Below are 288,358 nucleotides of genomic sequence, written 5' to 3'. Positions count from 1 at the left end.
ATGGAGAACTGTTCAGCTGCTTCTTGTCATAGTAAACACACATCTACCCTATGACTTAGCAGGTCTATTCTAATGGAATGAAAACAAATGTCTACACAGACCATTACATGGATATATCGCACAGTGATGGAGTTTGGGCATTTAGTGTACTCATCACCTGCACATTGTAATGACATTATACCTAGAGTGGGTGCATTTTAACCCCCAAAGGGTTGACCTCACAAGAGTCGAACACTGGAAACAACCCAAACGCTCATCAGCAGAGCAGAGAAACAAAATGCAGTCAGTCCATTCAATGGACTATAATGCAGACGTGCAAAGAACCACCTACCATTATCCCCACAACATGGTTGAATCTCAAAAAACCATTGTGCTGAGTGGAAGAAGCCAGACTCAAAACAGTATATACTGTATTATTCTATTTATATGAATTTCCAGAACAATCAAAATTGATCTATGCTGATTCAAGTCAAAAGGTAGTCAAGGGGCATGAGGGAACCTTCCAGGGTGATGGATGTGTTCTCTGTCTTGGTTGTGGTGGTTGTTACATAAGCATGTACAATTGTCAAACCTCTTCAAACTGAATACTGAAGAGCTGTGCATTTTATTGTATTTAAAACAATACTAAAAGCACCCTCTTCCCAGAGTTTTGGTTCACGTTCTCACAGCAGGTGAGGCTGGCAGAGTTTACACACAAGCCCCAGAAGGGTCTGCATCTGTAGGGATGCACCCTGCCTTTGTCCCTTGATCTGTTCCAAGCGTGTACACACTCTCTTATACACACCCCACACACTGGGGGAATGTGACCCCCACACACTCCTCCATCCCCAGAGGCGACCCCCTCCCCGTGTGCCCCTCTCACGTGGATCCTGCAGGGACACCCCACCCTCCTGCTCTGTCCCTCCACCCGCCCTGTCCACACCCTCATCCTCCCCACCCCCGTGATCTCTAACTGCACTAGAGTCATCTCCGGTTCTAAACCTCAGCACACTCTAAATCATAGTTTGTGTATGGTTTTTTTCCAGCGAAATACGGATGCTTTTGAAACCACTTTCCCCTCTAAAGGTCTCCTCCTTCCTCGTTAACTCCAGGCTCAGCCATTTCATAAATAATGCAGCTCCCTCCTCTCTCATCTCAATTACAAATGTGGACTCTCTGTTCGAAGGATCAGACCAGCCTCTTCTGAGTTGCTTCCTTGTTTCTCAAGTCTGGCCAGCAGCCACCCCTGGGACTAAGGGGTCGTCCTGACCCTCTCAGAGGCTGCTGTGTCTTGGGGCTCAGTCACTTTGTTAAAAGTGTGTTCATTCCCCTCCCCTTGCTTTTGCCGAAAGCAGCTCTCCCTCTCCCTCCAGCCTGTGGGCTGAGTGGGAGGTCACTTTGTGTACATGGTTCCCAGAGGAGCAGCCCTGTCCTTGGGATTTATGTGCACACAATGTCACCAGCCCCAAGGGACATGCATCTACCATCAGTATCCAATTCTCCATGGTCCTCAGCCCCTGCCTACCTTACTACAGGAATTCTGCGGCTCACACTCTCCAAATATTTACCAACCTAACACCAGCCAGCCAGGCTGGAGGGCTGCTCCCTAGCTGGCAAAGCTGCAAGTCCGTAAGCCAGGCCCTGCCCCCACTCTCTAGTGTCTGTCCCCAGCTCCCAGCTGGTGGCCTCAGTGAGGTCGGGCAGGTCCCACCCTTCCTGTGGATGCTCCTCTGGGCCTTGCTTGGGAGGCAAATTTCATCCTTGGTCCATCTACTGAGCACCGTTCCCAGATTCTCCCCTGCTCGTGGAGGGGGCCGTTCTGGAGTCCAGCCCACGTCTTTGGAATTCCTAAACCCGTGTCGTTTACCCCAAGGTTCCTGGGTCCTCAGTGAAGGGAAGAAGCTGGCCAGAGGGAGGCTGGTAGGTGAAGCCCCCTGCACGAGGTCACATGCAGGCTGCTGCCCTGTGGACGGGCTTGCGAGAAACGAGCCCTGGGAGGGGAGGCCCTTTCAGAGCCCAGTTCACAGTGCTCCTGGCACAGGGGACAGCAGTCATGAGGCCACAGGGCCGGGGCTGTGAAAGAGTGAGGCCAATGGGAGCTGTGAGGAACCAGTGTGGCAGCTTCTCTGTGGAAGACAGTGCCTCTGGGGAGGGGGTGGGGGCGCCTTCCCACTGGAGGTTGTGGGCCGCCTGTGGAGCCGGGCACATTGAGCTGGCCGTGCCATCTCCCCAGGTCCAGCCGTGAGCCCAGATAACTGCGATTGCCCAGGGAAAACTAATAATCTGACGTAGTAAATGTGTCATTAAAATCTGCCCTGGTTTCTGATGCTTTCCATTGTTGAGTTTAAAAAAAAAAAAGAATATATTTCCCTGTTGTTCCCTTGCACCGAAGGTGCAGGCTGGGGGACGGTGGGTCTGCCTTGTGCTCCCCGAGATGTGGAGCGCAGCTTCAGCCACAGTCCCCCCGGGGGGCACATGACAAGTGCTGCGGTGATGGCAGGTGCCAGCAGGCCTCGGAGGATGAGTGGCCCACTGAGCATGGCCACACAGGCAGAATGAAGGCACGGTGACTTCAGGGGCATGGAGGCCCATGGTGGTCACAGCCATGGTCCAGCACAGGGTGGTCAGCTGCGCCTGGAAGGGATGCTGAGGCCGGGACATTCCTGGGCTGATGGCCTCCCAGCCCAACCCGCCCGCCTTTTCTGTTCTGTTGCCCACACCCCCTAACTATGTTTCTGGGCTCAAAGCTTCTAAATATCACTTGGAATATGGCCTGGCCTGGCCTCAGGACTACCCCCTCAGGTTCCCCTGGCAGGCCTGACCTTCCCAGCCCGCCTTGGCCTGCCCTCCTTCCCCGCCCTGGAGGATCAGGTGTGGGAGGAGAGTCCTGCAGTGAAGCAAAAGGTAGGAGGGGACAAGGCGGAGTGATGAGAGGTGATTGGGGAAGCAGGTGGGATTACAGAGAGGGGCCCAAGGTTGTTAACTGGGGACTGGGTTGGATCTGAGTTTTCAAAAGCTCTCCTGAGGCCATGGCCATGGGGCATCAGGACTGAAAACTCAGGACCTATTTCCCAGCACCAGGCTGCCTCCCAGCTCCGCTCCTGCGCCAGCTGAAGGCTGATAGTCACTGCATCTCCCTGCTGAACCCTGAGGGCTCCTCCAGGCTCCATCTTCTCTTTCCCTTCCAGGTTGCTTGTCCTCTTCTGCCATCCTCCACATCTGTCCTGCTGCACACCTCACTCCTGCATCATCTCTCTCCAAAATCCCCCAGATTCACCACAGTGGGACCATCCTCCTGGCTTTACAGTTCCTGCCTCTCCCTCCTTTTGCTTGCCCCCTTCTGGGGACTCTCTCTGTCTCTTGTCCCCCGGGATCTCTTTTGTTTGTTTGTTGTTAGTTTTTTGAGACAAGAGTCTCACTCTGTTGCCCAGGCTAGAGTGCCATGATGTCAACCTAGCTCACAGTAACCTCAAACTCCTGGGCTCAAGTGATCCTCCTGCCTCAGCCTCCAGAGTAGTTAGGACTGCAGGTGCACACCACCATGCCCAGCTAATTTTTTCTATTTTTAGTAGAGACGGATCTTGCTCCTGCTCAGGCTGATCTTAAACTCCTGAGCTCAAGCGACCCTCTCACCTCAGCCTCCCAGAGTGCTAGGATTACAGGAGTGAGCCACCATGCCCAGCACCCTGGGATCTCTTTTGATTGGCTAGTTGGGAAGTGTAAACTGGATACACACAACTCAACCCCTTTCTTGCCTCTCTGGGGGAGGCTGCCTGTGGAAAGCATGTTGTCTTGATTTCCCCACCATCACCCCATGGGCTGCCTTTGTCAGAGGGGCCCAGCCCATATCCTAAGCTTGCCAATCTTGGCGTTGAGTTTAGCACCAGTTTAAAATTCAGCGCTAGTATTATGAAGGCCATTGCCCATAGATAAATGCCTTGTCTTCCAACCTAGCCTTGTGTTAGGGACTGAATGTTTGTGTCTCCCCAAAATCCATATGCTGAAATCCTAACCCCCAATGTGATGGTATTAGGAGGTGGGGACTTTGGGAAGCCATTAGGTCATGAGGGTGGGCTCTCATGAATGGGATTAGTGCTCTTATAAAAGGAACCCAAGAGACCGCTCTTGCCCTCTTTCTGGCACATGAGGACATCAAGAAAAGATGGCGGTCCACAATGTGGAAGAGAGCCCTCACCAGAACCCCGCCATGCTGGTGCCTTGATCCTAGGTTTCCAGCCTCCAACACCATGAGAAATACAATTCTGTGGTTTGTAAGATACCCAGTCTGTGGTACTTTGTTATAGCAGCCCAAAGACATCTTGTCTGTAATACAGGGTGATATTTGGGGTTCTACCTCTTACTTCTTAGTTCTCACTTGCTTCAGAATTTGGGTGCTATTTGTTGAACCCATCTCTGAAAGATGCCAAAATAGAGGGTTTCTACTTCTCTGGAGAGATCACCACCATTTCCTCACTTACTTGGTAGTCTCCTTTGTTACCTTGCTGTGCTGTAGGTGTTTGCACCTGTTGTTTTGAAATGACGAAAGAAGGACTTTCCCTTCCAAGAAGGAGCGGAAGACAGCATCATGCAATGCTGCTGCCAAAAGAAGAGAAAAAAATTACATTAGGAAAATAGTAGTTATGATGACCTTAGAGAGCTATGGATGCAATGAAGACTAAACAAACTAAAATACAAAAGACGGAAGATCCCTTCCCAGGGCTGAGTGGAGAGAGACCTGCTAGGCTTTCACTAAAACATCTGGGAGAACTCACCTGAGGAACAGGAAAAAAAAACCAGGAATGAGTCTAACTAACTAACTATCTAAACCTGCAGCCCAGCCCCCAGCCCAGCTCTTCCCTCTCCCACCAACTAGGCAGAGGACAGGGTGAAGCTTCCTTTATATCCTTCAGAATTCTTTAATACACATTGTCCAGCCTACGTCAAAAATTTTAGAGACACATGAAGAGGCAGAAAAATGTGACCAAAAATTAAAAAACAAAACAAAACAACAACTGCAGAAGTGGTCAAGGACTTTTGAGTTAGTAGTTAAGAACTTTAAAATAACTATGAAAAATATGTTAAATAAAATAGAGAAAAAGACCAAAATGGATAAAGAGAGAATTTAACAGAAAATTGGAATCTATAGAAAATTAAATGGACATTCTAGAATTGAAAAATACGGTATCTGAAATCAAGAATTCTCAGATGGATTTAACAGCAGCTGAACATAGCAAAAGGATGAGTGATGCAAACGCCAATGGGAAATTTTCAAAGTGAAATAAAGAGAAAAGAGAATGGAAAGAACAAAACAGTATGAAAGACACATGGGGAGCTGTCAGATGTCTCACATAATTGGGGGCCCAGAGGAGAGCAGAGAGAATGGGGAAGAAGCAATATTTGAGGATACAGTGGCTGAGAATTTTTCAAAACCAATAAAAAAAACATCAATCCACTCATTTAAAAAACTCAGCAAACCCCAAGCAGGATAAATACAAAGAAAACCACGCTTAGACACATCATAGCCAAACTGCTGAAAACCCAAAACAAAGCTAAAGTCTTAAAACCATGTATTAGATAAAGGCACATTCTCTGTAAAAGAGCAACCATAAGTGTAGGACTGACTTTTCAATAGAAACTGCATGTTGTGGGCAGAATAATGGTGCTCAAAGGTGTCCAGGCCCTAATCCCTGGAACCAGTGAGTATATTACCCTACATGCCAAAAGAGACATTGCACATACAATGACGGATCTTTAGATAGGAAGGGTACCCTGGGCTATCCAGGTGGGCTCACTGTGATCACAAGGGGCCTTACAAGAGGGGGCAGGAGAGGCAGAGGCAGAAAGGAGATGTGAGGGTGGAGGCAGGTTGGAGGGAGGTGGTGGCTAGGGAGGGGCTGTGCGCCAGAGAAGGAGAACAGCCTCTAGAAGCTGGAAAGGCAGGAAAACAGATTCTTCCTAGAACCCCCAGAAGGAACACAACCCTGCTAACACCTTGATTCTAGTCTCAGGAAAGATAATAAGTTTGTGTTAAGTCACTGAGTTTATCGTCATTTGTTACCACAGCAGAAGGAAGCTGATACCCTACAGAAGTCAGCACACTATGGAATGACATCTGTCCAAGGTGCTATCAATACATAAATGAATAGATTAGCTGTCACTTTGGTCACCAGACCCCTTACCTCTCTCTGCATTCTTAAAGTTCAGGGACCCCATCAGCCAATCACGGTGAGACCCTTGGATGCAAACTTTGATACCTCAACCATCCTTAGAGACAGATGAAACTCAAATCTCTTGACAAACCCTAGCACTTCTAATGCATGGCTATTTAAAATAGGAGGATAATCATAACTCAACTCTAATAAATAAACTATTGTTATAATATAACTATAAATTATAACTAAATTAATTTAAAACTAATTAATGAGTTTTTCTTTTTTCACACTTCGTTATGAATGACCTCCTCCTGGTTTAGCTAGGAGAGGATTAAGATTATTATAGCTGGATTAAAAAGAGAAAGCAATACTTACCTTGCAGGGGAGATACCAGGACCACAAAGGTGCTACAGTTTTCCCAGGGCCAGCTCACCCATCGCACTCTGGATGTGTTTCCCCCCTGTGATTTCCCCAAATGTGGGAAACTCCACTCTATAATTGGGGGTAGAGGGGTGTGTTGGTGCTTTCCCCTGATAAAAATAAATAAAAAAAAAAAATTTAAAAAGAGAAAGCAGCAATGCTCATTTCCTGACATCCAGGATAAGCTCCTAAAACCCGTTTCAGAAATAAGACTCTTTCAATTGTAAGAGTCGCATTCCAAAAGCATTCCTTTACATATCAGGAAGCAAAGCCAGAAAGACAGAACATGGAGTTCTGTTTTGTTTTATTATGATAAAATACACGTAACATAAAATTTACCATTTTAGCTATTTTTAAGTGCACAGTTCAGTGGTATTAAGTCCATTCACGTGGTTGTGCAACCATCACCACCGTCCACCTCCAGAACTTTTTCATCTTCCCCAAACTGAAACGCTGTGCCCATTAAACACTGATGCCCATTCACCTCCCCCAGCCGCTGGCACCCACCATTCCACTTTCTGTCCCTGTGACTTGGGCTACTCCAGGCTCCTCAAGAGCAGAGTTTTGCTACTCAGCTGTAGAATGGGAAGGGAACCGGCTGTAACGTGGGCTATTTCCTGCCACACAGGAATACCCATTTTCTCAGGCTGGAGAAAAGTGTGAAGAGAGAGAGTAAAAGAATTGAGGCTTGAGTGTGTGGCCTCTGTTCCCATGTCACTGGAGGTAGGAAGGAAAAGGAGGGACCCCAGCAAGTTAGGGCACCCGGAACGGAGAGGGCTTGCCTCGCATCCCGCCAGCCAGGGGGCCCGGCCCCTCACCGAGACTGTACGAGGACGGCCCCATACTCCCCAGTGTCACCTGGAAAGACCCAGCATTTATCCAGACAGAGTTCACCCGGAATGGAGCAAACTGTAAACTGAGTGTGACTACGTTCTCCGGGATGGGTGAGGTTAATCTCTTTCCACTACTGAGTAGAAATGGGACTCTTTGACAAATTGAGTTCAGTTGTAGAAAACAAGGAAAGTTAAATTTCCTAGCATCTGTGTCTTAACTGTAAATTTTATACCCGCTACAAATACCCTGGCCCAAGAGATTCCTTCCTGTCCCCTGTGGGGTTCAAGGCCAGCGTCCCTTGGCTTTCCCAGCTGTTTGGCTCTGAGCTGGGTGGGGCCCACACGCAGGAGCGGCAGCTCTGTGTTGAAAGCTGTTTCGGATTTCTCCCCTGGGCAGGGTGCCACACGCACATGTTGCAGTCCCTGCCGGCAGCCATGCCCAGCGCCCTGGCAAGCCACCCGCCTCCAGACTGCTCAGGCCACTTGCAAACGCCCGCTCCCTCTCTCACCCTCTCCCTTTTCCTCCTACCTCCCCACCTCTCTCTCCTGATCCAGAAAAAATATTTGGACATTGCACGTCCGTCCTGTCACGAAACACACACAGAGGACGGAGGACGAAGGCGGGTCTATAGGAGCCCAGGCGACCTCAGAGCAGTTCATTTGCACAGCCAGCCTTGGGGACGTGAGCTGCGTGTCTGCTGCCAGGCTGGGGAAACTGACCCACGGAGGGCAGCCCAAGGGGCTGGCTGGGTGGTGCCAGGGATTTGCGGGGTTGGAGAATCTGTAGCCTTCGCATCTGTGTCTCCAACATTTCCCTCACCTCTATCAGACGTGAGCTCCTTGAAGGCAGGGCCGGGCCTGGTTATTTTTAGTTCCTCCATATCATCTGTCCTTGCCGGACAACCCATTCCTCGTCTCCCTCCCCTCCCCTCCATCCCTCAGTAGCCCCGTGGAAGTCGTAGGCTCTGTGGTTCCAGCTGGAACAGTGCAGACAGCAAAGCAGCACAATTCAACAGTCAGAAATCGTCAGAAATGAATTCCACTCTTCACTCACATTTCCCCCAAAGATCTTAGACGTGGCATCCCTCAGGGTCTCTGGGACACTTCTCTTCACCCCTCCCTCCCATCCCTCCCGCCTTGAAATATGGAGGGCAAAATGGTGCCTCTCCTTCTCCCAGTCCTTCCTTCAGAGAGTCCTGTCTTCTCCCTCCACCTCCTCCACCCCCTCCGCCCCCTCTGCTCCTCTCTCCACCTTCTTCTTCTTTTTTTTTTTTTTTTTTTTTTAGAGCCAGGGTCTCGTACTATCACCCAGGCTAGCGTACAGTGGTGTCATCATAGATAGCTCACTGCAGCCTTGAAATCCTGGCCTCAAGGGATCCTCCTGCCTTGGCTTCCCAGAGTGCTGGGATACAGGCGTGAGCCACCGCACCCAGCCTCTCTCCACCTTTCATCTTGTGTGTTGACTTTACTGCTTCCTCTTACCTCTTGAGTCCCAGCCTTCCCCATCCATTTTGCTCAGAAGTGGCAACGGAGCTACAGAACATGCTCCGAGGTCCTTGGGGCACTGGTGTATCTAAATCCACACCTTCTCACCCTGGCAAAACTTGCAAAGTAGAGGCTGGCAGAGCTGGAGGGATGAGAGGCTGAACAGGCATCCAGAGAACCCAGTTAGCTGAATTTTGACAACTGGTGACCTTTTTTGTATAAAGGAGAGAGGAGATAATGTAGCCAGTTCAAATGCAGACTGGGCTCAGTCTCCCTGGGGTGGGGAGATTCGCTCCTTTCCCCAAAACACCCCTTTCTTTCCATGACCCTTAGGTGTATTCGGGTTGCCTGTTCAACACATCACCGCACTGCCCAGGCCCCCACCACTGCCCAGGCCCCCAGCCCAGTAATGCCTGTCCCCACCAACAACCTCAGCTGTGGCCTGAGGAGCAACTCTGATGCGCTGGGTCCCCAGGAATGCTCTTCCTGGGGAGCTGCAGCAGCACCTAGAGGCAGCGGGTGTTCCCAGGATGAGGGGTGGTCAGATGGAGGGGTCTTTCGGTGAAGATCAGAAGCCTCATCAGCCTTGCTGGCTCAGAAGGTGAGAAGCTGCCAAGCGAGCTGAGGAGGGAGAAGATGTGGATGACATTTGCCTCCCAGGCTTCCCCGAGAGAAGTCCCCATACCAACCACTAAGCGGAAATGGAGCTCCCAGTGCACCATGGCTCTGTAAAGCCACTCAGGCTCAACCCTTGAGTCATCTCAAATGTGTGCCCCAGATGTGTGACACTTAGGACATTTATGACAGATTATGATCTGTGGGCGGCCTTACCAACAGATTGATTTTTTGTCTTCATTGCATCCATATTTGCTTAGAGTTACTTTTGCCTGGTTTAGCGCTTAATCTGCTCTTTTATTTTTCTTCTTTGTGAAATCAGCTTTGGCGGCCAAATGGTGAGGCACCTGCGAGCACATCCTATTCCTCTGATTGCGTTCGCTCATTTGACTAATATCACTTGGGCACTGGCTGTGGGCCAGACACTGTTCTAGAACCCAGGTGTACAGCACTGAGCAGAATGGAGTTTCTACTTTCTTGGAGCTCACCTTTCTCTCTTTTGGAATTATAATATATAGCAGTGGACGCCCATAAACATTCTGGTCTTGGGGATTCTTAAAGTTTCTTGGGGCACAGTCACACACTTGGAGCGTGCCCCAGCTTGCACTGGCTCCCTGCACTTGGCTTTGGTTTCTCCTTGTGGAGGCTTCTTTCTCTAGCTGTGTTGACACATGTCCTGGAAAAAGACCACCCTCCCCAGGCTTAGGCATGGACATTTGATCCTGGGAAAGGCACTTGAACTTCCTAAGCCCCTTCCCCACCCTGTAAAAGACAGGTGATTTCCACGTGACAGGGCTGCTGTGAGCTGTAAGTGGGGAAAGCACATGGCACGATGCAAATGTCCCTTGTGATTGCAGCACAATCATATTCAGAGATAAATATTCAGGATCCTCTTTCCACCACTCCCATCATGTTCTTATTACCCTGATTCTTCCAGAGGTCTCCTTTCCCTGGGAAAGAGAAGACGCAGCAGAATACAAACACCAAGGAATCCAACCAACTCTCGACTTTGGAGTTTCAAAATTGACTTTTAAAATGTATAGAAGAAAAAATAATCATGTGAATCAAGACTTTTTGCTATACAAGAGGGAAGCTTTTCCGAAGAGAAATGGTCTACTGAGTTTCAAAGAGAAACTAAAAAACTCCAAAGAAATTGGAATACTAAGTTTATTTCCAAACAGGAGAGGGGGACAGGAGAAGAGGCCAAATGAGCCACCTGCCGTGAAGACCAGATCCAGGTTGCCAAGACTGAGGGAGAAGGGGCAAGAAGGGAGGGGAAGATAAAGAAAGCCCTAGATGGGTTTGGGGAAATCTAAGGGTAGGGAAACCTTGCAGCAGCCTCCTGATAAGAGAGTAGTTGAGAAGAGACAGGTGTGGGGGCAGCAGAGTGACAGCCTGGGTTGTGTCTCCTGGAGTCTTGCCGGGACTGGGAGAGCAGACCTCTTATGCTCCTGAGATGGACATGGTGGCAAGTGGAGAATGGGAGCTGGTGGTCCAAGAGGGTGGTTCATTCTCACGTGACAAGAAGACACAGTCATCTATGGCAGAGTGGGCTGGGCAAGCTAGGGGCCAGATGGGGCTCAGTTCAGTCATTGACACGAGGAAGTGCTGGTTGTGTCAACAGATACCAGTGGAACTCAATGTTAATGATCGATATTGAACGTTGTGCATCTCGGTACGGGCCAGCACAGGTTGACTCTCGTTACAGTCAGGGTAGGACAGGCTCTGCTGTAGTAACAAACATACTCTAAAACTTAGTAGCTTGATGCATGGAAACGTGTTTCTTTTTCACTGTGGTCTAATCCATTGCATGTCTGGAGGGTCCCTTCTAAGCAATGACTCAGGGGTCCAGTTTGCTACATTTTAGTTTTGACTTCTAGGGTGGCCTGAGCAGAAAAAGAGAGGTCTGGAAGGTTACACAGAGGGCTTCCCACTGCCTCAGCAAGAAAATGATATACATTATTTCTCCCCACAGTCCCTGGGCCGGCACTAATCACATGACCCCAACCTAACTGCAAAAGAGGCTGGGAAATGCAGTCTTCCTTGTGCCCAAGAGGAGGGAAATGGAACGGGACTTGGGAAAACCTAGTATTGTCTCTCTACCACCATCGTGTACCAGGTGTGTCGTGAACACAATGATCTGTAAATCCCCCATGGAACTGAGATGTCATCTCAGGGAGAAAACCCTGCATTTCAACAAGCTTTAACCTAAATTGAGAAATCATTGCATTCAACTGGTTTTTCATGACAATGACTAGGTAACATTCTTTTTGTGATCAGAGAGAAATGAGGACTAAAGAGAGGAAATAGTTTCAGATAGAAAAGCACATAAAGTTGAATCTTTGCACAGGTGAGAACATGAGCTATGACATTTATGTCTGCTACATTGTTACAGTTTATATATCGTTACAGCTGGAAAAAAATCTTACAGGTTGGTGGGATAGCATAGAGGTTCAGTGCATTGGCTCGTGGGTTCAAAGATGAGTTCTGCCAGCCCTTGTTAGCTGGTGTGCAGGCTTAATGGGCTCAAATGTGGAAATGCTCACCTCTGTCTGGGTCGCATCATGCATCCGCAGTAAACATCGGCAGTTGTAGACATCCACAGCTCAAATTAAGACCCATGTGGTGCTTTTACTTTATCCTAGCCCCCAGAGGCTCTTGTTATGATGTTTCCACTGCTAGGATTAATGATAACAATGATAACAAGAAGAGGAAGAACATGAAGAAGGAGGAGAGACACTATCATTAACCAAGCTCCTGCAATGCACCAGGCACTGAATATCACTTACCTCATTCAACACTTAAAACAGCCCTGTGAATTTGGTATCATTGTCACCATTTCATACATGAGGCAATCAAGGCCTACAGAGGTCAAGTAACTTGCACAAGGTCATTGGGGAAGTTTGAAAACATAGTCACATTGAGATCCAGCACTGGCCCTGCCATCCACTCACTGTCAGACCCTGGGCAAGTTACCTGATCACTATAAGATTGTTTTCTCTGCCTGTAAGAGGGGAATAAAAATTAGTCCCCATCAAAAATAAATAAATAAATAAAAAACCAAAACTACAAATTCTTTAACCTTCCTCCAACCAAGAAGTGGGATCTCTGCCCCTTTTCTTTGACCTTAGTGATTGGCTTGTAACCAAATAGAATGAAGTTTAACTTTAAGGCTACTCAGAAAAGGCCATGTGGTTTCTGCCTGGTTCTCTTGGGACACTTGCCTTTGGAGCCCTGAGTGACAGATATGAGTTGAATTGTGCCAAGACCCCACATTTATTTGTTGAAGTGCTTACCCTCAGTATCTCAGAATGTAATAGTTGGACATAGGGTCTTTGCAGAGGTAATGAAGTTAAAAGGAAGTCATTAGAGTGGGCCCTAATCCAATATGACCGGTGTCCTTATTAAAAGGGGAAGTTTTGACATGGAGAGACACAGAGAGAGAACACAATGTGAGACACAGGGAGGAGACAGCCATCTACAAGCCAAGAATAGAGGCCTGGAAGGCATCCTTCTCTCATCCCTCAGGAGGAAGCAACCCTGCAGACACCTTGATCTTGGCTCTCTGGCCTCCAGAGCTATGAGAAAATAAATTTCTGTTGTTCCAAGCCACCCATTTTGCAGTGCTTTGTTACTGCAGCCCTAGCAAATGAATACAATTGTTATGTAAGAACTGACTACCCTGAGGCCGCCATGCTGTGAGGAAGCCCAGGCCACATGGGGAGGCCATGGTATGTGTTCTGGTGACAGCTCCAGCTGAGGTCCCAGCTGACAGTCAGCATCAACCACCAGACACTTGAGCAAAGTCGTCTCCAGATGGTTTCAGCCCCCAGCTGTCGAGTCACACTCCCCACTCTCATCTTCGGTGTTCCCAGATGAGGCCCCAGACCCCATGAAGCAAGTAGACTCTGCTGTGTGTACCTCGTCTGAATTCCTGACCAATGGAACCTGTGAGCATAATAAATATTGTCTTACGCCACCACGTTCTGGGACTTCATGCAGCAACGGTAACAGAAGCAGCCTCACAGCTAGTGAGGGCCAGAGCCAGGTTCTCAGCCAAGGCTCTGAGACTCAAATCCCTCCTGCAAGCTCAGCACCCTGGTTGCCCCAGAGGGTGCCGGGGAGGAAGGTCTTTGCTGAGTCTTGTCTCCAAGGAAGCAGGGCTGGCCCACGTGGGCTAGGCTCTGTCTAACCTGTGAGGACTGCCTGGTGTCCGAGGAAGTCTGCTCCCAGCAGCCTTCCCTAAGCTTGGAGAGCCAGCCAGGCTCTCGCAGGCAGCCATCAAGTCTGAGCACTTGTTGAGGGCCAGGAACTGCAGGTATTGCTTGAGCCTGTTCCCATGCTCATTTTGCTAATGGGTCCGTGTAACATTAGAACTGCCGAAAGGCAGAATATAAGCTGGCTGTCTGACCGCCTGGTTTAAATTCGGGCCATGCAGCTCTCCAGCTGTGCGGCTCTGGGAAGTTATATAACCTCCCTGAGACTGTTTCTTTGTCTGCAAAATGGGAAAATAATAGCACCTGCCTTGTAGGGGGTCTAGCTGGGGCGTGGTCAGGGCAGGTCCATGTGAAGTGTGGAGGAGGGCCCCCCCTAGCACACAGCCAGTCTACAGCACATGTCAGCTCCTGTCTCGAGTCGTCACCATCAACCACTTACTGGTAGGGATTTGTTTGTCTCTCCGCTGCAGACTATTTTAGTGCCTGGAAGCTTCCCTGCAAAGGGGAGAAGCAGCTTAAAATAAACCCAAATGTTGAGCTCTTTCAGAAGTTAATTTAAAGAAAAATAAAGATGCTAGACAAATCTAAGGTAGCATTGTTATTACTGGTTTTATTGTTCCAAACAGCCTTGAAAAACTCCCAGCTCCGAAACTCCAAAAGGTAGTAATTAGGCCTCTGGTGAAAGTCTTCGAAGAGTAAAGCCTTGCCAAGGGACTCAGGGCTTCACTTCCTTTCCCATTTTGTGGTCACCGTGTCTGCCTCTGTCCCCCACCAGGGCCCAGACAGGAGTGGGGGAGGGCTGTGCAGTCTCCTGGCTGCTGCAGGAAATGCTGCCTGCTGTCCTGATGACTCCCAGAAAGAGAAAGCGGCGGGTGACTCAGAGTGAACCGTCTCCTCCCCCCACCCATGCTCTTACCCTGCACGCTGCACCCTGACAAGTCCCCTCTTCTGAGCGCAAGACTAAATCAGGGCTCAGGGCCCTGGGATGCTCACGGGCCCCCTTTCCAGGCGTGGCCACAAGGTCTGACTGCAAGGTGCCTTTATAGATCCGAGCTAATTCCCTCCTAAGCAGCAGCCTGCCCCGTGGCAGCACTTTGTCAGAAATGATCTCTGGGCTTGCTGCTGGCAGGCTGTGTTGCTGGCTTCTAAGTCTCCATCCTGCTCCACGCGGGGCAAGGCTTGTCCAAATATTTGGCTTGATCCTGCTTTCTGATTCATCATGTGCAAGAACCTCTGTAATTTCATCTGCTGCGTGACTCAGACAAGAGCTAAGCACAAGTGCCGTGCACCGGAGGCCCGGAGCCTGCACTGAGGCCAGGCCTGCAGCCAGTGCCCGCTGGTCCCGGGGCCTGTCTCCTGTGCTTGGGGGGAGACGCGGGCACTCTGCAGACTGGCTAGCCTGAGATTAAATCTCTTTTGTCTGAGATGATTAATGGAGCCCCAAACACGCCTCGGCACAGGGTGTGAGGTACACTTTGTACCTTTTCCAAGTTTTTTTTTTTTTAAATGCTAAATCCATTTGCATCTCATAAATTATATTGGCTCCAAAATGAAGTGTTCCTGACAGCAGCAGGCAGGGTGTGGGTTCCATTAAAGCATTTCTGCCTGTCATCCCCTTTTGCTCTGAGACCCTAGGAGATACCCTGCTGATCTTCTAAAGGAGGAGGGGAGGCAGTGAGTGACCTAGATTTCAAATCAGAAAGACAGGTAGAGCTGGCTCGCCTGTCTTCAAAAGGCTGCCCATGCACAGGGTTCTAGAGTGTCAGAAGGAGCTAGCAGGAGGATGTCCCTTGTGCTTCTGCCCAGATGCTCCTGCTTATGGGTGACATGGTCATTTTCACCTTTGGCAGGTTTATCTGCTTAGGAAAAGCTGCAAGTTAGGCTGGTGGGGGCCCAGAGCTCCCCTGGTTCCCCCAGGTGATACTGTCTAGGGGTGGGGGGAGGGGAGTAGAAGGTGATTGACAGCACAGGTGAGGCATCCCTTGTGGAGGTGTGTGGGGTGAGGGACGGGGACCTCTGAACAGAGGGTGGAGAGTGGAAATGGCAGTTCAGATACCAGGGTCCCCAGGAGTCAGAGGCAATGGGTCTGAACCTTCCTTCCACCACTTTCCAGCTCTGTGGCTTTGGACAAGTTTCTTGCCTTCCCTGAGCCTCTATTGCTTCATCCATTCATTTGTTCAATGCCCGTTTCTGGAGCACTCCCTCTGAATCAGGGTTAGACCTCCCCCTACGGATCTCAATAAACACACAATAAACACAACCTGGTGCATCTGTAGCATGTCAGGTGATGGAAAATGCTTGCAGAAGACAGAGTGTGGTGCAGGCCAGAGACCCAAGGGCCACCAGAGAGGCAGGCCAGGGCCGGGCAGATCAGGGGTGCAGCCGGTGACACTGAACTGGTGCAGCCAGAGAGGCAGGAGGGACTGGAGAACGTGACAATGAAAGGGTAGAATGCACTGGTGCAAACGCAGCACACAGTGGGAGATCAGGAAATGTCACTGCTGCTGTTACTATCTGACGGGGATATGGCAATATGCTTGGGGGAGGATGCCGAAGAGAAGGACAAAGACAAGCTGGAGGAAGACGGCTTAAAAGCCAGGGTAAACGACACAGCCTCACGGGTGCTGTCATTTCCCGCCGCCACTCCAGGCACCCTTGGTTTCTGGCCTCCAAGGCACAGGCAGGCTTCACTTCCCACCAAGCCCAAAAGGTCAGTGGCTGGGGTTTCACAGTGGCATTCCAGGCCTGGGCCCCTCACACTCTGCCTGCGGTCAGGCCTCCAAGTTCCTGTCCAGGAGCAGCTGCTGGGGCTCTGGCCTGTCCCAGGGGGACCCGGCTGCTGCCAGGCTGGGGTGTGTCGGGCGGGGAGGAGGCAGAGGGGCCCCACCAAGAGCAGCTGTCCTTGCCCTAAGGACCTGAGCCATGCTTGGGCCAGGGAGCCACGGTCAGGGGCACTCCAGGCTGTTCAGGGGGATCCTGCAGAGGTACGATGTGTATAGACATATATTAACATACACGTAAATGTATGTGTATGCATCTTCTGCACATATATGTGATTTCTTTTCTTGATATATTTTAAATTTTATTTTATTTAATTTCTGGATCCTAGGCAGGGGCTATTGTTTATCCCCATTTTATAAGTGAGGAAAAACAAGACTCAGATAGGTCCCAAGAAACCAAGCCAAGAAGCAGACGGCAGAATGAAAGTTCAAACTGCGTGTTCTGCACCTTCAGGCACCGGCCATGGAGCAAGGGGACGCAGCCACGGGACTGTTCGAGCCCCTCTTCTCACCGCAGATGTCAGTATGCTCCATGAGTCAAAACAAAAGGAAGCTTTTGTGTCTCCTATTTTTAAGGTTGAAAGAGAGTCACTAGAAGGGGATGGAGCTTAAACAAGGACCCCTCTGGCCTTTCTCCCGCATGGGCAATGCCAGCATGGTGGGTGGCCCCGTCTACTGTCTGCCCCACCATCTACCGGTTGGCCCTGGGCTCCCTGAGAACCACACTCAGCGCTTTTCACCCCCTTCCCTTCCCCTTTCACTTCCAGACACTATTTGGGGCTGTGTCCACCTCCTTCTGGGGCACAGTGTGCCTTGCTTCTCTGGTGCCCGGCACAGTGGCCTGTGACAGGGGCTCACTGTGCTTTTTCACCTTTGTATCCACAGGGACATGAGAACGCTCCACAAGCTTGGGCCAGGACACAGCTTGGACAATCTGTCACTAGTGTGCAGACTCAGCTCGGAAATACAATCCAACCCAGGCTCTCTGCGGCTACGGCTGAGAGGGTAGAGGCAGCCGTGCAGAAGGCTGTCAAGTGACAGGGCAAAAAAATCACGTCTCAGCCTCAGCGGCTGTGGCAGTCCAGCCTGCAACAGAATGATTCCTCTTACTGGAAACAGGCCCTCCGAGAGTGGTCACAAAGCAGGGGCTGCCTCTCGGATGGGGCTGGAGGAGCTTTGCAGAAATAAAGGAAAGTCACCCTTACATCTTTGGGAAGTTTAAAGACACTCAGAGAATGAAATCTTGGATTTTACCTTCCTGCAAGGCTGAGGCTGGGCAGAATTCTCTGCCTTTGTTCCCCTCATTGTCTTGGTTAAATGTTCCTGGCCATACTGTCCCTGCAGTTTTATTGTCATCCTTTTTGGAAATGGGCAGGGTATAAATCAGTCAGTGAAATTTAAAAATGTAGCTTTTTGGTCGAGCATCTAAGTAGACAAAGAAGAAACAGGCACTTAATAAGTGCCTCTGGAGGCTTGTGATTTGCATGGGGCTTCCAGTGAAAGGCAAAGTCTTTGCTTTGAGGTCACACACACTGAACCCAAGGTGGCCCTCGGGCCTCCGGTCACAGCATGCACAATGCTGGTGCCTTGATCTGCAACCCTGGTGCACATAGCTGCTGGGGACCATCCGCCCCAGGGCCACCTCTGGGACTTCCCAGAAAGGGGGAAGAGCCCAGCTCCCTGCTCCTTGCTGCAGCCAGCAATGGACATACCCCTTTGATCACGCCTCTAGAAAAAGGGGGTGTGTGACTCTGAACATCCTCCCCCATGCTTCTTGCTACTGTTGGCTTCCCCAGATCGTCCCTCAGTGCTGGGGGGCAGGGGTCTGACAACACGGGGAAGTAAGGGCCTTTGGGAGGGTCCCCCTGTGAAGCCACGTGAAGGCTGGTTTGGGTGACCACATGCTGGGCACAGGGCACTAGAAGTGGTTGGGCCTTGGGGCTTGGGAGTGACTACAGAGTGGTGAGATGTGTTGCTGCCACAGTGCAGGGCTTGCGAGAGCCAGCGCCAGAGTCAGTGGGTTCCCTGACTTATAGAAAAAAATCCAAGGAAGGATTGTAAAATACTGGCCAAAGGTACACAGAAGCTTTAAATAACGAGTCAGGTTGTGGAGGAAAATAGGTGTTATGACAAACCACCCACCTGCAATCCCTGCCCTTTATTTGGGAGGGTAGCCATGATGAAAACCTTGAAGGGAAGTCAAGGTCAACATGCCATCCCGAGTAATTAGCCATACATAGATTAGTAGGATAATATAGAACAGTCTCGACAGATGAATTACACCCAGAAGCCGTGTATGAGTCCTTGGTGTTGACATTGAAAGTTTCAGTTATCGTAAAGAGAGTGAAGCCTGCTTAATTTTGATAGGGCTTAATTATTATGATAAATGTACTTGGAGTTTAACTGTTTAACCTAGTGTTATGGATTGCATGTCTGTGTCTCTCTAAAATGCATAGCTTGAAACCTTAACTCCCAATGGGATGGTATCAGGAGGTGGGGCCTTTGGGTGGTGAGTAGGTTTAGGTGAGGTCATGAGGGTGGAGCCCCCACGATGAATTAGAAGAGAGACTAGAAGAAAGTCTCTCTTTACCACCTGAGGATACAATGAGAATGGCTGTCTGTACACCAGGAAGCTCGTCATCGTCAGATACTGGATCTGCTAGTGCCTTGATCTTGGACTTCTGAGCCTGAAGAACTGTGAGAAATAAATGTTTGTTTTTTAAGCCACCCAGTCTGCAGCATCTTGTTACAGCATCTCTAACTGACTGCGATACTGTATTAGGATTCTCCAGAGAAACAGAACCAACAGGATATGCATATATATATAAAAGGAGATTCATTATGGGAATTGGCTCACATGATTATGGAGGCCAAAAAGTTCCACAATCTGCCATCTGCAAGCTGGAGATGCCCAAAAGCTGGTGGTGGAATCCAGTCTAAGTCCAAAGGCCTGAGAACCAGGGGAGCCAATGGTGTTAGTCCCACTTTGAGGCCAAAGGCCTGAGAACCTGGGGTCGGGGTGGGGCGCTGCTGTCCAGCCTTAATCCAGTCATCTGGACAGGGTTGTGTCATATAGATACAGCTGCCAGGAGCCCTCCTCTGTAGGTAGGGTGTGGAGGGCTCAACACTCAGAGAATAGAGTCATTGTGAGCAGAGAAAATACTCCAAAAGAAGATGTGTCCTGCTCCTGAGTCCAAAATGGTACACAGCAAAGGAAACAATCAACACAGGGAGAGATAACTTACAAAATGGGAGAAAATATTTCCAAACCATACTTCTGATAAGGGGTTAATATCCAAAATATATGAATAACCAAAACAACTTATGTCAAGAAAATACATAACCTGATTAAAAAACGGGCAAAGGACCTGAGCAGACATTTCTTTCAACAGATCTACGAAAAGGTGCTCAACATAAGTAATCATCAGGAAAGTGCAAATCAAAACCACAACGAGATGTCACCTCACGGCTGTTAGTATGGCCATTATCAAAAAGATGAAAGATACGTGTTGACTAGGATGTGGAGAAAGGGGAACCCTTGCATGCCGTTGGTAGGAATGTAAATTAGTAAGCCATTATGGAAAACATTATGGAAGTTTCTCATAAAATTAAAAATAGAACTACCATATGATCCAGCAATTCCACTACTGGGTATATATCCAAAGGAAATGATATCAGTATATCTAAGAGATATCTGCCCTTCCATGTTCATTGTAGACTATTCACAATAGTCAAGATATGGAAGCAACCTACGTGTCCCTCAGCAGATGAGTGGATAAAGAAAATATGGCGCATACACACAGTGGAATACTACTCAGCCTTTGATAAAAGGGAAATTCTGCCATTCGTGACAACATGAATGAACCTGGAGGACATTATATTAAGTGAAATAAACCAGGCCCAGGAAGACAAATACCACATGATCTCACTTATATGTGGAATCTAAAAAAGTCAAACTCATGGAAGCAAAGAGTAGGATGGCAGTTACCAGGGACAGGGGGCAGGGGGATTAGGAAGACGTTGGTCAAAGGGCACAAAATCTTAGATAGGAGGAATAAGTTCAAGAGACCTATTGTCCATTGTGGTGAGTACAGTTAACAACAGCACATTGTATACTTGAAAATTGCTAAAAGAGTAGATTTTAAGTGTTGTTACCACAAAAAAGCGCTAAGTTTGTGAGGTAAAGCATATGTTAATTAGCTTGATTTGTTCATTCCACAATGCATACATTTATCAAAACATCATGCAGTACACCATAAATACATACAACTTTTATTTGTCAATTGAAAAAAAAGAATAAAAAAAAATGATGCTCCTAGAGTTTCCTGATGCCAAGACAACTTGCTGGAATCCTGGGAGTGCAGAAGCCCGCCTCGCCCACCCAGCCTCCCAGGCGCTCTCCCTTTCTCTTCGTTGTTAATACAACCTGCCTTAGTGAAGGACCTCGCTTCAGCCCTACCACTGATCGTACAGGGCAAAGCTTGGTTCTCCCAGACGTGCTTTCAACATCCGGGGGTCTGGGCCGGGCAGCAGGATTTGGGATGTTGAGGTCACCTTCTCTCTTGAACCCTCCCTCCAGTGGGGGTCGCTGTGGTGTGGTGGAAAGTGCATAATTCGATATCAGACACACCTAGGTTTTTACCCACATTCTACCACTTATTAACTTCTGACCTTTCTAAATCTTGGTTTTCTTTGTCTGTAAAATGGAGCTAGTAAGTCACACGTGTCCCTCAGTGTTGCTGTGAGAACGCAGGATCCTTACTTCAGAGCTTGGCCCATGGAAGACGCTCAACATACCTCAGTACCCTTAGACTTCCTCCCCACCGCACGAAGTCCTCCGAGGGCAACAGCGTTGATCTTCCTACCCCTTCCCTGCCAGGGCAACTTTTAGCCGAAGTCCTAATGGCAATCAGTGCAATCCACAAACAGACTTAGGCATCACCACTCAGGGGTGCTCAGGCACTTAGAAGAACTAGGTATCATAAACATTTAAACAGGCCCATGCATTTATAGTCAAGCAGGACATCTTGACCCAGTGCCTCGGAGACACATTTCCTTGAAACCATCAGAGACAGATTCTGGGAGGGTGGGCCATGGAAACTCTTTAATTTTTGAGTTATGTTCCTTGAATGAGTGAGCCAGCATTAACAGATGATTCAAACTTTGCACAAATCAGACCATGTAGAGAGAGTGAAGCGAGAAACCCACAAGGCCTGGGAGAACTTCTAAAGCATCTTCTCAGCGTGGTTGGGACAGAGAAGCACAGGGAGTCCTGCCTGTCTGCAACCGTCACAGCCCACCTGGCGCCAAGGCCCTGTGGCTATGAGCTTCAGGCAAGGGCTGCAAAGGAAGGGAAGGTCCTAAGCTGGAAAGGACATCTGGAGAGGCAGACTCAGGGCTCGGCAGCAGCGGGGGGATTCCAGCAGCTCTATTCGCGTGTGTCTCCTCTGCTCAAGAGTCACCGTCTCAGGGCAGAAGGTAAAGATGGTGGAGCCTGGGTTGTGGGCAGGGCTTCTTAGCTGAGAGCCCCTCCAAGATGTCACCAAAGGACATCAAGGCCCTGTGGCCAGGGAGGGGGACATGGTTGCTGGGTAACCAAAAATCAGGAAAGGTGTCCCATACCCTGTCCTGTTCACTCTGCTTACAAAATATTTCTTAGATACATTTCAAATACATTTCTCAAAATATTTCTCTAATCCAGCCCAGAGTGGCGATTCCCAGGCCTCTGCCTTATCTCTGGACCCTTGGCTCTGGCCACAGTGGCTCTCCCGTTTTTCTCCGCCTTTTGCCATTCCCCTTTCCTTTGTGTGGCTGCCAGAACTCCCTTCTAGACTGGCCAGGCACGCTGGCTTCAGCCCCGGGTGACCCTCTGCCCCCAAGCTTTTGCCCACCCTGATCCTTTCTCTTAGAAACCACCTCTTCCCAAGCTACCGAGCACACTCTTATTCATCTTTTTTCAGGGCCCAAGTCAAACGTGGCTTCTTCTCAGGCCTCCAGCCAAGTCAGGGCCCCCTGAACTGTGATGCTAGGATCACATTGCACTCTGGTGACTTGACTGCACCGCGGTGGCCGCCTGCCTGGATGGTGAGCCCCAGGACAACAGGGACAGTGGCTGCCCAGTACCCCGTGCACAGCCTGTTGCTATAGCTGGGCGTCTCCCGAAATCCAGACCCCCTGGCCCTGCCTGCCCCTCTGCTCTGCAGGCAGGGAAAACCCCAGCCCGCGCCATTTCCCGTTCTCCACGTCCGCTCAGCTCTTCTTTGTCCGAGGCTCTTCCTCTCTGGAGAGCTTCTTATCTGCAGCGCTCCAAGTACACAGCAGCGGCAGGCCCGGAGGACGCCCGGCCAGCTGGTTTCCTGCCTCGGCCTCTCGAAGCTGAGTCAGAAGGTCTGGGTTTGAAGCCAAGCTCTGAACCTCTTCCCAGCTCAGTGACCTTGGCTATTGTTTTCATCGCTGCTAAGCCTCAGTTTCTTAATCTGTAAAATGAAATGGGTTTTGATGTGGCATGTTTGTTTAGCACAACTTGTTGCTAAAAGTGAAAGTATGCCTCCCAACGAATCCCTTCCCCCACCCCCAGACATCAACGTTAACTCTTTACAATGCACCTGCCCAGATCTCTTTATCAATGCATTTATAAACATTCTTAACACTGAATTTGTTTTATAGAAAAAGAATGACATATACATGCTCTTCTGCATCTTGCTATTTTAACCAACTCTGCCTCCATGCCCTCCCATAGACCTCTCTTATCCTTTGTAACCGTTGCTGTCTTACAGAGTATGGATGACCATAGTTTATTTAGCTGGTCTCCTAACAATAGACATTTAGACTATTTTTCTTAAAAACATTTTTTATTTAATTCAAGTTCTCCTTTTGTGATAATTGTAGATTGACATGAAGTTGTAAGAAATAATGCAGCAAAATACCACTTATCCTTTACCCAGTTCAAAACTGTAGTACAGTGTCACACCCAGGATGCTGTCACTGATATGATGTGGTCAAGACACAGAACATTTCCACCCGCACAAAGATCCTTCCTGTTGCCCTTTCTTTGCCACCCCCACTTCCCTCCCATCACTACCCCCGACTCCCTGCACCCCATTCTTCACCCCTGGCACCCACCGATCTTTCTTCTATAATTTCATCATTTCATGTCATCCTTGGGGACTGGCTTTATCACTGAGCATAATTCCCTGCAGATTCATCCAGGTCGTTGCACGTAGCAGTAGTTCCTTTCTGTTATTACTGCGTGGTATTCCACGGCTTGGATGCACCCCAGTTTATTTATTCGCCTTTGAAGAACATCCGGGTTGTTCACAGTTTGGGGATACTACTGGTAAAGCTGCAATAAACATTAGTGCATGTGTTTTTGTGGCAACATCAATTCATTTCTCTGGGATAAATGCCCAGAGGAGCCAACGTTGGGTCATATGGCAGTTGCATGTTTAGTTTTATAAGAAACTGCCGAACTGCTTTCCAGACTGGCTGGGCCATGTTATGTTCCCACCAGCAACGTATGAGTGATTGAGTTTCTCCACTAACGTGTAGTGTTGTCCCTATTTTTTATTTCAGCCATTCTGACAGACATGTATTGATATCTCATTGTGGTTTTAATTTGCATTTCCCTAATGCCTCACGATGCCAAACATCTTTGGTGAATTGTCTCTTCGTGCCATTTTCTAATTGGCTTCTTTGTGTTTTGTTTTGTTTTGTTTTTTACTGTTACGTTTTGAGAGTTCTTTATATACTTTAGAAATCAGTCCTTTGTTGGGTATGTGGTTTGCAAATATTTTCTCCCAGTCCATAGCTTGTCTTTTTATCCCCTTAACAGGGTCTTTTACAGAACAAACCTTTAAATTTTGGTGAAGCCCCATTTATCAGTTTTCTCATGTATGGATTGTGCCATGGATGTCAAGTCCAGGAACTCTTAGCTTAACCATGAAGCCCAAAGATTTCTTCCAATTTTTTTCTAAAAGTTTTATAGTTTTACATTTAAGTTCACAATCCATTTTGAATTAGGTGTGAAATTTAGGTTGGAGTTCACTTTTTGCCTATAGATGTCCACTTGTGACAGAACCGTTTGTTGCAAAGGCCAGCCTTCCTCCGTTGAATTGCTTTTGCACCTTTGTCAGAAATCAGTTGGGTATTTTTGTGTGGGTTTATTTTTGGGTTCTCTGTTCTTTCTATTGAGCTATGTGTCTATCCTTCTGCCAGTCCTGCGCAGTCTTGATTACTATAGCTAGTCTTGAAATTGGGTAGACTAATTTCACTTAACTCTTCTTTTTCAAAAAAATTTTTTAGCTATTCTAGCTCATTTACTTTTCCATATAAATTTTAGAATAAGTCTGTCAATATCGTCAAAAAATCTTGGTGGAGTTTTGATAAAAATTGTGTTTAAATTTTTATATCAAATTGGGGAGAATTGACAGCTTTACTCTGTTGAATCTTCCAATCCACGATCACGATCCATATCCTCATTTCTTAGATCTTTGATTTCTTTCATCAGGGTTTTGCAATTTTGAGCACATAGTCCTTTCATGTCTTATTAAATTTGCATGTATTTCTCTTTTTTCTTTTTTTTTATAGTTCTCTGAGTTGCTGTTTTATCTCTTTTTAAAAAACAATTGTAAATTGTATTCTATTTTTAATTGCTAGTGATTGTTGTTAGTATACAGAAATACAATTAATTTTTGTATGGCTATCTTGCATTCTGCAACCTTGTTGAACTCACTTATTAGTTCTAGGAGTTTTGTTTTGTAGATTTCTTGGCATTTTCTACATAGAAAGTTGTCATTTGCAAAAAGAGACATCTTTATTTTTTCCTTTCCAAACTGTTTCCTTTTCTTGCTTTATTGCAGTGTTTAGAACTTCCAGTACTATGCTGAATAAGACTGATGACAGTGGACATTACTTTTGCAAGTAAGTATATGTTAGCTGTAGGTTTTCTGTAGATGCTTTTTACCAAGCTGTGGAAGTTTCCCTCCATTCCTAATTTGCTGAGAGTTTTATCAGAAATCAGTGTTATATTTTGTCAAATGCTTTTTCTGAGTCCACTGATGTGATCATATGACTATTCTTCTTTAGCCTGATAATATCATGGATTATATTGATTGATATTTAAATTTCAAACCAACATTGCATATCTGGAATAAATCCCATTTGGTTATGGTGTATAATTCTTTTTTCCTATATTGCTGAATTCTATACACTCATATTTTGTTAAGGATTTTTGCATCTATATTCATAAATGCTATTGGTCTGTAGTTGTACTTTTTATACTGTCTTTGTCTGGTTTCAGTATTAAAGTAAGACTAGCTTTATAAAATGAATTGGGATGTGTTCCCTTCTCTTCTATTTTCTGGAAGAGATTGTGTAGAGTTAGTGTTAATTTGTTTTTTAAATTTAGTAGAATTCAGTGGTGAACCCATCTGGGCCTGGGGATTAATTTTTTGAAAATTTTAAAATGATGAATTTATTTTTCTTAATAATTACAAGACTATTCAAATTATCTATTTCTTGTTGAATGAGTTGTGGTAATTTGTGTTTTGCAAGAAATTGGTCCATTTCATCTCTAAGTTGTCAAATTTACGTCTGCAGAATTCTTTGTAGTATTCCTTTATTACTCTTTTGATGTCTGCAGGGTCTGTAGTGATATTCCCTGTTTTGTTCTTGACAGTGTTAATTTGTGTCTTCTCTCTTTTTTTCTTTGTTAGTATTGCTAGAAATCTGTCAATCTTGTTGATCTTTTTGTTTCATTAAATTTTCACTTTTGTTTTTCTGATTTTAATGCCATTGATTTATGCTCTTACCTTATTTCCTGTCTTCCACTTGCTTTGGGTTTAACTTTATATTCTTGAGTTAGGAATCTAGATTATTGATTTGAAACTTTCCCTTTGATCTAATGCAAACATTTAATGCTACAAATTTCCCTCTCAGACAGCCCTAGCTGTATCCCACAAATTTTAATATATTGCATTTTCATTTTCATTTAGTTCAATACATATTTTTTATTTTCCTTGAGACTTCTTCTTTGACCCATGGATTATTTAGAGGTGTTTGTATTTGATTGTCAAATGTTTGGAGATGTTCCTGTTATCTTTCTCTTATTAATTACTAGTTTGATTCCACTGTGGTCAGAGTACACACTCTGTATGAGTTCAATTCCTTTAACTTTGTTAAGATTTATTTTATGGCCCAGGATATAGTCTATGTTGGCATATGTTCCATAGGCATTTGCAAAGAATGTGTTTTCTGTTGCTCTGGGATCAAACACTTTGCAAATGTTAATGAGATTCTGTTGGTTGATGTTGTTGTCTTTCGTATCCTCGCTGAATTTTTGTCTAGTTGTTCTATCATTTGCTGAAAGAGAAGTATTAAACTTTCAAACTATGATTATGGATTTGTCTACTTCTCTATTCAGTTCTATCAGTTCTTGCTTCACATTTTTTGTAGCCCTGCTATTTGGTACATACACATTTAGGGTTGTTACATTTTCTCGGTTGTTACATTTTCTCTTTTGTCATTACATAATGCTCCTCTCTGTCTCTGGTAATTTCCTTTGTTCTGAAGTGTATATTAATATTTCATCTGATATTAATAGAGCCACTCCTGCTTTCTTTTTCTTAAATAAATTTTTTATTTTAGGACAGACTTAGAGTTATGGAAGACTTGTGAAGAGAGTTTCCATGTATCTCATGCCCAGTTTCCCTTATTAATGTCTTATGTCAGTATGATACATTTGTCCCAAGTAATGCACCAACACTGATGCATTATTATTAACTAAAGTCTATGCTTTTTTAAGCTTTCCTTAGTTTTTACCTAGTGTCCTTTTTGTGTCAGGATTCTATTCTTGTTACAATATTACATTTAGTCATCATGTCGCCTTAGGATTTTCTTAGATGTGACAGTTTCTTAGACCTTCCTTGTTTTTGATGACCTTGACAGTTTTGAGGAGTACTGGCAAGAAGTTTTGTAGAATGTCCCTTAATTGGGATTTGTCTGATGTTTTCCTCATAGTTAGACCAGGGTTATGGGTTTTGGGGAGGAAGACCACAGAGGAAAACTGCCCTTCTTTTTTTTTTTTTTTTTTTTTTTTTTTTTTTGAGACAGAGTCTCACTCTGTTGCCCAGGCTAGAGTGAGTGCCGTGGCATCAGCCTAGCTCACAGCAACCTCAAAATCCTGGGCTCAGGCGATCCTCCTGCCTCAGCCTCCCGAGTAGCTGGGACTACAGGCATGCGCCACCATGCCCGGCTAATTTTTTCTATATGTATTTTTAGCTGTCCATATAATTTCTTTTCTATTTTTAGTAGAGATGGGGTCTCGCTCTTGCTCAGGCTGGTCTCGAACTCCTGAGCTCAAACGATCCGCCCACCTCGCCTCCCAGAGTGCTAGGATTACAGGCGTGAGCCACCGCGCCCGGCCTAAAACTGCCCTTCTTATCACATCATATTAACAATACATACTATCAACATGAGCTATCACTGCTGCTGTTAACCTTGATCACCTGGATGAAATAGTGTTTGCCAGGTTTCTCTACTATAAAGTTATTCTCCACCCCACCTCCACCCCCTGCTTTCTTACTATACTCCTTGGAAAGGAAGTCACTATGCACAGCCCACATGTAAGGAGTTGGGAGTTATGTTCCATTTCCTGGAGGATAGATATCTAAATTTGTTTGGTACTCTTTGGCATGTGAGATTTATCTATTTTCTCCATTTATTTATATAGTCAATCATTCATTTATGGCAGTGTGGACTCAAAGATATTTGTTTTATACTCTATGTTACAGTCTTCCACTACTTTATTTTGTTGCTCAAATTGTTCCAGCTTTAGTCCTGGAGAGCTCATTCTGTGGGCTCCTGTGTTCCTTTGACATACTCTTATCACCATGTTTTGCTTTGTTTTGGCTTGGTTTTGAGTACTTCCTTACTTGCTGCCATTAAAAGATGATCCAGGATCATCTAGTATATTCCCTGCCCCAGCTGTAGAATCAGCCATTTTCCCAGGGAAATCTGGTTTCTCTTGTTGAAGAGCAGTGTTAGAAATCGAGATCTGGGCACCAAGTGTGCTCCTGGGGTGACATGGCTTCTAGGCCCTCTCAGCTGAGACAGCAGGGAGATCTGGGAGTGCATACTAACCTATGTATACACACATATCTATAAATACTTCTATATGTACGCATCCGTATCTATATTAGGCTAAACATGAGTTTATACTGATATCTCCAACTCTAATCCATCACCCCATGGATCATTCTAGCCCTCTCCCCTTGCTTGTCTATAACTTCCTATTCCAACAGTGAGAAAGTTGGCTCCAAACTCCACCATTCATTTACTTACTTGCTCAATTCCAGCATACATGTATATTTGTTGCAGAATTCTTAACCCATACCCCTGTGAGAAACAGCTTTATCAACTAGAGTTTAGAGCCTGAGTACAGTTGTTTTTGCCTTTAGTCTTACAGTTTCCACTCATTTCCAAAGTTACTTAGGTCAGCATTTTCTTCCCCACCCCATTCAGTAAGGTTCTTTCCTCACAAATGTAGACATTTGTAATACAGTTAGATTATTTTGTCAGTCTGCATTCCATCCTGGGATGCCGTGACCTCCTAAATGATTTTTGTTAATTTGCATACGTTAAGGTTCACTGTGCTGTAAAGTTCAATGGATTTTGGCAAATGCATAGTGTCATAGATCCACCATTATAGTCTCCAACAGAATAGTTTCTTAGCCTTAAAATAATCTCCTGCGCTTCACCTCTTTAACCCTCCTCCAAGCCCCTGATAATCACTCATCTGTTTACTATTAATATATCTATAGTTTTGCCATTTCCATATATCATATAAATGGAATTACATACTTTTCACCCTCTTTAGACTGGCTTATTTAAATTAGCAATGTGCATTTAGGATTCATCCATGTTTTGAGTGATTTGATAACTAATTCCTTTTCATCACTAATAGTATTCCATTGTATGGATGTACCACAGTTTGTTTATCCATTCACCTGTTGAAGGACATCATGGTTGCTTCCAGTTTGGGGCAATTATAAATAAAACTGCAATAAACATTCACATATATGTTTTTGTGTGGATGTACACTTTCAGATCTGTAGGGTAAATATCTAGGAACATGATTGCTGGATTGTATGGCAAAACTATGTTTAGCTTTGTGAGAAACTGTATTTTCCAAACTGGCTGCACCATTTGGCATTCCTATGAGCAGAGAATGAGAGCTCCTCTTGCCTAGTATGCTTGCAGCAACTGGTATTATCGGTGTTTATTCCTACGTTTTGTTAATTAATGTTTGTGACATGTTTCTTTTTCTATCCTTTTACCTTCAACTTATTTATTATTATACTTGAAGTGTTTTTTGTAGACAGCATATAATTTGATCATGTTTTTAAATCTCCTCTGCCAATCTCTGTCTTTTAAATGGTGTATTTAGAACTTTTACATTTAATGTAATTATTGATATGTTAGGCTTTAAGTCTGCCATTTTATTTTTTATTTTCTCTTTGTTCTCTGTTTTTCATTTCTGTTTTCTTTTCCTGCCTTCCTTTGGGTACTTGGAAATTTTTTAGAATTCCATTTTTATTTATTTATAGTGTTTTTGAGTATATCTCTTTGTGTAGTATTTCAAGTGGTTGTCCTAGGTATTATATTATATCTTCATAACTTATCACAGTCTACTAGTGTTAACATTTTATCAGTTCAGGTGAAGTGTAGAAACCCTACTTCCTTTACATCCCTTTGCCCTTTCTTGTTTATAACATAATTGTCTTAAATATGTCATCTATATACATTTAGAACATTTAGAACCACATCAGACAGTGCTATAATTTTTGCTTTAGTCATCAAACATAATCTAGAAAGCTCAAGAGGAGAAGGAAAATGTATTTGCCTATATTTTTGTTCTTTTCATTGTTCTTTCTCTGTTCCTGATGCTCCAAGATGAAGGCATCTTTTGTCATTTCTTTTCTGTTTAGATAATTTCCATTCTTTTAGGTCTGTAGTGACAAATTCTCTTAGCTTCCCTTCATCTAAGAATGTCTTGATTTCTCTTTCATTCCCAAAAGATATTGTCACTGCATATAGAATTCTGTTGTGAGATTTCTTTTCTTTTAACACTTGGATATATAGTAACATTTCTTTATGGTTTCCTTGATTTTTAATGAGAAATCAACTGTCATTTGAATTATTTTTCCCCTATAGTAAGGTGTCATTTCTCTCTTGCTGATTTCAAGATTTTTTTCTTTGTCTTTAGTTCTCACTATGATGTGAAAGTTTCACATCCAGTTTTACTATGATGTGTCTTGGCATAGATCTCTTTGAGTTTATCTTGTTTGGGGTTTACTCAGTTTTTTGAGTCAGTAGATTTATGTCTTTTGGCAAATTTGGGAAGTTTTCAGCCATTATTTCATTGAGTACTTTTTTATCCCAGCACTCTTGAATGTTAGATTTTTTTGTTGTTGTTGTCCCACAGATCTTTAAGGCTGTCCTCCCTTCCTCCTCCTCTTCCTCTTCCTCTTCCTCTTCCTCCTCCTTCTGTGTTGTCTTTGTTGTTCAGACTGGGTAATTTCTGTTGTCCTATCTGTTGTTCTATCCTCATGTTTGCTGACTCTTTTCTCTGTCCATTCTATTGTTAAGCTGGTCATTAACTTTTTAATTTCCGTTATTGTATTTTTCAGTTTTAAATTTCCTATTTTGTTCTTCTTTATATCTTCTATTTCGTTGCTTTATATCTTGCTTTATATCTTCTATTTCCTTGCTTGTTTTCTATTCTTCTGTTGTTTCAAGTGTGTTTATAACTGTTCACCAAAGCACTTTTATGACGTTTGCTTTAAAATCTTTGTCAAATAAATCTAACATTTCTGTCATCTCAGTATTGGCACGTATTGATCATCTTTTTCATTCAAGTTGAGGTTTTCCTGTTTCTTGATATGATAAGTGATTTTTCAATTCAAACCTGGACATTTTGGATATCATGTTGTGAGAGTCTATATCCTCTTTAAACCTTCTGTTCTAGTCGGCTGCTTCTGAGATTGCTCCAGCAGCAAAAAGGGGGGGTGCTACGCTGCCTAGTTCCTGCCAGATGGAGGTAGAAGTTCAGGTTCTCCACTTGTCCTCTATTAACACCTGAAGCAGGGGAGGGGGGTGCTTCTTGTTACTGCTGGTCCAGAGTGGCAATTCCAGACCCCCACTAGGCCAATTCTACCCTGGTGGGCGAAGGGGAGGGATGCCACATTATTGCTGAGCCCCGTCTCTCCATATGTTCTCCATTGACAATGCAGGGGGCAGTAGCTAAATCGTTTCCCTCTCTAAAACTTGCTGTCATAAATGAAGACATGATGAACATTTGTGCCCAAGTGGGAGGATCTGGAGTCTTGGAGGGGGAACTGCAGGTAAGAGAGAACACTCATGACACTTTGAGAGCAAAGGTTTTCAAAATGGATATTCTATGGTGTGCCGAGACTTCACAAGGGAGCACGGAAAGCAGCATGGGGTGTCAGGCAAGCGGGGCTTTGGGTTCTCCACCTGGCTTCAACAGGGGATGTTGCCTCTCCCCTGTCTTATCACTCAGCTTCTGGGTAGGATTTTGTTTGAAGAGTTAATTCCACGGCTAATTTTCTCTCTCTAAAAAGAGAGAAAAAAAGCATTTGGAAACCACAGCGAAAATGTTTGAGTTTCCTTCCATTTGTGAATTTCTGTGATAGTGTGACTCACAAACTGTCCCCAGGCATGTTTTCAAGGCTGCTTGGGGAAGGAGCCATGAAGGGGAGTATAACTGGCCATGAGGGCCTTTGCAAATAAAGAATTTGCCATCAAATTATCTTAAAATGCACACTGTTTTGGTGCATTTAAAACAGCGTTTAATTTGTGACAAAGCTAATTAACACAATTTTCCAGACACACATCAATTATGTGAAGGAAGGTGCACCTGCACTGAAATTCCTGGGTTCATCAGTTCAGAGAACATCTGTTTGGATGGGCCCTTAGAGAGCAACAATGCATTTGAAAGGACGGACAGATCAGGAGGTGGCCAGGGGAGGAAAATGGTTGCAACAATGTTCTGAACTTTAAAAATAAAGAAGGTCTCTTGCTAACAGAAGTTTTTTCCAAAGTGTCTCTCCTGATCTCCATCCACCCCTTCCACCCTGCATGTGAATCTCACTTCCGGAGGCAGCTGCCTGGCGTTCAGCCTGTGACACTTTCAGAAGCGTTGCTAATAAATGCATATCGTAAAAGCATTCTGCCCATGGGGACCAATTTCTTTTTCCATCACCCATGGTTCCTCAACATGAAATTAAAGGCAGAAGAAGCAAGTAATTGCAGCTGGTGGCAGCTCCTGAGGTTCAAGTGCTGCTGAGGGACCTGGTCTGTGTGCCCTGTCTGCTCTGTCTCTCCCACGTCCCATCCAGGGACCAAGTGCGACGCAGGGCTTGGCCTGCGAGAAGGTGGTCCTCCCGGCCAGGGCACAGCTCCCTTGTGGTGATCCTCAGGAAACCTCTGGAGCCAGCCCAGCCGAGGGGTCTTCCCCAGGCCTTGCCCCAAGTGCAGGATGCGGGGAAGGATGCTGCCAGCCCTCTGTCCCAGCTCAGGACCATCAGAGCCCCCATGGGGACCTCCGCCCCGGTGGGAGAGGCTGGAGGACGATGCTGTCCTCCCAGGGGAGAAGCCTCTTGACCACAGGTTCATCTGTCTACCTCGGGGAGAAGGTAAATGAAAGGGAGGACTCCTCACAGTGCCCATCTGGGCCTGGCAGAGTCACCCACGACATTTCTCAGTCACCTGGTCAAACTCGGGTATGTCAAAAACAACAACAACAACAACAAAAGGCAAGTAGAGTGTGCTGAGGCTTTGGGTTTTGGATGTGAGCTGTGAGAGAAACACGGGAGTCAAGGATGTCGGCATGAGTTTCAGCCCGAGCTGAGAAAGGATGGAGCTGCTGGGACGTTGGGAGGAAAGGCTTTGGGGGTGGAAATCAGGAGTGCAGGTTCGGGGAGGGTTTCTGAGCGGGATTTCAGGGGAGAGGGCTGGTCTGGAGATACACACGTGGGAGGCAACAGCTGGTTTGGACATTCTTTCCCCAACAACTTCATACCTGGCAAAGGCCTGGCTGCCTCCCCGCGCCCCCACCGCGGGTTGGATGTCTCTGCCCAGGGGCTCTGCCCACCTGCCCCGTCCCTGCTGCGGGCAGCGCGGGGGCGCCTGGGCTGCCCAGCTCTCTCGGCGTCCAGGCCCACGCAGAGCACCCCCTGATAAGATTCCCCGGCCCACACCAGCCAAGTGTCACGGAAGGAATGCGGTGGCAGCTGGGCCTGAATCACAAGACAGAAACACCCGGGACACGACGTCAGGCCGGGAAGTGCCTCCCGAAAGGGAGAAGCCCGAACAGGTCACGGAGGGGCGGGGGCCCAGAGGAAACCGGCGCTGGTGACTCAGCCCCAGTTCTGTTGGACGGAGCGAGTGTTGCCAGAGAAAACAAATTCCTCCCGCAGGTTTATCTCCTTGTGGAGGAGGCACAGTCAGCAGCACGAAGTGGCAGAGGAGGGAGGCCATGTGCTCCTGGCCCCGCCGGGCGGCCCATGCCAGGATCAGCTGGGCACAGGCTCGTGCCTGGCGGGCCTGTGTAGGGGGAGGCCCCCGCTCCACGCAAACCAGGTCCGCCCCAGCCCTGGGGCCAGGGCCACAAGAGAGATGGGGCTCTTGCAGAAATGACGAGGGGCAGAGGGAAGAAAAGTTAAAACAAATGTAGGTGCAGAATTTCTGAGGCACCCTGTGAAAGCGTCTATGGCCACACTCTGGGCTTTCAGCCGGAAGCTTGTTAGGTTTGACAATACTGGGGACGGCGTGTACAGTTCACGACCATGTGGATGGCGGCTCCTGCCATCCCTGGGGAGGCAAGGGCCCAATTCTCATCTATATGGTGCAATTATGTTAGAAAAGACAGGTTCCCACCCCCAGCAGGTGCACCTGGGAGAATCCACCCCTGGGGAGCCATGTGTAACACTTACGAAAATAGGACAAGGGGGGCCCTACCCAACAGAGCAAGTCACACTGTAACAACGGCCACAGGGGACCACTCTTAGCTCTTCCTCTGCCCCTTCTTTCTTCTACTCCAGTGGTTCTCAAAGTGTGGTCCCCAGTCTGGCAGCATCAGTCAGCATCCTCTGGGCACTTGTTGGAAATGCCAATTTTGGGGTCCAAGACCTGCTGAATGGGTGACTCTGGGGTGGGGCCCAGTTTTCTGTATGTGACAGCCCTCTGGGGGATTCTGATGCCCACCAGTTTGATAACTGTTGTTCTCCTCTACACAGCATGGGCACAGGGGATTCCCAGCCTCACAATCACCTGGTGAACTTTGAAAGATGCTGATGCCTGGACCCCACCCCTACAGATTCGGATTTCTCGGGTCTGGGTTTCAGCCTGGGCCTCAGTATTTTCAGCTGCTTCCCAGAGTGCTTGGCTCAGGGTCACCATCTGGAACCCGGGGGTTGATCCACAAGGTGGAGGTGGCACCTGACACCTCACAGGTGTGACCCTCATACCTGGGGAGGCAGCTCAGCAGGGGAGGGGTTCTTGGTCTTTAGTGTGCACCAGAATTATGCCTGGGTGTGAGGGATGCAGATTCCTGGGCGCCTTCCCCAGAGACCCCAGTTCAGCAGGTCTGGAGCAGGACTGGGGAATGTGCATTGTGAGCAACATCCCAGGTGACTCCCATGTGGGGTAGGGAACTGCCCTTGAGAGCCACAGGGCAGGAACACCTGGTTCTAGTTCCATCTCCACCACCCACCAGCCACATGCCTTTAGCAAGTCACTTCATCAAATTTTGCTTCATACGAAACTTGGGAAGAACAGAAACTGCGCTGGTCACCTCAGAGCCATCCTGACACCACATAGCTGGCCAAGTCTGACCATTGCGGATGGTAGACAGACACAAGGAACTGCTGGGCTGTCCCCCTGGCCGCCTACAGCTGGGCCTGTGTGGAAATACTTACTAAAATAGGAGTGCCTGGCAGAGGTGGGGGCACTCGTGGCTGAAAGACCAGGCCCAGAGTGGGCAGGTGCCAATCACAGCTCCCAGAAGGTGCAGGGAAGGGGCTGCGGGTCACAGCCAGGCTTCGGGGTGTGTGGTGACAGAATGGGTGGGCCCCGAGGTCTGGGGGCCAGATCTGAAACCAAGAGGCCACAGGCAGCCAGAGACCTCCTGTTTTCTGATGTGCTCCATGACCTTTGAGACTTCAGATTCTGCTCAGCGGCTCCTGACCACAGCCGACCACAGCCACTTACCCTGATAGGAGTTTCGTTTTCTTACAGAACAAGGCCAGAAGCAGACAGGGCTGGTGGGGCCTTGTGAGGAAGCCCTGGGGACCCAGGCTCCTTTGAGCATCCGGCTGTGCCATCCTTAGCATCGACTCTGTCCTCAGAGTCACCAGATGGCCACCCCCGGCTGGGCTCCGCTTCTGCATTCAGGCAGGAAGCAGCGAGGAGACAGGGCGGTGACTATGTCTGGAACACCACACTTCCCCAGGCGTCCCGGCACCCTGCCACGTGCAACTCATTGGTCAGACTGGATCCCGGCCAGGTCCTAGCGTCGGGGGAAGCTGGGAAATGGGGCTGCCTGGAACAAAACCCAGGTGGCAAGGTGGGAGGTGGAGGTGGGAGGAGCAGAGCGGGCTCCTGGCTGGTCCAGGTGCCTCTGAGGTTGCCTCTCTGTGGGCACTCCGGCCCCACAAAGCCCCACAAAGCCCAGAACATGCCCCAACAGGCTGAGCCATCAGAGAAAAGCCCCTGACTGGGAAGAGCTCACTTAAGTCATCACAGCTGAGTGTGTGACCTGTGGCGTGTCCCTGTGCCTGAGAGCCTTGGTTTCCATGGCCGCCCCTGGCTACCCACGGTACTTACAAGAAGCAAATGAGGACACGATTGTGGGAACGACTGAAGGGTTAAAAGTCTGATAAAAGTACAAGGGAGAAAGCCCTGACTTGCTCGCTGCCCTCCTCCTGTTTTTCTCAGTCTCTCGGCTCAGACCTGCCTCAGGCAGGATCTGCATTCACACCCTCCTGGCTTCTGTCGCTTCCAGGGGGCCGGGTCCCCTTCCCCCTTCGCACCCCCAGGCTCCATGCTCAGGTGGCAGGGCCTGTGCAGTGCCCTGGGACGGTGAATGTCTGACCTTGGCGGTCTCATGGCCTTTCTCAATCAGCAATTCTTCACCTGGAAAGAGGAGATAAAAATGTTGCCTGGACTCAGGCAGAGGCCCAGAGAGAAGGCAAACAAAAGACCCAGCACTTGGCAAACCTAAACAGCCCTGGAAATGCTTCATAATCAAAATGTCTTTTCCCTCTTTTGAAGACAGAAATGGAGGGATCGTGTGAAGGGCTGCGAGTGGGGGGCAGGGTGACTGCTTCTGTGGGCAGGTGAAGGACAGAGGAGGAGGGGAAGGAGGGCGTTCACGGGAGGCACCTGGGAGGGGGCTGGGAGCAGCCCCTCTGGGAGGCTATGAAGTGCCCCCAGGGGACAGGGTGACCAGAGACCCTGTGGCTCCACTCAGCAGGGGCCCGTGGTCCCAGGAATTGTATTACTACCTGATTTGCAGGACACCAAAGGTGAGATGTCCCTGGGCTCTGCATGGTGGCCACCAGCTTCACAGGGGCACCAAGAGGGGACTGTGGGCAGGACCTGATTCTGCTTTTAGGCTTGAGGAGGGCAGAGAGTGTCCAGAACTTCTGAGCAGGGCAGTTGGGTCACCACAATGATCAGAGCTCCCGCTGCTGGGGCCTCCTCCTGGGATGACCTGGAGGTTGTCCCAGAAACCCTGACTCCAGCGTCACAGCCAAGAGGTTCCAATGGCATCCATGAGACAGAGCCAGCCACCTGAAGGAGCACCCCCTCTTCCTTACTGGCCCTACCCAGCGAGCGCTTCTCCTGCCAGCATGCAGGTGTGTTAGTTTATGACGGTGAGTCTCTAGGTGCACGGGCGCCCAGGAGTCAGGCTCTGAGTTTTCCAGCTTGTCACAGGGAAGCCATGACCTTTCCACAGAGACAGGTGTTGACAGCTCCTTTTGTGCCTGCTCTGACTTAGGGGGAGGGTGGGCAAGCTGAGCCTCTGATTTGTGATTACGCTGAAGGAGTTTGGAGCTTTGATCTCAGAGAGGAGAAGGCTGAAGGGGCGGGTGGGGCGGTTGGTCATTGTCTTCCTACGGGTGGGAGCTTCGTTCCCCATGTGGCTTGTCCTTCCTGTGAGTAGCTGACCTCATTGGGGAGAGGGGCTGGGCAGAACAAAGCCGGAGGGACTGGGCTCGGATGCAGGGAGTGGCTTCCCGACCAGCAAGGTGAACACCACGAGTCACTGGAAGGGGTTGCAGGGAAGAGGAGCAGGCCAGCCCTGGGCCTGGGCCAGGGATTATGTTTATAAGTTATCATTAAAAATTATAAAACCAATACCTGTGCATGGTGCCCAAATTCAAACACAACAGCAGTGCTTCTCAAGGTGGGGTCCCTGGACCAGCAGCAGCACCTGGGAACTTGCTAGAAATGCACATTCTGTCCCCATCCCCACCCCCTCAACCCCTCACAGCCCCCCACGCATCCCATCTAATCCGACACTCTGGGGGGCCAGCAATGTGTTTGAACAAGACAGCTCCAGGGGACCCCGATGCACCAGAATGTGAGAACCCTAGAACACAGAAGGAAGACCACAGAAGGTAAACTTCCCACTCTGAGCACTGCTCCCCCGAGGGAACCTTTTTTTAATTCATGTTCTCACGCAAATGGGATCACACCCTGCTACACACCCCTCAGCATTTCACTTTTTCGCCTAACAAATATATCCTAGATCCACCCCGCTCCTGCCCAGCGCCGGAACTTAGGAATCCACCTCATTCCATGTGACAGCTGGGTAGAATCCCCTCGCAGGGGCAGAGGGCGTCATTCATTCAGCCATTGCCCCAGCAGAGGCATCTGGGCTGTTTCTAGGTTTTTACTGTCTCAAAGGCTGGTGCGATGAGCATCCTCGTGACAAGCCGTTTGTGGGGCAGGTACCTGGTGGTGGACGCACTGCTGAGCGGAATGGAGTTTGTGATGCCAATTTTGTTTACATACTGCCAGATCCCAGAGAGCTCTGACAGGTTCCATAGATTTGCACTCCCTCCCAGAAGGCAGAAAAATTTCCCTTTCTCCATTCTCTCATCAGTACTAGAATTGTGAGTCTTTCCATTTTGCTACTCTGCAGGTGTAAATGGAGACTCAATGCATTGATTTGCATTTCTTTAACTGTGGGTACCCTTGGGTGACTTTTCACATGTTAGTAGCCACTTCTATTTCTTCTGTGAACTGTCTGTTCATAGCTTTTCTCCTCACCTGCACTCCATTTTTCTTTGGGTTGTTGAACTTTTTCTTATTGCTTTGGAAGAGCTCACTGTATATTAAAGAAAGTGGCAGTTGTCATATATTATAAGTGGTCTCCATGGCATTTCTTTTGTCTTTTGCCTGAATTAGGTGGTGGTCCTTGTTATTGTCATTCTTGGCCATGGAGGGGTTTCTCTGCATGACGTTAAATTTATCAGTCTTTTACTTTAATGCTTCTGGACTTATGTCATGCTTTAACAAGCTTTTCTCACCTTGATATTTTTAAAATTTCTTGTTTTCTTCAAGATCTTGGTTAAGAGCCTGAGCTCCAGGACTAGACAGCCTGCATTCAAATTTATTGGATGACCCTGCGCCTCACTCTTCTACTCTGTGAAGTGGGGATAAGGAAGCCTGCCTCATAAAATAAGGTCGGGTGTGTGCTGCTCTAGAGGATGCCTCCTCAAATTCTCAATTGGAAGACAGTTAAAAGCACCAGATTAATGTGGAAGATTAACTGGTGCCCCAGTGGAGCTGCAGCCTGGACCAGATGGCCTTTTACAGTGGTTTGCAGGGTCTCCCGACTCCAAGAGTGAGGGGCGTGAGCCTGGACACGTGCTTGTCCCCATCACCACTGATTGCCCAGCTAGAGGTGGGAACTTCCCAGGAGTGCAGGTTCTGCCCCTGAGCTTGGCAAGCCCCAGAGGAATTGTGGGGTCTTGTGGGGTCCCTGGGATGCTGTTTTGGGCTGAATTTTGTCCTCTCTCAAAATTTGTATGTCGAAGTTCTAACCCCCAGTACCTCAGAATGTAACCATATTTGGAGATGGAGTCTTTATAGAGGTAATTAAATTAAAATGAGGTCATCAGGGGGTCACTAATCCAATCTGACTGGTGTCCTTATAAGAAGAGGAAATCTGGACACACGAAGGGAAGGTGATGTGAAGACACAGGGAGCGGCAGCCATCTAACTGCGCAGAGAGAGGCCTCAGAAGGAACCAACCCTGCCAACTTCTTGAGCACAAAATTCCAGCTGCCAGAACCGTAAGAAAACAAACTTCTGTTGTTTAAGCTACCCAGTCTGTGGCGTGTTGCCACGGAGTAGACTAATAGGGACAGGACCTGCTCTGGGAAGTCCAGTTGAGGCCTCCCTGGCTCTGACTCTCTGGGCTCAAGCGAAGGTGGGGGTGTGAGGATTCTCTCCGTGTCTGAAGACCCCCACCCTGAAGTAAACTGTTCCCTAGGCTTTCTCTTTCTCCCTCACCCCAAGCCACCCCTTCGCCCCATTGAATAATTTGAAAGACAACATGTGAGCCTTGGGTTTGGACGAGGATCAAAGCCAAAGGACAGGTGCTCAGGCTGAGTGTGGGGCTCTCCACCGGGTGTGGACAGAGACATCCACGGGGACCTCCCGGAAGCCCTGCAGCCCCCAGAGCCTGCAGACAGCTGCGGCAAGAGCAGGTGCGGGGCCGCAGGAAGCTGGCAGCCTCCACAGGGCCCGCGCTGGGGTGGGCAGCACAGAGGGTGGATGGAGGGTGCCGCAGGGAAAGAGTGATGGGCAAAAGAGAGCCAGGTACCTGGTTCTGGGAGTCCCCCTCCTCTCTGGGGCCAGGCCGTGGTGGGCGGGGCCGTCCACGGGGTGGTGGGGGTGTGTCCAGGCACTGCAGCGGGGAGGTGGAGGGGGTGTTGGACCTTGGGCTGCACTTCCTCTGCCCCTGCGAGCTTGCCACCTTGACCCCAGGCTGGGAGGGAACCAAAACAAGGGGATGTACAGCAAGGGGCAGGAAAAGCTGAGGGAGACGGAGTGCAGTTTGGAGGCTTTTCCTGATCTTCAGGGATGGAGATTAGAGTACATGTGCTGGAGGAGCAACAGATCTGAGTGGAGGACAAACCTGCTGACCAAATTCAGGAGACAGCCTGCTGGGAGAGACTGTCGGTGTCTCCCTTCACTGTCCCGCGGGCCCTGAGGAAGGTTCTTCAGGCAGGGCAGGGCAGGGGCCTCAGGAGCCTTCCACAAATATGAGGGCCCTGCCCTCTAAGGCGCCTGGATCCCTGCATGGGTAGAAAGTCCCCATCCGACACTCCAGGGCAGGGCCAAGCTGCCTTGTGAGAGCCGCATGGTGGCCATGCACCACTCCTGCCATCAAGGCCTAGATGGGCCCAGGTGACATCCTCCACTTAGCTCTGCCTGCTGGGGACGCCATGTCTGCTAATGAGCCAGCTGCCAAGGAGTGGCTCCCAGCAGCTGCCCTGGGCCAGCCAGGTATGTGTGGCCCCAGATGGGCAAACAGCTGGGCAGGCCAAGGGCCACTTGCAAAGGGTAATAACATGGTGCCGCAGGCTAATCGCCCCTCCACGCAGGCAGACGTGATCTCATTAGGGACCATGCAGTAGGTCAGCAGAGGACTCCTGCTCCCCAGCGTGGGGGAGGCACTCAAGACAGAGAAGGTGGCCATCTGCTCCAGGTGCAAATGGGACCAAGCTCCAAGTTTCATGGGAATAATGGAGGACAAGAAGGAGAGACTGGGCATGCTCAACAAAGTAGGCAGAGACTCGCATCCACAGTGCTCCCTGGACGGCAGGCCCATGCCTGGCTCCTTCCCTGGCCATGTCAGCTCCCACCTTCTGCTCAGGCCAAGTCCCCACCCAGAGTATGCCCTTCCTTTGTGGACCAGAGCCCCTCTCCAGGCCATTGCTTCACCCTCTGGCTTCCCTCTGTGCTCCTGCACCACTGGGGTGGAAGGAGGGAACTGCCCACACCTCACTGCACCGAGGACCTCCCTAAACCTCGAGCTCTGTGATTTGTCCTGGGTTTTACCGTGGCCAGTGTGCGCTGATGTGCTGAATTCTGCTCCGCTAATCTCTTTCTTCTATCCCAGGGATATTAACTTTTTTTTTTTTTTTTTTTTTTTTTAGCATGGATACTTCCTGAGAACTTGGTGGAAGTTAGGAACCTCTTTCGAGAAAAATGTACATAAAAATAAAATGTGTGTGATATCTGGGAGTCCGTGGATTCTCTAACGTCCATCCACAGACCCCTCCAAGCTGGTGGTTTGCAAACTTCAGTGTGCATCAGAATCATCAGGGGCTTTTCAAAAATACGATGTTCAGGCCTTGCTAGCTGGTCTGGGGTGTGACAGGGGACCTGCATTTGGCCAGCATATCTGATCATTAGATGCGTGTTTTAGAGCCACACTTGAAGAAATGCTGCTCAAGGAGTCCATGGAGCCCAGGTGAGGACCCTGCTGCCAAATTATCTCCACATGTACAGGTCTTGTCCCAAAGGAAACTGCAAGCTCCCCAGCAGAAGGGACTACATCTTAAATCTCTGTAACCAGGCCCAGGCCCCCAAGACCTCATCCCCAGCACTCACTACTTGTCGGAACTCCTTAAGGTTCCCCAAGGAGGAGTCTTAGAAAATCTGCAATCCGATCAATGTGGGCAGACTGCTTCTTCTTCCACCCCCCTGGGGCTAAACAGTGTTGCCTTGTTAAGATGGGATGGGATTCCATCCCCCCTCCTGCATTCCTCCGCCACCAGGGGCACTTAGAAGGGTCTTTGCGAAGGTAGAAATAATTCCCAGTGTTTATGACTTTTCCTACCCGCCTCTACCGGCTGTAGGTGGGCTACCAGCCAGGCAGAGTGTGTGTGTTGGCATTACTATGCCTCTGTGTTAGCTAGTTTGAATTTGGAATTCTAATCTGATTGACTAAGTAACTTTTACTCTAATTAGAACAGTAGGGTTTGTTCTTAATCTGCAACCATTTAATCTTCTGTCTCATTAATTGTACAAAGGTCTTTATGAATATGTAGATTGGGAATGGAATAAAAGATGATTTGACCTTGAAGAAACACATAAAATAGGTGTACACTCTCAGCCTCCTGTTTCCTTTTATTATGCAGATGTGAAAATTGGGGCTCCAAATCAGGCTACTGCGGGTTATCGGCAACCTCGCGGCCAATTAGGAAGCGGCATTCTGATGAGCGACCCAAGTTTAATAATTAGTATAGTATTTACATGTGGGCTGCTTGCTGAGAATTTGCATGTAAATAAAAACGTGGCTATCAAAACCGGTCAGAAGCAGTCCACTGATGAAAAATGTCAAAGGATCCAAAATAGAAAAGGAAAATGCTTGCGCAGGAAGGGGTCAAATGTCTCTGGGCTCAAGTTGAGTCCTTTAGGAAGAACACTCATTTTAAGGGTAAATGGCCTTCTGGATATACCTCGTGGCTTCCCTTTTGGAGATATTGGTAATTTGTCCTGGGAAAGCTTGGATCACGAAGCCAGACAAGCTGGTTTAGCTGGTTGGAATTCTCACCCTCCCACCCAGCGGCTGGGACCCCTTGCAGTCTCAATTTCCTCATCCACGAAATGGGAAAAATCCTACCTTCCCTGCAGGGTTGTGAGGATTAAGTTAAATGGCGTTGAACACGGAGCTCCTTGTACACAAAGACTGCCCAGGAAATGTCCGTTTCTTTACATACTTATTTCCTTTCCTTGTCCAAGTATTCTGACGATATACTTGGAAGGCTGGAAAGAAAGCATTTTCTTAGCAGCTGAATTGACCCATGGGGAGAAACCTGTTTTTGTCTCCGAGGAGAATGTTTGGGGGAAATAAAGGCTCCCTATTTAGCAAACCACTGGCTTTTCTTGTGCAAGGGGTTTGTAAGTCAGAGCTGGGGAGACAGAAGTTTGCGGTTTGCCAGGGCTGGACCTGGTGTGATTGTTACTCGCTCCCTTTCACTTTCAGAGCACCCAGGGTGAAATGTGACCGATACAGTCACCTTTGTCAGAGCTGAGCTTCTCAGGACCGCCAGCAAGGTCTTGAGAGGCAGCGCGGGGGCAGAGGGCAGGGCGGGTGAGACAGCGGACGGGGCAGAGTGGCTCGGCTCCTGTGGCAGCGTTTTGCCCCAGTCTTCAGTACGTTCCCCTTCTTATTAACCCATCTCTGCAGGATAGAAGGATTACTGAGATGGCCTCAGGACAGGCATATGGAAAGAAGAGAGCCCCAAACTTATGTTCCCCCCCGGGGCTGGTGGTTAGCCAGTACTCTCAGTGCCAGCTGTACTGGTTATGGGAACCCTGCTGTCCTGCCAGACCGTGGTCTGGTAATCACTGCTGGTGCCCCCACTGTCAGCTAACCCAGCCCCTTTCCAGGGCCCCTGTGGGGACCCAGAATCTCAAGGACAGCCCGTGCCCTGTGAAGTGGGCTTCAGGACCCAGCACCCGCCTGTCCACTGCCATGTCTTCTGGTTGGGTGACTCCCCTCCTGCACCAGTGGCTACATGTTGTGTTATCACATCTCTGGTTACCGATGTCTGCACCAAGCTCAAAATTCACCTTTCGTGCAAAATTTCTAATGGCAATGCTGGCTTTAAGAAGACTCAGCCTTGTCATCCTCCAAGGAGAAACATGTACACTCTTTTCCAGTGTGGTCCAGAAGGTGTTTCAGTGAAAGTTGTGAAGGGGAGAGTTAGCCAAAGCATCCACTCTCTGCTCAGTGATGTTATACAGGGCGCCCGGGGTGGGGGGATGGCGGGAAGAAGGCATGGCTGGGGAGGGAGGGTTTTCCTGGCTAGTGTGGGGTGTGATTTTTGGCGCCTGGCCTTTGACATAGTTTACTAATCCTTTCCACTGCCAAGAGCCTGCAAGGAATGGCATGTGTGATGAAGACGGGGTGCGGGTGGGGTGCTCCTCCACTTGCTGTGTTCTGAAGAAAAGGAAGCAGGGTACGTGACTGTTATTGCTTTTAATCGTTACATGTAGAGCAAATGAGAGCTGAGACATTTTCATAGTTAATCAGCAGTTTTCAGATGACATAGTTCACATTCCTTTTTGTATTCAAACACCAGCGAGAGAACTCTGGCAAAAAGATCAACTCCATAGATGCTTGAGTGATGGAAAAAATAGTGACACAGTTTTTCCATTGCAAATCAAAAAGATATGATCTTCTGTTAGTGCAGGGAAGTGTTTATGAGCAGTGATATTAAAGGGGACAAAACAAAAGTCGGCATGTATACACTAATTAAAAGTGTATGCAAATAGCTCTAAGCACACCAACAAAGATCAGATGGAATCCAAAAGCTATGCCCCTGGTAAACCACTGGACACTCTTTTGAATGCAAAATTGAGTTTTAAAGTGTTCTTGTAAATATTAATCAGCGATCTGGACCAACAGTTCCAGAAGGGGGGGTGACATTCCCAGGGGCTATCCAAGTGTTCCTTGGACGACTGGTGCCAGGCCCTGTCCCTGAACCCCAGCACAGATGCCGAGGCCCCCTCCCCCACTGCCTGTGGGGACCCACCTAAAGTCGACTGCAGACAGGTCAGAGAGCGAGGCAAGGAAGCAGGACGCAGAACGGTGCAAACTGTGCAGCTACAGTCTGTGCACACGACACACCCACCAAGGGACAAGTACGCCCGAGGGTGCACGATCTGTGTCGTCCTCGAGTTGGCGTCTGGAGAGTAGAGAAAAGGCTTGGGAATGGGGAAGGAGTGAGGCTTCGCTCAATTCCATTTTGTACTGTTTGAGTAAAACACAAGCATTTCCTACAGCAAAAATGAGTTTACTAATTATTTTAAATATTTAAATGGGCCTCCTCAACACACACAGCTGGGCTCCAGACAAGATGCCCTCAGAACGGTTAGCCCTTGTCCACCCCCTCCACCCACCCCAGTGACAGCAGCGTCATGGATTCACTGCGCAGGGGGACGGTGTCTCTACAGATTCATCCCTGAACTTTTCCAAAATCCTCACACCCAACCTTTTCCCTGGTGGTCACTCAGAGGCGGCCACACCCACATTGCTTTCAGAAGAAAAAAAAGTTATAGTGGGAATGAAAAAATAAAAAAAACAAGAAACAAGTGATATGCTTTAAAAAAATCCAAGATGGCTTCTTGCAAATCAACAAGGAGGTGGAGATACGCATCGAGTTTGTATCTTAATGATAGTGTAGAGAAGACACAGAACATCCTCTTCCCCCAACTGACGAGGGGCATCTGGGCTGGGGTGGCAGCAAGGTGAGGAGACTCCAGGGAGGCTGGGAGGCCGGGGGAAGGGGACCAAAGCAGAGCACGGGGTCGGGGGTGGGGTTGCCGGATGAAATAGAGGATACCCAGGTGACCCTGAATTTCACATGGACAATGAATAATGTCTAAATGTGTCCCAAATATCGCATGGTGGTGCTGTAGAAGAGGAAGCCTCCATGTGGGGTTTGGGTGGGGCTGCACGGGGCTGAATCCACCTGCTACAGTGATATTCTAGACCCTCGTCCTCCAGGAGACGCTGTCGTCCCAGCTGGCCTTAAGCCAAGCATCCTTAGAAACATCATTCCAATGTTCTCATTTTACACGTGAAAACCCTGAGACCCAGAGGTCATAGGTGAATTGTCTAGTGTCTGTAGTTGTGCGCGCAGTAAGTGGGGGACTGGATTCTCACTGAGACCAGGGCCCTCGGCAGAGGGTGTGGTGGGCAGCAGGGTGGACGTGGAAGGCTGTGAGTCGCAGCCGCAGTTGCCCATGCCTGACGCAGGCTCAAGCTCAGACTGGTCACTGCTCAGATGAAGGGGTTCGGGCATCACTGGACATGCTCCTTGCCCTGCCTGGTGAGTCATAATGTCAGGTTCATTTTTACTCTTTCAGCTTTGGAAGTACCACCAGTAAAGACACTCGAACCCCTGCTGGAACTGAGATTGGTGTCAGTCCCCACAACATACCGATGTGACCACCACTACAAGCATCTAAATCACAAACCTGCTCAGGAGGCTGAAGCCCCAAGTTAAAATGCCACCTGGCTGGCACAGATGCCTTCCCGCCAGGCCGATTGTGGGCCTGCTTCCAAGCTGGATCCCAGAAGAGCAGAGACATGGGGGAGCCACCAGGTCTAGGAGTTGGCATTGCTCTGAGAGGAAAGGAGGAGCCGAGAGGCCACCTTGACTCAGGTGGCCCAGGTCTCCAGCAGAAGAGCCAGGAGTTGCACCCAGGGCGTGTGACTGCAGACCCTGGGTGCCGAATAACTCTCAGCTCTTCCATCTTTCCAGCTGATCCAAGGCCCCCATGGGACGTGGCTCTCCACGGCTGTCTGCCCTGTTACCCCTGCTGGAGGCTGTGGATGACGAGATCGTCCAGCAGCGGTTCTGGGGAGAAACCCTCCCTCACACCCTCTGCCCTGCCAAGTGGTGGCATTGAGGAGAAACCATGCTCCCTTCTACGTTCTCAGATCTGGAAGGAGCCTTTTGAACCAAGTAGACCCGACGGTGAGGCAGGAAAGACGGGGACGCTCAGAACGCGAGCAAGATACAAAGATGCGTCGATTAGACACCAGTAATCGACGGAGGAACCCAGTGCAAGTAGCTTAGGCAAAAAAGAAAAGAAAAAGAAAGTTTTTTCCCATAACACCTCTCTGTGAGATGGGGTCTATCTGAATCTCTATTTTATAGATGAGAAAAATCGAGGCGGAATGTGGTCAGAAAGCTTGCCCAAGCCAATGCAGCAGGTGGCAGAGCCGGCTGGAACCCAGACTGCCAGGTGCTCTGACCACGGGCCAGCAGCCTGGGAGCTGGGTAGGTGTGCAGGGCCTCAGCGCCCTCTACAATCCTGATCAGGTGCTCCTTCTCACCGGACCCAGGTGATTTGCCTGTCGGTTCCAGTTTGAGAAGTGCAGCTCTGGGGAACTGTCCTATGCACTTAGGTTCGTTGGACCACACAGCATGATGTCCAAGAATCTTTGCTTTGTTACTGCTGCATCTCGAGCCCCTAGAACAATGCCTGGCATATAATAGATGTGCAATAAATGTTTATTGACTGACAGAATGAATTGAATTGGGGCGTGGCTGGCTTTAGACTCTGAGCTCAGAACAACCTCGAAGACCTTTCCGTGGGGTTCCTGCCTGGGCTGGGCCCCTCATCCTCAGCCATCCCGATGGGAGGTGGGACGGGGGAAGGTGGCCAGGGATTGATTCGTTGTTGGGGATAATCTGCTCCCCTCGTTAGTGGAGACAATCAGCAATGGCAACTTTGGCCCCATGTTGGATCAAATCAGATAATCTGGAACATCCATGGAAGCAGTCTCCCTCCCACGACCCTCATTTCTTCCATTTGTTCATCAAACCTGCCCTACCTCGGGCACCAGGGCTGTTGTTCTGCAGCTCACATATCTCAGGCGCATTTCACATACCTGGGAGTTATTTCAGCAACATCTCTCCAAGGTCTGCGAAGGGTTTTATTTTTGTTCCGTGAAAAGCCTTCAAAGCCCTCTCTCTGAGCTTTGAGTTTGGTGTGGGCAGTTTGAAACATTTAATGGGAATTGTTATGTTTTTTTTTCAAGAAGGAATTATTCTCAGCAAAGTCTGGGACCTGCCGGAAGGAGACAGCCAGACATCTCCAGGTAGAGCGAGCTTCCTGCTGTTCTTGGGTAAATCAAAGAGAAACCAACAGCCCCCACCTCCCACCCCCATGCCGGGCCTGGCCCCAGCCTTTCATGTGCGGCAGCCACAGGGAGGAGAGAAAGTACAAAACCAGAACAAACCCCCCAAAGTAAAGGCTTAAAATGAAACCATTTCACGATGACAATACTCTGTTCTTCTTTAAACTCTACCCAAGAACAAATGGAAGTCTTTTCAGTGAGAAGACTGGATTCGGGCTTTCATCCTCAGAGGCCTTTATTTTGGGTACCTCCCCCTCTTACCTCCTTTCATTATTTCACACCTTCTTAGAGGCCAGGTGGGGGTGGGGAGGGGGAAACGGGAGTCTCCCGCCAGCCCCAGCTGGGGGACCCAGGCCTGGGCCCCGTGGGTGCCGCTCTGGCTTGGGGGATGATGAAGGGTCTGCTTTCATCCTGGCAGCCGGGATAAGGTAAGCCCAGGGACACAATGGTGCTGCCCTGCCCCCAGCCCCAGAGCGGGGAGCTGCCCTGCCATCTCCTTTCCAACCTGCATTAACGGAGAGGGTCACAGCACAGCTGGTGCAGCTGGGTGGGAATCTGGATCTTAAAATAAAATATTGTCATCCAGCCCACTTGGCCAGTGTGACTCTGGGTCCCTGCACAGTGTGCTGAGCAGGAGGGCGGCATGAAAGGCTGTGTTGGCCACGAGGCCCTGCCCCAGGGCCCAGGATGACTCAGGAGAAAGTCTCGGGGCTTCAGGGTTAGATGCTGCTAATCATCCCGCCGGGAGAAAGCATTCACACGTGGCAAGGGTGGCAGAGGTGAGAGGAAGCTGAGCCCCAGTTGCAAGCAAAAGGTTGCTCTTTCCCTAGGCAGGAGACTGCACAACCAAGGAAGGGCGAACAGGCCGGTTCAACCCAGTGCCGAGCCCCCTGCTGCTCCAGGCCTGGGGACCCTTCTGCACGGAAAGTCATCCCAGACGGAGGAGACAGGAAAGCCCAGCAGAGGTGCCCCATGGAGGGGGTGGGGGGCGGCGGAAACAGTGATCAGAGGGGGGTCCACAGGGGAGGGGTGCCCCGGGAAACATGCAGACAGCGCAGCCACTGCCTCCTCGAGTCACCAGTGGCTTTCAGTCAGGTCTCTCTGGCCCCAACACCCTCCTGCCTTGTGTTGTGGGGCTTTGTGCAGCGAGGACTTCCTCTCCCTCCCTATCCTGTGTCCCGGGAGGACAGGGACCCCAGCACCCGGGACCCTCATCCTCCCAGGCTGGAGCAGGGGGGCTCCCCAGGTAGGGATGGAGCTGAGAGGTGAGGTGGAACCCCTTCTGCACCGGAGAGCCCTCTCTCCCGTGGCGGGCAGTTCTCACCCACCTCACCCGCGCTGCCCGATGCCCAGGCCACACTCCAGACTGGCCTCTGGCCTGGGGCTGAGCACACAAGGTGGGCAACACGGGAAAAGCCAATGGCAACAGCTGCTACTCTCCCAGCCAGCAGTCAGGGGTCCAGGCAGAGGAGGGGGAGGGAGATCTGAGCGGGTGGGCAGCAAGGAGGGCAGGAGCGCCTCTGCCAAGAGCAAGTGCAGGCCACACGGGGCCCAGGGACTCACTGTCGTGCAGGGGCTGCACTCTGCCCCCACTGCCAGCACCACCCCTGCCTGCCTGGGGACTTTACTTTCCTGCCTGGGGGGGCAGGTGCCACTCCCCTTGACTTCCAGCACCTACCTCCTCAGTGCCCGGGTATAAAGTCCCAGGAAGGACTCCTGTTACGGGCCCATGATGCATGCGGGCAGGGATGCAGCTGGGCCCGGCAGACCCCAGAACCATGCAGGGGGGGAGAGGGCAGTCCCCAGAGGCAGGGGTGCTGGCACGGAAAGGTGGCGGGATGCTGAGCCGACCCCAGTGCCCGTGTCCCCAGACATGGCCCCCTCCCCACCCCCCAGCATGAAGTGCTGCCTTGTCCCCCTGTCCCTGAGAAATGCTGATGGGCCCCTGGAAGGTCACAGAGGTCAGGTGGGGGTCACTGAGAGACCTTCCAGTTCCATCTTACCGTTTTACACCCAAGGAAAGGGAGACCCAGAAGAGTTGTGTGTCTCCCTGAGGTCACACTCAAATGAGTCTCAGAGGCTGGTCCTACCGAGCCACACACCTCACAGCGGGGCTGTGGAGCCCCCCCCCCGTGGGCACTGGAGGCGGGTGTGGGGCAGAAGAGCCCCCCACAGGCAGCACTGGGTCCTCTGGTGGGAGGGGCACTGGTCCTGGGTGGGCTCAAAGAAGGCAGTGTCCCTATGGATGTCACCATGGCACACAAGGGTGGGTTGGACTTTATGGGCTTGAGACGGCCGAGGGGCCCCAGGTGAGGGGCAAACCAGGCGGGGGTCGGGCAGCTGAGCCACAGACGGTTCAAGCCCTTTCTGACCCCAGCTGGTTCTCCTTTCCTCTGAAGCACTGTCTTGGGGGAAATCAAATGCGCTTTTGTTCCCTTTTTGCTGGACTCTTAGCCCAGAGGGCGGCATCGGGGTTGCTCTGGGCTCTACCCCCAGCACCCAGCACCCAGCACCCAGCGCGACGCCTGCCCCCTGCAATGACCGGTTGGCAGTGGACGGAGTGTAGCTGAGGACAGAGTGAGAAGAGGCTGCCAGGGGGGTGGGGTGATGCCACATTGGGCTTCAAATGGCCCCCAGCACATCTGTGCCCGGTGCTCCCTGCAGACCTGGGTGCCTAGCCCAGCTGCCTCGCTAACCTCTGCGTGTGCTGGGGGCAGTTAAGCACCCTAACTGAATCTCAGCTGCCACATCGTTAAGGGCAATAAAGATGACCAGGCTCTGGGAATCGGCCCAAGTTGTTTTCTCCAAGGCCATGGAGTGGAAGAAGGAGGGTGGAACTCATCTCTTCTTACCTGCGTCACTTTGGCCACTCCACTCACCTTCTCGTCTGTAAAATGAGACGACGCACCCGATTAATAAAGTTCCCTTCGGCTCTCTCATTCCTGAAGTGAAACCTCATTCAGAATTTCAATATAAAACAGACAGAGGGGCTGCCTGTGTGAAGTCAGAGTGTGAGGGATGGGGGTTCACACTGGCCTCCTCTTTGCCCTGGTGGCTGCCATCACACCCCTCCATGGAGCCCCAGGGTGCCAGGGGACCACAGTTGGAAATTTACCCTGAAGGCCTAGAACTCTCTCTGGATCCAATTCAGATGCAGCAAACAGAGGGAAACAGCTTCCGTCCCCAGGAGGCCCCACCCTCCAGCCGCCAAGAAGCCTTGTGCAGGCCCCTGCAGACCCTGGACCCCAGGCAGCATCCTCGGGTGTCACCCACGGAGGCCGGGCCACCCTGTAGACTGGAGAGGGCTGGGGCCAGGCCGGAGGAGGCCCAGGCTGCGCGGCTCACACCTTTCTGGCATCCCTGTCACCTGGCTCCTCCCCTGACAGCCCCCACGGCCCCCACCCCCGACAGGCTTTACGCCCAGCATAGGAGGTTGCCGCCTTCAAGCCGCCTCCCCCTGCCGGGCTGTGGCTGGCACACCCTGCAATTACGGCTGCCTGTCCCCTGCCTTCCCACCACGCCTGCCTCGCCTCCCCACTCTCCCGTTAATTGCCGGTTTGCCCTTCACTGTTTCCGCGGTGATGCTAAGGCACATTCCCCTCAGCTGTGGCCTGACTGTTTCAGTAGCTACAAGGAAGAGAGTCAAGATGGCTTCTGCAAAGCGCTCCCGTCGCCTGGGGAAGGGAGCTCGGTGGGCAGCCAGCGCTTCTCAAACCAAAATGTGCACCTGTTTGACTCTGATATTTATTTACTGAAGGTGCAGACTCTGGTCCCTGTGCATCCAGGGAGTGGCTGGAGATTTTGCAGTCTCACTGGCTCCCAGGGGACGGTCAGCGGCCCTCAGTGTAAGGTGTGAGGGTGCGGGGGTGATTGCAGGTGAAGTCAGGGACCCGGGCGGTGGGGTGGCTTGCTCGGGACCAGCTGGGTAGCTTGGAGCAGGTCCTGCCACCCATCTGGGGGCCGTCCCGCGTTGCCATGAGGACCAGAAGGCAGGTGCACTCAATTCTAGCCCAGGGCAGATCCTGCCAGGAGGGCTCCTAGGAGCACGGGGACCCCGGGGTCCTTCCTTCCCACCCTGCTGAGAAAGTGTCACCCTCTTCTGAAGAGAGGATCCCTTTTATTCATTCCAGAGATATTTATTGAGTGCCTGTGGCATGCGAGGGACAGTTTAGGTTCTGAGGATATAAAATAAGCAAAACAGACACATCGCTCCCTCCTGGAGTTTCTGTCCTACTGGGAGTTGGGGTAGGAAGAGACGACAACAAGGTAAACAAGTCAAATACAGAGTGTGTGACTGGCAGTACGCACTAGGAGAAAAACAAAGCAAGAGAGGGAGAGGGAGACAGTGTGGATGGGGCGGGGGGTTGCTAATTTAAATAGGGTGGCCATAGGCTAGCCAGGCTATCCCAAGAGGACTTTTAGAAGCCCCAAAGGTATAGGCTCTCTTAAAAAACAGAAGAGATTTCTGAATGTGTGACAAGAACATGAATTCCTCCTCAACAGGCCTTGTTCTTCCCACGCTGGGCAGCTGGGGTCTGCATCGTGGCCACCAAGGGGTGCAGGCAGGGGTCAGGCCGTCCCAGGGCCGGCCGACTGTCCCTCTGGACGCTGGCAGTTGTGGGATGGGAGGCAAGCTCTGCTAGGTGCTTTGAATCTGTGGCATCATTAATTCTTCCCCACAGCACTCTGCCCCTTCGGCAGTGGGCTGCCTTCCTGGTCCTCGGCCTGCTCTAAGGAAGGAAGATGAGCCCACCCCCTGCCCCCAGCCAAGGGGAGCAGTCACACGTGGCCATCTGTCCCCACAGCCCCACGGTGTCCCTGCCATGGGAGAAGTTGCCAAGAAACCCCCAAAGTCATCGGGGAGCCAGGCTGGAGCCCCAGCAGGTTCTGCTAGGTGGAAAGAGGCAGATTGAGTCAGGGCAGCCGTGAATTTCTAAATTCCGCACTCTAACGGGAGTCCGAGGGGCTAAATCTGGCCATCCACACCTGTCCACAGGACCCTCCCCCCCGGCCCTGCAGGGCTCCCAGGGCCTCTGCTCCCTTCCTTTCAGGTCTAACCCGGAGAGAGGTGGGGGTGGAGGGAAAGGAACCAAGCCAGGAAGCTGCAGAAATAGCTTTCAGGGGGTGGAGGGCGTGGCGCTCGCTGAAGGCCACACCAGGCAGGGTGTTGTTTCTCTGCCCCCACTCCAAGGCCAAGGGGATTTCTCAGACACAGGCTGCTTTCCCAGGAGTTGGGCCTCCAGCCAGCCAGGTCCCTGCCCTTCGCAGCCTCTGTTTCCTCTTGCTGTTCTCCTCTTAGCAGCTGGGAGCACCAAGAGCTGGGCTCAGCTCGGAGGGGACAGCTACATCCTGCTGCCCTTGGCCCCTTGGCCGGGGGGACTGGCCAGAGTGTCCTGTGCCCACCGCATGTGGGCTCTGTCTGACCCCACCACGGGCACAAGCTGGCTCCAGGCATGAGTGTGGCTGAGATAGGATCTGTCTTCTGTGTCCTCTCCTCGTCTCGATGGTTTTTCCTGTCCCAGGTTCACCCACAGGGGGCCATTCCTGCCCCACACGGGACTCCTTGTGACTCGAGACTGCACAAGGTGCCAGGTGCCCATCCCTGGGCAGCTGGGTGCAGGAGGAGCACCCAGCAGATGGGCCCAGGACCCAGCAGCGGAAGCACCTGCCAGACGGGACAGCAGTCAGCTGGGGCTGGGGGTCCACAGACAGAGGGCTTGAGGGCCAGAGGGGTGGGGGGAACCGTGGGGAAAAGGGGCCCCAGGAACTGATGGGCCATGAGCCCTCCCTTCATAAGAGAACCTGCTGGAGCGAGGAACAGCTGTCCCAGCAGAAGCCACTGCTCACACAGAGGCCACACAGTCCTGGGCCTCTCCAGCCAGTGACCCGACACGACACAGCGCAGGCAGCAGAGCAGGACCTTCCTGCCCCACCGACTGCTCTATGTGCAGGCCTCGCTCTGGTGGAGGGCGCTTCCTCCCTTCCCTCTCTCCCCTCCGCAGTGCCAGGGGCCTCTGAGGGCTCTCCACCTGCCCTGCTCCCAGCTCCCCATCCGCACAGGCCTTCTCCCACCGAATCCTCTGCACTGCTCTTTCTGGGGTGGCGTCTGCTCTCCGCAGAACGCAGCGGGACCCAGCCCGCACTTGGGGGGATCCCTGAGCTCTGCGCTGAGCAGGCCCGGGAGTCAGACCTGGGACAGCCAGCCTTGAGGGCGGGTATAGGGGTCCACCCTCTGCATCCCCTGCTCTGTTCCTCGTTTCTGCCATGTGGGCCGGTGGCAGTGTGGGCCCGAGACCCGTAGGCTCCTATCCACTTCCTCACCCCTGCCCGAGGCAGCACTGGCTGGGCACCCTCCCGGCTACAGCCCCGGTCCACTTCCAAGGGAAGAGACCCTGAGTGGCCTGTCTTGAGTGAGGGGCCCCCTACCCTGGGTCAAACCAATGTTGCCAGAATCTTCGGCTGGGTCTCGTCATTGGCCCACGTGGGGCAAGAGAGCAGGACCTCCGAGAGCTGGGCAGGGCTCTTCCCATACTCTGTCCTGGGCCAGGCTCCATCCACCGAGCTGGGCCCCAAGGACCAGCCCAGGGCTGCCATGACTCCTCTTCCTCAGCCCCGCGGGGGCACAGAGCCCTCCCAGCCTCTCCCATAAGGGCCTGCCGCTCTCACAGTCTGTTGCTCTTGCTTGGCCCAGGCCCCTGAGGGCCAGTGCTTCTGTCTGGGGTCCTGGAACCCAGGGGGTGCTCACCACACTCCCTGGGAGCTTCTGGACGGGGTTGTGTTGGAACCAAGGTTCTGCGTGGGGTGGGTGCAGGGGTGGCCCCTGGAGAGAGGTCCCACCTGCCTTCAGCTGCCACATCAGTCTGGTCCCTGTGCCTCTGTCGGGTGGCCCACAGCCCTCCTCACTCCACCTTGTCACCCACCCACCATGGCTTCCCTTGGCGACTCCTGCCACCCATAGGCGCCGCGGCCCCAGACCCTACAGGGAGGCCGGCCCAGCAGGTCTCCTCATGGCTGTGGGCACAGAGGCCACCAGCGTCCCTTGTGCTGTTTCCATCTGGAACTAAAGGGGCTGATGTGATAATAAAAGCACAGGCACGAGGAGTTGGAAGAAGTGACGCCCAGTGACAAAGGGGCTGGGTCTAGGCAGTGCACATCTGAGCGGTCAGTTCCCCAAGGGGGGCACTGGGCTAAGCGCCTTCTCTCATCCGATGCCACCAGCCACGTGGCCTCCGTCACGTTACTCAAGCTCTTTGTGCGTCAGCCGCCTTCTGACAAAATGAGAGTGGAGAGGAACTGCACCCACGCAGGGGGGTCTGTGGGGACTTGGGGTGCTGCCTCAGTGACACCCCGAGACACTCTCTGGGCTTGTGTGCGCTTCAGGGAACGTTGGCGATGGCAGGGATGGGGGAGCCACTGAGAGCCAGGGTGGGGTGACGCGCCCAAGGTCACGCAGCCAGCAGGCAGCCGGTCACGCTGCCAAGACCGGGCAGGAAATAGATGCGGACGACGCTGGGTCGGTTTTCAGCATCTCTCCGCGGAAAAGCCGGCTGAAGTTTCCCTCCCCACACAGAAATCGATACGCAGGAGGTTGTTAAAAACCACCTCCTCGCCAGCCGGCCGCGGTGGCCGGGAGCTGAGGGCGGCCGTTTCGCTGCCTGCCCCGCCCGGCCGCCCGGGTGCGGCGCACGTGGCTGCGCAGGGACAGCGGCCCGGCCGCCAAGGTTGCTCCCTCTCAGCTCCTGCCGAGCGCCACGCGACCCCGGGAGAGAGACTTCTCCCCGGCTGCTCCACATCCAGAGGACACCGTCAGCTCTCAGCAGAAAACAAGGCAAGTGTGAAAACAGCTTTTTATGCCAACTGGGGCCCCACTTCCCGGGAGGCCTTCCTGGGAGGCCAGTCTTCTGCCTGGCTTGGGGTCGCACCCTCCCTTCAGGAAACATCGCAGCTGGAGCTGCGCCTCCGCCACCCGTCACCCCCAGGGAGCACTTGGGGGGCTTTCCAAGGGCGGCCGGGCCGGGGGAGGCCAGTGGAGGTGTTGAAACGCTTCAGACGGTCCACTGTGTTGCCGAAAGGATCGGCCAGGACGCCTAGGTCGGCCACCAAGAACAAAAACCGGCATGTCCTGGCCATAGCTGGAAGGAAAATGAGGGGATTTTTCTGGGGTTTTTGAGAATATTTAGGCCTTGACGCTGCCAGCATAGGTGGCGCTGCAGTGGCAACCCCCAGGTCTTCGTGGCTAAGAGCAACAACGGTTTTTCTCTGGCCTTTGGCAGGTGTCCACCATGGCTGGCAGCAGAGCAAACATTTCTCTCTGGGGCCAGGTCGATGGGCGGCCACCACCTTGGACTTTGCCAGCTTCCATTTCAGAGGGAAGGAGACCCCCGAAGGTCTCTCTCACACTGGCATTCAGAAGCTTCTGCCTGGAAGTGTCACAGGTCCCCTCCACTCACTGGCCAGGACTGGTCCCACACCCTGCCCAAACACCGAGGGCCCAGGAAGGCAACCCGCCGGGGTGACCACCATCGGTCTGCCCCGTTCTCGGGCTGCGGGCCACACCCAGGCAGGAGCCCCCCTCCCCTGCTCACACCCTCCTGCCACCAGAAAAGCCACACGACAGCCAGATAGCAGGTCACAGAGCTCAGGGCCAGGCCTGCTCGGAGGCCCCTGGCTGGGCCACTACTCTTGCCTTCCTGTTTCAGCTGTTCACTTTTTTTAAATTAAATTTTATTTTTTAAATTATAAATTGACAAATTATGGTTATGTATATTTATGGAGTACAAAGTGATGCTATGATTTATGAGTACAATATGGAAAAATTAATTCAGGCTAATTAACATATCCATCAACTCACATATTCATCATTTTTTTGTGGCGAGAACATTTGAAATTTACTCTGTCATCAATTTCGAATTGTACAATACATTGTTATCTACTATAGTCACCACACTGTACGATATATCTCAAAGAAAATAAAACTTGTGCACACCGGTTGCCCCAGCCACTCGGGAGGCTAAAGCAGGAGGAGTTTGAGATCAGCCTGGGCAACGTAGCAAGACCCTGTCTCTTGAAAGGACAAGAAAAGCGTATTCGTTCTGTCTCATGGAGGCCTGGTACCCTCTGACGATCAGCCCCTCGGTCTCCCCGCCCCCCACAGCCTCTGGTAGCCGCCATTCTGCCCTCTGCACCTTCGTGTTGGATCGTGTTAGATTCCACGTGTGGTGAGAACATTCGTGTTCGTGCCCGTGTGCTGGCTTACTTCACTCAGCATGGCATCTCCAATTCCATCCGTGTTGACACAAATGGCAGAATGTCTTCCTTTTGCAAAGCCGAGTAGTATTCCGCTGGGTATATATACCACATTTTCTTTCTCCCTTCATCCGTGAACGGACACTTAGGTGGATTCCGTGGCTGGGCTGTTGTGAACACGGCTGCAGGAACTCGCGTGCAGACGCGGTGTTCGCTTTTGGACTGAGCACGGACTCAGGTCTCCAGTGATTGCTACACACGTACAGCAAAGGTCTCCGAAGTCCTCAGACTACATACAGCTGTGTATACATATAGAAACATTAATACATATGAGTGTGTATGTGTGTGCGTGTGTATCCCTGCCGCTTTCCGCTGGGGGTGGGCTCGCAGCTCTGGAGAGAAGCCGAGGTCCGAGCACCTTTGCCACTCTAACCCATGTGACCGAAGGGTCAGTCAGCGGCGGGGTGAAGGGGCCCTGGAAGCCGTCTTGCTGCAACACAGCCACTCATCAGACAGATGATCAGAGGATAAAGTGGGGCCTCAGGAGGTAAAAGATGTCCGCTGTCACCAGCTAGAACAGGGAGGTGCTGACTCATGTTTCATCCGGAGGGATTTGGGGACCTGCAAAGTGACACTTGAGACGTTGTCACAGCATCCATTCCTAGGTCCCGCTGAGATTGCTGCGTCCTGCCTCGGCCTGACCCAGACCACCTCTGTCCCACACTGCACGTCCCTACCTGTGACTGTGAGCGCTCGGGTCACATTAGTCCATCTCACTTTCCTGCCACTTGCAGCCCAGAGAGCCCAAAGAGGAGCCCCCAGGCAGTCAAGGAGGTGAAGCAGCCAACAGAACCTTCCCGCACTTGTCTGCACTCCGAGGGGACATTTTCAGTTGGTTTTCCTCCTGGGAGAGCCTTTGCACGTTCACATGCATGCACCCGCCCATGTGTCCATGTATCCATCCGCCCAGTCAGCCAAAACACATTCTCCTTTCCTTCTAGTTTCCTGAGCACCTACTATATGCCAGGTGCTATGCTCACCAACTGAGGGCAGAATGATGACAAGTTGAGACGGTGGCCCTAAGGGGAATGAGTGACTGCTCTCCGATCCTTCCAGGGAGCAGATTTTGGTGAGAGAAAGGGCCCAGCGTACAAGGAGGGAGAGAGAGGAGGGGCACGGACTGCAAAGCCAAGGCTGCAGAGGGGGATGGTGGTTGCTGGAGTCTTCATTCACAACTTGCAGAGCAAAACTGATCGCCAGCCAAACCCCATCCAGAGCAGGAGCTGGGAGCAGAGACCCCCAAACAGCCTGTGGGGACAGGTGTGGGGCCACCCTCATGGCTCAGTGCAGGGTGAGGGCTTGCGGATCCCGCCAGAAGATGCCTGTCGAGGGCACAGGCAGGGAGGAGCCACCACTCGGGGCGGTCAAGTGGTTTCTGTGGGCACAGGAGGAGAAAACAGTGTGATTGTTAACACACGGAGATTTGCTGTGCAGACTGTGTTGTTATTGTTACAAGTCAGAGGTGCCACATTTGTTACTGAATCACCTGGTTGACTCCAAGTTTTAAAATGCAATTTCCAGGCTCTTGTTGCCTCCCCTAAGGGCAACAGTTTGCTCTACTGGAGACCCTTCCCCTCTGACACCTCCCCAGGCTGCTCCAGACTGGATACATTCAGGGGGTCACTTCCCGGGCCAAAACCTGCTGGGGTCTCATTACCCCGCAGCACAGACCATGCTCTCAAGCCTCCCATCTTGCCTCTACCACCAGCCCAGCCTGACCCGCCGTGGGACACAGCCCTCTGGCACATCTGTGCACCCTGCGCCGTCCCGCCCCCCCGTGCCGTCCCCCACCGCAGGTGCCCCTGGCTGCTCTCCTCTTGGCTGCACCTGCTGCTCACCCGGGGCCCTCCCACCTCACCCTCCAGCGGGAACCCTCTGTTCAGGGTGCTCTGGAACGCCTGCGGTACGGTTGTGCTTGAACAGTTATGTGTCAGCTTCAGTGGCTCAAGAGACGTCTTGCCTGGGCCACCTTGTCTCCAAAACTCAGCATTAAACTCCTCAAAAAAAAAAAAAAAAAAAAAGAAAGAGGGAGGCCACTCTACATCATGGAAAAGACAAGGGCATCAAAACAGCTAGATTCTGATCCCATTTCTGCTACAGTCAGGTAATCTCACAAATGCGTCCATTTCCTTGCCGGGAAAATGGGACATTTCCTAGAGTCTATGCACCTGGAAGTGACCATGAGGATGGAGTGAATGTATTTCAAGCTGAAAACACTTTTCAGATGCTGGCCCCATTACCAGAGGCCAGGCTCATAAATCTGTTCCATTTTCGTGGGACACAGCCCTGGGCATACAGTAGGTGCTTTATCCATGCAGGTGACCATGAAGGAGGGCCGTGGCCAGTGGAGGGCAGGCAGGTCAGACTCCGCTGAGGGGCTCAAGGCTGCACCACAGGAAAGTCCAAGGAGTGGGCGGGATGGGACAGGCAGGCCCTGCTCTTGGGGGCCTGCGGCTGGGAGCCAGAGCCCCTTCTTCAACCGCTCCACAGTGGGGGAGCCAGGAGCACCTAGGAGGAGTGGCCCAGGCTCCCCACCTGAGGACATTTAGAAGGGACAGGAGCCCAAGGGGCAATGCAAAGGCCTGAAAGTGGCCCCATAGCCCCCCGAGGGCTAGCGATGTGGTCGGGCAGCGTGTCTTGGCGTGGAATCCTCAGCCAGACAGCCTGGGACGGGGTGGGGCTGGGCCCCGACAGCGCACGCGAGGAGCCAGGGCCGCGTGCAGGTTCCTGACGGACACGGGGCTGATGAGCCGCAGAGCTCTCAGTTGTTGACCTGCAACCCATGTCTGAGGCTGGAGCTCACATCCTCCACGGAGCCGCTGAGAACCCCCGGCGGTGGCTCCTCCACCCTCAAAGGACATGTGGGACACAGATGCTCGGAAGCGTTTAGAGAGGGCCCCAGTGTGAGCTGTCTGGGGGCTCCACACACCCCGGCCCAGTCTCGGATATGGGGACGGAGACCCCAGGAGGGGGCCTGGGGCCTTGTGCTCCCCCCTCTGCCGCTATGCTCTGACCAGAAGGCTCTGCAAGGCCCTTTCCATCAGCTCTTGTGCATTAAGCCCGGCCCAGAAACTGCCTCCCCGGCTCCGCGGTGGGACAGGCTGCATTCTCCCTGCCCAAAAGGGGCCACCACCTTCCCTGTGACTTGGCTAAGGCAGAGCGAGGCCCGGGCTGGGGTCCAGCCCTTGTGCCAACTTGGCACTTGGCTTGAGCTGCAGGCGGAGGCGCTGCTCGGGCGCTGTGGGCCCAGCCCGGCCATGGGAGCCTCCGCCCCCGCCCGGCCCCCCCCCCCCGCCTCCACCCAAGGCCCCCATTGTGGGTGTCGGTGACTCAGAGGAGGTTCTGGTTTGTGTCAGACTCTTGAGGCTCAGGCAACATGATCCTGAAACAATGACAAGCCTCAGAACAATCCTTCCCGGCTCCCTCAGGGAAGCATTTCAGGCCCGGCCAAAAACACAGCAGAACGGAAAATGACGTTGGGAGGGAAAGGTCGGGCAGCTGGGCCTCCCACGGCTGGGAGCAGGTGGCGGCTCGCACCAGAGGGCCAAGTGTCGTGGTCTGTGGGCACAGGTGAGTGGCAGTGACCCTGCAGATCAGCCTGGGTCCTGGCCACTGACGCCGAGCCCCCTGCCACCCTGGCCAGGACACCTCGTGACAGTGCCCGGCCTCTAGGCAAGCAGGCCTGCTCGGGTGTGACAGTCACATTTGCCCCAAGCCCCAGGCTGCTTGTGGGTGCAGGAGGAGGTGGCAGAGGGAAATCAGAACCTTGTCACATGGCATTCGGCACAATAACCAAGGCAGCTGGCCCGCCTTACAGATCTGGCAATTGCAGAGCCCCTACTGTATGCCAGGAAGTGCATTTCTTATGGCTTTTCTTCACATTGGCCCCGCCCTGTGAGTACCACTAACACTAGTCCCATTTCACAGGTAAGGAAATTGAGGCTTCAGTGATTGAGCAGAAGCTGTGACGCCCCACCCAGAGCCTCGGCCGCCCAGCTCTCCTGTAGGACAGGAGACACCAGGACAGGAGACGCGTACTGGCCTGCTTCTCTATTCTTTTCTCCTCTGCCACCTTGGGAACATGTTCCTTCCCTGCAAGCACAGCTCAGACGTGCCAGAGGAGGCTGAGCCCCCAGGGCCCCACTCTCACGGGGATGGGAGTCTGTACAAATGCCCACCTCCAGCCTCTCCAATGGGGACATCAGAGGCCTGGGGCCCACGGTCTCTCTGAAGGGCCCGTGGGGTGAGCCCGTTGCCCGCAGTGGAAACCCTCATTTGTGGACTCTGCAGGGCCTCTCTCCCTGCTCTGCCTCCTTCCTCCACCCCCAGCCCACTCCTGTGCTTCCGGGATCACTGCAAATAAATCACCCGCATCCAACTTCTTGCTGCGGTCTGCTTTGTGGGGAACCCACATGTAGCCATGCCCCTTCCAGGCAGGGAGAGGAAGCATGGTCCCCCCCTGCGAAGTGTGACACGGGGTGGGGGTGAGCTGGCAGACACCAGGGTTCAGTTCGGGATTCAACAAGAACAAAGGATCCTGCCGCACAGATGCACACAGACAGCCTTTGACCAGTTTAAGGGGGAAAAGAAGCTGGGTGCAATTGTAGTGTCAAAATGCTTTGGCTGCAAGTAACAGGAAGTCCAGCTCAAACTGGTCTAAGCAGAGGTGAAGGGCCGCAGGGTGGGCTCCTCCACGGCCCCTGCTCTGGTCCGTCTGGTTCCCCCGCGTGGTCCCCTCCCCACCCTGAGGTGTGTCGCTGGATGGCCTCGGCCACTCTGGGCTCATGTTCACTCCTGATGGTGTCTGAAGAGCTCCGCCCCCGGGGGCTCTTCCCGGGGGGCCCTCCCAAGAGAGACGCCTGGGGGGACCATGACAAAAAACTGGATTCTTAAGATGGCAAAAGGGGTGGTGGAAGCCGGGTGAGTAACCAAACAGCTTCCATTGGAATGTTTTTCCTCCAATTTAAGTTTCTCCTTGGTGAGTTATCCTTAAACCTCCGCTGACTGGGAGCAGAGGCTCCCCTGGTGGCCCACGCTAGCCCCGATGACAAAGGGTAGCATGTTATCTTCATGGCAAAGCTCAGAAACAGGCAATCCTTTCACAGTGTTTCTGTGTATACGGTGAACGCATGGGCTGTGGTTTAACTGTCTAAACCCAGTGAGGTTGTATTATGCAAGTAAACATGTTCTTAACTAGCAGGGTGGATTTAAATGTAAGAGTGTCCCATGGCCTTCTCCAGGGACCTGGGTGCTCCCCCGGCGTCCTGCCCACAGCCCTGCAGGGGCCATCGTTGCCCGGCCTTGCCCATGTGCGGGGCTGGCTGAGCAGGGGCCGTCCTGGGAGGGACTGGTGTGCAGCCCTGGACAGGCTGGAGCTGTAAGGGATCAGGGCCTGGTCTCCCTCACCAGGGGTCCTGAAAACACAGACACGTCCCTATCTCTTCCCCAGTCAATACCAGGAGAGACTTTTCAAGGCTTCAGCACCTCCTTTAAATAAGTCCCTGCTCCATGTCCTGACAGATTGAAGAAAATGCTCCCAAACACGGGAGCAACTGAGCCCGGAATCTCAAGTCCCCACCTTCCCCAAGAAACGAGCACGGGCTGCTCCTCCTCGTGCAGTGGAGTAGGGCAGGCGGTGGGCTCCACCTGCAGCATGTGGCCTCGAGCCAGGGAGTCCACCTGCAAGACCGCGAGAGGGGGCGATGGCATCTACCTCACAGGGTGGGGCTGGGGATGGGACCCCACTAGCGAGTGCTGGGGCCCCAGGCGCAGGGAGGCTCTCCAGCCACATGGACCCCTGCCTCACTGGATCACTCAGGGTGCAGCTGGAGGCAGAAACCACCTCAGCCCTGTGAACCGAGAGAGTTTACCCTAAAGAACTGCCAACACTTGTGCATGCAAAGACAGCAAGCGAAAACGCAAACGGAGGTAGCACCATCGGGGAGTGACTGCAGGGAGAGGGCAGGGAGCATAGAGGCCAGGGTGGAATGATTCAATCCCCAAGGTCTGCAAGCTGGAGGTGGGCCCGGGCCAACCACTGCTGGTCTGCCCCAGTGAGGGGGAAGGAAGAGTGGAGGAGGCTCGGCAATGTCCCTTCACACTTAGTCCTGAATGGGCTCCGTCTCTTCCAGCTCTCTGGCCTTCCCTGTGCCCTGTCCCCTCCTGGGATGCTGTGTGGTGGGCAGCCGCTCAGACGGCCACCTAGCAACTCACTTCTACTAAGTAGAATCCAACCAAGGTAATGGGATGTCACTTCCAAGATGATTAGGCTACAAAATGACTGTGACTCCCATCTTGCCTGCCTTCTCTTGCTTTCTCTGCTTCAGAGCGCTGGCTCCGGGAACAGCCGGCTGCTGTGTTCCAAGCAGACTAATCTTTGTCTGCAGCCAACAGCCGGCGAGGGCCTGGCCTCGCCAGCAGCCACCGGAGAGAGCTTGGAAGCAGATTCTGCAGCCCCCGTCAAGCCTTGAGAGCCTGCCCGCCACGGCTGGGGCCCAGGTACCAGAACCTCAGAGAATTTCCAGGGTTCTACGCTCCGCTCCAGACGAACTTTTTCTGGCGTGGTGGCCCTTGCACCAGGCCTAGCAGGGTGTCAAGGCAATGGGCACACACAGATGCTCCTGAAATTACGATGGGGCCACGCACTGGGAGGTCTGAGGCTTCCAGAGCTCCTAGAATTGTCAAGATTCTCATGCCCCCACTGGGAAGGCCAGGCTGGGTTCTAGTGTCTGGCCACAACCAGGACAGACCAGTGACTAGGGCCTCTGGCCCCTCGACCCCACAGAAAACCTGAGACCTCTGCTCTTCCCAAGGAAGAAGCCCAAGGATGACTGAGGTCCAATTCCCTCCAGCCCAGCACGATGAGGCCCAGAGCTGGAAGCAAATAAATCAAGAGAAACTAAAGAAACGAATGTTCCTTGGACCCCGCCTTCATGCGTGGCATGAATCACACCATTTGTAATCACGAAGGGCTTTCATGCCCCGAGTACCCGTGTTAGTTTCACGTTCTGAACGCCCTTGTGTGATGCCTTGCGTGGAGTCTCATTTCATTCCAGCACAAAAGAGGTGAGGGCAAGGCCTCCAAGAAAGGGACAGCCACGGTGGCACGGCGGGTGGCAGGCTTGTGTCAGCCTAGCGAGGACAGGTGGAGGGGACTGGATTGTTCAACCCCTGTGGTGCGTTTCCACACACTGCACTGCCACACCCACCAGGAACCCGGCCTGGGGAAGGACCCCAGGGAAGCTGTCTCTCTCCTCCTCGCCTCCCCTTTCTGGCCATGGGGTGGACATGGCCATGTGGCTGGGACAGGGACAGGCTCCATGCCAGCTCAGAGCAGATCCCAGGGCCTCCGCCGGCCCGAGTCGAGCTCCCTGTAAGTCGCCTGCACTCGGGCTGATGAGCGTCCTTTGGCATTTTGCTTGCACTGGACTCCAGGGGCCAGGTGGTGATGAGGTCATGGCCACTTTGGTCCCACCCATGAAAGTCCTCAGGGACAGAATTGCTATTTGCTCTAATGTCACAGTTAGCTTTGTGATTGTGACCCTGGGGGTTTCTTTTTTGGCTTTCCTTTTCCTATGAGGCAGCCTATAGGGCAGGGACCTGTCAGCCTCACCCCCCTGTACCCACATCCACTGTCAGTCCCCTTGCAGGGTCTTCCTTTTTTGACCCCACATCAGTCACGTGATTTGCTTTGGCCAGCTGAACGTCAGCACGTGGGGTGCAAGCAGAGGCTTGAAAAGTGCTGGCACCTGGGGCTTGCTCACTCTGCCTCTGGCCGCAGCCGTGAGGACACGCTCCACTGGTCTGCTGGGCATGAGACACCTGGGACAGAAGTAGTGTGCCCAGTTGCCCCCGCCGAGGCCACCCTCGACCAGCCAACAGCCGGGACAACTGCCCAGGTGAGCCCAGCCTAAGTCACAGCTGCAGGTTCCTGAGCTAAGTAATTGCTTTTTGCTTTAAGTTGCTGAGTCTCGGGGTGAAACATCACACAGCATTATTACGGCAATAGTCACCGGTGTGGCAGTCAGGGGGCTCCTGCCAGCACCACAAGCTGTCAACTCTGGTCAGGAGGGAGCTAGTCGTAGCCAGTGTGGAGATGGGGAAGTAGGTGGTCTTTAAAATGAGGGTCACCAGGTGCCACCCAGGGCTGACCTTCACAAGCCGTCATTCCTGCAGCACACGGGAGGAGGGAGAAAACAGGGAGACGCAGGCACCAGATGCCTCAGCAGCTTCTTGGAGCACGTCGCCGGGCAATGTTCGGTTGGGCCGCGAGCCCCAGGGGTGAGTCAGGTCCAGGACGCTCCGCTCCGTCATCTCCCAAGGCCCGGGCTGGCTGCGCAGCCCCCTCCTTCGCTGCTCCTCCTGTTTCCTCGCAGCCTCCACCTCCAGGGCTGAGTCACAGGCTCATGGCCCCAGGGAAGGAGAAGCTGGAAAGGCCCAGAACTTCAAGGCCTGTGTCTCAGAGCTGCCAGCCCTCTGGGGAATCGCCAGGCTGGAAGAGCAGCCTCCCCACCCCAGGGCAGCCACGGCCAGCAAACCTGCAGGGCCGTCCCGCTCCAGGGCTCCTGAGCGCTCAGCTGGGACTCCCAGCCCAGCGTCTCCCTCGGCTCCTGCTCCTTCTCTCCCCTCCCGCCGGGGCTGACCCCCTGAGGGAAGAAGGACACCCTATAGCTTTCTGCGGGTGGGCCTCCCCCGAGTTGTGGCAGGTTTTCCAGGGGACAGAGGGATGAAGTTCCACTGCTCTTCACTCCCTCTGTCCCCGCAGTGTGGGGTGAAGCAGCTCTCCCTGCTTCCGAGGGAGGTCCCCAGGATCTGTCGAGAGTCCAGCTGGGTGGCTTGCCAGGAAACATCATTGCGAGGTCAAATGTCCCTGCCTCAAGGGCCATGGCCTGACTGCCCAGGCGGGGGCTGAAAGGGAGCTGCGGCCCTCAGGGGACCACGGCGCCTGGAGAAATGGGCCGAGGGGGGCGGAGAGGCAGTGGCGCCGCTGACAGAGCCAAAGCAGGGCACCCCGGGGGACGCCACAGGATCCCAGGTCAAGGCAGGACCCCTCCCCCCATGCCTCCACTGTCCCTCACCCAGGGGTGGGGCATTCTTCGTTGCCACCAGCTACAGGACATAAATAATGTGTATAATCTTTGCCCCCCTGAGGAAGTACAGCTGGTCCTTGACTTAGGATGTTTTGACTTGAGATTTTTCAACTTCATGATGGTGCAAAACTGCAGCAATTTTGACATAATGTACAGTATTCAATAAGTTACATAAGATATTCAACACTTTATTATAAAATAGGCTTTGTGTTGGATGTTTTTGCCCAACTGTAGGCTAACATAACGTTCTAAGCACGTTTAAGATGGAGCTATGATGTTCTGTGGTTTAAGTGTATCAAATGCATTTCTGATTTACAATATTTTCACCTTAGGATGTGCTGATTGGGGCGTGGGTCCAAGGAACATTTGTTTTTTTAGTTTCTCTTGATTTATTTGCTTCCAGCTCTGGGCCTCATCGTGCTGGGCTGGAGGGAATTGGACCTCAGTCATCCTTGGGCTTCTTCCTTGGGAAGAGCAGAGGTCTCAGGTTTTCTGTGGGGTCGAGGGGCCAGAGGCCCTAGTCACTGGTCTGTCCAGACACTAGAACCCAGCCTGGCCCTCCCAGTGGGGGCATGAGAATTTTGACAAGTCTAGGAGCTCTGGAAGCCTCATACCTCCCAGTGCTGCTCGAAAGCTCTAAGACTTTTAGACCCTGTTCCCCATGGAAAAAAGAAAATAAAATCACACAAAAAAAAAAAAAAAAAGAAAAAGAAAAAGATAAGAAACAAACTCAACTGATTCTCTATTCCTACAAATAATAATGAGAATAACAATGTTAATAATGACAGCTAAGTTTGATTGCATGCTTGCTATGTGTCTAACGCTCTAAATTTCTTATGAGTAATTAACTCATTTGATCCTCACAATAGTCCTAGGAGGGTGGTATTATTCCCATTTTACAGATGAGGAAACCGAGACGTAGAAGCATTCAGTAATCTGCCCAAGATGAAATAGCTAACCAGCAGCAGAGGTAGGATTTGAACACAGGTACCCTGGCACTCTGGACCTCTATGCCCTCCTGCCTCTTTAAAGAGAAGCACAGTCACCAATAGGACTGCTGAGTGGTGTCTCCGGGCTCCCTCTCTGGAAGCAGAAACTTGCTCTCACCAGAAAGAGTCGTGGTCTTGGAGGTGTCCAGGGGTCTTGCTGTCTTCTCCTCTGGTCCCAAAGCCCTTGGAACTTCCATTGAGGGTCTTAGGAAAAGGCGTCCAGGACAGACAGAGCCAAGCCTGTAGGTACCTTTGACACACCTGTTAATCCAAACAGATCATCCTGCAGCATCAATGTGCAACATTGATCCTCCAGTCGCACCAACTAGTCTCAGAGAAGGCGTGTTGGCCAGAAAGGGAGTTTTCTCTGAGGAGACCCCCCCTCAGCTGTTAATCACCTAATCTCAGAGGAAACTGCCTCCAGTAAGAGGTCAAACCACAAGGAAATTTGTTCTCACATAAATAGATGCCCAGTGTTAGGGTGGGCTTCAGGACTGGCTTAATCCAGGGCTGTGGTCTCATCTCTCAGTGATTCTCTCTGCTCTTCCCCTCCCTAACTGTGTCAGCTTCATCCTCAGTCTGGTTTCCTTCATGGTGGCAAAATGGTGGCAGCTGTCCCAAGCCTCACACCCACATGCCCAGATGTCCAGAGAAAGGGAAGGTGTTTCTTTTCCTTGGCTCACTCTTAAGAGCAAGGAACCATTTTCGCCTCTCACTGTCTCAAACTGGGTCACACGCCCACCACCAAGCCACTGGAGCACCAGCTCTGGGGGCTGTGCTGATTGGCTTAGGCCTGGATTCCTCAACCAATCACATTGTCCAAGACAAGGGGATGCACTTGGACCAATCGGGCTGAAGCCCTGGGTCAGGGATGCTTGGGCAGGCCTGGGAGGGAGAGAGTGGGAGGGCTGGTGGCCAGCAGCAGTGAAGCTGAGCTGCAAAAGGAGAGGACATTTGCCAAAAAGGGAGGCAAACCCCAGAAAATGAATCTCTCCAGCTCAGAATGGTCCTTCGCCTTAGAGGCTGGGCAGCTAGGCTGGCTTGTGGCTGTGTCCTGGTAGGGATCCTTCCTCAGGGGGACAGAGAGAGAGAGAGAGAGAGAGAGAGAGAGTCAGTCCCTGGTCTTCGCTGGGCACCTCACATTCTGCAGAGTGGTGAAGGCTGGAGATGGAATTCCTCTGTCCTGGGCCATCTGCCCAAGGTTGCCCAGGTCTTCAGAGACTCTTAGGAACTCGTGGCTTTGGTGCCCTGTCACTTATATATTTTATGAGCATGAAGCCATCTGAGGGTAGATTTGACTCACATCTCAGCCAAACACCCCCACGTGAAGAAGGGGCGTGTGGTGGGAGGTGGGGCTGGCCAGGGAGCCTCTCGTACAGCACTGGGACAGGCACTGAGGCCCCTGCCGATAACCCCAGCATGGGGGACATTTACAACAGTCATTCTAGAACGGTTCTCTGTTAAGCAGAGCCCTGACTATCAGGTGGCTGCTGGCGTGGACCCCGTGCTGCCTACCAGACCCATGTTCTCGGTGACGCTTTGACAGGCACAGATTAAAGCCGGGTGTAAATAGCAAGTGGCAGCTTCCCTCGTGCAGCCGGGGACACAGGAGGAGCAGGTGGAGCAGCGGTCCCCAGCCGGCTCTGGCTCCCGAGCCCGCTACTCCTTGCCTGGATTAGGTGTCGGGTACTCTTCTGGGTGCACGACTGTCACCACGGCCCAGATAGGGAAACAGTGTCATTTACATGTCAGCTGGGACCAAACGTCTTTCAGCAGCCCCAAGCCAGCATGCAGAACTTTCCAGTTACAATGGGGCAAATGTGCCTTGTTTCTTATGTTTTTAAATGACATTATCACCAAAGTGATCATGTTGTGGTCTGGAAGGCAAATTGCTCCTTGGCCAGACACTGCCTCAGAGTCAGCACATGCCGGTCACCCCCAGGGCGTGCAGGGGAACAGGCACAAAACTCATCTACAGGGCCTGCTCTCGGCAACTCCAAGTTAGTGAAAAATCAGTTGAAAAGAACGATATTATCCGTGCAATGCTCACGAAACCGTGCTCTATAGGATGTACAACTTTTATGTGTGCAAACACATAAGAATGAACAGAGTCCAGACCACGATCAACAAGAGAGGCTGCATCTGAGGAAGTCAGGGTGGGCACAACATTAACGCCACCACTATGTTCATTCTTTCTGAGTCCTTCCCAGGGCGGCTGGGAGTGCAGGCCTGGCTGCACAGGGAGATGCGGTTTGATGTCTGACCTTGTTTTGGGTTTAAAGGCGTCCAAGTAACTTGTCTCAGCACTTAGAAGTGCATCAGAGCCAAACGTCTCCAAAACTGGGCCTTGAGCCACGAGCAGAGGAAAGGAGGCCGCGGGCTTGGCAGGAGTGTGACCGGGCGGAGGCTAGAATCAGGCCCTGGGGAGTGGATCCCTCTGGGGCAGGAGAAGGACCTTCCTACACCGCCCCTCACCTGCACCCCAATCCAGCTCCAGGGAGGCAGGATAAAAACTGAGCTGACCTCGAGAGGGAGGGAGTGGGCAGGAGGAGAGTGGAGTTGGGGAGGTGAATGGGGAGAAGTTTCCCTTTGAGGCTTTATAATGTACTGGGCACATTTCATTATTCCTCAGAAAAAGTCCCAGGAGCACCTCTTTGTCATCCCCCTTTATAAGACAAGGAAAAGGGGCTTAGAGAGGCCGAGGGGCACGGCCGAGCTGGGAGTGAATACACATTGTCTGCCTGGAGGCCTGTGTCCCCTCCAGGGCAAACGGTGCTTCTGGACTTTAGGGACAGCAGAATGTGGGGGTCCCGGTGGATGGGACTTGGGGAGTGTCACCTCCAGAGTCAGCCCCACCTGGCCCACAGGAAGGCCCAGCCCTTCCTTCAGTGGTTTCCTTGGTTCTCTGGCCCCAGGCCAGGTCCTCAAAGCCCAGAGGAGCCTTTCTGAACCTGGGTCCAGCGCCCACGAGGTCAATACGGGGAGGCAGGGCCTGGGGAGAGCACATGGAGGCTCACACGTGCCCACGCCACAGGCCCGGCACAGCTGCCTTGGGTGGGATTTACAGCAGCCCAGAGACCGCCCAGCCTGACCTGAGGCTATGTTGAAAGACACATGTGCTTTGATTACCTGGAAACATGGAACAAAAATAGTTGTTGCTTAATAAATGCAGGTTTCCAAGGCAGAAAAAAAAAAACCTTTCAGGCATGTGGGGCCCAGGGTGGGTCTTGGGGGCAGCCATCAAAGGGTCCTGGTGGAGCCCCGTGGCAGGGTCCCCTGGCTCTGGCTCCCTCTCTGAACCCTCTCTGGCCTGTGGCTGGAAGCAGCCCACTCTGGAGCCGATCACCATCGGCCCCTGGGCTGCCTGGGATCCCACAACAGCCAGTGGTGACCACCTCAGGCAGGGTTTCAGCACGGACGGGCTTCCACACAGACCTGTTGATCGGAAGGACCCGGCAGCACGCCTGGCTGCGACAGCAGGGAAGAGCGAGCCCGAGACCTGTGCTCACGCACCCAGTCCCAGTGCATCGGGCTGGGCACGTTTCTTGGTCTCTCTGGTCCTCACTGCCCACCTGGAGGGCCCGGAAGCTTCCTCAGAGCACCGTGCAGCAGCACCGTGCTGGGCACGCGGGGGGCATGTACCTGATCTGAGGCTGCAGGGTGGTCACTGAGAGGTTGAAAAGGGCAACTTGAGTTCATGGAAACACCTTGCTGTCTGGCTTGAGTTTGGGTAAGAATCAGGACCCACTTTTCAGAGAATCTGCTCTCTTTCTCATCTGAAAAACTCTCACCAAGTCTATTTCTGATCTTCAGCTGGAAGGAATCTTTATTTTTAAGATGCTAACCCTGGCACATCCAAGCCACAGAGCGGCAGCTGGTGGGGAGCTCAGGAGGCGTGATAGGACCACGTGGGTGCACCTGGAAGGTCAGCCTTTGCCTTCAGAGCAAGGATGAAAATTCTTGTCGCAAATCTCTGGCCTCATAAGTCCAAGAGAGTGCCTTGGAACAAAGAAAACTTTTTTGTCTGTTTGTTATGAACATTTTTAGGTGCAAGAATTATTTTTATGAGCCAGAAGACATGTTTGATGCCACCATTTCACATCTGCAAGAGACACTGAGCCCAGGAGGTGCGTGGTCCTCGTTCTGACAATATCATATCTGTACTTCCTCATTTCCCAGTCATGCCCACAGGTGCCCTGTGCCCCCAGCCACAGCATGTTCAGTTACTTAACCACAGCCTGGCCAGGGCACCCTGGCCGGAAATGGTGACGTTCGCTAAAGAACAGAGAATAAGGCTCCAGCCACGTCCCCCCTCTGACCCTGTAAGGAAGGGACACTCGGGTACAGTAAGAGAGTGGAGAGCCGGAAGCCCACGCCCACACATTTCATTTTACTTGACTTACTTTCTTATTCATTCTCTTTGTTCACTCATTCACTGTAGTCGAGCCTTGTCTGATCCTGGGAGTCGCCAGGAGGCGTGAGGTCTCCTCGCATGGCGTGCCCTGTCCCCAGGCTCTGTTTCCTGGAGGAGCCTTTTTCTTCTCCCTGGTGTGGTGGGACCGTCAGGGTCCTTGGAGCAGTGGCAGTTTGGGCTTCCCTCTGCCATGCAGTCCAGATACAGCACCCCCACCTAAGAAAGCAGCAACTGGGGACCCCAAGAGACCCTAACGAGGACCTTCACGGAGCCTATCTCTTCCTCCCTGGGGGAGCTTTCTCCAACCCAGCAGCAGAGGGAGGTCTTGAGGGGACATTCACATGGGACCCATCAAGCTTGCTGGGGGAAGTTCCTGGGGAGGATGCTTGGCCAGCATCCAGTCTCCCAGGCTCTAGTTGCAGTATCATGTAGCTCCTAACTGGAGCACAGAGCAGATTTGGACAGGGGGGCATTTATCCTTATTTGATTATGAGTGTGTCCCTTTATCTGTTCCCTCTGTTCCCCTTTCCTACTAATGTTTTTCACTCAAAAGGCTATAAATGAATACATCATGAACTTCTCAAAGGCATGGACTATGTTCCTTATGTACGAATTGACAAGGATTCTTTGCTTGGCCAAACTTTAGTCAGACTGGACTAGTCAGACTGGGCCCATCTAGGCACTTTCTTATAAAATCCGGTTTTAGCAAAAACCCTGCTAAGTCAGTTTAGCAAGGACATCTCACCATCAGTACTTGATCACCCTGGACTATCTGATTGGGTTCCTCATCCTCTACCATCCCCTGGTGAGCCTGGTCACCCTGGCCTGTCTTCAGGAAGAATCCTATTAGGTTAGTTTAGCAAGAACCCCCTTGACCTCTGATATCACTTTAATAATTCCCCAGTAGTGGACGCCCAATCTGCTCCTTGGCTGTAAATTCCCACTTGCTGGGTTCAGAGTTGGCACAATCCTCCCCCCACCACTGCAAAATCCCATTGCAGGGGTGCCTGTACCTACCACAATGGTCCTGAATAAAGTGTCCCTTACTGTGCTTTAAGTGTCATCAAATAATTTTTCTTGAACAGTATTTTTGCAGGGCCTTGAATCGTATCTTAAGGATGACAGGTACTCAGTCAGTATTTCTAGAACGACAGGACCTGAACTTCCCCTGCATTCATTCCTCGTAGATTGCATGGAAAGTACTGCAGTGGGAGAAACAGGACTATTGTACATAGGAAGGAAGTGACCTATATCATTAGAGAACTACGAATAAAATGTTCTTTAAGCGTGTAAGGCGGGAGAGCTTGTGCTGACCAGTGGAAGCGAAGAGGTCCGAGGCGTCTGGCGGGGGTGGGGAGGGGGACAAGAATAAGCAAAGGGTGGCGCTGTGTGTTCACAGGGCTCAGGCCAGATTTCACACCATCGCTGGCACAGGTAAGGAACCGGCTTTGCCAGGAACGTGGACCCTTACAAAGCCAGGATCCACAAGAGAGGGGGAGGCAGGACCCCCGTCCTCCGGCATCCCACAGAGCACAGGCCAGGCCTGGCTGGCAGATGATCCAGGGAGGCTCCCACCTCTGTTACTCTCCCTTTTTGCAGGGCCTGCAGGAGAAAGCAGCCCTGTCACAGGGGGAATACCCAGGCTGCCTGGTGCCAGGAAGTCTGGTTCATGGTGCCAGCTGTTTGCAGGAGTTGTCTGGGAATGCCAGCTGTCTGGCAACTGGAGACCCTGGCCCAGGAGAGTCACAGAGAAACCACTTGTCCCAGAGGAGGCCGAGCTCAGCGGCAGCCCCTCTGGCTGGAGGAAGGGGCCCCGGTCCCAGCTAGCTCATGGTGCCAGCAGCACAGTGATCCCTTGTGTCTGCGGATTATCCTGCTCCGTCATCGTAATGACACAGTGAAGCGATCAGTTGCTGACATCTAGACAGAAGGAATAATTTTGAATTTAAGAAAATGAGAGGATCAGAAGCCATTCCGTGTAAGAAATTCATGACAACAAAGAGCAGGGGAGCAGGCTGAGACAAGGGCCAAGTAGCGTTAGGATATAAGATAGCAGGACAGACTCGTCTGCCCGTACGAGAAAGTGGATGGGACAGGGGTGGATTTGTACCGAGCTGTCCTGCATCCCTTCCCACCCACTGATGCCGGCAGTGCTGTGGGATCAGATGACAACCCAAAGCATCCTCCCAAAGGTCCCAACGCTCCCTAGGTGGCAGTGCTGGTGTGGGGAACCACCGACTGCGGACCCCTAGAACGGTTTTGCTTACGGATGGTGTGGGCTGCGGGGGTGGTTCGAGAAATACTGGTGGGTGAGAGTTGGCCAACTTTGGAAACTTTCTGGACCCAGGAAGTTAGTCAGAGGGAAGAGTCAAGCATGACTCACGTTGGAGGCAGATGGTGGCTCCCTGGTGACAAGGGCATGGAGGTGGCTGTTAGGGTTGGGAGTGGGAGAGGAGAGCTGGTGGGCTTTTTCCTTTGTTTGTTCTGTATAATTTATATGCCATAAAACTCGCCTGTTATTTAATGTGGCGTTCAATGGTTACTAGTGCATTTACAGAGTTACGCAAGCATCACCACTGATTTTACACGATGGGTCGAGCATTTGTGAGGCTGAAGGTGCAGGCCAGGCCTCAGGGCATGGAATGAGTGGGGAGGGCCCCTCCGCACCATGGTGGGCTTTGTCCCGCATCTGGGACTGTGTTGGCTTGGTGGGTGGAAGTGCAAGGATGGTACAGAGAGGTGCGCAGAGCTGGGATAGCAGTTGGGCACTGGAGGGCCAGGCCTGGGGCCAGGGCGGCGCTTTACCTTCTCCTCCCCTCTGTCCTCTGTCTGCTTCTCCGCATCTCCACCCCGGCCTAGGCCAACCTACTGCCTCTGCCCTGGCCTCCCATCCACCCTCCCCTGCCTTACCCTGACAAGTGCCACAGGATGCCAGCCTGCCCAGAATGCGTCACAGCTTCAGTCCTTGTCTGGGCACTGCCTCCGGCCCAGCCTGCCTGTGCCCCTGCCCTGCCTCACCACGGCCGTTTCATGGGTCTTCCCTCAGTCTCTGAGCCATCAGCTGTGCCGTTCCCAGGCCTGGAACATTCTTCCCCAGTTCTTCCCATGACTGGACTGGCCGCTCTGGTCCTTCAGACTCCTCAGGGAGTCTGCCCTCCTCCAGCCCCTTCCCTGGCACCTTCCGTTTTCCTCCCGCACACTCGCCACTCTTTGTAAGGATCTCTTTGGGGGTATTTTTGTTTACTGTCTGCTGTCTTCTCCCTCAGGCAGGACGCAGCTTCCCCCTTGAGTCCCCCGAGCCCAGCACAGTACCTGGCACTCTGAGGGTGTGTTGTGGGCGTCCATGGATGAATGCATGGAGTTTTAGCCTCAGCTCTTACGAGGCTGTAAAATCTTAGCTTCATCTTCTAAATGTCCTCTTGCTTCATTTTCCTCTTGTAACCAACGTGAGCTAAACTATCTGCCTCCCAATCTCTCAGGGCTAAGGAGAGATGGCAGTTCTTGGCCGTGTTGTTATATGGTCTCCTTGGTTATTTAGGCTTCTGGAAGGCCTTGGTTTTCTTCTGACATTGGGGCTGTCACTGTAAACTGGTCCTCTGCAGATTGGCTGTGTCCCACACTGCACCCGGGGCCTGGTAGAGGAGAGGGGCTGGAACCCAGTGGGGCTTCCAAGTGTCTCAGCCACACTCTGTCTGGGGGACAAGGTGCTGGTTCTGGCTGCATCTCCCAGGGACGCCAGCCAGGCCCTGCCTGTGGGTCTCTTTCCCCAGAGCCAGGAAACAACACCCTTCTGTCCTGTCTTGTGTGGCTTTTCAGCAGGTTAGATTTTCTCATTTCTGGTGTCTGGAAAAGGGAGTCCAGTTTCTCTCCTCCCCTTGCTACCTTCTGCTCCCTCTGCGGGTCCTGGGACGCACTGCCATCTGTAAATGATGTTTTAGCATTTTCTTTGTTGTTGTTTTGGTGCTGTGAAGCCTGCCCTGTTAACACCAGGTGCTGAAAGATTAAAACTTATCATCAGTCACCATCATCAAAGCAAGGTGGGGTAGGTTGGTTTCAACTAGTCCCAAGTTTCCTGGAGGAATTTGGCCTCTTGTCAATTCTTCTCTCCCCGAGGCGGACATTACTAGCAGAACAAAGTTTTCTTGAGCTTCCCAGTCTTGGGTTTACTCAGTTAAAAATCTTATGTAATGGGCTCTGTGCTAAGCACAAGAAAGGGACCAACATTTCTTGACTGATAATATATTAGTTGTTTCTTGCAATTTGACTGTGGGACTCTAAGAATAGTATATTTTTCTGGAAGCAGGGTTTTAACAACCTAGAAAGCTTAATTAAGCTTTCCTGCTGCATTTTTAAAATTGAATTAGTAGCAGGAGAGTATTTTTAGAATTGAAGTGATTATTTCATGTAACAGATACATGTCTGAATATTCTTAAACCTCTATATAGGCCAAAACATAGCTAAAGAATTGACTTCACAAGTCTAAAAGTATGAGCAGTTGCTTTTACACACGTCATCACTATCATATGTATTTATTCTATCCATTCATTATTTATACTTTCAATTCGTTCTTCCTAAGTACAGGTGAGGTGGGGTTAGGAAGAAAATTTTTTAAAACGCTTTGCAAACACGGTAGATACTGAGTGTTTTTTCAATTCCCTCTGGTTTTGCTGGTCCAAGTGGGTTCCCTTCCTAGATTTCAGTCTCATTTGGAAATTGTCCTCTGTTCGGAGGAACCAGGGTATCAATTAGTAGCGAATTCATTGCATATTACTTTGGATAGTAAAAGTACCATTAAAAAGTTTTGTTATTAGGAAGCTGCAAGTTAAAAAAGAAAAACAGCCATTTACCTAAAGCTTTAAAGTAGACGTTGTCTCAGCAACTATGGTGCAGGCTCAAGGTGAGGTACTGGATGGTATGTTTTCAAACGCATGCTCTAGCTCTAATGCACCTGTAAGACTTCAGTGAAAAACACGACATAAAAGTGGTCCAAATGAAACTCTCAGGTTTTTCTAGAAGGATCTTTCTATACAAGTAGAATAAATTATTTTAATATTGGTAATGTGGAAAATGCAGTTTGCAAATTATAGCCACCACAGCTCCTGATTCAGATCAGTAAAATATAAATATACAGATAATGGGAGCCCCTAATAGGAGAGGAAGTGATCTGCAGTAGAAATTCTCCACATCTGCACGCCACAGGCTTGGCACAGGGGCCGAGAGGGATCCTTCAAGAAACCTGAGGGTGAGGTGGGGTGGGGCATGATGAATTCTATTTGAGGAATTTTCCACGTCCTCTGAGGTAGGTTTGCCAATTCACTTACATCAGTGAGATCCACACAGAGATACGGGACTGGGCAAGACTGTCCCAAAGGAAGGTGGCGTGTGAAGACAACTCCTTGGGGTGGCCACAGGCATAGACAAAAATCAAGTTATTTCTTGCTTTCTTTTGATATTTCTGGTATCAGATAGTTCTGTTCTTTAATCTCACATTTCTATGTTTACCTTTGAGTGGGTTTCAGTATTTCTCCATGTCCCTTTCTCTGCCAAATCCTGCAAATCCAGGGACCTTTCGTAAAGAATCATGTGCCATTTCTTCTGAAATTGTACAGTATCTCCTTCCATTAGGGCTTGTTTGCTGACCTGCACAACCTCAGGGCTTCCCTTCATCTTCAAATACTCACTTAGCTTAGCCTCCCACAGGGCAAACGGAGGTGGGCTCCCTTTCAGTCCATTTTTCTAAATTCTGAGCCTAAGTCCTTCTTCAGAAGAACCATCACCACCACGCCATGGAGACAGAGCCCAGGCCACCGCTAGCCTATTAGCAATCTTGGCTGCTGGCAGGTAGGTGCCAGGCACCAGCAAATCGGGGCACTGTGAGTTGTAGGATTGTGGTTTGGTAGAGGCAAAGACTATCAATGGGACATTTCTTTCTTTAAATTTGGGTTTCCTTTCACTAAGGAAGGTGCATAATGTTAAACCTAAAGAAGGTGGGAGAGAAAACATAGGGACCAGTAAAATTATGCTTATTTTTGTTTTAAGTAATGCCTTTTTCCAGAAGTGGTGGTATTTTTTATACCCCCTCCCCACCCCTTTCTTTTCTCCTTACTGCGATCTCTTTAGTCTCCGCACGTCCTAAGCCCACAGAGTTCCTCAGCCAGGAAAACTCCCTGAAGGGCGTGGTTTGCTCCCCTGCGGCTGACACGCGTCCCCTCTGCTGCCGCTCTGGGCTTTCCGATGATGCCATTTTCTCGTTGGCATTGATTTCTGTGAGCCGCTTGTTTTAGCTAAAGCTGGATCCCATATCTTATTTTTGCAGTGACCCCAGATCATTTTGGCCACGAATCTGATGTAAATCAACGCTGTGAATTTAATGTTAAACAAAAGCTTAATTGAGCAAACTCCAGCACATTTTGTTGTTGCTGCTCTTACATACTATGCCAGAATGAAATGTTTCAGGAAACCTCTGACCGAGAACTGTGCGTGGCCGTGGCATACTGGTCAGTTACACAAACAAAAGTACGTTTGGAATTATTAGCAAATCTTATTTCAAGGCTGTAGTTATAAGTGAACTTGACATTAAATAAAAGGCTAACATTTTCCAAGATTGTTCTGTTGAAAAGAGCTGAACTGATCATGTGTGTTTATAAAGTAGTAGCAATTTAATACTTGCTTGTAAAAGAATTAATCTCTCATCTGCCTTCTCAAGTAGATTGGTACTACATAGAGGAAGAAACTGAAAGAAATTGACATTTTCAAATACAATAGAAACAAAAAAACTTTTTGAGGTTTAGAAATATATGGAATATACATGTAAATATAAAACATATTAAGTAGTATTTGTAGAAATGTAACACTATGCAATTATTATATACATCTATATTTATTGATATGGATTTTCACATTAGGTGAAGAAAGCAGGTTATAAAAGTGTGCATAGTAAGGTGCCATTTAAGGCCAGGTGTGGTGGCTCACACCTATAATCCTAGCACTCTGGAAGGCTGAGGCAGGAAGATTGCTTGCGGCCAGGAGTTCAGGACCAGCCTGAGCAAGGGTGACACCTTCTCTACTAAAGATAGAAAAATTAGCCAGGCGTGGTCCCAGCTACTCAGGAGGCTGAGGCAGAAGAATCGCTTGAGCCCAGGAGTTTGAGGTTGCTGTGAGCTGTGATGACTCAGCTGCAGCACTCTAGCTGGGGTGGTGGAACGACACTCTGTCTCAAAAAAAAAAAAAGAAAGAAAGATGAGGGGGATTGCTGGGATTTCAAGCTTTTCTTCTAGTTTGCAGTATTGCTTTTGTAATAAGAAAAAGGCTACTTTAATATGAATTAGAAACTATAAAAAAAAAACCCTACATGGATAGAGAATTCCTGCAAGGAGACTGAGATTAAAGTATACTCCTGTACTAAATAAGAAAGAACAGGTTTTCCTTTTTAGGTTTGTCTACCAAGTGTTTTTTTTTAAATGATTGAATTATATAATTAATGTACAGGACTCAACAGTAATAGCTCAAAACGAACTTACATAGATTGTTCCAAATAGTAAGATCAGACTAGTAACATTATAACTGGATTTTATATTTTTTCTTTTAAAATTCTTTGCCTGCCCAATCAAATAAAGAATACATACCCAAAGAGAACAAGATATAACTACTGTTTTTATATACAATTAAAAAATATTTATTTAAAATCTAGCCACTGTTTTGATCTATTCAACTAGACTGTACACCATCAAAGAGGGTATAATTCTTTGGTCAATGAATGTAACAGTGACTTTTATCAGGTTCAGAGAATTATAAACAGCTTTGGGTTATTTTTGGAATACCTGATAAAATAAACACCAGTATTTAATAATTATGCTGAAAAGACAGGACCTTTAATAAATAATTCCTCCCTGCGCATTTTTGTTCTAGACAAAGAATGATACCAAAATAGTGTTGGAAACTAGGAAAAAAACAAATATGTCTTCCAGCTACTTTACAGAAGAGTACTTCCTAGTACTTTACAGAATTTTGTACTTGATTATATTTTCAAACACATTAATTTCATGGTGTTTTACTTTCAGCAGATTTTGGTCCTTGTAGGGCCCTCACTGGGATGGCAACTCTTTGATCAATGAATAAAGTGAGTTGGAAGAATCACCAACTAGAATTTTTACATTGCTGCAGTGTGGCCTGACGCTGGTGTTAACCAGTGAGAACAGAACCTACAACCAGGAGAGCTGTTAGCACTGAGTCTCCAACCATTTCCATCCATCCACACTGACAGCAGTTCCATTCATAGCTTCTGGAAAAAGTATTGGTTTATCCAAAAAGTTTATTAACAAATATGTAAAGTAAGTCGCATCACTAACTTTGATTATTTAAAATTGAGATATAATTTACATACCATAAACCAATTCAGCGATTTTCAGTATATTCACAAGGTTGTACAACCATCCCTGCTATCCAATTACAGACCATTTTCATTACCCCAAGAAGAAATTCCATACCTATTAGCAGTCACTACCCATTTTTTCCTCCCCTCAGCCCCTGGCAACCACTGATCTACTTTCTGTCCCCATGGATTTGCTTATTCTGGACATTTCACATAAATGGAATCCTACAACATGTGGCCTTTTGTGTCTGGCTCCTTTCTTTTTCATGTTATCATGTTTTCAAGGTTTACCCATGTTGTAGCATGTGTCAGCAATTCATTCCTTTATGGCGCGATAATATTCCATTATATGGATACACCACGTTTTATTCACCCATTCATCCATTGATGGGAATTTGAGTTGGCTATTGTGAATATAAACATTCATGTACAAGTTTTTGTGTGGACGTGTTTTCACTTCTCCTAGGTACCTGGAAGTGGAATTGCTGGTCATATGGTAACTCTGAGGAACCGCCAGACTGTTTTCCACAACAGTTGAGCTGGCATTATATAGTTCATACATTCCCACCAGAACTGTATGAAGATTTGTTTTTACATATTGTTGTCCACCTATTTGTTTATAGGCATCCTAGTGTGTATGAGGTGTTATCTCATGGTTTTGACTTGCATTTCCCCAATGCCTAATGATGTCAAGCATCTTTTCATGTGTTTTTGGACATTTGTGTATATTCTTTAGAAAAACTTTTATTCAAATCCTTTGCCCATTTTTTATTTGGAATTTTTTCCTTTAAGAATAAGAGTTCTTTATATTCTGGATACTAGACCCTTCTCAGATATGATTTGGAATAATTTTTTCCCATTTTGTGAGTTGTCTTTTCACTTTCTTGATAGTGTCCTTTGAGGCACTATGTTTTAAATTTTGATAACATACATACAATTTATCTATTTTTTCTTTGGTTGCTTCTGCTTTTGGTGTCATATCTAAGAAACTATTGCTTAATCCAATGCCACAAAGACTTATACCTAGATTTTCTCTAAGATTTTTATTGTTTTTGTTCTTACATTTTGATATAAAATCCATTGTTTTTGCACATGGTGTGAAACAGGGGTTCCAATTTTATTCTCTTGCATGTAGCTATCCCACCAGCACTAGTTTTAAAAAAGACTATCCATTCCCTCATTGCCTTGAAACACTTGTCAAAAATAATTTGACTATAAATGCAACGGTTGACTTCTGAATTCTCAAGTCTATGCCATTGATCTGTATGTCTCTCCTTATGCCAGCACCAAAGTCTTAATTATGGTAGCTTTGTAATAAGGTTTGAAACTGGGAAATGTAAATTCTATAACTTTTTTTCTTCTTTTCAATGCTATTTTGCTATTCTGGATTCTCTGCATTTCCATATTAATTTTAGGATCAGTATGTCCATTTCTGCAAAAGGTGCAGCTGGTACTTTAATAAGGAGTGCATTAAATCTGTTGATCAATTTGGGGAGTATTGCCATCTTAACATTATTGTTCCCAATCCATGAACATGGGGTTTCTTTACATTTATCCAAGTTATCTTTAATTTTTCAATGTTTTGTGATTTTTATTGTATAAGTCTTGACTTCTTTTGTCAAATTTATTCCTAAGTATTTTATTTTTTATACTATTGTAAATGGAATTGTTTTACTTTTCTTTTAGTTTGTTGCTAATATATAAATCAATTTTTATATATTAATCTTGTATCCTACAACTTTGTTGAATTAGCTCTAGTAGTTTTTTTATGGATCCTTTACTATTTTCTATATATAAGATCATGTTATCGGCAAACATGGTTTTCCTCCTTCTTCCTTTCCAATCTGGATGCTTTCAATTTCTTCATCTTGCCTATTGTCCTAGCTAGAACCTTCAGTACAAGGTTGAATAGAAGTGGTGAGAGAGGACATCCTTATCTTATTCCTCATCTCTGGGGGGAAAGCTTACCGTATTTTGCATCAATATATTAGCTATGACTTTTTCATATGTGGTTTTTTTTATCAGGTTGAGGAAATTCTTCTATTTTTAGTTTTTTGAATGTTTTCATCAAGAAAGGGTGCTGGATTTTGTCAAGTGTTAAATACTTTTTCTATATCCAATGAAATGATCGTGTTCTGTCTTTTATTCTAATAATATGGTCTACTACCTTTTTATTATATGTTGAACTAACTTTGTATTCATGAGATAAATCCCACTTAGTTATACTGTATAAGCTTCTTTATATGTTGCTGGATTCAGTTCTGTTAGTGTTGAGGATTTTTGCATCTATATTAGGAGATACTGGACTGTAGTTCTCTTTTGTCTGATTTTGGTATGTGGGTTATATAGGCCCCACAGAATGAGTTGGGAAGTGTACCCTCCTCTTCTATTTTTTGGAAGAGTTTGTGAATAACTGGTGTTTAAATTTTTGGTAGAATTCACAGTGAAAACATCTGCTCCTGGACTTTTCTTTGTTGGAAGTTTTTAGATTACTAGTTCAATCTTTTATTTGGATCTATTTAAATTTTTTCTTGAGTCAGTTTTGGTAATATGTCTTTCTATGAATTTGTCCATTTCATTTAGGTTCTCTAAGTTAGTGCATACAGGTTTCCTTATAATTCTTTTATAATTTTTATTTCCATAATGTCAGCAGTAATCTTTCATTACTGATTTTAGTAATTTGTATCTCTTCTATTATTTTGTAGTCTAGCATGTCAATTTTGTTGATTTTTTTCCCCAAGAACCAACTTTTGGTTTCATTAATTTATTATTTGTCTATTTTCTATTTCATCCCCAAGAACCAACTTTTGGTTTCATTAATTTCTTTATTATTTGTCTATTTTCTATTTCGTTTGACTCTTAATGTGCATTGTTCCTTTGTTCTGCTTTAGATTTATTGTTCTTTTCCAGTTCCTTAAGGTTGAAGGCAGGTTATTGATTTGAAACCTTTTTGAATATAGGCATTTACAGCTTTGTATCATTTAAATGCTGCTTCAGCTGCATCTCGTAAGTTCTGGTATGTTGTGTTTTCCTTTTTATTAATCTCAAGGAACTTTCTAATCCCCCTTGTGATTGCATCTTTGACCCATTGGTTAATTAGCAATGTATTATTTAATTTTCATATATTTGTGAATTTCCCAAATGTCTTTCTGTTAGTAATTTCTAATTTCATTCCATTGTGGTCAGAGAACATACTTTGTATGCTTTCAATCCTATTAAAAATATTAGGACCTGTTTAATGACCTAACATATGTTTTACCCCAGGGAATGTTCCATGCGCACTTTAGAAGAATTTGCATTTTGCAGATGTTCAGTGGAGTGTTCTATAGATGTCTGTTAGGTCTACTTGGCTTAAAGTATTGTTCCACTCTTCTATTTCTTTGTTGATCTTCTGTCTAGTTGTACTGTCCATTATTGCAAGGAAGGCATTGAAGTCACCAACTGTGATTGTTGGTCTATTTCTCTTTTCAATTCTGTCAGTTTTTGTTTCATACATTCCTGTTCCACCAGTTGTTAGGTGGATATATGTGCATAATTATGTCTTCTTGATGGATTGCCCTGTTTATGAAATAATTTTTGTTTCTAGCAATAATTTTTACCTTAAAGTCTATTTTATCTGACATTATTGTATCCACTCCAGCCTTATTTGTTACTGTATGCATGGTGTATCTTTTTCATCTTTTTACTTTCAACTGATTTGTATTATTGAATCTAAAATGTTTCTCCAGTAGTCAGCATATAGTTAGTTGGACCATTTTTACCCATTCTGCCCTCTCTGCTGATGTAAATGGAGTGTTTAATTCATTTAATATAATTATTCATAAGGTGGGATGTAATCTGGCATTTTGTTTTCTACATGTCTTGTCTTTTTGTTCCTTTATTCCTCCATTACTTCCGTGCCTTTTTTTGTTAGTATTTTCTGGTGTATCATTTTAATTCCTTTGTTGTAGCTTTTACTGTATATTCTTTAGCTATTAGTGGTTTTCTAGAGGATTGTAATTAAACATTGTAATTTTTAACAACGTAGTTTGGATTAATATCAATTTCAATAGCATAAAAAAACTTTTGTTCATATGTAAGTCTTTTCCTTCCTTTCCTTTTACTGTTATTGTCATACAAATTGTTTTTTCACTTTGTGCACATCAACAGAGATTTATAATTATTGTTTTATGTAGTTGCCTCTTAAATCAAATGAAGAAAAGAGTTATGGACAAAAAATGCATTCATACTGCCTTTTATATTTACTTATATAGTTACCTTTATCAGTGCTATTTCCCCATGTGGATTCCAGTTACTGTCTACTGTCCTTTTCATTTCAGCCTGAAAGACTTTGTTTATTATTTCTTATAGGGAAGACTTGCTAATGAATTATTTTTATTTACCTGGGAATGTCCTGGTTTTTTTTTTTTTTTTCCTCTCCATCCCTCTTAATCTCTTAATATCTTTTTCATTTTTGAAGGATAGTTTTTCTGGATATAGAATTCTTATTTGGTAGTCGTTCACTTTCGGGACTTTGAATATGTCATCTCACTGCTTTCTAGCCTCCATGGTTTCTGATGAGGATCCTTTGTAAATGAGTCACTTCTCTCTTGCTTTCAAGATTGCCTTTGTTGTGATTATGTGTCCAGGCATGGATCTCTTTGAGTTTATCCTACTTAGGGTTCATTGAGCTTCCTGTGTGTATAAATCAATTTTTTAAAATCAAATTTCAAAGTCTTCAGCCATTATTTTTTCAAATATTCTTTCTGCCTCTTTCCCTTTTGGGACTCCAATTATGCATATGTTGGTACGCTTGACATTGTCCCACAGGTTTTTGAGACTCTATTCATTTTTCTTCATTTTATCTTCTGTTTCTCAGATGAAATAATCTTGATTGACCTGTTTGCTGATTCTTTCTTCTGCTTGTTCAAATCTGTTGAGCACCTCTTGTGAATTTTTCATTTATTATATTTTTAACTTCAGAATTTATATTTGGTTAATTTCTTTTATAAATATTTACTATTTGGTGGGGGCACTTTCATACTTTCCTTAGACATAATTTTTCTTTAGTTCTTTAGTTCTATTTAAAATGAACACATTTTAAATAGCTGATTTAAAGCTTTTGTCTAAAAGTCCAATGTCTGGACTTCCTTGGGTACAATTTCTATTGATTTTTTTTTTTTTTTTCTGTGTATAGGACATACTTTTTGTGTCTCAATTTTTGTAGAAAACTGGACATTTTAAAGAATAATGAGGTACCTCTGGAAATTGTATTTACTTACCTCCTTGCCAAGGTTTGATATACTTGCTGTTTTTTATTTACAGATTCTTCTGAACTAATTCAGTAGTCTATATCCTTTGTAATGCATGGACACTGAAGTTGCTGCTTGGGTGGTTTGGTGGTCAGACTGGGCAGAGATTTCTCTAGACATCTGAAACCAGTAAGTCTCCCAGTCTGTGTCAAAGCTGTGTGTGCATGTTGGGACACTCCTTCAACACTCAGCCAGGAAGGTGACAGCTCTGCCTTTGGTTTCACTTTCTGCTTGTGCATCAAGGTCAACCTCACATGACAGCTCTGGATGTTCTTAAGTCTTTCCCGGGCAGGAGCATAACCTTTGAAATGTACAAAACCCTATGAATGCAAATGACCGTCTAAATTTCCAGCAATATCAGAGCTTTTCCAAGCCCCTATGGACATCTCATTCCCCAGCTTTAAGTTTTAGGTCAGCCTACTGTTTGCTCCATCTACCACTTCAGGAAGCCAGAAAGTTAATCAATTGCCTCTGAGACTTTTTCAACAAATGTCTTTGGGGAAAAGGCTTTTAACACCTGGCAAGGTCCAATCTGGTAAAATAAAGACAGTCTCACAAGTAAGGTCTTCCAGGGAATGGCCAGACAGTCCAAATGATGACAATTTTCTGGGAATGAATCTTTAGAGGAGTTCCAACCCTATTCTGCCTCCTCCAGTGGCTTTCAGGCTGCTATTTTTCAAGGATAAGCAGAGATAGAAGAGGGTGGGTATGGAAATAGGACAAGTTAAAAATGTCACAAAGCTCACTGTTCATATTGAGATTCAGCCATTTCTCTTGAATAAATACTCCTTGCATTGTTTCAGTCTTTGGTAATTTCCTGAATTCTGAAAAAAGTTGATTCTGACATTTTTTGCCAATTTTTTTCTTGTTTTTATGGAAGGGAGAATTTTCAGAGATCCTTGCTCCACCATTTTCACTGGCTTTGATTTCAATATTTAAAGCCCCCCTTTCTTTCTTGACAAAATGAATTTGGTTAAACCAATGAAGCTACCATCATGGAAACTTCTGAGCATTCACATGGTTCAAGCTCAATTAATCTATAAAATAATTAGAATATATTTGGTTGCTGTGAGATGCAAGTAAACTGGATACAGTATGAGTTTGAGAAAATGGCCACACTCCAAATGAACGTGCCATAATTTTTCAGAGGGCAGACTCAGAGTTTCAGAAAATCTTTTCATTATAAATATATATTTAAAACTTGGATCATTATAGACTCAAAAAAAATCACTAGACAAAACCTGATATTCTTTAACACAGGCAGCAAGAATAATCCACACCTGTGAGTGGAAAAAAACACAGCCATCCTTGCAAGTCTCTTAATTACACAAAGAAATGATCTCCAAATGCTCCACCTTCTGCCCAGCCACACTGGGCTGGCAGCACTTTTCTTTCTCCGAAGTACAAGGGACCATACAGTCATGCTTCAAAGAGAACATCCTATGCTGTGAAGCAATCTCTTTTCCTGACCGAGGATAGCAGTCACTCAGCTATGATCAATCCTTTTCCTAGAGACACCTGAATCACTTTCAGATCTATTAGCTGGCTGATGACAGAGGGAGGTACTTCTCAGGTAGGGACAGTGAGATTTGGATGATTTTTAGACAGACATTGAGCTATTTTCAAGAATACAGACTTTATAAAAATCCTGTTTGAAGAAAAGGCAAGATATTCACCGAGTTCCTAGAAAAATGTAGGAGCTCCTCATTAGGAGTGAGCAGGAGTGAATAGAAACCACAAGAATAAAAGCATGATAAAATGGCCAGGATTACGTAATGAAGCTTTAAGGTTCTTATAGAGAGTGTGTTTGTGAGCCTGTGAAATGAATTTACATCTCAATATTTAATTACATCAGGTTGCATTAGAGTTGGTCCAGTTAGGAATCCATATTCATAAATCATCTGAATGTTTTGATTTGTACTGAAGCAATGTATCATGTTAAGCATTTTCTAGTAATGATAAGAATGTCTGACTTTTCAATTAAGGAAGAGAAACATACCTTTACTATCAATAATTTTTAAAACCGGCTTTGCAAGTTCTGGAAGATTACAAAATAGGGATATATTTTAGGGAAAACTATATTCAGAGCTCCATAAGCCAACTGCTGCTGAATCCTTTTTTCTTAGACTGCAAACATTTTAATTCATAATGCTCAATGTGAAGCAAAACTGAGATGTACATTAAACTAGTCAGACAAGCTAGAATGTGAAAGGTTTTAGTGAGCCATTGATCACAGGTTGTTTAATATACACCTCATTTTTCCAGAATCGGAAGACCAGATAAACAAGAAAGAAATTCATCACTCTTCTCTATTAGCTGGAGTGGATACTCCACCAGCTAGGGATCTTTTGTGAATTAATCATTTAAGAAATTTTAAAAGTGTGCTCAATGTACATATTAATTGAAGATGCAACATTTCACCTACAGAATGTAAGTCAGGTTTCTGTTATGATAACAATTAGGCACACTCAAGACCACTGATAGGGAAATCCACTAAAATGGGTCCCCTTTGTACTACATCATAAGAAGGCCTCTGCTATGAAGGTATCCTGGACTTTAAAAGTTACCATTAACCACACATGAACTCACTGATGGAAACTTACCTGAACAGATGATACTTTCCAAGTAGCTCACTTTTTTTTTGCATTACTCTTACTTGTGTGAGGTATTTTTCTACCTACCATAACTGTTGCCCTAGAAAACAACATATATAATAATTTTAGATTCACTATTCTGAAAAGCTTTGGACACAATCCAAATACACAGCATGTGGCAAATTTTCTCCAGTCGACAACATTCCTTTATAACATCAAAAGATTAAGAATGACATCAGAGAATCCAGCACAAAATTTCCAAAATGAACAGCACCAGGGAAATCACATACGTTCTATTTCTCATCAATTAAGCTCAGGTGCTGCTCCCAAGGATCAAGGTTGTGACTGCCCAAAGGTTGTTTTCCCAGCCCACTGCTGGTGTTCATCACACTGTAGTTTATAATGGGCAGAGACAGGATGCTTGGGTGGTAAGCTTCTTTGTAAAATTTCAGACAAAGTAAAACTAATGTATTGTCTCAATGAGAATCCTGAATATCAGGTTAGCACACTGCATAGCTCCATTCCAAGACACAGGATTGTACAGGATGAAATAGAAAGATGTAGCGACATATTTACTGTCACTTAAGTGACAGGTAGCAGTCATTTAGGCCTGAAGAACATTTGTGAAGTTTCATGCCATGTTTTTTCACCTGCCAACTTATATACATGTAGAGGTTATGCTACAACTTCAATTATTCCAAAGGATGAAAGAAGTTACATTTTGATATAGATCTTCAGTTCCTATTATACTACAAGCCTTTGAAATGTTAAGGCTGAATAGACCAAGTTATGAAAAGGGACAAGAGGAAGTAAGAACAGTGCAGATACAGTGGGAACACATGGACACTTTCTGCCTTCGCCATTCTATGTGGATAGTGTGTTTTCTGGGCAGCAGGTGGTATGACTGTAAAAAAGATCACACATTTGTCAGTAACTACGTAGGATTTTTTTGGCACTGCTAGAGTCTAGCATTATAGATAATAAAATTCCATCAACCAAATTTTTGATTAAGTCTGACAATTTTTGAAAATAATTTTTCTACCAAGTAAACCTTGGTTCTCATTTCAGTCTGCCTTTTAGAAAACTCATCATTAAAATAAAAAAAATTAAAAAACGAATCACTTCGTAGCAACCAGATGAACATCTGGCAGCAAAGCAATGTTAAAATGCCATCCTTTCAAAGAAAGAGCAAATACGTGACTCCTCCATGACGAGCAGTTCTTTCTGGCAGGGTGGAGGCTCACAGACTTTCTGTTTCTGGACTTCCCTGCAAGTCCAAGGCTGAATTTGGACCCTGCTTTTCCTGTATTTTCTCAGTGCTATCTGGACAGTATGTTAAGTATATAAAAACTAGGGTCAAAATGAAGATACTCTCATGCAGCAGGTAAATAAATGTGCATAGGCTGTACTTAGAATCACCCTGCTAAAACTAGAAGTAGCTGAAGTCTGTTTTTCACATGTAACAAAAATACTTCAGTCAGTATAAATGTAACCATAAACCTATCTAACAAGAATATTGGGGGTCTTATTTTGATGTGTATTTTTCTCCCCCTTTCTCAATATATGGAAACTGTTTAAATCTACAAAGGCTCAGATTTTGGAAAGCTTCTAATATGCCTTCAAAAAAATCTTATCAGGAAATAAAAAAATTTCAAAAATTATTTTTCTGTAAATAGTCTTTTATAATATGAATGTATTTCTTTACAATCTACATTTTTGTTTTAAAAATCCCTCACAAAGTCTCTTAATACACTGCAAAATTTATAAATGGTTGTAACTTGCCAGAGGGTGTGTGTCTGGGATCCTTGCTGAGCCTCCACGGGAGGCTACTGCGGCCGCCAGCTCAGGCACCCCACCCTGCTGCTCCAGGCTACCGAGGCCAGGGGACTGCTGACACTCTAAAAACTGACAAGTTCCCCCTGGAGAAACCATGGAGAATAACCTCTTGGGGAAATAATTCTCTGGGGAAAGAAAGTGATGAGAAGTATCACTGAAGGTATGTGTGATCAAAAGTTAATTTGGCTGTAATATCAAATTATGGTTCTTCAGGGACTGGAAACTTGCTTTAAATTAGATTTGGGAGGCTCACCAATCTAAATAGTTTATGTATAAGACACACTCACATAGAAAGGAAAAACACAGAAGACAAAGGGTCCTTAATTTGTGGGTGGATATATTCCAACTTGGGGGAAGGGTGGTGGCATTTTAGCTCTGAAGCCCAATTGTGACATTTCCAGAGAGTTCCTCAGCGCCCCCACGTTGGACAGGACAGGGTGGAAGCGCCTGTTCTGGCCTGGCTGGACTCTCCCGCCCTTGCCGCGCAGTGTGCGACGTGCAGGCAGCCGCAGTGTCAAGCTGGCAGTGCTCCTGAGCCGCTTGTCTTGAGTGTTTATCAGCTCAGCAGGTCAAAAGTCTGCAGACACTGGGTGGAGCAGCAGTAAGCCACAAAACTAACAGTTGTCCTCCTGGAAGGGGAAAAAAGGGAGAGAAAAACACTGTGAGTTCAAGATTAAAGTCTCTGGATCCTTTCCACTGGAGACAGTCTTGTTTCTTTGTTAACAGGAAGGATTAGGCATGGTCAACAAACTGCATAATAGAAATGTAAATTTCCTTTTAAAACTGAGCACTGGAATCAGGTGAGATATGTGTGTTCATTGTGTACTCATTTTAACGGTAGTGTTCAGATGACATGCTATCGCTAAAGTAGCAGCTAAGGAAAAACAAGCCTTTTCCATATTATGTTCTGAATTCTGCATACTATTATGTTCTGAATTCAGCATACTAGAACCAATAGTCCAATCATGGAATTTGAAGTACATTATAAAATCATATATATGGAAAATGTCACCAATTTAGCCAGGACACATATATATCACAGAGCTTAAACAATATAATTTTGAGGAATTCATCCTGCAAATGTATTCACATAGTTGTGCGTAAAGGAAATTTCAGAATCTGAATAATACAGTTGGAAGGTCTTCCCACTTAACAGAGGAATCCCTTCTCAAGCTGCTGTTGGGGCACCCACGAGCCCGCAGGGGCCTCTGATCCATCTGGACAGCTCCAACAGTCTAGTGGTATTTTCACAAGACCCTCCATGCTGTTTTCCACTTCTTAGTCCAGTCTCTGCCTTCCTCTGCGGCCCAGGAAGGAGACCCCTATAGACTCTACCACTGAAGCTGCCTGATCTCTGGCTTCTGGGTAGGCCAGTGGGAGGCACCTGTGGGAAGCTGAAGGGCAGGAAGAGAGAAAGGTGTTTCTATCCCACTCCTCCTCTGCCCCTGTGACTAGAGCTCCCACTGGGCAAGGCCCTTTTGACAGGTCTGGTTCTCACCAGGCTCCAGAGCTCCCTTTGCCCCTCAAGCCTGCGGACTGAGGATGGTAAGGGCTTCCTACTGTTGTGGGTCCCTAGGGGCCTCATCATCCTTGTGGGTGCTCTGAACTCTGCCTGAACTTCAGTAAATTGTCCCTTTTCATTAGTTTCTCTTCAAAATCCCAGCTGAATGTGTACTTTGTTCTCCAGCCCTAATACAGTGTGTGTTATGGGGTGTGGCCCAAGGAAACGGTCCATCAAAATGACATTCTGGGGTTGGGATGGTGAGTGCATGCATGGCCTCCTTGCTAGGGAGAAGTGGGACACTGCTAATCTGTTGAATGCTGTGGCGTCATGATTACTCAAAATATCACTCAACCAGAATGTCAGTGGAGGTAAGGCATTGAGTGGCTGTGGGACTTGGTTGCTATGACATCATAGCGAATTCAAAGTTTGTGGAGTGGGGTGGCTTCTTCCAATTGTGCTGAAGAGATCTCCAAGAGAAAAAGATAAGCTTAGTGCCTTGAAATGTCAACTCAAGGCATGGGCAGAATATCAGGAAGTTTCTAGGGTGGCCTTAAAGGAATCTTTATCTTATGAAGGTATAAAGAACATGGCTGAAGCCTGAATGTAGAGGTTTCAGGATCACGTGCCAGATAAAGGTATATTTATGTCAAATCTCTCACACAGGTAAAGGTGCTGGTTGGGAAGGAGTGGGAACTTGAGACTTGAGGTGGGAGCCTTTGGATAGGCATAAATTTTAGAACCGTGAACCTCTAAACATTTCTTCACATCAGAAACAGGCCTTTCCAACTTCCAAGAAAACTAGCATTCCCATGCATAAAAATGTTTCAATGGCTTCATCTGAGGAGGCTACCCTAAAAAGGAAGTGCCTGTTTTTTCAAGATCCACCACTACCATCAATACTCATTGCCTTTAGGGCCATACAGAGAGTACAAATCCTTGCATGATCCAGAGAGATCACTGCAAGGTCCACTACTGAAGGAAATAATGTATACACTGAAGGAGCTTAAGGACTTTGTCCATTGTATTAGTAGGAACTTGGAGAGCACACATGGAAATGGATTCTAAGTACGTTAGTCAACAAGAATAGATGTAAGGTTGGATCAGGCCAATAAGGGTCCTTCACCAAGGCCTTAGAATACAATGTGTCACTCAAGCACTTGGAATGGTTAACAAAAGCCTTGACTCAGAGGAGGTCTACAGTCGATGAGACAGAGATGCTAGAATGCCCCTTGCAGACTCTAGGGGGAAGAGATCAAAGGCTTAGAGAAATGGGAATGTTGGAGTGGACCCAAGGTGGTATACCCTGCTTAGCTACCCCCTGAAAATCTCTAAGAGGGTCAGGAAGTCTTTCTCTTCTCTAAGGTATATATATTTGCAAGGGGAATACAAATTGGAAGTAGCAAGTACACTTGATGCCTTAATAAGACGTGCTTATCAGAGGTGAGAGAGAAACCCTGCAAAAGCTCAGTTACCTGATACATTAGGGGAGTTTCAAATGGGAAGAGGAGTTGTATCTGGAACTGCCCACTATGAAGAAATGGACATACACTTGTGAGAACCTTTTGAATTTTGGAGGAAAATATATTTGGGTGGTGACTTTTGGTTCTGCCAAGATGGGGCAGCCACATTCCTCCCAGGTCCTTCCTCTTAGAACCAAAACACTCTGGTCATAACACAACGAACAGGAATAGGAAGACTCTGAAAAGTAGAACAGAGGCAGACAGCCTCGGGACCTTTGAAGTTGAGGAACAACACAGAAGTGGTGAGTTCCCTGGGTTACCTTATCGCTACATACATTGTAGACAGGACACTGAAGAACCACCAACAGGCACAGATAAAAACACCTCCAAAAAAATCCTGTTCCCCCAAGCCAAAGGACTGGGCCAGGGAAATCTACAGAAGCAAAAAGTAGACAAGTAGTTGCTTAGGGCTGGGCATAGTGGGACAGGGTGGTAAGAGCTAAAGGTGCTGGGTTTCTTAAGGGTTGAGAAAATGTTCTGAAATTGACTGTGGTGATGGCTGCACATATCAGTAAACACACTAAAAACTACTGATTGTATACTTTAAGTGGATGAAATTGCATGATATGTGAATTATCTCAATACAGCTGCTGAAAAATAAGAGAGCTAACAGGAGAAAGATAAATCCACAGTTAGAATTGGGGACTTCAATACCTTACTCTCAGCAACAGACAGAACTACTAGATAGAAAATCAGTAAAGGTATAGAAGAACTGAACAACACAATGAACCAGAGGATCTAACTGGCACACACAGAACACTCCACTCAACAGTAGCAGAATGTACATTGTTTGTTCAAATGCCCATAGAAGATTCACCAAGATAGACTATATCCAAGACTATTAAAGAAACCTCAACAAGTTTGAAAGAACTGAAATCATATAGAAGAGATGTCTGGTTTTACCTCTAACACACAAACAGCCTGGAAACTGTCACACCTGTCTTTACAACAAGCACAAGTTGAACAAACTCAAAATCAACAACTTTTTTCCAGTCCTTCAGAGAACTAAAACTGAACAACAAACTGTAACCTCAAAATCTGGAGAGACAGGTGAATCCAGAAAGTAACAGCTGACCTCTACTTACCTGGGCGAAGCTTCTAGAGCCATAAACTGGCAGCAACACTTAAATGAGAATGTTTATAAATTCTGAGACATAAAGTCACAACTTAAAAGATTAGAAATCATAGAAACTACATTTGCATACTATAATGGAATTAAACTAGAAATCAATAAAAAAAGAAAGTGGAACATCCCCAAATATTTGGAAATTAACTCAATTCTAAATAATATGTGGGTCAAAGAAGAAATCCCAAGAGAAATTAAAGATACATTAAACTAAATGAAAATGAAATACAGCTCATCAAAAAAATTATAGGATGCAGCAAAAACAATACTTAAAGGGAAATATATAGCACTAAATACATATATTAGAAAAGAAGGAAGATCTAAAATCAGTTACCCAGGTGTCGACCAAGAAAGCAGAGAATGAAGAGCAATTTAAGTCTAAAGCAAGTAAAAATCATAAGAGCATGTTCTCCCAAAGTGTGAAAATCAAACAACCCAGTTCTTTGACCCATGGATCAAATGACAACATTTCCATGGTTCAAAGAAGTCTCAAAGAAACAAAAATACATGAACTGAATTAAGATGAAAATACAAATCAAATATCAAAAATCTAGGGACATGGCTAGAGCAGTGCTGAGAGAAATTTATAGACTAATGCTTATATTAAAACAGAGGAAAGGTCTCAAATCAATAATCTAAGCTTCTACCTCAAGAACCTAAGAAAAGAGCAAAATAAACCCAAAGCAAGCAGAAGGACTGAAATAACAAAGAAGAGAAACCAATGAAATGAAAAATATCACTAGGATTAAGAAGAACAATAAAACTGATAAATCTTTAGCAAGACAGACAAAGATAAAAAGAGTGAACATACAAATTAATATTAGAAATGAAACAGGTGATCTCACCACAGATCCTACAGCCATTAGAAAGATATAAGGGAATACTATGAACAACTTTATGCTCCTAGATTTGTCAATTTAGAAGAAACGGACCAATTCCTTGAAAACCACAAACTACCAAAACTCAATTGAGATTTTTAAATTTTTAAAACATAAAAGTTGGTTAGAACCCTAGTTCATATAATTTTTATGCTACACCAAAATGTACACATTGGTATAAATCACAATTGAAAAGAACATCAGACATAAAATGATCTTAAATGTCAAGGGTGTTTTGGTAGATTAGCTGACAAAATGTAATTCTCCCTGTGCTTGGTTTTGTTTTTTCCAAAAGATAATCATGTTAAATGGAAATCATTCATAGAAGGGATACATTTCATACCATAACCATAGAGTTTTTAAAAGTAAAGCTTCCATGCAAGAGAATCCAAATCCATGAAGATGTGGGTTTTAAACTCACTGAAGCATAATGCCCACTGGATCATCATTAACTCCTTAGGAAGCTCAAGGGGGTGGGATGAGTAAGCTGGAGGTGTCGTATTTGTGCTACAAAGAAATCCCAAGGCTGTGTACTTACTTGCTTTTGTGAAACTCATCTAATAACATATTGTATCTGCTTGTTGTATTATTAACCTGAGTCATTACAAGCACACCAAATCTGCTGCCTTAAGAATGGATCTGTGTTGGTTAAGTCCTGGATTAATTCCAAAACCGTGGCACCAGAGACATGAGAGCTTTAAGGGAGAAACTCTGAGCTAAGCAGTAAGCTCTATAGTTAAGAAAAAGATGCTGTTAAATCCCACAAAGAACATCAGACATGACATTTGTTGCTTTAGAATCTCTGAGCATATTTACAGGCAAGGCAGAAGAAAGAGCATTTCAGCTTGGTTTGAAAATACAGAAATACCACTATTCCTTAAAAGAACGAATCACAATGCTGTTGGTACATATTGGAACCCACGAAAATCATAAGAAACGTGGGATTTTTTCTGCAAACATGTTTCCTGATTAAAAACAAAAAGCATATCTTTGAGTCATACAGAAATTCAAGCCAAAAGAAAAATAATATTTACAAGACAGAATTGATCAGATAAAATCCCGAGCCCCTATACGTATTAACTTACTGAAGAATCATCTAATAACACTGTATTTGCCATTTATGTTAATAGTGACTATCTCTCATGGGAAGATTCCACATGCAGAATCAGAGGCTTAAATGTCACATAGTTGCTTCTCTCTTGATTGGTCCTTGCCCTTGACATTGGGAGTGAGATGTGTATGTAAAAAGAATTAGGTGGTTTGGTCACAGCAGAATTCCTAGTACCTAGTACAGAGCATGGCCCATAGCGGATAATCAGTAAATAATTTTTGAATGTCATAATGAGGAAGAAACAGTTAGGAATAATTTACTTAAATTTGTTGAAGCATATTTCACTTGTGGAAAATTTTGTAAGTCACCTTAAGAGGGTGCCAATGAATAGACTTCTGCTGAAAGAAAAAAAATCCCCAAAAGAGTATGCAAGTAATGTCAGTACTATTGATATTACTTGGTTTCACATAAGAAGCAAAATGTAAAACATTTCCTAAGTGACAAAATCAGATAAGAATTCTACAGAAGAGATTATTAAAAAAATGAAACTACTATTGAGTGGGAGAAGGGAGTATTAAATTGTTCTGAAAGATGAAGGGAAACCTTAAGATAAAGCCTGTTCTGCATGCCCTCTAACAAACAGGTCTCTGTCCCAAGGCACAACAATAGCCCAGACATCTGGCATTCTCACGTAGTCACTCTATCCTGGGAGACCAAGAATTCCTGAAAGAACCAAGCTCTATAACTCCGAGAGTGAAAGCGGCCTGCCTGAGCCCTTCGTGCCATTGCCTACCACAGTGCCCTGCTGGCAGCAGACGCTCCTGTTTGCTGACTGATCAGATAAACTAATCAACGAGAGGAGTTCCTCTGAGCTATTTGGAAGTAACTTGAAAGTATTTTTTAAAAAACCATTGGCCTACTAATGCTTTAATAATTAAAAATATTTTTAATTTCTGAAGCAATACCAGTTGCAAAAATTCAACACCACTCAAAGGAAATCACTGTTATGTTGGTATATGAGTCCTTGAAGACTTTTTCTACATATACGTAACTGTTTAAATGTGTGTATATGTGCATGCATATACTGTATATGTGCAATATAGAAACACATATATTCACACCCATAATTATTTGACAAAAATTTGATCACACTATGCTACTTTCATACAACCTGCTTAAAAATATTTTTACAAAAAATTTTATTTATTTATTTATTGACTGAGTCTCACTCTGTTGCCCTGCAGTGGCATCACTGGATTTAAATATCTTTCTAGACTCTTTAGTGCACACACTATTCACACACATTAATGTGTTTATATAATATATACACACATACATTTCAAAAGTATCTTGTTCAGAATATTAGAGAATCTTTAATTTAATATTTGTGAGTACTATTTCAAAATTTCTTCATGCCATATGGTGACACACTTACTAGCCGGCACAACAGCAAAGACATAGATTTAGAGCCAGACTGGTAGGGTTCAAATCCCAGCTCTACTATGAGACCTTGGCCCAGTTTCTAATATTCTTATACTGGTTTCCCCTGTAAAATGGGGATATTAGGTTGGACCATATGGAAGTCCTGAGGCATATGATTCAACCTAACAATAGTACCTATCTTATATTACTAAGAGAAGGAATATAGCTCAACGTCCAGGCTGGATTTCCTGAACTCTAAGACCAATGAGTTCTTTCCATTGCATCCCAAGGCCTGATTGCATAAAAGTAGATATGTGACCACAGCAAAACCTGAATGCATACTATAGTATCTGTTACGGCTAAAATTTATCCCAACAATATGAGAAGAACCATTGGGTTACTGGGCCATTTGTAGTTCCTGTCTCAAAACACCCCTGTGACTTAAGTAAGAACTTTTAAGTGCCTGTGATGGATAATTTTACATGTCAACTTGGTTAGGCTATGGTGCCCCACCAGTCTACATGTTGCTGTAAAGGTATTTTTTTTTAGATGTGATTACCATTGAAATCAGTAGATTTTGAGTAAAGCAGATCACCCTCCATAATATGGGTGAGCTTTCTCCAATCAGCTGAAGGCCTTAAGAACAAAGAAGTAGAAGGCGTTCTCCTTAAGACTGCAAGACAGAAACCCTGCCTAAGTTTCCAACCTGCTGTCCTGCAGAATTCAGACTCAACACTGCAACACCAACTCTTAGCTGAATTTTCAGCCTGTCACTGTGTCCTACAAGTTTTGAACTTGCCAGCCCCTATAAGTGTGTGAGCCAATTCCTCAAAATTAGTTTTCTCTCTCTCCGTCATGTAAGGACACAGTGAGAAGTTGGCTGCCTGCAAGCCGGGAAGAGAGCTCTCAACAGAACCCAACCATACTTGATTTCAGACTTCTCTCCTCCAGAACTATGAGAAAATAATTTTGTTATGGTAGTCTAAGCTATTACAGAGCCCTTATTTGGAAACACTATCCTTGCACATATAACAGTTAAGTAAGGTGTAGGGTGGGGCCCTAATCCAATATGACTACTACCTTTATAAAAAGGGGAAATTTGGACACAGAGGCAGCCATGCATAAATGGAAGATGATGGGAAGAGACACAGGGAGAAAACAGCCATCTACAAGCCAAGGAGAAAGACGTGGAACACATCTTTCCCTCACGTCCCTCAGAAGGAATCAACTCTGCAAACACCTTGATCTTGGATTTCCAGCCTCCAAAACTGTGAGACAATAAATTTCTGTTGTTTAAGCCATCTAGTCTGTGGTACTTTGTTGTAGCATCCCTGGCAAACTAATCCAATGCCCCTGAAAAACTTTTGGTAGCCTGATTTCCTATTGGGAAATATAGAACTTGTGAGATCCATACATGCTTGGGAAAAGCTAGACACATTGTTTTACTAACAAATAATCTTCTAAGTTAAAGTTCTCTATTTTGACTAAGTTTTGGGCATGAAAATTCGTTACGCCTATAGGCTCAAAAGTCACAAATTTACTAGCCATTCTTCTCTGCTATATATATTTGAAAGTTTGGGTATTTATTGTTTATGCAAAATGCTGTAATTTCTTTTTATTTCACTCTGTATTAAATTTAGGTTGAAACTAACACTTCCATGGAACTTGGTATTTTAGAAGAATATTCAATATGTTCCTTTTTAAAATAATGCCAGATGTCCACATTAATTTAGATATTGGCTGATATAACGTATTATTTTATGACAAGCAATGCAAACTGAACTGCATATATTAGAAAACTTAAAAATAATCTTATCAAAGTTTATGATATTAAAAAATGTTGATTTTATTTTCAGCAACAACCTACTCTGGATTCAAGTATTTGATTTTCAGTTACAAAAGAAAATACTTTAAAGACTATGGTAGAAACTAAAGTCAATGCTTTTAATACAATCTCCATGGCAACATGGGAAGGAGCACAGCCCGGTGGGCCAAATGAAAGCCACAAACTCTCAATTTCAGACCCTACCATTAACTCACCACAGAAAGCCACATTTGTATCTTGGCATTTCATCTCTGTTATAAACAGGGGGACCCTGGCTTTACTCAACAAAAGGGCATTGCCTTAATCCTATGTACTTGATATACTCATTTTACTAAATTAATACTATTAAATTTATGTTCTGAAACAACGTAAGATTATTCACACTACATTTCGAGGTTGTAGCAGGGAAATAAGTAGCAGTAAGTGGAAAATGCAAATACCGAATTAAGTTCCCCAAATTTCATGCAACGATAACACAAAAATGACCTAATTTCAAGGATCCACTTTATTTTCGTAAATGAATTACCCAGATAAAAAGTTTATTTTTTAAAATAGGTATTTTGAATTTCATCAGCTATTAACTGAGCATCTTGACCATATTGTTTTGTTTACATTTTCATATTTTAAATAAAGAAATATCTACTATAGGAAATTGTATAATAACAATGCATAAGGATTTTAACTGTAGTTTAATGAATTAGTTAAGATTTTCCTATGATGCTATCTTGCTAATATGAAGATCATGTGCTAAAAACACAACAAAAATAAGAAATAAAAAAGTCTAAGTTACAAAAATAGGTAATAATAGTATTAATAGTTAACATTTACTTAGTATTTATTACATGCCAGGTACTAATCTGGACTCTTTACACGAATGATCTCATTTAATTCTCACATGACCTTATGAAGTAGATATTATTATTCCCATTTTATTGATGAAAAGGCTAAGCTCAGGGATATGCAGTAATTTGCCCCAGATCTCCCAGTGGGGGAGTCAGAATCAGGCCTGGGCACTTGACCACTATGTGCTACCACTTCGCTTCTCATAGACGTGTCTATTTCATTTGTTAATTTTATTCGCGTGGTAACACACTTGGAATCTCAGTTCTTTTTACTCTGATTTAAATGTAATTCCACCAAATTTGTTTATCTGGTCATTTAAGATTACTAGCAACAAACTGGAAAGGTTTGGAGCAGGGCTCCCGTAAGCAGAAAACATTAAAAATACAGAAAGTTGAAACAGGAACTGAAAGTTTAGCAAAACAGGATTATCCACACCAAGAAAAAGATAAACACGGTTTGGGGAGGGAGTGGGTAGAAATATGGAAATGGTAACCACCATTTGTCAAATACCTGTCACACGCCAGGTTTTTGCGTTCATCATCTGCTAATCCTTACATGCCCTGCCACGCAGCCTATTGTATCCCTATTTCACGGAGTTCAGCAGCCTGTCCAAGTTCTCACAACAGAAGAGCCAAGCCTATTGGGTGCAAGGTCCGTGCTCTGAAACAATGCACCACACTGCCTATCTTGCATGCATTAAGAAACGAAGGAAGGAAAAAAAATCTTAGAAAGGTTTCTATAAAAATGATTATACTGGAAATGCTTTTTGGCACTGAAGAGGGCTAATAAGCTTCAGTTATTGGGAAAATTAAAATGAAACAAAAAATACTTGATGGTGATAAGTGAAGTGATACGGCACCTTTTTTCAACTTTAAATGATTCAAATTTTAGGAAATCCTAAATTTGGAAAATCTATAAGCTAAAGTTGTACAAATAGGGGATTTTTATTTGATATCCTATCTTTAAATTATCTGGTGTCTTTTTTTTTTAAGTACCAGTATTGGAGTTTTACTTATTGAACAGTCTTAGCAAATGTAAGGCACTGTGCCAAGAAATAAAGAATGGCATGAGAATGCCATTTGGAAAGGTTAGAAATTTAAAACACAAATGTGTGCACGTGCACACACACAGAGAACTCAGTCATATACTTTCAGTTAGACAGCAATTAAATAGAAGGGCTGGGCTCCTCCCATTATACAACAATTTTTTCCTGCATCCCTTATTGCCTAAAGACTAATGCAAATAGGGAAATAACAGGAAAGCATTTCCACAAAGAACTACTCTAAATAATACATATACAGGCCAGGTGTGGTGGCTCACGCCTGTAATCCTAGCACTCTGGGAGGCTAAGGTGGAAGGATTGCTTGAGGTCAGGAGTAAGGGACCAGCTTGAGCAAGAGTGAGACCCTGTCTCTACTAAAAATAGAAAAATTAGCCAGGCACTGTGGTGTGCACCTATAGTTCCAGCTACTTGGGTAGCTCAGGCAGGAGGATGGCTTGAGCCCAGGAGTCTGAGGTTGCGCTGAGCTGCAATGATGCAACTGCACTCTAGCCAGGGCAACAGAGCAAGACTCTGTCTCACCAAAAAAAAAAAAAAAAAAAAAATATATATATATATATATGCACACACACAAATAAAACTGTTCTGTATATGACCAAAAAATTAACTAATAAACAGAAGTCTAGTTTTCTTGTGATGCTGAAAATATGCCTATGTTTCATTTAGCTGTATCTCAGGAAGCATGTTATGCCGCTTTAGAGCTGCTGACTTAACGCTTTCAAGCACGGCCTCCCCGCTCCCCATGCTGTACCCCTTGCCTGGCATAAGCCCTGGTGCCCACTTAGGCATGATTACCCCTGGTGCAGCCCTGCCATCGGTGTCTCTCTCAAGGGAAAGAGCTTGGGGTAGACGATGGTAAACATGGGCTCGCTGCACCGGTGACAGTGCCCCAGGGGGCACTGCAGCAGCTCCAGGAGACTTCTGGGTAGCGAGATGGGAGACAGAAAGTTCAGATCTGGAACACAAGAGAAAACCATGCACACAAGTAAAACATCAGACTAACTTAAACTAGGCTTTTAAAAATATTTCTCTTTGTTACCAAATGAGTTAGTTAAAAGTACTTCATGTTGCAAATTCTGTTACTTGATAGGCACTGAATAAAAATCTAACATTATTTGGAAATGAAAGATGTTTTTTACATTTTTAATACTTACATTTTTAAATACATTTTAATTTTAAAAGAAAATATAAATCCTCAGATGCTGTCCTGAGGTAGAGGCAAGGAAAGAATAAGATCAAATATTTTTTAAGAACAAAGACCAAAAAGGCATCAATTTACCCAGAGAAGATTTTGCAAGTTTATAAGAGTCACACAATTCAGAAAGGACTCAGACTGAAGACTGAAACTGACTTTCATTAAGTTTTCCCTAAACCTATTAGGCATTTAGTATCAATCAAGCGTCAATCAGGGCTAAATCATATTTATTAAAAAGAATGAAATGTGAGAAATAAGAGAATGAAAAATAATAAAACCAAGCTTTTCCTTGTCTCACTCCCATGAGCTGTCATTAATAAAAATAGGGAGCTTCCTTACCAGCTTAGTCTGAGCTACACAAAAGAGACACTGAAAAGCAAAACATCCCAATGGCCCAGGCAATCTTGGGCACAAATTTATGCTAGGTTTCTACTGATGATAAACATTCAGTAGAGAGAAAGATGGTCATGCTAAGGTAAAATCTAAAAATTATTGACTCATCTTTGGAAAGGAAATACAAATCATCTTCTTATATTTTTATATCTGTCCAGACTTAACCACTCAATAACCATTTAGAAAAATGTAATTTACTCATAGGTGAATAACTGTAATTCTTTGTTTAGTTTTAAAAAACAACTTCCTAGACATTCCTGGGAAGCTAATGTTAGATGTTTTTTTATGGACTCCTTTTTTTTAAGCAAAGACAAAACATTTAGCAGTTTTAAAAACACTTGAAACATATTTTTCTTATTAATATTACCTAGTGCTTTCTTAAAGCATTTCAGACATATATCCCACAGTATCTGTAAAATCTATACACTGCCAAATCCTTTCTAAAATATAATAAGTTGGCATGCTGTGATAATACTGCCAAAGACTCCTGATATTTCTTCTTTAGGTATATACATTTCTCAGATGCGAGGAGGCTGCAAGGCAAAAATCTACTCTGCTGGAAGAGGTATCCAACTTTGCTTTAAATATAAGATCTTTCCAAATTTTCCCTACTGCGAGCCTTTCACTTCAACCAATATATTCTCAAACACCAATTTCCTTTACTTAAACCACCTAGTTTAACTTTTAACCACTGTCCTTTGCAACCGAAGATCATATTTTAACAAATGCTTCTCTGTGTCTGTAGGGGGTGCTAAAAGGATCAGTGTTAAAATATTAAAGCTGGTTTTCTTATCAGAAAAATCCCATGGCTGGTCGGAAGGTAGAGAGTCATCGCACTTGATTGTTCACAGTCAGGTACAGATCAAACTCCTTGTTCTACTCTTTCCCCCCTTCTCACAACTGCACTTCACTAAGTCTAAAAAAAAAAAAAAAAAAAAAAAGAACAAAGAAAAGTAAATGTACTTCATATGCCACTGAACTATATACTTAAAGATGGATAAAATGGCAAATTTTGTGTTATGTATATTTTACTACAACAAAATTTTTTTTAAAGATGAAGGCCAAAACAGGCAACTTCAAACATAATTTTTATGTTCACTGAATGAGAGACAGAAAAAAAGAAAAGTCCCACATACCTTTTAGAAAGCTGTGGTAGGTGTGATACAGACTTCTCATGGCCAGCTCCTGCAGAGGCAGGACGTGATCACGCTCTGTCCCGATGGCCTTCACCTCGGCTGGGAGGAAAACGGTTAGTTGCCCTGATGAGAAGGAAAGCAGCTTCACCTCGGAAACCTGAATGGGAGCACCACAGCTGCAGAAAGACACATGTTCACAGTAGTATTAGCAATAAGGAAAAGAATATGGGTGCCAAAAAAATATGTTAATCAAAATATACATTTGAAAATTTATGACACTGCTGAATTGCCAGAATTCTTCTCCAAGTGAACATATGCTCTCCTGGGTTCCTTAATAAAACCTGGCTCATAAGTCTCAACTCATCAGTTGGAACTCTGCTAAATCACTGCTGAGGCCCAGCCATTTCCAGCAAGGATAAACCTTAAAGCAACTTTCCTTCTTAGGAGCGGCACAATTTGCTTTGTAAGCTCTATTTTTCCTCATTTTATTACCCTCTCCAAAGGTGTTTATTGAAACTTTCAAAATTAAAAGGATAAAAAAAGTACTTTGTTGAGTTGTATAGAGTATTTTGGTTTAATACAATTTTTGTGCAGAAAAACTTAAACCCACAAAGCAAATAGATTTTAAATGGCATAAGATAACCTTACTGGATCCTTCCATAAACTTGTGGGGAAAATATTTTTGGCATATTGAATAAGCCAAGTTATACCCTATTCCCTGCAGCCACTTGTAACCCGATGGCAGAGATGTCCTTGTTCCTTTAACTGCAGAGTTACCAAATCTCAGGAGTCAAATCTCATTCTACCCCTTGTCTGAGACCAAGAGGGTGACCTAAAAGTCTGGATACTTTTCTTTGCTAATGACAAACAGGTGCCAACAAACCTTACTCTCTGAAAATAACATGGGACAATATCAGTAAGCCTGACCAGAACAGGCAATGAAGCACAGGGCACAGGACTGGACAGAAGCCCTTGACTCATTTATTTGTTAAAAGTTCCTTCATTTGTTCATTCTTTCCATCCATCAGAAAACATTTCCAGAGCACCTACCATATGCCAGTCAGTCAAGATACTTACATGAATAAAACCAAGATGACCCCCTTACTTCAAGGAGAATAATTACAATACAATTGTTCTAATGTGGGGGCAAAGAAGGGGTAACTGACTGTCCAGGGATTTAGGGAAGAATTTAAAGAGGAGTCAATATCCGACTTAGAGCTTAACTGATTTCACCAGGAATAAATGAAGAGCTCAATGTACTAGTATTCCAAGCACAGGGAAGAGCACGTGCGGCAGTATAGAAGCCTGAAAGAATATGGCTACGTCTATGGTTTCAAGGGGGCTGGAAAAATGGATAGAGGGAGAAGGCAGCCAGGAATATTAGCTGAAGTTAGATGGTTTTAATTCACAGGGAAGATTGTTAGATGATTTTTACAAAACTATCTGGTCACAGTATAGTGGACAGGAAGGAAATTAGTAGCAAAGAGGTAAACACCAAACACAGAAAGAAACAGGAATGAGAAAATTGTTAGGGTTTGGAAAGTGAGAGCTTGACATAAGTAGAAGAGGTATGGAATAACCATTGTGGGTAAGGAGCCAGTAGCTTTCTTTGTAAGTTCCTAAAGCAAATAATTTATACTTTCAAATCACTGGTAATTTGGGGGGGGGGCTTGATCTATTTTAAATAGAAATCTCAGCAAATTCTAGAAGCAGAAAAGTAAGTCATGTGAAGTGGGCTGGACAAATTTCACTCTTTTATACATAGAGCTGTTTTTATTGATTGGATCATAGGAGTTCTAATTTTTAGCCAGGAGTGTTTTTAAAAAGTTACATAAAAACAATCTAATATTATAAATTTAAAGTATAAAAATAGTGCATGCTTATTGTTATAAGCCAAACAATATAGAAAATGAAGACAAAGTGAACAATTTCCCCTAAGTTTCCCTCTTTAAGACCTCTGTCTCCAAAGTAATTATTAATAGTTTGATGTTTATCGTTCTACTCATTCGTATATGCTCAGACAAAAAATAGAAAGAGATCCTCTCCTCTCACTTATTTTTTTCCAACAAATATGATCACACAGTTCTGTAATGTGTTTTTGGCTCAAGTAATCCTTCAGACCAATCAAGATAAACTTAGAGAATTTTTTTTTTTTTTTGAGACAGGGTCCTGTTCTGTCTCCTGGACTAGAGTACAGTGATGTCATCATAGCTCACTGCAACCTCAAACTCCTGGGTTCGAGTGATCCTCCTGCCCTGGCCTTCCAAAGTGCTAGGATTGTAGGTGTGAGCCACCATGCCCAGTCTAGAGAATTCTTTTTAATTGCTACATAATATTCCATATGATGGATGAACTGTAATTCACTATGTTCATCCTGGTTTTTTCAGTGTTTTCCCTTCTACTACACAAACATCATTACAATAAATCTTACATACATTCCTATGCACAAATGTTATTATAAGATAAAATTCCCAAACTGGGATTGCTGGTCATGAAAACCGAAAATTTTAAATGCCTGACATCTTTCCAAAAAGGTTGTTACGGAAGTATCCATTTACCCACACCATCATCATAACCAAATGTTTCAGTCTTTTGCTAATCTGATTAATGAAAACTGTCTTCTTGGTTACTAATGAGTTTTATCGCCTTTTGATACGTTTACTGGCCATTTACATTTCCTCTTCTGTGTGCTGTCCATTTATATCATTTGCCTAATTTTCTATTGAATTAAAAAATCACTTTGTAGGAACTTCCATATTGGTAGTAACAATCCTTTGTCATACGTGCTGAAATATTTATTTCCAAAATTATTTTTCCTTTTTTCTTAAATGTGGCTTCTGTAGGGCAGAAGGACCAGGCTGCACTTCAGGAGACCCAAAAATATTTTTGCCTTTTAACTTTGCTCTTACAGTGCCTTTTGCCATTAAGCAGTCATTCTTTCCTGATGAAAATCTATCCATTTATTTGCTTCACGGCATCTATATTTTCTGATTTTCTTAAAAGGGTTACCCTAATTTGAAGACTGTACATATATTATCCTAAAGTTTCTTCTAGTATGCTTATTGTATTATTTTTACATGTAGATGTTTTATCTATTTGTCTTTCTTGATAAATGATATGAAATAGGATTCAACTTTTTTCTTCCAAATGGGCAAATAATATTGGCAGCGTTATTAAATAAAACTATTCAATTCATCTCTGAACTGAAATGTTATCTTTATTATATTAAGTTCCCATATACCCTTGCATTAGTTTCTGGACTCTCTGATCTGATTCAGTGATGTATTTGTTTAATCCTATGTCAATTCTACATTGGTTTGATTACAATAGCTTTATAGAAGCTTCTATCATCTAAGTCTGCCATAACTATTCTTGTTCAAAATTTTTCTTGCAATTCTCAGTTACTATTCTATTTAACTTTACAATTATTTTACCTAGATCTCTCCAAAACCTCCTAAGGATCTGAATTAGAATTAACACTGATTTATATGTTAATTTCAGTAAGACAGGTAACTGATATTGCCAGTGGGGATATAAAATCATACAGTTATTTTCAGAGAGTTTGGCAGCTCCTTAGAAAAATTATACACATACCTACTGTATGATCCAGCCACTCCACCCATGTTATACTTCGTTATTGTATTTCATCCAAGGAAAAAAAAGTTTAGGTCTATTAAAAGAGTGTCCAGGCTGGGCGCGGTGGCTCACGCCTGTAATAGTAGCACTCTGGGAGGCCGAGGCGGGTGGATCTCTCGAGGTCAGGAGTTCGAGACCAGCCTGAGCAAGAGTGAGACCCCGTCTCTACTAAAAATAGAAAGAAATTATATGGACAACTAAAATATATATATACAAAAAAAAAAAAATTAGCCGGGCATGGTGGCGCATGCCTGTAGTCCCAGCTACTCAGGAGGCTGAGGCAGTAGGATCGCTTAAGCCCAGGAGTTTGAGGTTGCTGTGAGCTAGACTGACGCCATGGCACTCATTCTAGCCCGGGCAACAGAGTGAGACTCTGTCTCAAAAAAAAAAAAAAAAAAAAAGCTCGGCCGGGTGCGGTGGCTCACGCCTGTAATCCTAGAACTCTGGGAGGCCGAGGTGAGCGGATCGTTTGAGCTCAGGAGTTCGAGACCAGCCTGAGCAAGAGCGAGACCCCATCTCTACTAAAAATAGAAAGAAATTATATGGACAGCTAAAAAAATATATATAGAAAAAATTAGCCGGGCATGGTGGTGCATGCCTGTAGTCCCAGCTACTCGGGAGGCTGAGACAGGAGGATCGCTTGAGCTCAGGAGTTTGAGGTTGCTGTGAGCTAGGCTGACGCCACGGCACTCACTCTAGCCTGGGCAACAGAGTGAGACTGTGTCTCAAAAAAAAAAAAAAAAAAAAAGAGTGTCCACATACGCTCACTGCAGCTTTATTTGCAATAAAGCCAAAAACTAGAACCAACACATGTCCATTAACAAGTAAGTAGAGATAATCTGTGGTATATTTATATAATGGAATACTACTTAGCAATAAAAAGAAATGAACTATTGATACACACTACACCATTGATAAATATCCATTATGCTGAGTGAAAGAAGCCAGACCAAAAAAGTGTATATACTGTTTGACTCCGTTCATATAAAACTCTAGAAAATGAAAATTAAACTACAGTGGCAGAATATAGACGAGTGGTTACCCGGAGATGGGATGAGGGGCAGGAAGGAAGGATTACCAAGGAGCAAAGAAACTCCGGGGGTGATGTATGTGTTTATTATCTTAATCGCAGTGATGGTTTCAAAGGTGTATACACATGTCAAAACTGATCAAATTTTATTCTTAATACACGTGCAATTTATTGTACTATATGTCAGTTATACATCAGCAAAGCTCTTTTTGAAAAACACAAGGAAAAGCAAAGCAAAATAAATAGAAAACGAGTAGAAGATCTTAAAAGGTACGAGATTAAATTGATGAAAAAGGAAACAAAGAAAGGGTAAATCAAACCCAAAGCTGGTTCTTTGAAATAAAAAAAAAAAAAATTCAAACACACCTGGCATTTCCTGATTAAAGAAATAAGAGAGAAACTAAAAATATACATTAGGACAAAAAAAAGACTAAGTCAACAGATAGGAGATTAAAAGATTTATAAAGGAAGTTCCACTTCTTGTGATAGCAAACCAGGTAATAGTAACCAGCTGAGGACAATATAAAACGCTGGATAAAATATCTGTTTTACTGACTCAGCATTCTGGAAAAATTATGGAGGCAAGATCCAGGAAAAGACAGACACCCAACGTATAAATCGGCATTTGGGATTGCTTCTTTTCTGAGGGTTTGTCAATTACTGAAAAGACTGGAAGCTAAGCAGCATTTGACAGCCTAATGGAGCTAGAGGGACAATATTGGTGTCCAGAGCCCATCAAGGTGGAGGATTGATAAATCCCCCTCACAAAAAGGGGTTCACCCCCTTGGAGTAAGTAGGAATTGAAAGTAGAGAGAAGCCATCTCAGGGACTGAAGCCTCATTTTGAATTGTCTCAATCTGTGAAAATGGATTAGTAATTGGTAGCAACTGGACACTCCTAGGAAACTGCCAGAAGGTTATACTGTATCGATCAGAGTCCAGCCAGGAGACAGAAACCACATCAGTAATTTGAATAGGGGAAACTGTAAAAAGTGTTAATCAGTAAAAAAAGGCTGTTAATTACTAAAAGGGCTATGGAAGTAATAACAGCAGAAAGCAGCTACTCTCTCTAGAATTTAAGGAGGGTGAAATAGAAGTTACTCAGAAACTTGGAAACTTTTGGGAGCTCTTGGGAGTCCGTAAGTCTTGGGACCAGGAGATATGTTAGAGAAGACATTACAAATATCTGTATGTGGTTATCCAATAGGATGGCCACATTTAAGGAAACAATTATTTAGGAAAGTAATAGTCATCTGTTAAATAGAATTTTTGCAAATGTTATTTTTATGTCAATTTGGCAAGGCCACAGTGCCCAGATATTTGATCAAACACTAGTTTAGATGTCACTATGAAGGTATTTTTTTAGATTAACATTTAAGTCAGTAGACTGACTAAAGCAGATTACCCTCCAAAATGTGGGTGGGCTTCATCCAATCAGTTGAAGACCTTAAAAGAGCAAGGACTGAAATCTTCCAAGGAAGAGAGAATTCTGTCTCCAAGTTGCCTTTGAACTTAAGCTAAAACATTAAGTCTTCCCTGGGGCTCCAACAATGCCCGTCTGCCTACAGATTTTGGACATGCCACCTCTCACAATCAAGTAAACGGAACCCTCACTAATACATATGGTAAAATAATATTATCTGTTTCCAAATCTTATAACCACACCATAGTATGAGAAGCCTGGGCAAAACCATGAAACAATGAAAATGCAGTTTGAAAAGCAAGTAAGTCATTTATGAATTTACTTCACACTATTATTGCCTTAAAAGCCGCTGCTTCTTAACCCAATTATGGATGAACTCTACATGGACACTATCCAAAGAATTTAACAATATATAATAACATATAAAAGTTTAGAAAATAGAAAGCCAGCTCTGCGCAGTGGCAGTATCATAGCCAATGTGGTGTACCCAAGGTGTGATTATTGCTAATTGAAAACTGTTCCCAATACCCCGCCAGGACAACTTGAAATATAGTCAGCATTGGCAATTTTTGACGGTCCCTATGGGGACTAAATAAAAAAAAAAATTAAAATAAATAGAAAGCCAGATTTTTCCTAATGCTTTCCTTGTCTCTAATAATTAAAAAAACAGGTGCCTGATTAAACAATTGAAAAGGCTCACATTAACAAGTAAGTGGATCCTCATTTTACACAAAGTTTAATTTCCCTTTAGCATTCTTTTAGCAGAAGTTCCTATTCTCCACCACTGGATATAAGAAGCTAATTAAATGCATTTTGAGATACACTTATTAAATGTCTTCTGTGCATAAAGAGTTGCAGCTATGTAGAAAGCAGGCTGCAAGTGAAAAATTCACACAAGTTAGGAACATTTCAGCTGTTCCATGGCCAACCGAGTTGCATCAGAGACTAAATGCCCACTGTCTCTGCTCTCAAGGAGCTGGTAGAAAAGCCCAAACATACATATAGTGATGATTCCAGACAAAGGAGAAGAGGGAGGCAGCGTACAGGTATAGAGGTTAAGAGGACAGACAATGGATGATAACTCTACTGCCACCTCACTTTGCGACCTTGGACGATGTACTTAATCTCTCTGAATTTTAGTTTCTTCATTTCTAAGATGGGGGTAATAACACAAGGGTTGCCAGGAGAATGTTGTGCAATAATGCAGATAAATCAATGAGCAGACTGCCTGGTACACAGGAAATGTTACGCAATGTTTACAGCCATGCTTTATTTTTGGTATTATCTAGTGTTACAAACTAAGATTAGGGTGATGATATTCCAGGGAAAGGGAATAATATGAACAGCAATGCACCTCTGTGGACACACAGGGCCCATGGTTAAACAACAGTTCCCACCGGCTAGAGTGTGGGGAGCATGGAAGAGAATGGCAAGTGGGAAGGAAGGCTGAAAAGGTACCTGCTTTGAAAACTGAGTGTCATTCATCTAAAACAAGAGTAATAATGAAGTGAATTGTTAGTAAGGAGAGATGGAAGCCCCATGATATGCTTCAGTTCACAATGAAATGAAAGAATTATTAGCTGGCAATTATTAAATCTTGGTATCTTTGATTTATAACAATAGTTTTTATTATTTTAGATTAAATGCTGAGATAGTTACAAAAAGATTTGTACACTGAACCCTCAAGTGAGTTATTTCAATGAATTGAAATCTGTTACAAATATTAGTACCTTTGGCTTAGTAACATAGCTAATTTATAACAATTATTGGGAATTTCCTTTCAACTCAATGCTTTCACAGCTGACATTCAATATTTAGCCCAAAACAGGCTAAATGAATAGTGACATCATCTTGCCACTGAGATTTTGCCACATATATGCACCAAAAACATGTATATAATTTAGCAAATTAATTCACATGCATTTTCCCACTCACAATTCTACCTAACAAATGTGTTAAAAGATTTAAATTCCCTTGCCTGAAACACCCAAATCTCTGTCTTTTATCCTTCAGAAAGTCCACTGGGTCATCCACATGCCCATTACTGCGAGGGCTGCTACAGATTTACCCTCTTCCTTTTTAGAAAAAACGTTTTTCTTCATCTTAAAGAAAGAAGAAAAGGAAAGGAGGGAAATGGAAATGGAGATGGAAAGAAACTGTACCCACTAAAAGGAATGTATGGCCTGGATAGAGTCCAACTGTCATGTTGGCAAAGCTACTCAAGGCTAAGTTTTGCTTTATCTGTGAATGTGTTTATATAATTTTGAGTTGACTTATTTCTCTGGCACTTTAAAAATGTTTTTCCATTGTTTTCTGGCCTTCAGATTTTCTGATGAGAAGTTAACAGTCTTTTGAATTGTTCCTTTGTATTTAAAGTGCCTTTTTTCTCTGGTTGCTTTCAAAATTTTCCTGTTATCTTTGGTTTTGAACAGCTTTGCTTAGGAATGGTTTTCTTTGTATTTATACTGCTTAGTGTTCACTGAGCTTCTTGAAAATGTTTTTCATCAAATTTGGGAAACTTTTGAACATTATTTCTTCAAATATTTTTGTTGTTGTTACCCATTCTCTCCGTATTCTCCTTCTGGGATGCCAACTACACATACATAAGGCTTTTTTATATTGTCTGGAAGGTCTTTCATGCTGTGTTCCTTTTTGTTTTTAATATTTTTTCCTACGTGTTCCTTAGATTGGAACTGATCTACACCTCTAAGTTCATTGATTTTTTTTCCCTCTGGTATACCCATTCTGCTATGAAGCCCAGCAAGCTAATTTTTTATTTCAGACATTGTATTTTCAATTCTAGAACCCCCCTCTCCCCGCTTTTTTTTTACAGTTTCTATTTTTCTGGTCTTTTCATTCATTACAAACCTATTTTTCTTTGTTTCATTGAGAATAGTTTTAACAGTTACTTTAAAATCCTCGTCTGTCATTTGAACATTTTAGGTCACCTCATGTTGGTCTCTGCTGATCACCTGTTCTCTTGAGAATGGGTAACATTTTCCCGATGGCATGTAATTTTGGAATGTCTACTGGATATTGTGAAAGTTACATTGTGGAGACTATGGATTCTATTATATTCCTCTAACACTTAAAAGGAATGTTAACATTTTTGTTTTAGCAAGCAATTAACTTTGTGGGAGTCAAACTGCAACCTCTGTCTCTTGAGTGACAGCTCAGATCACACTTCAGTACTTTCAACTGTAGCCATACAGCCACACCTGACCCTTGGAGGTGTGGTTCAGGTGTTCAACATTGGTTGTTTTTGATGTGTAGGTAGCCCTCCCACTCCCAAATAATCATGGAGCATTTTTAGTCTATTAGTTTAACTCAGAACTCAGAATGCATTTCTCATACAAACAACTCTATTATCTTGAGTGGTTATGTTAACTAACCTTTACAAGGTCATTTAACCAATCTGCACACAAATTCACCTATAATTGCTCATTATTTACGTAAGAAAAAGCAAAGCAGTGGCTTGGTTTTCTTTTTCTCATATAATCAAATAACTGGAAAAATAACCCTCCTATAGGATCACTTTTATCATTAAGTTCTCCTCAGTAAACAAATATACCAATTACCACTCTAAAATTCTAACAAAGGATGGACTCTCTTTCTGGGTGCAATGTAGAAGTGAAGACATTTACTCCTGTAGTAACAAGAAAAAACCCAGACAAAATAAAGATCACATTTTTCCATGAGTCTGGCAGAGAATAGATGCAATGCAGCTGTGACAATGTCTCTCCATGGGCTCCCAGTGGTTCTCCTCCTAGCAGCCACTCCCTGTGTTGTCCCCTCCCTCCATGAATAGGCTTCACCCATGTAATCAGTGAGATATAATAGAAATGACATGTGTGGCTTTGAGGCTAGGTCATAAAATACAGCTGCATGCTTTACATTTCCATCATTTATATATCATCTGCTCTGTTGTTGCTCTAATTCTCTTAGACTCTTAATCTGAAAATGGTACTAAATTGTTTCAAAGATAGCACAGGACAGCTGAAGCTACTGTGTTCTTATATTCTGAGTCTACATCTGGGCTAGATGCAACATGTGACAGCAGTGAAGAAGCAACTGAGCCTTTCAGTCTCAGTTTCCTCAAAGAGAATTAACACCAAGTTTGTTCAACTATTTAGTGTTCATTTCACTCCCTGGCTAAATTAGAAGGTCCATTGAGGACAGGCACTTCACTGCTTTGCTCATCAGTGATATAGCCATTATTTCGCACAGTGACACAACAGAGTAGTAGCTCAATAAATGCACAACTAAACCAAGATCCTTGTTCAGAATGAAAAAGGGTAATTTCTAGGCCTCAAATACACGTATGCCCTTTCTGTTGGGCATTGCTCAGAATGTTGTTCTACCCCTCGTCCCCCCCCTTTCCCTAGGCTAGGGCAGCAAGCACCACCACTGGACCTGGAACTGGGGAGTCCCTCTACACATACTCAACAGAAAAAAGGAACAGAAAAAAGCGCTCCTTAATTCTGTTGTCATGGCCTCAGCAGTTATCAATTATTAAAATTCTGAACACATTTGCCATAGAAATATTGTATAACTTTTCAGGTGCAAAATAAGTTAAATAACCTTTTAATGAGCTGGCTCAGGAATGTAATGACCAGAACTGTTTCTATAAAAATGCATTCTGAGTTTTGAGTTAAACCAACAGACTAAAAATGCCTTTTGGATCATAGTCTGTTTGTAGGTGGAACTGCTTATACCCCCAATATGAACATTATAAAACTGGTTGTTTGATACTATCCTATTAATAATTTTATTTATTTATTACTAACGAAAGCAGACCTTAATAAAACTGTAGAATATTAGCTAATAATTTGTATATTTTCTCCCACTATTTGTTTTTTTAAAGATTTGGAACTCTCATAAAATTCACTACCACTGCTACCAGATACCAAGTCAAAGATTAAAAAATATCTTTCTACTTAGATAGCAGAAAGCACAAATAGCACTTTCTGGTAGTCAATAACATCAGTATCTAAATATCAAAGTAGAAGGCTCTTTATCTTCAATAAAAGTTATTCCTTAATTGTGGTAAGAGACTTGGATCACATTTCAGTACAGTCCCCGAAGGTTCTGGCCTGGGGAAAGTGCCTTCAGCTTTGGAGCTTGCTTGCATCGCTCCGTGCATCGTGGTGATTCAGGGCATTTTACCTAGCACTTGGAAGAAAGGCTATATTAAAATCCTTTAATAACTCATTAGGATTAATGACTATGTAATATCACAGTTGTGACATAATCAGCTGTAGAAAAATCACTGAGCTAAAAACTAACCTAGTCTCTCTGCTTCACAGAAAGTCCTGGAACATATCTCTCAATTTGGATTTCATCGGCCTATACAGGCATTGAACTCATCTAGGGCTTTCCCAAGGTAACACCTGTATAACTATTCCTAAGGGAAGACATCAATCCTAGGACTGCCCTCTCTGGGGCAATCCCCTGGAGTCCTGATGTGATAAACAGGGGAGTAGCTGTCCTCTATTCTCTATGCACAAGCTTATTGTCATCCCTTTTCTTTCCAGAACTACATATAGTATGGGCCAGGTTATTTCAGGACATTGGAGATTAGAAGGGGACAGTCAAACATGCTGGTTAGGTAGCCTCAAAAGTGTTCGTTTGACTTCTTACGTGGGGAAAGTAAGCCAGTCAAAAGCAGGTCCTGGTAGTTGAGTGGTACGTCTTAATCCCAGACCACTCTGGGAAACACTTTACGGTGGTTCTGTCCCAGTGTTGTAGAAGGAGAAACTGAAGCCATTTTTCCAAAAGCCTGACTGAGAAGGAAAAATTATTGCTGCTCTAAAACTAAAAATCCATTAACTGACATAACTGTTTTGGTTGATAGAATTATGACTTATTTTGAGGGTCTATCTCACATGTTGAATTCTATTGGTAAACCCGAGATACTAGGGCTGTTCCTGCAATAAAACTGTCACTGCAAAGGAGTTTAGAGAAAGAAAGCCTTTTAAATTAATGCTGATTCCTCCACTTTCTGTGACTGACACCACTGAATTTATGATGGTACCTGCGGCAATGTATACATCTATCAAATCATCACATTGTACACGTAAATATATGCCATTTTAGTTGTCAATTATACCTCAGTAGAGCTGGGGAAAAATAAAGCTGTTTATTTCCATTGCAAAAAAAAAAACAAAAAAACGGTGCATGTGGATTCATTTTTCTCTAGACTGGAAAATAAAAAACTTATTGAGTGAACTCAACGTACAATATTCTAAATTCCTTGTCCAATATTCTTAGTTTCTAAGGATATTTGTTTTAGCATATTAAGGCCAATGAAAAAATTGAGTAGAATTATCAAAAGTCGTTTATCAGTTTTTGAGTTCAAAATGTGAAATCAGCCTTACCCACTGCACCCGATGACTTTATTGTACAGATAAGATGGCAAGCCTTTCAGGTGAATGTTGTTATCCACGTACACATATTGCAGTTCTCGAGATCGACCTAAATCTGGATTAGAAAGAAAAGTGCTATAATTCCTATAAATAGGCACCATTATAATGTAAAATATAAAATTCAATTCATAATATTAGAAATATTCAAAAATTTCTATTCTGGAAGAAAAAATGTTGTAGGTTTAACTGTGAGTGTGAAATTATGTCAGCTGCAGTATTAGATTCTGTATTAGAAAATATGACTGTAGGAAAATTACTTAACCAACTTAGACCTTGGTTTCTTAAACTGTAAAATGAGATAACTGGGACTAGAATATTATTAAATTTCTTTCCTGCATAAAAAGTCTATGATGTTTTATAGATAATTTCAATTTAAAAATAAAGTTTGCTGTAGGTCATTTATTTTCATTTTGCTCCATAGAAAATGTTATACAAAGTAAGTTGATGGGTCAGCCTAAATGAGCCTCGTTCTGCCCCTTGACAAAGACTCTTTGCTTGAAAACTTTAGTCAGAGTCCTAAACATTCTCCCAGGTCCATCTGTGGACTTCCTTGTAATATCCAGTTTTAGCAAAGAAGCCTACTATGTCAGTTTAGCAAGAATCCCTCTCTGGATATCTGACTGGGTTCCTCACCCTCCACCATCCCCTAGGTTCGCTCCCCTTGTCTTCAGTGAGAATTCCGTTAGGTCAGTTTAGCCAGAATCCTGCCTTACTCCTGATGTTACCTCTTAGGAATTTTCCATCCACCAGCCCCCACCCTGTTCCTTGGCTATCAATTCCCACTGCTCACTCTATATTCAGGGTTGGTCCACTCTCTCCCCCACTGCAAGACCCTGTTGCAGCGGTCCCCTTACCTGTGGTGATGGTTTCAAATAAAGTCGTCCTTAAAATGCTTTAATAGTGTCATTGAATAATTTTTTCTTTAACAACCCATACCAAGATTTTCTGTGTCTCCCCTCCCCTGGGCAGAAAGACAGGAGATGGGTGAGGGAGGGCGAGGAATCAGGTGTGGGACAGAACTTCCCCTGGCTGCAGGGTGAGGAAGAAGTGAAGCAGAACCCGAATCCAAGTCCCTAGTGAGGTGTGAAGCGGGATGGACAAGACCTGTGGGCCAGTGAGCTGGGGCTGGAATGGGAGCCCAAAAAGAAGGGTCTATAACAGGAACAGGAATGCCAGAAAGAGGCAGAACTCAGATATATCCCATAGGTAGCAGGGCAATGGGGGGAGCAAAGACTGGAAGAGGATTAAGTGAGGCAGTAAGGCTCCAAGTTCGGAGGGAGATTTCTAGCCAGTGTAGGCAGCAGAGACACTTCCCAGTGTCCAAGTCATCCCTCCCCACATGCCCAGGAGCGTCCAACCAGCTCTCCTTTCCACTCCTAGCACTCACCTGGTAGGGCTATTTGTCTTTACTGTCAACAGAGGCACACAACAGAGTCCTCAGCAGTCTTGCTAACCCTTTGCTCCCTGAAGCAAGAACATAATCTTTGAAAGGTTTTCTAGGGTTCTGCTTGTGAAAACAGGAATAGGAAACTGTCCCAGATAGCTAAATCAGGAGATTCTTACATTCATTTACAGTTCAAAAGAAAACATATTTACCCATGAAGGATCTTTAAGGCACTATTCTAGGCCTGGGGGATAGAGATATGGATACAGCATTAATAGATGTGAACACAGACAGGAAAAATGAAAACTGTAACGCAATATGGTCACTGCTATTAGAGAGGCTGGTGTAAAGCTTTATGGTTCACACATGGATTCTGGACAATTTGTCACAGGAAGTGGGAGGAGGGTAACACAGGCTGAGGTGAGGACGGGCTCCTGTGGGGGAGGGGAGGGAAGGATGACATCACCTCCTTCTCTCTGCTGCTCCTGTTACAGTAATCCTGCCCAGTTACAAAAAAGAACCAAAACTTCCCTCAGAACAGTTATGGCAATTTACAGTCCCAACAGCAATGTATGAGAGCACCTGCTTCCCCACGGGAAGCAAAACATGTCATATCTTTTAAATTTTGCCATTCTTATAGGTGAGAAATGGTATCTCAGCATTTTTTTTAATTTGCATTTTTCTAATATTATGAGTTTGAAAAGTTATAAAATATGTCTGAGGGGCATTTATACATATATTTTTTGTGAATTGTCTATTCAAGTCTTTTTCCAATTTTTCTATCAGGGTTTTGGTATTTTGTCCCTCATTTTTTAAATAGTCTTTTATATATTAGGGACATTAGCCCCATATCTGCAGTATATGCTACAAATATTTTTCCCCCAGTTTGCTGATGGCGTATTTTGTCACGTGAAAAATTTTAAAAGTCTTTATGTGTGAAATTTATCAATGTTTTTTTTTTCCTCTAGATTTTGAGTCATAGGTAGAAAACCTCTTCCTGTGACACCCAAGGTTAAAGCAGAATTCACCCATGTTTTCTTCTAGTGTTTGTATGGTTTCACTTTTCTTCTTTTTTACATTTAGATTCCTAGTTCATCTGGAGTCTATTCTTATTATACACGTGGTGTAAAAAGCACAGCTAATAACTTTTTTTTTCCAAATGGTGATCCAGCTGTTTCAGCATCATTTATGAACTTTTTGGTCCATCTTTATAACAGTACACCAAAAAGAAAAAAATACATAGCAGAGAAAAAAATCATAAAGTACACAGATTCCAGAAGAGAATAACTGTGTTGTTAAATCAAGCTACAAACATATAAAAAAATAAAAGAGAGAAAACCCCAAAGATTTCACAACTGTTAGAATAAATCAATTCAGTAAAGTTGCAAGACATAGAATCAACACACAAAAATCAGTAGCATTTCTATACACAAATAACCTAGCAGAGAAAAAAAAAAAAATCAAGAAAACAATTCCATTTACGGTAGTACAAAAAATTTAAAATACCTAGGGATAAATTTAATTAAGGAAGTAAAAGATCAGTACTCTGAAAACTATAAAACACTGATGAAAGAACTAAGTTGTAAAGACACAAATGGAAAGATATCCTGTGTTCATGGATGGAAAGAGTTAATATTGTTAAAATGTCCATATTACCCAAAGCAATATATAGATTTAATGTAATACTCATCAAAATTCCAATGGCATTCTTCACAGAAATAGGAAAAAGAATCCTAAAATTTATATGGAACCACAAAATCCCGTCAAACAGCCAAAGTAATAGTCAGCAAGAAAAAAAAAGCTAGATGCATCTCACTTACAGATTTAAAATTATATTACAAAGCTATGGTATTCAAAACAGTATGGTACTGGCCTAAAGAAAGAAACACAGACCAATGGAACAGAATAGAGAAGCCAGAAATAAATCTATACATATATGGTCAACTAATTTTTAGTAAGGGTACCAAGAAGACAATGGGGAAGGAAAAGTCTCTTCAATGATTGGTTTTGTGTGTGGATTTCTACACACAAAAGAATGAAAATGTCACACCATACACAGAAATCAATTCAAAATTGATAAAAAGCTTAAATGTAAGATCTGAAATCATAAAATCCTAGAAGCAAACATAGGAGAAAAGCTCATCAACATTGGCCTTGGCAATGATTTTTTGTATATCACACCAAAAGCTTAGGCTACAAAAAAAGAAAAATAAATAAATGAGACTACATCAAACTAAAAAGCTTCTGCACAGCAAAGAAAACAATTGACAAAATGAAAAGGCAACCTACAGACTAAGAAAAAATAATTGCAAACCCCATAACAGATCAAAGGTTAATATATATTAACCTTTATAAAGAACAGTTATAACTCAATAGTAGAAAAGTGAATAACCAGATTAAAAAATGGGCAAAGAGACCAGGCACAGTGGCTCACACCTATGATCCCGGCACTTTGGGATCTGAGGCTGAGGCAGGAAGATCGCTTGAGCCCAGGAGTTCAAGGCTGCAGTGAGCCTTGATCGCCCCACTGAACTCCATCCTGGGTGACAGAGCAAGACTCTACCTCTAAAAAAACAAATATGGGCAAAGAACCTAAACAGACATTTCTCCAAAGAAGTTATAAAAATGGCCAACACATATTTGAGAGGTGCTCAATCTTACTAATCATAGGGGAAATGCAAATTAAAACCACTGTGAGATATCACCTCACACCCCTAAGGATGGCTATTATCAAAAAGACAAGGGAAAAAAAAAGACAAGAGATAACAAATGTTGGCAAGGCTGTAGAGAAAAGGGAACCCTAGTACACTGTTGGTGGGAATGTAGACTGGTGCAGCCATTACGGAAAAGAGTATGGAGGTTCCCAAAGAAATCAGAAATAGAACTAACTGCCATATGGCTCAGCAATCCCTCTTCTGGGTATATATCCAAAGGAAATACAATCACTACCTTGTAAAGATATTTGCACTCCCATGTTCATTGCAGCATTATTCACTATAGTCAAGATATGGGAACAACCTAAATGCTTACTGACAGATGCATGGATAAAGAAAATGTGGTATATAATAAGCCTTAAAAAAGAGGGAGATCCTGCCATTTGCCACAACATGGATGGACCGAGAGGATGTTATGCTAAGTGAGATAATCGGGATACAGAAAGAAAAATATTGCATGATCTCACTTATATACGGAATTTTTAAAAAAGAGAAATGGTTCAAATACATAGAGCTAGAGAAAGAAACAGTGGTTACCATGGGCGGGGGATGGGGTGGTAATAAGGAGGTGCAGGTCAAAGGATGCAAAGTGCAGACATGTAGGATGAACAAGTTTAGAGATGTAACATACAACATGAGGACTCAAGTTAATAAAATTGTATTGTGTTATGGATTTTTGTTAAATAGATTTTAGCTTCTCTTATCACAAAAATGTAACTATGTGAGATTATAGACATGTTAATCTGCATCTCTATAGTGACCATTTTATTATTTATTTGTATCCCATAACATTATATTGTAAACCTCAAATATATACAATACAATTTATTTAATATATGTATGTATAAGATTCTGCAATGGAAAATAACACTGAACAAAGATCATAAATCTAGAAAGGAAAAATGTGCATCCCATACATATGTTTTTATGTATGTTTTAGTGGGTAATGGTTTTAATAAAAATATTTTTGATGAGTTTGCCTCCATTAAAGCCAGAAGAGTAGACTTATAATAAAGTCTGGCTTTGATACAAATAAAATATGTAAACTTAGAAAAATGTCAAGTTTTAATAGACCTATTTTCAATTTTTGATTTTTTTCAAGTACTTTAATGCTCTTGAAAAAAATCAAAATGTTCTAGAAAAAAAAAATCATAGGAGTGTCCAGTTTCCCTTTTGCTTCATGCACCAAATGTCTCAACATGGCACTGCCAGATTCTGTATATATATATATATATATATATATATATATTTTTTTTTTTTTTTTGAGACAGAGTCTTATTCTGTTGCTCTTGCCAGAATGCAGTGGCATCATCATGGCTCACTACAAGCTCAAACTCCTGAGCTCACGTGATCCTCCTGCCTCAGCTTCCTGAGTACCTGAGATTACAGGAGCACGCCAACACATCTGGCTAATTTTTCTATTTTTTGTAGAGATGGGGTCTCACTCTTGCTCAGGTTGGCCTCAAACACCTGACCTCAAGCGATCCTCCTGCCTCAGCCTCCCAGAGTGCTAGGATTACAGGCATGAGCCACTGTGCCCGGCCCAGATTCTGTCTTTATTCAAAATTTTGATATTTCGTTTGCCACAGATGTCTTTGCATAACATTTTATTTTTAAAAATACTATTTTAAAATATGATTTATCTTTAAAAAACAAAAATAAAAGGTACTAATCCAGAAGAGGTGTGTCACTGAAGAATTAGCACACTGTGGGGGATAAGAAGGCCTATGTGTCTGATGGTTCACTTAGGAGGCCTGTGAGCAGAGCCTCCACTTGCACATATGTTAAATGGCGTAACAGTACCTGGTCCTTCAACCTTACTAGGTTATAAGGATTAATAAATGTGAAAGCAATCTGCGAAGTTTAAATCACTATGCAATATGTTTTTTAATCATCAGAATATAGAATTACCAAAACATTGTATAGTGCTACTTTAGTAAACATGTATCAACATATCACTGGTATAAAAGGCTAGACATTTATAAACATAGATGGGAAAAATATAAATACCAGAATCTACTTGCAATGGAAAAGGCCTCAAAATTACACTAAGAATTCCCATTTTAAATTTCTTCACTACTTCTCTGATATGTATACAAATTCTTAATCACAAATAGAAATTTGTAGACTTTAAAGGCATATAGAAAACTTTGGAATTTTTTTAAAAAGATGAAACTGCATTGATAAAATGCAAACAATCTCTGGTCTCGATGTGCCTTTTGGAGCCCCTAGGGGCCTCAAGGAAAAAGGAAATATTCTTTCCTTGTGTTTAGGCAGTGAAAAGGAGCATGCTAATGAAGACAGCAAGAGCGCAGACTCGGACTCATACAACTTGGGTCTGAATCCTTGTTCTACTTACTAGATTGTGGCCTTAGTTTCCTCATCTGTACAATGGGGAAAATAAAGCTGTCCCTCAAGTTTAGTGAGAATTACTGACAAAGTTTAAAAATTATCAAGCATAATTCTTGGCACACAGTCTTCTCCAATATATGGCAGTTATTACTCTATTATTAGCAAGTGACATATTTGGAAGTGTGGCCTACAGTAGAAGGCCAATTAAGAGAGAATTCTCTTTGGCATGCAGTAAATGGTACTAACACCTTTCTATACTTTAATTGGACAGAAAAGAATTGGAGGCAACAGCCTTTAGAGACTGTGCTTCATTTCCTCAAGCAAGGATATAAAATGGGACACGACAGAGGAAGCACCTCTCTAATATACCACAAAAGAGCTTGCACAAATTAAATGAGGCAACATGCAAAGATCACACTACAAAGTTAAATAAAAGTTGACACTTGCTACTTCTTATATACTTTAGTCTTCTTCCCTCTGTTAGTTTTACAGAGAAAAAAATGAAGAATCAATCATTTAAAATGCTATTTGGTTTGGGTCTTATCTCAAGGTCTCAACATTCCAGAGAAATCGGTTTGCACCTCCTGACCACTTTGTCTGGGGAATATAATTTCTTATATACGCCCATAATGGCATGAACTATTTTATGTTAAAGCTGAAAGAAAACCAGTATCAGTTATGTTCAAACCTATTATACATTAGCTAGCATAATGCCACCTGGACATAAGTATTTAATATAGACACTTAAACTTTCCAAATAGCACAATCTGATTCAGAGTGGGGAAAGGCAGTACTGAAATTACATGATATAGTGGACTCTGGACTCAGAACTGAGTCTGAATCCTGGTTTTCCACTTACTAATGGCTTCCTGACACCAGGAGAAATGAAATGCTCTGAGCCTGATTCCTCCACCAGAATGCGATAATCTCACAGACTGGCTATGAAGATCAAATATCGTAAATAGTACCAAGCTTGATTCCTTGAAAAATAATTGGTGCTCTATACATCTTAGTCTTTTATCTCCCTCTTCTGAATACAAAGAGAAAATCACAAAACAGCACAGGACTATGGAGAGTATCAGGCAGCCCTGTTGTTTTAGCTGATACAGCACAGCCTGCTGGTGAGGCTGAGACACCTATACACTGGGCAAGGTCACAGGCTGTACAGGTGGTGGTGTGACAGCCTCATGAGAGCATGCTCTTGGCTAGAAAGCAGTCAGCTGGCAAAAACCCCCAAGCACAATGAAATGGCATTTTTAATCATTATGAGGCTGAAACATGAGTATGTTCTTCATGAAAAAGCTTAGAGATATTTCTTACAGTCTTATCACAAAATCTTAATAATTAATGTTGGAAGAGACCACTCATCTACTAGCCAATGAGGTGGTTTGTTTTCTTACTTCTATTAATATTAATGTACCAATACCTTATCATAAATATACTGTGCAATAATATTTTTTAAAGTTCTTGTGCAAAAATGCTCAGTATGGAAAATTTATAAAGCAAGGAAATTGTCCATCTGCATAGATGCTAAAGCCATAAAGAACTTTTTCATGTGGCTTTTTAAAGTACTGTACTATGTCTAAAATATTTCCCTTTTTCCTTCCAGACTCACAGATCAAAGTTTGTTACTTAGAAATTAGCAAAAGCAAGGAGTGTTGCACAAAATCCAATTCCTTCTTTTGTTTGTTATTTTTTTTCAACCTCAAGGTTCTGGCATATGCTGCAGTCCACATGGCTGAAGATGGAACAAAAAGCTCCTGTGTGTTTAGGCTATTTCTCTTTTAAACATAGTGTGAAAGCAAGCACAGACAGAATAGGATCTGTGTTTACGGCACACTGACCAGTACGAAACTCATCTATTTTGTCAAAAGGTGCATGATGTATTCTCTTCAACAAAATGATGAGGCAATAGAAACCACAACATCAAAGCAATAGGCCAAAATAGGTTGTTGGAATGCCCTATCAATGGTAAATCAATTATCTTAGTTCAATAAATCAGAGATATTATTAGTCTTAATTACAACATTTTTAATTACTATAAAATGTGGGTTTCTTCACAATGAATTCAGAGTAATTTACAATGTATTCCAAAATAATTTTTAAAACTAATTTAAATTGCCTACATGCCTTTTACAAAGAGAAATCTTCAACCACTTTTTCAGAATAATCAATAATTTTTAAGTGCTAGCTTCTTTAAACATACACACACTCCATTAAATCTTTTAATAGCCATAGTCTTTCTGATCTATTCAGCTTTTACAAAATAAGACTTCAAAGTGAATTACAATTTAATAAGATACTTTATACACAGATCAATAACTGTTAAACTAAAATAAACTGATTGAATGAATTTGAATGACTGAAGGATTCCTTTGCTGTTTGTGTAAATATTCATGCTTCAGCATCTCTATTTCTCTTGCACAGTTCAGGTAACAAAGAAATGATGACCAATGGGCCAGGCACTGTGCTAGATGTTTGGGGTACAAATGTGAAGACACACAGTCCTTACCCTTTCTTACAGTCTAGTGAAAGAGTAAAAATAGTTCATGTTGATTGTGTGCTTCCGTAGTATTTACGAGTGATACTTGATTTATTTCTTTTAAGGCAAGCATGAGGTGAAGTTTACTGAAGGGGAGCAAGATAGGATTATAGAGCAAGATGTAGGTTTAAAAAGCGTGATACACACACCACAGATGTTGCAGCAGAAAAAGAGAGATACTTGTTTTAAATGGATCTTAATTCTCACAATCATGTTATGAAGTAGGTGCTAATATTACCCTGTTACTGAGACTTAGACAAATTAAATAACCTTCCTAAGTCCAAGATTACACAGCTGTTAAATGGTAGAGCTGGGATTTAAAGGTATGTTTGCCTGTTTTGTCATAACGTAAGTTAGACAGCCTCCCCTAACACATCATTTCCATATAATGGGGGCACTCCCACAGAAGGTAGGGAGTGGTACTACGCAGCAGGATGCACAGGGGTGAGGGTACACAAGGGCTGGTGATATGCCCAAGGCATCCAAGCGTGATTTCTTGAAGGAAACACTGCCAAGGAGACAAGCAATGAACAACATATCTCTTTGCTTCCTTTAAGAGACCAGAAAACTGGTGGGCTAGTTCTGACTTACAGATTTAGGGCAGAAATATCAAGAATTCCTTCAAAGAAGATCCTAGAGAAGACTTCATGCTAATTGTCCAGCACAGACTCAGGAAATACAATAGCACCATGGCAGCCAGTATGAAGAGCAAAATGTCTTCACTCTGCATTGCACATTCATCTGTTGCTCAGTTGGACTTGTGCCTGTTTTTTTTTTTTTATTTTTTTATTTTTTTTATTTTGAGCTTAAGAACCTTACTGAAAATCTATGACTGATGAAACTACAGATTCTTGCTTTTAAGTCAATTCACAACATCTTCCAGACTTCAGTAGTACTGCACATTCTTGTCACTATTTAAAAAGCCATAAAATCTACGACCAGAATAACAAAAAACTTTGCTGGTAAACATTCTATTCATGTTTCTAGCCCTCTTATGACTTATTTTTCTAAACTGCTCATCTTGTACTTTAAGAATGAGCAGCATCTTTGTTAGTATAGTGGTAAGGAAAAGAAAAAGAATGAGCAGCAGTTTTTTTTTTCTTAATTGATATTTAGGAGAACAAGGCGCACTTTCTTCATATTAATCACTTACCACCCTCAAACCCTATTCCCAAACTATTTATACACTTGTCCACTTAAAGCTCACCTAATCTAAGTACATTTTTCTCTTCATACATTAAGATAGTATGTCAATGTCCGGCCCATGCTACAGAAGCTATATCAAATAATCTTGTTAACGCTCTAAGAAAATCTAAGGCAAGAGCAAATCTTATGCAATGAAAGAAAAATAAAGCCCTGTCATGAGAGAATGGAAAAGGCTCAGATGGGTAAGCAGCACAAGGGTAAAGAATTTTTGTTACAAATACTTAAAAAAAGAGCTCAAAAGCATTGAACATCTATTTTCATGCAAAGAAATTGCATTCCAGAGTTATAACTTAACTCTAGAAACAAGATCTGTACAGATTTTAGTTAATAGACTAATTCTCTCACAATTCTTTCCACTATTAGTTTTGAACCTTGTTTTTAAGAATTGCTTGTCTCCTTTTCACCCTGGCCTTGATTAAAGACATGCCCAACAATTCCTAAAGACAACAATTCTACTCATATGTTTGGGTCCCTCTTTAGAAAGCAGTTATCATACCTTCTACCCAAACACAGGACTAACTCCAGCTTCTGGGACTTTTTGTTTGTACTAGAATAAGCTTTTTAGAACCGAAACTTATTTAAGGCCACAAACTCTGCCACTTAGTACCATTAAATAACGACATCAAGGCAGCAGTTCTTCCAATTGCAGGTCAAATACACTCATAGTTCAGTACAGTACAGTTTACACTGATCTCTAAGTCTGAGATTTAAAAATAATTAACTGACTTCTACTTCATTTCAATACTGGTTTGAAGTTTGAATAGTTTTACTGTATGGACTTAAATTTTTTATTTAAAAAAGAGTAAACAGCAATTCTTTTCCTGACTTCCTAGGCAAATATAGAAAAAGAGGCAATAGAAAAAACAAGTACAGTTAATAGCTTTTATATGCCATTTGCAATAGAAAACGGATTTCAGCATGTGTTCTGAAAATGCCTGGGAGCTAATTTCTAAAACTGCACCATTACTTGCCATAAACTTTTTTCTACACAAGGTACCCAATTCCTACAAAGGAAAAACAAGTACCACCACTACAAAAGACTCCCATTATGTGATAAAGGGCCAGTTTTCTACCCTTATCAAAGCCATGGTATATGATCTGTAGCAGTGGTGGAACCAGGCTAGAACCTGAATCTCTAGATTTGTTACCTGGTATTTGTCCACTATAATTGTTCCATTACCTGTGGGTTAGTGTAGCAGGTACATTAATTTTTTTTTTAAATCTATTTTTATTTGATATTTTTCAAATGTCACTGCATTTTGTAGCACAAGTCCTAGAGACACAGTATAACTCTTCTTGAGAAAATAAATATTTCACTACTATTAATAGTATCTCCAAGAAACAGCTCTGGGACTGGTTTAGAAACCCAGATAATTTCTCATTAGCAGGAAGCTAGTCTCTACTAACTTTTGGGCTTACTACGTGGTAGTTTATGCCTAGGCTATTCTGTAAATCTCACTGTCATGTGCCAAATGTTCTTGGTTAAGAATTCATTCACTGTTTTCTAAATTAACATTCAATAAAAATTCTATCTGCTAACATGGGCAGTACAACTTTTGTTTTCTTAAACTACAGAAGTTACTGGCATTGAGTTTGGCTGACACAGCACTTCCTGGGGACCAATTAAAGCATGTTCTTCCATAGCCAATTTGTACATGGGCAACCTTACAATCCTTATATCTATTATTCAACATTAAATAAGCTGTAAGCATGCCGGAATAATTGGGCTTATTAATTATGCAAGGGAAACCAGGAGCACATGGCAAAAAAGCCTGAGAGAACAAACTCTTTTCTTTATATTTCCTTACACTTTCAGAAGCCACGAGGTGACTCACAATTCTAAAAATTAGTTAACAGAGTGATACTGAATCAATAACAAATATTCAAGTTTCAAGGCCTCTACTAAATTTCACAGCACTAGGCTCAAGTGACTGCTTTTCCCCTCCTTCTTGCTGGTAGTCACCACTGTGAGCAAAGCTTCTGTCTGTAGACTGATCTGTCACTCAGTTGTCATGGTACAGTAATAATAGGAACATTCTTCTTTTTGATGCATCTTTTCATCTTAAGAAGAACATAGTCAAAGAGTCTTAATGATTTCGACAGTATTACAAGTGACTTAAGAAGACGTGCTCATAGAGCATTAATGGGTTAGACAGTATTACAAGCAATTTAAGTCATCCTTACATATAGTTTCTGTAGTTGCCTTTTGAAGAGGATATAATCTGACAGTCCTTTATGAAGCCTCATAAAAACTGGTTTTCTCCCAAGTCCAACTTCTTTGTCAAGAAACTGAATCTGGTTCGTGGCTCCCCAAAGTAAGATTCCCACCTGCCATCACAGGCAGAGATACCACAGCACTCATTTCATAAAACTTTCAAGTTCCTGTATTATGATCATACTAAGCACAAGAGCCTTCTAATACTTGAAAACTTTAGGGTGTGCGTGTGGCGGAGGAGAGGTGTGTGCACACAGAGCATCTCCAAACTACTGCAATGAGACAGCCCTATTTGCTAAGTTTCTCAGAACAGTTCAGTTCTCTAGAGAAAGGCAGCACCAACAGCCATGGGCTTTGACTCTCTCCAGGACAGTTTTCAGCATTAGATGGCTTTGGTTTATCAGAAGAGTTCACAGAAAGGTTTCAAGTGCACAGACTTAATTATTTTCTTACTGAAGACAACTGAAATTCTTTTTCAAACCTGTCTTCCTGGTAGGGAAAAAAAAAAACAAAAAAACTCCAAGAAACAAAAAGACAAGACTGAGGAGGCGGGTGATATTTTGGGCAGCTTCATTTTCTTCATCTTCATGGATTATCCTGTCTCCAGTCTCCTGTAGCCTTCCCTGGGTGACCTCACACTGCAGCTCTCTAGTTGCCTCAGCCATTTCTTTACAAAGAACACCCAATATACCAAATGTAGGAAGGCCACCAGTGCTTGTTTCTGCTCCATGATCCTTTCTTTCTGCTGTTCTCAAAGAATCCAGATTTAGACCAGGGCAGAGCATTGCTTCAGGTAGCCTGCTTCTTTTTTACTGGATAATCTTCACCATCATCCTCTTTCTTGTATGTTTTTCTATAGTAAAGCAAAACCTGTTCATAGGCCTGTGTCCTACCAGGGATGTGAGCCTGTGAGCCTACTCTGTAACAGTTCTACTCATCACTGAATATTGAGTACTGAAGAAGAGATCCCCCCCCCCAGCACCTTAGCCAGACCAGCATTCAGCACAGTGCACACAGAAGATGCCCTCGTAAATAAGCGAGGGTACCAAGGTGGAAGAGCAGCCAGGCAACGTGTAGCACTCAATTCTCCACCCAACAACCATTTCCATCACCTTGTACCAGCCACTGCAAGTCAGGTGCTCTGTGGCTACAAGCATTCAGCATGATACAGTGTCATCCCCCAGCACCCTAAACATCAACAGTGCTCAGGTTCCTAAGGGAATGGCTTTCCTTTATTCTCCCAGCACCACTGCCACCTCAGCACCTGTTCAGCCGTGTCACAGCTAGAACAAAGGTAGGAATAAGCAGCAAATCACTAGAGGAATGAGAGCCAGGGCTGTGGAGCTGCAGTGAGGTAGGGAGAACAGGCAAGGCGAAGGGTATGGAAAGTGGCAGCAGTAAACAAAAGTCATTCAATTTAAAAAGTCCAATTGTATGTGGGGTTCTAGGCAGACATAGGGCTCTAGAAGTAGATGGCATTTTGATAAGAGCACATCCGGGTATCAGACAGGAGAACAGGGCTGTGGCAGGCTGGGTGGAGCCAGTAGCTGTATGAATGGTTTAGAGTTGAGACAAAGAGTATGTAATAGAAGAACCAACACAAGAAGACAAGGAAAAAACAAGCTGTTAGGACCCAGGAGCTCTGCTGAAGTTGAAGAAGAAGAGTTGCTAGCACCAAGACAGACCTAGATAACAGGTCTCTGGTCTAGGCTTTTATAAGATTTCTTCTGCTACATGAACTGCTAAAGGTAGGGCAAATGAGCAACTGGGAGCTCCTGGTTGGTGCACAGTGGGTAGGTGAGAGAAAGCATGAGCCTCTGGCAGGCAGATCTTGCTAAACAGGTAGAAGGAATAAGGCTTACTAGAGTGTCCACAGCAGTATATGAGCCCAAAATGGCAGAGCCAAATTTGACAATGGAGATGGCTACACAACAACTAGAAAGACGCTCAATATGGTCCAGCCCTATTTCCAAACAGAGGCCCCAGTAGAGAGACCATACCTGAAATACGGAGATAGCACATTGAGGTAGAAAGAATATGAGGTTTAGAATCAGACAGAGGCTGAAACTCAATTCTGTCTCCCAATAGCTGTGATTCTGGGCAGGTTACTTCTGTGAGCTTCACTTTCCTCATCTATAAAATTAGATAGTCAATAGGTTTTGTAATAAAAGATTTTGTCATAAGGTTTTATAATAAACAGCATCTGTACAGAGATTAAACAGCAAACCTGGCCAAAGAAACCTGGTGTTCAATAAATGATAGCTATTATTATTCCTACAAATAGTCATAGTAGTATACATAATACCATTATTGCACATGGAAACACTCTTCCTTACATATATGGTCAATAATAATGATGATGATAATAATAATAAAAATACGGTGAATAGGCAACCCCAGACTTAACAAGCTAGTCTGTTTCTGGTAACATCAGAAAGTCAAACTGTGATAAGTTAAAGGTTGTTTATAATGGAATTTGTAGCTTTACCCTGAACTCTAATGTTATGCCAGTATGTTGCATTTTATACCACACAAATCATCACGTCTTTACTTCCCTCTTTCCTTGCCTGCCTTCATTTATCACCAGCACTGACTGCATCATCCTGGCGATCACTTGGTAGGGAGTGAGCACTGGCAGAAGTTCCATTTCCATCAGGAAGTGGTAAATACAGGTTTGGGGAGATACTATGGGGCAGAGGGTGTCTTGAATATGAGGAGGAGGGTAAAAAAATTTTTAAGTAGGATATGATTATCCACAAGTTGCATCTTCTAAGCGTCATCTACGCTTGTATAGTGATTTATAATTCTTACACATAAACTATCGTATTCTACTTCAAATTAAATGAAGCAGGATATATATTATTATCTCTTGCTTAAAGATTAGGAAAATAAAGCCCAGAGGGGGTTCTGGTGACTTCCTCCAGGTCACACACTGTAAAATGAAGGAAGCAGGCTAGAAGCTGCATCTCTGGATTTGTAACTTGGTGCTTATCCATCACAATTGTTCTATAACCTGTGGGTTAATACATCAGGTACACTTAAAAAATATATTTATATTTGATATTTTTCTCCCTTGAAACAAAGCTCTGATTTCTTAGAAATGTAGCTTACTTCTGAAATAGCTTTAATTCATTTAATTTTATAAGTATGGAACTTAATTATATTTATAAAAAAGTAATCTCCTTAAATTTGATATTTATTATTTCTTGAATTGATTTTAATGTGTCCAGTATTTTAAAATTTTCTTGAATAGCTTTTAAGTTGAAAATAATATGTGTACTGTATTATGTTGGAAAATATTTCCTTTCAGGGACTAGTAAATTATTCACTTCATTGCCCTCAGATATAAATTATTCATTATAAAAATGCTTTTACGAGTAAAACCATATGATGCTTATTGTGACAGTTAAGTGTTCTATAGAGCTTCATATTTTAATTTTTTTAAAATGGAACTTTTGTTTCTTACAGATTAACAAAATTATTCAGTTCTCTGTGAAATAAATACACTGTTTCATTAAAGACCTATGTGCTTTGACATATGTCAAGATGGGCCAGCTATAGAAATCTGCAGTGGATAATGTTATTTATTAGACATTTCTAGCTCAGCAGGCAATTCAGCCAATTTTAAAGTCTCTAAAGTTTTGTAGTCTGGTTATCTGGCAGTACTAATTATTAGAATACCCAATACCAATCTCTCTGTGCAGAAGTCAATACATAAGCAGATATATTTGTACCAGTAGCTATCCTTTCATGTTGCTCAATAGTTTCTGTTAAATTTATAGTTATATACACACATACTTTAATTCCTTTCTCAGAGTAAATGATCTCATATATTTTGTCCCTAAACAAATTTTTAGCACAGATTTCTTTTTTAAAATGTGCAATCCCTAACTGAAATAAATTTCATTTGTTAACTGGGAACATTTGCTTTGTTCACTGCAAAAACAGATTTAGAGAAGCAATCTTCAAGATAAACAGAAAAAAGGAAACTACTTGGTTCTAGTCAAAGAAACAAAGGCTTTGCATCTTATTCTTTGGCTGTTTTATCTTACCATATAAACATGATCACTTACCAAGTGGCAAAAATGCAAGACGGTTTCCAGCCATGGAGAGCTCATTGAGGCTGGGCAGCTGGCAGAGATGGCGCGGCACATACCATAGACGATTTCGGTCCACAGTGAGGTACTGCAGAGAAAGGCACAGGTGAAGCCTCTCTGGTAAAGTTAGCAAACGATTGGTAGAAATGTCTAGTGTCTGCAGCTCCTTCAAATCGCCAACCTCTACAACCAAAATCAAAATTAAGATAAATCGCATCCTGATGAATTTAATTAAATAAATTAAATAAAATGAATCAATACTGTAACAGTTCAACCAAATAAAATCAGAAGCTGCAACTATTTCCATAGACACGAATGCTAAAGCACTGTATTTAGGGCTAGCATGCAAATAATCCAGTGTCTTCAAATTAGCCTGCCAGAATTTCTTCCATGGAGAAAAGGGCTGGCAGTGGAGAAAGGAATGACACAAAGTGGTAAATCTGAATCAGAAGTCTATTACTATGGCTTCTGCTTCTTGATGAACCAAAGTTGCTGCTAGGGTGAGAAAAGAATTAGAGTCACTTCAAGGTACCTGATTTTTGCTACTTGTGTGATTTTACTATCCACCTACGTAGAAAATAGGAGACGTAAATTATAGCATTCAAATAAGTGCAATTGGTTTATATGAACTGAACAGAAGATTTCTGGAGTAAGAATTAGGCTATCTTTCGGAAATTTTCACCACAGTAAAAATTATAATAATTAAATGAAATTATTGTTAGGTAACATTTTTAGATATTGTCCAGCCATGTGGCTCCTTTTAAAACCCACTCAAAGTATACATAGCTATAAAGATTTACTTTAATTTCACTCAAATTAAATACTTCCATTTACGCCAAAATTCTCTCATCATTGATGTCTAGAGTTGTAATCTGTTCCATGGTGAGTACAATTATGTCTTTTTTGTACATCAAATCACCAAGTCTTGAGTGAAGAATGGGAAATTTTTTACAAGGAACTTAGTTCTTCTCAGGGAAAATCATCATTTTAAGGGAAGGACATTGACTCTTTCCCAGGACAGCACATTCCACTGAAGACTCTACAGTAAGCACTGTGCAGGATAAGCCTACTTCTTCTCTATCATGGACACTTAAATGTCGAAGACCACTATGATGCCACCGTTTGCCCTTCTCTAATTCTGTCCCCAATCCTGAACCACTCCTCTCAGGTTAAGGTTTCCCACACTCTGCCACTTGATCGTACCCCTCTGGGCACATTCTGGTTTGTTCAGGACTTGGATTAGTATTAGCAACATCTTCTCTATTGGATAATAAAGCCTTCTGCCCTCTTGGATGCTCAATTAAACAGATCAGCTTTTCATATTGCTACAGACCAGGGGTTGGTGAGCCATGGCTCATAGGCCAAATCCTGGCTCACAGGGGTTGGCAGCCCATGGCCTGCTTTTGTACTGCCTGCAAGCTGAATCTGGATTTACATTTTCAAAGGATGGTAAACAAGGAAAACAACAAAAACAAAGGACATGTGACAGAGACCACATGTAGCCTGAAAATCCTAAAAATATTTACTATCTGGCCATTCAAGAGAAAGTTTGCTGGTCTTTGCTATAGACATTTTGTTAGTAAGAATATTTTTAATAACTATTTTACTTGTATAAAAGTAATACAGTAATACAAGTACAAAATACACTAATTTCTAGTTATTTTTATAATATTTACAAATTTGTGCTAGGAAGTTCACACCTTATTGCTCAATTTCCCCAAATACTGAACAAAATCCACATTTGAAGATGGGTAGGCAGAATTTCATACACAGCCTGTGACTCTGAAGGGAAGTTTTGTTCTATTCGTACTTAACTGGTACACGTGGGAGTCAATTTCACTATTGGCTCCACTGGCACAGTGCTCCACCTAGTAAGCCTGTCTATTTTGCAAAACAAAAATGCTCCTGACTTGGGGTGTGTAGGGATGAGAGAGTTGGAGGAAGAATCATGTTTTAGACGTATATATATAAAAAAAAACAAAACAAAAAAGAAAAAGAACTAAAAAAACCTTTCTGACCTAATTTCACAAAATGATTATAGGAGTGAAGTAGGACAGAAGAACAACCAATCCACTACACACCGTGGGGCCAGGTGCCAAGAGGTGACAAGGCCTGTGCCACTAAAAATCCTATTACATCAATGTGCCACAGGAGCTCTGAGAAAGAAGAGCTAAATGGAGGCTTGGAGAAGCTTTGGTGAAATTTATTGAAGATGGGAATTTGAATATGTCAAAAGAATATGGATACAGCATTCCCAGCAGGGCATGGGGGTGAGGATGAAAGCACGAGGAAAGGCATGGAAGGGAAAAACTAAATACAGCATGCACAGTGGGCTCTTTGGGGCCCAACAAATGCCAAAGACACCAATGACCAATGAGAGAAGAACAGAAAATAAATCCAATACAGAGGGCTTGGTGGAGACAGGGATAATAACCAGAAGCCTGTACTTATTATAGTGAGAAGTGACATCTCCTGAAGATTCTCAAAGGATGTAAGGACTCTTTTGGAGAGGTTAGACTGGGAAATACGCAGAAAATTATGACACAGTAAAAGACCCTAGAATAAGAAAACAAGTAGACATTTGACAAGAACGTAGAAGCAAGTGCAATAGAATCTGAAGGTAAATTCCAGAGATATTTTAACAGAAGCATGAGGTAGGCTGGATTGGATATGGAAAATAATAACATAGTAAAAAGTCAAAAATAAGTTTCTAGACTATTACGCTTTAAGTATGTTGATGCCAATGCTAAAACATTATTTTTACAGAAAAGAATATTAGAATTTCATTAATATTCCTGAACTGCACTATCTATAAACCACCTATTTAAAGGTATTTGAAAAAAATTCATTAAAATTTACAGGGAAGCAAGCAAAAGAGATAACTTGCATCATTATTTCAAAAGTAATAAAATGTACAAAAAAGTGTTTTGACGTGGCTGGAAAAATTATTAAGGCCCGCATTGGTCCTTAATTTCATTTCATTTCCTTCCCTTTCCCCATTTTTCCCTTTTCTCTTCCTTTCTCTTCTCTTTTTCTTTCCTTTCTTTTCTTTTTTTTTTTTTTTGAGACCTCGGTCACCTGGGCTAGAGTGCAGTGGTATCATCACAGCTCATAGCAACCTCAAACTCCTGGGCTCAAGCTATCCTCCTGTCTCAGTCTCCCTAGTAGCTGGGACTACAGTTATGTGCCACCACGTCCGGCTAATTTTTTCTATTTTGTTGTAGAGACGAGGTCTCACTCTTGCTCAGGCTGGTCTCAAACTCATGGCCTCACGTGATCCTCCTTCCTTGGCTTCCCAAAGTGCAAGGATTACAGGAGTGAGCCACCATGTCCAGTTTGGTCCTTCATTTCAAATTTGCTTTTTCTTATTGTACTGTAAAATGGGGAAATAATATGTGATTATAAATTTAAGTTTTGATGAAAAATATTGATATAAAGCTTTAAGAAGATCAATAAAGGTCAAATACGATAAACCCAAAGAGATCCACACGTATACATATCATAAACTGCGAAAGACAAAGACAAATACAATATCTTGAAAGCAGCAAGAAAAAAATGACTCATCATGTTCAGGGGAACAACAAAAAGTAAAAAATATGTGGTAAAAAAAATCAACATAGTAATTGAAATTGCATACCAAAAAATATTTATCTAACATAACAGAAGGCAATAACAGAAGGAGAGAGGAAATGTAGAATACAAATGGCAAAATGGCTGATATATATATGACTATATCAATAATTATATTAAATGTGAACAGATTAAACAGCCCAAATGACAGAGGATGTCAGACTACATAAAAAACAATATGCTATCTATAAGAAATATACTTTCTTATAGATAGTCACCAACAGGTTAAAAGTAAAGGCACCAATAGGTTAAAGGCACCAATAGGTTAAAAGTAAAAGGATGGAAAAAAATACACCATGCAAACAATACCATAAGAGAGGCAGAGCAGCTATATTCATTATCAGAAAAAACAGACACTAAGACAGGAAATACTACAACAAAGAGGAATATTTATCTCTTAATGGTAAAATGGATAATACTTTGAAAGCTATCACAATTATAAACATATACACACCTAACAAGAGAGCTCAAAATTACATAAAGCATACAGTTTACAGAACTGAAAGGAAAAGGAGACATTTCAACAATGGCAGATGGAGATTTTAATACACCACTCTCAATAACTGATGGAACAATTAGACAGAAAATCAGCAAAGACACAGAAGACTTTACACAATCAATCAAATAGGTTTGGGCCATAATCTGAAAAGACACAATCCTGAGTGCCATATTCCTGAATGTTGAAATACCCAAAGATCAAAATTCATAAAGTCTAAAATCTTGAATGAAAATCACCATCTCAAAAGATCAAAATCCCAAAAATACAATTCTGAAAAATAATTTAAAAAAATTATTTTTAAGACATTTATAGGCCGGGCGCGGTGGCTCACGCCTGTAATCCTAGCACTCTGGGAGGCCGAGGTGGGCGGATCGTTTGAGCTCAGGAGTTCGAGACCAGCCTGAGCAAGAGCGAGACCCCACCTCTACTAAAAATAGAAAGAAATTATATGGACAGCTAAAAAAATATATATAGAAAAAATTAGCCGGGCATGGTGGCGCATGCCTGTAGTCCCAGCTACTCGGGAGGCTGAGACAGGAGGATCGCTTGAGCTCAGGAGTTTGAGGTTGCTGTGAGCTAGGCTGACGCCACGGCACTCACTCTAGCCTGGGCAACAGAGTGAGACTCTGTCTCAAAAAAAAAAAAAAAAAAAGACATTTATATACATCTTTAAAAGGTAATTTATTTGAAAAACATAAAAACATGACAGGACACTTGCTTGACACAATAAAATAGGCAATAATATACATATTTTTACAGGCATAAACACTCAGGTACATTGATGATTGTCATGTAGGTGTAACAGCTATGAGCAGACAAACCATATTCATTAAGAAATAGGTCAAAATGTGAAATGTATAAATGCATATCACCAGGGTTGGTAATTGCGTGTACTACAGCTTTATAGCTGTGGTCATCTGAAACACTGTGATGAACGACTTAAGACAAAAATCAATCAAAAACTGCAATGGGTCACCACTGAATATGCAGTCACCCAAAGAACCAACATCTTGAGAAATTTTATCTGTCACAAATGCAGATGTACAAAAAGGACATCTCTTCATTTACTGGGGAAGTTTCAACATTTTTTATGTATACACACAATGCTTATGAACAAGGTCAACGTTGTGGTAATGCACTTTCATGGAGTCAAATTTAGAAAAAAATGCATAAAATGAATTAGAACTCTCTAAGTCTTTACACAATTTATACCTCCAGTATTGGAAACAATGTGAAGATGAAATACATAGCATAGTGATTTGGCGCTACGTGTGAAGGGGTAGAAGTTGTATATCATTGAAAAATTTGGCAGGGGAGATTTCTTGTATTTTTCACCTCTGTTTTCATTTCTATGATCTCCAACACATTCTCTGCACTTGTACTTGGAGAGTGGTTGCAGTCTCCAAATTTTGTAAGTGTATGCTGTCCATCTGAAAGTCTGGTTATTGCTAGACCATTGTATTTAAGTCATTTACTGCTTTTCATAGCACCAATAATAATTAGCTTTTAAATGTTTAACTTTCACACTTCTCACAGCCTTTTTGCAAGAGAACAATTTCACAGATCTCTTCCATTGTGTTGTAAGAAACCCAGTAAGAAATGCTTTTTGGCTTCCCCAATACCAAATTTGTATTAGTCAAGGTTTTCCAGAGAGACAGAACCAAAAGGGTATGTATATAGATATAAGAGAGGGGATTTATTAGGGGAATTGGGTCATGCAATTACGGTGGCTGAGAATTCTCATGACAGGCTGTCTGCAAGCTGGAGACCCTGGGATGCTGGTAGCATGGCTCAGTCCAAGTCTGAAGGCCTCAGAGCCAGGGACGCCAGTGGTGTAACTCTCAGTCCAAGATCAAAAGCCTCAGGACCTGGGGGGCCCTGGTGTAAATCCTGAAGTCCAAAGGATGGCAAGCCTGGAATTCTAACGTCCAAGGAGGCAGAAGAAAATCTGTCCCAGCTCTGAGAGAGACCAATTCACCTTCTGTATTTGTTCTCTCTGGGACCCTTGCCTACTGCATGGTACCTGCCAACACTGAGGGCAGATTTTTCCCTATCTAGTCCACTCAGATTCACACACTAATCTCTGGAAACACTCTCACAGACACCCCAAAATAATGCTTCATGAGGTTTCTAGTTATTCCTTAATCCAGTCAAGTTGAAATCTAAAATTAAATTATGCCTTGTCAATTTGGCATGGATAGGCATCTCCTTAAACCATACTTAATTTCCAAATAAAGACAATAACAGGTAATATAATAGTTCCACCTAACAAGATGCAGCTTGGATGGAACTAACATGAGGCAGCTATCCTGACTACAACTCAAACACATTAATTGCTTCCCCAGAATTCAGCTTTCAGGATTTCAACATTCAGAACTTCAGTCTTTTCTTGATATTGTGATTTTTTGGATTTTAGACATTAGGGTAATTTAGACTTTAGGGATGTTGATCTTTAGGAATTTTTATCTTTTGAAATTTCAACATTTGGGGTTATGCTGTTTGGGATTGTGTCTTTCGGGATTAAGATCAGCACTGCAACCAAATTGACCTAATCTGACATCTAAGAACACTACAGAATACATATTCTTTATAAGTACACATAGTACATTCTCCAGGACAGACCATGTGCTAGACCATTAAATAAGTCTCATATTTAAAAGGATTGAAATCATACAAAGTATGTTCTCTGATTGGAAGGGAATTAAATTATAATAGAAATCAACAGCAGAAAGAAATCTGAGAAATCCCCAAATACTTGGCTATTAAACAATGTACTTCTAAATAACCCACAATAATAAAAGAAATCACAAGGAAAATTGGAAAATATTTTTGACCAAATGAAAATAACCAACACAAGTTATCAAAATTCATGGAATGCTGCCAAAGAAGTGGTTAGTGGGAGATTTAAAGCCTTAAATGCCTATATTAGAAAAGAAGGTTCTCAAATTCATTTCCTAAGTTTCTACCTTTAGAAAGGAGGAAAAAGGTGAAAACGAAACCCAGAGTAAGCAGAAGGAAATAAAATCATAGTAGCTATCAATGAAATAGAAATCAGAAAAACAGAAAAATCAGTGAAAACAAAAATTAGTTCTTTAAAAAGATAATAAAATTTAAAAACCTTTAGCTAGACTGATCAAAATAAATAAATTAATTGAAAGGAAAAAATGATACAAATTAACAAACTTGGGAACAAAAGATGGGATATCACTGTGAATTTTACAAAAATTAAAAGGATTATAAGGGCATACTATGAATAAATTTATCCTAACAAATAGCAACCTAGATGAATGAACATTTTTCTAGAAAGACACAAATTATCAACTCTAATTCAAAAAGTCATCAGAAATCCGAATAGATGTATCACAAATAAAAAAACTAAATTAGTAATTTTAAATCTTCCCACAAAGAAAAGCCCAGGTCCAGATGGCTTTTCTCATCTATAAAATATTTAAATGCTATTAAATATTTAAAGAAGAAACAATACCAATTCTTCACAAACTGTCTCAGAAAACAGGAGGAAAAACTTCCCAACTCATTCTCTGAGGCCAGCATTACCCTAATACTAAAAGCAGACAAAAACATCATAAGAAAAAAAGTTTATACACAAATATCCCTCATGAATATAAATGAAAAAATCCTTAACAAAATATTAGTGAATAAAAGCTAGCAACACATAAAAATGATTATACATCATTATATATTATAATTTGATGTATAACAAATGGGACTGATGCCAGAAATATAAAGTGGTTTAATACTTGAAAAATCAATCAATGTAATACACATGCTCATTGAAAAAGGACAAAAACCACATGATCATTTCAATAAATGCAGAGAAAGCATTTCACAAAGTCTAAAATCCACTTATGATAAAAACTCTCAACAAACTAGGAGCTAAAGGTAACTCCTTAACCCAGTAAGGGGCTGAGATCACATTTAATGGTAACAGACTGAGCGCTATCTCCCTTGGAACAGGAGCAAGGCCAGAAGGCTGTTTCCTTTGCAACGCAACAATGTACTGGAGGGTCTAGCAAATGCCTTAAGGCAAAAATTAAACAAACAAAAAGTATCAAGAATGTAAAAGAAGTAGTAAAAACTTTCTTCATTCACAGATGACACTATCCTTAGTGGAAAATACTAATTAAGGGATCCACAAAAACTATTAGAACTAATAAACAAGTTTAACAAGGTCATGGGATACGAGATTAATATTAGAAAACTGTATTTCTATATACAGAAAAAACAATTCAAAAATTAAATTAAGAAAATAATTCCATTCACAATAGCACCAAAAAAGAAAAAAGAAAGAATACTTGAGAATAAACTGAACAAAATAAGTGCAAAACATATATGCTGAAAACTACAAAATATTGCTGAGAGAAATTAAAGCAGCACTAAATAAAGAAGTTTCATCATGTTTATGGATGTGAAGACTTAACGTTGGTGAGATGGCATGCACCCCAAATTGATCTGTAGATTCAACACAATCCCTACCAAAATCCCAGGAGGCATTTTTTTCGTAGAAGCTGATTTAAAATTTTGTATTTAAAAACAAAGGACCTAGAATAGCCAAAACAATTTTGAAAAAGAAGAATAAATGCCCTTCAGCAGTTGAACAGTTGAATGGACACACCCTGGTATGTCCATACAGTGAAATATTACTTAGCAGTAAAAAGGAATTATGGATACATACAACATGGTTGAAGCTCAAATGCATTATGCTAAGTGAACGAAGCCAGAATCAAATGGTATATGATTCCATTTATATGACATATGAATGGATGAATATATAAATGATATAATGTATATGGTATGATTCCATTTATATGATATTATGGAAAAGGAAAAACTATAGAACTAGAAAATAGGACACTGATTGCCAGGGCCTGGTGTTGTACAAAGGCCGGTGTACAGAGGAACAGGGGAACCTTGAGGGTGTTGGAACTCTTATGTATCCTGATTGTGGTGGCGGTTACACAACTGTACACCAAAAGGCTGAATTTTCCTGTATATGAAAATAAAAAATAAAAACAGTAATTCAAAACTTATTTTCAAAAATAAAATTCTTTCTAAAGGCTAAATAGACATATTAAAGCAAAAAATTTAAAAATTATATATATTATCTGAACATTATAAATAAGCAGAAGAGTTATTCTGGTTATAAATTCATATAATCAGTTTCTTAGCTGTCTATCTAATAAAGTGTTACTTGTATTTTTCTGAAAAATCTATTTTATATGCTTTTATTGTTTCTTTCTAATAAAAGTATCTATAATTAATTTCATCATTTAAAAATTTAACATTATTGACATCGTCAAAAACATTTATTGCTATGTCACCTTGAAAGTATTACTGACAGAGTTACAATGCATTCCTTTTGGAATCTTGGTAGAATCCGATTTTTTTCAGCTGGTCTTCCAGTCACCACATCACTTCTAACTCCTTCTACCCTTTCAATGGGAAGTAAACATCAGTTTTTATACCTTATTGCCTTAGTGTCCCTGGAATCATCCTAACTTCACAGTTGTTTGCATTGTTTACTTCTGTGCTAAATATACAATACCTTCAAACTTTTCAGCTACTTATAGAGTATCCTGAAAATGATTTCATTATTGCCACATAGTAATTACTTAGACTAAGCACAAAAATAACATTATGGTGTCAATTTTGAAAGAAAAAACACTAAGTCCCCTTTAAATCATCCTTCTCTGCTGATGAGCACTGACCTAACCTAAAATTTAAATGGGAATGGAAGGAAGCCACCCACTCTATGCCCAGCCAGTGACCACAAAGAGTCAATAACAAGGCTTGCTATTTTCAAGCACTGGCTTTTTCCGGTACCACTGAAAACAGCTTTAATTTGAGCTCCAAAGCACACTGAGTTAAGGAGAACACACAGTAATCTCCCCTTATCCGCGGCTTCACTTTCCGAGGTTTCAGTTACCCACGATCAACCACAGTCTGAAAATATTAAATGGAAAATTCCAGAAATAAACAATTCATATACGTTTTAAATTTCATGCCATTTTGAGTAACACAATGAGATCTCACACCGTCTTGCTTCATCTTGCCCTGGACATGAATCATCCTTTGTTCAGCAGATCCATGCTGTATGGGTACCTGCCCGTTAGTCACTTAGTAGCAGCCTTGGTGAGCAGATCAAGAAAACATAGTGTATATATTAATATAAGGTTCAGTATTATCTGAGGTTTTGGGAATCCACTGGGGGTCTTGGAGTGTACCCCCCATGGATAAGGGGCGACTACTGTACAAAAAATAAAAGACAATATTTCAATTCACTATACAGTAAGTCTCCCTTTTTATATTTATTTTCTTTCCTTTGGGCTGTGGAATGAACATAGTCTGGTATGCAGAAATAGATTTAAATCATAATCATGTTACCTATCAGCTGTACAACTTTGGGTTATTTACCCAACTATTTTGATTATTGGTTTGCTGTTAAAAAAAAAAAAGTATCTATAAAAAAAGAGACTAACACCTAACTCAAGAGGTTAATGATGTGATTAAATGAAATATCCCATATAATTCAATAAAACATGGCTGAAAAATCAATATATATTTCCAATTTTCAGTTCATCATACTACAAAGTATTCTAAATATAATCTCTAATCATAAAATACTTCTGTACCTGATACAGTTTTTATCATGGAAACAACTGCAAACACATGTGTATATGTTTGTTAAGGCTAACATAAGAAAGCAAGATAAGACCAACACATGGTGAAATCTGAGAGTTCAAAAAATGACCCTCTCCCTAAAATAAAACTAAAAATTTGCAAGAGGCAACACCACAGCAAAAAACAAAAATAGCTCGTTACTACAGTAGACACTGTTGACTGCTTTATTTTCAGCCACTTCCCCCTAATCATACGGCACCGAGTTTGTTCAAGTCTTCATTTCTCTGCCACACAGCCCATGTGAAGCAGGGAAGGCTGAGCCATTGTCCAGCTCTACCACTGGGCCTAAATTTGTCTATGAGTTAAGTTCTTCTCCCCTTGTCCCAGTGACTGTTTAAGGACTGAGTATGTGACCCAATTCAGGGCACTGAGAATGACATAGAATACCACTTACTAACCACTGACTCAGCCACCACACATTCATTTGCTAGAGCAAAAGGAAGGTTTTCAGACATGGTTCGGAGAGTTCACTATGCATGTAACTTATCTAAATGTTTATATAAGTACTCTAATAAAATCATAACTAGATCTGAACTGAGGTATCAAGGTAAGAAAGATGAAAATAAGAAAGGAAAAAGCAGTAAACACTGTATAGGATGTATTAAATTAAATCTAGATGTGTGATAATAAGGTGACTAGAAATTTTTAATACAAATATTAAGAATATTTTTAAAGAAAGACATACTATAAGATATAATATGATAATATCCTGTATTCACTTGTAAATTTTTATTTCAGAATATTTCAGAGGTACAAACATTGTGGTTGCATGAATTGCTTTTGTACAGTTTGAGTCAAAGTTGTAAGTGTACTCATCCTCCAGAGAGTATGCATTGTACCCAATAGGTGTGAATTTACCCATTCCCTCTTCCCCCTCACCTGCTTGATTTCCATTGACTTTTACTTCCATACGTATACATGAGTGTTGATCGATTTGTTCCAATTTAATAATGAGTACATGTGGTGTTGTTTTTCCATTCTTGTGATATTTCACTTCAAAGAATGGTCTCTAGTTCCATCCAGGTTGTTATAAAAGGTATTAGTTAACCATTGTTTATGGGTGAGTAGTACTCCATGGTATACATATATCACATTTTATTAATCCACTCATGTATTGATGGGCACTTGGGTTGATTCCACATCTTTGCAATTGTGAACTGTGCTGCAATAAACATTCAAGTGCAGGTGTCTTTTTGATAAAATGACTTTTTTTCTTTTGGGTAAATACCCAATAGTGGAATTGCTGGATCAAATGGTCTGCTTTTAGTTTCTGAGGTATCTCCATATTAGTTTCTATAGAGGCTGTACTAGTTTGCAGTCCCATCAATAATGTGTAAGTGTTCCTTTCTGCATCCATGCCAGCATCTACTGTTTTGGGACTTTTTGATAAAAGTCATTCTCACTGGAGTTAGGTGGTATCTCGTTGTATTTTGATTTGCATTTCCCTGATGATTAGAGATGTTGAGCATTTTTTCTTATGTTTATTTGGCCATTAGTCTATCTTCTTGAAAAGTTTCTGTTCATATCTTTTGCCCAGTTTTTAATGGGGTTGTTTGATGTTTTCTTGCTGATTTGTTTGAGTTCTTCGTAGATTCTCATTATTAGCCCTTTATCAGAGGTACAGCATGCAAATATTTTCTCCCATTCTGCAGGTTGTCTATTCACTCTATCAATTATTTCCTTGGCTGTGCAGAAGCCTTTTAATTTAATCAGGTCCCATTTACTAATTTTTGTTGTTGCTGTGATTGCCTTGGGGTCTTCTTCATAAATTCTTTGCCTAGGTTGATATCTATAAGAGTTTTTCCAACATTTTCTTCTAGAATTCTTATAGTTTCATGAATATCCTGAATTTAAATAATATAAATTATCACAGGAAAATTCAGCAATATACAATGATGCATGGGATGAAGATTAAATGGAGAAGTAAAAATTTCTTCTTGGGAAAAAGGAGGTAGAAAAGAATGAGAAGGAAATTAATTATTTGGGAAATATAGTTTTTTTTAATGGTAATAACGAATATAGGTTTAATTAGGATTAAGAATGTGCAAGTAACTGGCAGCATAACTGAAAAGTATAGTAAAAGTGACAAGAGGGACAAGGAAATTAACAAGAAATCTATCGTGCCACAAAAAGCATGATGAGGAAAAAAAATCTAACAAATATAAGATGACAGAAATAAACTCAAATATATCAGTAATATTACACTCAATGCCAATAGTTGAATTACCTGATCAAAAGCATGTCTGATTGGGTTTAAAAACTTACCTAACTAGGTAATACTATATCCATCATCTACTTAATGTTTGAAGAATAAATAACATTTATGTTGTTAAATGATTTTTACTAAATTATTTTAAATCATGAAGGAGGGGGAGTGAAGGAAGAAAAGCTCCAAAGGTGATTTAAAAATATAGATGTAAGAACTCTATTAGGAATACTAGCAAATCAAATCAAGTAAGAATGTGCCAATAGTTTAACATAAGGAAATCTATAAACATACTATAACAATATGTGCCAAAACATTATCTAATATAACCTATTCCTATAAAACACCAAAGTTGGCCAGGCACAGTGGCTCACACCTACAATCCCAGCACTTTGGGAGACTGAGGCAAGAGGATCGCTTGAGGCCAGGAGTTCCAGACCAGCTTGAGCAGAATAGCGAGACCCAATCTCTACAAAAAAAAAAAAAAAAAAGAAAGAAAGAAAAAGAAAAATTAGCCATACGTGGTGGCACGTGCCTGTAGTCCTAGCTACTCAAGAGGCTTAGGTGGGAGTATTGTGTGAGCCCAGGCATTTGAGGCTGCAGTGAGCTATGATGATGCCACTGCACTCTAGCCCCAGCAACAGAGTGAGATCCTATTTCAAAAACAAACAAACAAAAACAGACACAAAAACCTCAACATCAAGAAAGAATGAAAATAGACTATTTAAGAGTAGACATCATAAATAGTAAAATGTTAAAGTCACTCACACTACAATTAGGAAAAAAATCACGAAGATGACATCACAATTATTTACCATTTTCAGGGAAGTTCAAAGTAATGAAGGAGTAAAGTAAAATGAAGTAGATGTAGGTATTAAACAAGAAGAGACAATATCAGCTTCGTGAGACAATATAATTGCAGACCTAACAGAATCCAGAAAAAAATTAAACAATACAATAATTTGTTAAGATGGTTGGACACAGATATTTTTAAAGTCAATACTTTTTTCTGTATTACAATAACATGTTAGAAACAAACAAAAAAATCCTATTCATATTACTGACTAAAACTATCAGATACCTAGAAATACATTAAATGAGAAAAGATTAAGATCCTTGTGAATAAAATTATAAAATGTTTTTGAAAGATTTAAATAATACCTCAAAAACAAAGAAACAGCATTCCTGGATAGCAGGATTCATTTTCATGAAAGTAACAACCCTTCTAAAATTAATATGTAAATCAGTGACGCTATGCCAATCAGAATTCTAATTATTTTTATATAGATAAAAATGATTTGAAAGATATGTAATCCCTTAAAGAAGAATAAGGAGAGCAGAGCACAAGAGAAGAGGGAGTGACGGGGAAACGAGCAAAGCAGAAGTCTATGTGGGGGACTCCCGTGAGTTCCTGGCTTAGGGTGAGGAGAGACAAGCCAAGGGTTACCAGAGAGAGCTGCTACAGGGTTCAGAGAACAGAGATATCCGAGGGCAGCCGTGCTGGCGGACACTGGGGTTCTGGCCCAGCCAGAGTAGAGAGACCTTGTAAATAACCCAGGCATCCATCCAACCGAAACAACAGAAAAAGCCTTACCCTAAGAGTGAGAATTGTATCCTGGAGTAAGACCTATTCTACACTCACCCTCACAAAGTTTGACACCAAGCTCTGACAACGGTAAGCAAGTTTAGTCACTAAATCTTACCCTGACAGAAGAATTAGGGAAATTCCCTGGGTTTTCCACAATTAGTGTACACACTAACAAAATGTAAAATCAATCCTAAACAAGTTCGAGGTTATCAGGCACAACCAAACTGCCTAATAGAACTAACACCAATATTCTGCAGAGGGAGATTAAAGAATCTAGAGTCCCACAATGCACTATCCACAATGTGTATTATTTCAAAAAGAAGAAAACTACACACACAAAGAAACAAGACAATATGGCTCATGGTCAGGAAAAGCAAACAGTCAACAGAAACTGACCTAGAAATAGATCAGGCATGGAATTTAGCAAAGACTTGAAATAAATTTATTATAAATAAATTTAAAAGAATTAAAATGTTTAAAAAAATTAAAGGAAAATATAGTCTTAATGAACAAAGAGACAGGGAGTCTCAGTAGAAAAGTAGAAGTTATATTTTTAAATAGAAATTTTAGAAATAAAAAGTATAAGGAAAATGAAAAAAAATCCACTGAAGCTTAACAGTAAATTAGAAACGGCAAAAGAAAAAGAAAGTAAAACTGAAAAGGGACAAAGAATTGCAGCATATCTTACTAAAAAGAAAAGAAGATTCAGGAATACCAGTCTAGGAAATAAAAAGACGTAAAGACACAGATTACCAGGGGGAAGAACTATGAAAGTAAAGTCATCACAATTTGAGCTATAAAAGATCAGGAACGGGGCCGGGCGCGGTGGCTCACGCCTGTAATCCTAGCACTCTGGGAGGCCGAGGTGGGCGGATCCTTTGAGCTCAGGAGTTCGAGACCAGCCTGAGCAAGAGCGAGACCCCACCTCCACTAAAAATAGAAAGAAATTATATGGACAGCTAAAAATATATATAGAAAAAATTAGCCGGGCATGGTGGCGCATGCCTGTAGTCCCAGCTACTCGGGAGGCTGAGACAGGAGGATCGCTTGAGCTCAGGAGTTTGAGGTTGCTGTGAGCTAGGCTGACGCCACAGTACTCACTCTAGCCTGGGCAACAGAGTGAGACTCTGTCTCAAAAAAAAAAAAAAAGATCAGGAACATCTATTGTTCTAAAAACTTTTAATCTGGCAAAAAGGAAAACACATGGACTTCAAGGCTAAACATACCTAGATGTAAAACCTGATCCTATCATTCACTTAGCTGTATTATGTTACACAAATTATCTAATCTTGCAGGCCCATTTTCCACATCTGTAAATGGTTATTCCACAGGTAATAGTTGGGTGAATGAAATGAGATATTATGTGTAAAACATCACAGTGTCTGGAAGACGGTAAGCTCTTAGTAAGATAGTATTTTTATTGGGTTCAGAAAAACAGAAGGGTACTCTGAAAATGTTACCTAGAAATGGAAGGTCCCAAGTTGCCTCCCACAATGATCCCATTTGAGAAATACTTTTGCACTGCCATAGATCCCTTTAATCACCTAGAATTATAACATGGTAGCTCTGTTAGCCACATTTGGTTATTAAAGGTAAAATTAAGTAAAATTTAAAATTCATCCCTCAGTTGCACTGGCCAAATTTCAAGTGATCCCTAGAAAGATAGCTACACATGGCTAGTGACTGTTGTACCACAGCACAGATACAGGATATTTTCATCATCACAGAAAATCCTATTGGACAGCATCCTTTTAGAATCTGATGGGATAGGTAAATAACGAGTACTAGAACAGGAAAGACCTTCTGTTTTGCCCTTAAAGATTGGTGAGGGTTTGTCAAGTATTTCTTTGATAATGGAAACTAACTGAAAAACAAATTGATATCCTTAAATACAGAAATACCACAGAAAAATCAGCTGCATAGACAGATTGCTCAAAGCCTCCTTTAGCCACCATCCACCCCAAGCTAACTTAGTAACTTACTTCTTTCCACAAAGTTGAACAGTAATTTGGCTGTTTGGCTCTTGCTTGCTTTGTCCCAAATAGGTGTGACCTTTTCAAAGGGCAGGGACTGTCTTACCCACCCCTTTGCAATAACGTGCATTAACCCCGTGACTAGAACACAAGAGGCATTCAATATCTTAGTGCTGAATGAATGAATTAAAGTGAAAAAATAAAGTAGAATGTGATTAACATACTATAAAACAGTATTTGTACCTTAATGAGGGGCCGAAGATAACTTCCAGGTAAGGAAACTTTATCCTTTAAAATCTTTTAAATTATTTTTTATTTAAAAAAACCCAAATACATAATAAACCCTTATTTTGTGGATATTTTATGAACTGGATAATGACCAAATACGGGACACCACTATAACTTGTCATTCCCTCCACATAATACAAAGAAACAAAGAACTAAGGCTGTGCAGTATCCATCCCACGATAGACTACACTCCAAAATACGTACCAAATCCGTCTTCGTCTGTCTCACCGTTAACACACTGAGCTAAGCACGCACCGCTATCATCTCCAAACTATTTACTCACAGAAGCCAAAGTGATATTAAAATATAAGTCAGATCATGTTCCTTCCCTGTCCCCAACTCTACCCTGGGTCCCACTGTATGTCAATAAAATCTTAAACACTTAATCTTGTTTCTAACAAGGTCCCCTGCTCAGCCCTGCCCTGCCTCCCTCGCCCATCTCACTACAATCTAATTACCCTGTTCTCTGGCCCAATAAAGTGTCAAGTTACTTCGTCCCTCAAAAACCTCTGAATCTATTATTACCTCTGTCAGGAATGTTCTCTGCCCAATTTTTCAAACCGTAGACTCATTCTTGCTTTTCAGAAATTCACTATCACATTTTTACAAAGGCCTTCCCTGACTCTCTAAGTAGGTTCTCTATTTGTCAATTAGAGCATCCTATTTATTCCCTTCCCTGCATTGACCACAATCTAAATATTTTGTTTATTCATTTATTTGCCTGTTAAATAAACCATACCCTGTGCCTCCACTAGAAAATAAGCTTCCTAAGAGCAGGGGCTTGGACTGCCTTATTCACTGTTCCACCCCTAGCACCTAGCAGTGTCTAGCACATAGTAGGTGTTCAGTAAATATTCTCTGACTTAACGAATTCCTTAAACTGTCTCACTTGCTCAGTGACTGCAGACCAAACTTGCAGCTGCACCTCACATTTTTCATATTTTTGCTTAGCAAAATTACAACTGTTGTAGACTCTTGAGAAAACTCACAAATCCTTGAAAAAAGAAATGTGAAATCTAAGACTGTCAGAGGTTTGTTGCACACTGAACATAATTTAAGTTTTGCTCAATGTCTTAAAATTATCTCTGTGAATGCAAGTGATGGGAGTATTCTATAAGAGTACTGAAAGAAGACCAGCTGCCCACAAGCTAAATAGCCCTAGACTGTTATGCATTTTCAAATTCTGTGTGTGATTTGCTATAGTTAATACAGTTTTAGAGAAATAAATACAATGTGCATAACTTACAAAGTTGACTATAAAATAATGTAACTAAATTATCAGCAAGCATTTCAGAAGTCATGTAAGCAAATAAATCCTGCCCTTTATGGTCCTAAGCCAGCAAAACCAATCCAATGATATGTTTTCATTCCTATTTTTAATATTCCTATTTTGAAATTCCCTTAAGATCTTGATATAGAATTATTTCATGGATTCTAGGGATCAAATCTACCCTAAAAAGGATTTACCACCCCCAATTATTATATATTGAGAAGAATATACATAAAACTGTAAAGGTAAGTCTGAAAGAAAAAAAATTCTTTTAAAGTTTTAAACAAGATTGGCATCCTCAGAATAACATATGCTCAATGACAGCTCAGGGGCATTCTTATAACAAAGATGTTCTCTTGTTCTTGCAATTATTTAGAAACCCTATTAGGAGATCTCATTTAAACATAAAAGTCATAGAAGTTGTGTTGGAATAAGCGTGTCTTTAAGAATAACTAATGTTAAGAAATTAACAATGCTTTCACTTTATAAATTTGGAATCTGGGTATATTTGTGTAACTGTTATGTCATTTTCACATTTGGGAAGGTAAAACCAGATCTATCCAGTTTGGAAAAACCAAACCCATGCCTTGACTGGTCTACTTGATGGGCCAGAAATAGCTTAATTTTGGTTCACATCATGATCCAATAAAACTGAGAGGCCTCAAACAGCAGCAGCATATTTCTCCCATCTTTAATCTTACCATACTCCATGGTAGCTGCATGCTTACTTGCATGTGTTCCTGCCTATAATAGCAAGTGCATAATATATTTCAAAGGCACCAGGAGTTAAACAGGTGTTGGGAGACTTGCTTTGGAATCTATCCACCAATTGTTTTGGCTCTCAGGAATAATGGTCTACAAATTTAAACATGAACTCATGATTAATACTTTTAATACCCTTAGTGATATATTACTTAGGGTCTGGCAGGGTAGAACACAACTGTCCATAATCGTAAGAGGCTTGATATATATTCATAACTTTGAATGTGTGGCAAGTTATATTTAATAACAAATGATCACAACTGAAAATAAAATAATACCAGAAAGAGTATTCAGAAAATCTATTAACTATGCATTTATCTAATATAAGCATTATAAAAGAACCACTTTTTAAAGAAAATTAAATTAGCAATTAAGAAGCCCTTTTAACAGAATATCTGTCTTATTTATGAAACATAATTAAATATTATTTGGGAATGTTAAAATAAAATGCTCCAAAACATGACATCTGAGAACACAAGAGAACGTGATTTGACTTAAATATTTATGCCTAGGTATCAAGTTTACCAATTAATTCCTAATAGAAGTTTTTATTTTTCTTTATTTTTTCCCAACAGAAATTTTTAAATGGTAAAGATATTACTTCAAAAAAGAAAATCACATTGTTTTGGCATTTTACCTGGTGCTTTGTGTGTGATTAAATTATATCCTATAATTTCATTTGGTGTTCTTCCAGATAAGTTATTTCCCAGGTGTTTTATTGTGTATTTAACCAAATAGTCAATTGGTATTTAAGGCATCTAGCAAATATCACTGAGAATACTGCAGAAGAAAAAGTAACTAGAAAGTATTCTTGCTAAGTGGCAATTATAACTAACTGCTAGGGAGAAATGGCATTTATCTCTTCTTCAGATATATTATCTTTGATTTTTAAAAGCATTTATTCTAAAACTTAGCATCTTTGTTATTGCTTTGTGTCAGCATCAGAATTTCTATTTGGAAAGTCCTTTGTCTTTCTCATTCTGCAAGACTCATGGAGACCACATACACAGAATTTCATTTATGTTTTATTTCAGTGATTGTCTATTTTACAGATTTCTTCTAGGTAGGCTTTTTCCCTTTTTACTGAGGTAACACAATGGAGTTTTTAGGCTTTGACCTAAATGAGACCACTAGGTGTCCACTGTTGGTATAAAACTATTATAATCACTGCCTCAAGAAATATCACAGCATCATAGTCCAGAATAAAAATTTATTTTTTAAATTTTACTACTTTGCAGAGAATAAATAAAAGTAATCCATACTCTCTGGAAAGAATGATATGATGACCACTGCTTTCATCTCACTTTCTGAAGTCAAAACAGGAAGAAATTTTAAAGAAAAAAATTTTAGTGTAGATACATTTCAAGTTATTAAACTGATTCTTTTCAGTTTATTTCTTTGAAATTCCTATAAGAAAAGTACCTACCACAAAAAAAATACAAAGTGGTTGATGACCTCCACTGACAGAACACTTAGAAGCCACTGTAAAAATACATTAAGCACAATACATGTATCATATAGTTAAAAAAAAATTCTCCATCAATTAAAAGAATTCCACATTAAATTCAAAATATAACTCTGATTTCTAAACACATACCCTTTGTAAGAAACTATAATAAACTCACATCACTATTTACATGAAAATTTTTGCATTAAAGATTCCTGAATTTATATATATTGGTCACTAATCTTAACACAAAAGCAAAGTCCCTAAATGTATTACCTGCTATTGTTTAGAGTTATAAGATAACCACCTACAGAATAAAAAAAAAAGTACTCAAAAATAATTATCAAGGGTAAGAATGAAATGGGACCCAGAAAGATGTTAACTTTTCATTTTAAACTTTCCTGTTTATTTATTTCTATGCTTGTGTATTACATTTATAATAAAAATTACAGTAATTATTTAATGGTACCTTATCACACACTCTAGGATTCCTTAGAATAAGAAATATAATTCTAAACACCTGTTACATTGTTTTTTAAATTTACTAGTTTTATTTATTTCAGTTAGGAAAGACCACACAAATCTGTGATTAAAATTCTAGTAATTTGAGTTTCCTAATGTTATTTCGGGTTCACTGAAAACAAAAATTTAATAAATGTGTATATACAGTGCTTCTATGCAAATCTATATTGCTGAGGGTTTTACAAGTTCTGTTATAAAAATTTCAAAATTTCAAAGTTTATACATTTTCTGTCAAATATAAGTATTACAGAAAACTGTATGGTGCTTCTAATGAGAACACATAAAAATATATTTCTTCAGATTTTTATTTGTTCCCCAATCTTTGCAAAAATACTACAAAGAAGACTACTGCTTTGCTGCAAGTCAGTCAATATATACCAGAATTCAAAATCTTTTACTGTGCTCTATAAATCTTCTCTTATGCATTGCATTAACAAAGCTTTCAAATGTTTAATAACAGAGTAACAGAACAGTGGAATGAAAAGAACAATAAAAACTCGTAAGCATACAGAGCATCAGTCCCCAAACTTTTTGGCACCAGAGACTGGTTTTACGGAAGACAATTTTTCCATGGACCAGGGATTGCGGGGGGATGGTTTCAGGATGATTGAAGCACATTACATTTATTGTGCAGTCAACCTCTCTGTTAATGATAATCTGTATTTGCAGCTGCTCCCCAGCACTAGCATCACCGCCTCAGCTCCCCCTCAGATCATCAGGCATTACATTCTCATAAGAAGCACACAACCTAGATCCCTCACATGTGCAGTTTACAGAAGGATTCACACTCCTTTGGGAATTTAATGCTGCTGCTGATCTGACAGGAGGCGGAGCTTATTTGGTGATGAGAGTGATGGGGAGCGGCTGTAAATACAGATGAGGCTTCGCTAGCTCACCCACTGCTTACTTCCTGCCGTGTGGCCCAGTTCTTAACAGGCCACGGACTGGTACCAGCCCTCGGCCCAGGGGTTGGGAACCGCAGATACAGAGAATAGTGAACAGTTCAATGTGAACAGATAATCTGTGCCCTAGAAAGTCATTTTTTTTTTTTCAGAAATGCATTAGTGGCAAATAAAATTTCCAAGAATATTAACATTTTCCGAATTAATTTTATGCTCTACTCATCCTATTATTTGAACTGGCAGTTTAGTAAAACATAGAAATTATGTCAAAAAACACCCAAAAAGCAACTTTTAAAAAAAGAACTAAAATAAAGCCCATATTTAATTTTTAAATCAATTTTATCAAAACCAAATGTCTGTAATAATAGGAACTACAGAGCTTACAGAACAACACTCATCTTGAGTAGTTTTTACTCCGTGTTCACTGGAATACCAGTTCAGAGCAATGTTCCCATGGTCTAATAAATGTAGGAAAACCAATATGCTGCTGTTCATCATAACACACATCAGCATATTAAAGAGCAGTTATCTAGTCAGGAAACCCATTTAATTGTGATTTACCAGGGAGTTCCCATCCATTTGGCCACAACACACTTTTTTCACAAAGCATGTAGAGAAAGTTTAGCAAATGCTGATAATCTACATTTTAAGGCATGTTTTCCCTAAGTACTTGCCAAACAAAGACCAGTTTAAATAGTAGTTCTGCCCTGTGGACAAAAGAAAATGAGTGAAACACTGTGAAAATTATAAACCAAAATCCAACTGCTTCTCATCAACAGTTCTGCTACCACTCCAGTGCAAGCCACCATCATCTCTCGCCTGGGTTATTTCCATGGAGTCCTAACTCATCCCTCAGTTTTCACTATTGGTTCCTACATCACACAAAGAATGACTTTGCCTGAGTCACTTTTAAGCCTAAGTAAGTTCATATCACTCCTCTGCTCAAAATCCTCCAGTGGCTTCTCATCACATCCAGAACAGAGTCCATAATGACCAAGGTCACATATATTAAGTCTTTACTGTCAACAAGCATAGTATATTGTACCTTAACAAGATCTTCAATTGCAGCATCTTTAATTTCTCTTTAAAATTGAGATGAGTGTTGTAAGTCAGAATAGTGGGTACCCTTGGAAGGAGGTGGTAGTGACTAAAAAGCAGCACAAGGGGCCTTCTGGGGTATTCCAGCAACATTTTATTTCTTTATCTGGGTGCTGATTACAAAGGTGTACTTATTTTGTGAAAATTCATTGAGTATACACTTTTGATCTGTTCCCTGTTCTATATGTAACAACTTTCCCATTTTAAAAAATGAATGAATTAGATTAGGATCTTTGACCCCCCACTTATTAGCTGTGTAACTTTTGGTAAAATACTTAATCTTCCTAAGATTAGGTTCTTCATCTTAAAAAAAAAAAAGGTGAAAAACATTAACATCTATCCCATATGATTATTGTGACAACAGTGAAAATAGTTAAACATTTAATAGCATGCCTGGCTTAGTTTAAATACTTAATGAATTATACTAACAATAATAATAATCTTTTGATTATCTGGTGAGGGAGTAAAATTTACCACCTTTTAGAGTAACTGTAATATATAATAATTGTTATTAATATTACTAGCAATAACACAAATAACAATGCATTTTAAAAATTAAAATTACTAAGACACAGCAAAAATATCTACATAGTAGATCATCACTAATATTAAGAATTACATAGTAACTAATAGATGCCAATTTGAGTCTTCAGCAATAGAGACTTCCCCTCTGCCTGTCCCTTAGTCAGCCAAACCCTTGTTAGAACATACCCGCTCTGATAGGAAAGCAAAGCAAAGGCCAATGACAGAAGGGCTATGAGCCAGTATCTATGAGTGTAAAAGATTCGAGGAGGACAGGAATAAACTGGAAGGCAAAAGATAAGATGAGCAAGAGGGTAAATTCATTAAGTATACACTTAACTTTTACATTTTTAAAAATGAATGAACTGGATGAGGATCTTTGGTCTGTGATGCTATGACTGGGCATCTATCTGCCTTGTTCAGATAGCACAAAAGTAGAAAAATAGATCATTTTAAAAACCATTTTCATAGATCAGTAACTTTCTGACCACTTTTGGTCAAGAAATTGATGATGTTTAGTATTCTTTCTTATTTATACTTTTAGATGGCATTTATAAGATGAGAAATCTTACTAACCTTAAAGTTGATGTGATTTGATGACTTAAGTTTACATTACATCCATTTTGTTCCACATTGTGACCAATATTGCTTTAAGCATGATTTGGATTCTGCACACTCTATCTTCCTCCATACGCCACCCACAGTGTCCACAGTAGAATTAACTGTTCATTCCTATTTATTAAAAGTCTTATAAAGGAGGAAATAAACTCTCTCTCTCTCAACAAAAATATACTTAGAATTACGTGTCGCCACTGTTTACATACAGCCAAAGCCAATTAAACAAAGATTGCCAGGGCAGACAGCTGGCCCTATTCTGACAATGAAAGACAGAAGCTGAAGAAATATATAATAGTTTAAAGGAGAAAAGAAGCAGGCTAATGTTCAGGGCTTCAACGCTCTCTCCAAAGTCAAAGGCAATGGCCCTTAAGAGACCAAGGATGTGCCAGACTAGTCACAGCAGCCAGAAGGAAAAGTGTCAGCCAATAGGAAAACAGCCTGTGCTCAAACATTCAGGAAAGAAAGGGCTGCAAACAACACAGACACTCTTGGTGCAGGACAGACAATAGGCACCAAGGTCACCTAGCCAAGCTGGTACCACAGCTAGGGTGTAAAACCATAGTTCTTTTTTTTTAATCTATCAGAACTTTCTTACATTTCCTCACACAGAAGCACACTGCATATGTATATTATTGACTGCTTTCTATTATGCTATTTTAAAGGGTATTACAAATACATAAAATCACTGAACAGAATTAGCAACTAATTTTCATGCATTACTTACCAAAAGAGAAAGAGCTCTTTTACAGTTTACAAAAAATATGAAATTAAAAACACAAATATGAAGGATAATTTTTAATTTTGGAAAAGGAAGCAATATATCATTTTGTGTATATGTGTGTTTAAACAAAACTGACTTTATTTAGGTGGCAGTGGGTTTAGCTGAGTTCCTTTAAATAGTTAGGGATTTGCGAAGTGCAAAGCTCATGTAACGTAATCTGTGTTTTCCTCAAATCCCCATCGGTCCATTTACTTAAGAAACCCATGCTTCCTGGCTGGGCGCCGGCATACCAGACCTGCCCAGTCGTGCATAGTTTTATTTCTGTTACTAAATTAGGAAACTGAAGAGGGCAATGTCTGGGCCAACAGCAAACAGAAAAGGCTCAGCATCATTAGTCTGCAAGTCTTCTTAAAAGCCAGATCATTATAAGATATTTAATTTTTAATTAGAGATACCAAAGTAATTTAGCCTAATAAGGAGCAGTACTAAGAAATAATTAAATGAAGACAAAAAGGAGAAATCCAAATGTTTAACAAAAGTATTCTGAATAGCCTTAATCATGATGCTGAAAATAAATTAACTACTACCACTCAAGGCTTAATGTCTCAATGACTGATACTAAAAATTGCTCTTTTTCTAAGCAGTGTAAGAGAATATAAAATTATTAATCATAATTTTTACAAAGGTATACTAACATACTTTATGTAGAGCTCGGTTTAGAGAACTTAGAAGAACATTCAAGGAGACTTTTTTTTTTATTTTTACACAAGGTACTTTGTTAGTAAGAGACTTGAGTGGAGAAACACAAAGAAGGATTTCATGACAACAAAGTCACTATGTTTATTTTCAAATTAATTTATAAATGATATAAAAATATAGAAGGAAAAATATATAATTTTCCTTCTTCCAAATTTTACAGGCCCCTAATTAGCATATCACAGGGCTTTATAAAGACTGTAGCTGTTAATTAACACCCTGAACAGAATTTCAAAACAAACCCTGATACTATATCAAAAGCAAAAGTTTGAATCCTGAAGGTGTTAGGAGAATTTTAGTTCTAGCAATATCTGAATAATATTTTTCTTATAAATGTTTTGTTAATATTAGTAAATTTCAAAGTAGTATTAATATTTATTTTACTTTGGTTCTGTGAAAGAATAAAAAATTAAATATTTGCTACAAAATCTACATTTTATATGGATGATTTATGTATTTAAACACCAGAATTCAGAAATTACAGAGAAATTAAATGACAAAGTTTGAGTGGTAGTAATAGGCTCTGATATCAACCATGACTTAAAAAAAAAAGAACGTTCACAATATTTACTACCCACCCTTTAGCAAGACAGAAAATTCATTCATATTTATTAAAAAAGCCAGACATCAACTTACAAAGGAAAATGAAAATCTCAGGACCAACCCCCACCCCCAGCTGCTTATGCAAAAGGGAAAGTCAAGACCAGAGGCTGAATCTTGCAACACCCCTTTCTAAATGAATAGCTGTTACTAACATTATGCATCAGCCAGATCCCCAAGAAAGGTAAAAGGCCTCAGGCATCTGTAAGGACTGCCCCACAGACCATTCATAACGGAATTCCTTGCTGGCCTCCCATAAACAAGGACATGCAAATTGTAACTTTGGGTCTGCAGGCTAAGTCTAGGTCCTGAAACTGAAACCTGTTAGACTCTACACTAACAATGTTGATTGCAAGTCTATCTTCCCAGGTGCAGTACAGAGACAAGACAAAATCAAACATTCTTCTACCTACCAGGGACATCGACATAACCGACGCTTCCTCCACTTCATTCTTATTTTCTAAAATTTGCCTTACATAAAACACAGATTCCCTGGGCCTCACAAAAATGTAACCATTTGTCTCACTGCCCACTCCCCTAATCCTTTTTCCTTTCTATTTGCCCTATCTTCTTTAAAAAACTGAGTTCTCAAATCCCACTTGGGAAAAACAGTCACAGATGCATCTGTGATTTGTGTTTTTCCTGGGTGCATCCTCAAACTTTGGCTTAATAAAACTCCATTGATTGAGATCTTTGCTTCATTTATTTGCATTGTCAGACTCTTCCAATAACCATCCTGGCTGTCTGGCATGCTTTCATCTAGTCTCTTTTTACATGTACATATTTACATGATCTCTAGAAGACACTGAAATTGCACTTAGGGAATGTGGTGTGGGCCAAAACCAAGAGCCTTTCCCTTCTTTTGTTCAACTCCCACCACTAAGATCTGGCCATTAGTGAAGACTGTGCACAGGTCCACAGGAATGGAGTGGGCCATGAGGTCTCAAGCCTGTCCTTATCCATTAGTTACTGGAGTTACAGTGAGACCACGTCATCTGGCCCTCTCGTCTGGTTCTTCACTGTCCCTATATTATTGGTAAGAGGCACAATTTTTGGAGGCACAATTAGAGAAGCAAGACTAAAGCTATGTTACATAAATAAAAATAAAAGAAATGGACTAACTGAATAGAAATTATACTGAGGCCAGGGGTGGTGGCTCACACCTGTAATCCTAACACTTTGGGAGGCCAAGGTAGGAGGATTGCTTGAGTTCAGGAGTTTGAGACCAGCCTGAGCTAGAGCAAGACCCCATCTCTAAAAAAACAGAAAAATTAGCCAAGCATGGTGACATGTGCCTGTAGCCCCAGCTCCTTGGAAGGCTGAGGCAGGAGGATCTCTTGATCTTAGGAGCTTGAGGTTGTAGTGAGCTATGATGACACCACTGTACTCTAGCCTGGGTGAAAGAATGAGACCCTATCTCAACAACAACAACAACAACACAAAATTATACTGAATAGTGTCATGATCTCCACAGCTCACTTTGATAAAATGTCGTTCAGTTCCTCATCCCTATTAAAAATGAGGCCAAAAAAAAAAAAATGAAGAAGAACAAAATTTGACGATTTTCACTCTCTCATTCAAAACCTACAATAAAGCCTCAGTAATCAAGCCAGTGTACTATTGTCACAAGACTGGAACAGAATAGAATCTCCAGAAATAAACCCACGTTATGGTCAACTGATTTTTGACAAAAATACCAAGTAATTCAACAAGGCAAGGAGGGTCTTTTCAACAAATTGTGCTGCAACAACTGAATATCCCATATGTAAAAATACTCAACCCTTACCTCACATCATATACAATAATTAATTTGAAATGGATCATAGACATAAATGTGAGAAATAAAACTTGTAGGAGAAAATCTAAGAGAAAATCTTTGTGACCCTGGGTTTGGCAAATGGTTCTTAAATATAAAATCAACAGCATAATCCATAAAACAAAAAACTGACAAACTGAACTTTTTCAAAATTTAAAACTTTTGCTCTTCAAAAGGCACCCCCAATTAAGAAGCCGAAAAAATATTTACAAATCACATAACTGATAAAGGTATGTGATAAATATATATCCATCTGGACAATAGCAGGGGTTGGCAAACTTATTGGAAAGAGTTATTTAGTAAATATTTTAGGCTTTGGAAACCCTATGGTCATTGTCACAACTACTCAGCTGCCACTAAGGCACAAAAGCAGTCCTAGACGATATGTAATGAATGGGCACGGTGGTGCTCCAGTAACACTTAATTTACAACATCAGGCGGAGGGTCAGAGTTTTACAACCCTGGATCTCTAGCTCATCCTTGCAGGTTATCTGATTCTATCAGAGCTATTTTACAACTCTGTAAGTTGTAGATAACTCATGGCAATGTAAACAATCCTTGTTTATAAACATGCTCATAAATTATGTCCAGTAGAGGGACAACCCTTTGCCCCTGTGGAGAAAAATCAGCTTTTCCTCCATTTAAACATTCATTTCAATATTCTTGATTTATGTTTGTTCTACGGATTCTGCTTTGAACACCTTGCCAATGTTCTTATTAATTAGTTACGTAACAGCTTTACCACATTTAAAATGTTTTATATCTGTATGAGAGTCATGATCTTAGCTTCTTGGTGAAAATTATCCTTCAGCAGCAGAATACATAAAGAACTCTACAACACAATTATAAGAACACAACTCAATTTTAAAATGTCCACAAGATTTGAATAGCACTTCAACAAAGAAATGACAAATAAACACATGAAAAGATGATTAATCCTTTGTTATTAGCAAATGAGATAACACCATACAGACACTGGAAAAGCTACAATAAAAAAGACAAAAAATACCAAATGTTGGTGAGGATAAGGAGGAACTGGAACTCTCATGCATTGCTAGCGGGAATGCAAATGATATGGCTACTTTGGAAAACAGTTTGGTAGCTTCTTTCAAAGTTAAAAATATAATTATCATACAATCCAGCAATTCTACTCCTAAGTATTTATCCAAGAGAAAGGAAAACATGCCCACAAAAAGCTTGTACACAAATGTTCATAGCAATGTTATTCATAACAGCCCAAACCAGAAACAATCTAAATTATCAATCAACTGGTGAATAAATAAAATATGGCATATCCATACAATAAAATATTACTAAACAATAAAAAGAAACAAACTACTAAAACATGAAAAAACATACATGCAAAAATATTATGCTAAGTAAAATAAGCCAGACAGAAAAGGCTACATATTACATGAATCCATTTATATAAAATTTCTGGGAAAGTCAACACTATAAAGCTAGAAAGGAGGATCAACGGTTGGCAGGGGGTGGGAACAGAGCTGGCAAAAAACAGGCACAAGGGAACTTTTTGGGATGATGGAAGTACTTGAAAACTAGATTGTGGTGAGGGTTCCTAAACTGTGGACATTTATAATAATAAAATTTATCAAGTATACATGTAAAATGGCAAATTTTATGGTATGTAAATTGTACCTCAATAAAGCTGTTAGAAAAATCAATGGGGAGTAGCTGAAATAAACTATTAACTTATGCCAGGAACAAAATTACTGACACTGTCAAAAAGTTTAACAAGGTATTATTAAGAAGAGATTTAAAAGTGATGTATAGAAAAAACAGTGATGTATAGAACACAGTCTGTAAATCAGTTATAGATAACACCCTGGGGATAAGAAATCAAGGTTCTATTTCTGTTTTACCATTTATATATCATAACTCTACATGTGTTTTTGATTTAGAAGTAGTTAGAAATTTAAACTATGAATAGGAAATAAGCAGACTTATAATGCATAAACCCTTATAACTTATTTTATGTAAACCCTTATATCTTATTATTATTATATGTAAACCTTCATACCCTATTATGTCATGTCTTTTAGCAGGAGAAACAAATTTCCAAAGACATCATTTTAATTCCTTCATAAAATCGAACCTGCTACAGTCAGTATGAATTTCAGGATGTTGAATTTTAGTGGTAGAAGAAATATCAGAATGCTTCAAGTTAAAACCTACTTACCACACTGGATAAGAAAAAGGAAACATTGGGTTCGAGTAACATTAATTTTATAGGCTTTTGTTTAACTGAAAGTTCACAGTATTTAAAGCTCCATGGAATTTTAGGTGTGGGAAACTTAGATAGTTTTATCTATTAAGTTTAAAAGCAATTTCATAGGCTATCATAAGCAAACCAAGAAAATTGAAATAAAATACATGAGGGCTGGCATTTTAGAAAAAATTCTTAAGAAATACAGAATAAGTAAAATTTATACAGTGTTGATGTATAAAGCTGACCCAATCTATATTAAGAGCCTAAAAATAAAAAGATTAAAATGTTCACTTTTCTCTTTTACTTAAAATAATAGTATTCTATAGTCTATATTTAATATAACACTCACTAAATACAATATAAATATTTGGTTCTTAGGCTACTAAGTAATTTACAGATTTGATCGTGTTAAATACATACTCAATTAAACCATTGGATCCTATCAGTTAAAGTGAACAAATCATGGAAACAAGAGCAGCCCCTCTTGTGGTATAAAGACTATAAGACAAAACCCCATGTTTACAACACAATAGTGACTCCTCCTTCTCTGGTTATACACACAGCACTATACAGAAAAATTGTTACACATATTCAAACACGTAATATTCAGTCTCCTAGTGATATCTGGTAATAGAAGAATAGCAATACAGAAATCATAATTTTGTTTCAGGATATATATGGCAATATGAATAATTGTATATACTTAAAAATATGTTTTCTAATGTATTTCTGCTTTGCTTTAGATTAAACATTTTCACAGCATGTAAAAAGAAAATTATGAGAATACTTCTTTGATAATTATTTTAATAATTAAAATTTTAATCTCCCTTTACATTTAAGAAACTTATACTTTGATTCATAAAAATATGTATTTATATTTTAAAAGGAGGTAAAAATGGATAAAGAAAAAAATTCTAAGATTTATTACTTTAAACATCCATATATGGTTTTCAGGTATTTTTTCTAACAAACATTTTAATTATTTCAGTATCTTATGATAATGACGATGAAATTACAGCGAAAGCTATCTCATTTCAGAAAAATGGATATGCTAGTACCTAAATATATAAGTAAATAATATGACTTCCACAAAATATGCTGTTACTCCTAAAAAAAATATTCAGACACTAATATTGGTACTGTAATTTCAGACTAAAGTGATGAATACCAAACTTTTGAAATTAAAAAGAAAAATTCATGGCTGAACATTTATCTTCTGGATAAATAAAATCATGCTAAAGTAAAAAAAAAAAAAAAGAAGAAGAAGAAGAAAAATTCACCAAAACAGACCTTCAGACTTAATTCTCTTTCAGAATATATCAGGAGCAGGGATGTCAGCAGATCCAGCTAAGAAGCAGAGGAGACACACAACCAACTACTGACATTTGTTGTACACATATAAGGACATTCAGTTTTGGGACCTTTCCTTACTCCTATAGTCATAGTTTTGACTTCAAGTTTTCTTACTACCTACAAACAAATACACAGTGAAAATTAAAACAAACTGCTTAAAAAAAATCGAAGTTATCTGCTTAAAATGTTGATTCTTTAATCGAAGGATTAATAAAAAGGATTAAATAAAGAACTGTGATGCCAATTGTGTCTGTGGGGATATTGGTAACAAATGATATCAAACTACATTTTTAAAATTACTTCTCATTACATCAACCTTTGGCAAATCACAAAGCTTTTCACTCACTAAAACAATCAATAATTCTAAAATTACTTACAGAACAATCTTATTTAAATTGAAACCTTTAAAAAGTTAAAACATAAGGTACAGATGAAGTAAAGCAACAAACATGTTCAAATAACGTGAAAAACAAAATGTTTTACACATTGAAGATATTACTATTTAAGAAATGTCTATTTTGGCAAATAACCTATATTATGTCAGTTAATTTTTCTTCACAATTATATAGTTTGACATGAAACCATAATTTTCTGGTCATGTCACAAAACAACAATAATACTGAAATCAAGGTGGAAAAATTAACTGAAACTATAAAATAACCATGAAAATATAATCTTTTTAAATGCATTTATCTATAAAACTTGCTTTTTCCAAAGCTTGGTTAATAAACGCAATATATCAAATCATCATTAGTATAAGAAAAATGTGTTTAATACTTGAAAGCACTTTAATAAAAATGAACTACTAACCCAAGTGTTGCCAAGATATCAAAAGGTATGACATAAATTACTCCATGCTACCTCTAACATACCACAAGCTGATTTAGATAAAAAAATAGCAATTAAATCTCTGAAGTCTCATTAATAGGTATGTCTAAGAAAACATGTTTCGTAAATTCTGAAGAAAATTTACTCCAAAAGATTAAGAACACTTCTACATTAATCAGGTTTTTAAAAATATCCCTAATTCCTAGTATGCATCATAAACAAATGGTTATGAACCCTGTATAGGTGTCTACCGTAGCAACCACAACAATTTTGGCAATTTATTTAAATGAAGGGTTTTAACTGGCAAAATAGTTAATCAAATCTATATTTGAGAGAAATAATCCTGGAAGCAGTGTGTATAACAGACTATGAGATGGATTCATTTCAGAGAGGAGTGACAGAAATATCCAAATGCAAATCATTTGTGCTATAACTTAAACCACAGTTCAGTCTCTCACGCGTTACTCCTGCCTCCTCCTCGCACCCCCCTTAACTGACCTGAGCACTGCCATCACTGTTCCCACACAGCACCAAGCCTGCAACACACGATGGTGCAATAAATTAATTACATAAGAAGTACTTCGTGTGAAGTGAATTTGGATCACTTGGCTCATGGTGTTAGCTGCTTTTAAATCTTTTCACAAAGGAATGTCCCTGGAAAGGAGCTCAACGTGCCGTAGCCAGTAGCATGATTGATGGCAGAGGCTTTCCAAGTCTGAGGGATCGACTTTTCTTCTTTTGCCTTTTTTTAAAAAGTCCTGTCACAATAAACTTTTGTTTTTCAGGCATCTGGCAAGTTGTCCACCATTTCCCTTCACACCTTTCCTTAAAAGGAGTATTTTCTGTATTTATTTGACACTGAGAAAGATACATGGTCCAAAAAACAAAATTCTTCTTTTAGAAGAATTTCGAGGGTCATTTTTACTCCAAGGTTTTTACCAAATTTTCAAAACTTGTAAAAGTTTATAAATAAAATTTAAAAGCCTTAGCTCCATTTGTGAGTAGACTTTACAATATGTAGCACAGTATCTATAGTAAAAATATTTTTCTGAGAAATTTGTCTTATCTAGTATTCCAAATAATTTTATGTAAAACTCTGTTGCTATAAAGTTACTTATATGTAATTACACTATAAACTTACTTTACTAATAAGTACCATATGTACTACAAAGTTACTAATAAGGTAATTTAGGTCTATAAAAGTCATTGAAAAAACAGGTTCTGAATATGAGTTTAGGACTCTGGTAGACAATTTATTCAGTGGTCATCCATCCAGCAAGCTAAGGAAACCTGTTAGGTTTTTGTCCCTCACCCACGAGTTGTCCAAATGGGTATCCTAACCTCTCTGCACTGTGCCGAGATAATGACTGACTACACTAACACACTCAATACTTCCTTCCTTCTCCTCTCTGTCCAGTCCCTTCTTTGGAAGCAGTGTGTACAGTCTGGATAGTAGACAATGGAATATTATAAGCCCCCTTGCCACCCGAGGCCAGGTTCTGTTCTCCTTCACAGTGCTCTCTTTCTCTAGCACACAGCATGGTATACTTTGCACCAATAAATACTTCTTGTTAAGTTTATGAAATGGTAAGTTCCCCAGTCATGTAGATAACCCCATAAAATAGAGAAAGCCTATTTATACGCATTGCTGACCACACATATATAGCCCAGTGACACCAGGGGAGTGCTCCACCAGAGATTACATTTTTAGATTCTTTTTTAGTGAAAGAAGTGCTAGCTAGCTATTTTACCAGCACTGACATGTGATCAGTGAAAAGCTGAGTCTCCAGAAGGGTAAATCACTCAGAATTTCTACTGTATCCACCTCAGGAGGATAATATGGGGTCAAGAGCTTTGATCATCTGGGGACAGGTGGCATGACAAGACACTTTAAGTTTTGAGGAATCACAAGGATAGCTACTCTATTCCCCCTTTGAGTTGATCAGCTAGGAGAGGAGGCAGGCACAGTGGAAGAGACAATGAAACCAGGCCTGACCCAATGTTCCTGGGCCACCTAGCGTTCCTAGAAACTGTAAGGAAGGTGACTCAAAGGCAGAGCACCTGTGACCAGGTAACTACGGGGCAGGCTCAGCACCTCTGAAGAGTCACCACAGCCTGTGCCGATATAGTCTCAACAAATAGGGTAGTAAGCACTAGTGGAAGCCCTAGAGGGACCAGGCTCTGGTCTTTCTATGTCCTCTGCAGGCAAAAAGGCTGAGCTTCTCCTCCCCACCTCCACAATAGATCAGTAAGCACAGAGATTTCAGAGCAATTCTGGTAGCAACACAACAAACCTAAGAAGAGATACTAAATTTCATTACAATAAAGCTATAGAGCTTCAACTGAAGAAAAAAATAAATCTTAAGAAAAAAATCATAATAAACTTGACCATACTTGAAGACTGAGGTTTAGGAACAATTCAGGCTGGTTACATGTAGTACATGTCTGTTGTACATACTTTTAGACATTAAAGTACAACATGTTCATGTTTTTACTTTGGGCTAAAAATCCTTCCTTTCTTGGTATGCAAAACAACTCTTCAAGGACAAAAGTATTTCCCCCAAAAAACTGATTTATAGGCCAGATGTAAGTAACATCTTTTCTGATTCCTGGTTACTTTTTGCTGTTTGTTTGTTACCATGACCTCTCTCATGGGAGTTCACAGAGCATTTACAGCAAATCACAAAAGTATCAAGCTTCTCTTGACTATCAAGGATTAGCTGGTTTTTCTACTTCCTCCAATATCCATTGGCTTTTGTGGCCTTTACCAAGAGTGAATATCACAAAATGTTTGGCAAGTACCCCTGCAATGATAGAAACTTTCCCCCAATAATCCTTTCTTTGTAGGTGCATAGTATTTGTCTTCATAATAGATCACATAATTTTATTTAATCAAGTTAGAAAAAGTCTTTGTAAGAAAATTAGTTTAAATTTGTTCTATAATAAACAATGTTATAGTTTTGATACTGGGAGTAAAGAAAGACAATCTATAAATGTTTCCGTGCTACATACTTAAGGAAAAAGTAAAAAGAATGTGGGTAAGCAATCAGTTGAGAAATCAAAGGACATCTAATAAGACTTCCATTTCCAGACATGACAGGGTAACTGATATCAGAAGTACCTCCCACCAAAACACTATAACCAGTCAAAAACATGTAAAGCAACTGTTTTCAAGCAATGGACAGGCAACCCAGAACTATGATCCTTGAAATATATGAATCACCAGAGGTGAACCCCATGTTGGATCAGGCTATCTGCCAAGGGGCACATTCAGGGCCACAACACAGAAAAGTGGAACCTAAATAGAGCTCAGGTCTCACAGAGCTGATGAGGCAGAGATCAGAGTCTGGGGTAACTGAAGCACCTGGAAAATGCAGGAGAGGGTACCAAAGATGCAAAAGCTGTGAGAGGGGGAACAGGGTACCATGGTCTGAATGCCTCTAGCCCCTCAAAATTCATATGTTGAAAACTAATCTCCAAGGTGATGGTATTAGGAGGTGGGGCCTTTGAGAAGTGATTAGGTCATGAGGGTGGAGCCCTCATGAATGGGATTAATAGTCTTACATAAAAGAGGCCTCAGAGAGCTGTCTTGCCCCTTTCAAAGACACAGCAAAAAGGCACCACCTAGGAATCAGGAAACAGGCTCTCACCAGACTCTAAATCAATCTGTGGGCCCCTTGATCTTGGAATTCCCAGCCTCCAGAACAGTGAGCAATAAATTTATGTTGTTTATAAGCCACCCAGTCTATGGTTTGGGGTTTGTTTTTTTTTTAAGCAGCCTGAACAGACTAAGATGAGGGGCATAATAAATAGCATACTGGAGAGCACAAAAGACACAGAAGACAGATCAACAGGTAACATCTAATCTAACCTTTGGATGCGGAGAAAAAAAGACTAGAACAAAATTCAGTGATCTGTAGAACACCAACAAATGATCTAATGTGTGTAACTAGAGTTCCAGAAAGAGAGGAAATGTGGGGCAGAAAAATATTTGAAGAAGTAACAACAGAAAACTTCTCAATTTGGGAATCAAGAAAACTCCACGAAGAATATGTGTTTTAAAATCCTACATCAAGATACATCATAGAAAACTGCTAACACCAAAAATAAACAGAAAAAAAAATCTCAGTGCAGCCATAGAAAAAGACATTATATACAGGTAACAATGATACAAATTAAAACTGACTTCTCATCAGAAACAACGAGGCCAGGAGACAATGGAAAGTCATCTTCAAAGTGCTAAAACAAAAAAAGTCTTCCCAACCAAGAATTCTATATCCAGAGAAAATACTCTTCACTATGCTTCAAAATATTTTTCAATTCAATATTTCTTCAAAAAAGATGAAACAAAGATGTTTTTGCATAAAGAAAAACAGTTCGTTACCATGTCTGAAGAAAGCACTTCAGGTTGAAGAAAAAAGATAACAGAAGGAAAATGTAGATCTAGAGGAAAGAATGAAGAACAGAGGAAATGGTGAATATGGGGGTAAATATACAAACTTTTTTTTATTTTCTTGATTTCATTTAAAGAAAATTGTTGCAAAAATAACATTATGTTGTGGGGTTTATAATATGTATAGAAATAAAATATATGATACAATAGTACAAAAGGAAAGAGGATAGACAGAAGTATACTATTGAAGGTTCTTATAAGTTATGTGAAGTGGTACAATATTCTAAGTGTAATAAGTTAAAGGTGCATATTGTCAACTCTAGAGAAAAATCAATAGAGAAAATAAAATAGAACACTGAACCATACTCAAGTAATCCAAAAGTCAACAGAAAGGAGGCACAGAGGAACCAAAACCAAATTGTAGAAACCACTTGGAGGGAAGGGGGTCTTAATTCCAATTTGAAAATACAAAGTCAAAAGAGATCATCACTCTCACCCTAACAACTAAAACAAGTTGGATAAGCTATATAATCACAGTGTTTAAAATCCATCAGAGACTGAGGACACAGGAAACCTAAATCAACTCCAAAGAATGTCAAGTCCATTTTAAAAGAGATTTTTCAGCTGCTATCATCCCTGACTGAAATTGATAGGACAAGAAAACGGCCATGGAGAAAGGTTAAAGGGAAACCAGTCTAACTTTGAAAGCTATGTGTGTACTGGCACACCAGTGCAGAATCCAGAGGAGCCACAGATACAAAGATAGACTATATTAAACCGTCCCCCACTACATACACACTCACTCATTCATACTCTTCCCACCAGTCTTCACCAAAACTGAGGGCAAGAAAAGAAAGCTGAGAAAATCTCCCCAAAGTGCTTTAGGCTCTCATCTCAGGAAGGCTGGGGGATTTGGGAAGTGGGTGGTGGGGAGTAACAGAAAAGCCAAGAGAAACTTCTGAGAGGCAAGACCCACCTTCACAGAATACAGAGCAAAAATAGTCAACCTACATAGGCCAAGGATGGAACAGTAGGGCTGAAAGAGCCCTCAAGGCACAGAAAGCAAAGGGCAAAACTGGTGAGCAAAGAATTCCTCAGCAACCAAAAATGATGACAACTGGTCTGTAAAGCAGGGAGATAACTCCTACAATTCAAAAAGAAGTTTTGGCATAGCCAATAAATACGTGAGTGGGTACTCAATAACATTAGTAAAGAGGGACATGCAAATTAAATTAAATGCAAAATAAAACAACAACACAATACTACCTCACCCACTAGGATGGATAAAAGCAAACAAAAAACCAGACAACACCAAATGTTGGCAAGAATGTGGAGTAACTGGACTTCTCATATATTGATGAATACATTCTTCAGAGTGTAAAATAGTATAACCACTTTGAAAGCTGCTGGGCAAACTCTTATAAATATATGCCTACCCTATTAACCAACATTTTTTCACTCTGTGGTATTTACCCCCCTCAAAAAAAAACCAAAAACATATGTCCACAAAAAGCCTTGTATAAGAGTATTTATATTAGCTTTATCCATAATAGCCCAAAGCTAGAAAAAACTCACATGTCCATCAAGAAGAAAATAAATTTACAAATTGTGTATTCATACAACAGAATACTACTCTACGATAAAAAAAGAATGAATTACTGATGCATGCAACACCATGGATGCATCTCAAAAACATTATTTTGAGTGAAAGAAATCAGACACAGAGAATATACTACATGGTTCCATTTATTTTAAATTCAACAACAGATCAATCAATCCATGATGATTGAAATTAGAAAAGTATTTGCCTATGGTCCTCAAATTCCTATGCCCTGGCACTACTCCATACCAGTGTTCTCTGTGCCTCCCAAAGTACTAGTAGTACTCAGGGGAAGAAAACATCTAATACAAAGGGTACCGAGTATGTTATAAGAAGGCAAAAAATAGATGACAAGCAGAATGAACTACTTCATACACACATACCACTGATGATGCTATTACTAACCCTGGACTTCCTACTATTAATAACAACTTTTACAATTTCAAAGCACAACAGTTAACAGGACAGTTCAATTAACAATACAGTACAGCAGTTAAGTAAATAGGAGAGTCCAATATACAATTAATCCTATACCTCAGACAAACTGTTTTAAGCCTCTGGGGCAGCTATGTTACATGGTACTCTTTTGGTTGTAATACATAGAAGCCAATTAGAGCTAACCTAAATACAAAGCCTGTAAGTCTCAAAATTGAACCAGTGACTGGGACATTAAAAAAAAGTTTGAGAAGTCTTTTTTACGTTCTGCCTGCTTCATTCTTCTCTCTTTGTCTCTTTCCCACATGGCTACTACCAGCACCTTGCAAGATTACATAGTATTGTGCATTAGCCCAGAGAAAAAGAGAAATAGATTTTTTTCCCAGCTTTCCCCACTGTTTCCTTTCTTGTTCTCTTTCTTTCTCCCCAACCAGTCTCTTCCAGAATTCCCAAGAGAAGGACTGGTCCTGCTTGGGTCAGGGACCTACATCTGGACAAATCAAATGCAGAGAAAAAGAAATGGCACACGGTTAAAAAAAAAAAAAAAGAAAGAAAGAAAGAAAAAGGCAGTACCCGGCAATCCAACAATAAGGGGAAAGGGAAATTCCCAGAAAATATTGGTCAAACAACCCAATGGATATCAAACATATAAGTCATGGATCTGTTTGAGAAACTGCTGAAAACACTGGACCTTCTTCACAGCGATATATAAATACTCATAAACACCAAACTGTGCAAACAATTTCAGGGAGGTCATAAAAGCCCTGTAATCCTTTCTTAGATCCCAGTTTTAAAACTTCCTATATCCACCTAGATTTTTCAAATTTTAAATATGAAATTATCTTCAAAGGCTTTTAAACCACAACAAATAAACATGGTAAAATGTTAAGCCTTTTGAGGCAATGTAATGTGTGAGAAGTCTGTACATAATAACGTGGTCTACGTATAAGGGACTATCAAGCAGCCATCAACTGGTGTCTACTGTCACCAAATGGGGACAACATGACAGTCCCTCACATTATTTTCTACGCTTAGGATACTTTTCCACAGTATGTTTCCAAAAACAATCAAACAGTTGGGGGATGTATACCTAGCCCCTTACTCATTCAAATCATACCTCATAATGAGATGTACATATAAAGTGAGTCAGATAATAGTAAAGTGTAGTTCATTGCTACTCACAGTGACCTAGAAAGAATAAAGCCTAAACATGGCCAATCAACAGTTTCTACCCAAAATATATAGCTATTACTGTATATAATTTTACTCAAAACAAACAAAACCAAACACATACAATAGAAATAAGCCAGGAAAATAAAATCAGGAGTATATGCCTCAAGCCTCTTGTGATACAGTTAAGATAGAAATAAAAAATTAAATGAAAGTAGTCAGGAAACATATACCCTTTACTGGTTATTACGAGGCAAAGATATTATAAGCACATCATTAACCTCTAAGAATATATAATGGAAGGAAATGACCACATTCTACCACAAAATGTTCTTATATTACAGGAAAAGACAAAATAATGCAACACACAGAACAATGGTTTAACACAGAATTGTATTTTTTACATATTCTTTAAACATATGTAGCAAGTTTATAAACAGCATTATATCCATGCATTTTGATCCTATAATATATCCTGTATAAGTGTCAAACATGAAAATGTTATGAAAATTTAAAGTATTATCTTTACTGATACATCTTCTGGGCAATCTTCAAAAGAATCTAATTTTCTGGGGATCTGAATACGTAAACTTGATGAAATGCCACTGAGCCTGATGATATATAATATACTCTAAGGGAAAGATCATATTCCTATATTGTGTTAAAAGTATTTGTATTAAGCATACTAGGAAAAAATAAGACACTCATTCTTTGAGGTTAAAAAATTATTTTTGCCGGGCATGGTGGCTCATGCCTGTAATCCTAGCATTCTGGGAGGCCAAGGTAGGTGGATTGTTTGAGCTCAGGAGTTCGAGACCAGCCTGAGCAAGAGCGAGACCCCATCTCTACTAAAAATAGAAAGAAATTATATGGACATCTAAAAATATATATAGAAAGAATTAGCCTGGCATGCGTGGCACATGCCTGTAGGCCCAACTACTCGGGAGGCTAAGGCAGGAGGCTCACTTGAGCCCAGGAGTGTGAGGTTGCTGTGAGCTAGGCTGATGCCACGGCATTCTAGCCTGGACAACAGAGTGAGACTGTGTCTCAAAAGGAAAAAAAAAAAAAATTATTTTTTAAGCAAAGTCACTGCTATACTGGTACCTTTCCTATAAACAGTATTGAACATATATCTTAAGGCTGGTACATAAAGTCCAAAAATTAATCAGTTACTATGTTTTCACTTAGAAATTTCCATACTTAAAAAAACTTTAGAGAAAGTATTTTTAAAATAACAAAGAAATACCATAGGTTTTTTTAATTTATGGGTTTAACATGCATAGTTTTAAATATTCTCATGTAACCCTGAAGTTCTACGACAGGGAGTAATTCCTAATTTTGAGTCGCATACTTCACTTGGATATACTAAAAGGCTGATTGGTGGTCCTGAAAGAGTTATAAGGAAAATTAATTGCAGCCAAATCGACATCTGTATCTTTCTCTACTCATTCTTGAATATATAGTAACTTTCATGTAATACATGAAGCACAAGTTTTTTATTTTTTAATTATACTTCATCTTTTTTTAAATATGGGAAATGGCATATGACAGTGGAATTTAGAAATATGTGGATTCACAAAGCAAGGTCTCTGAATGTCCCTCCCAAGAAAGTAAAAAGGTTTAACGGTAGCTGTCAAGGGAATGCATGATTTTAGTACTGTCTGTCTATAGACACATCATAATCTAATCAAATGTTCAGCAGGCAAACTGACAATTCTAGGACTCACATTTAAATTGTGCTACTAAATTTTAGCATGATGCCTTCTTAAATCAAAGTTAACAAACATCAGTTACCTCACTAGAAAATGAGAGAAAACACTGTATGTGTCTGCCTTTTGGATACTAAATTGATCACAATATGTCATGCAAAGCTCACCTAAATTCTCTCATGTGAAATTCAAAACTGAAGTAGCTCTTGGAACAAATATTTTGCCATGGCAGTGATTTTAAGGCGCCCTGATTACAATGCACAATTGTAGTAATTATAGCCCTATCTAAAACATAAATGCTACCTTATGTATGCATCAAGAGAAAGACCCTTAGTAATATTTCATCCACATTCCTTAGTTTCATCTTCAAACAAATGGACAATTGACTACTTACAAATATATCCATAGCCCACTGCCTAGACATACAGTGAGAAACATGAATAAAGACAGATTTGTAATAGATAAGAAACTATTGTGTGCTATGGACTATGATTACCTGGAGGTAGGAATTGCAGTTGGTTATTAGCTAATCGAAGATGACGTAAAGCTCTCAGACGACCAATTTCTGGGCAAACGATTTCTAAGGCATTGTCACTAAGATCCAGACACTGGAGTTTTACAAGGGACCCAATGGCTTCAAAAGAAAAGAAGGGGAAAGGCAAAATGAATTTGACCCAGGTGTTACACCAAATCTATAAGACAAGTAATCCAAGTTAAAATATTTTAATACTTAATTTCCTTGTCTCAGTTATTCACAAAATAGTAAAAACATAGATCAAACTAAATTTAATGGAAGTGATAAATTCTTCCACCTCAAGATAAAATATAGTAACATAAAAAACAGCACAAATAAAAACACTAAAACAATGTAAAAATTGCTTGAATAGGCCAGGCATGGTGGCTCACACCTGTAATCCTAGCACTTTAGGAGGTTAAGGCAAGAGGATCACTTGAGCCCAGGAGTTGGAGACCAGACTGTAGAACACAATGAGACCCCATCTCTAAAAACAATAGAAAAGTTAGCTAGGCTAGTGGCATGCACCTGTAGTCCCACCTACTCAGGAGGCTGAGGTGAGAAGATGGCTTAAACCCAGGAATAGGAGGTAAGATTGGGCCACTGTACTCCAGCCTGAATGACAGATTGAGACCTTGTTTCTTAAAAAAAAGAAAAACTGCTTGAATAAATAATTCAAGAAACAATACACAAGGTCTTTTATATCCAACCAGAATTATTAACTACATTTAGTAAATTTAGAATTTATTTTATTTACCTAACAGCAATTTACCCAATAATAGTTTATGTAACCATTTTAAACATTTTAGATTTAGTATTTATTCATAATTCTTAACTGGACTTATTGGGGGGAAAGTTTTGAAGCTAACAAATTAAAGGTGCTTTATAATTAAAATTCCCTAATACATCAACCAAAATAGGTTTAAAGAGACAATTTTGGCCAAGTGCGATAATCCCAACACTTTGGGAGGCTGAGGCAGAATGGATCACTTGAGCCCAGAATTCAAAGTTACAGTGAGCAATGATTACACCACCATAATCCAGCCTGGGTGACACAATGAGACTCTGTCTCTTTTAAAAAAGAGAGAGAGAGAGAGAGAGAGAGAGAGAGAGAATTTGTTCTACTTATAAAGCAAAGCTTAAACTATGTTGTTTTCTAACTAAAAATTCTAAATGTACCTACCTTCCGGAACCACAACAATGTTATTTGAGTGGAGGTACCTGGAGGAAGAGGGAGAGAAAAAAAACAGTCATTATCATTAAATACTTGTGCCAGATAATCAGTTTATAAAATGCTTGCTTAGAAATTTGTCAAATAAAAATGGGCCAAAACTTTCTTTCACACTATACTTTAATGAATCAACACAAAATACATGGTTATCACAGTAAACTAACAATACTTTGAGAATAATATTTTATGCCAGAATTATAAATATTTAATAGTAAATCTAAATCTATTTACCAATTTAGTTGCTATTTTAAAATAAAAGTATGCATAATAAATTACGAAGTATTTTTTAAACTCATAAAGCAAATTACTAGTTTCTCCATTCATTTTAAGTTATTCATGTTTTCAAAAATATACCTTTTGTGTAAAGAAAAATCAACACCTATTGTGTAAAGGGAGATACAATTTTTAGTTTTTAAAGAATAACTTCACAAAATAAAAGACATTTCTGGCTAGCATGCTTCCTGAGAAACAAGAATGGAGAGATTAAATACTCATTTACAGTATCTGTAGAAATATCCAACTGTCAAGGTACAGAATGTATTTCACAGCAAAGGAAATGGCATAAACAAGAAATTAAATTCTTCTCTTAAAAAAAAAAAAAAATTTCTCCAAGGCTGACAAGTCTAGGCAAGTCTAGGTAAATAATTTTTCCCACTAAAGTATCTTTAGCACACTCTAGTGGAGACTTTATGCAATTATCATAACCAACTATTCAGAACAAAACAACAAAGGGACTACTGGAGATCATCTAGCAATATATTTTTTTTTTATTTCAGCATATTATAGGAAAATAAGCATACAGTAATAATTGAAGATAATTACTTTGTATCATTTGTTTTGAAACAAGAGTACTAGATTTTAGCAAACTTTATTTTCAAACCTCTAGTTTGTTTTGTTTTACTTTAAAAATAAATTCTTATAATGTATTTTTAAACAGAATTTAGAAAATTTTCTTCTGTATTTTTAAAGTCTAATATTGAATGTTAAAATGTCAATGAACACATAATAAGAAATAAAATAATTTTATGAAGGTTATTCTATGCTGAATTGGAGCAATTTGTAGACAATTAATCTCCTAGGTATAACACAATTTAAACAAGCATACCATTCTATGATATATTTCATTCCTTGCTTTTATATACGAAATGATTACACATTTTTAAATCAATACTCTTTAAACATTAATTTTAGGAAGGAATAGCTAGGTACTTTATTAGATGACCCTAAATATAAAAATACACATTTGCATTTGTTACACAAAAGCCAGAGTACCTAGATACTAAAACAGAGAACTGATTTTCTAAAGTCTTTTTCAACAAAATACTTGCCTCAACTCAAGTTCCACCTATAAAAAAGGATCCTAAAATGTCCAAATCAAAATATGAACTAAAGTACCCACTATTATAATTAAAAATTTTAAAATATTTTTTAAAACATTAAATTTATCTACATTATAATGAGGATGCTATGTAAAATGGTACAGAGTATTCCCAATCCTGACTATACACTAGAATCACCAGGGGTCTTATTGGTACCCAAGACCATCCAGTACCAAGTGAAACACTGTCTCAACTCCTAAAGTGATTCTGATATACAACGAAATGGGAACCATCACTGGTATAGTGGATCAGAGAGCAGGCTCTGGAGCCAGATGCCTGTACCTTAATAGCCATGTGACCATGGAGAATTTACTGAAACTCGCACTCTCCTAATCTATAAAAGCCAATAATAATTGCACCAACAACATAGGGATATTGTGGGGATTGAATGAATTAATATCAGTGCTTGGTGCATAGTAAGAGTTCAATGAATGCTAATGTTATTGTTATTATAGTTATAATAAGTTATTTATAATCATAGGCTTAGGACTTTCAATTTTAAGTTGTTTCCTTTTACTTAATTTTGGTAACTTCAGAGTAGTTAAAACATTGATGTTTCAATGTAACTAGTTTTCATTATGTTCTTCTCCAATAATGCAGGAATTCTCATTCACTGCTGGTGGGAATCCCATTTTGGGGCACAGCCACTTCAGAAAATAGCTTGACAGTTTTTTTTTTTTTTTTAAAGTTAAATATAGACATTTACTTAGCAGTAATACACCAATGTCAGTTTCTCAGTTTTGACAGATGTTCCGTGGAATTCTAAGATGTTAACAACAGGGAAACTAGATGAAGCGTATACCAGAATGCTCTGTACTATCTTCACAACTTTTCTGTAAATATAAAATTGTTCTTAAATTTAAAAGTTATTAATTTTTTTTAATTAAAGGAACAGAACTTCCACTTCCAGCCATGATGAAGTAACAGAGATAAACAGAATTTACCTGACTGATACAGACAACAAGAAAGCAAGATGAAATACAGTCATGTGTTGCTTAACTATTAGAATATGTTCTAAGAAATGTGTCGTTAGGCAATTTTGTCATTGTGTGTACATCATAGAGTGTACTTACACAAACCTAGATGGTACAGCATACTATAATAGCTAGGCTATATGGAACACCCTATTGCTCCTAGGCTACAAACCTATACAGCATGTTACTGTATTGAACACTGTAGATAACTGTAACACGATAAGTATTTGTATATCTAAACATCAAAAAGATACAGCAAAAATACAGTATTATAATCTTATGGGACTACCACCATGTATGTGGTCCATCATTGACCAAAACATCATTACACTGCACATGATTGTATATTAAACAATTATTTTCAGACATTAACAACAGGCAAGTTGTTAATGTTCCCTAAGAGAAAGGAAACAAGTGAGGTAAGCTATACAATCTTCCTAGCTTTCTGTTTGGAGGCAAATTCTGTATTGTGGAAGAGGAAGGAGATCCCAAAGTATAGAAGTCTCACTGAGTTATGGAGACATATATCAGAGTTAGGGGAAGCTGAGGCAGCTGGAAGTTATGGGGTAGAGTTCTGGAGAAGGTGCTCCCAAAATAAAAAAAAATTTTAAAAACTCCAAAAATTTGAATAAGAGATCCTTTGACTCTTAGCTGAATTCTAAAGTGCAAACATATAAAAGAAATTCTAGGCCAAAAGCAACTTAAAAGCTATCAGCTACATAGTCCACAAAGCTCACACAAGGCTGAGAGGCATTCAAATCCTGAGCAAGTGTGGCAAACCTTTGTTGATCACTTAAGGTATTCAAAAGAGATCCTACAAAGCTCCTGCCTTAGAAATAGCACTACACTATCCTTAGATTAGAGGTTACTCTAGGCCTATCCAAACAAAGCATAAAAACAAGCCATAAAAAGATCAAACTAAACTGCAAATAACTGCTGCCAGAAAAGAGTAAAATAAATATAGAAGAAAACAAATCTAGACCCTCAACTGTATAAACATTTATAAGGTCCATCATCCAATAAAAAGTATTAGATGTGCCAAGAAACAGGAAAATATGGGCCAGAGCCAGGGGAAAAAACCATCAACACAAATAGACCCAGTATGACTAAGATGACAGAATTAGCAACAAGGACATTAAAACAGCTATAATAACTATAATCAGGTATTTAAATGAAAATATGAACATTGTGAGAATTGACAGATACAAGGAAAAACTAAATAGATCTTCTAAAAATCAAAAATATAATAATCAAAGAAAACTTCACTGGGTGGGATTAACAGATTAGACACTGAATAAAAAAGTATTACTGACCCTTAACACTGAAATACAATGTGTCCAAAGGGAGGTACATGGAGGAAAAAAAGACTGAAAAGAAATGAACAGAGTCTTAGTAACTATAGGACAATATTAATATTAAACAGTCTAACAAACATGTTAAGAGTCCCACAAGCCGGGGCCAGGAATACAGTATAGAAATAAATATCTGAAGAAATAATATCAAAAATTTCCCAAATTTCAAGAAAACTATGAAGATACAAACTCAAGAAGCTCAATGAACCTCAAGGATAAGGAAAAAGAAAACTACAATAAGGTACATCAAAATCAAATTTCTGAAAAATGAAAACTCTTCAAAGTAGCCCAAAGGAAAAAAAGACACACTACACATAAAAGAATCTAAGAAAAATAAGATGTCTCCTCGGAAACTATGCAAGCCAGGGAATAATGAATGTTGTGAAAGTGCTGAACGTAATGAAAGTGCTGAAAGAAAGAAAGACAAAAACACTGGTGACTAAGAATTCTAATCCCAAGGAAAAAAACAATTAAAAAATATGAGACAAATGTACAACAAAAAACTGTAAGACTTTTAGGGGAAAAAAGATGTGAGAAAAATCTTTAGGACCTAGGGCTAGATAAAGAATTTCTTAGACTTGACATCAACAACATATTCATACATAAAAACAAAAATTGATAAACTGGACTTCATCAAAATGTAAAGCTTTTGCTCTGAAAAAGAACATAAAGAGGATGAAAAGACAAGCCATACACTGGGAGGAAATATTTGTAATAACATATACAATGGAAGACTAGTTTCCAGAATATGTAAAGAACTCTTAAAACTCAGAAATTAAAAAATACAACTAAAACATGAGCAATAGACATGGACAGACATTTCACCAAAGAAAAAATACAGATGACAATTAAGTACATGAAAATATATTCAATATCATTAGCCTGAATACAAATGAAAACTACAATGCAGTAAAACCACACATCAAAATGACTAAAATGAAAAATAGTGACAACACCAAATGCTGGTGAGATGTGCAGACATTGAACAATCACACATTGCCAGGAAAAATGTGAAATGGTATAGCTAACTTGGAAAATTATTTGGCAGTTTCATATAAAACTAAAAATTCTGAGCAAAAGTGCTAGATAAATAAGGACTTTCAAAAATTTCTCTTCCATAAAATTAATGAGAATACTGGCAAAAATTTTCAGAAGTTGCATGTACAGAACTCTAGAAATGAACCAAATTCCTGCAGTGATACAGGGAGCAATGCTCAAGAAAAAAAAAAAAATAGCTGAATGTCAGTAAGGACAGTGGGCTGTGAGCTTTGTGGTGTTTTCACTTGCTCTAAGCCCTATCCCCTACTTTCCTGCTCTTCAGAAGCCTGAGAAACCAACATCCCACAATCAAAGAGAAAAGCATCTAAAGGGGGAGAGCCAGGTTGGAACTCCTTCAAAGCCTCATTTCCAGGGAATTGTCATTATGTGACTTGTCTCATGGTTCCCTGGAAGAACCCATATGCAAGGCTGTTTTTATTTGATCTTATTAGGAGCTTGACAAGTACAAAAACTCTTGCCCCAGTGTTTTAAGTTGAAACAAATTACAGGCAATTGTTGAACTTCACAGCTACCTGAGACACTTGGACCAAATAATACATAAACCAGAAATTTAAAAGGACAAGCTGGAGAAGGAGATGTCCATGGGAGCTTTGCAAAGCTCTGGAATATTCCTGGGAATCCAGAAGACCACAGGCATATGTGGGGTTGTACACATGCCCAGAAATGTGCAAATGCTCAGGTAAGAACTGAGAAGATCCTAAGCTCTCACCTCTGCTGAACTTGAGGATCTGCATAAGCAAGAAGTGAAGGCTAAGGCAGAGTCATCAACTACCTGGCTAAGAGGAGAAGGCATGCCACAACACACACAAAGTGCCTTAGCAAAGACTAGGGGACTTACTAAAGTCAGGCAATTAAGGAAATCTCTGTCTAATCATTAGCTGACCACTAAGGTAACTGAGCAAATCTTTAGAGAGAGAAAGAGAGAAAGGAAGGAGGAAAGAAAAAAGAAAGGGAGGGAGGGAGGGAAGGAGGAAAGAAGAGGAGGGAACTCTTCCCAACTCATTCCAAAAGGCCAATATTACCCTGACGCCAAATCCAGACAAAGATATCGCAAGCAAGACTGCAGAGCAATATCCCTTATGAAGAAACATGTAAAATTCCACACAAAATACTAGGAAATCAAATCCAGCAACACAGAAGAAGGATTACACTCTACCACCAAAGAGGATTTACCCCGGTAATATAAGGTGGATTCAATGTACAATTATCAAGGCAATACACCACATTAATACAAGGAAGGACAAAAACCACACGATCATCTCGACAGGTGAAAAGAAAGCCATGTGACAAAATCACACACCCTTTTAATGTTAAAAACACTCAACAAATGAGAAGTAGAAGGGAATTTACTCAATTAGATACAGGACATTTATGAAAAATCTAAAGCTAACATTATACTTAATGGCAAAGATGGAAAGCTTCCTCTTAAGATCAAAAACACAAAGATGCCTGCTCTCATCACTTTCATTCAACATTCTAAGTCCAGAGGTAGTAGCTTCTTTTCTGTATTTAGTAATTCTGAATTCCATAGTGTCTTCTTTAACCTCTTTTAAGTAGTTAATGACCTTTTGCTAGTTAAAAATTCTTTATATTGATCTTCCCTGTTTAAATTATTGGCATTTTTTTTTTTGTCTCCTAACTGGACCTTGACACATACAAACATACATACACAACACACACAAAACATATGACAACAGCACAAAGGATGGGGCGCACGAACTGGAAGTACCAATGAAAATGTTCTTATATTACATGTGAAGTGCTAATGATATTCCATGAAGGCATGTAACTCACCCATGCTGAGTTACAGAAGCATAATATGAAACTTAAAATGTTGAAATAATATAGAGTTAATAAGCCAATAGTGGCACTAAAATGGAATCCTAACTACAGGGTGAGTATCCCTTATTTGAAATGCTTGGGACCAGAAGTGTTTCAGATTTCAGATTTTTTTGGCTTCCAGATTTTTTCAGCTTTTGGAATATTTGCATTACACTTACCAGTCAAGCATCTCTAATCTGAAAATCCAGAATCCTAAATACTCCAATGAGCATTTCTTTTGGGCACTCAAAGAGTTTCAGATTTTGGAGGATTTCTGATTTTGGATTTTCAGATTACAGATACTCAATCTGAAACACTAATTTAAAAGAAGGAAAGAAAAGAGGGGGAAAAATAACAAAGAACACCTGACGCAAACAGAAAACAAACAGCAAGATGGTGGACTGAACCTCAATCACATCAATAATCATGTTAAATGTAAATGATCTAAACACTCCAGTGAAAAGGCCTGGATTGTCAAACTGGTCAAAAATCAAGGAATCAAATAATGTTGACTTCAAGAAATCCACTTTAATTATAAAGATACAAACAGACAAACAGGTTAAAATAAAAGAATGTAAGTTCCAATTCTAGTAAAGCAGAATGAGCTCCTACCGGACTGATTCTGTGGCAGGTAACAACTAAAACTCTAAGGAAAATACACACATACATACACATACACCCCCAACCCTCAGGCACTGCATAATACTGTAAACAAAAAGTCAATTTTGGAGGAAAGTCAAAACTTAGAAGGAAGAATGGCACTGGGTGAATTTGAGTTTCTTTTTTTAAAAAGCATCATTTATTCTAAGGCAGGGTACAAATAGCTACCACTCAAAGTAGCTAAAATTCTGATAGAAAATTTTAGTCTTCCTATCCTAAAGAACCAGAGGACAGAGTCCAGGGCAACCACAGCCCCTAGAAAGTAAAGGGAGAATACCAGAAAGAACCAGGGAGGGGAACCCCAAATTCTATGTATAAACTGTCTAAATCAATGGATGACCCCAGATTCATACACATGTGAAAGAAAATACAGCTAAAGATAAAAGAACTCGACTAAGATTTCAGGTACCCTCCAAGAGACAAACATTGTTTGAGTCAAACCAGGTAAACTACTTTGTAAAACAAAAATATCAACACTATTTGAGAGAATATAACAGATTCCAGTCTCCAAAACATAATATTCCCAAATTCCAGGATATAATCTAAAATTAAAATTATTCAACATATGAAAACCCACACAATTGTGATCCATTATCAAGAACAAAAAAGAAAAATAATGGATAACAATCTCAAGATAAACCCAGATGTTGGAATTAGCAGACAAGGATTTTTAAAGTAGCTATTATAACTATGCACAGTGATCTAAAGTAAAATATGCCAGTATTACAAAGACAGTAAATCTCATCAAAGAAATAGAAACTTCAAAAAAAAGGAAAATTCTAGAACTGAAAAATTTACTGAATAAAGACAAACAACAGAATGAATATGACAAAGGATAGAGCCAATGAACATAAAGACAGATCAAGATAAATGATCTAAGCTGAAGTGTAGAAAGAAAAAAGATTGTAGGAAACAGGAACAGAGCCTCAGAAGCATATGGCATAACAACAACAGGTCTAATGGATATATAAATGAGTCTAAGAAGAAGAGAAGGAATGGTACATAAAAAATATTTGAAGAAATAATGGTTAAAAATATTTCAAATTTGGTAGAACACATAAATTCACAGGTTCAAACAGCTCAGTAAACTCCAAGATAAATATAAAGAAAATCGTTATCTACGCATATCATAGTTAAACTGTTGAAAATCAACAATACAAAAATCATGAGAGCACCCAGAGAATAATGACATCTTACATACATGTGGAAAATGTCTAAAGTCCCGCTCAGAAAACAGTGAAAAATACCTTTAAAGAACTTAAAGCAAAAAATTGTCAAGCTCAAATTCAACAGCCATTATACATGTAATTCAGCTTGGAGTATTATGTTGCAGTCTTCAACTTCATGATTATTTCACCTTATTGCCTGAAGATCCCAAGGATTTTTTCTTTCAAGTCTGAAAAAGCCTTTAACAAAATTCCACATCCATTACTGATAAAATTCTTAGGAAAATAAGAATTAATGACGGGGAAGGCAGTCTCAAGATAGTTGCTATTAATAGCTACTACCTGGCATTCATGGCTTTCTCTCAAGCGTAGTCTAGACCTGGTGACTCGCTTCTACTGGACAGAATATAGCAAAAGTGATGGGTTGCCACTTTCAAGAATAGATTAGAAAAAGACAGTGGTTTCTTTATTCTATACTCTCTCTTGCTCTTTTGCTTGCTCTCTCTGATGGAAGCCAATTGCTATGCTATGAGCTATCCTATAGAGAGGCCAAGTAGCAAGGTACTGAGGAAGTCCTCTGGCCAAAAGCCAGTAAGAAACTGAGTCCTTTAGTCCAACAGCCTATAAGGAATTGAACTCTGCCAACAACCACATGAATGAATATAGAAGAGGATCCTTCTTCAATTGAGTCTTCTTATGAGACCCAGACCTTGCCAACAACCTTGACTGTAGCCTTGAGAGAGACCTCGAGGCAAAGGCATCCAGCTAAGCCATGCCCAGATTCTGGGGCCTCAGAAAATACCAGATAACTGAATGTTTATTCTTTTAAATTACTACCTTTTGGGGTAATTTGTTAAGCAGCAATAGATAATTAATACAGATGGATATTTGCTTAACACAATAGACTACATGTACCTTAAATGTAAAGCCAGCATCTTTCTTAATGAGGAAACCCTAGAGGCATTTCCACTAAGGTCAGAAAGAAGCCAAGAATGCCCCACTGTCTCCAGTGCACTTTCACATCATTTGGAGGGACTAGCCAATGCAATTAGACTAGAGAAAATAATTAAAGGCATAAGAGTTGCAAAAGAAGAAATAACACTACCTGAATTTTCAGACCTAAGAGTATACCTGGAACACCCTAGAGAATCTATGATAAAACTAACTGAAACAACAAAATATTTCAGCAAGATGTCAGGATATAAAGTTAACATGCAAAAATCAATAGTGTTCACATATATACAAAATAACCAGTTAGAAGACACAACAGATGAGAAAACTCATTTACAACAGAAAAAAAAAATTTAGGAACAGACTTTAGAAATTTGCAAAACCTATATGAGGAAAACTATAAAGCACTCTAAACGACATAAAAGTAGACCTAAAAATATGGAAAGACGTCCTCGGTTTTAGAAACACGCACTGAAGCACTTAAGAGGTAAAGAAAGAGCCATGATGTATGTAACTTACTCTAAAAAACTCAGGAAAAAAAAATGCACATATACATATGTACAAAGAGAAGGAAAGCAAAAACTTGATAAAGCAAGTTTTGGGGTCAAACATCACCAAAATGTTTAAATGTTTAAATGGAATCTAATCAAGAGGAAACAAATCAGATAAATTCATACATCTACTTTAAAAAGACATAATTTTTGAAAACTGGGATAATTTAAATATGAATTATGTACTAGATTATATTGAATTAATATTACTTTTCTTAGGTGTGATAGTGATATTATGCTTGCAATACACTTTCAAATGATTTAAGACAAAAAAGTGGGGGGCGGGGCAGGCGAGGAAAAGGCAGGAAGGAGAAAGAGAAAGCAAATGTGGCAAAATGTTAAAATTGGTTCAATTTAGGTGAAGGGTATACGTGTGTTCATTGTACTATGTTTTCAACTTTTCTGTCAGAAATTTTTTTAAATGAAAGGATAGGGTAAAAGGAAATGCCAGAGAAGATAGAGGCATAAGGTTAGCACTCCTTCCTCTACCGCCTAAAGGTCATGTCAAATAAAAAAAACAATAAATAGCAAGTAAGCCCTCCTGCAAAAAAATTAGGAGGCATCTAGGAAGTAAGGGAAATATAAGATATCTAAATTTATCCTCCTTAGTGGTAAGTTAACAGATACTTAACATTGATGCCTTAAAAAACAAAGGTATAAACATATTCTTTAGCATTGTGGAGGTACTCATAAAAAGAACTAAAACAAATGTGTGAAAGACACAGGGAAAGAGATTTTTACTGTACATTTTAAATATACTATATTATCTGTTTATACCAAGTATCACATGTAGGAGTAGCAGTCCTAATAATAATAGACTTTCTCAAATGCATGGACTATCCAGGATTCTCTGACAAAAGACACTGTAATGCATCTCTCATTATCTTCACTGCCTTGAGGTAAGATTTTTAAACCTCAAATTTAAATGGTAAAATATTAAAAAATATTATTGGTTTTAGCAGAATCACAGGTCTACCTACATGAGCACCACATACACAAAACCAAAAAATAACAAATTAATACATTAAAATGATATATCCTATTTCAAATAACTTAAAATTATTTTCATTCTTGTTTTTTTAAAGATTTGAATAAACAGACTCACAGTTCCACAAGGTTTGGAAGCTTCTGAGCAAGGTTTTCTGGCTGAAAATTAAAAACTCAGAATTAAATTTTATTTTTGAAAAATGTATAAACATTTCTAATTAGCTTAAACACGAAGTACTATCTTCTTGAGCGGTGTAAATTTTGAGAAAATGTGAAAATAATAAATAAGCAATTCTGGGTTTTATGCTTACATAGACCATACTCCAATTTAAATTCATGAATTTGAACACTTAAAATCAATGTCCTTTAGACAAACCAGAAACCTCATATTCCATGATCATGGAAAAAACAGAAACATGCTTAACAGACACAGACAGAGGGAAAAACACCCTGTGAACATGGAGCCAGAGACTGGAGCGATGCAGCTGCAAGCCAAGGAACACTGAAGACTGCAGGCAATCAACAGAAGCTGGGGAAAAGGCACGGAACAGATTCTCCCTCAGAGCCCTGAGAAGGAATCAAGCCTGACCACACTTTGATTTCGGACTTCTGGCATCCAGAACGGTGAGAGAATAAATTTCTGTTGCTTTAAGCCACCCAGTTTGTGGTAATCGGTTACATCAGCCCTAGCAAACTAATACACCCTCCAAACTCCCAAACATGCTCAAGAGAAAGTAAAGGAAATCCCCAGGGCCCCTAGACACCAAGCCCTAACTGAGCTCCGAGAGAACAGAGGAAGCTGGAGCTCATGTGGTCCAAGGGAGTGTCAGACTTGGCTAAAGGTTTGGAGATCAGAGTACAGGTGTAGTGTGGCAGGGATAGGAAACTGGCTGCTGGGAAGAAAGAGGAAAGAGACAAATCTAGGTCCCTTACCCAGAGTCAGAGCCCTGAAAGGGCTGGCCTTTCCATGAAAAGAATCTTAGAACAATTCCACTCACAGGTTGAAAGCAGGCTTTTCTCTGCTGGAGGCACTGGGTAGGGGAGAAAGCCAGCTCACATATGTGTGTGTGTATACATATATATATATATATATATATACACACATATATATAAAATCTCACACACTCAGGGTTCAAATTTAGACACACACAAAGATATGTGACATAAGATTGAAGGAGCACAGTGAGTCAAGAGTAAATTTTTTTCATTCTACATTCAAGCACATTGTAGTGTAAACTACATATAAACAACAAAGAATCAGGAATGATTTTTTAGAAGAAATCAAGTCTGACTTGAGTTCTGAAAGACACATAAATTATAAGAGGTTGACACGGGATGAAGAGGAGAATAGTTCTGCATAGCTTTCTAGGCAAAAGAAGCAACATAATGAAAACATAAATGAGGTATGTTTGGGAAATTGCAAATATAATCTATTCTGCTGTAACTCCATAAGAGTACTCCTGAAGAAATCTGACATTTTCCAAAATTCTTGTCATAAACACAACTATGTCAATAGAAAAACCAAAGTGTTGGGCACTAGCAAGTTTTATATTTCCAATAACAAAGCATGTTTGAAATTATTTCAAAATAAAAGGTACAACATAAAAAAGTAATTTTTCATACAGAAGCTTAGCAACAGTGATTACTATTCCAAAAAGGATTAGAATTTCTATTCTCCATCTACTCCTATCATTTGAATTTTAACCAAGCATCTATGTCTTTTATAATTCAAAAAATAAAAATTAAATTTTAAAATGTGGTATTACAGTATAAGCTTTTATGAAATTCTTTAACAATGTAGGCCAGACGTGGTGGCTCACGCCTATAATCCTAGCACTCTGGGAGACATCGTTTGAGGTCAGGAGTTCAAGAGCAGCCTGAGCAAGTGCAAGACCCCCGTCTCTACTAAAAAAGAAAGAAATTAGCTGGACAACTAAAAATAGAAAAAATTAGCCAAGTGTGGTGACACATGCCTGTAGTCCCAGCTACTCAGGATGCTGAGGCAGGAAGATCGCTTGAGCCCAGGATTTTGAGGTTGCTGTGAGCTAGGCTGATGCCATGGCACCTTAGACCAGGCAACAGAGTAAGCCTCTGTCTCAAAAAAAAAAAAAAAAACAAAACACCCAATGTATATATATAATTTGAAATCTAAACACTCAACAGGACAAATGCCATTAGTTTGGTATGTTTGGGCTATTAGATATGAAGATGTACAATGATTTTGCAGAGTGGCAAGGAATAGATCTATATTTTACACTAAGGAATAGCTTTTTTAAAAATTCTGGACACAGTAAAAATCTACTGGTTTATTTTAAACAAGAAAATGACATTACTAATTTCATATTGGCATACTGATGTATATAAATACTTAGCAACAATATCCCAAGCTGCTTTTATACATTTAACCTTATCCTTTTTTGATAACCAAATATCACTGAATATAAATATTATTATGAAGTCAATGAAGCATTTACTGAGTACACACTTTTGCTAGAACCTCTTGAATTCAGTTTTACTTATTTATTTTTAGAGATAGGGTCTCACTCTGCTGCCCAGGCTGAAGTGCAACATCATGATCATAGCTCACTGCATGTAGACTCAAATTCCTGGGCTCAAGTTACCCTTCCACCTCGGCCTCACAAAACACTGGGATTACAGGTGTGAGCCACCATGCCCCACCTGTATTTAGTTTTAAAATGTCAAAAGCTGTGACTCTTTTTTCCCCCATGTTCTGATATCAATATATGCAATGAAGTCCTTCAAAACAAGTCCTTCCTTAGATGTTACTCATGATCTATCTAAATTCCCTGGAATGCTTCCTTTTAGTATTGGTATCTCTCTTAGTAAGGAGACTATACACTTACATTTATGGGCATACAAAGCATCCTAGGAAAACTAGGCGACTATGTGTGTGAAGCGGGGGTGGGTATGTATGTTCCTATAAAAAGGAAACATCCAGAAAAGAAATGCTGTTAGACCCTCATCTAGTTTCATCTGCTACAATATCAATATTGTATCTGGATAACTCATAAAATCCCTGGTCATTCTTTCTGGATGCCTGCTTGGCTCCATCAGAAAGCATTCTAATCTTTCCATGACAAACTAGTTCTTTTTAGCTATAGCTATAGACAAAATTAAGCACTGAAATAATGCTTCTGCTGCCAAAAGTACGTCTCTGTCTTTATTAACAAGTAAGTATATTGTGTTTTTATTTAAAAAGCAGCACACTGGCCTTGAGAAAATTTCAGTTTATTAGAATAATGCCTTTTAAAAAAATAAACCAAAAACCCACTTATGAATAGATGCCTCAAAAGCCTGGCAAATAAGCAGCCAGTTGCATAGGCTGTGGCTGACACCTACTGGTGTTCTATGTCATTCTCTGCTTTCTAACACTACATTGTTAGCAATATAATATAGCTCAATAACACATGGGAAACACTGTACATTTTCATTTTTATATTTCTATAATTTAGGTACAGTAAGCAACTGGACAATTATAAATTAACATCAAAATTTTTGTTACTTTATGGATAACTAAGCTCTAATGATGGATTAAGGATGTCACACAAGCCAGTTTATCCTAGCCCATAGGATTTATAAGCCATTAAGTTTTAATGTTTTTAAGTTTAAAATCCTGATAAAAGCAATAGTCTTAGTTTTTCTCAAATCTGTTATTATTTCCTTCTTTTTTCACAATTTTGAGACAGAAAAGTTTTAACACATAACCTGTACCCAAATTCCTTCAGCATAAATACCTCCTACTAAATTTCTTGAAAAGCCAGAGTCTCTTCATTAAATCTCACTCTCATTATCACTTTGCCAAACAATTTTTCTTTACAAATGAAAAAGTATACTTTAGTAAGCACAGTTAGTATAGTTTACTTCAAATTTCAATCAATGATGCTTTACCATATACTTTTAGACTCTCCTTAAATGGTAATGTTTTAAAATTTTGTATCTTGGAACAAATAATTCAAATATTTTGTAAACACCACCAAGTTCAGTGATGTTTAGTAGGCACTGTGCACCACTTACTACCTTTTCTTTTCCTTCCAAACACCTGGTAGGACTGCATTTCTCTCTTCAAGGTGGCCATGGCTAAGTGACTTGCTTTGGTCAGTGAAATTAAGTCAAAGTAGAAGCCTTGAACATATTGAGTGCAAAAGACCTCACTCCTTTCACAGTGACTCCAGATGGTGGAAGCTTTGTCAGGCTTCATCTGTAAGTAAGAATACCACAAACCAGAATCCCAAAGCTTTGAGAGACGTAGTGCAGTGTGAGCAAGAATATTTGTGCTGTTACAAGACACTAAGACTCAGGGTTCAGCAAACTCTGCTCCATCCTGGCCTCTAACAACATATTTCAAAGAAGTCACAAATTAAATGCATTTTGGTTCTTATAGCGGTTATGAAAAGTAGAATAAACCAGAATATATAAGAATTAACTCAAAATGGATCAATGACTTAAATTTAAGAGCTAAAACCATACTACACAGAATATAGGAGTAAGTCTCCATGACCTGGATTTGGGAATGGATTCATAGATACTATACCAAAAACATAAGCAACAATAGAAAAAAATAGATAAATTGGACTTCATCAAAATTAAAAACCTTTGTACATTAATCAGTGGTAGCAGCAATGAATTAAATTCTACGGAATACATTTCTAAAATAGCATATTTCTGAAATCATAAATAAGTTTATTCAGTTTCTAACTCTTTGCTATACACAAGTAGAATTTATCTGTTATATAAATGAGAAAAAGCTGAATGCTTTAAATCCTTTGAAAACACTCACCATATAAACTTGCATTTGAGTTTGCATGTTCTTTTTTTTTTTTTTTTTTTTTTGAGACAGAGTCTCACTCTGTTGCCCAGGCTAGAGTGAGTGCCGTGGCGTCAGTCTAGCTCACAGCAACCTCAAACTCCTGAGCTCAAGCGATCCTCCTGTCTCAGCCTCCCGAGTAGCTGGGACTACAGGCATGCGCCACCATGCCCGGCTAATTTTTTCTATATATATTTTTAGCTGTCCATATAATTTCTTTCTATTTTTTAGTAGAGGTGGGGTCTCGCTCTTGCTCAGGCTGGTCTCGAACTCCTGAGCTCAAATGATCCGCCCACCTCGGCCTCCCAGAGTGCTAGGATTACAGGCGTGAGCCACCGCGCCCGGCCTGCATGTTCTTTTTGTTAATGTGTGTTCTACTTTCCCAAAATTTCCAGTGTGTGTCATGCTTAACCCAAGAAGAACAATTTCTTCTGGATTCCTTATTTGATTTACGTAACTATATCTTACTCAATTATATTCTAACATTGCAAATATTACCATAAATGGGTAAAAGTAAAATTGCTCTTCTGAAAGTGTGTCCTGTGCTTTTAGACCATTAAGTTCCACAAATACAAAATACATTCTTAATTTTCATAGAAACTCATTATCACTTCTAAACCAGAAATGTTCTTGTGTTAATGATGTTATGAAAAGGAACAGGAGTTTTTTTTCTGCTTAAAATATGTAGTTATTGGATATTTCTAACTACATAAAAAATAAAATACGGTTACAAACTGGAAAAAAAAGAAAGTAAAAAGACAACCTAGAGAATGGGAGAAAATATTTACAAACCATATATCTGATACGGGTCTAGCAACCAGAATATAAACAACTCAACAACAAAAAGACAAACAACTCAATTTTAAAAAGGGCAAAGGATCTGAACAGACATTCCTTCAGAGAAGGTATACAAATGGCCAATAAGCACATGAAAACATGTTCAACATCATTATCATTAGGAAAATGCAAATCAAAACCACAATGAGGTACTATTTCATACCCACTAGCATAGCTGTAACGATAAAAAAAAAAAGGAAAATAATAAATGTTGGCAAGGATGTAGAAAAATTGGAACCTTTGTACATTGCTGGTAGTAATGCAAAATGGTTCAGCCACTGTGGAAAACAGTTTGATGGCTCCTCAAAAGGCAAACATAGAATTACCATATGACCCCACAATTCCTCTCTTATTTATATACTCAAAAGAACTAAAAACAGGTCCTTAAACAGGTTCATGTACATCCATGTTCACAGCAGCTCTAGTCACAATAGCCAAAAGGTGGGAACAGCCCCAATGTCCCTCAATGAATGGGTAAACAAATGGTAGCATATCCATACAATGGAACCTTACTGAGCCATGAAAAGGAATGAAGTACTGATACATGCTACAACTTGGAGAAACCTTGAAAACATTCTGCTAAGTGAAAGAAGCCAGACACAAAAGGTCATATATTGTATGATCCTATTTATATGAAATATCCAGAATAGAAAAGTCCAGAGAGAGAAAACAGATTAGAGATCACCATGGCTTGGAGTGGGGGTGGGGGCGAGGAATGGTAAGAAACTACTTAATGGGTAAGGGGTTTACCTTGGAGTGATGGAAATGTCTGGAACTAGACAGAGATAGGTACACACATTGTGAATGTACTAAATGCTATGGAATTGTTTCCTTCAAAATGTTTAATTTTATTATGTCAATTTCACTACAATACATTTTAAAAACTGTTTCAATTTTTAAAAAGTTAATGAAGTTTTGTTACTGAAGGAAAAGAGTACTTCATTCACCAACTACCATACACTCAACAAGCTTTCTAGCTGGATCAATAATCTGATGTCATTACTTCTGAGCAGCTTCACAGCATGAGTTAAATACCATGTGTCTATATGAAAACAACTGTGGTCAACCTCTTTTCCTACCAGCAGTATTTGCCCATTCCTCCTCATTTCTCTCCATTTTGATATACGTTAAAGAGCCATGTTTATCAAGAGAGGAATCAGAAACCCTAGCAGGCTAATGGCATCAGAGAGTGAGAACCAGATAACCAGCATAACCTTTCCTCTTCTGCAGTAGCATAAAAGCCTCCAGAGTCCTAGTTACCATCTGCTCCCGATGTCCTTCACCATTTACCTTTGTCTCCTGGTTCACTTTTCATTAATTACTCATTTTCCTTTTTTGTTATTTCTCTCTACCGTGATGGAAATACTCTTTATCTGTGCTGTCCAATATGGCAGTCACTAGCCATGTGTGGCTATTAAGTACTTAGAATGTAGTTACGTCACTGAGCAACTGAATCTTTAATATTCTTTCACTTTGATTTACATGTTAATAGCCATATGTGGCTGGCAGCTACCATATTAGAGAGTGCAGAACTTATATCTTTATACTCACAACCTATTTTACCACTTAAACTCAGCTCTTTTAAATGTAAAACACAAAAAGGAACTATTTAACTGTATGAATGATAAATTTTTTAGGTTATTTTTCTTAGAAGTAAATATTTGCTTAGCATTTATAGAGACTGAAATTATCATCTTAAGAAATGTAAATTTAAAATTTTAAGTATCTTCAAAACCATAAATGTTTTATTACCAAAAATGTAAAATAAACTTCAAGATTATTTTTAATTTAACAAAAACTCACAGAAAATATGCTCAAAATTAAAAATACTGTACATTCAAGTACATTTACAAAAAGGAAATATGTATATGAATTTGATAAAAGTTTGATTACTGAGAAAAATACTTTTCAAAAGAAAAAACTAGCATTTTCATAAATCTAGATCCCATGGGAAATTTAAAAAAAAATGTTAATTTTACAAAATAAGAAAAAACTAGCATTAAAAATTACTGAAGTGCCTCATGAAGTATTAATCTCTAAAATATCTATTTAGAAACAAAAGTTACATAAATATGGTAAACAAGCATTGAAGGTTAGAGAATCAATTGTCCTTATCTAGCTTTCTATTTTTAAAAAAAACTATAATACAAATTCAATAAGTATGATTTTATAACTGGAATTTTCAAAGCAATGGAAAAATACATACAAACACCAAAGAATACTGAACACTTAGTCCCATAAAGCCATAGCAACCACAGCAACTAGCCTGAATAATTCTATAAGTTTATCATAGTTGCACATTCTAAGCTCAATATATGATATTTCAAGTGCCTTTCTTACATAACAGGTGTTTGTTGACTGATTTCATGGGCTAACACTGGTGTCTCACTTTTAGTGCACAGAGGCCTCATTACAGTTCAGTGAATGTTTGAAAATGAACTTAAACTTGTGGAAACATACACACAGCAATGGCCTTTGAGCCTTCTGCTGCAAATAATGCCCTTCAAATACACAAGAAAATGGTCTGGTGTAAGGGCAAGACCCCTAGCCCTGCCACTTCTTTCTACCCCTTACTAGCTTCCCAGGCAGGAACTAAGAATCACAAAGAGAGGTTAAGTCAGGTTCCCTATATTTTATTTAAGAAAGAATGACATATGCTTTAAAAGTATTTCTATTAAGTTAGACTTTTACTCGCAGGAAAACTCAGAGATAAACTTTATAGAGATTAACTGGGAAAATTCACTTAACATGCAATACCTCATTGCTCCACATTGGATAAATGTAGTTAAATTTTAGCCACGTGGTGCTAGGCTAGAAAGAGGTCATCAATAAATACTTGTAGAATTAAAATGAAACCAAGATTAATTGGACTACAAATTAGGAAATTTTGTTTTTGCTCTAACTCACCATAAAAGTAACTTTAGACTCATCCATTAACCTCTCCCAAGCTTAGTTTCTTCAAAGAGAAAAACTGTCTAATTTATAGATGAAGCTCCTTCTAAGCTTTAGAATATTATGAATCAATAAATAGAATTAAATTATAGGACATTAATTTTCTGAAAAATGAGAACCTTTAAATTATGACATGTAAGAGGTTTATCTACAGTTTCTTAAATATTTGACAAGAAACCACCTCAATTAAACAGTAACAATGAGGAAAAAATTTCTAAATCTGAAAATTCAACAGGAAAAGCATATTTGATTTGTAACAAAACTCTGAATTTTCAGACACATGCATATTACTCAGATAGGATAAATTTGTAATGACTGTTTTCAAGGACTGTACCACATATAACATATAAATACTAAAACAACAGATCATCAGAATGCCTTACTATTTTACATACTCACCTATTCCCACATATTCAGTTTAAGAAATAATTAAGATGCTTTTATACAGATCTAGCTCAAGCACAGAGCAATCAGAGAGATCGATCGTGGTGATTACGGAGGCCTTGCACTCTAGAGCAGTTGAAGTGGGTCCAACAGATTGGGGAAAAACAAGAAGCCCCTTGCACTGGAATTCAAAGTGAACCAAACAAACAACAAAACTTAATTCCCTCTCCCTATTTCTCCTACCACACTTGGTTGCATCATGCTCTTTTATGCTATCTCCTTATGTTTTTCCCTCAAGATGTTTCAATGCTCATTTGATCCAATTCCTACTATCACCAAATTCAAAGGGGGCAGACAGATGTAGTCTGAGTTTCCTAGACATCAACTTCTCTCCCCCTCAACCTAGCCACCAGCTGCAAGAGCGTAATCTATGTCAATACAGCATCAACATACGAATCATCATGATCATAAATCAAAATAGACTTATTGATTTAACAAAATTTGATAGTATGATAAAAACCTTAGTGGCACTATATTCCAACCACCTTATTTTAATTGATTCTCAATTATAAAAATAGTAAGTATCAAAAAGAATATAAACCAAACTTAATAGGAGAGCCTTCACCTTTTACTATAAATACCTAAGTAAGGCTCTGTTTCTTTCAGCCCCATCCCTTCTCTCACACCCTCCACCCAACCACAGCTATAATCATTATGTTTGATGTACAACTTTTTGATGTCTTAGTTTGTCTATAAAACAGGGATAATAATAATGCCTCAAGGACGGTCTTGAGGATTAAATAATATACATGAATTGCTTAAAACAGTGCCTGGCACTTGGTAAGGACTCAAACGATGTTAACTGCTATCAGATTTTAATCAGTCCAATACTGATGAACATTTAGGTTTTAATAATTTTTCATCATACACTATTCTGTGATTGGACATCCTTGTTCACCATTTTTTCTGTCAGATAAATTCTTGCAAGTGAAAATGCTGACTCAAACAAATATGCATGTAAAATTTTGCTAGATATAACCTGACCACCCACCAAAAACATTGCCATGTGAAGTATCTTCTCCTCATTGTTTCCAACATTGGGTATTAATAATCTTTAACACTAGGTGTTAATATTTTTCATTTTTGCCAATCTGATCACTTCTTCTACTGGAAGTTGAACATCTTTTTATGTGTTTTTACTATCTGTATTTTTTTATCATTTGCCTGATCATATTTGATTTGGAAGGTCAGGAATGTTTTCTGCTGGGCCAACAGGAAAGAAAACACATCTGTGCTTCATCTCCCAGTCTACTTCAGAAACATGACTGACAGAAGTCCCCTTCCTTTCAATCTCAGTGGAATATAATTTTTACGTTAAATTTTCTCTTGTTGCATAGATTAACTGCTTAATCAGGACATCTGTTCTTGTTGCTTAGCCATAAGCCAAACTCCCCCTCTTTCATTAAAATTTAGATGCCTCTTTTTTGTCCATTCATTTTTATAATAAAATCAGCAACTGGTGAGAGCTCCATCAGTGTTTGGGTAAGTCATTCTTTCACTTCCTCAGGAAGGCCAACTGTTCCAATTAAGACAAGTTGACAGATCCATTAAGTGCTTTTGCTTCCAGGTTGAGATTTTTTTTTTTTTTTTTCCTCCAAGTCTCCTGTGGTCTTTTATTTTATAAATGAGGGAAGTGAGGTCCAAAGAGGTTAAGCACTTAGAATCTGGATCTGCTACCCCTCGGGACTGAGTTTTGCTACCAAACAATGAAACACTCCCCTGGGACTATAGTCCTCAAATGCTCCCACTGCTAATTTCCTCCCTTGATAAACTTCAGAGTTAAGAACTGGTGATTGCTGCTTCTAAGTTATATTCCTTCTCCCTCTTACAAAGACCCTAGTTACTAACGGGGGTGCTGCCCCTCCATCGAGCACATCCAGACCCTGCTATCATCAGAAACTTCTCCATGATTAAAGTCTCTCTCCACAACCGCAGTACCCCATCTCCCAGATGGCTTACTCAATCATGCCCAGGACATTTCTTCAACATCGAGGGGTCCTTTGGCCCCTCTCCATTCTCCCTGTTCACTCACTCCTCCTTTCTTTCTTCACCTCCAATCTTGCTTAGATTTCATGTCCCATCATTTTAATCACTCTCTTGCCAAAATCCCAAACCTCCATAGTCTCTCTATACTCATATTGCATCCACCTGGCAAAAAACTAAGCCTGTATGATTGCAACAGTTCACCTTCATCATACCTCAGACAACTGAGTACAGCAGGGGGAAGTCCCCTAAACAAGCAGATGGTTCCACTGTAAGCGTAGTCGCCAACTGCTTGCTGAATAATGCCCAAGAATTCTACTACCTTTCTCTAAGCAAACTGCCATGTGACTCTTTAGACCTGCACTCTCCACAAATCTTCACTCCCAAACAGATGGCCTTGCCCAGTAAAGTCACCAGACAAGAACTTTCTCAACTGCCTCTCTCCCCCTCAATCCACATCTATCTTCGCACCTGTCCTCTCTTTCTTTACTTGTTACAAAGGAGGAAAGGATACCATTCCCAAGGTCATTGTCCCCATGTGCAATCTGGATCCCACTCCTTCCTTCTTAAGAACCTTAGACTTTTGAGTATTTCCTTTTTCTATATCTTCAACTCCTCTCCCATGGAAATTTCCCATCAGTATTTGGATAGGCTCAACTATTTCCTCTTAGAAAAGAGAGGAGAGGGAAAAAGGAAAGAAAAAGCAAAAGAAGTGAAATATTTCCTTTGTTGCCAAAACCCCTTCAGCTATGTCCCCTCCCATCTCACAAACTTCGAGACCCATCTATATATGCTACTTATTTTTCTCACCTCCTTCTCACTACTTAACTCACTTACACTTGGATTCTTCTCTCTAGCACTTCTACTCCTCAACAGAGTCACCATTACCTTGTCACGAAAGTCCTTGGACACCTATTGATCCGTATCTTATTTGATGTATAAGCATCAATTATTCCTTCCTTCTCTTCTTCTGGCCTCCATAACATAAAACTTTTTTTCTTTTTTACAATATGCTCAGTGCTCTAAGGTTGCCCATAATATCAAACTCTTGATTTTTCTTTTGCCTCTTTGACAGCTGCTCCTCATCTCTTATACCCAAATTTCAAATGTAGAAATTTACAGGAATTTTTTTCTCAATTTTCAAGCAATTTCATTCTTACCTTTGGCTTCTATCATCATCAATATGGTACAGATTCCCACATTTATACATATCTAGCTCAGAACACTCACAGGTCCTGAGAATACTTTTATTCCCCAAACCTGATCCACTTCTAATATTCCTTCACCCAATAAACCACCAGCCACACAGTTACTCAAACCTGAAACTGAGACGTCATATTGTTAACAGAACATTCTTTGGTCTAAAAGAAAAAAACCAGCCAGCACAGTGGCTCACATCTGTAATCCTGGCACTCTGAGAGGCCAAGGTGGGAGGATTGCTTGAGCTCAGGAGTTCGAGACCAGCCTGAGCAAGAGCGAGACCCTGTATCTACTAAAAATAGAAAAATCAGCCAGGCATCATGGTGTACGCCTGTAGTCCCAGCCACTCGGGAGGCTGAGGCAGAAGGATCACTTGAGCCCAGGAGTTTGAGGTTGCAGTGAGCTATGATGACGCCACTGCACTCTAGCCCAGGTGACAGAGCGAGTTTTTGTCTCAAAAAGAAAAAAACCACTTCAAACTATAATAGTTTCAGCAAAAACAACAAGGAGGAGGAGGAAGAGAAGAGAAAGAAAATGTATCAACTCAGGTAACTACAACATAATAGACACTCCATAAATGTGTTAAATGAATGAATGACGAATAAATGGGGAAAAGTCCAGGGATAAATCTAATTTCAGGGAAGCTGGATCCAGGTATTGATATTTAAATTACATCATCAGGAAGCCTTCTTGCTTTACCCCTCAGATCTGCTTCCTCTCTGCTTGCTTCATTCTCAGGTCGTTAGCCAAGACAGCTACCAGCAGCTTCTGGTTTAGATTCAATCAATTTAGCAATCTCCACAGAGTGTGCCTTTTCCCCAAAAGTCCTAGTTACAATCTCCAGAATGGGCCAATCCCTGTAGCTAGGGGAATGGAATACTGGAATTGGCCACCACTGGCTTTTTTTTTTTTTTTTTTTACCACCTGACATCTCTTCTATGGCCACCACCCTTATCTACCCACCTATATAATATCTTCACTTGGGTGTCCTTGCTACCTAAGAAAAAGTCCCCAAACTTTTACGTGTTCAAGATTTTGTGGCCTGGTCCTTCTTGGCCTCCTCAGCTGTCCACTTCACTCGCTATGCTCTCGCCTGCTCCCTCCAATATCAGGGCCTTTGCCCACGCTTTCCCCTGTCTGTAAAGTTCTTCCTTCCTTCTCACCTAGTTACTCCCCACTCATGCTTTCAGTCTCACCTTAGTATCATGTCCTCAGGGACACTCTCCCTGACCTCTAGAGTAGGTTAAATAATCCTTGTCATAGACCAAACCAGCAGCCCATACTTATCATGAGTCTAGTAATTATCATTTAACATCTCTTTTCCCTGCAGAGCAGAGGCTCTATGAGGGCAGGGTCTACATCTGTCTTGCTCACCACCTTGGATCCTGGCATAGCACCTGGTACATGAAGGCACTCCTCAGATATGTGTGAAATAAATGAATGAATGTCATGCTCTGGCAGTCTGTTTAAAATCCATCTACTTGATTTTTTTTTTTTAAAGATCAAGAAAAAGAGAGCCAGTGAATGAAACAAACTTACTAAAATTTACAAAACTCTTATCCAGAAAAGATACCAAAGAGTAACATCTAAAGTTGCAAGCTTGTTAGTCCCATGTTTAAAAACCATTTAGCGGCTCTATAATGCCTATATTTTAATATTTAAGATTCAACATGACCAGGCCCCAATGCAGAGTTCTCATCTCAGCTTTATCTCCTGCTCTTCCCCCCTCACAAACTTTGTGCTAAGTCAGTGATTTTCTATTCCACTCTATGGATTCCTAGAGATTCCATCTAATCCCTTGGAAGAAGAAGAGTTATAGATTGAGCAAGACTCCTCCCTATCTCCCTCTCCCGCTCCTAAGTAAGAATAGCTTCTGTGCATCTATTTAACTCACTGAACTTTTTTAAAAAAGTTCTGCTAAATTGGGTGCAAAAACGTTTACTAGAGATCCTCTCTGCACATCCCACTCACGTGGGAGTTTTGTGTAGAGAACACTAATACACAAAGCAAACAAAAGGAGAGCTGCTCTGGCCGCAGGGTGACAAACCACTGCCTCTTGTTCCTTGTGCCTCCCCCAATCCCCCCCCTCAGCATTGCTCCGAACGCCTGAGGCTCTGAGGAACCTATAAAACCATAGCTCTAGGCAAAACAGGCACCTAGACTTGTCATCTGAACTTTTTGCCATTGAGCCTTAGTTCATATTTTTGTCTTCAACTTGAAATGCTAACAAATTAAAATTCCATGAAACAATTTGTTCCATGATATATCAGTGCCTTGAAGAGTGCTGGGTATATAGTAAGTACTCAATATGTTGAATGAATGATGCTCTTCCTTCTGAGCTCCCGTCAAAGTCACTCTTCAGTGTCATACAAATGGAATCTTGTTTTAAAAAAATCTTTTATAATCCTGCTACATAGAATTAAATTATATGTTCTACAAATGTCAGGCAGTAAGTCAGACACTAGGGATACAGAACTCAAGACATAGTTCCTGCCCTTGAAGGTGCTCAGTCTGAAACTTTATACTTAGAGTCCTCATGCAATTCTACTTTATAATCATTTATTCATTCTGCAACTACATGAATACCTATCACAAAACAAACACAGATCCTATATTATTCCTATAACCTTATTTATCTTAAAACTATCACAAAGATCAGAGACTTAATTCTTGAATGGCACTTAAAATAATTATAGAAAAATTCTTTAAAACATTTTCTAAAGGAAATGTTAGGAACTAAAATCATGTTTCCCAACTACTTCTTGCTCACCTATTAAGTACAGAACCAGATCTCTATATAAACCAACTCATATTATGTTAAAAAAAAAAGTTTTAAGTTTTCTCAGCTATACAAATAATACTACTACATAATGAAATATTGCTCAAAACTATTTTAAAATATAAAATGTGTCTACCCTTGGACCCAGCAATCCTACTTTTGAGATTATCCTAAATATGAACATACATGCATGTACAAGGATGTATGTATATCTATTGACCTAGAGGTTAGTGGAATAAGAATATCACGAAATGAAAAAAGACATTTGCAGAGAAATATGTATAGTATGATTCCATTTTTGTTATTAAGAACAAAGAGAGTATATAATTACATAAACACAAGCAAGGAGATGGAAGATGCTGTAGTCTGAATGTTTGTGTGTCCCCCGCCCCCAAATTCATGCTGAAATCTTCACCCGCAAGGTGATGGAATTAGGAGGTGGGGCCTTTGGGAGGTGATTAGATCATGAGGGCAGAGCCCTCATGAATGGGATTAGTGCCCTTTAAAAGAGGCCCGAGAGAGACCCTTCATCCCTTCCACAATGTGAGGACACAACAAGAAGATGCTATCTATGAACTAGGAAAAGAGCCCTCAGCAGATACCAACCCTGCTGGGACCTCGATCTTGGACCTCCTAGCCTCTAGAACTGTAAGAAACAAATCTGTGTTGTTTATAAACCACTCAGTTCATGGTATTTTGTTATAGCAGCCAGAATGGACTAAGACAGAAGAATACAATCAAACTATTAACATTGGTTACTCCACAAACTGGATGTAGAGAAAGAAAATTGCTTTCCAGATACTCCTTTAAGTTGTATGACATAAGGGCATATATCATTTTTGTAAATAAAAAATGAAAAACTTTATTCTTCTAAGTGTATATAAAGGCCTTTTTTTTCCTGTGCTTTAGTTCTAAATATGGGCATTCCCCCAGTTCTGAACATTTGACATACAATCATTTTACAAATACAAACTGCTGTGCCATAGCAACCGATTTGAAGGGCAAAAGAGAAAGGGTAGAGGTTGTGCCCTGTGACAACTTCTCTTCTCACCAAGAGGCTGCACATGCTGAGGGGTCGGGGAGAAAAGGAGGAGAATGTGAGAAGGCATTTAACACAATAAAACAATGTTAACAAGAAACAATAAAACAACATGAAAATGGAAATGACTGGCAGGTTCCCAAGTGTGCTAAAAATAAATAACTAAAAGCCCAATTAACCCATAATGTATCTGAGATACTATATATTTCTAATGTATTTGAGATACTATATATTTCCTGTATATAGCCAATATAATTGTGGAATAGGATGGCTTTGGGATGACTGCTACAATTCCCACCATCCCTTGATATCTGTACAGCACTTTATAGTTTACAAAGTTCTTTGATAGACATGAATCAAATGTTCCAGATAAACAAAATCAATTAAAATAAAATACATACATCTATCATTACAAACATATGCAATAATTTAATCTTTGATGATTAAAAAGGTTCCAGAGCATGAACTTGAAATATATGCTATGAGCTATTGTGAACACCAATTTAAATTGTACAGTAGATAGATATTTTCATAAACAGAAAATTGAAGCTGAGAAATTATAAGACCAAAAGTTTATTTTAAGTTTTATAAGCAATTTCTTTGAACAAAGTCCACCCCAGTGGGCTATGACTGACAGTTAATCCACTTACAAATTTGTACATAAATAACAAATGTGGGAAAATCTTGGCTCTAATCCTTTTTTCTTTTAAAGAGACAAGGTCTCACTTTGTCACCCCAGCGGGAGTGCAATGGCATGATCATAGCTCACGGGAACCTCAAACTTCTGGGCTCAAGTGATTCTTCTGCCTCAACCTCCCGAGTAGCTAGGACTACAGGTATATACCACCATACCCAGTTTGGGCTCTAATCCTTGACAAAATATTTCTCATTCTACTTCTTCCCTAAAGGGTTAAAAAACCCTTTATATACAGTTTCACATTGTGCATGATTTAGCAAAAAGGATTCATAGAACTGTATATAGATTTTCCAAGTTGAAAAACTGAAAAATCTAATTTAAAAAATCTAACTAGGCATTCAACATATATACCAGCATGCCAAACACTATAAATGAAAGATACATATCCATTTACTTCCAGACACAGCAGAGATAAACAAATTCCGTAATGCTTTCTACCCACTGTAGGTATTTTACAGACAAAACTTTTCCAGGAAAACATGCCATATATATGAAGCCAATAAGATATACTTCTCAGACATTTAGGAAAGTCCAATATAAAGAAGGGAATGAGGGACAGGTCAATTCACAAAGAAACAAGACATCATAAATCATCTAAAATAAGAACTGGAATTCAAGAACACGATTCAAATGAGGTTAAGTGACAGCCATACAAAGTAAATCCACTTAAAATGGAGACCAATTTTTATATTAAATAGTGGGAATAAAAAGCTTGATTAGAACAATCTCTTCAAAACATTTTTAAATAGTTTATCTTGTATGTAATAACATTTGAGTTATAATGAAAACTATGTGCTTACTCTTAAAACATAAAAACCAGTGAATCAAATGTTTTGTTAGAAAAGTAAAAATTTTTTCCAACAAATTGTATGTTAGCCCAATTCAAAATAATTTGATTTTCACAGAGTAGTCATAAAGAAGGTTTTGTTTTGATTTGAAAACACTCAAAGGTTGCATTAAGCTTCTCAAATGCCTCTTTTAATACTTTAATCTTCAAATCATTCTCTTTTTAATGCCTATAACTCAAAGTCATCCTTGTTGGGTTTTCGTGTACTTTTTTTTTTTCCTTTGAAACAGGGTCTCACTCTATCGCCCAGGCTAGAGTACAGTGGTGTCATCACAGCTCACTGAAACCTCAAACTCCTGGGCTCAAGCAATCCTCCTGCCTCAGCCTCCCAAGTAGCTGGAACTACAGGAACATGCCATCACACCCAGCTAATTCTTTTATTTTTTGCAGAGATGGGGTCTTGCTATATAGCTCAGGCTGGTCTTGATCACCTGACCTGAAGCCATCCTCCTGCCTCAGCTTCCCAAAATGCTGGGATTACAGGTGTAAGTCATGCACCTGGCCTCTTGTTTACTTTTTTAATGGTTTGTTGAGTGCTGTAACATCCAAAATTCACCTAGGGAGCTTAACACACAAAGAAATGACAAGTCAGGATAGATACACAAACAAAATTAAGAGGGATTTTCAAAGGGGACTAATTTTGTAAGGGGTACATTAGTGAGTATTTTGCTTTTCTACACAATTCCTCCTGTAAACTCATACCCGGCCAGGGACTTGGATGACAAATTCACAGCCAATGAGAACCCCTTGTGCATTTAGTTTGCCTGTATATATAACAAAAGGGGATACACATCTTGATCTTGATATCTTAGGATATATAAAGTATATCCTGGTCAGGACCACATTTATAAGTGACTTTTTAAATGTAATATAATACTGTACCAAGGTTGTAAGGGAGTTCCTTTTCATATAGAGTCTTTCCAAGTACTGCAGTCCTTCATCTTTCAGTAACTCCAATGGGAAATGATGCAGATTCCTATAATTTAAGAACAAATTCTTGTGTTTTTCCAGCCTTGCCACAGAGATCGTCTTACAAAGTTCAGATGCCATGACTGAATATATCCCATTAGGCACACTGCAGCACTACATCTTGTCAAAATTGGTCCATTTCTATAAAGAAAACAAGAAAATTTAATCATTGTAAGACTTCTTGCAAGCCATATACACCAGTTGAATATAGAGCTACTTGCAGATACTAAAAAGATAACTATTCAATCCTATATTTTTCTTTCATAACAACTAAAATCATCACACATATTTAGGAGATTTAAATGAATAACAATTTAATAAAAATACTCTGGTTAAGCAATATTTACTACTTATTAGAAAAAGTCCTGATGGAAAAAATAGTTTTTGGACTTGAGATAGGAATCCTTGCCTAAAAGAACAGAAACCAGTTTCATAACACATAACCAAAGGAAAAGCTTAAAAATCAAACGCAGCAAACAGTATTTCCTTTTTGAACCACTTCATTTTGTACTTAGCTTAAGGTATTTCCAAAAATATTAAAATATATTAAAATGCATGTTATTTATATCTAGGGCACTAACAGCTTCATTTTCTTCACATCCTAGTATCTAAATATTGTCCTATATTCTAATTTTTTTCTTTCATCTCTTTATTTTCTTCCTTTTTAGCTTTGTAGACCAATAAAAATAGCAAAGGGCCATGGAGTTTCATTATTTTAAATTATTTCAATGAACGAAGAAACACTGCACTAAGAAACAAGAACCCTGTATTATTCTATTACAATCCCTCTGAGCCTCAGTTGCCTAATATATAAAATGGAGATAGCAATTAACGTGTTAAAGGCCTGAGTCCAGGGCAGATTATTTTAAATTATTTTTTAGCTCTAAAATTGACAAGGGTAAGAAGAGAAGTAACATTTCCCACCTATCACCTGGCACAGAGCTGAAGCAAACTTCGCCATCACTTAACACAAAAAGAAACAAACTCAGGGCTTCAATAATTTGTCCAAGGTCAAACAGCTCACAAGGGATAAACGCAACGGTTTGAGGCCAGGTCCAGTGGATTTCAAAGCCTGGGTTCTTTACAGACACTAACTCACAGGACTCCACAGGGAACTAAGGAAATGCTAAAACAATTACAAACAAGTTGAGCTTTGCTCAAAGATTCTACTCGCCGTTTTCCTGGGCACCTTTTCTAAACTCTCTATTGGAAAGTACCTTTTAAAGGAATTTTTTTTTTCTTAAGAAAAAACAATTTCACTGGGAATTAATACCAATTTAGTATAAAATATAACAACATAACAGGGTTGTTTCAATAAACAGGGTTTTATAACTTTTTAGTTATTTTCTATTATTTCCAAACTCTAATTTCTAGCTAATTAGATAGCACTTGTCATGTTACATAAAAAAGCAAACGATATGAAATATTCAATATACCCAATGCAACATAAGAATCCAAAACTTTTCCATATTTATTCTATCTACTCACCTATTTTTGTGACACATAATTATGTGACTTTGTGCAAGATACTCAATATTTTGACATCTCATTCTCTCACCTATAAAGTAAGGGGAACTAGACTACAAATAACATCAATGATTCTGTGTAGAAAGTGAAACTTTCTAGGTAATTATTCACTGAACTAATAAACTGGAAGCAGTTTAGATGTCTCACAAGCATCTCAAACTTAACACATTCAAAGAGAGCTTTTGACTGTCATTACCAATCCAAACCTTCCCAGTTTTTCCAATCTCAGTAAATGACCCACACCTCCAGCCACCCCACTGCTCAATCCAGAAAGCTGGAAGTCATGAATGATTCCATCCTGCCATGCACCTGCCACCTCAAATCTATCACAAGGCTAATGGTTCCCATCTCCAAAACACAGCTCAAATCATCCATCTCTCTCCATCTGCCAAAACCACAAGCCACTGTCATGTCCTCCCTGGCCAGCTATATTGCTGGTCTCCCTGTGTCCACTCTAGTCACTTCTGACACATTAAACACAGCAGTGAGCCTTTAAAAATGTAAATCTAACTATGTCACACTCTCTCTCAGGGACACATCTTACTAAATAAACCCTCCAGAAAGCTTCTTATTTAGAAAACCAAACTCATAACAGGCCTTCAGAGCTCCTCACCATCTGTCCCCACCCACTTCTCCAGCACTTTCCCTGGCTTCTCACCAAGCCCCTGGGCACTTCTAATCCCTCAAACTACCAAACTCCTCACAGCACTTGCTGCTCTCCTCTTAGCCTGGAAAGCAATGTCCCGTTATCCTTCAGGTTTCAATGTAAAAATCGCTTTCCTATCCCCAAGTATTCCCCTGGTATTCAGTAACCCAGCTGTTTGTTTTTTCTTCATCAGAGTCCTCACAATTTGTAATTTGTGTATTTATCAGTGTACCTGTTTCCTGCCAATCTAACCAAAAGCCTATAAAATCCTGAGGGTAGGGATTTTGGTGCTTTCTTCATATTTGCAAGCCTGCATCTAGTACAATATCAAAAAGTAAGCGTTCTAACAGCTGATGAATGGATGAAATTAGGACATGTGGAATAACACTGCAAGGCTGATTTTTCATCTACCTATTGCAAGACTACTTATAGAGTCTATAAACTTGCTGCATGCCATAAATCTCTAATCCTTACAACTATGCATTGCAATAGACATTATTTAGCTCATTTTATAGATGAGGAAACTGAGTTTTCTCAGAGAGTAACTCGCCAGAATTCCAACACAGATGGACCAACTGCAAAGCCTGTGCACTGCCCTACAATGCAGCCTGTCATGCACTTCAATGTGGTCAGTGCTTCTTCCTATCATTTACGTGGTAGGCAAAGCTTATACAAATGGAAGACACTTCTTAAAGCAAAACTATATCCAAAGCCACACTCAACTGAAGGAAGATTCAACAAGAAAATTCACCGGAACCTGACCGCTTTCCTTCTGAAAATTCTGGCTGGGATTGGCTACATCAAAAACATCATTACCCCTGTTAAAATGCTACAATGGCAGGCTGGGAGATAAAATACATACAAATGAAATCCGAAAGCTGCCAATTATCAACAATGCTCACAGTTTTCCAATATATGTTCATTGGAAATATACAGCCTTTCAACAGGATAATTTCCTTACCTCATTTCACTTTAATACCTCGTATCTACAGTTAAAGCAAATGGTATATTTAATATTAACTGTATACAGCTGCACCTCTGAGTTTTCTGACAGGTGAACACTAATCTATCTTATTACTTAAAACACACACACACACACACACACACACAAACACCTCCCATCTTAAGTAAATTCCACACATTTTAAGCAGGAGTGTTTTAAAGGAAAGGAATCCCTTAGATTGACTTTCCTGTACTCAGTTCCCCATTCTCATTTCCTAACACTGGAGATTAGAGAACTGTAAACTGTATATTAAAAGAATTTGTAAATGGCTACTTTCTCAGTACTTGTACTAAGAAACACCGACAGAACTCTTAGGCAAAACACATGCCGTTCTGCCGGAGTTGGCCACACACTGAGGTCGTTACAGTTAGGAAGCAGCGAGCCCAGTGGCACGGATTTCCCAGACCTGGTACCGGGATTCTCCGGTCCGAGGAGACACGGGCCGCGGAAGGTAGGAGGACCCGCCGGCCGCGGCGGCCCGAGGCCCAGACAGCACGGTGGTCCCACTCGCAGCGGCCTGGACGCTTCTGCGGAATCCGGTGTGGGGCGTCCCCGCCGGGGGCCAGGCCAGGGGGCCTTGCCAAGTGAACCACCCGACACGGCCGACAGCGATACTCACCTCGGCGCCGACGGAGCCAGCTCCGGAGCACAGGCGGCGCTGGACCCCAAGCGGAGGGACGGTGGGCGGGGCGGGGCGCCGGGCGAGGGGAGGGACTCTGGGACTGGGGCGGAACCCGCGCTACTAGGAGCTGGGGAAGAGGTAGCCGTGGAAATGAGTACGAAACCTCGCGATAAGTCGCCTATGTTCTCGCCGTTTTATGATAGGTGGGGCGAAAGTCTCGTTTTCCAAGTGATGTGCCTATTGGATGAGATCGCGGTTTCCTCCAGACTGGCCCCGCCCACGGCCCTAATCTTGCTTCCGGCTATGGCTGGTAACTCGATGTCGAGAGAGTGGCTCTTTGCTTAGTGTCCTGAAGGGGTAATTTATCTGGTTCCCACCTCTGGAATTGCCAGTTACCGACCTATTCTTTCACTCATACATTCATTCAGGCACGTGGGCTCTTATTCAATGCATACGCTAAGGGGTTACAACAATAACGTCCGATGTTAATGTGTACCAGGCAGCGTTCTGAGAGCTATGCGTAAATTATCTCCTTTAACTCTTAACAGCAATTCCCGAAACTGGTGCAATTATTATATTAATACTAGTCTGCCGGGTGAAAAACCGAGGCCGGTAGGTAGGTTTATGTAAAGTAGCCAAGGTTGGTTAACAAATAATGAGTCTAAGCACCGTATTTGAGGGCTCACTGTACGCACTGATTAAGTTCCAAAAATGAGGAAGTAACCTAGTCTCTGCCCTTCAAACACCCAAGGTCTATTGTGAGAAACGATTGCTAAAAAGGACAAAAAAACAACTTAGTTAAATATTGTGGCAGTTCCTAGCATGACTGAGTAGGTTGTCAATACATATTTCTTCAAGACAAAAAGTCCTGTGTCAGCGAAAGAGACATCAAAGAAAGAGGGCTTTACGTTGTTTAAAAAAAAATCTGAGCATTGTTCGACAATATTTTAAAAAACTCACAGTTTTAAAATACCATGCTCATTAACATGGCAACTTTCCTTGTGAAATGAAGACTTAAAATTTTTCCTCTACTATAATTGCTGTTATTTTTTGTCCTTTGAGAAGCTTGATGTCTATTAATTTGGTAGAGGCTGTCAAGCAATCTTAACTTTATAATGAGCTAGTTTTACATTAGCTTATTTCATTAGTCTTAGAGATGAATAACCTAGAAAGTAGAGTTATATTAAAAATAACACCGGGTCTAAACGGTATGAGTTATAATAAAATATCAATTATCCATTTATTAAATCTGGTCTTCAGGAGTTCCTGAAGCACAGTATATGCCATGTATTTCTAAAGCCTTTTATATAGTCTCATAATACCTAAGAATTTGCGGTACTCAAATTTTTTGTTGAATTGAAAATGAAGAAACCTACATTTTGTGTAAAAACAAAAATCAGCCCAAATAGTAAGACTTGCTGCCAGTATGTGAAGTCACCGGAAAAAAAAAAAAAAAAAAGGATTAACAATAGTCAGAAGAACAATTTTTAAGAAAATAATCAGCCTTAGTGTTCAGGTTTTTGTTTTAAACAAGGGAAATATTGTTTTTTCAGTACATGAATTTAACACATATTTGATCATGAAAAATGAATCATGTTAAAATAACTTTTACCCCCCTCCCCAAATTGACACAAAAATTGCCAAGTGATTGTATGTAATAGTATAGTATCCTATGACCACTCTCAGATATTCTCTCAATGTGTAGAGTCAGTTTGCACATTTTGTCTCACTTAAAGGGGGAAAAACCTCTAATGCAAGCTGTTGATTTTACAATCTTTGACAAACTTTAACATCAACAGGCAGCAATACGACTTTAAGAAAATTCCAAGGAAAAGACAACCCCATTTTAAAATTCCCACCTCTGGGTCCCAAGGATTGGGTTGCAAACTTCGACAAATTACTCTCCTCCACTCCCTATTGGTGATTGCTCTATCATTCATTCTTCTGCCTGGAGTTTTGTACGGAAGCCATTGCTGCTGTAATTTAGTTTGGTACTGCCCAGCTTTACACTTTTTCATGGTTATCAATCTGTACAGAGCATCACCGAACTGATACAGCGGGAGCCAAACTGGCAAATCAGGCTGCCAAGACAACTGTGTGATTCGCTAGAAAAAGAAATGGAGAGCCTCTCAAGCCGCCTCGGTAAACTGACAAAGAATTTTACTATGTAGCTGGAGACTTGAGAGTTAAAGAAACTTTTCCGGTTTTTTGCTAGTTTTAAAGGAGTAAGTGTCAAAGGAAAAACAGAGAAAATACAGGCACAATCTAAGGGTGGAAGGAAGAAGAGTCTTCAGAGGGTGTTTTCTCTTTAGCGTGAGGATGGAAAGCATCATCCCCAGATTATCGGATTTTTAAAAGGTAAAGGAAGCAAGATAATAAGATTAAATATAGATTATTTTCTACTGTAAGAAACTGTGCTTTGTTGTTATTGTTTCTTAAATATGGATATAGAAGGACATTTAATAATATGGTAACTTTTAAATGAAATGAATATTTTTGTTTGTATATTATCACACCGGGCACAACAGACAATATATCTATTGAAAAATATGAGAAAGTTAGAGTTGGCTTTGGACCCAAACTTTGTGTATATTTGTAGATTAGGAAATCCAGGGACAGATCTGCTAATGGCCAAGCAAATGTAGTATTGGTATCTGAAGCAGAATCAGCAGATAATATAAGGATAAATTCTCCAAAAAGAAATCCAGCATTTATATTTTCAAAATGATATGTTATATTAAAACTAAAATATAAAACTTAAGGAAAATATCAATAAACAAGAACGTGGCCTCTGTTAATCCATATATGGGGATATAAAATAATAAAATATAGTCTCTCAAGAGGCTCATACTTGTACTCTAGCTCAGGAGCAAATGAGGCTCAGAACATTTAAATTAAAACTTCTGAACAGTTCTTACTGCCTAAATGGCTGTTGTAGACCATAGGTAATTCAGGAGCTTATATCAGTGTGAGCTGAATTATTCAGGCAGGGTTTCACAAATTATGGGTACGACCTAATTCGGGCCTGAGCTATGGGCCAAATTTCAGACAGAAAAGAAGGGAAGGGACATCCCTGGCAGTAAGTGAGTCGTTAGCAAGTATGTGCAGTCTAAGAAAGAGTTGGCTCTGACTGCAGCAGGAAGTTCATTTAGAAACTTTGGTTAAAAAAGAAAAGCACGAGAAGTTACATGAAGAGCCAAAATTGCCAGAATTAAGGAGTGACCTTGGTTTTAAACAGGAGGGACACCTTATGAAAGGAATATTTGGAAACGATAAAACTGACAGTGCAATTGTAGATGGCTCCAAGGGCAGAGACAAGAAGCTAAAGGCCTCAATACTAAAAATGCTGGCACACAGAGGTAACTAAGCCTCTTAAGACATTTTATCCAAATACCTTTACTTTACAATTGTTAAATAACATAAATCTTGATGCATTTCTTTGTAGTCTTCAAAATCATTGAGTTTATTTATTAAGATTTTGGGGGCCAGGCAAAGTGGCTCATGCCTGCAATCCTAGCACTTTGGGAGGCCAAGGTGGGAGGATTGCTTGAGCTCAGGAGTTCAAGACCAGCCTGAGCAAGAGCGAGACCCTGTCTCTACTAAAAATAGAAAAATTGGCGTGGCATCATGGTGCAGGCCTATAGTCTCAGCTAGTAAGGAGGCTGAGGCAAAAAGAGGCTGAGGCAGGAGGTCGCTTTAGCTCAGGAGCTTGAGATTGCAGTGAGCTGTGACAACACCACTGCACTCTAGCCTGGGGGACAGAAAAAGACTCTGTCTAAAAACAAAAAGATTTGTGGGGCCTCTGCCACATTGTCTTGGGGAATCAGGGTTGCCCTATTTTATAAAAGTTTGATTGTCATAAGATACATAAAACCAGAATTACACATAAAGCTGCATTATGGTTTCATAGCTATTTTTTTTAGCAGCTTTAATGAAGTAGAATTTACATACCATAAAATTCTCATGTTTTAAGGATCCAACTCAATGATTGTTTTAGAAAATTTACAGAGTCGTGCAACCATCACCACATTCCAGTTTTAGAAAATTTCCATCACCCTAAAAAAGATACCTTGTCTCCATTTGTAGGCAACTGCCCACTCCTATCCCCAGCCCCAGACAATCATTAACTTCTGTCTCTATAGGCATATAAATGGAATTATACAATATGTGATTGTATAATTTACATCTGGCTTATTTAGTGTGTTTTTGAGGTTCCTCTATGTTGTAGCATGTGTTTTATATACAACATTCCTTTTTATTTGCCAAATATGGCAATATCATGTTTTATTTATCCATTCATCAGTTGTCAGACATTTTGATTGATTCCAGTATTTAATTATATTAATTACAATTGTATTACAGTAAATATAGCATAGTATTTAGCATTATGCATAATGCTGCTGTGAAGATGGGTACAAGTTTTTGTGTGAATATGTGTTTTCAGTTCTTTCAGATATATACATAGGAATGAATTTGCTGAGTCATATTTCAAAGGTTAAACTCTAAGTTTAACTTTTTGAGTTGTCTAACTGTCTTCCAAGGTGATTGCACCATTTTACATTTCCACCAGAATGTGTAAGGGTTCCAGTTTCTCCACATCCTCGCCAACACTTCTTATTGCTTGTCTGATTTATTACAGTCATTGTGGTAGGTGTGAAGTTGTACCTCATTGTAGTTTTGATTTGTGTTTTCCTAATGGCTAATGATATTGAGCATCTTTTCATGTGCTTATCGGCTATCCATATGTCTTCTTTTGTAAAATAACTCTTCAAATATTTTGCTTATTTTTAAATTGGGTTATTTGTCATCTTATTATTGAATTGTTATTGTTATTTATATGTTCTGGAGAAAAGTTCTTTATCAGATATATGATTCATATATCTTTTCTCCCATTCTGTGGGTTGTCGTTTAACTTTAGTGATGGTGTCTTTTGAAGCAACAAAGTTTTTTATTTTGATGATCCAATTTATTTTTTTCTTTTATCACTTGTGCTTTTGGTGTTGTATCTTAGAAATCTTTGCCGAACTCAAGCTCATAAAGATTTACTCCTGTGTTTGCTGAGAGTTTTAGTTCTTACTTTTAGGTCTTTGATCCATTTGGAGTTAATTTTTATATATGGTGTGAGATAGAGGTCCAACCTTATTTTTTTTGCATGTACCTATATAGTTGTTCCAGCACCATTCATTGAAAAGACTATTCTTTCCCCATTGAATTAATCTTGGCACCCTTGTCAAAAAATAATTGACCATGTATGTAAGCGTTTATTCTTGGACTCTCAACACTACTCCATTTTTCTATATGTCAGTCCTTATGCTAGTACCACACCGATTTGTTGGGGGTTCTTTCTCTAGCTTTATTGAGGTATGATTTAAAAATAAAAAATTGTATATATTTGAGGTGTACATTGTGGTGTTTTGACATAAGTATACCTTGTGTAATGATTCCCACAATCAAGCTAACTCATATATTCATCTCCTGACAAAATTACTATTTTTTTGTTTGTGGTGAAAACACTTAAGATCTATTCTCTTAACAAATTTCAAGTATATAACATATTATTAGTAACTATAGTTACCATGCTGCACCTTATATTTCTAGAATTTATTCATCTTATAACTGAAAATTTTTAAGTACAAAACTTTTGATTACTATAGTTTCATAGTAATTTTTAAAATTGGGAAGTGTGAGTCCTCCAACTCTCTTCTTCTTTTTCAAGATTGTAGGCCTCTTACATTTGCATATGAATTTAAGAATTAACTTGTCAATTTCTGGAAAAAAAAAAAGGACAGCTGGAATTTTAATAGGGATCACATTAAATCTATAGATCAGTTTGAGGAGTATTGCTATCTTAATAATGAGCCTTCTAATCTACAAACATAGAATGTCTCTCTATGTATTTAGATCTTAATTTCTTTCAGCAATGTTATATAATTTTCAGTACAAGTCTTATACTTCTTTTATTAACTTTATTCCTAAGTATTTTATTCTTTTTGATGCTATAGTAAATGGAAATGTTTTCTTAATTTCATTTTAGATTATTTTTAATGATAGAAATGCAATTTTTGATTCTTCACTTTGTATCCTGTGGCCTTGCTGAACTTGTTTAGTAGTTGTGTTATGGGTTTTATCAATTAATTGATTGGTTGATTGTGCATTCCTTAGGATTTTCTATAGAGAGAATCATGTCATCTGATAATGAAATTTTATTTCTTCCTTTCTAATCTGCATGCCTTAATTTCTTTTTCTTGTCTTGTTGCTCTGGCTGGAATATTCATTACACTATTGAATACAAGTGGTGAGATCAGTCATCCTTGCCTTGTTTCCAATCTAAGGAGGAAAGCATTCAAACGTGCATCATTAAGTATAATGTTAGCTTTAGGTTTTTTAAAATCAGGTGTTTATCAGCCCTTTATTGGGTTGGGGAAGTTTTTATAATGAGTAGGTATTGGATTTTGCCAAATGTTTTTCTGTATCTACCAAGATCATCATGTGGTTTTAGTCTTCTATTCTATTACATTAATTTCAGATGTTAAACCAGCCTTCCATTCCTGGGATAAATCTCCCTGATCATAATGGATAATCTTTTTTATATGTTGCTAGATTTGGTTTGCCAATATTTTGTTGAGGATTTTTACATCCATGTTTATGAAGAATAATTTGTCATTTTCTTGTGATGTCTTTGTCTGGCTTTGGTATCAGGGTAATATTTGCCTCATAGAACAAGTTGAAAAGAGTTCCCTTCTCTATTTCCTGATAGAATTTATAAAAGATCCATATTGTTTCTCCTTTAATGGTTTGTTAGATTTATCACTGATACCATCTAGGCCTGGGCTTAACCTTGTATAATAAATATTTTTAATTACTAATTTAATTTCTTGTTACAGGTCTATTCTGATTTTCTATTTTTTTAATACAGTTTCAGTATTTTGTATCTTTCTCAAATGTTTTCCTAGTGCCTCAGCTTACATGTGAGTAAGGTTGTTTTTTAACTAGTACACTCTCATACAGTCATAATGGTGGTTATTTCCTAAGAGTCACTGCCCTGAGGGCTCCTGCCCCTCCCCAGGCCCTCCTACATTTCCCAAGTCAGCACCCAAAAGTTAACACCAGGAACAGCAGGGGACTTCAGAACCCAGCTCCAGCCTACTTGCCACCTATACAGATTGGTTGGTCCTCCTGCTATTCTAGTTATTAAATATTTTGAACATCACCTCTTAGAAATGGAAGACTGAGATCCTCCTTCAGACCTCTTCTTCCTCACACCTTGATCTGGGGCTGATCATGTGCTTCAGCATTGTATTGGGCAGGTCTGGCAGAAAAAACAGCATCAATTGATTGGGTAAGGCTAACTGGCAGTTGTGGGTCCTGGTAGAGGGGCCTGGGAAGCTGAACCCAAGGCTGCCAGAGAGAGGATGGTGTGTGGGGCCTGGGCTGATTTCTAAGGAAATTTTAAGCCCCAGCTATGGCTATTACAAAGAAAAGAAAAGTGGCTAATGATAAGCATGTAGTTCAAAGTAAGTGGACTGAAGACTAAGTGTTATATGAAAGGTGTTGCTATATGATGCCACGCACATTGAAACAGACATATTTAAAGCAAGGTCAGTGACTCAAATGACTCCAGAAGCCAGATAGGTAATATTCCTCCTCTTTTCATTGATTTGGAGCTGCACATTTCATTTGGCATTTAAACATCTGTGAAATTAGAGTGCACATTACAACTGCAAGTCATGAACAGTGTATAAAATAGCAGCATCTTATAATCAATGGTGCTTTAGATTAGATGAAATACAGGAAATGAATGGCATGGGCACATCCCCTACGTAGACCTTTCACTGTAGAAAGAGAGATGAGTGTAGAGACCTACTCTTGTACAATAAAAAAACAACACAAGAGTGGTGACAAATGGCACCTATTGTGCTGCCTCCATGTCCAGGAGCCAATAGGGAGTGGTAGCAACTGGCAAACAGGAGAGTGTCCTTGCCTCCAGGAACAGCCGCCCTTCCGCCCTGGCCAACTGTTGCCTGTGGTGATATAGGTCCAGTGTTGACAAGTATTCTGAGTTTTCAAAGGAAGTCAGAAACCCAGAAATCTAGATCTTTATGTGAAACTCCTAATTTTAAAATAACGCCTCAATTTTTTAACAGGCAAAAAAAAAAAAAAAAAAAAAAGTATGTACAAGTTATATTCAGCCTATAAGCATTCAAATTATGCATAAAACTTCTGTTTTAAAGAAGCAACATTAAGAGGCAGCATGAGACAAACCAGTCTTTGCAGTTAAGCCAGAAAAGAAAAATTACCACATTTCAAAGTTTAACACTAGGTTCAGAGGCCCATAATGACAAATATTGTCTGGCTTATATTCGTATGTCATTTTTAGACTTTCTTTCTGCTTCCCTCTAAATAGAAGATAAGAAAATGTGCAAGAATTCAAGGTTGCAGTGAGCTGTGATTGTGCCACTGCACTCCAGCCTGGGTGACAGAATAAGACCCTGTCTCTAAAAAAGTAAAATAAAATGAAATAAAGAATATGTGGGTATATCTATTGAAGGTGTTATCTTCCTGATTATAAAAACATATGATCACTTTAAACAATGTATGCTTAGGTTTCCAAAGCAACAGCATTTGCCTCCCACTGCTATAGACTGTGGTCAATGAAAGGCAGGATGATGTGGTAGAAAATCACCAAATTATTAGAAGACCAGGGTCCTGGTTCTGGCCATGTGATGTTGTATGAGTAGTTTAGCTTCACTCAGCTTCATTGTCCTCATTTATAAAATGGGACTAATGATAACCTGCCCTCTGTACCTTACATGTTTGTAATAAGAACCACATGAGTTAAAATATGTGAAAGTATAAAATGTTATGTAAATATCAGTTAGTTGGTATTGCCCAAATCACAAGGGTAGTTGGACAGTACAGGTTCTTGAAGCTCAGATTCCTCATCCCTGTCTACTGCTCTTTCTCTAGACCACAGCACCTGTTGAAATGGTCATCTCATCACTCAATGGGATGAGGAAGCATAAGGCAAGAAGTTATTCAAAAAAATTCAGCCAACATTTTGGTCCAAAATAGCACTGAGTCTCTGTACAGCATCACTTAGGCAAAGCTTAGATGTTAAACTGGGAGGACTGGCCTTGCACATTTTTAAGAGCTACCCAGGAATGACACCATCACCTGAATTGGAGATCAGTCTCTGTAGCTTTCTCACAGTTTGACCTTTAGCTGCTTCCTTCCCTCTCTTTTGCATATTTTCATTCTATATTGCTTTATGAGGAAAAGAAAAACTCCTACTTTCTTTCTTCTTGGTGAGCATCTTTTCTGTTGAAAATGTAAAGCTGTTTTGGATTTTTAAGGAGTTAACACACTTTACCTTAGTAACTATATCCAGTCTAACTTTTCAATGCTTACCTCTAGCCATCTCAAATCCTATTTGGAAGTAAGGAAAAACTATTATCTTTAAAAAGATTTAACTCAGAACTAGTGACATGTTTCTAACTTCTAAGTTGGACATTGTTATATAATTTTTCTCCCTCAACCTCAAATTCAATTTGTTTGAAACTAAATTGATTGTCTTACTCACAGGACCACTCCCCTTTATCTTGCTACTTCTGTTTATGGCGTCACTATTTTTAGGGGTCAGTAAACTTTTTCTGTAAAGGATAGTAAATATTTTAGGCTATGGGGACCATAGGATTTCAGTCACAACTGCTCACTTCTGCTGCTGTAGTGCAAAAGCAGCCATAGACAGTGTGTAAATAAGTGAACATGGCTGTGTTCCCATAAAACTTATTTTATAAAAACAGTGGGCAGAATTTGGCCCATGACCATAGTGTGCCAACCTTTATTCTAGAGTCCCCAGATGAAAACGTCACAGTCAGTCTTGACTGTCCTCCTTTAATGTATGCATCGAAGCAGCTCTTGAGTTGCAATCATTATTCCTTTCCTAATTGCCCTCATTGCTACCTTCACTTCCCTCGCCACTGCCACTCTGCACCTGAATTCATTCTGTACGATTGCAGTAACATGCTCAGTGACTTTTTTTCAACTGGAGGTAAAGGAGTGGCTGCAGGAACATACCTATTTACTGAAGAGCTGTCAGAATTTCTTGGGGGAAGTTTTAAGAAGCATAAGGAATATTATAATTTTATTTTTAGGAAAAATGCCTACTTTGTCAGAATATAAACTACGGAAAGTAAAACTTGATGACATCTTCTTGGATGATGGGTCATAGTTAAAAACAGTTGTAGAACATTGCTCAGTGTCTTCCCAAGGTATGCAGTGCTTACAATTGTGATGTTAAGTGGAACACAGACAAGCATTTAAAATACTGATACCGGCTGGGCGCGGTGGCTCACGCCTGTAATCCTAGCACTCTGGGAGGCTGAGGTGGGCGGATCGTTTGAGCTCAGGAGTTCGAGACCAGCCTGAGCAAGAGCGAGACCCCATCTCTACTAAAAATAGAAAGAAATTATATGGACAGCTAAAAATATATATAGAAAAAATTAGCCGGGCATGGTGGTGCGTGCCTGTAGTCCCAACTACTCGGGAGGCTGAGACAGGAGGATCCCTTGAGCTCAGGAGTTTGAGGTTGCTGTGAGCTAGGCTGACGCCATGGCACTCACTCTAGCCTGGGCAACAGAGTGAGACTCTGTCTCAAAAAAAAAAATAAAAAATAAAAAAAATAAAATAAAATAAAATACTGATACCTATGTTTTTATTTTAATGTGTATTAGGGGAAAATGTGGCTAGCACAGCAAACCCATAATACCATTTATTATTTATTAGGATGAGGCTGAGGTAAGGATTTAAGTTTTTTAAAAGTATGTGGATTTAAAGAAAAAGTTAATAGTTCAGGCAGAATGCAGATATAGTAAAAGTCATCAGGATGGTACTAGAATATCTGAAGTTTGAAAATCAGTGGCTACTTTGTCTTCTGTAGTTTGATTATAGTTTATTTGTCTACTAGTTACAGGTCAGTGTCACAGGAGCATTTTCATTCCTCTTTCCTGATAAAAAACGTGCAGTGGCTTACCACTTCCTGCCCAGTGGTCAGGAAGGACTTTCCTCCAGTAAAGTCAATCAGACTTACCCTGAAATCAATACCTTCTTAGCCTGAAATCCAGCGTTCCACAAAAATGTTTTAAAATTGCTAGATCTCTAAGATTTAATAGGTGCTCCGGAAAAAAGATAATCTCAAAAAAGATTGGTAAAGTGCTGTTTACTGTACCACCCTCTGGGACATTCACAAGGTATTATATCATATTAGAAAGCTTGGGAAGACCTGAGATAAACCTGTCCATGTTTACCTATTTATTTGATCACAGAATCCTCCTTTTGTGCAACCAATATTTGTGTTTACCAACTCATTTGATCACCTTTGTCAATAACTCTCGTTTGTGGAACTCCTTAATGAACAAAAAATGTTTGATTTAGTTGAAACCGGAAATCAGCCTTTAGATTTCACCAAGAAGTCAGTACTAGCCACCATAATCTTTCAGGATATGATGCTACTAATTTCAAAGAAGTTATGGGTATAGTGTTAAAATGTATATTTTTAAAAGTAAGTGGAAATTCTCATTTAACACCTTTATCTTTTGCTTAAAATTAGAAGACAATGTGTATACAAATATGCAAGAATCACAGGAAAACCACATATCCAACCACCTAGATGAAGTTGTTGCTGCTGTCAGCATCACTCCTAGAAAGAAGACCCAAAACAAGCTGCCTCAGACAGTGCTGTTCCAGCCTCCTCGAGAGAAACTCCATCTCTGTGAAGAGAAAGCGAAGTCCTACACCAACAGCCATGAAGTAAGGAGGCTTTTGTTTTCCATACCTCATTCTGGGACTTGAGCTAATAACGTGATCAAGAGAAGTAGGATATTTTAGGTTACATTCCTAATCTCAGGAGTTTCATACAAGTGAGTATATAAGAGAGTACCTGTATTATAGCTTGAGTGAGTATAGTACCTCAGGGCAGTAGATACTGGTCAACAGCAGCTAGCACAGTCAACAATAAATATTTGTTGAGCTCCTAACTACGTGCCAAGTCTAGGCACTGGGATACGACCCAAACAAAGCAGATGAAGCTCCTGCTCTCCCAGAGCTTCATCTGCTCTGTGAATAAAGGGATATTTAGCTACCTGGTTAGCTCGAGGAGGTGAGCTTGCAGATGATTTTTGGTTTTCATCTCTCTGCTTATCTGTATTTTGACAATGAGCATAAATTATTTTTGCAATAAGAAACACGTTACTACAGAAAAAAAGCCACAAGTCCCCTTCTTTCAGCACCACAGGGTGAGCATGTGTCCCTCAGCTTCCTCTTGCTTAGATTACAAAAGTGACTCTTGTGGTCAACTGTCTGGCTGTGTATTTTTGTCCAGGAGAATGTTGTTTCAGGGTGAAAATGTTCCTAGTGCATACGGGAATTGTGTGGTCATGCAGGCCCTTTGAGCTTTGGCATTGACTGGGTGCATCCCTAGTCTTCTGGATCTTCTCCCAGCTCCATCCTTGTTCTTACCTTTCTTCCCCTGCTTTGTCTCCTTCATTTTTCTTTCATTAGCCTTTTTGCCTCCCACCTCGCTTGCTGTTCCAGCTGTCTGTCACTACATAACACCCCAAAACTTAGTGGCTTAAAGCAAAACCAAGCCTTCATTTTGTTCATGAGCCTGCAGTTTGTGCAGAGCTCCATGGAATGTGGTCAGCTTTGCCTTCTGCAGCAATAGCTGGGCTGAACCAATGTGGAGAATCTACTGCCAGGATGGGTCACTCAGACTCTCAGTGCCTTTCTATGTGGTCTCTCCGTGGTACCGCTTAGGCTTCCTCACAACATGGTGGTTGGCTTCTGTGTTAGTTTGTAGGGCTCCGACAACAAAATACCACAGAGTTGGTATTAAACAATGGAGTTCATTTTCTAACAGTTCTGGAGACTGGAAGTCCAAGATCAAGGTGTCAGCAGGGCTTGATTTCATTCTAAGGCCTCTCTCCTTAGTTTGTAGGTGGCTGCCTTCTTCTTTTGTCCACGTATGGTCTTTTCTCCACATGTGCACACATCCCTGGTGTCTCTTCCTCTTGTAGATAAGGATACCAGTCATTTTGGACTAAGATCCACCCTAAGGGCCTCATTCTTAGTAAATCATCTCTTTAAAGACCTTATCTCCAAAGACAGTTACACTCTAAGGTACTGGGAGTTGGGACTTCATCGTATGCATTGGGGGTGGGGGACAATCCAGCCTAAACAGGTTTCAAGAATGAGTACCCAAGAAGAGACAGAATGTGGAAGCCACCAGTTCCTTAAGACTTGGACCTGAAAACTGGCACTGAAATATTTTCTCTATATTCTATTGGCCAAACAGGCATAAAGCCCAGATTCAAAGGGAAGGAAACATAGACCCCCATCTCTGGAAGGAAGGCGTGTCAAAGAATGTTAAAACTACCAGCTTTATGCCTGTATTTTAAAACTACCAACTTTGTTTCGAGTATATTGCTGCTCCGAGATGACCTGGACCTGGGACTCCACAGTTCCCTATTCTCTTTGTCCTAGCCCCGAATGAAAATGTGCCTCTCACTGCTTGAATAAAGTCTGTCAGTCTCGCTGATGTCATTTGCTATGCTGATATCATAGGCTGCTAAGGAAAGTTTTGAATTGAGAGCTAAAGTGTATTATTTGAAAACCTCTACCACTTGCTCACTTGTTGTGCCTGCATATATAGTAGCTGTTCATTGATGGGCAGCTGGAAAACTTAGAGAATGATTAGATGTCTGCTCTACTTTTTCTATTCTTTCATTATTCCATTACATTTTTCACCTTTAAATGTACTATAAATTGTACTTATTTCTTATGCTTATTGTCTGTTTCATCCTACCAGATGAACACTCTACCATTCAAATCTTTGTCTATTTTGTTCTCTGATATATTCAAAGTGCTTAGAACCATGTTTGGCACAGAGTAGGCATTCAATAAATAGAATAGATAAAAATACAAGTTAATTTTGTGCTTTATGACTCTTAAACTTTAAGTTGTCTAACTGGCAAGCCCATTTTCTGTTCCTAACAGTACAAACAGGCTATCCACGAGCTTGTGCGTTGCGTAGCACTGACGAGAATTTGCTATGGTGACTTGCATTGGAAACTAGCAGAGGCACATGTTAATCTGGCTCAAGTCTACCTCCAGCTGAAAGGTGAGCTCATCTCAGACTGGGAGGATCAGCTGGTTGGTTTCCGCTGTTCTTCCCAAATTTGACTCACACTCAACTAGAAGGATCAGGTTTTTGGATATTCTCCTTTCCAAATATTGAGAAGCCGTTTCCCTTTAGTCAGTAAGGTATATAACATATATATATTCAAAGGGGGAAAAGGGAAGAAGTATTGTAACTCTTCTGGTTTTGTTTTTTATAATCTTAAAAGTAGAGTTCCTAGGAGAGAATTAATCTTTTAGGTCAGAAGGCATTGTAGAAAGAACCCAAGGCATGGAATAGGGGCCCAGAATGGATCCATTCACATTTTTATTGGAGAGTCTCTTGACTGTAAGTAACCAAAAAATAAAATAAAGGACTAATCCAAACTGGCATAAACAAAAATTTATTGGCTCATACAACTTAAAAATTCAAGGGTATAATTTTCTTTAGACTTAGCCATATCCAGATGTTCAAACAATGTGACTGGGATTCAGCTTCTCTCTTTTCCCACTGCTTGGCTCTGTTTTTCTTGGAATTGGCTCCATTCGTGGTCAGGATTTGCCCACATGGCAGCAGCAAGGCTGCCAGCAGCTTTAGGCTTCCCTTCTAAGCATTCCCAGGAGAAAAAGAATGTCTTTCCCCAGGATTTTGAGTGGTTCTAATTGGACCAATATGGGTTGTGTACCAAAGGCAAGGAATAGTCTGATGGGCTAGACCTGCCTTTTGACTCCATTGGATCCTGGGGAGAAGCTGGCCTTGGCAAGTCACATGGACTAGATGTGCAGGAGCCAGGCATCCTAAAGGGCAAACAGAAGAAGGGAGAATGGGTACAGGAAAGGCAAAGACAACAGATACCTGAGATGTGATGTCTTCTACTTGCTGTGTAACCTAGGACAGGGTGTGTAAGAGCACATCTCTGCACTCAGCTTCTTCAGCTGAAAAGTGATGATAAGGATAATGGTGATGCTAACTTCCCAGGGTTGACCCAGTGAATAGAGAAAATAATAGAAATGGAAACGCCACAAGGCAAAACATAGATAGAATTGCCACCCAATAAATGTGGCCAAACCCGATTGTAGACTGGTCCTACCTGTTAGATCAAAGACTGTTAGAATCAGAGGGGACCTTGGAGATCATCTGATTTGAACTCTGTCCCCACCCCATATTTGGATTGAGAGGAAACAATGAGTCTGAATTAAAACAGCTTGCCCCAGCTCACACTGTGAATAAGTAGCTGACCTGAGACTCAGACCTAGAATTTCGAATGCCAGTTCTAGTGTCTTGCCATCTGTGATTTCAAATGATGCTTTTCTTCAACAGCCTGCTGCCTCTCTGCATGACAGTCCATCTTTCTCAATTTAAAGTAAAAGCTGGGTCAGGTGCAGTGGCTCTCACCTGCAATCCCAGCACTTTGGGAGGCCAAGGTGGGAGGATCACTTGAGGTTAAGAGTTTGAGACCAACTTGGGCAACATAGCAAGGCCCTATCTCTACAAATAAATAAATAAAATCAGCCAGGTATGGTGACACCTGCCTGTAGTCTCAGCTACTTGGGAGGCTGAGGCAGGAGGATCGCTTGAGCCCCGGAGTTAGAGGTTGCAGTGAGCTATGATAGTGCCACTGCCCCTGAGCCTGGGCTACAGAATGAGACCCTGTCTTGAAAAAAAGAAAGAAAGAAAGGGAGAAGGTAGAGGGAGAGAGGAAAGAGAACGAGAAAGGAAAGGAAGGAAGGCAGGGAAGGAGGAAAGAAGGAAGGAAGGGCAATATCTATTGTTTATTAAGGTCTCATTGGATGCCAGGCACCGTGCTGTTTTCCATGCATAACCTCATTCAGTCTTCACCACAATCCCATGAGACTGTGGTAAAGGGGCATTGTTATCCCTATTTACAGCTGAGGAAGCTGAGGCCAATGTTTCATAGTAAGTAGTGGAGCAGGGAGTCCATTCTGGGCACTCTGACTTTAGAGCCATGATGTTCTTTTTTTTTTTTTTTTTTGAGACAGGGTCTCACTCTATCACCCAGGCAAGAATGCAGTGGCGTCATCATAGCTCACTGCAACCTCACACTTCTGGGCTCAGGTGATCCTCCTGCCTCAGCCTCCCAAGTAACTGGGACTATAGGTTCGTGCCACCACACCTGGCTAATTTTTTCTATTTTAGTAGATATGGGGTTTCACTCTTGCTCAGGCTGGTCTGGAACTTCTGACCTCAAGCAGTCCTCTCACCCTGGCCTCCCAGAGTTCTAAGATTTCAGGTATGAGTCACCACACCTGGACCCAATGATGTTCTTGAACCTCAACCTATGCTGCCTCCAGAAGACTGAGTTCAAGTTCCTTAGTGGAATGGACCACAGCTGAAAATTCATTCCACCATGCCTTTTATAATATCACAAGCACAACTGGCACTAGAATAAGTTTCTGGCAGGTTGATTAAGTATGTGCTTTTAAAAAAATAAGACAACATTCTGTAAGAGTTCCCACATGAAAAGCATACCCTTCATTTTCTCCATTAGAAAATATATTCTTCTTGTTTTATAGACATAGGAACAGAATTAACTTCATATTTTGACAGCTTTTTTAGAGATTTGAGATACAATTCTGTATAATTAAGAACAGAGGACCGGGGGTGTATGGATGTGAGTGGAGAGGGTTGTAGGTGTGGAGGAGGAGGATGGGAATGTGGGGAGGAAGATGGGAATGTGGGGAGGTGCAAAGCCCTGAAACCTGGCTGGCGATCCCAGTGTTACCTTCCCACAGATTAGCAAGCCCATGGAAGAACACTGGAACACACTGGGGAATTCAGTCTTGGTTATAATTTTTTTTTCTCCATTTTGTTTCCTATTAGTCTATTGCCAAATGGGAATAAGAAATTGTTGGGTATTAGTCTATTACCTCATTGGAATTGTGTTTGTAAGTTTTTTTAGATATCCTCATATTTGTATTATGTTAAAATAACTCCCTGACATTATGATTATAGGTGGGTGAGCAGAAGATTCAGAATTTTTAGTATTTCGTTAAGATTGTTGTCACCAAGCCAGGATTAAAATTCATGAATATCTTGAATGCTATAGTCCTTGTATTCCATTTGTTTTTTATAATTATTTGTAACATGTTTGACTTCTGATATTGGGTGAGGTTTCAAAGCTGTTCAATTCCAGCTCAGTGTGCTTATTTTATTTCTAAGACCATTTTGGGGAAAATTTATCTTGGGTATTCGGTACAAAACACTTCTTTGGTTGTTACAGTTATGACACTATTTCATGCTGGCCAGATACATCTCCATGTGCCACTTGGCAAAATGTGAAGGAGACCTCGTTAGATTCCCTGCCTTATTCCTATCCAGTTGACATTAAAGAAAAACTGAGACCTCTTTTTCTCTGTCCACAGGACTGTCACTGCAAGCAAAACAACATGTAGAAAAAGCCAAAGAAATCCTCACCACCTCCATTGTGCCTCCCTATAATGACAATACGGATGTTTTCAAGTTTTCCATTGAGCTTTTCCATACCATGGGGAGAGTCTTCCTCTCCCTCCAAAAGTATCCTTTTGCCTCTGATCTTTACAAATATATATGCTGCTCATAGAATATTTCATTCTCAAGGCCAGATAAAAAGCTGGTGGATGACCCAGGAAGGGCAATAGGAAGTACAGGAGACAAGGAAGTGCAGGACCTGGGGTCCTAGAACGTAGAACCAAGTGGAAAGTTTCCTGAACACAATTCAGATTCAAGGAAGCTTCAGAAAATTTGGCAAAAGCAGAGAGACTTTCAAGGGAGCTGCTACAATGTGGAAGGATTATAAAGGAAGAATGGATAGAAATTCAAGCACGGATCAAACTGTCATTTGCACAGTAAGTTTCAAGATTAGGACTTTGTATGCCTAATGGCTGGAGGTTCTTTGCCAGAAGAATCTGTCTTCAGGTGCGAGGAGTTTCTCCATGGGGCTGTGTCCACGCCTCTGCCATTGTCTAGAAGTAAAAGAAGAACATAGTCGTATCAGAGCAGCCCCAACTAAGACATCCATCAGTGACACTTTTCAGTGTGCCACCCTGAGCCCCAGAGTTCTGATCATGATTCTCTTGATTTTCTTCCTGCCTGCTCTCCCTCCTCACCTCCTGCCCCTTTAGCCTTCCCTTCCTCCTGCCCTTCTTACCTCCCCTATACTGTACCAGTCTAAAATGCTTCAGTAGATTGATTTTTATGATTAGGGCCTCGAAGGAGAAAGATCTTAAACATATCTGAATCCATGATAATGAGAGGATCGTTCTTTGCCCCTCTCCCCACTCCACACTCACCAAATAAACCCAGCTACAAGAGATACAAAGAGAAGACAGTGGGTCTTGGGTAGTTAGTACATTTATTCCTCCCCAAAGGCCAACCCTAAGCTAATTCCTCAGAGTATTGGGATGACAGAGGATGCCTAAACTCTTTGGAAAGATGGATTTGTAGTGAGAAGAGGGTGGAGGAAGGTCTATTCTAGAAGAGACAGAGAATCCCGGTTACCCTACGTAGCTACCCTTGGCCAAAGCCTGAAGAATTCAGTTTACCTTCATAGCCAGGCTGCGTGCAGAGGCTGATTCCCAAGAGAACCAACGGAATCATTTTAAGAAAGATGTTAGGAAAGGGCCCTGAGAGAACACACCTAATGCTTCCATGTGAATGGAAAGTAGGAAGGACCAAGTTTGACGCATGCTTTTCAAGATATTTTTTTTGTGATCACAGTTCCCGCTGTTAATTTATTTTATTTGGGTGTTTTTTGGACTGCAAGTGCAGAGCTCGTATGTCATGCAAGCCCTTTGGTATGCTCTTTTAAATTAATTTTTTTCTTCATCTCTGATCTCCACTGTCATGCTCCCCCACAACCACCATAGATATCTATTTTAATGATGATTTATGTCTTTGAATATGTATAATTGAATAATATTGTTTTTTGGAGTTATATTTTTTAAGTTTGTATAAATTTGTAGTACATATCTCATTCTATTTCTTACTTTTTAACCACTCAACACTTCTGAATTGTTGCCTGTACTTTAGTTCATAGCTTCTGACACCTACATAGTGCCCCACAGGATGAATTCATTGGCCACATTTTGCTTATCCATCCTCCTAGCATATTCAGCTTGTCTCCAGCTGTCTGCTCCCACAGCAGTGCTGCTGTGACCATTCTACACAGCTTCACTTATATAGCTAACAAGACCTTTTCTGAGGTTTATACATCCAGGGTGGTATTGCTTGCTCACAGGCTACAAACATACTTCAGGTTCAATAAGCACCGGCCAATTGCTACACCTATCTGCCTTCCCACTTGCAGGGCAGGCGGGTTCCTATTTTCTCACATCCCCAACGATATTTGGCACTATCGATCTATCTAACTGTTCCCAACTTGATGCATGTAATGTGCTATCTAATTATTTAAATTCTATTTACATTTCTCCTGTTAGTGAGTTTGAATACTTTTCATGTACTTCTTATACATTTGGGATTTCCCTTCTCTTTTTTTTTTTTGAGACAGGGTCTTGCTCTGTTGCCTGGGATAGAGTGCATGGCATCATTATAGTTCACTACAACCTCACACTCCTGGGCTCAAGTGATCCTCCTGCCTCAGCCCCCCAAGTAGCTAGGACTACAGATGCACACCACACGCCCAGCTAATTTTTCCATTTTTTGTAGAGATGGGGGTCTTGCTCTTGCTCAGGCTGGTCTTGAACTCCTGACCTCAAATGATTCTGTTGCCTCGGCCTCCCAGACTGCTAGGATTATAGGAGAGAACCACCATGCCTGGACCAGGATTCCCCTTCTATGAATGGCCTGTTAGTATTCTTTCTCACTTTTTCTCTTGGAGTTCTCTGTACCTTTCCTATTGATGATTTTCTTGTATATTATAAATATTAATGATATTATAAATATTTTCTTACATCTAGTACCCATGTATTCATTTTGTCTATGGTGTTCTTCATAGAATAGAAATTCTTAATTTTGCTAGAGTCAAATCCATTCATTTTTACCTTATAAATTATGTTTTGGAAGTTTATTTAGAAAGTCTTCCCCACCCAAATATCAAACATTCTCCAAAATTTCCCTCTAAGACTTGCTTTAACTCTACCCCGTATGTTTTAACCTGTAGCATTATTACTGTTAGTAAGTTCTTAGTATTTCATAACTTACTCTTTAGTCCAAAGATTATCCAAGTGATGTGCGTTTTAGTTTACAGATATAAGATATTTTTCAAGATATCGTCATATTACTGCTTTCTAATTTTATTGCATTATGGACAGAAATATATTTGCATGGAATAAACTCTTTGAAATTCATTGAAGCTTTCTTTGTGACCTAATCCATGGGCAATTTTTGTGAATGCTCCAAATACACTACAAAAGAAATTATATTCTTTCTTGTGTGTAATGTTCATAAGTCCGTATTAGGTTGACCTTGTTAATTCTGTTATTCAAATTTATATCTTTGTTTATTTTTTGCCAATTTGATATAGTTTTTAAGATAAGTATGTTTAAATCTCCAGCCACAATTATTAATCTATCTGTAGCTCCTACTGGTTCCTCCAATCATTGTTATTTATATTCTCAGGCTATTTTGGGGGTGGGAAAGTTCAACAGCAGCTCATCTTCTTAATCTATTATTTCATTGATCAGTATATCTTATCCTTTTTTGTTCCCCTGTATTGATATCTATTTTGTTTGATAATATACCCTACCTCTCTTTTGGTACAAATTTTCCTGTAATATCTTTTTCCATCTTTTTAAAAGTCTTTATTTGGGTTTAAATTTCCTTTTGTCCTACAAACTTTATGTTACTTTCTTAATCCTTACTTCTTTCTTTTAATCAAATGTTTTTTCATTCCATTTTTCTTCCCATTAACTTATAAGTTAAGCATTTATTTTCTTTTTCTTCTAGTAGTTACTATAGAGTTTGTCCCTTATATCCCTGATTTATTCGAATCTAATTGTAAATCAATCATCCAACTACTTCCTGAACAATGCAAGGACCTTTGAGTATGCTAATGCTCTTTATACCCTCTGCTTGGTGATATGTTGTCCTGTATTTAAATCACTGTATATTTTATACCACAGACAAGCACAGAGAGGAAGAAAATATTTCTAATACATATAACTGACAAAGGGCTTGTGTCTACAATCTATAAAGAACGCCCATTTATCAATAAAACAAACAACTGAATAGAAAAATGGGCAAGAGATTTTTCAAAAAAAGGGCACACACATAGCTAATAAATATGTTGAAAGATACTCCATCTCATCAGTCATCGGGAATATGAAAACTGAAATCATAAGATACCCCTCCATCCCCACTAGAATGGCTAAAATTTTTAAAAAGACATAATCTCAAGTGTTGGCAAGGATGTGATACTCTGATACGCTCTCTCATATGCTGCTGTTTGAAATATATTTGGTATAACTGCTTTAGAAAACTGTTTGGCATTATCTGCTAAATTTTAACATTTGCATACCCTTTGACCCAGCAGTATCACTGCTAAATATACATTCAAAAGAAATGCTTGCATATGTTCACCAAAAGACACAGCCAAAATGTTCAAAGCTACATAATTTGTGATAGCCAAGAGTTGGAAACAGCCCAAATGTTCATTAAAAATAAAATAGAAAAAAATGTGATGTGTTCCTAGAAAGAAAATGATCAAACTACTCCTTTGCTTAACATCCTGGGTGACTCTCACAAACATAATGTTTAATGAAAGCAACCAGGTCCCAAAGAATCATGCTATACAATTCTATTTATATAATGGGAGGAGGAAGAGGCCAGTAGTGACTGGGAAGGCTTTACCAGTCCAGAATCTCTTTCGTGCCCAGAATTACATATTCTATCTTTTAAGACAGGAAATATACAAATCAGAGGTCCAAGATATGATATTGTGGCATCTGTTGAGACTTGTTAGTATTTAATGTTGCTCAGTATTGCTACAAGATAGAGTAAATTAACCTCTGCCAGAATCTGGCACCTCCTCTGGGAGTGTTTTCCAAATTAGCAGTACCAAGCCTTGCCAGCAGATGGCGAGCCTTGCACGCATCTGTGCTGAATACACAACAAGAATTTTATATCCCGGAGTGTCCTGCAAAGTTACTTTTGTGTTTAGCCAAGTTGTTTCAAACTTTGCTACTTCTTTTCATCCTAATTCATCAGCCTCGACATATGTACCACAACATTAATGTTTAAATTGCATCCTTTTCCTACAGTTGCTTTTCTTTGTTTCTTCATGTTTGCCCCAATTGATATGCTTTAGAAATGAAAAAGGCTTTGGTTTTGTACATTTCTGTAGTTACACTTGAACCACGAGGGCCTTTTCTTTTGCCAGGTCTTGAAGGTGGGAGCCAGTGTAATTTCTCAGGCAGCTCTCATAGGATTTATGTGCCTCTTAAAAGGATGTCTTTTAGTGTATCCTTCTCCTTCTGCCTCTCCTTTTATGGTGCCCATCGTGCCAGCCCTGAGCCTTTCTCCTTGGGCTGAAAGATAAGTGCTGAAGGGTGACTCATGCTCTGTGCCTTCCATCCCTGACTGTGGCCTGCAACTTTTCCCCTTCTGCCTCTTCTCCTCTGTTCCAGCACTACTTCATTCGGTATTGATATCTTAACTATGGAGAATGAATCCAAACCATGTGTTCCTATGCACACGGTTAAATTTCTTTAAATCTGGTAAAGAAAGTCACTAGTGCAAACAGGCACACTTTTCCCCAGTGTTAAGAATTATTTTCTTTATTTGTTTTTATTTTGTAATTTTTTTTTTATTTTTTAGAGACAGGGTCTCATTTTGTCAACCAGGCTGGAATGCAATGACACAATCGTAGCTCATTGTAACCTTGAACTCCTGGGCTCAAGTAATCCTGCTGCCTCAGCCTCCTATGTAGCTGGGACTACAGATGTGCGCCACCATTCTTGGCTAATTTTTTGATTTGTTTTAGAGATGGGGGTGTCACTATGTTGCCCAGGCTAATCTCAAACTCCTGGCCTCAAGTGATCCTCTTGCCTCGGCCTTCCAAAGCACAGGGATTACAGGTGTGAGTTACCCCACCTAGCCAAGATTTATTTTCTATCCTGGTTAGTGATAGATCCCCAGAGACAAGTAGTTGTCTTTATATACACAGGTGTACACCATTACATACGTATATACACACGCACACAAACACACATAACACACTCCTTTTAGAATTTTCTTTCTGTGTGGCATGAGGATGATGATCTATTGAGACTGCTGCTCCAGAACACATGACTTGTCCCCAGCTCTCTCTGTGACTGCTCAACATGTCATCTTTGGAGTTCCCCACAGCTTGCCCAGCGAGTACTGTGCCTGGCATGGGTGTGCAGAACTAGCTCAGGAGTTAAGTAAATACTTTAATTTCCTCAGGGCATCAAGTATCTCTAAGCAATGTGCCACGGTGTCGTGAACAATGTGGCCTTTGGAACCAGAAGCCCTGGGTTCAAACCAGTGTACAAACTTCCTAGGTGTAAGAACCTGGGCAAGTCCTACACTTGGTGGCCTTGGAGCCTCACTCTCCTGTCCTGTTAGTGTGAGAATGACAGGACCTCTGAGGTTTGCTGTGAAGATTAATGGACACCACATTAAAGCACCGACACTTGGTAGACTGGCAAAAGCAAAAAAGGAAAGAAAGAAAAGTAGCTATTGTTATTGTTACTATCTAATTGAGTATTTACCTTTCTGAAATTTCCTCCAGGAAGTGATTTTAAATCATGTACTTACATCACAGATTAAGATTTTGTACTTCAGGACTGCCCCTGGTGTGCAATATTTTATCCTATATTTTTTTCCCTATGACTTGGGAAGGCTAAGCTTTGTTGTCTTTGCTGTCATGAACCGTCTAAGCTAAAGTCAGATAATTTTATATGCTTACTTTTTAAAGCTTGATTTTGTTTCTTTGTCTTGCTCTCAGGCAAGAGAGCAAGTCATGAGATTTGGAAAGTGATTCTCACACAAGGTCTCCAGAAAGGGAAAGGAATGGGGAAGTTTTCTCCCTTAGCCGGTACTTCTTGGGAAGGAGTAGAAGATAATGGAGAAGTGAAATGGCAAGTGGGACAGTGTGTGTGTCTGCCTGCCATCACCTCATTAAGATGACAGGACTCTACCTTGTTCCATACACTTCCCCTAAGTGCTCCTCAGTGGGATGTTGGTATGTCAGTAATACCTTTTTTAGATCCCACCGTCCTCCCTGAATTGATCCAGTAAGTAATTCCCACATCTAACTTTTGCTTTCTTGGCTCAGCTGTTTAAAAAAAAAATTTTAGTTCTTACCATCACCTAGAGGCCCTTGATGTCTAAGTTGCATTTTCTCTGCATTTTTCTTTTGACTACAAAGGCTCTGACAAATGCCCATGTGTTTAAAGTCCTGCCTCTCCCTGGCCGGCTCCCTAGGAATGTCCTGCCCTTCTCCAGCAGACACGTTTCTCCTGGCAGCTCCTCCCATGGGGAACGATGTGCCTGGAATGATGTATGCTATTTCACCAAGAAGGAAATCACTTTCTTTTTCTGTACTCTTCCTAATCCTATATTCCTGTGATTGAGGAGTTGCTCTGAAGTTACACAAAGTCTGATCTTTAAAAAAAAATTTTTTTTGAATGTGGGGAAACCACAAAACCACCTGACACGGATGACTGTCATATACTTTATCTGCTTTCTATTTCTTTAATCCCCTAAAGCTTTAATATCTTAGAACACTGCATTTTTGTCTTTCACTCCCTGACACTATATCCTTATAATGCACATTTTTCCTAAACAAATAATAATAATGATTTAAATCATATAATGATTTTAAATGATTATATATTTTAATAGTATTAATATTAATATAGAACATAAATATGTAATAATATATTTCTATATTAACATATAACAATATATCAAATAATAATAATGATTTTTTAAAACCACATTATCTCCCGATTATTGACCACCTTCTGTGTTCAGCTCTTGCTAAGTGCCGTACAGAGTTCATCCTTAGTCTTTCATCCTTAGTCTTTCCTATGAGGTGGATACTCTTGGTGTTCCCATTGTCAAATAACGCAACTGAGACTGAGAGAAGTGAGGTCACTTCCACGGTTGCACGGCTGGGAATTGACAAAGCTGCAAAGTGGCACAGCAGCGCCCTGTCTATCAAACGCTGGTGCCTGGGCTCCTGACCATGGCACGGATCACAATCATAACGCAGAATGGAAACCTCACAATGCATGCAGCAGAGCAAAGCCTCTACCTGTATGTGTCAGGTGGTAGAGAGAGACCCAGATGTAAATCTTTTCTCATTTTGACTATAGAAAACCCCACTTTTCTTCTTTCAGGATTGGTTTCTTATCAGATTCTGATCATCGGTGACATTACCATAAAACCTTTCCTTTATACCAGTGCTCAATATTCTTGCCAAATTCTAGAGTTTTTAAAAGGAAACTCTCTCTTGTCTTAATAATACCAGAGATTGCATTTGTTCATTGCATGTTAAAACAAGTCTCCATCCCCCTGAGATCTTCTGAAACTTGTCTGAAATGAGATAGCATCTCATCATGTGTTCTGTAGAATTACTGTGTATATATTTTCATTCAATAAAATATGCCATGGTTTAAGTTGTGGACCTGCCAAATTAACATACTGCCACATTCTGTTGTTCAAAATTCTCTATCTTTTCATCTGTCTAGTGTGTTTCCTAAAGCTACCAAACACATTTATGGGTATACTAGATAATAAATCCTCAAAGCATCCCTGGCAGGTAGATAGAAATGGAAAGGAAAAAATATTGCTATCCCAAACGTTACAGATGTGAAAATGGAAACAGACAAGATTACCTGAAATTGACTGATGCTTTAAGTAAGTTGGAGATGAAGGTAAGACTATAATTTAGTTATTTCTTGATATGGTGCTCTCTCAAATCCATTTTTATTAAATACATCATGAAACTAAAGTAATTTTATTTTCTATTTTGCCTTTTCTTTTATGTGAATAGTGTATTCTCAATGAGCTTCAGACGGTTCATAATGGGTTGCATTAGCTTGATAGCCTCCATTTCTGGCCATGTTAGAGCCAGGACCGTGTAATACCACTCAACGGCAGCTTCAAGGTGGGAGGGGTGGAATGTGCTTCCTTCCTTGTATACACTAAACCATAGAGTATGTTATTTGTTCATCTTTTTAATAAAATATTTTAGGCACATAAAAATATAGATATTGTTATATAAATTCTCATGTACACGCTACCAAGCTTATAAAATATATTTCAGATAAATGGAAGCCTGTTATGCGTTCTCCCCAATCCCATTTTCTTCCCCAACATTATAGGCAATTATTATGCTGAATTTAGTGCTTTTTCATTCCTCTGAATGTTTTTGTTTTTGTTTTTTTGAGACAGAGTCTCACTCTGTTGCCTGGGCTAGAGTGCCGTGGCGTCAGCCTAGCTCACAGCAACCTCAAATTCCTGGGCTCAAACAATCCTCCTGCCTCAGCCTCCCAGTAGCTGGGATTACAAGCATGCGCCACCATGCCCAGCTAATTTTTTCTATATATTTTTAGTTGTCCCGCTAATTTCTTTCTATTTTTATTTTTTTATTTTTTTATTTTATTTTATTTTTTTTTAGTAGAGACGGGGTCTCGCTCTTGCTCAGGCTGGTCTCGAACTCCTGAACTCAAATGATCCTCCTGGCTCGGCCTCCCAGAGTGCTGGGATTACAGGCATGAGCCACCGCGCCTGGCCCTTTGAATGTTTTTGTACCTTAACTATATACATGTATAGCCATAAGAAATGTGTATTAGTTTTCATATTTTTAAACTTTATGTGTATGCTTCCTTCTGTAGGTTGCTTTTTTCCCCATGACATCTGTATCTTTGAGGTACCCCTACCAATTGATACATGCAGCTCTAGTCTTTTCATTTTAAACCTCCATATAGTGTTTAATTGTCTGACTTTCCCTTAATTTAATAATCTATTCTCATGAGGGTGAACATGTGAATTGCTTCCAATTTTTGACTACTATAAACATTATTTGCATGATCATTCTTATACATGCCTCTTTGGGCACATATACAAGATTATCTCTGAGTTATATTCCCAGGAGTGGGGGGAATATAACTTGTTCAACTTTACTGAGTTCGCCAAACACTTTCCACCAATTTATGTTCCCACCAGAAGGGTGTGTAAATTCTCATTACTCCACATCCTTACCAACATTTGATATTGTCAGACTTAACTTTGTCAACCATATGGATGCAAAATTATATCTCGTCATTTCTTTATGTTTATGTTTATTTTTTTATTTTTGTAGAGACAGGGTCTCGCTATGTTGCCCAGGCTGGTCTTGAACTTCTGGGCTCAAGCAGTCCTCCCAGCTCAGCCTCCCAAAGTTCTGGGATTATAGGCCTGAGCCACCATGCCCAGCCTCATGATTTCTTTAACTGCACTTTCCTGATAGTGAAAGTAAACATCTTTTTATATGTTTGCTAGGCTTTTGGAATTCCTGATCTGTGAGTTATCTATTCACACCTTTTGCCTGTTTGCTATTGGTCTGTTTGCATTTTTTCTTATAAATTAATAGACATTCTTTATATTTCTGGAAACGAGTTATTTGCTGATTACATATATTGTATATACTCCCAATATATACTTTGCCTTGATTTTGGATGCTCAGAAGTTTTTATGTTTAAGGTGACCAAATTTACCTATCTTTTCTGTTCTGACTTGTGCTATTTATATCTTACATAAGAAATCCTTCCCTCCCCAAAGTCACAGGGTTATTTTTCCTTATATTTTTTCTCAAGCATATCAAAGTTTTGCTTTTTAAATTTAGGCCTCTAATACACTTGGAACTTTTTTGTACATGGTGTGAGGGATCTAATTTTATGTATGGTTTTATTTTTATTCATCTATTTTTTCTTTTAATGATGAATATATATTCTTATAATAAATTATTCTAAATTTTTTAAAAAGCTCAATTGGATAAGAAAATGTCTACCTCACTTGCACAATAATTTCAATCAGTTTGATTCTGCCTATTAATTTTACTCTCCAAAATCTTATGTGGGTGGTGGTAGGGTAGAGCTGGGACCACAATTGAACCCGTTTCAACATGCGAACAACCTGAGGTTGTTCCATATAGAGTGCAGGTAGGGAGGAGAAGGAATAAAAGATTTGATTATGTATAGGCATTTAATACTATTTGTATGGCATGCCTTTGTTTGCAAAGTAGTTTCATGGACACCTTACTCAATTCTCACAACAAGCCTATTGGACACCAGTGTTCAGACGAGGAAACCAGGCTTCAGAGACATTCTTGTCCTCTTGTCCAAGTTTTTGTTTTGTTTTTGTTTTTGTTTTGAGACAAGGTCTCCCTCTGTCACCCTGGCTAGAGTGCAGTGGCATCATCGTAGCTCACTGCAACTTCCAACTCCTGGGTTCAACTGATTCTCCTCCCTCAGCTTCCTGAGTAGCTGAGACTGACTACAGGAGCGCACCATCATACCTGGCTAATTTTTCTGTTTTTTATAGAAATGGTGTCTGGCTCTTGCTCAGGCTGATATCAAACTCCTGAGCTTAAGTGATCCTTCCACCTCGGCCTCCCAGAGTGCTAGGATTACAGCTGTGAGCTACCGCGCTAGGCCCTTTCCCAAGCTTTTTAAGTGAGGATGCTCAGACTACAGTTTGGGTTTTCTACTCCTGCGGTAGTACTTGCCCAGAATGCCTTGCCTTTTATCTTGTATTCTTTTCCATAAAATTTCTCCGTGAGGCAGGTATCTCTGAAGGGTGACTTTTGGAGACCGGAAAAGGTGACCTGTTGTTAACTTGGAGTGATATGCTGTGCTTTTGGCTAAGACGGTCATTAGGTGGCTGGCTACAAGTCATCCCCAGTCTTCACCATTTCAAACCCCCAAACACTTTTCTCTAGTGACTTATCTCAGAAAAGAAAGTACTTTTCATATACGAATTAATGCATGCCTTCTTATTGTTTTTTTCTCACTTATGAACTTGATTACTAAGCTTGGACTATTGCTTTCTTTTAAATCAGTTCCTATGTGAAATTATATTGGTAAATATCAATGTATTTGCTTTATTACTCTTCTGTGACTTTTACAGGCATCCTTGGGAACAAAGGACCCATTCTTTACTTCCTTGGCAAACTATGTCATTTTATGAACATGAGAGAGGAAAAAGATGAAGATTTTTTTCCTTTGCTCAAATATCTATGTCATTGTCTGAATTTTCAAAGCTAAATTAGGCGGAAAAAAATCTGAAGTCATTTTGAAAGTAACTTTATGTAGCTTCTTGACCAGAGGTCAGCAAACTTTTCCTCTAAAGGTCCAGATAGTAAATATTTTAGGCTTTGTAGGCCATATGGTCCTCTGTGGCAACAACTCAACTCTGCCATTATTGTTCAAAAGCAGCTATAGATGATACATAAACAAACGTGTGTGCCAATAAAACTTTATTTACAAAAACAAACAGTGAGCAGATTTGATCCCCAGACCACAGTTTGCTTACCCCTGTTTTCAATTATTTAAGCTTCGTCTACAAGGCATCTACTTCTTTGGCTAAATGATTTCTTAATGCCCATATGTTTCAGAGCCTCTTTCTATCAGCAAAGATTCTAGGGGTTTTCTCTCTAAAAATAAAGTGTGATATTTGCAAATGATTACCCACTACATTCTGAGCTCATTAGGAGTCAGAAGAGAAGCCCAGTGTTACCAGGTCAGCTATTAATCTTTTTCCTTCCAAGATTAGAATGGCTGCAACCTACAGCCCTACCTGGTCTAGGCATATATCAATCCCTGACCTCTTCCTATGTTTTAAACCTCTTCACAATTATAGAAGGTATCCAAGTTCATAAACTGTTCCATCAGCACTTTTATTCCATATGGCTATCTGGATCACAGATCCAGATGTATCCAAAAGTATTTTTATTTCTATTAGTTAATTCCTTTGGAGAGCAAAGATAGGTGTGAAAAATACCCAATGATTGAGTTGAAAATAAGACCTATTTTTGTGGTCTTTTAGTCACTTTCTCACATTTTTTCTCAGTCTGCTCATTGGCAATTTGGGAAACATAAGGCCTTTTTATATGAAAGATTCCAGGGCAGAGGGCAACATAAGAGGATCTTTCATTATGAATTTTATACACAAAATTTTTCCATGAAAGAAAAAGTTCCTAATACTCTTCACAAATATTTTGGGTAAGATTATTTTTAAATGTGTGTTGTTGTGTTTGCTGAACAATATATAGGGATACATTTATTATATGAGAGATTCTTATCCTAAGAAGCTATAGGAATATTTTCCCATTTCCACCATTACTTATAATTTTTAAATTAGTACTTTTATGATATAAAAGTAATACAGTTTCATAGAAGAAAATTTGGGAAATTTAGAAAAGCATAAACAAGAAAAGTAAAATCACTCACAATCCAACTGCTTAGAGATAACTATTGCTGACATTTTAGTGACCATCCTTTTGACATCTCTCTATGCAATGTATACATGTAGATTAGATATAAAATTTTCACATGCATGAGATAATGTATACAACTTTCTTGTAACCTGCCTTTTTTGTGGAAGTGTATAGAATGGATATACTCCTGGGTCAGTAAATATGGAGTGGCATTAACTTTAATGGCTACATGGCATTCCCCAGTATAGATGTACTTACTGTCCCCTGTTGGTGCATTTTAAGTGCTTTCCAGTATTATAGAGAATGCTAAGGTAAACACTCTTGTCTGTATCTTGTTGCCCTAGCAGAGTGTCTCTTTAATGTAAACTCCTAGAAGTGGAATTAGCCAAGTTATGTCCATGTGTGTGTGTATATATATATATATGTATGTATAATTTTGATATAGAAAATTTTATCCCCAAATTATATTCTCCTCAACTGTTGAGAGTGCTTCACATTCTTACCAATACTGGGAAATTTTTAAAATTTCTCAACAGATCAGTTATCAGCATCCTTCATTTTTGCTATCATTTCATAAAGTATTTTATGTTTTTTATTCCAATGTCTACATAGCACTTACTATAAGTAAGAGACTGTTCTAGGTGTTTTTATGAATATTAACTAATTTAATCTTCATAATAACCCAGTGACATGGGCACTGTTATTATCCTTAACTTACAGATGAGGAAACACTTGAGTGACTTGAAGGTCATACATATACTAAGTGGTGGAGGCAGGACTTGAAGCTTCCTGGCGATTCCAAAGTCCATCCTCTAAATTCATCCCACCACTAAGCCCTGTTACCTCTTGGGGGAAAAGCTAAGCTGGCAAGGAAACAAACCTGGACACCAGGGGTCAGAGAGTCAAGTCCTAACAACTGGCTCATGTATATTTTCAGTATTTCCTATTTTAATTATTTTAAAAATAATCCCTTTGATTTTTTTTAGGGTGTATCAAGGTCAGACGAAATCAAAAGAAGCTTTGCCCCACTATCAAGAGGCTTTGAAATATGTTGAGATCAGCAAAGGTGAAAAAAGTCTTGAGTGTGTACCGGTATTGAGGGAATTAGCCGGTGTAGAACAAGCCCTGGGATTCTATGATACAGCCATCCACCATTTCCTACAGGTAAGCTGCAACGTCCTGGCCATCAAAGCTATTCTAGACGCAATGCTTTCCATAGATACAAGTGGCATAGCAGCTCTGAAAATGCCTGGCTTTGTCATTTGCTCTAGTAAGTGAAACACTTGGCCTAGAGTAGATGTTCAACAAAGATTTTCTTATTAGATGGCCAAGCGGGTGAGTGGAGGATGCTGGTCACCCATTATGGGTTGTACAGGCCACAAAGAGCTTAGACTCCTTAAATGTGGTTTTTCTCATATTATGTGCATAATTTGAGTATTATGTCCCAAAGTTTCTTTATCCCTTAATATTTATTAGATCATGCAATTTGGGGGCTGGTAAGTCTGAAAGCCATAGGGCAGGCCAGCAGGCTGGAAAGTCAGGCAGGATTTCTGTGCTACAGTCTTGAAGCAGAATTTCTACTTCTCTGGGATATCTCAGTTTTTTGCTCTCCAGGTCTTCAACTGATTGGATGAGGCCCACTCATATTATTGAGGGCAATCTGCTTTTCTTAAAGTCAATTGATTGTGAATGTTGATCACAACTACAAAATATTGTATATTCACGGCAACATTTTTAAGAAACCCCATACTCATTCCCCATTCCCTCCTCCCCCCATCCCCTGGCAACTACCAATTTACTATCTGTTTGTATGGATTTGCCTATTTTGGCAATTTCATATGAGTAGAATCATGTAATATGTGGCCTGTCTGACGTCTTTCATTTAGCATAATGTGTTCAAGGTTCATCCATGGTTATCATGCATCAGTACTTCATTCCTTTTTATGGCTGAATAATAATCCTTTAGACAGATATACCATATTTATTTATCCATTAATCAGTTGATGGACATTTGGGTTGTTTCATTTTGGGGGCTGTTATGAGTAATGCTGCTGTGAACCTTCATGTATAAGTTTTTATACGGACATATGTTTTGAGTTCTCTTGTATATAAGGATATGAGTGGAATTGCTGGGTCACATGGTGACTCTATATTTAAGTTTTCGAGGAACTGCTGAACTCTTTGCCAAAGTAGTCTCACTATTTTACAATCCTACCAGCAATTTATGAGAGTTCCGGTTTCTACATATCCTTCCCAACACTTGGTATGGTCTGTCTTTTTTATTTTAGTCATCATAGTAATTGTGAAAGTAATATCTCATTGTGGTTTTTTATTTGAATTTCTCTAATGGCTAATGATGTAGCACATCTTTTTGTATGCTTATTGGCCATTAATATATCTTCCTGGGAGATACGTTGATTCAAATGCTTGGAACATTTTTAAATAGGGTTGTTTGTCTTTTTCTTGTTAATTGATAAGAATTCTTTATATATTCTGTATACTAGATACTAGACCTTTATCAGATATATGATTTGTCAGTATTTTCTTCCAATCTGTGGCTTGTCTTTTCACATTCTTGAAAATGTCCTTTTAGGCACAAAAGTTCTTAATTTTGGTTAAGTCCAATTTGTCTATATTTTTCTTTTTTTGTTTGTGCTTTTGGTATCATATCTGAGAAACCATTACCTAATCCAAGTTCATGAAGGCTTGCATCTATGTTTTCTTCTAAGAGTTTTTATAGTTTTCAGTTCTCACACTTAGATCTTTGATTCCTTTTGAGTTAATTTTTGTGTATGGTGTGGAGTAGGGGTCCAACTTCATTTTTTTTCATGTGGCTGTCCACTTGTCCCAGCACTATTTATTGAAAGGACTATCCTTTCACCATTGAATTATCTTGGCACTCTTGTCAAAATCAATTGACCATAAATGTAAGGGTTTATTTCTAGACTTTCAATTCAATTCCATTGAACTATTCCATTGAGTATGATCTTTATGCCAGGGTCACATTTTCTCAATTAATATTATTTTGTAGTAAGTTTTGAAATCAATAAGTGGGAATCTCTGTGTTCTTCTTTTTCAAGATTGTTTTGGCTATTCTGGGTCCCTTGCATTTTCATGTGAATTTTAGGGTCAGCTTGTCAATTTCTACAAAAAACAACAACAAGAAAAACCCACCAGGATTTTGTTAGGGATTGCATTGAATCTGTATTTCAATTTGGGAAGTATTGACATCTTAACAATGTTAAGTCTTTCAGTTGTTGAAAATGGGAGATCTATTTATTTAGGTCTTCCTTCATTTCTTTCAACCATGTTTTATAGGTTTTAGAGTATAAGTTTTATACTTCTTTTGATAAATTTATTCCTAAGTATCTTATTCTTTTTGATGCTATTACAAATGCAAGTGTTTTCTTGATTTCCTTTTCTGGTTGTTCATGTACAGAAATATAAATTAATTTTGTATGTTCCTCTTGTAGCCTGCACCCTTGCTGAACTCATTTATTAGTGCTATTTTTTTTTTTGCCATGCAAATTTTCTCAATGTGTTCAAATTTTCAAACTTTCCTGGTGTTACATTTAGATTTTCAGTCTAAGTTAGGATTTCCCTATATCCAAGTTATGAAGGAATTCACTCATTTTTATAACATTTGTAAAGTTTGAGAGGTGACATTCACTGCTGTGTAGTCTTGAGGTTAATAAATATTAGAAAGTATTTTAAATAAATACAGATCATCATTAAAGAGATAGCTTGGTGAAGTGAAAAAACATTGGATTTGAAGTCAGAAAATCTGGGTTAGAGTCAAGATTATTCTATTTACCAGCTATTTAATTATAGGCAATTCATTTAGCTCCTTACAAAAAAAAAAAAAGAGAGAGAGAGAAACCCTACAAAAGACCCTATCCACTTCATAGAACAACTCAAAGTTTCAAAATAGAAAGTGCTTTGTGAACTATTAGGCCTGCCGCCAGTGTAGGCAACTTCTGTTTATTAACAGTGATTATTAAACATTTATCAGTGCTTCCCTTTTCTTTAGGAGATTTACCTAAGATACAGAAAGGTACAATGTGACCATAGCCTTCCAGGGGAACCGGTGTCTAAAAGCCATTTATTAAGTACACACAAAGAGGTTTTGTTATTTTTCCCTGTTGTTTTTCACTCTTCATTCCTTTGGAGTGAGAGAAACACACCCAGAGAGAAAAGACCTTTTATTTCCTGTAGAATGTAGAAAAGTTCCAGTGTATTTTAGGAACTAACCCATTAAAAATGGAGAAAATTAAACCAAGTCCTGCAGAGCCACCACCCAAGGAAGGCAGCAGTCCCAGGGTCCGATGAAAGAGCCATCATCCACCCAATCCGTCTCTCTGCAGCAGGGGTCTGTGAGAAAACCATGGAAATGTGATTGCTTTCTGAAACTCCTCATGGCAGATTTTGGCACTAAAACCTTATTTTCCTATCCAAAAGAAAAATCACAGGATTTCACTTATGTGAGTAAGAGTGTGTTTATGGGTATGTGTATAAATTAACACTGTACTAGCTTGGATTGCTTTTCACTTCTCTAGCACTTGAATTGCATATCCCTCTTTTCAGTTTTCAGGGTAGCTCTGCCACTCAGTAGTTCCCAAATTTAGGAAATCTAGATTTGCAAAGTATAATGAAATCATTGAATTCATCAGTTGCTCTACTGAAAGCTTTGGGGTCCGAAAATCTAGCTTTGGGTTACAGCTCTCGGCAAATTATTGGCCTTGGTCAGGCCTAGGGTGACGGCTGCTCGATATTCACACGTGGCAGGGGCAGAGCACTCAGCAAATGGCAGCGCTTCTGACTGGCTCTTATTATTTGCTGTGTATTTGCTATAATGTGCGATTCATTTGTTATAAATCATCAGAGTAATGCTATTTTTAATTTTAAAAACCTCTTAAAATTCAAGACTTTTAGTTTAAAATTAGGAAAGATATAGAATGAAATTGTGATTTGATTCATTAGAAACATTTTCTAAGAATGACATAAATCCAAAGCCAAAAAGAAGATTACTGTTTCTCTGTAAGTAACAGCTACTTTTTATAAAAATGATACATGCTCTTTATTTTTTTTTTTTAAATCAGGCCATATAGAAAAGTACAAAGATATGACCCACCAGTCAACCCAGACCTCCTGCCTAGAAATAGCCCGTGTTGACACTTGTTGAACATTTTTCCTCTGCAGATGTAGAGATGAGTATAGATTAGGAAACAAAAGAGGAGAAAAAAAAAAGAGTGATAAATTTGACAGCATAAAAACTAAAAATTGCTCTGTGACAATATATCATAAAGTCAAAAAATAAATGTCTAAGAGAGGAAAATGTACAAAGAGTTCTTATAAAATATAGATGAAAAAGACAACTCATTAGAAATATGGACAAAAGACAGGAACAATTTATAGAAGGAACACAAATGGCTAATAAACATGCAAAAATAATCCTCAGCCTCACTCATTATTAAAGACATGCAATTTAAACTGTCTGGAGCCCAGAGGTATGGCCAGGTTGTGAATCCTATGTGTGTGTGTGTGTGTGTGTGTGTGTGTATTTTCTAGAACCATATACAGGAAAGTGTTCATAGCCATTAGCTACAAGGAGTCAGACTGGGAATGCAGGGAAGAGAGGGTGAGGCATGCAGACACAGGGAAGGAGCATTTTTAATTTTAATTGTTTGTTCTTTTCACCCACTTAAGATTTTTAAAAATTATATGTAGATAATACTCTTATCATTTAAAAATCTAGTTCAGTTTTAAGAAAACACACTTGCAACCAAAAGAAGAAAAGATAAGCCCCTGAGACATCTATTTTGGTGCTAACCCTTACAGAGAGTAGGGCTTTTTCTCCCCAGCCTTTGGAGGAGCTAAAATTGACAACTGGAGAGCTGCCACTGAGGACGTTCTCTGTCTATTAAAAGAAACTGGCTTAGTCCAGGGTCCCCAGAACTCAGTCTTCTGATGCTCTGTGCCCCTACTGCTGACCCATCATCTAATCCCCCAGGGATTCCCGGCTCCATCTTTTTCTTAGCCTGAGCTCCCAGGCTACCCCAGGTCCCCATGGGGTGGCCATGAGAGACTTCCCTACTGGGCAGAGATGGGAGAGGAGAGGAAGTGGCAACCTGGGGCTGCAACCTGATCCTGTCTTGCATAAGGGCGTCAGCTTAAAGCTGAAGCGTGGAATGGCCAGCTTTGGCAGGGCTGCGAGGGAAAGTGATGCAGCTTCACAGCTGGTCAGTTATAAAAAAAAAAGCATAGCAAGCTCACGCCTCCCAATGACAAGTGGACTTAATGCTGGCAAATTAAGGCACAAACTTGAATCAAAGCAGAGATACAGACTCTTGTTGGAAGGCACCTTAACGTCTGTTCCATCCACCATCCGCTGCTTTTCTGTCCTCCAAAGCTCTCAGAAGCTGCTTGGGCATCCACATATTGGTATCTCACTGCCCCCCTAGGCAGCCTGCTCCATTTCTGGATAAAATCTACTATTTAGCAACCTCTTCCTCTGACCTTTAAATAGTTCTTCATTACATTAATTAGAAAATCATCTTTCTGTAACTCTCCCCTCTCAACAACCAGGTGTTAGACTAGAAAAGTCTGCAATTTGGAATTACAGACCTTAGTCTGAATCTGTTTCTGCCACGAACCCACCATGTGACCTTCAGCCAATGGCTTAATCTCTTGAGGCTTCATTTCCCTTTCTAGTAATCGGGCTGTCAACCTCCCCGGTCATTTTGAGATGAAGCGAGGTGGTGCATGTAATTCACTTCGCACCACAGGTGGCAAAAGTAGGTGCTTAATCAGTGTCCGTGCCCTCCTTCCCTCTGTCCCTCCCCAGTGCCAGGCCTCAGCTCCACAAAGAGATCCTGGCTGTTACTAAGTTGAAGACTTCTATTGTCTTCCCCTTGAGTATTCTTGTCTCCAAAGTAAATATATTCAGTTTAAGTCCACAAATTTACCTTGGGCTGCTTATGTACTTACTTTCCACTTTGCTGCAGGAGAGATTTCTCTCTGTCAGTGATCCCCTAATTATTATGAAGTGGTGGGGACGATCCCTTTCCTCTCCTGGCACCCACCGCATCCCCAAGAGCTGGGATTCCACACTCAGGCCCTCCCAGGATTTTAAGTTGAGTGTTCATATGATGGGGTTCTGCCTATTAAACAGAAATAGTTTCTCATCCTTTCACCAGTCATCAAACTTTCTCTTCAAGAAATATTACACATGTTACAAATCCAAGGGGACAGGCCCAGTTAGATAAGAGTCTGCCAGCTCTGGCTCTGGCTGCATCTGTTGGCAGCTGGATTGCGTGAGGAATCGGTGGTTTTCCCCAGAATGCACACGGGGCGCCAGAGTGGAACAGCTGCTCTGCACCTTGGCAGGGGTTGAGGTAGTCAGTCTTGCGAATGAGGTTTTTTTTTTCAAATAATGACTTAGTTCAATGTGGGATATTAAAGTTTGTTTATTTGTTTATTTTTAACCCGTCCAACATTCTAGCAGCCTGAGAGATTTGGAGGTTTTAAACATTCCTCCTCAGTTTCAAGATGGTAGATGGTTGTCTGACAAACAGATAACCGTAAGATATTGAAAACAGCAAAGATGTGAGGGGAAACGCAAGCCCCGGGGAGATTAATAAATTACGAAGAGAAGAAGTGAGTGTGGTCAGTGGCAGATGCCCGCAGGTTCATTACTTGGGCTCCTGTGGAAAGCCAGGAGAGGCAAGCAAGACTCCTGTAATTCTGTGAACTGTGGTTCCTAGTCCTTAAATGCTCTCAGATGCATATCATGGGTGTTTATGTTCTCTTAGCAAAAGAAGCATTGTTCCAAAATTGTGAACAGTGGTTGAGTCTGGAAAGACTGTGTGTAGTCTAATCACTAGCTTTGTCAACCTCCTTTGCACTCCCTCCCTCAGGAGGACTCACTGCCCAGTGTGTGCTGTGGTTCTCAGTCTGTGTCACCCTGAGCCCTCATGTCCCATGGAGATTGCTCTGGGGCAGCCGGGTGGGAGCAAGCAGGCGGGCTCCCAGGCCCCCTCCACTTGCTTCCTTGAGAGCAGCCCCTCACTTGCCTGCTGAGTATATCAGAAAACCATGGAAGATTTTGTTTGGCTTCTTCTGCTCCAAAAAAGAGCCTTCAAAATCAATGGTGCCATGGTGTTTGCATCCATTTGCAAGTGGGTTTTTTCTGCTTAGTGGTATGCTTTTGAAATATGACCATGTTAATATATGTAGATAGAGTTCAATCCTTGTGGAGTAAACCACAGTGTATTCGTTCCCCTGCTGATGGATATTTAAATGGCCCCCCATTTTTCACCATCTCCAATAATGCTTCAGTGGAGTTGAGGACATTTTCCATATGTGCAATGGACGGTGTACTCTAAGCTGGATGGGAGGGAGGGGACACCAAGGGGCAGGCGGATGGCCGGTGAGAACATGGTGGCAGTAGAGTAGGGGACTAGGAGCTGTGTGGATGCAATAAAGCCAGGTGCCCCCAACCATCAAAGAGGGTCTGTGAGCTGGAGGACCCAGAGGTGGCACAGAGTAAGCAAGGATGAGGCACGGAGTGTGACCGTGGGAATGGGCGGCTGAGAGTAGAGAAGAAGATGAGTCTGTCAAAAACCTGAGAGGCTAAGGTGTTAGCTGGGTCATTTGCTGGGCATTCTTATTTGCTCCCTGAGAGTCCCTCTCAGCCCTGCTCTGTGCCCCAGAGGCTGGCCTTTAAGTACTTTCTCAGTGCCCGTGCCCTTGCCCTTGGCCTCTGACTGAGAGGCACACAGCTTGGACGTGGAAGGAGTGGAGACAGGGCATCCATCCCCAGCCCTCCTGGCAAGGTCCCTGCAGGTGGGCTGCGACCCTCTGCTGCAAGGCCCTGCTCCTCTCCCTGTGATTCCTCCTTCCAGTTACAGCAAACGCCCCCTCTCTGACCCACCCTTGCCTCGGGGGCCTGCATGCCCATCTTGGGTTTCTTTTGTGCCAAGAATCATTCTTTTGATCTCTTTCCCTCTATTAACATGTTCACATGTGCCATCTCTTTCCTGCCAATCTCATGGATACTGAAATCCCTGAAAATGATGACAGGAGTAGGCTAGGGTAGGGAGGAAGTTGTTGAGTCGGGTGCTAAAACCTAGTGAGGGGCAGTGTCTGTAAGTCTACATAAAATGAAACTATTTCACATTTTATAACTATCCTTTAAAACCGAAATCCATGCCTAATATTTTTCATGAATTGCTAGTGTTAGCACAATATCTGACATGTAGAAAGCATTTTAAAATGAAAATAAATTGAATAGGACTGAATTAAATTAAACTGAATTGAATTGAATTTCACTGAATAAATGAGATGCTAATTTTGCACATTTTAAATATCATGGCTGACACCCCCCTTCTTGCATATGGTTTTTAATAGCTTCATGAACATCAAATAATAAATTAGATCAGGGATTGAATTTCTGAGATGAATAATAGATGTTTGCTTATATTAGCATCTCATGCAGAAAAATGTTGAGGTCATGAAATTTGGGGATAAATTCAGAACCCCTTAAGCTTTCAGGACCTGCTTTCTTGATATTGTGAGCAATTTTGCCCTTGGAAATTTCTATCTCCCAGGCAAAAAGCACCTTACAGTACTTCCGGAATATGTAATTATTCATTTGAAAATAATGTTGATAGACATCTATTCTATTTTCTTGAATCATAACACTAAGTAGGAACAAAATAGAAAATCTTTTTTGATTTTGAGTTTTAATCAATCTAAAATACTGTGTGTTAAGTCTTTGTACAATAGGAGTTAAACCTTTTCTGGCATCACACAGTGATTATTCTCCTTAAATAGTAGATTTTAGTGATAGTTAACCAAGGGGAAAACACAAAGTAAACATGGCTCAACTTGCATTTCATCTTTTTTTGGACGTGGGGAGGTGTTTCCTCTCTTTTTTCCTTTCTCTGAACACTGAGCATGTAGTAGTGTGACGCTATCCCTGTGGCTCCCGTTGTCTGTACGTACATGCACCTGCATTTCAGACTGCCCACTATCTTAAAAGCATTTTAAGTCAGAGCTTGAGATTGGGCCTTTCATGCCAAATCAATGACAAGGACCAATTTGGTGTCGCTGAAATCATTTATTCAATTCTTCATGTACTATAATAAGAAAGGTAGTTTTAAAGCAAAGGATATTGTTAGCATTTATGAAGAAGAAATTCTAACTGTTCTAATGCAGCAATAAAAGTTCTTACCAGCAATCTTGATTTGGCGTAGTCCCTATCACAAAAAGTCTAGAGCTAGTAGCTCAGCAGATTTTAACATGGGACAAATGAGGGGACAGTCTAGAGTCAAAGATGGTAGCTCCACCCTGATTACAACCTCAGAAATGTGTTCAGCTGGTCATCAGAGGAGCAAGAACTGCTTGGTCCAGGCTAGGATGCTCGACTGGGATGACTTCATCTCCTATGCCAGCTCCCATGGATGAGTCATAGCTCCTGGGGGCTAAATCAGGGGGCCCTGGGGAGTGTGCTGGCATCGGTTAGTGATGGGGAAATGGCAACATTCAGGATGTGAGAGAAAAAGCAGAATTTGAAGTCAGTGTCAAGGTCAGACTCTTATCTCCATCTCTTGTTAGCTGTGATATCTTGGGCAAGTCACTCAGTCAGCAATCTCAGTTTTCTCATCTATCAAATGAAGATAATAAAAATTATCAAGAAAATTAAAATCAGTATCACAAAAAAGAATTAAAGTGCAGCTTAATTCTTAGTTGTTGCTGGTATGTTTTGCCTATCACAGTCTAGTGTTTCCCTCCTTTAAACTTGGGTATTTTATCGTTTCTGTTACTCTTTTGGCAATTAATTGCCAACTACCTACCAACTCCCATTAGGGTATTGTATTCCTTCACCACATCTTACCTCTCTGTGCTGCCTACGCTGTCCAGCCCGTGCCTCTCCTGTAGTGGGCAAGCCGTGTCTGTTTATTGGAGGAATGTGAGCAAATTACTAATAGCATTTTTAAAACTCCAAATGTTGACAGGGAGATGAGCAGTAACTTTATCTTTTTATTTGAAAGGATGTGTTTTTATTTTATTTGAAAGGATTATTATTATTTTATGTTCATAAGATCATACTTTTTTTGTTCATTTGTTTAAATGGACTTTATGTTCAAGGAACTAAGCTTCTCTCCGTGCTCAGTGAGGGCCATGGGCCAGTTTGCAGAGGGTGCAGGCAAATGCTCCTGGGGGGTGAGGCACGAGGAAGGGGTCTGTATTTCTGTGGGCAAGGCTGCTCACATCTGTGGGTAGGTCCCACTTTTGGGTGTGACCAGTAGGTAGGGGACTGGGCTTGACCACTTCCTCTACACCACATTGACAATTTTTATCCATCGCCTTACTTCTCAAAACGTCCCCCTCCTGTTTGCTGACACTGGACTCAAAGGATCATAGACTTTTAAATTATTCACTTAGTGACAGGCCCTGGCCATAGCATCGAGCCATCTGGAGTCAGCGTCCAGTGTTCTCACCACTGTTCAATGCTTTTAAAAGCCAGCTCTCCCGAGAGCTAATTGCGCTCCCACATAAATCATTTCTTCCAGCTTACTGGAAGGTTCCTTGGCTTTCTGCTTATCGCTGCAAGGACAGTTAGTTCCCAGTTGCTGCTGCCAAGCATGTTAACTGTTTCTGCTTTCTGTGGTGACAGGCACATCTCATCGTCCTGAGTAGAAGATTCTCTCAAGAGGAGGCAGCGGACTCTGCACACCTTGTCGCCCGTGCTGCCCTCGCTTCTGGGAGGCCCGAGCACCACGGTGAGAACAAGCCTTCTCTCCTCCTGTCCCCCTGGGTCTGCAAACTAGCTGCCTTCTGGATAGATAAACAGATGGACAGAGTTGTGACCCAGGCCCCCCAGAGAGCCTTCCTTGTTTTATCTGATCATCTATAGTGAGGCTACTCTGCTGATTTCCCCAGCATCCTTTGGTTCTATGCCCCCAGCCTTCCTCTACTCTTTGACTCTTAAATACAGCTAAGCTTCATCCAAACATAGCTATTACGAGGCCCAGAGAATCTGCACTGGGCTTACAGGGAAATCTGCTCTGCTTTCAAAGGTGATCTATTTTTAAAGATTGTTGTGATGCTACTGTGGCAACAGCCCTGGCCTGTGGGCAAGGCGGCCTCAGACTCTCTCAGAGCTGAGCTTTCAATCAGGATGAACTTACAGCTTCAGGATTCCAGAAGGAAGGTGCCATGTATGTCTCATAAGGTTTTTCTTATCCCCACATAGCAGGTGGAGCAGCAAGCTCCAGGGATTCTATAATCCACCATCCTGGCTCAGAGCATACAGAGCATACAATGTGCCTCTGTGGATAGAAAACTCATACTAGTGAAGTTTTTTTGGTCAGAATATTCAGAAATGGAATATAATTCATAAAGAAGACCTAGGGGTGTATCCTAAGATATCAGATAAAAATAATTACGTATTAAATAAAATAAGGTCCAGTGTACTAAAAGCATAAAATCAGTGCCTGGAAGGCTTAGGGTTGGTTCAGGAAGCGGGAGTCAGGCTAAGATGAGGAGGCCAGCATGTGGCAGAGGATGAAGGGAAAGCCTCTATGAGCATTCTGGTCTGAAAAGATCCACAGGCCAGAAGGGGACCTCCAATCCACAGAGGAGCTGATGAAGGGGATACCACTGTTCATCCGTCTGTCCATCTCCCCTTGAATATCTCTCATTCTGGCCTCCTAGAGCTTGAAGCACCTTCTCAGAACTAGAGGAACCTGCCTAGGGATGGAGAGAGGAGGCAAGTGACCTTTCTGGTCCTCCCTCCCTAGAACATTCTAACATAACAATCAGGTTTCCCTTCAAAACTTTCAAAGAGTGAACCAACTTTGACCAACTTTTTGGTGCCCCATATTCACTTAATAAGAGGAAAGAACCTTCCATTTCATAGCTATTAATAAAACACCTAAAATGCAAATACAGGTTTGTTTGATGGAAACTCCTAGAACAGCAAGAGTCACAAATCTGAATGTCTACAAGAACCAAGCAAACAATGTGAGTGAAGTGGTGGTTATTAGAAACCAGCAGCAGCAGCAAGCATAATTATAAGTGCCAGCGAACTGCCAGCTGTAGTATAAGACACGACACAGAGTGGTGAGGACTGTGGCAAACTAGAGTCCCAGCCCCCGGTACTTAGCTCTGGCCCATTTCAGCCATGTGGAAGGCAGGTTTATGTTGGCAGATACTTCTGCTTTTTCAAAAGAAGGCAGAAATTTGGATATTTATGTGAAATCTCCAATTTTTAATTGATGGTAGCTAACTCAAATATGTCCTCTGAATGAGTCAAAACAAGTGTGATGATTGGAACCATGACTTCTGACCTGGAAAGCAGGAGTGTGAATAGGTGGTTGTCAGATCCTTCCTGTTTTTCTTGGAGACTCATGGGTTAAGACAACTGGAGGGTTCTGGGCATTTGACCTGGTGGGGTGTGGGGAGGAAAGGTCTATTCCTGAGCAAATACCAAACAGAGGGAGGAGAATAAGGCCAAAAGACCATCTTTTTGCCTAGAGGGATTCCAGTTCCCAGCACCTGACCTAGTGTCAGTGCACTCACCTGTTGAAGGTATGAATTGGGCAGGGACCCATGGAAATTGTGCCCTAAAATGTTACTGTCCTGTAGCTGCAAAGTTAGGGCATTCTGCTTGGTGTGATTTATAGAATCAGAGATAATCCAGTTTGAAGTATATATTTTTTAGAAGATTTCCAGCCTAAATATAGTGCTGTTATTGCCTCACCTGTAGATTGAGAATGATAACAATATGTATTTGATATAGATAATAATGTATGTGAGAAGTAAATGACCTCACAGTCAGAATTGAAATATGTGAGGAATGTAAGGTAGAGGGATAAGAAGACAACTTCTCCCAGGACCAGGGAGTTGAGACTGATGGCTTTACAGATTAGGAGGTGGGGGGCGCAGGGGGCGGCTTCTGCTTGAAGCCTAGAGGATTGGTTGCTTGAAGCATAGGCAAAAGATGACAGAGAATCAGAAGCAAGCAGGAATCTTAATAATGATAATAACAATAATAGTGACAACAACAGCAGCAGTTGAGCACCTCTTGTGTGCAGGTGCAAGTACGTCCACAAACACGCTCATTTAATCCTTTTAACAACCCTTGGAGACAGGACATGAACTCTGATTTTATAGATGAGCTCACACAGCCAGCTCTTCCTAGCAGGGTGTTCCATCAATCTAGACAACCTTCTCTCTACTCATTGCTCTACCCAAAAAGGGCAAAAGTCCCTATCAGTCTGTAGGATGCTCCTAGATATGCTTCTTGGATTCAGCATCTACCAACCAGAAGCACTTGAAACATCCATCACCTTGATGCTGTTCGGAAGAAACATAACATACTCCCCTTTACCGAAGCCTTAAAGGGGAGTAAATGCTACGTGAGCAGACTGGGCAGAGAACAGGGGATAGAAATAGATGCTGATTATCCAGCAGCAACTTGAAGCCCTGGAACAGGTGCAGAAAAGGAGCATAAGCCTCACCCCTAAGGCCTCAAACAAATCACCTAAAGGAGCAAGTCAGAAACAAATAAATAAATAAACAAGAAGAAATCTCAAACTATTCCTACCTAGTTTGAAAACTGCTGCTGTTGGATTCCTTGTTCCCTTAGCAGCATATGTGGGAAAGGCTGGAAAATGAGCCCACCAGGCCAGCACGTGTTGCATGTGGGGAATCGGCTTCCCTCTAGAAGGGGCAATCAGACAGGCACCACCTAGCCAGGGGCGCAGCGGGAGCCTGGGGCAGGGAATTCCCATTGTCTTTTATGTCATCTCTCTGTGGCTGATGCCCCCACAGCAGGAATGAGAAAAACTCTCTCAGGGCTGAGGCGTCTCCAGGCCTCCGCTGCCTCCAGCAGGGGGAAGTGAAAGGGGGCAACTTGGAACCTATCTTTGTCTAACACCTAAGTGGGGAGCAGATCCCTCGGACCTCTCACCAGCCCGGAACTTTCTGACCTGGTCTTTGAGCCCTTCTGGTTCAGCAGTCCTGGCCAGAGCCCATGGCGCAAGTCTGCATGTTCCACTCGGCGCTGAGGGGGCTTCTCAGCTCTGCTCTCCAAACCTGTCTGTGCTGCGTACAAAGATCTTTGGAGGTTTGTTGTGGGACTCTTTTTTTTTTTTTTTTTTTTAAGAAAAGAATCTTTAATGTGAAACATTTCTCATTTGAGGATTCTCGATGGCCTGCTGTGTCCTTGCCGCATGCCCATTGAAGGCATTGCCCTGTAACAAACAAAACGCTACTGGCCAAGAAGCAAGTGTTGCGGGCTCCACGCTCAAGCCAATCCGTTTGCTCTGTGCCTTCCCTGCATTCCTTATGCAGACAAAACTGCCGTAGAAGTCACGAAGGATTGTGATTGCATAAAGATTCCCAATTCAGGCTCCTGGAATGTCACTAACCTGGGCCTGGCCAGCTTCCCAGCACAGCCATCGACAAACTTGGTATTAATGCTCTCTCAACCCTGCTAAGAGTTCAGGGCCTTGGCTTTGTGTTTATAACTCTTCTCCTGAAGAATATTAAAATGAAATGGTCTGAAGCCAAGTACATTTCAGTATAAACCTTTGAGAGGCAGAGCCCGCTGAGTGCAGGCAACCTTGTTTGGAAGTGGCCCCTTCTGTAGCCTGGGCTCCAGCAAGCCAGGGAGTTCTGCAGGGTCTGGTGACAGCAGACAGAATGGGTTAGGGGTAGGGGGTGAGAACCCTGACTAAGTGGATTCCCAAGATCTAATTCCCTATATGCTAATATGTGTATCTCCCCAGCCAGCACTGGTCCCAGCTTCTCCCCACATTTTACACAGTAGACATGAAAAATGTCACGTATCTGAAGCTGGGTACTGTACCTCTTTTTTATCTTACACAGTCCTCCCTTTTGTCAAGTCTTCCCCTCGAGGCCTGCCTTCTCAGCTTGCCCCATGCTAGGCCCTACCCTGTGCCCTGCTCACTGGGTTACTGATGCTCCTTGGGCCCCATGGGACCCAGAGAGACCAGAAGTCAGGAAGCCCCTGGCGGACACAGGCGCCCAGATCCTGTGGGCCCCTGCCAGGTAACATGGCCACCTGGGAATAGCCACAGTCAGGTGTCCTTCGCCTTGCCGTGCCCTCCTTAGCTGCCCCACCTCCAGCCTGAGCCTCCAAGATGGGGCTTGTGGCACAGTCCTGCTGGTGGAACTACTGCTGGCCATGCCCTGCCCACCTGTCACCCTTCAGCCTCCCTACCCCATGCAGCCCTGCATGCTCTGAAAGAACCTTCCTCAGTCCCTTCTCAGGGCCCATTTCTTATTACAAAATGCCCAGCCAGCCTGAGCATGGCTGCCTCTGAGCTCCCCAAGCTGCAGCTGTCAGTGTCCGGGCCTGCTCTGTGCCCCACAGGGAACACATGAAAGGGGAAGTGAGAGGGCGGTGAGGTGAGGCCCAGAGAAGGAAAGGGACACCTCCTACTCTGTTTCCACTAGCGTTAGGAGGATCCCCTCTCAGAAATTCCTGGCAGTCACCTTAGAGTCATTACTTCTAGAGGACTGGGGTCCAGAGTCACTCAGCATGTTAAAGGCAAAGCAAGGCCCATGTACCACACTACAGAACTGGGGAGGTGGGCACGCCCGTGCCCAGGGCTCTGAGGGTGCAGGGCACTGAGAAGCCCTGTGGGACAGACGGGGGGCAGGGAGGTGCTGTAGGGGTTGGCAGCCCTCGGGGCCAGTGGAGGAGGAGCCAGGAGGTCTGTTCGTCACCCGAGTGCTATTGGCCCCTCTTCCCAGAGGGACAAGCTGGGGCAGAACTGGAACCTTACCAAGCTTTGCTTACCAGCTGCCTTCTCTTCTCTGTGCCTGAGAGCAAAGCCTGTGGCTTCTTTGCTTCTCTCCTAGGGAGGATGAAGTGCATGAGCTCTATGATGACCACTCTATAAGGTTCAAGTTTTTCACTTTTGTGCTGGCTAATGATCTGTGTTCAGAACTTCTCAGGAAAGACTATGTTATTTATACTCCCACGTGGCTTCAACAGGGATTTTTAAGGCAGCTTATGGAAAACATACATGCATCACCAAGACAAGTGACTGGAGCCATAAGCCTGAGGCTACCCAAGGCCTGACCACTACATGGGTGGCCCCAAGTGGCGTGGGGAACTCCTCAGCTTCCTGGTGGTGAAACGTCCTGGTGGACGCTTAGGGCATGCAGCCCCCAGCGGTGACTGAGCCCCTCACCAGGCCCTGTGGGTGCCAGGCCCTGTGCGGCACTCTGCACATTCACACCCGGTGAACCTAACCTGGCCTGCTGCCATCTTGGTCACCTCCCATCACTAATGCAAACCTGCCTCCAGAGATGGCCGTGGACTTCCTCAGATCCCACAGCTAGCCAGCAGCGGCCGTGCCACTCCCCGGAGCCATGTCACGGGCCCTCTGTGGCCCTGTGAGAGTGTCCCTCTTGAAGAGGGTCTCCTCTGGGGATCGCTGAAGGCCCCAGGGTGAGGAAAGAGTCTGTCCTGGGCTTCCCTTGTGGAAAGAGTATGTCCTCAGGCTTCCCTTGTGGCCCCCACTGGCCAGCAGCCTCGGTCAGCAGCCCCCAGCAGAGTCTGAATAGGTTCAATCTGTTAAGTTTCCTGGGTGAGGGAGCTCCTCTGGGTTAACGCCAGGCTAGAATTTGAGACTTTGCATTTTTAAATTCCCTGGGGTCCTTTAAAGTCTTTGTAGTTAGTACAGAGAAAAGACTGTTTTCTAAGATGTTACAAAAGACAATTGTCACACTGTACATGAAAGCTGGCCTTACTGTTCCAACTCTTGCCTTAGGACGCCTCAGGAAAATGAGCCCCAGGGTTCCTGGAATTCATTTTAATTAAAAGCCTCCTGACCTCCAGTGGGCCACATTGCAATCCTGCATTCCTCTTGTTCTCTGGACGAAGCCCTGCTTTCTTTTGCCTGTATATGAACATCTCCACTCAGAGTCTGTCAGGGCCTCTGGGAATGGCGTGGCTTCAAGTCCCCAGATGGAGCTGTCTGCAGAGACATTAAACCACCCTGCCCACCAAGCCACACTTCCTCTGTGCTCTAACTCTTGACATTCCATTGGAGTGAAAATGGGGAAAGATTCACAGCCTTGGAACACCTACCTATGCCACCAGGGTTCAGATTTACAAGCTAAGTCATGCCCCTGTGTTTTAGCAAATGACCTCATCTTCTGCCAGGCCACTGGCATCATATTGCAGAGGATTCTAGAAGTGAGTTTTAAAGTTAGGGCTGGCCATGTCCAAGAGTGCTGAAACTGCTGGCTCTGTGTGAACCCACCCCCAGCTTCAAGGTGTAGCGTCCATGCCAGGAGGTGGCGTCCCACTCTAGGGGCTATGATTTCTTGACCCTCCAGAAATACTGTTGTTACTTGTCCCAGATGGACCTGGGTTGCCCACTGCTGGGAGAACAAACACTGCTGCTCAGGAAGTGACTCCTTTGCTATAGCAATAGGACTCAATTTGCTGTCTCCTCAAAGACTGGTCACATGGATGGTAGTCCACAAAGTTAATGTTGAGGGTTGGAGGAATGGGGAAATAAGTCAGCATCGTACAATAAAGGAGCTTTCCTATATCCCAGATAGATGTAAAAGTGATTTCAAATTTATGGACAGGGAAGGCACTCACCGTGGACACCCTGGACCTTCCTCTGTTCCCAGGCTCTAGGCCATTCTAACATACAGAAGTCTGATGTGAGTTCACAGGTGCCTGATGTGCAGTCGGCTTGCGTGTGACAACAGCTGTCTGGGACCCCCACCCCACCCCTCCCCCGCCTGGCCTCATCCCTTGACTAGAGACCTTCGAGGAACAGAACTGGGAAAAGCACAGAGCTTTAGAAAAGCCGTGGGCTGAGAAAGGGAGGAAGGGAAGCTGCACCCCGAGGAGCCTGCCCCTAGTGGGCGTTCTCAGGCTCCTGCCCACCACCATGCCCAGCCTCCACTCACTTCGGCAGCCACACGGCCTCAGTTTAAGGAATACATCCCTTCCTCCCTCTCCGCCCTTCCTTCCTCTCTTGCTCCCACTCCCTCTTCCAAAGATCGATGTGCACTAACAGGCATCCCTTTTGGAACTTACGACGAGGTCTCCTTGAGTCCAAGCTTTTGAGCCATTTGTGCCTTAGTTGGAATTAGGCCCTGCAGCTTCCTTTCTCACAGCATCTCCACAAGCTTAGCGCCACTGAGGGAAAGGAGGGACTTAGAGCACCAGACCAAATGGGGTGCTTCTGAGGGGGCAATTAGTCAGCCTGTGACCACCGGGGGGAAGATGAATGGGAGGTGGGAGAGCATTGCAAGAAAAAAGCTAGAAAGGTGTTAGATGCAGCTTTGTCCACCAGTGCTGGGGAGACTGGCTCCTAACCCAGCAGAGGGGAGGGACCCAGCCCTTTCCGCCTCCACCTTGCCCTGAGCAGGGCAGCACGGCCTCTGCCAAAGCCCAGAGTCTGACACTCAGTGCTCGTTCAACCCCAGTTCCTTCCTGCACCTTTTACATCTGCAGGTCTTCACAATAAGGGCAGGAGGTCTCCAGGGCAAGGAGGCCAAGATGCAGAAAAGTCTTCACTCTTAAAAAGAAGAGCTCAGCTGCATTCTTTGGTTAATTCCCAAGTAACCAGAAAATTAAAATATCAAGAGTACTCCATTCCTGAACATCCTCATTCATTTTAGACATGAATTTTCATCTCTAACGCTTTTAGAATCTACAAAATAAATGCCACATCATCCCCAACATTTGCTGTCATCAGATTATCAAAGCAGCCAAAGTTAATGCTTAGTTTGAGCGTTAACTCTGTAATGTTTTCATTACAATCAGCCATGAGCAAGGGAGATGTAACATTTTCCATGTGCTAGAACTTTCTCTTACCAAGACAAAAACTTCAGTAACACTCCAGACATGCATCTGCTGGTCTGGCAGTGGACAGGCCCCAGTTCAGTTGACTTCTGTCTAGCTACAGACTCGGGGGCCAGGCAGCACTGGGTGCAATTCCTGCTTCTATCTGGCAACTGCCTAGAATCTACATAGCATGAATCTTGCAGGTGAACACAACTTGTTTCAGACCTAAGCTTTCTTTAGGTTGACCAGATGTGATTAGGCTGACATATTTCCCAAGTATTTACTTCTCTCCTTTCCAAAATAGATCCCATGGAGTATATTTGGATTATTTCTCAAGACCCAGGATTCTCACTGTGAATTTTAGGCATGTTATCAGAGCCCTTGAGGTGTGCAGGGCTGTTTATCGTCAACTGATGCAGCACTTCTGTGTCTTTGGACCATCCCAATTGTTTTCATGTTTCTGTTCTCTCAGGGTCCCTTCTCTGCTACTTGCTGCTTCTAAAATGCCTGCTACTCAGCCTAGTGTGGTTGCCCATAGCCACAATTATCACATTGTTCCTGAAGCTGAAATAGTTAACATTTATTCAGCACCAACTATATACATCAGGCATGTTATCAGTTATTTCTGTGCATTAATCTATTTACTCCTTACAACCCTGTAAGGGAGGTACTAGTTTAATGGTCCCCTTTCTGAAACGAGGAACCTAAGGTCGGTGAAGTAAGGCACGCAGCTGGAAGGGACAGGGCCAGAACCTGATCCCAGCAGCCCAAGTCCAGAGCCCTCTTTACTGGTCATCCTACTGCCTCCAAGAACAACCATATTCTGCATGGGCTGGTCCAATTCTTGCTCCTGCTGTGTTCTGGAGAGCTCTATAGATCATGGAAGCCTCTTTGGAAGCACCTGGCATTAACGTCACAGAATGAGAAAAATAAATTCAAGGGTTGATTCATTGGGAAGATAATAAACTAGATACAACACTTGCTGGCCTAATCAAGAAAATAGGGAGAAAGAAAAATACAAAATTAGAAATGATAAAGGGCAAATAACCAAACATAGAGGCAATTTAGAGAAGCAAAAAATAATGTTTTATGTAGCTCTGCGTAATACACATGAGATTTGCAAGTGGAAATGTCAAATAAATCACTGTACATATGGGCCATAATCTTCCCCAACAAACGTTATGCATTTGTCATGAGGCAGTGCCTCATGAGGCAATCTCCACTGGGTGCTTCAGTGGGAGTCCCACGTCTTCTAGGGGAGGAAGCAATCGCATTTTCCCCTACTACAGCAGGGATCAGCAAACTCATGCCCCATGGGCCAAATCCAGCTCACCACTTGCTTTTGTAAATAAAGTTTTATTGAAACACAGCCGTGCTTATTTATTTATGTATTGTCTATGGCTGCTTTCATGCTGGAACAGCAGAGCTGAATAGCTACAAGAGAAATATGTCCCACAAAGCCTAACATACTTACCATCTGTCCTTTGCAGAATAAGTTTTCCAACCCCTATGCTAGAGCCCTATAATTTTTCCAGTTTCAGACTAATTTCTGTGTTAATTTCTTGGCTCAGGATTTCCAAACCAAGTGAGTGGTACACAGTCAGACCACCCACATGTTATATGCTCCAGGTACGGTGTCCCAACTTCTTTCAAATATTTTTTTCTAGCCATAGATTCTGGATGGACAGCCTTGAGGCCACACCTTGGATCAGTGCAATTTGTATTTTAGGGATTCCTGGCTGTCTTAGTCCATTCTGGCTGCTGTAACAAAATACCATAGACTGGGTGGCTCATAAACAGCAGAAATTTAATTTTCACAGTTCTGGAGTCTGGGAAGTCCAAGATCAAGACCCCAGTAGATTTGATGTCTGGTGAGAGTCTGCTTCCTAGTTCAGAGACAGCAGTCTTTTCACTGTGTCCTCACATGGTGGAAGGAGCAAGGAAGCCCTCTGATGCCTCTTTTCTTGCTTCCAAGATTAGCATGTATTTAAAAATATTTTTATCATATTATAACCAGTATGTTGAGGTGTTTGGAATGGTTGGGATTTCTTCTCTCAACAGCATGTCAATGATATTTTCCAGACTTTTCATGTTATAGAAATATGTCCCAAGATTCCAGTCAGAGTCCATTAAGATAAGTGAACCTTCAGGGTCTTAACCTCAGTGAGAAGTGACCAGAGTTACAGGAAGAATCAGTGGTCAGTCAGCCTGAGGACTTACCAGTGTGTTCAGGCCTGAAGGATAGTTTCTGCTTTTCATGAACTTTGCTTTATGTATCACTGGCAAAGCTAAGATGTATGGAAATTAAGGCAAGTAAATTGTCATAGCCTTCTGAAGCCTAAATTCTTTCTGATAAAACAGGCAGATTAATGGGCAAAGGAAAGTCTTCTTAACTGGTTTTTCCTATCCAAATACTTATTTTCAAATAGTTCACCACCACTAAAAGCATGTTTGTTCTGTTTCCACTTCAAATCTATGAGCAGTTTTCAGAGTTGTTGTTCTAATGCTTTTCTTCAGATACGGTTGAGCAGTATTTTCAAGAGAGCATGACTCATCTTAAGGATTCTGAAGGGCAGGGAAGAGCCAAATTTCTTTCAATTCAAGATGAATTTTGCCATTTTCTACAAATGACCGGACAAAAAGAGGTAAGTGAGTTGGGTCACAATCTGGTTATTCACATGGGCGACCCAGTTGATATCCAAAGGGCTACCCTTCAATCTGCAGGCATCCGTTAAGGACCTACTGTGTGCAAAGCATGTGCCAGGCACTGGAGGGACACGTAAATAAGGCCAGGTGGCTCCTCTCCGGTAGCTTCCAGATACTTGCTCTTAGAAACTGCGGAATGGTTTGTGAGAATGTAGATCATCATGCCCACCTGCAAAAGATCCTGGAGAACTAACTGGAAACCTCGAGAGCCCATTGGACAGACCCTGCCTGTCGCAGCCTGCAGTTCTGGCTGGGATGGCATGTGGCACTCAGTGTGTCTGATTCCTCTTTTCTCATTTTGCTTAATGGATGCAACTTGCTTATCTGATGAAAGCTCCACAGTGCAGAAGTTACAGCTCACCCTCTTTTACCATTGATCTGTAAAGGCGTGCTTTCCATGGCTTATAAAAATGGAAGAGAACCCAGAGTTTGTATTCACTGGTAATTAAACTCTTGGGAACTTATTCCCTGCAAAGCCTAGCAGCTACCAGGAAGCTACATACTGTAGCTCAATTTTTATGTTTGTGTACATATACATACATATATAAATGCTCAAGTGCCCTATACAAAATGGTGTAGAATTTGCATATAACCTATGCATATCCTCTTGTATACTTTAAGTCATCTGTAGATAACTTAATACAGTGTAATACAATGTGATGTAAATGCTACCTAAATAGTTGTTATACTGTATTATTTTTATTTGTATTAATTTTTATTGTTGTATTATTTTTTTTTCAAATATTTTTGATCCACAGATATGGAGGGCCAGCTGTATATGGGGTTTTTTTGTTGTTGTTCAACTCTAACTTATCATGGCAAATCTTGGAGATGAAAGACTTCTTATTTCCATTACTTCTGTAGACCGCCTCCCTGACAGCTCTTTCCTCATCCTTAATCACCCACTGCTCTCTCAATCAGGAACTCGGGCTTTTATCTAGATACACCCATGTTTCTCAGGCCAAAGTAGGGCTGCAGTCACCGTGACAAGTGGAGTTTCAGTATTTTTCTGGATCACCCACCCAAGGAAAGAGGGGCCCTCCAGAGACCTGAGATCCCCTCTCCGCCTCCCAGCCATCTCTAGAAATCTTATGGGGAGTGCTCAGGTCAGAAGAATGGGGGGAAGTTGCCCCATCATGCCTCGCCCATCCAGTTCCTCAGTCATTTGCCCTCTGAAATGTATCTTGGCTGTACCCATTGCTTTCCGTCTCCAGCCCGCCACTCTCACCTCTCGCCTGGGCGGTGCTGACGAGCTCCTGCCCCCCCCCCCCAGTTGCTGCTTCCACGCTTGCCCGTGTCTAATCCACTCTGAGTGAGGAGGCCGTGGTGATCTTCTCAGAAAGCAAATCTGATCAGTGAACACTCATTTGTGAAATACTCCCACGGCTCCTCAGTGCCCTTAGGATAAGCCAGAATCCCTGTGTGGCCCATAATACCCTCCATGACCTGGATTCCACTGACATGTACAGCCTCATTTTTGTACCACCCCCCCTGCCCCTGCTCCCTAATCCATGTTCCTGCTGCACTGGCCTTTTCTCATTCCCACTTCTGGGCAGTGCCAGCTTTTGTTTCCTGCACCTGGAAGGCCCTTCCTGGTTGGTCTCCAGGTTGATGCCAACCCACCCTTCAGTTCTCTCCACCTGCCCTGATTCTTCTCCCCGTCCTCCTTACACTCTCCTCACTAGTCCTCCTTGTAGAACCTGGTTTGATGCAATCAGATATTTGTAAGTGTACGTTCCTGTGGAGGTTTGACGTCTCTCTGGTGGCTAGATTGAGTCCATGAGAGCAGGGACCCTCTTCCCTGCGGTGAGGAGTGCCGAGCAGATGGGTGGTGGGTGTTTGGCTGTGGGCCCATTCCCCTGTTCCTGTCTGGCTTCCTGCCATGGTGTCTGTTGCTGCGGCAGCTGATGCCAGTGTCGCTGTTGCTGTGCCTCACTGCCCTCGTCCAAGTCACCCAAATCAGTGTTGATCAAAAATGCACCTCACTCTCCCACACCGCCCTTGGAGACTTTAGCAAACAGGCTCTTTTCATTCCAGGGCCACTGCCAGCCCATCCAGTGACCTTGTGAGAATAGAAAAAGCTGTCTCTTCCTCAGGTAGATAGAGCCAGTGCCAGAGTGGAACATGGGCTGGATTTCAGCCTTCCTCGTGCTCCTGCCAGGTGCCCTTGCACAGAGCACAACCTACCCAGCGAGATGTGCCAGCCTCGTGCTCTTCTTACCCCATGGTTGCAAACCTGTCACCGTGGGGCCTAGCAAGAGTTGGCCAACAAGGGCTGGTCCCAAGAACAGTCCCAGAGACAAGCCTGGGGCTGCACCCAGACCATCCCAGATGTGGTCACAGCCTAACGTGGGCACCAACAGGAAGGCGATCTTTGGGGAGGAAATGTCTTTTAAGATAAAATGTAAGTGAAGGTCACTCTGCCACCGGTTAAGATACTCTGTGTGGGTTTACCTTCTAGTTGTGCTACTCTCCTGCTCAAGAACCTTCTCTGACTTCTTATCCCTATAAGAACATTTAAACTCCTCAGCCTGGCTGGAAGGCCATCCATGATCAGCCCCAGCCTGCAGCTCCAGCCTCCTCTCTCTCTCTTGTCCCCTTCACACTTTCTCTGCTGCAGTAAATGAGTCCACCCACTGGCCCTAAACAGGCTGTGTGCTGCTTCTGTGCTCCCAGCTGCCCTTGCCCTCTTCTCAGCCCGTCTAAGACCCAGTGGTTCTTCACTCCTCTCCACTAACCTTTTCCTAACTATCAGGGGCTCTGTTTCCTATAACCCCTGAGGCATCTCTTCCGCTGTCATCTCGACTTGCCATTTAACTTCCTGCATATCCATCCCCAGCTTCCCCAGTCAGGCTATAAATAGCACCAAGAGTTTCATTGAGGAAAAGGAGTCTCCGCTCTTCTTTCTGTCACTGGCTCCTCAGAGCCTGTCAGATGGTTCTCACAGAAGACTTACCAAACCCAGCACTTCCACCAGTCTAAGTCCTTGCTCACAGGTGTTGGGAGATGTGATATGCATTACCTTCCGGCAAGTCTGGATTTGGATTCTAGTCCCTCATGTACCTCAGTGGGCCTCACTTGAAAAGTTATGCAATCCCTCTGCCTCTTCAGGGATTCCTCTTCCCATCTAAGAAATCGATTTCTGACTCATTAGCACCATTATGTGGCCCCCCCCCACCCCAGCCCAAGCCCCTCACTCATAGCATTGCCAGTAAAGGGGTTAAAGGCTTTGCAGCCCTTCTGTCTGTAGGCACTATGGGGACACCCGTGGGGCTGTGCCGGGGGCAGTACCTTTGCCGGTCCCTGCTTTGTTTGGCGGTTAAATTCAGCATTCCTGTTCTGCAGCTGTAACTGTGCCTTCATGTAGGAGATTGTGGAAGAATTTCTGGAGAAAGTGTGGGAGTTTTAGCCCCGCATGTCTTGGTGTCTGAAGAAATTAATATTAGAAAATACAGTGTTCTGACCGAGTCATATTTTTTATTCCATGTTAGTACAGACAAATTGGATAAACCTAACAAAATGTCATGTCATGTTGGAATGTTTAATTTTGGTTTCCTAAGCTATTTCCTAAGAATAGGAAAGCCTAGAGAATGTTCTGGATGTTCTGTAAGTAGACAAGTTGCCAGGGAACACTGTAGTGTTCACTTCTGCAAGAAAGGCAGCCTGTACAGAGGAAGAGGGGTGTGGACTAAACAGTATTAAAGCTATCGGCTGGATTCAGATCCTAGCTACGCCATGGCTGAGTGATTGGCTCTGAGCAAGTTTCCTGACTGCTCTGTGCCTCAGTTTCCTCCTCTGTCGAATGAGGATTAAGACTGTACCTATCTGAAGAAGGCAGTGAGAATTAAATGAGATCACACACATCAACTCTTTAGTACAGTTCCTGACATAAGGACTCAATACCTGGTAGCTTTTGCTCTTACTACTCAACGGAAGTGGACTCCTGTAATAGCTGAGTTGGGCTTTTGCCACCAGATGTCATTTACGCATTCCCCTCCAGAGTTCACACCTCTCCCCCGACACGTTCTTTCCGTCTCCTGTTCCACCAGAGGAGAGTAGGCTCAGCTCAGGAGACTACAAAACCCATTCCTGTAAAAACTGAAAATATACGTCAGTTACAAAATTTTTTTTTTCCCCTTGAGCCCAGGAGTTTGAACATAATTTTCTTAAGAGACACTGATCCTAATCAGCCTTTGAACTTTTCCACCGGACAACTTTTTGTCCATTTCACAGAGAGCAACCTCAATCCTGAAAGAGTCTCTGGAAGCCAAAGTGGGAGCGTTTGGCGATTTCAGTCCTGAGGTGGCAGAGACATACCGGTTCCTGAGTGGGGCGGACCTGGTGCAGGGGAACCACAGCGGGGCCCACAGGAAACTGAAGAAGGTAAGGCTGGAGCCAATACTGACACAACGCTAGGCTCTCCCACCTCCCCTCATCAATTTCTCTCCCTCCACCGCGCTCCTTTAAATGGAACTTTGTAAGTGGCTTGTTTAGGTAAAAGGACATACTTTTGTGGTAAATCTTTTTGGGCAAAAGATACCGTAATCCTCTTAGACATATATATTTTAAAAATGAATTATCAAGTAATTTTACCGTGCAAGTATTCTTTATTTTTACATAATATCATGTATCTTTTTTTTTTTTTTGAAGTCTATTATATTTTTTATTTATTTATTTATTTTTTTCAGCTCATTATGGAGGTACAAAAGTTCAGGTTATATATATTGCCCATGCCTCCCCATCCCCCCGAATCTGAGCTTCAATTGTGTCCATTCCCTAGACAGCACACATCGCACTCATCATGTAGGTATGCACCCATCCCCTCCCCCCACCCTATCCCCCCCCAGTCAGAACTTCAAGCGTGTCCATTCCCCAAGCAGTGCGCATCGCACTCATCAAGTAGGTATACACCCATCCCTTCCCCCCACCCCTTCCTCTGTCCAATACCCAATTGTTGTTATTCCCAAATGTGCACTCAGGGAAACTAGTTTGCTGATGAGTACATGTGGTGCTTATTTTTCCATTCTTGAAATACTTCACTTAATAGAATGGGTTCCAACTCTCTCCAGGAGAACCAAAGAGATGCCATATCGCCATTATTTCTAATAGCTGAGTAATATTCCATGGTATACCTATACCACATTTTGCTAATCCATTCATGAATTGATGGGCATTGGGTTGTTTCCACATCTTTGTGATTGTGAATTGTGCTGCTATAAACATTCGGGTGCAGGTATCTTTTTTATAGAATGACTTTTGTTCTTCTGGGTAGATGCCCAATAATGGGATTGCTGGATCGAATGGTAGGTCTACTTGAATCTGTTTAAGGTATCTCCACATTGCTTTCCACAGGGGTTGCACTAGTTTACAGTCCCACCAGCAGTGTATGAGTGCACCTGTCTCTCCACATCCACGCCAACATGTATAGTTTTGGGACTTTTGATAAAGGCCATTGTCACTGGAGTTAAGTGATATCTCATTGTGTTTTGATTTGCATTTCCCTGATGATTAGAGATATTGAACACTTTTTCATATGTTTGTTAGCCATTTTTATATCTTCTTTTGAAAAATTTCTATTCATGTCCTTTGCCCACTTTCTGATAGGGTTGTTCGATTTTTTCTTACTGATTTTCCTGAGTTCTAAATAGATTCTTGTTATCAGTCCTTTATCTGATGTGTAGTATGTGAAAATTTTTTCCCATTCTGTAGGTTGTCTGTTTACTCTCGTGACTGTTTCTTTGGCTGTGCAGAAGCTTTTTAATTTGATCAGGTCCCATTTATTTATTTTTGTTGTTGCTGTGATTGCCTTAGGGGTCTTCTTCATAAATTCTTTGCCTAGGCCAATGTCTTTAAGAGTCTTTCCTATGTTTTCTTCTAGAATTCTAATAGTTTCCAACCTAAGGTTTAAGTCTGTTATCCACCGTGATTTGATTTTTGTGAGAGGTGAAAGCTGTGTGTCCTGTTTTAGTCTTCTACATGTGGCTATCCAGTTTTCCCAGCACCATTTATTGAATAGGGATTCTTGTCCCCAGAGTATGTTTTTGTCTGCTTTGTCAAAGATTAGATGGCTATATGAGGATGGTTTTATATTTGGATTTTCTGTTCTGTTCCACTGGTCTGTGTTCCTGCACTTGTGCCAATACCAGGCAGTTTTAAGAACCACAGCCTTGTAGTATAGTTTGAAGTCTGGCAAATTAATACCTCCCATTTTGCTTTTGCTAAACGGGGTCTTCTCTGGTTCCATACAAAGCGTAAAATTATTTTTTCTATATCTGTGAAAAATGATGTTGGTAATTTAATAGGGATTGCATTGAATCTGTAGATAACTTTGAGCAGTATAGACATTTTAACAATGTTGATTCTACCGATCCATAAGCATGGTATGGTTTTCCACCTATTTACATGTTCTGTGATTTCCTTCCTCAGTGTTTCATAGTTCTCCCTATAGAGGTCCTTTACCTCCTTAGTTAAATATATTCCTAGGTATTTTATTTTCTTTGTTGCTATTTTGAAGGGTATTGAGTCCTTAATTTGGTTCTCCATTTGACTGTTATTGCATATATGAATGCCTCTGATTTGTGTGTATTGATTTTGTATCCTGAGACTTTACTGAATTCATTGATCAATTCCAGGAGTCTCTTGGTTGAAACCTTGGGGTTTTCTAAATATAACATCATATCATCAGCAAAGTTTTATCATGCTCTTTCTGTATACTGAGATTTTAGAAGAATTCTTTTATGTTTTTTTCCATTATTATTTTTTTTAATTTGGAATTTATTTGTGTGGATGGTGTGAGGTTTGCAATTACTGTTGTCTTTTCTCCAAATGGCTACCCAGTTGTCCAGCACTGTTTCATTAAAGAGCCCATCCATGCGCCAGTGATTTAAGATAACACCTCCATCATATACTGAATTTCCATATGTACTTGAGTCTATTTCTGGATTTCTAGTCTATTCCTCTAGTCTTTCTGTTTATTCATGTACTAGTATCTTATAGGTTTAATGATAGAGATTTTATAGAATAATTTAATATGTATAGGAGACTAGACACCCCTTATGGTTCTTGGGGATTCTAGATATTCTTGCATGTTTATTTTTCTACATGAATTTTTATATTAATTTGTCTAGCTCTGTAGATAGTTTGCTGGTATTTTATTGTATTATTTATGTATAAATTTTGGGAGAACTGATATCTCTGTGATGTTGAGTCATTCTATCCAAGGATAAGGAGTATCTTTCCATTTGTTCATGTCTATTTTTGTATCTTTCAGGCACATCTAAAGGTATTCCTCATATAGGTTTTGTACATTTCTTATTAAGTTTATTTCTAAGCATTTTATCTTCTTTACTACTATTATAAATGAAGATTTATCCATTATTATATTTTTGACTCATTTTTGTACATATGAACAAAATTGGTTTCTCTGTGTTAATTTTATGTACTGCTAATTGCTCAGTTATTTTATTGCTTGAATTAATCTAAGGATTGATTCTCCCAGGTTTTCAAGGTATACTATTATGTCATCTGCAAATAGATATAGCTTTACTTTATGTTTTCTAATTCTTATGTCTCTAATTGATTTCTCTTGTCTAATTGCATTGGCTCATGCCTCCAGTATAATAAATAATAAATAGTAATGGAGATAATGGGCATTTTTGCCTTGTTCCTGATCTTAGCATAAATGCCTCTAGTGATTCTTCATTGAATAGATGCTGGCTTTAGAGCTAAGGTTTATATATTTTATCATGTTAAGGAAGCATCCATCAACTTCTATTTTCATAAATTTTTTAAATTAAAAATAAATGTTGAATTTTATCAAAAGCTTTTTCAGTATCAATGGAGATTATCAGATGATTCTTCTTAGATCACTTAATACGGTGCATTTTACTATAACACTGAATGAACCTTGCATTCCAGAAATAAATCCCCCTTAGTCATGTTGAATTATTTTCTTAATATCATATTGTCTTAGTCTGTTTTGTGCTGCTATAACAGAATACCAGAAATTGGGTAATTTATAAAGAAAAGAAATGTATTTAATCACAGTTCTGAGAAGTCTGAGATTGAGGGGCTGGCATTTGGCAGGGGCCTTCTTGCTGCATCATCTCTTGGTGGAAGGCGGAAGGGCAAGAGAGGACAAGAGGGAGAGAAAAGGGTGCCAAACTCAGCCTTTTACAGTGAAACCAGTCCCGAGATAATAGTATTAATCTGTTCATCAGGGCAGAGTCCTCATAGCCTAATCCCCTCTCATTAGGCTCCACCTCCCAACACTGTTGCCCTGGAGACTAAGTTTCCAACACAAGCTTGTTGGAGGATACATTCAAACCATAGCAGATGTTCATTCTGTTTGCTAATATTTATTTTAGTATTTTTTGTACCAATATTTGTATGTGATATTTGTTTAAGTGTCAATGTTACATTTGCTTCATAAAAATAATTTGGAAGTTTACCTTTATTTTTCATTCACTGAAAGAATTTCTGTAGCACTGAAACTATTAATATCTGCTCTTTGAAGATTTGTGTCTCCTGTGAAATCTTTAGGCCTGGTGCTTTTATTGTGGGAAAATTCCTTGACAATTTTCTCTATTTCTTCTACAAAAAGTGGCATGTTGAAGCTTTCTATCTTCAATGGAGTCATTTTGGTAAACTGTATTTTTTTAGATAATTGTCAATTTCATTTACATTTTTGGATTTATTTGCATAGGGATTTGCAAAGTAGTCTCATGAATTTTTAAATTTTCCACTTTTTAACAGTTATTATTTTTTCCCATTGTAATTTCTTAGTTTTATATTTGGGTTTTCTCCCTTTTTCCTTGACTGAGTTAATTTGTGGTTTTTCTATTTGTTAATTTTTTCAAAGAACTAGGATTCTAACTCTGTAGGTTTATTGTCTTCCTGTTCTCTATTTCATTAATTTCTGATTTTGTCATCATTATTTCTGGCCTGTACCTTATTTTGCTTTGCTTTGTCAAAGTTTTTTTTTTTTTTCTATCTTTATGAGTTGGGAATCATTTGTTTTTATTTTTATTGATTTAAGTGTTTATGGCTTACTATTGCCTTAAATGTATCTCATATGTTATGTCTTACATTGATTAGTTTTTAAGTGAGGAAATCCTGGGAATCTCTCAGTACCATAGCTGACCGAACCAAAAGAATTAACTTTAGTTCTGAGTGGGCTGTCCTATAAATCAATCCTTTTATGACTTCCCTGATTCTACTGCAAAAGGCACCAGATTTGGTAACATGTGTGGTACCTATGGAGATGATGCATATCTGTTATCAGTTAGTCAATAAATAGTTACTGGGCCCTTCTATGGGCCAGTTACTGTGCTAGCCAGAGATGGGGAAAAAGCAGTGACCAAGACAAATATGCTGCTTGTCTTTTTGAGTGGCCAGTCCAGCCAGGAAGGCATATATTAAACCAATCATTTTAATAACATTACACACACGAGGGGAGAGGTGAGAAGGAAAGCTGAGGGTGGCAGTTGCTCAGTGTGTCCCCGTCCCTCACATCCATATAATAATAGCTGATTCTTCTTGAGTGATTGTTATATCACTGGTGCCGTGCTAAATATAAACTCATTTAAACCCTACAGTACTTTACAAAGCAGGAAACTGAGGCTGAGAAGGAAGTATCTGGGCCTTAATGACACAGCTAAGGGTAGTTAGAGTGGAGATTTAGCACAGGCTGTCTGTACTGTACAGTCTACACCACACCATCATCTATTTCACATCATGAACTTCCAAGTGAGATTTGTTTTTTGAACAAGGGGGTCCTAGGCTTAAAAAAAGTTTGGAATCTAGTGGCACAGAGGGGAGAATGCCAAGATCAGTACAGTAGGAGCGTTTGGGTTGCCACTGGCAGAACACAATGGAAACTAGCTCAGGTATAAAGGGGCATCTATTGTCTTGCGGTGTCCAGAAAGGGGCAGAGCAGCCAGAGGAGAAGCAGGCAGGGAAGCAGCTGTGCCACAGGAGGACCTGCAGAAGCCACACTAACGTCCAGAGGGCCCTTTCTGCCCAGGTCGTCTCCCTGCTTCTCTCTGCACATCCTCCTCTCTCGTGGCAGTGTCTTCCCTCAAGATGGAGACCATGGAGAGTTTTACATCCTACCCCTGTGCCTTTTCTTGTCTCATCTTGAAAGACCCCAGGGAAAGACTGATAGGCCTGGCTTGAATCCAGTGCCCATCCCTGGGTCATTCGGCTGCGGCCAGCAGAGTGGTGGCCTCTAGGAACATGGTGCCTTCAAGGTAGCTGGGTGGCCCAGGGTGAAGATGGCACAATCACATAGTCAGAAGACGTGGAACAGGGACGCTAAAACTGCCCCCCTCCCTGTTTTGGAGCATGCACAGTGGAAATAATAGAAATGAAGCAGCCTCTTCTCTTAAGAATGTTCCAGACCAATGAGAGAGTTGCAGGCTGTAACCCCCCAAGTATATTATGTGCTGAGTTCCATGCTGCAGGTCTATACTGGGATGATGGGAGGGACGGGATTTAAGGAAGGGTCCAGATAAGTAGTCCTGAAAAAGAGTTTAGACTGGGAGAAGCAGGAATTCCCAGGTTGGGAAATGGGATAGAAGAAGGACGCTCCCGGCCAAGAGAACAAAGTGCATTTAAGGAACAAAAAGCAGTTGGGGCTGATTGAGGAGGAAAAGGCATGAGAGTGAGTCTCTGCGGCAGGTTTGCCAGGTTAAGGCGCTGAGACTTGATCCTTTAAGACAGGGTCCCCAACTATGGCCCCCAGGCCGAATCCAGGCCTCCACCTGCTTTTGTGTGGCCCTTGAGCTAAAAATGCTTTTTACAAATGATCATTTGCAACCAATTTGATGCTAGGAGATACTAACTTTGAACTTCAACTAAGTGAAGTATTCTCCCCCCACCAAAAATGAATCTATTCTTCTCATTATTAGAACTATATGGGGGGGGGGACTGCTTATTATTGTATCTTGAATTTAATCAATCAAAAAACTTGTGGAAATTTGTACTTTCTTATTGTATAAGTTTTGTACCTACCTTGTAGCCTCGATTTTGTCTCTTGGACCACAAAGCCTACAATATTTACCATCTGGCCCTTTGCAGAAAACGTTTTCCAAATCTTGCTCTAAGCAGCTGGGAGCTGTTGAGGAAATTTTAAACAGGGCACAAAAGGTCTATAGTTGTCCTTTGTATTTTTAAGAAAATCACTGTGAGGCTAATGTTGAGAATGGAATGGAGTGGACCAAGAATTGATGCAGAGGCCTCAGTTTCCTCATCTGTAAAATGGAGATAACAGCAACACCTGCCTTCATTCCTTCCCACAGTTGTTCCAGGGACCAGTTGAGGTGAGTGGAGTGAGGCTGCTCTGATGAGCTCCGGACAGTGCCCTAGCTCAGGCTTCTGTGAGCACTGTCCTCCCACCGTGAGCACCACTGCACAAGGGAGGAGAAGGCAGAGCCAGGTGGCCAAGATGGTACCTGCCATGGGGAATCCTCGCTTTCCTTCCCCACCCCCACATCTCCCCTGAAGAGGGTAGATTATGTCTAGAAAAACTCTTCCATTGGTTCACCCCAGCCACTCAACTGCAGGCAGGGGAGGGACCCCAGATTGGTGAAAGGTGGCTAATGATAACAGAGGTACACAGAAACTTCCGCAGGGCTGAGCAGGGCCACACAGACCTTCATACTATCTCCCCTGGCTCCCCTTGGGGCTGGCCTGGTGCTTGGGGCCAGGCTCATACATCATTCCTGATTTTCACAGTAACCCTGTGGGTATAGCCCTGTTTTACAGAGAAGAGACCTGAGGCTCATAGAATTAAGTCAACTGTATATGGGCAGGTTACTCTTAATAAGGCCCAGCTCTTTCCTTTATGCCACTGGTTCACCAAGTTTTGAGCCCCCAGCATCAAGATTGCCTTCCTAATGGGAGTCTCTGCAGCAGGGCCAGGGGCCCCGGTATGTGCATGTTGGCCCACTTCCTTGGGGGAGGCTGAAAACCACTGCTCTAGGCCACGCTGCCACCTGAGGGGTGAAAATCAGCTCAGCTTCAAGAAACTGTCAGATTGCATCACTCCTAACACCTGTAGTGGAAGTTGCTGACCTTGTTTTCCCTTAGTTTGGCCTCCTTAACCGTCAGTCCTGAAAACAATGGCTTTGATATTGTAAAGATATCTGGCCATTTGCCAGATGCAGAGAGAAAAGGTGAGAACATGTACTCAGAAAGAGAAGTTCTCATCTCACTTCTCCACATATACCCATCTGAGGACAGGGCTGGCCACTCTGGGAACACCAGGGCACAGACGAGGACTTTAAACATGCTTTTCACATCTGCTGCTGACTGGAGTTTCTCAAATGCCATATTTAGCACTGGGCTCTGTGAAGCCAGCAGCTTTCTAAAGCTAAACACTGGCCAAGTGTTTCTCTTGTTTTTATCACGACAGCTGCATCCCCCAAGTTTGCGACTCAGTAGCGGAAACCCGCTGAATAGTGGCTTTCCAGATGTACCCTCCTGTGCTGAATGGGCCAGGCGTGGTCCTGTGGGCATGAAAAACGAAAAACAGGAAGGCATGGGAAACAAAGCAGACAGCAGGATTAAATTACTGGAAAGGAAACCATATTATATTATTGATCTGTCTTTTAAAGGCTTCTGCCTGCTGGGGAAAATTGGAGAAGTCTGTTGGCTCCAGATGGAAATTTCCACAGCAAAAGTTCACATACTTTTGCAACATAGAAACCTGGTTTGATTCTAGGATGGGCATCATTGCCAACATTTTCCTCCGGGTAAAAAGGCTGTGAAAAGAATTCCTGAAGTCTGTTTCATAGGTCAGTAACAGCTCGGGAGTATGCTGGGCCCAAGGACAGTATGAGGTCAGGTTTGGGTCCTTTCTTAATCCGGCCTCCATATTAGGTACTGTCATTAGCAGGGTTCGTTCCACTGTCTCACTGCTTTATGGCTGTGAGCATTAAACATTTCCATAAAAGAATAACAGAATTTTATGTAACCCCCTTTCTCTAAAAAATGCAAAGCCTGCTACAATGAATCTTTCGAAGAAAGGAGATGGAACATGACCATGGAACATTGGTCATATGCAAGAAAGCCAACACTAGAAAGGTATTCTGTGGTCACGGGTCACGATGGAGACTGCAGACTGGCCATCAGGTCCCTGCTGTGTTCCAGCCATTCCTCCAACTGGCCAAACACATGGGGCCTTTTTAGAGACAGCCATATTTTATGCCATATTTTATATACTATTCTGTGTCCTATAGTTCCATCAATGGCCTACTTCATCTTACTTTTCCTTTGGCGTATCTGGTGTTTTCCTTGTTGCCCGGAATACAGCAAAAAATCCAGAGCTAAATTGGAGTCCCCACAGAGCCATCATGTCAGTGCACGTAGTTTTCACATGTAGAGCATCATTTGTCCATGATCCTGATTTTTCTAATCGTCTTTGACTAACCCATTGTTGGGCTTTAGCAGTCCACCTTTTTTACAGAGAGGAAGGTCATCATGACATTAATTATGCATAACAAGTCTTGTGCTTGGGTTGAAAAGTGTGCTTAAAGACTCTTCAAGGACTCATGACTTGAAGATATTCGTAAATTTGTTGATGTAACATGAGAATGAGAGCTTATAATTAAAGGCGTCAAAGCCATTCATTCTTAACCTTCTTGGGGGGAAATGTGGAGCCTCCCTCGCATGCTATAGGCTGGGTGGAAATGAGAATTCCAGGTCCATGGCCACAGGCTGCCCTGGGGTCACTAGCTGCAGGGAAGAGGTGCTATCTTGAGGTCGGGCCCCCAACTACAGCACCCAGCATAGCGCCCCTCTGCGTGTACACAGACTGCCCACAGTCAAGGCTACATTTGCTGTGGAAATGCTCCTCAAATATCAGAACACAGTAAGAACTGTGGCTTGGTGAGTACACAATGCCTTGGAAGTGCCTCAGTTGGCCTCAAGGTCCAGAGGGGAGCAGAACTGTGGGTCTGGATAGACTGTCCCGCCTGAGGCTATGGAGGGATTTCTCAGAGCCTCTCTGGGTGCAGGATAGCAGTGGGTTTATGGGTGGATGGCCAGGGGTGGAGGGAAAGGCAGAGTCTCCTACCATATAAATGCAGTGTAACCTTAAACAAGTTGAAAGAACAATGGTCAGGAATGGTTGGTGTGGATCATGCAGACTTAGGAAGGACTGAGCGAGATCACTGAGCTCCATGTCAACAGGAAATATACCAAGAAAAGGCAGCTCGGAAGGTTCAGCCTTTAAAGAGTCCGCATCCCTTGCTCTGGCTGGCTCAGAATTAGGCACATCCAACCTTTCTACAAAAAGCTGGGCTATCTGCTTGAAAAAGAAGCCTTCATTTCTGTGTGGGCACACAGCAGGATTGCTCTCCATAGCAAGTCCTGCTCATACATTTGTTTTCTAAATATTTGTGTTGCAGTTGTCCTGGAGAAACACGATGGTAGCTTACTCCAAGTCAGTGGCCAGGGGATGGAGCAAAGTCGTGGGGCAGTCGAGGGATGTCGCTAAGGACATAGAGCCCATGGGACTTGGCAACCTGGAGGTGAGGAGTAAGGTAGACGGCAAGGACGACGTCCACGCTCCCAGGGCTGGCACCCAGGAGATACTCAGGGAGAGCTTTCTGGAAGGGTCGGCTCTGCACAGCTATGTGGGTGGCAGTGCCTGGGCCTCCCTTCCCTTCTCCCTCATCTCCCATTTCCCTGCAAAGCCTGGGGTCCCTTCCCACCTTACCTGTGTTTCCCTCACAGGACGCTCCCTAGCCACCTACTGGTGCATCAGTCCTCAGGATTAGTGCCCTCCAAGTAAGGGAGCTGCAGGGGTGTAAGAGAGAGAGAGAGAGAAAAACAGAGAAAGAGGGAGACAGAAAGAGGGGAGGATGCAGGGGCGTGTTCCCTCACACTCTTGGAATTCCTTCTCCCTGGGAGCCCACCGTCACCATCTCCTCTCCCGCCCCATGTTCGTCTCCTGGCTGACTCCCTGTCCCTCAGGTCTCAGCTCCAGTGTCACCTCCTCACAAAGTCCTTTGCTGGCCCAAGTACCCTCAACCATCACCAACACCCCGTGCCCGTATTTTTTCATACCCCATCTTTTTTTTTATAGCTCTTAATCCTAAATTATTGTGACGTGTTTATTTACACATTTTTAAATGTCTGCCTCCCCCACCACGTTGGAAGCCCACTGACAGCGAAGCCCACATCTGCCCGTTCTCTGCTCCGTCACTGACGCGGGCACGGGGTTGGCACGATGCAGGTGCTGGCAAATGTGCTGCAGGAGGGAGCCGGTGTGAAGGAAGACAAGGGTCCGCCGAGGACAAGGCTGGTTTCTGACTGGCTCGGGAAAACCACCCACCGCCCCTGACTCTGTTTCTACAGGGGAGGGTTGTCTAATGAATTGTGTTTTGGTTTATACTTTCAATTTCCCCAGGTTAGTCGTTTCTGCCTGCCTTTAATGATTGGTAAGTGAAAGCATATTAGTATTTCTTTAAACACTTGCACGTATTAAGGTTGCTGAAGTCTTCTTTTCTCTTTATTGGCCTTGGGAATTGACATGGATACAGAAGCACAATTCATGAGTTTCTGGGTAATTTCTCTCCCGTGACATAATCTGGTCTCAAATAATATGTGTATGGAAGAGCAGTGATTTCAGATCCTCGGCATTAGAGCAGTTTTTAAAAACTTAGCTTACTCTGGCTTTGTTTTTCATTTCACGTAAAGACAAAATACAAGTAATAGCATGACAAGCTTGGCTTGGATCCTTACCAGGAATGAAAAAGCGTGTCTTTCCTAATTTTCTATTATGGAGTCATGTAGTCTTATAACTTAGATGACTCTTTAGTTGCAGTCCTTGCTGCACTGCCTCTGTTCATAAGTAGGATGTGTTCCATCGGCACTTTCACTGTCTGAAACTCCCCAGGAGAAATTATGATGCGATTCCAGGACCTCAGGCTGGAGGTCAAGGGAGGAAGGGAGACACCGTCGATCTACTTCTGCAGGGCACTGCTGTGAAAATGGCCCCGAGTAATGACTACACATTGTCAGAGATCCAACCCCCACCCCAAACAGAAAATGTGCTTCCTTGTGAGTGTGGGTATCTAACTACAGTGGTTTTTCAAGCCAAAATGTACCAAGTCAGCTCACCCCCACACCACTGCTGCAACTGAGCCACCCTCGTTCACAAAGGGAGGGGTATTAGCTCCAGGGCATAGAGATCAGCCATAGCTAGGAAGACAGCAAAACTGATGGCCTCTATCCCAGCTTCCTTGGCTCCTGGGCTCCTTAGAAACCCAGCTTTCAGACCTCAGATTCATGTCAAAAATAATTTTTAAAGTTTGCATCAAATGCCTAAGATAATCTCCTAACTACCCTAGCTTTATGGATGACTCCGAAGAGAAAGCAGCAAGTAGTGAACAGCATTCTTCCTATCATTGAGCTTGCCTGGATTATGATTTTGAAGGTTTTTAACACCGTACTCACAATGGAACTTCCTTACCAGAGGTTTTAGTAACTGATGAATCAGTGGAACCTCATGGTCCAACCATGTCTTAAGGCTACATATAAAAATTTCCTCAGCTCATCTGTTTGTTCAGCTATTTAATCATTAGTTCATTTTGTAAATATTGCATCTACTTGTGTGCCGGGGACTGTGCAAGGCCCTGGAACACAAAGATGAGCAAGACAAATATCCGTCCCCCCCCCCGCCCCCCGCCCCATGTGGGGACAGCCGGCATGCTAGTGTAAAAATGGACATTCCCTTTTGTTTTCCTGCAAGGGAAGGAAAAGCTCCCGTTTGCTATTTAAGGAATAATAGAAACGCAATTGACTTCTCACAACCCTTGCTTATAAAATCAAAGAGAGTAACAGCAATGTAATGGCTCCCTAAAATTCGCCTAGATACTCAGAATTTCAGTTTACACTTTAAAGAGAAGTAAGAAATACTCTTTAGTGGAGTATTTCCTTTCAAAGAGGAGTGTCCATGGCCTCTTAGAAGAATCTGGAGAGCACTAATACTTTTATTTATGGTGGAGAATGTTCTAATGTCAAGGTTTGGCGAGTTCTTTACTTAGCTCAGCGAGATGTTTACAAAGCCGAGCTCCCAGTAGGTTCAATTAACATTTATTGACTTCATCTCTGTCAATACCTATGTTTTTAGAAAAGAATTGAAACACCTGCTTCACACAAAAATGCTTAAGTAAATTTAGCTAAGAGCAGCAGAACATTGGAAAATTCAATTTATGTTTCTTAGATAAATACATAGCTATAAAAAACATTTTCTAATAGAATTCTGTAATGGATTACTTTTGCTATTTTAAAAAGTATCTTTTGAAGAGTAGTTCAGTTAATGGATGAACCATTTTCTCCTGCCTTGGTGCCTGCTCTTGCCTCCTTGGGCACTAGAATCCTAAAGGAGTTACGGAGGGGCTGAGGATCTGTTTCTGTCTCCTAGTTGACACCCCTTTGCATCACTTCGAACTTCTGCTGGAATTTTAGGCAAATCTCCTTAGTAAGGATAAGTAGTCTTAGGGGAAAATATCTACTAATACAAGAAAGAGAAGGGTCTTAACTGTGGTCTAGGGTAGGATGGGGATGGGACTCAGCTCTCTGGGGCTTAATTTTCTTTTTTTTTTAAGAGACAGGGTCTCACTGTGTTGCCTGGGTAGAGTGCAATGGCATGATCACAGCTCACTGTAGCCTCAAACTTCTGGGCTCAAATGATCCTCCTGCCTCAGCCTCCTGAGTAGCTGTGACTACAGGTTTGCCCCACCATGCCCAGCTAATTTTTTAATTTTTTGTACAAAAGGGCTCTCACAATGTTGCTCAGGCTGGTCTCAAGCTCCTGGCCTCAAGCGATCCTCCTACCTCAGCTTCCCAAAGTGCTGGGATCACAGGTGTGAGCCACCACGCCCTGCCCAGGCTTGATCATTGAAAAGGATCACTTGACCCAACCATGATCCTCTGTCCTAACTCCATGCTCTCTACTAACCTAACACCCCCAGTGAAAATGATCAGCACACAAGGTCTGGAAGAAATGGGGGTGGTTAGTAGAACCACTGAGAATTTGTATAAACATTACCAATTGCCTTCTCATTTTTCCAGGGAATTCGTGCATATTCAGCCAATTGATATCTCTTTCCCTGGGGAATGAGGGGCCAGGGAGAAGAAGCTTCAATCACCAAAGGGGTAGGATGGAAATTCCTCCCCAGCCTTAAATTTGAAAGGCCATCTGTTAAGACAGAGTGAAATGAGACCTCAGACTATCTTCACTAATTGTTATCATGTCAGTAAAATCCTAATGCCACAGTGAATGAATTAACACCAAGCCATGTCGACATCAGCTCCTCTCAAAATGAGCTGCGTCGGAGGCACTCATAAATATGTAAACAGAGAAGTTTGGGTGGCTTTAAAATTAGCCCTGATCTTTTACAGTGACTGTAGGTATTTCTGGGCATGGAGGAAAAAATTAAGTCTGTTCTGGCAAGAAGCGTTAGAGAGAGAGCTTCTCACTTGCTAGCAGAGAGTGAGGGGAAGCAGGTTGCCTCCTCTCTTGCTCACTGTCCCTCTCTGAGCACCTCTGCCTCTGCCAGGCCCTGTGTGGAGTGAGCCTTGCCTCATTAATGGGGAGATGTACCCCGGCTTCCAAGAGCTATAACCCAAGCAGCATGCTGGAAGGGTTTCCGTCAAGTATCATGGGTGTCAAAAACTCGCCCCCACCCCCTCCCCTCAAAGCAACAGAGCTTTCTCAAAGTTCCTAAATTTCCACGGTCACCACCATCTATCTGTGGGTTAAAGCAACACTGTCTGAACCCGGTGGAATGAGCAGCTCGTTGCCTCAGCCAGGCCAAGACCCCAGTACAGATTTAGACAGGCAGGGGCTTATTGGGCGGAGGGGCTGGGATCCTTGCCTTTGCAGAATTTGAACTTTGTACTAAATAAAGTAATAGAATTTACAACTTCCTCGTGCTAGATAATTCAACTAAGAAATAGTGAACATTTAAAAAAATCCTGTCAGTCTTGTCTATTTCCTTCCTCCAAAAGAGAACCACATTCTCAGATTCCAGAACTACATTCTCAATTCCTCAGATTGAAACATTTCAGACAGTTTTGATACTTTCCACAGCTTATAAAGACAAAGCCCTTTGGCTGCTTGCATTTTAATTTTTTTGAAGACCTAAAAATGGCTGGCAGATCAAAATGAATAAACAGTCTTCAGTACTAAGTCCCCAAACTCTCAAACTTTGACTCAAGCTGTTACCATGCAGGAAAATTAATTCAATCTTTTAAAAATATATTATGAAATATTTAAGATATGCAAAAAAGTATGGATAATATAGCAAACTTTGAACTCACTATTCAATGTAAGATATAAAACACGACAAGTACAGCTGGAGTCCCCAGATAACTGCTATCCTGAATTGCTTATGGTTCCCATGCTCTTCTTATTTTACTACGGTTTTGTTTCACATGTTTTAAGACTTCATATATATATATATATATATATATATTTATATGCCTTCATCTGCAAGTTTCTTTTTACCGTTGACTATATAATCATGAGATTCATCTATGTGGGTACATACACATACATACACATATCAAACATCTGTATGATATCACATACATATGATACATACATAGGTATCACAATTTATATATCCTTTACTAAATATTGCTAAATTGTTCTACAAAGGATTTATACCAATTTTAACACTTACCATCAGTATATAGAAGAGTTCTTGTTGCATTCCATATTTGACAAAAGTTGGTATCATCAGAGTATAACTTTTGCAATCTGACGGGTAAAGTGGTACCTACCTCATTAAAGTTTTAGTTTGCAATTCTGGTTATTAGTGAGATTAAGCAAGTTTATTGGTCAGTTTTCAACTCTTTGAATAATATGTTTATATCTTTTGATCATTTTTCTATTGAGAGGTTATTTGGTTTTATTTTTTTCTCATTATCTTATGGGAGTTCTTTATGTATACTGAATGTTAAACCTTTCTCTGCTCAGCATTGCAAATATCTTTCTGTAGTCTGGTTTGTCTTTGTACTTTGCTTATGGTGAATTTTGGTGCACAGATGTTTTGAGTTTTCATATAGTTACATTTTTTTTTTTTTTTTTTTTTTGAGACAGAGTCTCACTTTGTTGCCCAGGCTAGAGTGAGTGCCGTGGTGTCTGCCTAGCTCACAGCAACCTCAAACTCCTGAGCTCAAGCGATCCTCCTGTCTCAGCCTCCCGAGTAGTTGGGACTACAGGCATGCACCACCATGCCCGGCTAATTTTTTCTATATATATATTTTTAGCTGTCCATATAATTTCTTTCTATTTTTAGTAGAGATGGGGTCTCGCTCTTGCTCAGGCTGGTCTCGAACTCCTGAGCTCAAACGATCCGCCCACCTCGGCCTCCCAGAGTGCTAGGATTACAGGCGTGAGCCACCGCGCCCGGCCCATATAGTTACATTTTATCAGTCTTTTATTTTTGGTTTGGCCAGATCTTGTCTAAGAAATGCTTCCCTACCTCAAGATCATAAAGATATTCTCCAATATTTTCATCTAAAACCTCCAAGTTTTGCATTTCACATTTAGTTCTTCAAATCTTGCTGGGATTAATTTTGGTATAGGGTTTGGTATGGGGTAGCAATCTGTTTTCATCCATTTGGAAAACCAGTGGTCCCTGTCCCCAGGGACAATTTATTGACCAGCCACTCTTCCTGACCAGTCCTGCAAGGCCAGTTGTCATCTGTCAAGTCTTGGGCTCTCTGCCCTGTTCCCCCGGCTGAAAACCACACTACCTAAATTACTATAGTTTTATAAAAGGTCTTGGCATCCCGTAAAGCAAGTTCCTCTGCCTCATTCTTCCTCAAAATTATCTTGGCGATTTTTGGCACAACTTTAATCTTTATCCTTTCCTTGAGTTTGCCCTGGCCTAGCACCAGCAAATGGCAAGACTTGAAATAAAAAGGGAGAAATCAAGCCAAAGTCAGCCCTGGATGATCCATAAGCTCAATTTTTATCTCCTAATAACTAAGAAATTGCCGTGTACTAATGAGTATAGAAAGCCCATATAAAAATAAAGCATTTGTTTATAAAAAAAAACAAAGCTGTTTTTTTAAAAAACTTTTCGGGGCTGAAGCAAAGGCCATTTAAAAATAGAAACTAGAGACTATCCTCTGGGCAGTACCAAGGTTCTTGCCTTTACTTTTAAAAATACTGCTTTTAAATATCTTTTTGCATACAGATGGCCACAGAGAGTTTTATGCATACAGAGAGTTTTATGAAATAGCGCTAAAACTGTGCATTTATTTTCTGGATCCCTCAGAACATCCAAAGCAAAGGTCAGACGGTCCCTAGGAGAAACCCCAAGAATGCACGAATTCTATCACAACATGGGTCAAAGAGTGAAGTATGTTTTCTATCATTCAAGGGAGACTTTATTTTCTTGCAAAATGTTCCCAGTGACATTTCCATGACCTCATGATCACTACTCGGTGTTCCACAGTGTCTTCAGATTCAGACCCTCTTATACGGAGCGCAGGACAAGAGGACTCTGGCCACCCAGCAGACCGTGGACTTCCTGTCCAAGTGAGTTGGCTTTCCCTCACACCTCCTCTTAGCATCTCGTTCCTTTTCCATTCAGAATCTCAGAGGAAGCTGGTTCTAGAAGGTTCTGTGGAACCTTCCATGGGAAGTTTTACAAACTGACTTCCATAACTTACAGTTAAATGTAAGACCAGTTCCTTTGAAAACCCAGTTGTAAATATCCTCCTTGCCCAGATATTACAGAGGAATTTGCTCTTGAATAGTGTCAGAAACACAGGCTGGATTTTGTCCTCCTGCAGACCAGACCCCACTGCAGGTGAAGGCACCTGCGGGACTGGGAGGGCCCAGAGCACGGGCTTGGCCTGCTGTCCTGTGTCAGGACTGGCGCTGGAGAGGCCACTGACTGCACCTAAAGGCGGTCCCCACATCTCCCTCAGCCCCTGCTGTACAGGCTGCCCCCTCACAGAGCCTGGGTCTGCCAAGAGCCCCGGGGCTGACTGCTAAGCCCGTGCTTAGGGCCACGGGTGGCAGCGTGGAGCGGAGACTGAGCCCAGCCAGCGGGGGCACCATGGCCTTTTAGGGCAGGGAAGGGGAGCCAACCAGGAGTCCTCCAGCCCAACCTAGACAGTCCTCTTTGCTCATGTCCTGCTCCCTGAGCCAGCTCAGGGTTCACTGCCTCAGCTCCATGAGGATGGTCACAAGGAATTGAAAGATGGGAGGAGAACATTTTGGGTGTTATGCTCTGGTGCCATGATTCTCCTCTCACTCACATCCCCTCCTGAGGCTTCTCATGAACTGTGTCTCAGCAACTGTGGAAACCGTATGGAAGGCTGGGGGGCGCTGCATTCACTCTACCCTCTGCTTGTTTGCAGGGCCCCTGAGGGCGCCATGAAGCCAGGGCAGGCTGAAAAAGCCAAAGTGGCCTTCTGCACCAGCGTCCCTCGGCACACCATGCTGGGGAAAGCCAGGCCCAACGCAGCAGACTGAGATGCCCCTTGCCCCAAAGCAAGCTTTGGGCAGGACTGGGCACTGCCATTTAGGGTGCTGTACAAATCTTTCTCCAACTACACGATGGAATTCAACAGTCAGGGTACAGATTTTCAAGGCCAGCTATTTGCTCCAACATGCAACAGTGACACCATAAACTTCTCATGGGCCACATTTTGACAGTGGACGCCCTTCAGAGTGATCTGACACTTCTATAAAGCATTTTTATTTTTATCACCTAAGTGGTTCTTCTTGCCAACAAGAATTTTTACCCATCAGCACTACCGTGGCTGAAAGACTTCTCTTCAAAAGTTGTGCAGGAAAGTAGAGTTGGCATTTGATTGTACACGTAGTTCTTTGCATAGGTCTGGAGTCAGATTTAGAACAGTAAAATTCTGGAAAAAGCCCTTTCTTATAGAAAGCTAATAAGGATTGAGAATAAAATGAGAATGAGATGCTAATAAAGGGAAACTTGAAAGTGCTGGTGCCAGTATGTGTTCCTAAAATGAAGCCTGCCTCAAGGTTCCTCAGAGACGGCTTCCTTCATTTCCGTGATTGGTCACTCTTTGAATTTTTTCTTGGGCGCTTAGCATATACCAGGCGTGTACTAAGAACTGGGGGCACAGGGCTGCCATCCAGCATGGCACTAGGTATTGAGCGAAGACTGGTGGGATCGGTGGGTGGCAGTGGTAGCACCTGCGAATGGAAAGAGCCGAGTACGATGGGGCAGGTGGCCAGTGCTCCCGGCTTGGCCCAGGGGCCAGGCGAGGAAGGTGTAGGGGAGTGGGAAGAAAAGCAGGCAGGAGTCAGGCTTCCCAGAATAGGAGGCTGCAGGGAGGGCTGCAACTCCCGACTGCTTGGCATTCTTCCTGTGGCCTCAGCTCCAAGGCAGGACAAACACAGCCACTGCCCTAGAGCTGCTTCTTGAGTGGGCACAGACCTGGTGTCGTGTCCACAGTGGTCTTCAGCCTCCTGGCAGGGAGGCCATAGTTGTGTGAAAATAGCGAAGTCAAGCAGGAAGCTTTGGGCACCTTTCTCCACACCGTCAATGGTCAATGAAGAGATCCAGTGCTGGAACGAGGTGGGGCACCTGGCGGGAGGGGCGTGGGGGAGGGCAGGGTGCAGGTGTGGGCAGGGCCGGCCTCTTCCCTACATCCCATGCACCCTGGCCAGCGAGGCTGCAGGCTGGTGCTAAGAGGGCCCTTCCCCTCCGGCCCCCAGTGGGAAACCTAAACCACCTTGGGTCCATTTGTGCAGGGCGCCACCCCAAAAATGGGGGAAATAAAAAGAGCCATGACAGGGTGGGGAGAGGCAGGGTCCCTTGTCTTCCTCAGGAGCATGACAGCTGAGGCCATCCGTGCCGGGACCCACGAGTCCCAGACCCAGGCCCATGGGATGATGGTAAAGTGCAAACAAGGTGTGAGATGTGGTCATTACTCACTGAGTATCTTAGGTAGTTGAAGACACAGGTGGTATCTGCTATGGACTGATCCCCCTCCCCTGCTTCATGTGGAAGCCCTAATCCCCAATGTGACGGTGTTAGGAGGTAGAACCCTGATTATTGCCTTTATAAGAGAGACAAGAGAGAGCATCTCTCTCCACCATGAGGACACAGCGAGGAGGCAGCTGTCTGCACACCAGGTAGAGAGCCCTCACCAGGAAGACTGTCGGCACTTTGAGACTTCCCAGCCTCCCGAACTGTGAGAAATGTTTGTTGTTTAACCCACCTGGGCTATTGTTTTGTGTCACAGCAGCCTAAACTAAGATTCTATGGTGGGTTTTTAAAGGAAATGTGAATTCTGATCTGTTACCTCTTCCTTTCTGTATTCTTGGAGAACTATCTTGGAATCACAGAAACTAAAATACATTTTTAAAATTTAGTCCCCCTACTCCCACCCCAGGAGAGTGAATTTAAGAATGTTCCACCAAATGTCTCCCCCATCTATTAAATCTGTTAATAAGAGAGGAAAACTGCAGCTATTCATGTTTTTGTATTTTCTGGTAAAAGGCTAAAAGATTATAAGCAGGTGAAGGTATCTCACTGCTCCTTTGTCTCAACCTACCTTAATTTTTTTCAAGCACCTAAGAAATGGCTGTGATTAGCTAACCGTCCCATTTGCACTTACACAGTAACCAATTGTCCTGTTATGTGCCCAGAACAGTCCTGGTTTTAGCACTCAAAGTCCCGTATCCCAGGAAACCGTCATCTCAGGCAAAATGGGATGGCTGGTCATGTCCTACTGGCACTGGTCCCCCAGGCTGCGAGGGCATTTTTACCACAAACTGTTCAGTGTATGTTTGAATGCAAGCCAACTGGTTTATGCCCTGCCATGCTTTCTAGCTCTGTGCTGACAATAGCAAGTTCTGATTCAAGTGAGGAATTAGGGGACTAGAACTGTTCATATATATTCTCCCCAGTAATTCTTTGCTACCCTCAAAACATGCATGTAAACACACAGATTCTTTAGAGTTTAAAAGAAACCACCACACCAAAATCTGGAAAATATTCTCTTTAGGAACAATGTGAGTTTTTTCTCTCAGATTTTTATTTTTATACATTCTTGTGACATTTCCCTTTGTGGGGAACAGGAGGTTAACAAAATCAGCTTCTTAGATGATTCCATTCTAAATATACATCTTAAACAATATCAAAACAACCAGTGGGAAGTTGAAAAACATTCAATGAAGACTGTTTTGTCTAAACAGCAATAAATAGGAAAAGACTGGTTGTGTTCCTGCCTTGTCCAACCACGAAGTTGATTTCTCTTGTCTCCAGAGTGACTAGTTTTAAAGGACACAGACATTCTGGGTTGACCTGTCACAATGCTGAGAGCACACTCTCCAGGGTGATTCTGAGACTTAGTAACCAACAGCTCCTGATTCCGTACTGGTAAATACTTCGGGCAGAATACTTCTTGAGGCTATGCCTTACAACTTGGAG

General features: G+C 41.7%; 2 protein-coding genes and 2 non-coding genes across 5 annotated transcripts; 3 read left to right on the top strand and 1 right to left on the bottom strand.

Moving 5' to 3' along the window:
* The first annotated feature begins 6,498 nt into the window (after positions 1 to 6,498).
* On the top strand, positions 6,499 to 6,664 carry LOC138382010 (U1 spliceosomal RNA). Its single transcript, XR_011233199.1, has one exon. It is a non-coding gene; the product is annotated as a U1 spliceosomal RNA (small nuclear RNA).
* Positions 6,665 to 90,051: 83,387 nt separating this feature from the next.
* LRRC28 (leucine rich repeat containing 28) lies at positions 90,052 to 209,834 on the bottom strand. 2 transcript variants are annotated; one of them, XM_069465780.1, is made up of 10 exons: positions 209,760 to 209,834; positions 205,878 to 206,105; positions 187,511 to 187,551; positions 176,445 to 176,482; positions 175,244 to 175,381; positions 133,092 to 133,298; positions 116,558 to 116,660; positions 104,093 to 104,268; positions 102,164 to 102,323; positions 90,052 to 90,768 (listed from the first exon to the last, which is right to left on the bottom strand). In XM_069465780.1, exons 2-10 carry the CDS (start codon positions 206,043 to 206,045, stop codon positions 90,696 to 90,698), a joined length of 1,104 nt encoding a protein of 367 aa, XP_069321881.1. In that variant the 5' UTR covers positions 206,046 to 206,105; positions 209,760 to 209,834; the 3' UTR covers positions 90,052 to 90,695. The 2 variants fall into 2 exon arrangements, with proteins under 2 accessions (XP_069321881.1, XP_069321882.1); XM_069465781.1 differs by lacking the exon at positions 133,092 to 133,298.
* LOC138382025 (U4 spliceosomal RNA) lies at positions 110,628 to 110,768 on the top strand. Its single transcript, XR_011233207.1, has one exon. It is a non-coding gene; the product is annotated as a U4 spliceosomal RNA (small nuclear RNA).
* A 1,936-nt stretch (positions 209,835 to 211,770) lies between the features above and the next one.
* TTC23 (tetratricopeptide repeat domain 23) lies at positions 211,771 to 285,527 on the top strand. Its single transcript, XM_069465778.1, has 11 exons — positions 211,771 to 212,120; positions 221,371 to 221,570; positions 223,815 to 223,938; positions 227,319 to 227,469; positions 227,655 to 227,780; positions 241,327 to 241,504; positions 252,021 to 252,126; positions 262,716 to 262,843; positions 267,138 to 267,287; positions 284,390 to 284,472; positions 285,303 to 285,527. Exons 2-11 carry the CDS (start codon positions 221,391 to 221,393, stop codon positions 285,415 to 285,417), a joined length of 1,341 nt encoding a protein of 446 aa, XP_069321879.1. The 5' UTR covers positions 211,771 to 212,120; positions 221,371 to 221,390; the 3' UTR covers positions 285,418 to 285,527.
* Positions 285,528 to 288,358: the final 2,831 nt, after the last annotated feature.

Source organism: Eulemur rufifrons, chromosome 3 (genome assembly GCF_041146395.1).
Source record: "Eulemur rufifrons isolate Redbay chromosome 3, OSU_ERuf_1, whole genome shotgun sequence".
NCBI lineage: Eukaryota > Metazoa > Chordata > Mammalia > Primates > Lemuridae > Eulemur > Eulemur rufifrons.
Note: the sequence above shows the minus strand (reverse complement) of the source record. Positions and strands in the feature narration are given on the sequence as shown.

Bases quoted from the DNA above. Each gene is read 5' to 3' on its own strand.
- LRRC28 (XM_069465780.1), bottom strand. From the start codon at position 206,045: ATGGCATCTGAACTTTGTAAGACGATCTCTGTGGCAAGGCTGGAAAAA. The intron at 187,552-205,877 runs GTACAGTATTAT...TTTAATTTTCAG, and splicing joins GGAACTCCCTTACAACCTTG to CCAGAAAACCTTGCTCAGAA. The intron at 176,483-187,510 runs GTGAGTCTGTTT...CTCTTCCTCCAG, and splicing joins CTTCCAAACCTTGTGGAACT to GTACCTCCACTCAAATAACA.
- TTC23 (XM_069465778.1), top strand. From the start codon at position 221,391: ATGCAAGAATCACAGGAAAACCACATATCCAACCACCTAGATGAAGTT. The intron at 221,571-223,814 runs GTAAGGAGGCTT...TGTTCCTAACAG, and splicing joins CCTACACCAACAGCCATGAA to TACAAACAGGCTATCCACGA. The intron at 241,505-252,020 runs GTAAGCTGCAAC...CTGTGGTGACAG, and splicing joins CCATCCACCATTTCCTACAG to GCACATCTCATCGTCCTGAG.